We start from the raw sequence: 288,358 nt of genomic DNA on the forward strand, positions 1-288,358 counted from the left end.
GGAATAGAGGTTGCAGGTTTTCTCTGTGTATTGGGCCTGCAAAACCATGGTGTCAATTTTTGGGCTTTGAAGAGTTTATTTTCTTAGTGGAATAGAGGTCATGGGTTTTTGGGCTTGCAAAACCATGATGTTAATCTTGTTGAGGCCATGTTTGGGATCCCTAACTAGTCAAGTTTCCTTCAGAATTGGAGTTTGAGTTATATATTAGTTCCTGGCCATAACCAGTCCACTCGGGAATTGAAGAACGAGTTTCATAAGAGGCAGAGATATACCAGATTCTCTGAGCATTTGTATCAACCTTGAGCAGGAGTCTTGTAGCATGTCTTGGATAGAGAAAAGTGTCAAAGCGAAGCAGTGAAAGGATTGAAGTCATTAAATATTTTATATGTATATATATATACACACACAAATCTTTGAGTTGAAGCATCACTGGAATCCTTAACCAGGTTCCTTTATTTCCTCTGTTATGTATTTTTGGCTTTGTTAAATGTGAAAACCATGTTATTTCTAGTTCATCATTTGTTATAATTTTTTACAGGTGAATCCTATCAATTTCCTGAGTATGGTATGAAATATCAGTCACTGGTATGAGGTTGGCCTATTCATATGTACGTCATTGTATGTTTATATTCAGTACCAATTAATTAATATAATACACTTACAAAAATATGTTCGTGTTTGCTAAAATTCCTCACTGAAGAGAGCTATTAAACTCAGAAAATCCTTGACCCTTGGGAGCATTTCCTACTTGTAATCTTACACCAATATCCCTTGAGGTTATAACATAGCATGGATTCTCTATAATTTTGGCCAGGCATCCATTAAGATTCTTTAACCCAGAGGATGGCTTCCTAGTAGCTCTATTTTTTTGTCAGGTTTTTTTGTTTGGCGTTTCCATATTATACTAGAAATGTGCAAGAGAGTTGGGAGGTGCTTTCATCCCCCTATAGCAATGCCATGGGGCTTGCAACAAAAAATGAACCCAGTAAACTCTAATGGTTGCTTCCTTTCTCTTGCTTTTCCCCAAAATTTGTGAAATATTTTTTAAGTTGTGGATGCCAATCAACAACATTTGCATTTTATTTGATTGTTAGAGTCACTGAACCATGACAAATTAACATTCTAAAAAAAAAAAATTAGTCAAGGTGTAGACCTCCAGTTCTTTTATGCTTTTGTTCCTTGCTCATCCTTTACAAATTCTAGTCTCTAGGGTATCCCTCCAATCTATTTCCTTAAATCTTCTCTATTTGAATAGAAAGAGTAGTTACAAGGGATCTAGAGGATCCACACTCTTCCTTCAACGTTTCCATTTGCACGGATTTTTTAAATGGACGAGTGATGAACCATTGGATTGTGGCTATGGGTTGGTCAAGCTATTTTTTTTGTAGCTTCACAAAGCTAGGAGGAGTTTTGATTCAATGGGTTGGCATGTGATCAACTTCCATAACCTCTCATGATTCCTTAATATTCATAAGAACGGAAAAATATCTAGCAAAGTGATAATTCTTCAAAGGTCAGAGGAGTCACCCAAAGTCCAACAAACTCATCTAAAAATAACCAGGACTAAGTTGATACCAAATTGGGCAGTTGTTGTCCCTCGGGAAATTGATCATTTGTTGGAAAAAGGACTTAAGAAACAAAGTTTCATGGTAAAAGTAAGGAAATATGGTGCGAAAGAGGGTGGAGGAGGATCCTACAACCACATGAAGTAAAAATAAACGCTAAAAGACCAAAACCTAAACCTTCTCAACATGATCTTTCACTTTTTATTTGCAATATGTAGATGTTGAGACCTTAGTTCTCTAATAGAAAAAACAATTTGGAGAGACTTAGCATAGTCATAGTGACAATCTACCAAATGCATTTGTAGAGCGGATTTGGCATAACGACACTATCATTTAGTGAGTTTGAAGTGTAAATTTGGCATATTAGCACTCTCATTTGTTGAGTTTGGAGCGCAACGTATATAGAAATCTTCATTTTCGTCCATCATTTCTATGATATGATTATAATTTTGTAATTTCTAATCGCTAGTGAGAGCCCACAAATTCAAATCCCTTAAGATTCTGGTTGATCTACATGAACTATCTGTAATTCTAATGCTAGAAATAATGGTTTTGGGAGAGAAAGCAAGAGAGGCCTTTCGAAATCTATGCCCTAGATGGAATGTATATTCAAAAATATCTGTGAGATTGACAAGAGGGCTACTCTCCATCTAGGATCACATGGCTGCAAATTTACAGGCCTTTTCATCCTCAATAGGAATCATAATATAAGGTTTTTTAAGGGGTTTGTCACATCCTATAAAGCTTGCCAACTATTATGGGCCTTATGGATATATAAATGGTTATTGGGACCATATACAAGTGAGTAACTTGCTAATGGATCAGTCCCTTATTCTGGCAGGGGATCTGAACTTCACTACCTCTACTAGGGAAAATTCAACGATTAGAGCCCATTATGATCCCCATCATAACCTAATTTTTAGAGATGTTAAAAGAACAAAATTTCCTTGATGTTATCCCTAATTCTTTGGAATCAAACTGGAGAAATGGAAGGGTTGTGGATGAAGTAATAGCTAAGATATTGGATAGGTTCCTGAAAGTAGGTCATCTTGCTACAATTTTTGGAAGATATAGATCATGGACTAGTCCACAAAGAATGTTAGATTACCTCTATGTTTTCATTGACTTTGGATTTAAAACATCATAATATTAAATACCCTTTTAAATTCAAGCATTCATGTCTTGAATTGGATCCTTTAGGTCACTAGTCAGGAATTTGTGGCATAATAGTATGTTATTAATTGCTTCTCTAATATGTACTCCCTTTTTTGGAAATAGAAGAAACATAAGAAAGTTTTTGTAGGTTGGAAAAGAAAAAGAAAAGTAGAGTTGAAAGAAGAATTTTTAACCCAGGAGGATGAATATGAAAAAATCTCATAGTCTTTCATTAATTCTAATTCTCAAATTTTGATCAAATTCGGCTGACCAAGTGGGACATGTTTTTCTTATCTATTTTAGAGACCTACTCTTTTGAAAATGGATCCTTATTGGTCACATTCTTATTAGTTTGATAAGAGATTGGATCCATTTCTTAATCAATTTGATCAAGTTTGATTGATGATGGAGACAAAGATAACCCATAGTCATTCAAGAATGACCTAGATTAGGGACAATTATTTGTTTGAAGAAAATATTGAACCCCCTCATTCATAAGGTGGAACCTATTTCATTTCTAGATCGAGTGCCAATGAACCAATAATAACTCATCCAAATTTAGGTGTAGATTCAAGGTACAAATGATTTTTGGTTGATCTAGTTTTGGTAGCTTCTACTAATGAAAACTTCCACATAGTCAATCTCTTCTTCTATAGAGGTAAAAATATCAACTAAAAGCTTAATATGTCCACCGTTTAAGTTCCAAGCAAACCCTAGCTTTCAATCACATCTATATTGGTATCTAATTGTGTTTAATAATCAATCAAATTGAATGAAAAATGGTCCTCAATGCATTGATTCATTATCTTCACTCATAAATTCTTTAGTGACTTTTATTATTTCCATCACAGTTCTAAGATTCCCATAATTTGTTTCTAGACATGCTTGAGTTGTGGAGAAACAAAGTTGTGAGTGGAGACAAGGAAAGGTGATCCAACAATAACCCCAAAGTTGAAAATTATTTCCTTTGAGAAGAGTTTGTGACCTGTTAGAGGTAATTCTGCCAAACCTGAGTTGTAATTTGCAAATTGTCTTGCTAGTTGAATTGCAGTAAGTAGGTCCTTTTTGGTAGAATCCAACACCATTCATTTGTTGATCTCAAATTATTAAGAAAATGAATCAAATTGATGAGTTATTAGAGTTACTAAATACTCTAATACTCTCTACTATCAACAACACAAACACACTCAACAAAGCAACTTTTATATATGTCCTAAATTGTTTACAATATTTATAGAACAAAATTGAATTTCTCCATCTTGAATTATAGCTTGAACAAGATGAATTATATTAGAAGAATAAACATTATAAACTAGTACTTATTAGAATGATTCTTTGTTTGAGTTTGGGAAAACATTCTATGAATAGACAATGCATGATCAAATTAGTGATGCCACTTCAAGAGCACATTCAAATAAAGATAAAAAAATTCACCTCACTCTTCCCAATGTCATCGTCATATCTTGGGAAGAAGTCATTAGCAACATGTGTAGAATTGACTCTTGGATATGAAAATAAAGTGATATTTAAAATTTTAGACTACTCCAAACCAATATAGCTCAAGAGTATTGGGTTCTTTCAAGAAATCTCATCTTTACCCACTCCACTTTTGCATCATATTCCTAAATTCCAATATTGTCATCGAAATGGCCACATGAAAGATCAATGTTTCGTTATTCATTCTTGTGAGTATTGTAGAAAGCATAACCATCCTTCATGTATACTTTCCAATCATAAAACCCCCACAAGGGTAAATATTCACCTTGAATGGATCACTTTTTTTATTGAATGGCCAGCTAGAATTAAAGTTGGTAGCCAAAGCCTAAAATCTTGAGCATAATTTGGTTTGTGGTCTTCTTTAAATCACCATTCAATAGAAGACTTACAGCTTGTGCTAGACAACAATTTGTGGTCATCTTTGAAACACCATTAGATAGCACTTTCTTTTTCGCATAAGACATCAATTTATAACTATATTTGTAATTATTCTAAGAACTATTTCAAGTTAAGTTCTAAACTTGCTAGTTAACCTTAAACAACCATTCATCAAAACAATTTGGCTTCTCCTACTATTTGTTTGTGATCTTCCTTAAAACATCATATTCCTAGAATATATTTATTCCTAGAGTATATTTAACTATTGGATACTATCTACTTACATGTTTCAGCTCTGTTTTTTCACTCTCATACACCTTAAAAGAAAAAAGGTTTGAAACATGATATTTAAACATTATGGAAAATTTATATTATTCATCCGCAAGGAATATGAAAAGTCATAAATGAACTTGAATAGTATTTGAGAATCCCAAAGGCCTCTTAAAAAATAAAACTCAAAAACTAAAAGTCACATAATATTATATTATATTTGAATCTTTGTATCTGGTTAAGACTTATCCTTCCATTTATGCATGCCCGACACTTTTCTTATCCAACATAATCTCAAGGACTCTATAAAAATTAAACATTTTGTAGAGTCCAAGAAGAGAGCAGCAATTGAATGTCTTTAATATAAAGTTTCAGGCACATTTATCCCGTACACCTTCACTTTTGAACTTTGAAAATGGGGGAGGCTCTCTCATGGGTTTTTGAGTTGCCAGACTATTTGATTGAAGAGATGTTGACATGTGTGCTAGCAGAATATATCTGGAAACTTGGCACCCTCCATGAGGAATGGAACAAAATTCCATGGTTGATCACAGGTGATGTGGACAACAATCGGGATTGTTGGGCATACTCCACCCACTCAGGAAAATGGTAGAGCGCCCCTCTCTCCCTTCCCTTCATGAATTTGTATCAAGAATATACAAAGAAAATTATTGCTCCCTTTAGTTACCTAGAATCAACCACAGGCCTTTTCTTGTTTCAAATAATGTCAGTCGCTCCAAATATAGTTTTAAATTTTGGAGAAGGCATTTATCTTAGCAAGTACAGATTCTGAAATATTTGAGAACTTTCAATTACACCATCAAATTTTCAAAAATTTTCTTTTTCACATTAGGATTTTGAAATATTTTAGAAATCCAAAGTATATCATCAAATTTTAAAATTTATTTTTTCTTGATACAAATTCTGAAATATGTCGAAAATGTTTAGTACACCATAGGAGTTAAACTTCCTCCAAATAGTTCTCTAAGCATCGTGGATGGCTAAGACTTGGTTTCCATAGGAGCTGCAATAATGCTACAATAATCTTCCCCATAAGAGCTGTCCAAAGTGGAATTTGGCCCTAGTTGCCAATTTTAACAGGTATTTACATGGTTGAAACAATTTCAAGATGCATGGATGTTTAGCCTATCTAACTTAATAATGGGCATTTTTAGAAAATAATTTGAAATTTTGGTTACAAATCATGTTAATATTATGAATTAAAAATAGTTGTACAATGTTTTTTCCAAGTTTTGTTGCAGCGATAAATCAACTCTCAAATTTGTTTTAGTAATATGTTTTATTTATGGTCTCAGTTCCATTTGAGAAATCCATCGACAGTACATTTTGAATCAAAGTGTTTCATCCAAAGAGTAATATTTCTTCATGTTTTTTGGAGCTTTGAATTGAAATTTCATACCTTTCATCCTTTCTCTTTGTTTTATAATAACCAATATGCATGTGGAATTTTACTTACTTTTTCATTATTTATGTGAAAAAACAGATGGAGTTGTTTTATAAAATTGATACCAGTGAAGAGAATTCTATCATTGGCGTGGTCAAGTGTCGAGAAGGTTGTACATTTGCTGAAATTCATGATGAAATTGTGGATTGAAATCGTTGGATACCCTTTTCATTTTATCCGGGATGGAACAGGTTTAAATCCAAAGCAAGAGAAAAAATGGAAAGTTTATACAACACTTGTAGGCATCAAGAGGAAACTAGGCACATTTGATGTGGAAGAAGAGTGTTCCAATGTAGTGGAAACAATACCAATCTTTGAAAACATTGAAGTGAATGTGGAGGGACATGTGCATAAACGACCAAGAGTTGAAAATATGTATCTGTCAATGGAACAAGCCATAGTTGTTGATCCTAGTGTATTGGCATCTTGGGAAAAAAAAGTCAAAAGTTTAATGGAAGAGTTTGTCAATGAGAAAATTACTCTCAAAGTATATTCAGAAAAGGGAGAATCTAAAATAAAGATCCATTATGAAATTTGTGGCATTGATTATGGAACAGGTGATGTATCCTTGGCAGCACGAACAACACTCAACTTCAAAAACCATCATATGAAAATGCGGGTCCATCAACAACACCTATCAATGCCAAGTGGTAGTGAAATCCCTTCATGTAACGAAGTACAACAGACGGTGATGGTTGGAGATCAATTTCATATTGATCAAGCAATAAAACTTCTAGATGATTTCAACAAGACACGAGAGCCTAATTTGTTCAAAGTGGTGGAAGCAACACTTGCAGACTATAAGAACATGAAAAAAGTGAGAGTGGAATGTACACGATGCAATAAATGTTTTGTTTAGTGCCGACAAGTGGTAATATTTCCAGATCTCTAAATGAACACATGAAATCAAAGAAGCACACTGCTACTACTACAAATGAGGGTTCACATGAGGAGATTGGGTTGAGGAGTGGCACGGTTGGGAGACCCAAGAAACCTACCAATGATAAGTCCCAACAAAGTTTGACTAGGTTCTTGGTCCCATTATCACCATCAGTATTACATAGGGGTTCTACAAGTGTAGATCCTTCTACTTCAGGTGTGTTAATTAATATCTTAGACTAAACTTGAATATGAATTTGTATATTATTTTATTTATCTTACTTCATATTTATTTGTTTGTTGTCACCTTATTACAGCTCAATTATCTCCCTTGTTACTACAATGTTGAAGGTATTGTTGTCTTTATATTGATAGAAATGGGGAGAGATTGGAAACAAAGGTCATAATGGATTATCAAAGGGGTGGAAAATTATGGGCCATAGAGAAGCATATCAAGATCATGTTATGTTATGAGGGTATTGAATTTCGTATTGATGGTACATATAGGCGCATTTATTGCCAAGGGGCTTCTGAAACAGGGATCCCATTTGATTCATTAACATGCAACTTTTGTAAGTTGGTTCCAGAATGTGATGACTTCAGGATGTGATTATATCGTGAATCAATGTGCATCAATAAAAGAAGTGAACGAGATATAGGAAAAGGTAGAAGACTCGACTATTTGACTCAAAATGAACTAAAGAATGTTGCAAGGGTTACAAATGCTAACCATAGATCAATAATGCAATCTCTTTGGTGGGAGAGGACAAAGGTTGCTACTCTCTCTATTAGAATGAGATCTCTAAAGGAAAAGTTGTTTGAATCAATAGAAAGGATGTCTTTAGGTTTTGCAAGGATGTGTGTGAGGCACATAAGCAAGGAAAATTACAAGGTAAAGATGCAGTTTGGGAATTTGTCAAGGATATTTTTCATAACTTGATGCATGCAAAAGCAGGGAGAAGGCATAGTACATCCACAAAATCCCTTTATGAGATGATCAAGTTAGGAGGAGGTCCTATATTACATAACTTTATTAGCTTGAATCTGGATGGTCCTTCAATATCTACGACTTTAAGGCAAGTTAGAAATTCATTAGCATATATCCCAGGGGAACACAAGCATATTTTTGAGGCAGTCAGAAAATTTTATGCTTCTTATAAAGCCAAGCATGGTATAGATGGCCCAATTCCTATATTACTCGTTGAAGATGAAACAGTTGTGAAAAAATATGTTAGGTGGGTAGCAAAAAGTGATACATTGTTGGGTTTTTTGGTACGAAAGAAGAACATCAATGTAATCACATTTCTTGGTGAGAGTTGGTGATGGAGTTGTAGGCTATGAGATTATAATAGATTATTTTAAGAACAATGTTATTAGCCATTGTGCACATTTTATTATTTCAAACTCTTTACATGAAAAGCTTCCTCATTTGGTTGTGGTTGTTTATCCAACATGCGATAGGTTCAATGCAAATTTTGTTTATCAATAATGGGAAAAGGTAGAATCTATGTGGAAGAAACATGTGGAAAATAATTTGGGACCTATTGTTGGTCATTCCTCGGATGGGGATAGCAAAATAAGACAACTTATGTTGAAGGATTATTCTTCAACATCAGGTCTTCAATATCAAATTCCTTGGGAAGGGTGGAGGCTAACCGGGTTGTATAATGGTTGCAATCTAATAGGATTTCATGACAAAGATTACATCCACAACGGAAAAAAGCTAGTGAATCCTTTGTTTAGCGGTCGATGAGAATTGGTTTTAGGAAATGATTACATAAGTTTTGGTCATGTCAGAATGGTTTATCACACTTTTAAAATGGATGATCACAAGCTTAAGGGTGAAGATATAGAGAGGATGGATCAACAAAATTGGGGATCCACACAACACATTACTTCAAGGCATGTTCAGAGGTGTTTGAAAGAGTTGAGAAGTACACCAAGGGGAAAGTTAGAGAGGACACTAGCTACAAAGACTTATCTAATGATTGTTGCTAACTACATTGACTTATTTATGTCTCATAGTTTGAGCCTTTGGGAAAGGGTATGAAATGCTTCACGTGTTCATCATTTCTTCACATTATGGCTATGTTGGGTATAGAAACAATCTCATACTAATGTCAACATAAATTTCATCAGCAGAGAAGCATATCAAGATGTGAAATTTTCTTTCCGTTTTGCAATTTTGTTGATGAGATTGTTTCGAGATCATTACTCTAACTTTCCATATGTTTTGCACCTGAATGGGTCAGATGTATGTGAGAACTTCTTTAGTAAATTTGGTGGGATGGTTGGAGTGGAGAGGACCTATGATTATATTGACTTGCTTCATGTTGTTGGAACCCTGAATAGAGTCGCTGAAGAAGAATCAAACCCCCAAGGGCTTCATTTTAATAAATCTCATAAGAAGCAAGAAAGAATTTGGAATAGATTGCACCAAGAAACAATACAAAACATTGACATATTGTCGCAATATGATTCAATATCCAAGGACACTAAAATTGTAGAATCCATTAAGATTGGATTGAAGGATGCACAAGACATTTTATCAACTTTTGGAATGCAACCAAAAAATTACACTCAATCTTCTTGGAGGGTTAAACCATGGACAAAGGATAAAAATTATCCAACATTCCAAATTGTGGATGAAGTAGTTGATGCTTCTCCACCGAGTTGTTCCAACTCTATATTCCAATCTTCGTCATCATTGGTACACAATGAAAGTGAATTGAAAATAATGGAAAGTGAGTGGAGACACGAGTTGGATGAAATTTTAGATTCCATTGATGAAAATGGAAGCAAAACGATAAATCCAGTGGTGGATCTTGATGGTAAGGATATGTTTAAAGCATGTTTGATTAGTTAGTTGAATGGAAATCCAACATTATCCAAAGATAAGTTGACAAAAGTGAGAAATAGGGTCTACTTTAGGCGAGATGGTAAGGCTCCACAAAAGAGTGTTTCAATTGGCTTTGGAATTGGATCAGATTGTGGGGTGTTATTTGAAAGCAGCTCAATTCCCCCCACTGAACGTACTGCGAGAAAAGGTGTTCCTCAAAGTACAAAACAAGTTGTTTCTAGTGGAACGTGGTACATTGGAAGGGTTCAAAGAATAGGGAAGGAGGATTGTAATAGGGTGTTTGATTACCATAATGGCATTGACCTTTTGGATAGGTTAGAAGGCATTGAGCTTCAATTATGTTGGTATAGTAGAATAAAGGGGCAACGCATGTATAAGAATGATTTGACAGATCATGCTTTGTACAACTTGAATCTGTTATAGAAATCACAAACTTATCATACAATGTTAGGAATGATACATACAAATTAGAAGAATGTGATTACAAAGTTTTTTTCAGAGTTTGTGAAAAAAATGAACAAGGTAGATTTTCAAAACATTCTACTTTCTCTTTCCTTATGTATTTCCATATGTTGAATCATTTATAAATAATTATTGGTTGTATTTTTGTTGATTTGTTTGTATGAATCTGATGTTAATTTTGTACTTTTTTGTTTTAGGTCTAGTGAATAGTTCAAATGGTCAATGTCTGGGATAACCTTTTTTTGCTACCTTCTTTTCAGTGTAAGTTTCTTTCACTAGCCATTCATCCTTTTGTAGTTGTGTTTCATTCAAACGTTAATTTGGTCCCTCTAAAGTTGGTCCATTTACTCATGAAAAACAAGAAGAGGTGGTTCCTTTTTCATGAACATGTTTTGTGGATAAGTATGTGGTTCTTCTCACTAATGTTAACATTTTCCTTGAATTTTTAGATTAATGGTTTGCTTGCTAGAAAGCGTATCAAGGATATGATGCACGAGCTTCAGTCATGATGGTATCTGCTCACTCATGTCAACATATTTACACCAGAGCAACGTCTAGCACATGAAGTGCATTTTATTTTGAATGTTTATGTGGTAGTTGGCTTTCCTATTTTTTAAATTGGACATATAAATCAGAGTCTGTAGTTCAAATGTGCCATCAAATTCTTTTTGGAAGTATTTATGTTCTGGTCATACACATGGGGTCTACAACAGTTAAATTACACTTGGTTATTATCATCAATTGAGTCCTCATTCATATTTTGGGAATTTCCTTTCAGCGCTTTCACTAAACGACATTAACATTAATTACTATCTATAAAGGCTTTTGGACATGTGATGGTATTTTTCTTTTAAATTGTTTGCAACTTTATTGAGATATGTGCTTCTAGTAGATTGTTTGGGTGATGGCACTTTGCTTTCTTATTTTTGCCTACATTGATATATATGTGTTTTATGGGCCTTGCAATGTGTGTGTATGATCCAAGGGCTATTTTAAGGTGAATGGTATCTAATTTTTCGCAACTTTTGGATTGACAAGAATTTGATAGGGTGAATGGTATGCAAATTTTAGTTGATTTTATTTTTCCAAAGAAAGAATGCATATGTTTCTATTTCATGGTTTGGAAAAGGAAAATACATAGCAAAGTGCTTATAGCATGACATATCACCTCCAAAAAGGAAAATAAGGCCACTTGGTGGCCACCTTTCACAAACTTTCATACAGAATATACCTATGATCTCTCCCGGGAACACAGCTAGAATAAAAAAATATGCATTGTTGAGCGAGACAGGTTGCCAATGGGAGGTGATGTAAAGATAGTTCCCACTTTTCTGTTGCTTATTGGTCTCTCCATTATCCCAGAATCTCCAAGATGGCTGGTAAGATTTTAGAATTCTTGAATTATTGCAATAAATGATATTAACTACATAAGAACTTTGAAAGGGCACTTCTGAATCAATTTGAATGTCACGCTTTGAATATCATGTAGTTCATACCCTTGTTACTAGGCACTTTTGAATCAATTTGAAAAGATCTTGGGTCATTATGAAATGATTTATTTTATGAGGCTAATTTGTATCTATCTTGCATTTCTTTTTGGCTCATTTAAGGCACAGACTAGCCCTTTCCTGAGGCCCTTCTTGACCTTTCTGAGACCCCCCCTTGTCTAAGGCATTTTTGTATTAATTCCAGGCCTGTTCTACAACCTGTTTGGGCCCTCTTCTTGGTAGACCTCATCAGTATCTGACCTAAGTATTTTCAATGGCATCTCTGTGGACAAAATTTGGGATTATTCTAAGTGAAGTTGGAGGACATTATTGTGTTATCTCTCTATGGTTTCTAGAATAATATGATGCTCATTTAAGCCTATGTTCTGGGATCTTCTAAAAGCAATCTATCTATATATATATATATATATATATATATATATATATATATATATATATATATATATATATATATATATATATATATATATATATATATATATATATATATATATATATATATATATATATATATATATATATATATATATTTAAAATACCTCCAAGGCAGATTGTTTGTAGCCTTATCCTCACCTTTTGTAAGATTTATCATTTCTACCAAATTTGAAGGGTTTGTTGAGCTATATCTAGACCTCTTTGGAGTTGCATCTAGGACTGATCAAGGGATTATTCAAAGAAATGATAGAATCATGTAAGGAAATGATGGCTATAATCAAATCATGCCTTTCTTCTGAAACAATTACAAGAAGTCTATTATTGGCCATCTCAAGAGAAGATCTCTCTTCACTACTGGTATTGGTGTATTTTCCTAAATTTCAATTTGATTTTATGTTTTTCAATAATTATTATTATATTAGAAAGTGTATTGTGTACAATTTTGATTACTTTCTATTGTTGTCCATGAATTAAACATTTTTTTATCCACAATGTTTGACTATTTAAAGGTTATATTGTAGTCATATCCTAATATTTTACATATTGCTTAACTATTTTTACACAGTAATGTTGATGCAACAAAGAGCATGGGACTTCCATCCCAGCGACATCTTATCTATAGGTGGATGTGGCAGCATAAGGTAGATGTGTTGTAAATGGCAATCTTTTGGTTAGCTATTTGGAGCATTACTAAGAATAAATTGCTATTGAATACAATAACTATATCTATTTTCCTTTGCCTTTGCAACACTTTGTTGACTATTTATGAATTGTATCTATTGTTAAGAAAATATTGTTTTCAACACCACGCCTATTGTGTCTATTGTGTTTCCATTTATTTCAATTAGATTTAATTTATTATTTTAACATTAATCTAAACCATAAATAAAACCATTGAGTACCCATGTACAAAGCAAGATTGGTTCATGTTTTGGGTGACACTAATTTTTCTTTCCTTCATATGCAGATGAAAATGGGGAACATGGCATGTTTGTGTTGCTTTTCATCTTGCACTGTGTGTTGTTGTTGCAACATGCAAATAGAGGTGAGGGCATAAGTCTGAATATGGAGATGAAGATGATCCATGAGAAATTGACAAGCAGACATGAGGTGATACAGACACTTTTACGTGTGGACTCCATCAGAACAAGGTCCTGGAAATACAAGAATACTTCTTATCATCATAGGAGGCTTGGAACTTCAGGATTTGAAATTTCAATAGCCTTTGGTGCAATAGACATGGGAGTTTCTCTTTATTTAGTGAATTTGAATGTGGGAACCCCTCCTCAGCAAGTTCTACTGGTTCCAGACACAGACAACGATCTTGTGTGGGTGAATTGCAATCCCAAGATCCGATCTGCTACCACAAATTCTCTTCCCACTTAAAATACTCATATTTAGTATATGTTCCTTGTAATTCCAAAGATTGCAGAGAGATTTCACAAACCCCATCAATAGCATGTTATGGTACAAAGGCCTGCAAATGTAGTCAGGGTTACTTGGATGGAAACACCACCAGTAGCCCTTATATCTGGGATAATGTAACCTTGAAGTCCACCAATGCCAATGGTATTCTATTTGGGGAAGGGGGTATTGATGGGATGTGGAATGCAGAACTAGCCTGCACATGTTTCAGCATTATTTGAAGAGTGCACTAGAGAAGACAGTGTAATGCCCACCTCGAGTTAGATATCAAACCTCCTTTTTTAGGTGATTTTCAACAAGTGATATTTTTGTGCTTACTGCAAGACATTTTCCCTGATATTTATGTGCTTCCACCATCACTTATATGCGACATGAACTATAGAATGAAATTGTTAATAATTTATTCCGCCATATAAACTGATTTTTTTCTCAGTGGATATTCTTCTACCTATATCCTTTCCTTACTTGTCAGACACATCCATCCATGATGAGTATTCTTGCTAACCCTACACATTTCTCTTGTACAATGATTGGTGGCATTGTCAAGAGTGTTCACATAAATGGCATAAGTTGGAAATGCAGGTGCAAACATAGTGTGGGTGCCTAATAAATATGGATTGGGTGCTTAATAAGCATGAAGTGAGGTTTTGAGCCCCATGTTTCACCAAATCAATTTAAGCTTTAGGAGTGCTAGAGAAAACAGTGAATAGATAAGGTGTTAGTGTGGGCCTCTCAAGTTACAATGAGAACGCAGGTGCTTGAACATGGTGTTAAGATTTCAGCCCTAAGCTTTGCCAACTCAAATACTTAAATTTTCTTTTATGTCATTCCCAAAGGAAGTTATTGCCTTCCTGTCACAATGCAAATCGAAATTTTGAGTGGAAAATTTAAAATATTAAGCCCTAACTAGTTGTCAAATAAATCCATGTCCTAAAGATGATTTATTGCTCAGTTGTTTAAGAATTTTTACAATGTAGATGTAGTGTGCACAGTGCAAGTTTTGGTTTCATATATGAGTTGCTCTTATGAATTTCTAAACTGATTGTAGAGATTCAATGGTATATCTTGTACTATGCTGAAATTTTGGAAATTATTTTTCCAACTTATTCCAAAGAAGGGTGGGACACCCAAAAAATATAAAGTTTTTTTAATCGTCCCAACAGGTGAAGAATTCAAGACAAAAAAGGCAATAGAGCGGTACTTCTTCTTCTTCTTCTTCTTATTCTTCTTCTTCTTCTTTTTTCATTTGAAATCCATACCCTTTTTGTGAGGATATTGGCATGTATCTTTTAGAAAATATAATTTGACATTTTCTTTGTACCATAGGTGAGTTAACATCAACAAGAAGATCTTCAAGGATAAATGAAAAAGTAAATGAAACACTAGTGAAAACACCAGAAAGTGAATCGAAGAAAAAATCAAAAGGATATTCAAAAGATGTAGAGAAACAAGAATCACAAGTAGAAGCTAGTAAGGAAGAGGAAATGCATGATACCCATCATGGGGAAGATATGGCTGAAACAGGGGAAGATGTTGATCACAAAAAGGAAGAAGAAGGGAAGGGAGAAGATGATCTTGATAAGAAGAAGGAAGCAGAAGAAGAGAGTGATGACAAAAGGGAAATAGAAAACAAAGAAAAAATACATGGGTCCAAAACTGAAGAAATAAATAAAATGGATGAGAAGGCAGAAGAGATGGCACCACAAGGGGTAGAAGGTGCCATAAAGAAAGATCCAGTGCTGGAGAATGAAGAAAATAACAGGGATTTGGAGAGTAAGGGAGAGCCTCAGGAACCCAAGCAAGATTCAATTGATGTAACAAAGGAGAATGGTTTTGATGGTACAAGTACACTAGAGAACTGTGCCCAGGTCAAACATGCAGATCCAGTGAAGGAAGTCCATGAACCGAAGGAAAAAAAATACTTGAAGGTCAAGTAGGACAAATGGCAGACGAGATTGGTTCACTTTCTAGCCACACTGGAGTAAAATAGACCCCTGAGCCCCCACTTAATGCATCCAGCTGAACTTCTATGGTTTAAATTTGTGCATTTTTGAAGGTTATATTCTTAATTTACACATTATTCATTGAGAGTTTTGCCCTAGGTTTAGAGTTTTAAGAGAGGAGGAAAAATCTAGGACAGTTTATTTAATATTGCAATAATAGATTACTGTTATCCTACATATCATAGTCAAAATGGAACCTTGCTTTTGCAGCGACTCTTTCTACAGTTGCATAGTCACGGATTAGTTTCCATTGTTTTGGTTCTTTGACTTGCATTTCTTATCAATTTACTTTTTGTAAATTTAACTTATCTAGTTCCTTATATAAATGTTCGCTACAGTTTTTAGCTTCTTGCATATGATTTTATTAGTCTTTTCTTTATGATGTAACAAATTATCCATGAATTGTTATGTAGCTATATTTAGTTCTCAATGTATTCAATTTATCAGTAGTATGGAAAATGGTTAGGTTTAGATGCTTTATAGTTCTTATTGCCTGTTATACATTCTCTGAAGTAAGGAGATGCAAAATGTTATTTCTCAAAGTCCATTATATCTGTAGCTTTGAATTCCTAGAGGTGTTTGGGTGTACCCCTAATATTCTAATTCTTGTTCAAGCTTTTGTTGATTTTATCTTTTTGACCTAGACGAGGTCTCTATCTTGTTGCATCTCATGAAGCTTGAGACCTAAACATAGCAAGATTCAGGAGAAAATCTCAAATGTAACACCGATGCAGAATTTGTTTGGGGTGAGTCTTTCTAGGAATTATGTGTTGCTAATACCTTCTTGATTATGGTTCATTTGTCTTTCTTATTCTACAAAGACAGGCTTCATTATATTTGTTTTAGTATCAGTTTTAAGTTGTTGGATCATGTTCTTTGTTTTAATGAGATAGCTTATTTATAGGCATTTTATTGGGAACCCTTAAAGCATCTTAAAAATTAAAAATAAACAATTCCCTCATTTTTGATATCTGTTTTATGGTTGAGTGGGTCCTAAAGCTATTGTTTTGTGTTTAACCTTGAATGCTTTTGATTTAGTGGTGCATGATTTGTTGATTTGAAGTGTCAGACTTATCTTCCACAAGCCTTTCTTTGTGTTCTTCATGTATTATAACAAATGTGCCTTATGTAGACCATGAAACATTTTTTGTGATGAAGTAAGGATAACATTCTATTGAAGTGAATGTGATAACTTGTAGGAATTGAGGTGGGAAAGGAAGGGAACGATACTGCTTTAATTAATGGTATTATTTTTGTATATAATTCTGTTAATAATTTTTACGGGCTATTGTAGTTTTTATAGCTACTTATCAATGTTTTGGTACTTATGTGAATTGTATCTCCTCTCTTTATAAACTCCGGTCATGGAAAATAGAAAGGGCTTCACTGTATTAGTGGCAAGAACTAGCATCCTTGTAGAGTTTAGGGGATGTGTGGATTTACTTTTTTCTTGACGATACAAAACTGTATGCCTTCTGTTTCGTTGAGATTTTAGGTAGGCTTCCAGATTCCCCTAAAGTATTAATTCATTTCAAATTTGATTGGTTGCTAAGATTACAGCTTGCAGAAGCTATCAATTTTTAAAACTGTGAAGGGTCATGTAATAGCAAAATATGGGAGGATCCATACCTGGAAATTTAACCAATGCATGATGTTGATGGATGAAATATGTACATTATTTTGACAAAATTCTCAATAAAATATTATATATTTTGGGCAATGTTTTTTATATGTATTAGAGAAGTGTAGAATTTAATTAAAATGTAGTAGAATAATTGAGTTAATTATTTTGAAATTATTTTCCCCAAAAAATTATATAATATATAAAATAAATATTTACTTTTAGAAATTTGATATACATAAAATTGTAAAGTTTAAAATAATTTGAATGTTGTAAAAAGTTTCCACTCTGTTTTTGAATTGATTTATACAAAGTAAGTTGATTTAAATAACTTTCATTGAACGTTGGCCCACCCCAAATCATTAATCCATGATCAAACTTCAATCATAATTACTAGTGAAAAACACTTATTTGCATAATAGAGTAATTTGATTTAAATAACTTTAAATGAACGTTGGCCTGCCCCAAATCATTAATCCATGATCAAACTTCAATCATAATTACTAGTGAAAAACACTTATTTTCATAATAGAGTAATTGGGTTAATTATCTGGTGGTTATGTTTTCTTGGAATTAGTGTTAATAATGTTTTAAATCAAATATATATTATAAAAAATTGACAGTCATAATTACTAGTGAAAAACACTTATTTGCATAATAGAGTAATTGGGTTAATTATCTGGTGCTTCTGTTTTCTTGGAATTAGTGTTAATAGTGTTTTAAATCAAATATATATTATAAAAATTTGACAGAGGCTAATTCCTAAAATTGCAAATCTTAATTGATCAGTTTCATTTAAAAAGTTGGATGCTATCGATTTGAAAATAATTTTCAATGAACATATGATTGCATCCGAATCACCAAACCATTATCGGAGTTCTAATTAAAATTATGAGTAAAAAGCACCAGTATTATTTGTCAAGGTAATCAAGGTTGTATATAGAGAAAATGGTTGTCTCTATTCTAATCTTGACACTGAGAAGACTATATTTTTTTTTTAACATAGTCGGTTGTTGTATTAATAATTGAAAAAAAGATGGGAGTCAGGGCTCCTGAGGTACATTAAGTGCTGAGGGCAGCCAATATCAGTGGAGTTACAAAACAGATATCTCTCCTTGATCCTTCTCCTACTTGTTTTGTCTTTAATGACTTCTAAACTACTATAGACTCTTACATATTGGAGCAGAAAAAACTGACCTTTACAAATCATTTCTAATCTATGTTAATATGACTGATGTGCCTTGCTGTAATTCCTCTGGTTTTTCATCCCCATCTATTTGCTTGGCGCTTGAGGAGCTTGGGGCTGCGTTGTTACATTTGTCCATCATACATTTTAGAATCGTTATGGACTCTTCCACATGGCTATACCTGTTTGACAGATGGTTGAATTATTGATGAAGAGAAGAAACCCTGTGCAAGAAGAGATCAATTTCTGCTCGGTATTTGTCATTAATGATGCGATTCCGGTCATCGATTCTTGCTTCCAAAATCCTCTGTTGATTTTCTAAGATATGCTGATGGGCTCTGATTTCTTCCAGCTCAGCTTGCAGGTCCCAGCAGTGCAAAGAATCCTCATTGCGATCCATAGTTGATGCTGAGGGAGGGGAAAATAGAGGGCGAATGGGGGCGAAAAGGGACTGCCTATGGATTTGGTCAACAACGCGGGGAGCAAAAATCTTCCAGGTTACAATGGCAGGAGAGGAAATCCACCTGGAACTAGAGGCGGGAATGAATAGCCGCGATGAGTCGCAGAGAGGAGAAATCGGGGGGTAGAGCGCAGGGATAAGGAGAGGGGAGGGAAGATATAAGGAGAGGCGGGAGGGGTGAGAGCCGGTCACGAGAAATGAGAGGGAGTCCAGAGAGAGGCACGGAAAGGTCAGAGAACTGTCCAGGGAAGCCCGAGGAACAGGATTGATAAGATAGAGACTGGCATGGTTATTGAGATTGAGAAGAATTTGGAGAGGATAATATCTTTGCCATATCCCTATGCGGATAGCGATTTTGCTGAAGGCCTGATAGATCTGATTCCAATCCTTTTTGTCAGTACTGTCCAATTTGGTGCGGAAAGGCTTGACTCGGATCATGGCAAGGGCTGATGGATCTCCTCATCATTGCAACACAAACTGCCTATTGTCCTTTCACACACTCTGTTGGCATATCCATCGGCCTGCTTGTTGAGATTACGAAGGATATGGAAGTACTACAAGTTATCCATTGTCTGATGCAGCAATTGATTTCGCCTGATGACTTGCTGGAGGAGGGTGTTGAGCGATTCTTTCTGGTGGACCATGAGGCAGATGACAACAGAAGAATCTCCTAAGATCCTTGCCAAATTTATCCCCAATTTTCTTAGCTGAGTTAGTCCTTGAAACAGGGCTAACGCTTCCGCTCTATTGTTCGAGACCTTCCCTAGGCCCCATTCATAGTGCAGAATGCATTCCCCATTAGCGTTGATGATAAGTCGCCCTGCTCTGACTGTTCCTAGATTCGATTTAGATGCCCCATCGAAAAAAAGATAGAAGCTGTTGCAATTTTTTATCCAATTGACAAACTCCTCTTCTTTTATTCTGATTTTCCAGGAGTTGGTTTCTTTATTGCGTTGTTCATTCACCATGCTACCATTCTGGGCTTTGTAATTTTTATCCAGAATGTAACTTATAAATTCTCGCTCTTCCACACTATACATTGTTGCATCTATCCTGCTTGAGGTTTTGATTGAGATAGCTTCCGGGGCGAGATTTTTGGCCTTGTTGCAAACTATTCTTGTAGTTGAGCTCTTGTCTTGGAATATTTTCCGATTTCTTGCTAGCCAGATTCGCCATAGCAAGGTATAAGGGAGAGTATTCCATACTCTCTTCACCAGGTTACTTCTTTTTTCTTTCCAGGGGCAGCTTTTTTTCCAGATGTGAATTGCTTCGACTATGGAATGTTGAGAATTCCAAGGTAAATTGCCAGTGAAGGACAAACTTTTCCAACATTCAATAGCAAAGGGGCATTCTACAAAGAGATGGTGCATCGTTTCTTCGGCGTTGTAGCAGTTAGGACATCTGGATGGGCCATTGATGCCTCTCTTTTTCAAGTTCTCTGTTGTTAATATTTTACCCTTCAGCAGAAGCCATATGAAAAATTTTATTTTTGGGAGCGCCTCTGACTTCCAAACCATTTTCCAGTGGTTCCATAAGGTCATGGGAAAGGTGTTGTTGCAGAGATACTAGTGGCTTGCTTTGACTGTGTAATTTGTTCCAGTTAAATCACAACGAAAACCATCCCTCTCATTCTTCTTAATGGGAGCTTTACTATGAAGGAGAGTTTGCAGATAGCAAAGGCTAGGATTTAATTCGCTGGGTATTTCCAGGAAGGACCACCCTGTCCAAATGTGAGAATGGAGATCCCAGTTGGAAATTTGGTCTAGGTGGTGTATCCCCCTGTTGTTGAATAAATTGATGATGGGTATGGCTTCATCATGCATGTTTATAGGTTGTTGTCCCAGGATTTTATCCGTTCCAATATTGATACTGGCTCCCCCCACAGGAACTTTAGAATTATTCTGGATCATGAGTGGAATGGATTTTTTTCATAGCCGCCAAATTTTAGAGGAGTCTCTGTTAGGAATATCAAAGTCAAGAAGTTGCTGCCTGGGGAAGTTTAGGTATTTTGTCTCTAGCACCCTTTTCCACCACGAAGAGGGACCTGTAATAAGCCTCCATAGAATTTTCCCACCAAAGGCAAGATTTAAGAACTTAGGAGACCTAATACCGAGACCTTCTCTATCTTGGATTTGGATGACATGTTTCCAGCTAACTAAATTAAACTTGCTTTTGTCGTTCTTCCCTCCTTGCCAAAGGAATTGGCGGAGAACAACTTCCATTTTGTGGTGAAAGGTAGCAGGAGCTTGGTAAAGAGAGAAGCGCTAAAGAGGGAGAGAGGTGATACCTGACTTGAGAAGAATAAGGCGGCCTGCTGGATTGAGCCATAGTGATCCCCATTGTTGCACCTTCCTCTTCACCTTATCAATGATTCCATCCCAGGTACTAGCCTTCAAAGGACTAAGGCTCACTGGCATGCCCAAGGAAGAGAAATGAGTCCACTCCAGGTTGCAGGAAACACCAAATATATTTGCAATACTGTGAATAACATGATTTGAAGTATTCCATCCATATATACAGCTTTTAAGCTGGTTGACCATGCCTCCAGAGTACCCCATAAATTGGTCAAGGAGTTTCTTGAACCTCCTTGCTATTGTGGTGGAAGCTCCTCCAATTAACAAGGTGTCATCAGCAAACTGTGAGTGATTGATGTTCTTTTCTCCATTCCCGAATTTGATTCTAGTTATGAGGCCCACTCTCCTGTTATGATCCAGAGCTTGACTGAAGGATTCGCCATGAGGATAAAGAGATAGAGGGAGAGGGGATAGCCCTGTCTAAGACCTCGGGAAGATTGAAATGCTTCACCTGGTCTGCCATTGATTAGGAGGGAAATCCAGGGCCCAGAGATGCAAGCAGCTATAAGATTAATGAAGGCCAACTCTAATCCCATCTTTTTTAGGACAGCTATGAGGAAGGAGTGTCGGACTCTGTCAAAGGCATTAGCCAGGTCAAGCTTGAGGATGAACCCTTTTTCCTTCCTGGAGAGGCTCGAATGAATGGATTCTTGCACAAGAAGAATGGAATCAGTGATCTGCCTATTAGGCAAGAAACCTCCTTGATTTTTAGAGATAAAAGAGGGAAGGAGGGGTTTGAGGCGAGAGGCTAGAATTTTGGACAGAATTTTATAGGAAGAGTTGAAGAGGGGGATGGGTCGGAATCTGGAGAAGGAAGTGGGTCAGTTTTATTTGGGGATGAGGGCAAGAAAGGTGGAGTTGGTGAACCCTCTTATTTTACCCTTTCTCTGCATCCACCTGATCATCTTAATCAAATCCCTTTTTATAAGACCCCAAAACACCCTATAGAAGCAGATGGGAAATCCATCAGGCCCAGGTGCCTTGTCAGGATGCAGATTCCAAATCGCTCTTCTGATTTCCTCTCCTTCAATTTCCTTGTTTAGATTGTCATTCATCTTATTAGTGATTCCTTTGGGTAAGTGTTGGAGCAAATCAGTGTAATCCTCTTCGCCTTTGGTTTTGGTTAGGATATTTCTATAATGCTCGAAGGCGGCCTTTCTAATGGTCTCTTGGGTGCTGTGCATATTTCCTTCATTATCCAAGATTGAGCTTACATTGTTCCTAAGCTTTCGAGTAGTGGCCTATTTGTGAAAATAGGCTGTATTTTTGTCTCCTCCTTGGAGCCATAATTGCCTGGATTTTAAACGCCATTTGGTTTCTTCCTCCCTGTTTATGTGGCTCAGCTGTGTATAGAGAGTGTTTTCTTGCTCCTTGTTTTGCTGAGATAGGCGATGTTCTTCAATCCTTAATTGGACGCTCTCAAGATCACTCTTAGTTTTCTTTTTAACCTCCTCAAGTTCCTTATAATTCTCTTTGGCCCATTCCTTTATCACTTGTTTGGTTCTTTTTAATTTAGTTTCCCAGATGAAGCCTGGGGAACCTTCTACATGCTGGCTCCACACCTTTTGAACAATTTCTCTGACTGCTGGAATCCAATTCCAAAGGGGGATGTATTTAAATGGGATAGGCCCGAGGGGGCAATGCGTTTCCAGAGTGAGAGTAATAGGGTAGTGATCGGATGCTGAAGTATTTAGGATGTTGGCATATCCTACAGAAAAGGAAGAGAGGTACGAGATATTAACTAAAAATCTGTCAAGCCTCTCCATTATATTGTCGATGCCAATCCTACGGTTACTCCAAATGTACCTGCGATTTTTAGGAACAACATCAACTAATTTATGATCTTGAATGATAGCCTCCATTCAACCTCTAAAGGGATCTGGAGTAAAACATCCTCCCCTTTTTCATTGGCATGCAAGACTAGATTGAAGTCGCCTGCTACTATGATGTTTGAATTTGACTCCCCATCGATACTTGCCCTTAGGTCATCCCAACATATTTCCTTTTCTATGTAATGGTTGGGGATATAAACATTATAAATAATTACTGTATGGTTGCATGTTTTGCTGTTCAAAACAGTTATGATCCAGTGCTGGTGGAGATTTGTTGAAGTGCAGTTCCATTTACTATTGTCCCAGATGGTGACAATTCCTCCGAAGGCTCCTCTTGAGTCACTGATGCATCCTATATAGTGTTTCTACTGATCTATTATTCTTCTCATTTCATGTTGATCTTGTTTTGTCTCTTGTATCAACATAATTTCTGGATTTTCATTGTGAATTAGGTCTCTGAGGGTAGCAACTTTGGGGGGGTGCCCTAAACCCCTGCTATTCCAAGATAAGATTTTCATCATTGGGTATTGGGCATGCGGAGAGGTGCTCACCTCTCTTGTTCTTTGTGACTTGTCTCTTTCTCTTGATGCCCCAGAATGAAAGATTCTATTGGTGTTTGCGTTCCCAATGCTATATCTTTCTGAGCATTCTCATCCTTGTGTTGCTTGGTTGATTTCCTTCCAGGTCCCGGTTTTTTGTAAATGTTGCTAGATGTTCCATGTTCTTTCGAAGAGCTTCTGGTTATTCTGGATATAGAGGGCTCAAGGGATGCCTGCGAAGAGATGATCTGGGAAGGGTGGGGGTCAGAAGGCTCAGATAGGGCTAAGGGGGGCAAGGGGGGATCTTCTGGAGGAGACTCAGAGAGAACAAGAAAGGGGTTAGAAGAGGGGGGGAGGGGCGGATCAGGCAAGAGGGGAACAGATGGAGAGGAAGAAGAAGGACGCAGAGCAGAGGGTCCAGGGTTATCAAAAACCAGGGGAGGCTTGGATGAAGGGGCAAACTTCTTATTTTTGATTGATTCCCAATGGCCTTCCTGCTCATCACTCTCTGCATCAACAAGCTTAGAACATCTATTAGAAAAGTGTCTGTATTCGTGACATACCTTACATTTAAATGGTATCTGCTCGTAGTCCAATTGCTGGACATGACTCCATTCGTCCACTTTCAGCTTTATTGCTTCAGGCAGTCCTTTGCCTAGATCCACTTAAACACAGATCCTTGCATAGGCTTGCATGTTATCCTTCAGCTTGCTACAATCAATATATTTGCCTACAGCGTTCCCAATGGCCCGAACAGACTCATCTCCCCAGCAATGGAGAGGGAGGTGAGGTAGACGGACCCAGACCGGAACAGCATTGGGAACATCCAGCTCGGGGTCAAAATCTGGGGTCCATTTGTTGAGGTAGAGACCCCTGGAGTCCATGAAATACGGCCCATTTCTGAAGATCAAATCCTTGTCCTCTTTAGATTCGAAGTGGAATGTATAGTACCCTTTTCCACAAAACCTAATTGATATTTTCCCTTGGATTTTATCTGACCAGTTTCGTTCAACCCATCTTTGAACTATTCTTGGAGAGGGCCAGAGGCCTGTGAATTGCCCTATGAGACCTTTTTCAGCAAGAGATAATGTTGCCATGCGAGGCAGGGTTGGAGGCAGTTGAACTTCTTGAAGAACATCTAATTTCTTGACAAATTTCGAAAGCGCAGGTCTGGGGCGTTGAGGAGGGAGTGATTTCACAAGATTTGAAAAGGCCTTTTGAGGATCGATTTCCTCCCGAGGAGAGTCCGGGGGGGCCATGGCGGGAGGCCAAGGCCCAGACAGCCACGGTGCCGAAGGAGGGGTGCAGTCTCAGAGGGCGCGCGCAGGCCAAGGCTCCGGTCCTGAGCGGCAGCGATTTGACACTAAGAAGACTATATTAATTGAAGTGTTATACAACAATATTAAATGAAGTGTTTATATAAACAACTGGGTTAATCCCTTGGGAAAGAATAGTGAAAGGATTATTTTCAATTTCTGGCAAAGCTTTTCTCCTACCATTTCATCCTTGGACATTTAAGCTCGTCTTACGAGAACCTCTGTTCAGATAATCGTTATATAAAATCTTGGAAGTCTGATCCCATGCTTCTCAACTGGTTTTCGAATTTGAAAGTCCCATATCATGCTTTTCAATTGATTTTGGCATTATAGATGTTTTCTCTGGTAGAATTGTGTACATGGATGTTCTCTAGCGGATCTTTTTTGTAAATTTGATTTTGCATAGGTTGCTTCATTATAGGGCGATAAGGCTCTTGGTTCTTGGTGTTCAAGACATTACTTTAATATTGTTTAGCTTAAATTTTCAAGAGATTCTCTAATTATAGAAATGCCAGGGTCATTCTTATTTCAAGGAAGTGATATTAGTTCTTAATATTGTTTCCAAGGTCATTTCTATTTCCTATATGATGTTAGTTCCAATGTGGTTCCAATGTAATCACTCATTATGTAAAAGAGACCTTAAAGAGAAATCCATTATATCTATATTGAGTGGGCCTAATGGTTAAGAGCATGTGTTTCCCCCTAAGAGGTCACAGGTTCAAAACAAGAGGGGGTAGAGTATGTATGTCTTCATTGACTTAGCGGTCAAATCACTGTGCGGAGGTGGGTCCCTTGTCCCACAAGTAAGGGGGTCTCATACACCACTTTGGGTTTTTTTGAGTTCCAGCCACTTTATATTGACTAGGGAAGTAAACTTTTGGAGTCCAAAAGTTCCTAGTGGGGAGGTGTGATCAGGTGATCAATTTTAAGCTCAAAAATAAAAGTGCTTGTAACTTCTTGAAACCAGTGCCAAATAAAAGAGCTCGTCGATCTGTATCCAAAACAACTTGAATCTCTCAAAACCAATATCGTATGCTCTTGATATCGTGTTTTGATCATTTTCCCAAATAGGCAAAATTTGAGAAGGCCTATTGACTGGGCAGTGGACTAAGTTGACTATAATGTTGAGTCAGTAGGCTAACTGTATAGGTACGATCCAACCAAAAGCTAACAAGTGACATGTTTTGGTTCACTAGTTTTGGCGCACGTGGTTTAATTTGATTGGTGGTTGTTTGTGAAGTGGCACTACGAATGCGAGCCATGTGGCCCAATGGGAGGTCACCACGTGGCATCCTGGTATTGGTTAAAAATTATGTTATGGGTCGAATTCCCTCATAGGATCGAACACGAGACCGATCAAGCAGCAACACAATGCCTTACTTCCATACCATGGGGTGGTTCTTAATAAGTAATGTGGCGCGATCATATTTAAATGGTATGTTGTTTGTATTTGGGGGACGGGGTCGAGGATAAGCCCGAGCTCCTCGTCCCATGTCCACGAGACCACAGAAATGGGAACCAAGGGTGCAGCCTTATCCCTTACCCAAAGTTCCAGCACCCGTGGAAACAACCATCGGACCACAGCATATATGTCAAAGCGTTAGACAATTGGGGGTGGAAACATGGGACCATCCCACTGTTTCAAGACCACCACATGACTAATTCCATCGCATCAGAAGTGCTTGGTGGAGGGCATGAAAGGTATGGCCCCATCCTAGGCCATATGGCTCTTGACATGACCACGAGCCTAGAGTTTGAGCGCTATGCAAAGGAGTTTGCGAAGGGGACCAGCCCCGAGGTCATATGAACTTTGATGTGACCGTGCACCTATGGATTGGGAGCTCTGACGGATAGGGTGGGTTGATTTCCTAGCCCTCAGACCCATGGCACCTCACATGACCTTGTCCCCAAGTTTTAGGGGCTTAACTAGCAGGGGCAGGCGTTAAGGCTCAACCCTCGACCCATGTGTCTGTGTTTTTCGAATTAAGGGGTTCGGGGCTAAATTAACCATCTAAAAAATGCACTAGCGGGTAGAGAAATTTTCGCTCCATTAGTGATTTTTGGGGTGGATTTGTAGAATCGATAGATAGAAGGGTGAATTTGTAGGATGGTTAATAGTGAAATTTAAGAGAGCTTAGAAGCTCATAACTTTTTGATTTTTTATCCAAATTGAGCTCAAAAAGAGGCTACTTAGGGGTTTTGGATGTTATGAATCCATTGGTAACCTTTAATTTCTTATTTGAGCACATCTATAGATTCCTTTTGCAGGTTTGAGACTAAAGGTGTATGGATCAGTCAGGGTTTGGAAGCAGTACTAGAAGGTATTTGGGCATGGAGAAGACCTTGTAGGGCTACTCTCACTTCCAGAAATCTAGTGCAACAATTGTAACTTGCAGGGTTCATCTCAGATTCAACTTCTCTTAACATGAAGGTTTCATTATGTGCTTCAATGTGGAGTTGAAGGGTTCACATGTTGTTTTAGCTCATTTTAGTTGAAGTATGTCATCTTTGTAGGAGATTCTTTGAGTTGTTGTTATTGTGAGAGTTCTTTGTAAGAGAACATTACCTTATAGGGGTAATAGCCACATGTTTACCTGCAAAAAATGTTTATGTACTTCATTTGATACTGAATATATGAGTGGTCTAGTCATGTTGACAGGCTCGAAGATGTAGCCCAGGAGGGGTGAACTCCATCAACAAACCTTTCGTCTTTCTCTTTATTATGCTTGCATGAATTATGTGTTGTTATGTCCATTATGTTAAGTAACATATGAAGACTAATTCATGATTTGAAGAGATATTGGAAACATGTTTGTTTCAAGGACCGGTTTAAACCTTGCAAAGTGTCGACACGATCCAAATTTTTGCTTTATTTGATTTTGGAAAAGAGGAAGAAATCACCTAATCCAATTTTAGATCAGGAATTCTTAAAATTCCCTATTTTGTTATTCTTAACATGTGCATTTTTCTGCCCCTTTTTAGTTGTCTAGGTTTTGTTGTTATCTCTCTTTTGCATCTGATGATAACATATTCTTGCTTTTCATACAGCGTCATCCATAGTTTTTGGATTTTCGAATTCTATATGTTCCTTCATATGAGTGAGTAGGCTACGAGGTAAATTTCGCGATGTACTCATCCATGGTCAATTTCCCTAGCTTTATCGTCGTAAAATTGTTCAGTCAAATATTTTCCCTTAAATATTTCTTAAAACTTTCCCAAGTAATTATTTGTTCATCTATTCCATGTATTTCCTTTACTTCCTCCCACCACAAGGTTACTTTTCCCTACAATTGATAAATTTCTAACCAAGCCTTCAATTTCTCATCGTATTCATAAATATGGAAATATGTGTTGCTATTAATTAACGAGGATTTTGTTGCTTCCTTAGTGTCACCATCATAACTAGGAGGTTTTATCTTTTTAAATTCCCCCTAAGTTTTCATCTTATGTCTTTTACCTCTATTGTGTATGTTACTATCAAAAACATTTTTAGAGTCCCTATCATGGGTTCCCTTATTACTCTCTAATTCTTGTGTTTGAATTTCATCGAGTATGTTGTTTTTCCTTCTCCAATAAGACTCGGTTCGATTACCATTGTCAGAGCTCGAAATGGAGTTCATGTGTTTCCTATAGCTTAAAATCAGCATGATCCTTTCTTATTCATGCATCATGCATTCATTATTAGCTCTTAAATTTGCCATCTCGTCTTTTAATTATTACACTATCTCTAACAACACAACATTGGCATTTCGAGACTCGTTTTCCAACTGAATCCATAGTTCTGGATTGGGTTCCAAAAAAGGTGTTGAACCAAACCCCGCAGGAGGCTTTGTTGGTGGTGAAATTGTTGCACCCCTTCCCCTTCTCATCTTGTTACAATATATCTCTTTCTTAGCTATGAATAATACAACATAAATTGTTATTCATTAGTCTACCCATTAGGCCATAGTATGGGAACTAGGCTCTGATACCACCTGTAACACACCTAACAAATCAACATCATTTTTTTCTACACAACAATGATATATAATAAAACCCATACCATGGTTTAGATAACTTGATTATAAAAATTGTGTGGAGTTCCTAACTATAATCATTCCCAAGATAGCCTTTCTAGAATCACTCATTTATTAAACATTGGCATTAATACATTAAGTTTGCAACTCATATAATATAACTCTGCACCAATCTATTGTGAGGAGGTAGTGTATCAAATTTATTGACTATAACATTATTGTTCAAATCCCAATGTTTTTGACCCTTTGTGATCGAACTTTCACGATGTTCTCCTAAGCGTTTTCCACCTATCACCGGGATAGAAGGGTACTTTATCTACGGCTCTCCTAAGTAGGGTTTCCAATCAGCAGCTCTGAATTTTGGGAGGGTTTTGAGTAACCACCTCCCTCAACCCTGAACTGCATTAGAGTTCATTTCAAAGTTCACTCACCATGTATGATGGCTCTACGACAAGATGGAATTCCTACTTGGTGGATAGATTTGTTAAGCTCGGAGCACAGTATGAACCCTTCTTCCACTGCAGAACCTATCTTACTAGAGTAGAGACTCATTTACTATTACATTTGGGGTGTTCGACTGACCAATTCCAGTATATATCTCTCTAACTTGCAAGTGTGTGTGTGATGTCCACCGTGAAAGGTCTCATTCCTCATGAAGGACGGTACTATGACCCTCCGCTAATGCTCAAGGAGCTACCATCCTACACCTAGCTCTGTAGGAGACCTTATCTACTTTATAATTTTATTTTCGTCTTACACCATTTCACAGGTGGTTACTTCATCTGCTCAGGTCATTATTTTTCTTTATTCTCACTCTATTATTTAGAGAGTCTAATATGGATTATGGGTATGTAACCTACGTTCTAGGTATGCGAAGGAGCTAATGCAAAAGGACCCCTCTCCAGGTAATTTCTGTTAGCCGCTTTCCCTTCAAATTATCATTGGCATAGAGATCTTTGTTTAATTTAATATTGACTCCTAGTTGTGTATTTTACGGGTAGAGTTCTTTCTAGGCGGCCTCTAACAATGGTTTTCTACTCAAAATTACGAATATCTCAGGTTCTCCATTAACATTCTCTACTCCTTTGTTCTCTTTGTTTCTAGGAACAAGGGTGCAAAGTTTCTATTTGGGTTCCTTAGGGTTTCATCGCTTAGGGCTTTGGTAGTCATAGTGACCATGATTGTTGCACTGAATTGATTGTGAATTAATTAGATTCTCTTAATCTAGGGTTTTTCAATGCCCTTATGACACTTATTTACTGTTTTAGTTGATATATTTTGATGTGAGGCCGTGACCTCGACTCCAAAGTATTGAAGCATATTTGATATAAATTTTTTTGTAATGATTAGCTTGCAATTACTTATTAAATGAAATCCATGTTCTTACAAATGTAGTTACAATCTGGTACTTTCTTGTTGTGTTCAGAATACAATCATGTATGATTTCTTTTACTAGTTACGAGGTCAAAAAAAATTGTTCTTATTGTTGTTGGTCCTTTATTGTTATGAACAATGTTACCCAAGTAGTCAATTTTCTCCTTTTCATTTTAATGTGAGTGAAGCATAATTTTTTGTTATTCGAACTCATTAATGTTTTCTTAAACTATTGAAAAATTATAGTTTTGTACCCAAAACTTGTTGGAGTGATATTGTCTCCTTTCTGAAATTTTAAATCTCTCTAGTTGCTTTCGTCATCAGGTTTGCACATAATTAAAATTCACGGAGGAACAAACACACTACCCATGTTATTTATTCAATTTTTTTCCACATGCAATTTTGTTTACATGTTTTCTTTCTAAGGTTTTCTTCTCAAACAAACCTCAAATTACTTTTTTTTTATTGTATCGTGTATAGGGGAATGAGACTAGTCTCACGTTGTTGTTCCCTACAACTTGTCTAGGGAACTAACCCATGCTTCATATATGACTAATATTAAATTTTGTCCTAGTTTTTTTTTTCATTGTTTTGTTTAGAAACTGTTATCCTTTCACCAGATTCATGATAAAATGGAAATCAAATTTTCAAAAATAAAAACTTCTTGTTACAATGTTAGAATCTCATTTTATTCATTTGTAAAACATTTTGTACAAAAAGAGTATCACCACCCATATGACCAAACTATATAGACTTGTTAAGTAATTTTAGCAAAATGGCAGTGTTAGAATACTTATCTGATTCAGGCTTCCTTTAGATTAAGTCAAATGCAAAGCTATTGGGATAAGGATTGTCCTCCCAACTTGTGAGACCATACACATTCTTAAGTCTCCCCTTGAGCCAATTTCATATTCAAGACACCACCATGACCACCTGGTCCCAACCAGCTACAGTTTGTTGTTAAGTTCTATTGACAAATCAGGCAAGAACTTTTGTACCTAGCAACATCCTACCTTCCTCTACAACATCTTGTTAGAGGTTTTTGTTGGTCTCTTCGTTCCTCTCCTTTGCCTCATGTTCCCCTTTACCCTCTTGGATTCCTTTCCTCTTGACAAATTTGTCTCAAGAGGAAGAGGTTGGGCACCCGACTGTAGGTTTTAACCCGGTACAGAAATTACCTGGATACGAATTCTAAAACACATAAAATAAACAATGCAAGAGCATAACACATAAAACACACATACATAGAGATTTTCCCCCGGATCCCAAAACCGAAACTACCAACTTGATTTTTCATTATATTCATTTCAATGTTATAATACATATTTATACATGCCGAAGCATCCAATACCATGGACCAAAAACCATCACGTCCAAAACCATGTACTAAAAACCATCGCGTCCAAAAAACATGTGCGAAAATCATGCACAAAACCATAGGTGGGTCTGCCCAACCTAACATAGGTTCCAAAACCAAAATTTTCAAGGGCGCTGCCTCGAACCCCATAGAGTGGGGTTACCTGCACCCCTCAAAACCCCTGTGACCCCCCCCCCGCTACGCAATGGGTGCAACGAAAGGGGGGGCCTCCGCCCCCACCGAACCCCCTGGTTAACTACGTGGGCTAGTCATGGAAAGAATATAACACAACCCAACACCGACCACCTCATCCCATAATTGTCCCCAATTGTCTTGAATATGAAATTTATTTTTACATTCCTTTCAGGTAGCTTTGTAGTTGGTTCTTCAACAGGAAAAAAATTAATTAAAAAGCATTTCTTATAGTTAATATTTAAACATCCACATTCCATTAGTAATTTCAAAATCAAACAAGATAATTTTAAAGTCCCTATTTTTACCAAGGGGTGTTAGAAAAGATTTTTAGGGTGTTAAATCCATAAATACAATCAAACACCCATTTTAAACAACAAAACTTAAAATTTGGCCAAAAAAAAAATATCTCCTCTCGTCAAAAACTGCAAACCATAACATTTTTAAACAATGTCATTTTAATATATTCATATCGAATAAAATATTTCAATGTCAATTATGTTATACAACAATTAAAAAAAATAATATGGCTAGACATTTTGGATAGTGTAACTATTTTATGTTTTGCCTTTTTCAATAAAGGTTTGATGGAATTACAAGATTAAGTTGTGTACTCTACACAATCCTAGTGCCCAAAGAGATTTTCAAAGCATTCATTCCACTTTTACATTAGAACAATACAACTTAAGTAATATATTGATGGAACATTTTTAAACAATGTCATTTTAATATATTCATATCGAATAAAATATTTCAATGTCAATTATGTTATAAGACAATTAAAAAAAATATTATGGTTAGACATTTTGGATAGTGTAACTATTTTATGTTTTGCTTTTTCAGTAAAGATTTGCTGGAATTACAAGATTAAGTTGTGCAGTCTACACAATCATAGTGCCCAAAGAGATTTTCAAAGCGTTCATTCCACTTTTACATTAGAATAATACAATTTAAGTAATATATTAGTGAAACATTTTTTGATGTTACTCAAAATGAATGAGTGTAATTGCTTCCATAGTCATCATAGTGTGTGTATATATATAGAGTATAAATTTATCTTAATTTTGATTTTTCAATACGAAAAGGAATCAAATATCTTGATGTGAAGCTTTTCTTAAAAAATTACTCAAAAAAATTAATTTCATTTCACAATTAATAAATATAAATTAAAATAAATTTGTATCAATTATCAAACAATTTTTCATAGAAACTAAATTTCCTTTTTCTCGATAAAAATTAAAATAAATAACATAATTATTATTATCCTCACAACCTTCCTCTTAGTAGACGAGCAAGCTATTGGCATCCAAAGGTGGGGTAAAGTTAAAGATAAGATTTATACCGACGTGGACGAGCAATCCATCAGCGTCCAAAGCTTGGGTAACGTAAAAAGGTAAGATTTATCCCGACATGGACGAATACTACATTGGTGTGCAAAGGTTGGATAAAGTAAAAAGGTAAGATTTATCCCGAAATGGATCCCGTGGTGTCCACAGGTTGGGTAAAGTACAAGGTCAGGTTTATCCCGTTTTCGACTCGGCGGTGAGTCTTCCTTGCCTGCGACGTTACACTACTTTTGGACCGCCGCTTTTGAAAAGACATGGACAATCATCATTACTTCAATTATTAACATTTTTATATATTGGGAATTTTATTTTAACTTTTATATTAAATTATTTAAAAAAATATTTTTATTTTATATTATTAATATATTTATTGTATTGAGGTTTCTGTAATTTATAATGAATTAAGTAAAGTCTTTAGATAGAAATTATGTAATCTATAATGAATTAAGTAAAGTCTTTGGGCGACGCATTTAGAACCAACAAGTGTAGTTCATCATTAGGACCGGATGAAGAGGCACACTATGGCAAAGGCTTAAATATAGAGCAATGTAGAGACATAATTTAAGTAACGGCTAAATTTGAACAATAATATTTAAATTATGATATTAATTTATTAATATATTAAAAGCAAATATGAAAAATAATATTTAAATAATGATATTAGTTTATTAGTTTATTAAAAAATATTAATAAGTAACGGCTATATTAAATGGTTGGTTTTTGAAAAATAATATTTAAATAATGATATTAATTTATTAATCTATTAAAAATATTAATAAGTGTTAGGGTAAGAGGTAACTCCTCAAATGAGATTATGTTTATTCATTTGGGTTGTTCATAGTTATATACATGAGGGAGTGACTATTGAGTTTCATCTCCCGATGACTCTTCATTTTCTTTTATTAATTATTTACACTATTTACAATTGTTCACCCAATCTCTATGATTAGGTGTCAACATTCCCCCCCTTAATCTGAAGGGATGATGGTGAGTCCAAGTATCGTTCTGAATCTTTCAAGATTTTCTCTTCCAAGCGCTTTGGTGAAGATGTCTGCAATATGCTCATTAGTGGAACAATGGCGAAGATGCACTGTTTTGGCCTCAACATGATGTTGAATCAGATGGTATTTTGTATTGATGTGCTTCGTTCGATCATGGAACTTTGGGTTCTTGGCTAATTTTATTGCAGAGGTATTGTTAATCATGAGTGGAGTCGAATGTATTTGTTTTCCCTGCAAATCTTCCAGAATTTTCCTAAGCCACACAATTTCTTTTGTTGCCTCAGCTACTACCACATATTTTGCCTCTGTTGTGGAATCCGCTGGAACTAATTGTTTGTGTGATCTCCAAGAGACAACTCCTGATCCAAGGCTCATAGCATAACCAGAAGTAGATACCCCAGTTTCTTTGTCTCCATCGAAGTCTAAATCAGAGTATCTAATCAAGCTGAAGTCGCCCACCTACGTATACTTGAGTCCAAAGTTTTGAGTTCCCTTCAAGTACTTTAGAACTCTTTTTGCAGCAGACCAATGTCCCTCACAAGGCTTTTGCGTAAACCTGGAGAGGATTCCAACAGCAAATGAAATGTCTGGTCTTGTAGTAGTCAGGTAGTTGAGACTTCCTACAAGCTGTCGATACTTTGTTGCATCCTCAAATTCTTTTCCTTCAATGGATGTGAGCTTTAAGTTTTGTTCCATTGGAGTAGTTAGAGGATTGCATTCGGCCATGCCAAACTTGTTCAACAGATCCCCAATGTACTTCTTTTGAGAAAGGAATATGGACTTCGAATGTTGAGTTACTTCAATACCAAGATAGTAATGAATATAGCCTAAATCAATTATTTCAAAACCTTTCCTCAATTCCTTCTTTACAGATACAATGTAGCTCTCATTGTTCACTGTCATCAAAAGATCATCTACATATACCACAAGATATACAACTTTCTTAACAAACAAAGTTGCATCATCAAGATCGTAAAGTTTGAAATTGAGTGTCAAAAGATGCTCAGTTAGTTTTTCATATCAAGCTTGCGGTGCTTATTTGAGGCCATACAAGGATTTCACAATTTTGCATACTTTATGTTCAAGTCCTTTCATGGCAAATCCTTCAGGCTGGGACATAAAAACTTTCTCTTTTAGATCTCCATTCAAGAAAGCAGTTTTTACATCCATTTGATGGACTTTCCAACCGTTCTAAGATGCTAGGGCAAAAGTGTGGTAGCCCATCTTGTTGTGGGGGAAAAAGTATCCTCATAATCGACCCCTTCCTTCTGTGCAAAACCTTTTGCCACAAGCCTGGCTTTGTGCTTGTCAAGTGAGCCATCAGCTTTATACTTGTTCTTGTAGACCCACTTGCAACCAATTGGTTTGGTTCCTAATGGAGGATCAACCAGCTTCCAAGTGCCATTCTTTATCAAGGCATCATACTCCTTTTGCATCGTTGCAACTTCTTTGAAGGAAGTTGGTTCAAAATCTGTAGACAAATTCAATTCACAATCATAAGAAACATCCATATCAATAGGTGAATCAGAGTCATCTACATCACCTCCATTTTGTCGGGTTGAATTTCTAGTTCCTATCTTTCCAACCTCATCGGGATGAACACTTTCAAGTGTCTTTGTCAGCCACTTTGGGGGACCTTTTTGAGATGGTCCAGGCTGCTCAGTTGATTGAGTTGGGACTGCATCAAGATTGAGTCTCCCAATTCTGTCAATCACATCACTCAAAGTATCATCAGTTGTTGGAGTTTCATGTGGGGGAGAGAGTGCTTCAGAAGCAGATTCCACAGGTTGATCAAGTATAGGAATCCCCCCTTCAAGATGTGGAATTTGATTATCAAATTCTTGAAACGATTTTGCATTTGTGAATCTATCCAAGCGATCAAGTTGCCTCTCAACAAAATTTTCAGCTTTGGATGACTTAATAAAGATTACATCTTTAGATATAACAAACTTTTTATTAACTTCATCATAGAGACGGTATGATTTGGAGGTGGTCGAATACCCTGGGAAGATACACTAATGACTTCTTGCACCAAGTTTGTTTCTATGTGCCTTTGGTATCGAGGCATAACATGTGGAACCAAAGACCCTGAGATGCTTCACTGAAGGAATGTGCCCATACCACATTTCATAAGGTGTCTTGTTTCTAATAACATTAGATGGACATCTATTCTTTACATATACAACATATAGAACTGCATCAGCCCAAAACATCAATTTTACATTCTTGAAAAACATCATGGAGTGCACCATATTTACGATTGTCCTATTCATTCTTTCAGCTACTCCATTCTATTGGGGATTATAAGGCACAGTTGTTTGATGTTTGATCCCATGTTAGCGAAGATAGTTTTAAAATTCATTTGAAGTGTATTCTTTCCATTATCAATGCGAATAGAGCCAATATGAGATTGTGCATCATTTTCAATCCATGTATGAAAGTTCTTGAATGTTTGAAAAGCATCAGATTTGTTCTTCAATAAATAAACGCAACACATTCTGGTGTAGTCATCAATAAATGTCATCATATATTTATTTCCATTTGTAGAAGGAACAGGCATTGGACTGCATAAATATGAATGAATGAGTTCAATTTTTCTATGTGCTATGGAATGTGAATCATGAAAAGATTGCTTGCTATGCTTTCCTAGAATGCAAGCATCACATTGCTTAAGTTTCCTAGGAATTGTAGGCAAACCAGTAACACCATTTTTCTTCAACAAGCGAAAGTTGTCACAGTTCAAGTGTCCAAATCTAGCATGCCATAATAAACTTGATGGAAATGTACCTTCTTCATAATGAGAATTGTATGAGAAATTTTGTGCACGGGCAAAGGTTCCTTGCAGGTTGAGAAGCCTTTCTTCTTCTATCCCCATCATGACAAATGAGTGATCTGATGATTTTCTCACCTCAACCTTTCCATCAAACATATGAATGGAGTGTCCTTGCTGGCGGATGTGGACCAAGGACAACAAGTTTCTCCTCAGTTGTGGGAGATATAAAACATGATGCAAAAGAAAGTCTGGAAGACCGGACAATTTAAGCCTAATTGTGCCAAGCCCTGATGGCTTGAGTTTTGATTTGTTTGCAAAGTATACTGCTCCATCAACATTTTCAGAAAATTCTTAAAAAAAATCTCTTCTAAAATTCATGTGGCAAGTTGCTCCTGAATCAAGCAACCAATCATTTTTCCAAGAAGTAAATGAAGCATTAAATAAGTCTTCATTTAGTCCAATATTACAGTGTGCCACAACATAGTAAACGGATCCAGGTGCTTTACCTTTCTCTTTGTCATTAGTTTTACCTTTGGGTTGGTTTCTTTCCTGCTCAATTATGTCCCAAGGAAACTTACATGTGGATGCATCATGTGATCCATCTCTATTGCAATGTATGAAATGCAAATCTGACTTTTCTCCTTGAGAGTGTCTGCCCCGTCTTTGAAATTTCTTCTTCCTCTTCCTCTTCCTCTTTGACCACCTCTTCCTTTGGAAGAATCTTAAGCAAGATTCTTCTCTCTATGTGCAAGACACACAGTCTCTTCAGAAGACTGAGGAATTGTCCTCTCCAAAAATGTTTCTCTCTTTCAGCAAATTTTTTCACAAGGGAGTCAAAGGTAATTTCTTTAAGGTTTCCATTTGCTTGCAATGACTCAAGGTAATTTGAGTAATTGGGATAAAGTGCCTTGACAAAATCTATTAGAGGAATTTCCAGATCAACATTAGTGACTTTGATATCATGCATAATAGATTTTACTTCTGATGCAAGAGCAAGAGGATCATCATTTTGTAATTCAAGGCTGAACAATTTAATCATGAGTTGAACAACTTCAAGTGCAGAGTGTGAGTCATAGAGTTCCTTCAGTTTTTGTAAGGCTTCGAAAGCATTTGAAAATGGAGAAATATGGCGACTCACCTCTTCATTTACTGATGCTGCAATCAAGGCATAAGCCTTGTTGTTATTATTTTCCCAAATGGTGAATTCCTTGTCTAAGGTAGGTTGTTCTAGTTCTTTGTCTTCGTCTCCAACACACACTCCTTTCCACAGCTCATTAAAAATGAGAGTGTGTTTGATTTTCTGTGACCATTTTGGATAGTTCTCCTTGTCGGTGAGAACCACTCCCACAATAGATATCAATGAATGCATTTTAAAAATCTGTGTACTGTAAAAAAAATATACTTCTACTGCCAATATATAAAATATTTTCACTTCTGGTGTTAAAAAAAAAACTACACTGTAATAGCAACATTCTGGAAAAAATGCAATTTTGTTAGCAATATGACAGAGGTATTTTGTGGGGGAGGTCATATATTTGGCGGAGGGTGTATCTGGAGGAGAGTCAACACATTTGTATGGAGGGGCGTACAACATATATGGGAGTAGTGTACAGCGTATGGAGGGAGTAGCGTAGTGGAGCAGTTGCAACGTATTGGAGCGTTTGCCACAACTTATTATATAGGATGATGGGCAGCGTGCGAACCAGCAGTGTGGAATGAAAAACCGGAGAGGCAACGAAGGTTGCGTATTGGAGAGGTAGGAGGTTTGCATATGGCAACCGGAGAGGCAACAGAGGTTGTGTAGTACATGGAGCAACGAAAACGCATTTATTTGGAGGGGCTATATACACAATGCTGTGAAGTTTTATACCACGAGTGCTGGGAACTGCTATGAGTGGTGGGAACAATGTGTATTACACAGAAAGCGGAGAATAGCAGCATATGGAAGTTGTGTTTTGACACCAACAATGGTAATAATTGTGCATGCACCATTAAAAGAGTCATAGACAACGCACAGTCATAATGCACCAATACTTTATCAGACAACACACACTGGACTCCGAAACAAGAGAGAAATTTGGATGGTTCAGTATACACTGAGTCACATTCGAAATGTTGCAAGAATGCTTTTATGGGCCAAATATATGTGGAGAGGCCGAGTTGAGCATCGGAAGCATGGGAGGAGCAGCATAGCGGATAAATCAGGTTGTGTTCCAATATGGAGACATTGGCTGGGAGCAGGCTGCAAGCTGAGGATGAGTCTTGGGACCTGTGCAGGTATTCGATGGGTATACCAAGCATTACACCATATTATCACGCACAGGGCAGAGAACTGAAGAATATAGCAGACTACAAGAAATGCTGGACAAATTTCTGAAAAATGGCAGAAGGGAGTTCTAATGGTAGACTGCAATGCCAAAAATGGAGCTGACTCTGATACCATGTGAGGCCTGGAGGTAACTCCTCAAATGATATTATGTTTATTCATTTGGGTTGTTCATAGTTATATACATGAGGTAGTGACTGTTGAGTTTCATGTCTCGATGACTTTTCATTTTCTCTTATTAATTATTTACACTATTTACAATTGTTAATGGTTATATTAAACGGCTAGTTTTTGAAAAATAATATTTAAATTATGATATTAGTTTATTAATTTATTAAAAACAAATATTAATAAGTAACGGCTATATTAAATGGCTAGTTTTTGAAAAATAATATTTAAATTAATTTATTAAAAAAAAATAAAAATAATAATCAAAGTCAAACTCTAAACAATGAGGGAAGTCAAAAATAATTGTAAAAACTAGTCAAGACCCTAATCAAGACAAGATCATTTAATAAATAAAATAGTTAATGGAAATAAAATAAACTAAATAAAAAATAATTAATGGAAAAATAAATAAAATAAAATAAAAATATACACAAGTCAAAAGAAATATATATAAATAAATAAAAAGTAATATATATATATTCAAAGAAAAGCAATCAATAAATAAAATAGGGTCAACAATAAAATATGGGGTTGAGGTCCATTAAACAAATAACAAAAATACTAAGGATCCTAAAATTTAAACGAATAGGATGATAAAATACATAAAAAATCTGGGGTCGAGGCCCATTAAAAAATAACAAATATACTAAAAATCCTAGAATTTAAACGAATAGGATGATAAAATATATATATATATATATATATATATATATATATATATATATATATATATATATATATGGGGTCGAGGCCCATTAAACAAATAACAAAAATACTAAGGATCCTAAAATTTAAACGAATATGATGATAAAACACATAAAAAAGAATTATGGAAATAACAAAAATACTAAGGATCCTAAAATTTAAACGAATAGGATGATGAAATACATAAAAAACACGAACGATCCATAAAATAAACTCTAATGAAGAATAAATCAACAACAAATTCTATAAAAAGGATGTCAATATCTACATATATAAACAAACAAACAAAATAAATAAATCCCAAAAAGAAGCCTAAAAAACTAGGAGGAGAGGATAAACAAATAACAAAAATACTAAGGAAATACATAAATAAATAAATAAAAACGAATGATCAATAAAATAAACTCTATTGAAAATAAATCAACAACAAATAATGTCAATACCGACATAGATAAACAAACAGACAAAATAAATAAATCCCAAAAATAAGCCTAAAAAACTAGGAGGAGAGAACGGGCACCCAACTTTTACTAATATTCCAACTATCATGTCTATTGGTTCGAAAAGCCTCGGCCAAAAATTTCTCTTATGTGAATTCTACCGAAAGACATTGCTTATTATTATTATTATTATTATTATTATTATATATTAAAGTGTAACTTTATAATAATCCAAAACAACACATCAAAATATGTATTATTCATAATAATAATTAAATATTATTTTATTATTTAAATATATAACTGATAAATATTAGTAAGTGATGGTTTAAGAGGCATAGAATAGATGGTGATGGGTGTATTGTTAAGTTATTCCATGATAGAAGGTTATTTGTGTTAAACACACATGGGCAACTAGAAATATGAAAGATAAAACATGCAATACATTTTTTATTAACATGAGATATACATTTATAGTAGATTGTTGTGACCGTTGGGTTTCACATCCCAAGGTCTCTTGGACTCATTTTTTCCATTCAGCTTCCACACTAACCCATTGAGGATTAGATGTCCAACATTCCCCCCCTTAATCCGAAGGGTTATGTATGAGTCCAAGAAGAGAGCTGTAATACAAAATGTGCAAATATGCATGGCAGCACTAGGCTGAATGTGATCTCTGATATGTTGGTATAAAGGGCGGTGGTTTAAGGATGACCACTAACACTGGAATGCTTAGTGCAGTTCCTGGAACTCTTCCAAAACTGGCAAGAAGCTGAAGTCTTCTGCTAGAGGAAGTGATCCTATTGTTTTAAAGAGGGAAACCTTCAACCAATAAAGGGAGGTCTCACCCCACATAAAAGGGAGAACTTCAACCTGAAAAGGGAAGTCTCAACCTATGATGGTTTAAGGATGACCAACAACTCTTGAATGCTTAATGCAATTCCTGGAACTCTTCCAAATCTGGCAAGAAGCTGGAGTCTTCTGCTAGAGGAAGTGTTCTCAATTTTGTTCCTGGAATTCTTCCAACACTGGCAAGAAGCTGAAGTCTTCTGCTAGAGGAAGTGTCCCAGATTGCCAACTGAAGGCATGTTCACGAGCATCTTTGTCTCTGGCTACAACTCTGAAACTGGTGTGGCAGGTTGTGGCTCAGGCTCGCTTGATGTGGCTTTGAAGCTTGTAGATTACCATCATTTCCCCCCCTGTCAGATACAAGGTGAGAGGATGGAGAAAACTCAATTGCAAGACTGTTCAATACTCTAGAACAAGTTCTGACATGTGTTTGGAATATCTTCTTGGCTGTTGATGCCCATTGCTAAGAAGCGATCCATCCAAGATGAATCTTTGTTCTTGCAGGGTGTTTGTTTCTGAAGCATCTGTGTGAAGAATGGATGGTTTTATGACAGTGCTTACATGGATGAAGATCAAAACAGTGATCTTTCAGATGGCCAACTCGGTCACAGTGTTGGCATTTCACAATATGTTGTTGTTGTTGTTGTCGTGGAAGAGGTGCAAGATCTGGAACAGCTGAAGCTGAACTGTCATGAGGAGCAGGTGAACTATCATGAATGAATCCAGCACTTTGAAACTAAATGGGCTTGGCATAGTCTAGAATATGAAAGGACAAGTCCTTGTCATATCCAAGACCAGTTTTTTGCTTGCTGTGGATAAGTTGTTCCCAAGGTCTGATGATGGGCTTGGGAAGTGCAGACTGAGTTTTTGCATCTGCATGTAAATCTGTTGTTGTATTAGGCACTGAATTCGCAACATTAGTGTCTTGTTGTTTATGGGAGTCTGTTTCAATTTTCTGAACAAAAACAGGTTCAGAATGATGACTCCACTATTGTAATTCTTCTTGCTGTAGCTTTGTCTCAAGCTGCAAAAAATCAATCTTTTCCTGTGCATATTGTAAAGATTTTTGAATATCTCTGAGAGTGTTTTTGTTGACTTTAACTGTACTTCCATCAGTAGATAAGATTAGAGTGCTTAATAACTCTAATAATCCATGATTTTTCTCCATTATTCAGACAATCAAATCAACAATATATTTGTAAAAACAATCAAATGACCAAAAATGCACTCCCCCCCTTTTTGTTGTTGTTGTTGTTTTAGTCTCCAATGCACGTTCCTTTAGATATCTCGGTAGAAGTTTCAACTATTTAAGATGAAGATTTCCCACTTTTGCAATACCCAGAAATTGTACCCAAGAGCAACCTTTTCCTCTGACATAGTACAGTAGTGGTTTCAACCACCTGAGTATGACAAGCTCGGTCTTCTGCAATTTTATGCCAATATGAGCTCCTGAATTCCAATGACTTGCTGGCTCCTAAACTTTACGCACAATAAGTGTTTTCATGCACACCTATGACACACAACACAACGTTTTGTTTCCTTTATATCACAGTGACAGTGAGCATATACGTTGCTAAGTGGACTCCGATACACTTGCATTCTCCAACACATCGAGAGTTTTGAACAGATATCTCGGCCTAACCATGGCCACAGCCTTAGCAGACTTGTCTTATTTTATTATTGACAACGAAATATCGAGAGTTTTTAACATAAATCTCTACCCTTGGTGATATTCATGGCACTCAGTGGGAGTGATTCATGCACACCAATCCGAGTGCAGATGCATGTGATGGCTGCTATGAGGCCCGAAGTACAAGATATAATAGATTCTTTGTACTATTCGTAGAGATTACAAATTTGACAACTTCGAATTTACAAAACAATGGCAAACACTGACGCGTTTTGGCGTTTTGTAACGAAATTTTCTGTTAAACACACATCGATTCACTGTAACTCCTAATACACACTGTCTCTTAATATCCCCTAACATAAATGACAAATTCGGCCTCTGACCGGGGATTTGTAACCCACAAACTTTAGCGTGTACCCAACAAGCAAGTAATGCGGTCAACAGTAAGGAATGGTAATTCGACTCCTTGTAAAGGCTCGTGGGGTCGTTGTGACTCGAACTCCTTACCTCTCCTGGATCATTTCTGCGAGATTTCTGAGATCCCGGAGGCCAAAATGTCTGTCAGACCCAATTCCAAAGCCGATGCCCGGAAGCAACGTTACAAGGTGGCGGTCGATACAGTGGAGGCCCGTCGCAAGCAGGAGGAAAACCTGGTGGAGATTCGAAAGTCTAAACAGGAGGAAAGTCTGCTGAAAAAATGCAGAGAAGGTGTTTCGTCTGTCCCCAATTCTCAGCTTTCAACTGGCTATGATCAGGCGATTTCTCTGAATGAAAAGTTGCAGAATTTGCCAGCAACTGTTTATGCGCTTTCTTCTGATGATATCAATAAATTGATTCAACTGTTGGACCAAATTTTGTTCAACGACAACCCAAACAAATACTATAACCCATCTGGCTATACGATCAAGGAGATCGTGTACATATTGCAAACTGTTCCACCACTTCAAATGAACCATAGGTATCGCAACGCAGGTCAGGAACTATCGATTCATTTCAGCGCCGAGAGCAACGTATCGCAACACAAGTGTATATATATGTGAAAGAAGAGTCACGGTTAGTCTCCACACCTCCACGCATATCAATTATTATAACCAAAATAACCACGCATACCAGTCTTCAAATACACCAACGCAACAAATCATACAATGTATTCAACAAAATTAATATTATACAATGTATACTGTTGTACGAACAATGGGTTGTATTCGGGTTGACAAAAACACAGATATTTGTGTGATCCGCTTCAAAGATGCCTCAAGGATGATGATCCTTATGTGCGAAAGACGGCTGCTATATGTGTTGCTAAACTTTATGATATTAATGCTGAACTGGTGGAGGATAGAGGGTTTCTAGAGACTCTTAAGGACTTTATTTCAGACAGCAATCCCATGGTTGTAGGGAATGAGGTGGCAGCATTGGCAGAGATCCAAGAAAACAGTAGTAGAGCAATATTTGAAATTACTAGTCACACACTTTTTAAACTTTTGGCAGCGCTCAATGAATGCACTGAATGGGGTCAAGTGTTTATACTAGATGCTCTTTCAAAATACAAGGCAAGTGATGCCCGAGATGCAGAGAACATTGTTGAACGTGTAACTCCTCGTCTTCAGCATGCCAACTGTGCAGTTGTACTTTCGGTTGTCAAGGTGATTCTGCAGCAAATGGAGCTTATTACAAGCACTGATGTTGTTAGAAACCTCTGTAAGAAAATATCTCCAAAATATCTAACAAGGCGACGCCCATTTACATTGTTAGTATATGCTAGGCAGTGATAATATTTATATATCTGTTACAGAGAGTGTGTCTCTCAAACAACTCTACAATGGACGATTCATGACGGTTAACTCCCACACGACCAGCAACTGTAAGAAACCCGCAAAGAACCAATGCAGAAACAACTGGGAAAGGTGAAAATTCTCAACACTAATACACAGTCAATCCAACAGTGCTTTCATTCCAATTCAGCGCATACAATAATGCAGTAAACGCAATACAGTTAAACGCATCAATACCAATACCATAACACAGTGTTTCAACCAGCATTGATGTTAGAGCAGCATTGATGGAGATTCGAACCTCGACTATTCAGTTTCTGATGCGGTCAAAGACAAGCTACGACTTATGAGAGACAGATGTGTTATAGAGCGTTATGGACAGAGCGCAGTGGTGACAGAGGCGTCAGAACAGTTAGCGCAAAGTGACCAGCGGAACCGATGGGGAGAGCGATAGGCTTAGCGTTAGACTGAGAAGGCAGACAAGTTTTGCAGAGTTGACAGACTCTTAAAATACCTAGGCCTCTATTTTCAGATTGTTGGAATGTACGTTACATCCATAATAGCAGCACTGACAATTATATGAATGTACATGACTTGCAGAATAGCAGCACTGACAATTATATGAATGTACATGATTTGCAGGTAAGAAAAGCCACAGAAAACAAGTGGCTCATATTAATTATGCAGGGCAGGAATACGTCTGCTCTGATACCATGTTAAACACACATGGGCAACCAGAAATATGAAAGATAAAACATGCAATACATTTTTTATTAACATGAGATATACATTTATAGTACATTGTTGTGACCGTTGGGTTTCACATCCCAAGGTCTCTTGGACTCCTTTTGTCCATTCGGCTTCCACACTAACCCATTGAGGATTAGGTGTCCAACAATTTGTTTGAAATTTTTTAGGCAAAAATCAAACTGGATATAATTTCTAGATAATTCAAACAACTTAACAAACAAACAAAAACCAAATATAATTTCTAAAAAACTCAAACAACTTAACAAACAAACAAAAATCATTATATATCAAAATAATACTTCTAAGAAATGTAAATTATACAAAATAAATTTCTAAATTCACTAAAAGTAAAAGTGAATTATATTAATGAAATAAATATCAAATAAAAAAGCATTGTAATTTATATATATACTTCGAGCATATAATTTCTAGAAAATTCAAACAACTTAACAAACAAACAAAAACCAAATATAATTTCTAAAATACTCAAACAATTTAACAAACAAACAAAAATCATTATATATCAAAATAATACTTCAAAAAAATAAATTATACCAAATATATTTCGAAATTCACTAAAAGTAAAAGTCAATTATATTAATGAAATAAATATCAAATAAAAAATAAATCATACCCAATATATTTCAAAATTCACTAAAAGTAAAAGTGAATTATATTAATGAAATAGATATCAAATAAAAAAGCATTGTGATTTACATAAATACTTCGAGCATTGTCATTCACATACTTTAAGATTTTGTTTTATAGCAAAATGAAGTTCATTAAAAAAAACCACCGAACTATGAAATTGCGAAGAGTTTAGGATACTGAAATTTTAGGATTTCTTTCTTTCTACGACAGTGATTGTCAATAAGTATGTATGCAACTTTTTTATATATAAATTAGTTTACCATTGTAATTGTGAATAAGTATGTATGTAATTTTTTAATAAAGGAGGAGGGTTACTGAAATTTTAGAATTTCTTATCTTCTGAAATTGCGTATGTAAAAAAAAATTAACAAATTATTTACATAAACATGCAGGTAAACTTTTTTAGACATAAAATTTTAGGAAGTTCTAGATATCAAAAGAAAAGCTCATCATTAATAAAAATCCTACATATCAAAAGAAAAGCTCATCATTAATAAAAATCCTACATATCAAAAGAAAAGCTCATCATTAATTAAAATCCATTATATAAAACATTGAATATTGTAAAACGCGTCAATTTATCATTAATATTGTAAAACCCATAGGCTCATCATTAATAAAAGTTTATTATGTAAAACAACAAAAATAACCAAAACATTGAACATGGTAAAACCCATAAACTTATTATTCATAAAAATTCACTATATAAAACAACAAAAATAAATCCATTATATAAAATAACAAAAATAACCAAAACATTAAATATTATAAAACCCATAGATTCATCATAAATAAAAATTCATTAGGTAAAACCATAAAAATAACCAAAACATTGAATATTATAAAACCCGGTCATTATTCACCAAAAAGCAACCAAAGCTAAACCCTACACAACTTAAACCCTCATAATATCCTCATACACTATTATGGTTGAAGAAGCCTTCCACGATTAGGACCAAAAGAGTGCTTAATTTTTTTTATAATATCACCATTAGGACCAAAAGAGTGCTTAATTCTTTTTGATAATATCATTTGCAATATTAAAAAAATCATTATAGCCAAGGTTGAAAGAACCCTATCATTCAAACTTGAAAGAAACCCATCGTCCGTTCAAAGATGAAATTTGATGGTGAAATTGTTTATGGTAAATTAATTTGAAAGACAAGTAAATATTTTTTTTTAAATCTCTTAATTTAATTTTATTATTATTATTATTATATGATTTTGAAATTGTTTTTATTTAGTTAAGATTTAAAAGTATATGGAAGAATGAAATTTAGTCCATTTTTATGGGAACTAAATCCGTAATTTGAAGTGGCTTGGTCTTCCTTAATTAAGGAGTCAATAGTATGTCTCATGGCTTGTTATCATGAATTTTCTCACAAATAGAAAAATAAATAAAATAGGATCCAACCCTACTACTGCTTATATTAGAAAAAGATTTATCATTGTCATAGCAGCAAATCAAATATCACTAAACAAATGGTGTTTAAGGATGGAGCACTTGAAATAAGTCATAGTTTAAAGATTTTATATTTTGGTAGATATTTGTTAAAATTATTATAGGTTCATCTTAACCACATATCTAGTAAGCAAGGAGAGGTATAGTGCAAAATTTGAAAAAACATTTGCACCTCAAGATATTTGATCCCTCTTGCCCCTTATAGATATATGGTTAAAATGGATTTAATGATTCTTTCTATCTAGTGTGTAATTTTTCATTGTTTACATTGTATAATGTATAAATGTATTCATGACTTTGAAAATCTCTTTGGACACTTAGATTGTTTAGACTACACAACTTAAACTTGCTTGAAAAAGGTGACCAAAGTGTAGAATAGTGAGACTAATTGGAATGTTTTAACCATAAGAATTTGTGTTTTTCAATTGCTTTATAAAATATATACATAGCTTTTTTTAACCATTTATAAAATAAATAGAAACATAGTTCACATTGAAATATTTTACTTAATATAAACATTTAAATACTTTATTTATAAACCACATTATTAAATTAAAATGTTTTTTTTGTTATTAATATATTTTTAAATACACATTAATATTACTTAATTCTACCTATCAAATAATTTATTGATGATCCATATTAAATTTTTATTATTAATATTAATATTTTTAAATATAATGTATTAATTATTAAAAATGTAATGAATTACTTATCTCCCTCTTACTCTTATTAAAAAATATTTTACTTTCAATTATTTCTTATCCTTTTATATATATAAACATGAATTTTCAAATAATTTTATTTAATTAACATCCATATTCAAATAGTTTATTTAAATTTATATTAATATATTTTGGAAATGTAAAAATTATGTATCTTCCTTATTTTAAAAATTATATATATATATATATATAAGAGTCAATAAAATATTTCTACCACATCTACACTAAATCAATAAATCAAATAATCATATATATATATAATTTAATTAATAAAATATTTATATAAAGAAGAATATAAAATTTAACATAAATAAAATTATATATCTTCCACACAACAATATAAAATGAGCATGTAAAAGCAATTATCAACTTAAATAATGTAAAACCAATTCAAAATACTTTAAACATAAATTTTCAAATAATTTTATTTAATTAACATCCATATTCAAATAGTTTATTTAAATTTATATTAAAATATTTTGAAAATATAAAAATTATATATCTTCCTTATTTTAAAAATTTTATATATATATATATATATATATTTAAAAGAGTCAATAAAATATTTCTACCACATCTACCATAAATCAATAAATCAAATAATCATAATGAAATATATATATAAGAGTTAATAAAATATTTCTACCACATCTTCAATAAATCAAATAATCATATATATATATATATATATATATAATTTAACTAATAAAATATTTTATTTATAAAAAAAAAACATAAAATTTAACATAAATAAAATTATATATTTTCCGCACAACAATATAAAAGGCTCATAAACAATTATCAACTTAAATAATGTAAAATCAATTAAAAATACTTTTTATATATATATATATATATATATATAAAATTTATTTCTATAATTAAAAACACATTACATCCCACTAAATTCCAAAAAAACAAAACCAAAAACATAAAATAGTTAAACAACCATCCCAAATATAAATAAATCCACCCCCCTTCTCCATCGCGTTCAGCCTCTCGCAATCGCTTTCGCTCGTCCATCGCGTTCAGCCTCTCGCAATCGCTTTCGCTCGTCCATCGCGTTCAGCCTCTCGCAATCGCTTTCGCTCGTCCAGATGTCGGTGACCCGCCGAATCAGACAGCGCGCTCTGAAAACCTCCTTTTGGGGGAGATCATTTTGTCGCCTTTCATATAAGGACAATTCTGCGTTTGGACAATTCTCTAACTAACGCGTGACCGCTAGTTGTGCGGAATACTATTTTGCATACAATTCTACGTTTGTCTTGTCGTCTATTGGACTATTATCTAACCACCGCGCGAGCGACTGGACCTAAACGGAGTAGGACGAATGAATTTGGCGTTTCTGTCAAACTTATCCTCCGATTCCCAAATCGTAAGAGGTTCAAAGCTCGAAACACTTGCCCGGTGAGACAATATTCTTCACGTAGATTATTTTTCGTTCGGATATTGCAAGATTGGACAATCCGGCCGCGACCAGCGGCGCAGATAAATGCCTAAATCGCAAAATTTGACGCAGGTCAACAGTTATCCCGTAAGGTTTTACATTCGATTGAGTGAGGATTCAAATGTAAAGTTTCTGTTCAAGTTCAAAAGAAATAGTTGCAGTGTTTATATGAATTTAATTTCTGTTTAATACTGGAAATTTTTCTTCAAACAGAATTCCAGTTAATCCGGAGTGCAGAATTCCAGTTAATCCGGAGTGCAGGCTAATTGATGCTCGGCGTGCCGCAGTGGAGCGCTTTATTATTTAATGGTAGTTAAACCTTTCTGGTGGATATAAGCCTGCTGCTAATTGTGAATCAATTCAGTTATTGGACATGAATGCACACAGTTCAGTTGAGTTTCCACTTAGACTATTATTATCTTTGGATTCTTCGCATCTTTTTCCTTAAATGCAGTTATTTCCACTGGAGTATTATTATTTTTGGATCTTTGAATTTTTCACATCTGTGTTCTTTAAATACAGTTATTTCTCTTTGGATGCTTCTCATCTTCTTCCTTAATTGCAGTTATTTCCACTGGAGTATTATTATTTTGGATCTTTGAATCTTTCACATGTGTTCTTTAAATACAGTTATTTCTGTAAAATGCAGGTCATAACTTTAAGATGAGGGAACCGGAGACAATAAGGATTTGGAGCAGAGAGGCATAGCGGCATAACCAGAATCAACGAAGAAACCTTGAATAGCTGCTGTAAGTTCGCGTACTTCTTTAAATGGAATATCATCATCTTTAATTTTTATGCCAGTCCCTCTTCTTTTATGAAACGCCTGTCAACATACCATTGACAACAGTAGCTTAGGGTTTATCCGCGTCAACTAGGGTTAATTAAAATGCAATTTCTTTTCTGCCCTTAATCGTCCTAGGTACACCTGCAATTTTGAGTGCATTACAGGCCTTACCTTATAGCTCTGATTAAATTAAAATAATATAGTTTGAAATTTATCAAATTTTTGAGTGCATTACAGGCCTTACCTTATAGCTCTGATTAAATTAAAGTAATATAGTTTGAAATTTATCAAAAAATTTAGTGCATTACAGGCCTTACCTTATAGCTCTGATTAAATTAGAATAATATAGTTTGAAATTTATCAATTCCTTATAGCAAATCCCTAAATGAGTTTCCAAATTTTCGAAAGATAAAAATAAGTTTTTTAGTTGCCAATAACTTTGCAGAGTGGCTAACTAGATACCTGTGTAAAGCCAGATTGATTAATTTCCCGGCTTTTGTTTTCCAGTTGGATGATTAGTTTATTTTTCGGTGTGAAACAATAGTGTCTAAGGGTACAAATTTTAACGATTAAACAGTTTAGTTTTAATAATTTCCTTAAAATTTGCTTGTTGAAATGCCTAAGAAATGACTCTTGAATTTAAAAGTTTAAAGCTGTGATATATAGAAATAAGAATCAGACAGAAAGAAATGACTCTTTAAAAGTTTATAGAAATAAGATTTACCCGTTACATATAATTAAATTAGTTAATTATGAATTAACTAGCAACTATATTCTGTATCAATGGCTTGAATCTATATTTCTAGTGGTTTTATTGGGAGGGAGTTGTTGCATATTTAACTAGCTAAGTTAATTATAATAATTTTTTATTAATGGTATAGTATTAATATTAATGCCTTTAAATATAATTAAACAAAATTATTTATGAATTAACTAACTAATTAATAACAATTATATTTTTCAATGACTTGAATCTATTTTACTAGTGATTTTAATTAGAATAAAAAAATATATTAATTAACTAACTAGATTAGTTATACTTTTAATAGACTTTATTAATTTTTAATATTTCATATATTATTAATATTATAAATTTTTATTTATCTATATAATTAGTTACTTTAATTCAAATATAGTAACAAATATAATATAACTAACTTTTACATTAATTTTCTGATTTTTCTCTGTCTCTCTATCTCTTGGTTCAGTCCAGTCAAATATAGTCGTTGACTCTCTCTATTTAACATGCAACCTTTTCAACTTGTCCAGTTAGAAACGCTTCGACAAATAAATGATGTTTAAAGTTGTGCTATATAGAAATAAGAATAAGATAGAAAAAATAATATTTATTTATTTTTTAGATTAATATTTAGAATTTGGTCGGATAGAAAAAATAATATTTATTTATTTGGTTAATATTTAGAATTTGAATGAGTAAATTTTTATTTTAATAATCGTGAATCTATTTATCATCAATTCAAAATTTCAATCTTAATCACATTTTATTTAAATTAAATTAAAATTTTCTATTATCAATTTTTTTTAATAAATTTTATTAAGTAATTATTTAAAATAAATTTAATGTAATATTTTTAATTATTAAATTTTAAATATTTGTATATAATAAAAATGTAATATTTTTAATTATTAAATTTTAAATATTTGTATATAATAAAAATAGAGAATATTTTTTCTTATTCCAAGTTCACTATAGTTTTGATTTACAAGTCAAAGAAGGTTGGGTGTGTGGCAAATGTTTAATGAGAGTGGAGGTGAGTAAGAGCTGAACAATTTAATAGAGTGTTTTTCATCTTCAACCTTCTTAGTATCACAAAGGTGGCAGGTTCATTGCAATGCATAATTTCACTATAAAACTCATGAAAATTAGTTTATATATATATATATATATATATATATATTAACTTCAATTAAAAAATCAATACCTTTTAAAATAACTTCCTTAACAAATCAACACTTCTAATAAAAATGAGAAGTTAAATAAATAATAAAAATGTTACTTAATTTTTATGACTTTCTTCTTTTTTTCCGTACATCTAAGTAACCCTATTTAGATTTTTTTTAATCATTTTGTTTGTTTTATTTGGTTATTGAGGATAGGTAAAGTGTCCACCCTAAACAATAAATACAATCCTACAATCAAAATATCAAAAAAAATTAACATTATTATTAATTTTTATATTTAATTTTAAATTTATTAAAATTTTATTATTTTTATTGTATTGAATGAATTATTATTAATTTTTATGTTTAATTTTAAATTTATTAAAATTTTATTATTTTTATTGTATTGAATGAAATATGGACATTTTTTTTAAGCCATAAATAACTATAATGTCTATTTATTATGGTCATTTTTTAGTCCTGAATAACTATAATGTCTCTTTATTGATTTGTTAAAGTTTAAAATGCGATGTGTGGTGCAAATGGCTTATTTTATATTTTATTAAATGAATTGGAATTTTAATATGGTGTGTTTTGTGAAAATAATATTTTAGGATTTGAATTTGAAATTTTTAGTATTTTTTATAAATTATTTTTAATAAAATTTTATATTTATTTTTATGGATATAGGTTTTTAATTATAAATTATTTTTTAATATTTTATATTAAGTAGATATTTTATTTTGTGATAACTAAGAAATAATTTATCAATTAATGATTTAAAGTACTATAGGTATCATCAATTACTAGAAAGAATATTAACTAAAGTTTATTTCTATTGTTATGTGTTTTGGTCTTTCTTCAATTACTAATCAACTAAAGTTTATTATGAAGTTTATTTTTGTTGTTATGTGTTTTGGTTTTTCTTCTTAGGTGTCTTAACCATAAGACTTATATTTCTCCTTGTTTACCTTTTTGCTCGAGGACTCTAACTACTCTAAATGAATGGATTTGAATATCTTGATGGTAGTAATAGAGGCACCACTAAGTATGGTATCCTTGCAAATTGTGTATGATTGACATGTTTTACTCCCTTAACTACACAAATTTATGGGAGATTTACATTTTATTGAATTTTATCTACTCTTCAACTTAGTGCTTCCCTTGTGATGGTGTAGAGAGAGGGAGACAAAAGACATCTTTGTCTCAGCCCCCTCAGTTTTTGAAAGCTGGTTGATGTACCATAAATCGATGGAGAAATACAAGGGTTATTGATGCATAATTCCACTTAATAGAGGAATTTGTATCATACAAGGTTAAAAGTATTAGTCATGTCGTGTTTAATGATTATTTGTTTTTATCCCATTTATTTACTTGAGTAGATGACCACTTGCACTAGTATAATGGCGTCTCTAATTTGTCACCCTTGTATGAATCCCCCTTAAGCCCCCAACTCTTTTGAAATAATCATTACGAAAACATTTTTCAACAGATCTACCATGATTTTCATGATAAATTTGTATGAAATATTACATAGACATATTGGATCGAAGCAATCAAAGTCATAAGGGTTTTCTTTGTCCACTTGGAGTGAATGCTAAGAATGAGGAGTTGGTTCCTCCTCTAATTTTACATTTATCTCGAGAGAGCCCCATCAGATTATTTAGATTCATTTTGATTATGCATAAGGAAATTCAATGAAAATGTACTAAGGAATAATTTACACCTAGTGCTTTATTAAGTTCAAGAGATTGTAATGTTTCTTGGATTCCTAATGAGAAATTTCCTTCGCTAGGGAAATGCCATCCTCTAACAAGATTAGACTTTACAATTGTCTCTTCCAATCCCATGCAGATCTATTCCCACTCATGAGGGTGAGGATGGAGAAAATATTGTGTGAAATATAATATATTTTACCCAATATTTCCCCCACCCTAAGAGGGTTCTAAAGAGAGTCTCTAAAGAAATATTTAGTCACTTCTAAAAATATCATTTAATTTACTCCCATTAGACCCTTTTGGGTTAGATATTTCTAGAATGTGATTAATATATTTCTATGTATTGGCTTGTTTGTGGAAATGTTTTGTGTTTCCAGTGGTAGATATTTTAGCCAAGTGCTCCTAGAATTTAGTCTTCAATTTTCCTCCTCATCTCTTTGTTCCTTGAGCAATGTCAATGTGTTTCTTTTTCTTGACTCATCTAGTGATTATTATCTCTCCCTCTGTCCTCTTAGCTTAGATATACATCAGTTTAATCCTCAACTAGACTTTTTAAGGAGGTTTAATGTCAAATCTCTAGGTTTCCTTTTAGGATCTTCATTTTTTGTCCCCAAACATGAGAAGAGGACCAAAATTCCTTGATCTCCCATGGTTGCTCAATGATGTGAGGGACCTCTTAACATAGAAGTGAAATGGGGTTGAAATGTAATGAGATTCGATAAATATATTAAAAGGTTTGATTGCTAACTTGATGGGCTTATGGTTAGAAGTAGAAAATGTTTTAATAGAGTAGTAAACTTGGTGGTTCTTAATCAAGCAGAAATTTTCCAAGAGGAACTTGTCCAACCTCTCAATGATAATTATTTGTATAATCTCTTGTCACTCGAGGTAAATAGTCCATCCTTAGGTTTCTTGTCAAACAACTCACACTCCATAATGATATTGTCCACTAGTTATTTACATGGATCATAAATGGAAACTCCTCCTCACTTTTCTCATAATGCACTCAAAATTAAGTTATAGTCTCATTGAGTAACCTTGTTCATTTGAGAGAGGACTTCCCTAAAAGTATTTAAGGACTCTCAACATGTTTGTGTATTCCATCTAATGACTCAATCCATACATATGCTTTAAATAGTTGAATGGGAGCTAACCCACCAAGTCATAATATATCCAAGAATCTCCATGTTCCTAACTATCTAATGAACGAGTTGGGATCCCAAAATCTTACTATACCTCTAGTGGCTCCTCTACCTTTGATATTTAACCAATGGAATCCTCTCCAAAGGAAGTCTTTTAACTCTTGGAGAGAGGATTGTACTGACTTTGTTTCTTACAAGAATACAATACTAAGCTTCTTTACTTTCTTAAACTTCTCAAATACTCTTATTGTTTTTTACTTCCTATCCTTATCCTATTAGGACAAGATTTTCAAAATTTACCTTAGATTAGTTTAGGAGTTAGCTAAGTTCTCAATTGCTTTGTTGAGTGAGGATTGATTGATAAATCTTGTCCATTCTTTTGAAGAATTTCTTTGTGGCTTTTTTGACTTCATGGTTCTTGAGTTTTTTATTCTTCTCTTACCTCTTATACTTGAAGGTGTTCCTACTTTTACGTAGTTAGGACCCCCAATTTTTGAATGATGGTTACTTCTTTTTTGGTTTAGTCCCTTTTTTATTTGATGAGGGAATTTATTCAACTACTCACACACATACACTTCTAAGAGGTAAATGACTTCTTGTCTAGTTGAGTTGGGTTTTGGACAAGTGTATAAGGAGTCATTGATTCATTACCCTTGTATTCTCTTTGTTTACTTGTTCGCTAACTCTAGAGTATCATATATATATTTTAAGTAAAACATTTGACGTTATCCATTGAAAGGGGGGTTTAGTATATGATTGTTTATAGAAATTTGTGTGATTCAATTAAGGAGTTTCTTTATTATCCTTGACCATATTAAAGGCCTCAAGGCCCTCTAAGATTGTTTGTTTCTCATTGTACATTGAGATTTTATTACAATCTTTAACTAGTTCACTATATCCATGACATTTGTTACATTTCAATGATTGTTGGTCATAATTTAATGCTTATATATGCACCCATCCCTCTAGATTGAGTTTATTACCTCACATAATCCATTCTTTAAATTGAATTTCACATATATTTGGGCACATGCACATTTCCTTCCCTTATGTGGCACTTGATCAATGTCCTGCACCAATGCATTTCCAAATATAATGAGGGATTCATCATCCCAAAGAATCAATAGTGAGTGAGGTGGTTTAACACATTTCAATATAGTGTTTGGTGCATCTTCCTTTGGACAAAAATCAAGTGTCTATTGGTCAAGGTGCATCTCTCTCAACCTTGTGAAGCGTTATCACATTTTTCAGTCTTTAATTTTTTTAAAGCGCTGACAATGAGAGTGTCAGTGTTATTGTAGTTTTAAAAATTTAAAATTGCACTGACATCCAGGGTATCAATGCCAAAGGGAGAAATTTAAATTTGTGTCTTATATTGTGCTGACATAATCCATGTCAGCAAAGGAACAATCATGGATCAAACACGCGTTGGTGAATTCCACTACCGAGAGGTGATGTGGGTTTAAAAAATTATGATCGCATGTTAAGATTTTTTTAAATCAGTTGTCAGTTCATTATAATGACGAGGAGCTTGACACGTACTAGAATAAATTGCCCCATTTAGTAATACCCATATAACCCATGATTGAGGTGTTGTTTTCTTATGCTAAATGAGGATGGGTTATTAAATGTTCCCTGGAGATCAAGAATCGAATTGCGATCTCGTTTCCTGTGTTTTGCTTGGTAGTGAGAAACATGGGAAGGAGTGGAAAATTGAATAGGAGTGAGCCTAAAGCACCCGACCTACTCGAATTTTATCTTGAAATCCAACAACGGTTTCAGGAAGTAGGATAGGAGGAAATTTTTAATTATTTTGCAGGTTACCATGACGAATTTGCTAAAGCATTTGTTGAAGGATTCGATGGTCAGCATGTGACTGTTGGGGGAATAACATTTCAAGTAATAGAGGAGTTGATCATTGAAGTCACAGGTTTTCCTACAAATGGAGAGAGAGTGTTCAGAAGTCATGTTTTAGCTGGCGTTGATGTACCCTTTTTTTTGAAAGATGAATTTAAATAAATGAATTGGTATTCAAGGGTGCAGAGGTCTTAGTTAAAGGACGAATGGCACTGTCTCCTATGAATCACCAAGTCATATTTTACCTGCGAAGGATGCTACAATCGAGTCAATCTTTATCACTTCTGATTTTTTTCTCACATAGCAGGTCAGTTGAGAATCAATACCCCTTATTTTCTGTTGGAAATCCTGAAACATATGTCTGCTAGAGTTAGAGCAAGAAAAAATGCATCCTCCCACTTCATATATCATAAGGGTCTAATAAAGTTATTAATTGAAATCCAATTAAGAAAAATGGAAGGACCTAGGAACACTTTTTGTGTTAGGGAGGGTTTGAACTTCATCTTGCAAAACCGAAAACGGGTCAGAAGAAGGGTAGTAAAAATAAAGTTAAGCAACCACAAAATCTTGAACATGGGACCTTATCTCAAGGAACCTCATCTATACAGACAAGGAGCCAACAAAAGGTAGAAACAGTTCCCCTTTTGGTTCCTGAATTACCCAGAGTTTATACCAAGAGAAGTGGTAGGTTACAAAAACCAAAGGTTGCTTCTCCTCCCATTGTCCCTATACCTGCAAAAAAACAAGTTAGCAAGCAAATAGAGAAAGCTAAGGGCAAAATGATTGAGCTTGAAGCTAAGCAGACACTAGTAGAGAAGGAACCCACCATGGCAGAGATGTTTAAAGGTGGAAAAAGACCCCACACGAGGCCATGGAACAAGCTTAGACTAAACATCAAGTTGAAATAGAACACTGAGCTAGTAAAGGAGGTCATAGATGTAGATAAAACTCCTCAAAAGGACCTAATCATCAACCAAGAGAAGAATACAAGCTCAAAGAGACCAAAGAAAACCAAAGACTCAAAGAAAAGGATTATTGTCGAGGTTCAGAGGAGTAAGAGACAAAGGAGGACAAATTTTTACATATTACTGGAGACAACTAACACACTTAGCTAGTTCATTTTTTATCATACAACTTTGATTGCCCATTATCAAAATGAATTTTTTATTTTGTAGGATGAAAACCCGTATATCAGTGATTTGCAATGGTAAAGGTGAAGGAGCATTGACATCTCCATTGTCAACGCATTTTTGGAAATCAGCTCTATAAAAGGCTGACAACCAGCCCATCAACGATACTGTTATGTTTCAGCTTCAAAGGGATAACAACGAGATTGTTAGCGCTATCAGATCAGGAAGCCCAAAATGATTAGTTAATCAGCAAAAGATATTTTTGGCAGGATGACAAAGCACGAGTTCCAATGAATGAGGTAGAAGATCAGTCACCATTTTGACCTTGTTTTCCAGCCAGAGTTGCAGCATGTTGTTATGTTTTAGATACAAATAGGCTTGGGAAGATGTTTTATGTGCATGTATTTACATATACACTATTATTTTTAGAAGTTTGTTATTAAGAATATGCTAGAAACATGGTGTAGTTTGTAGTCTTTTTTATAAAGACAAGTTTTGCAAAATGGAAAAGGGTTGGAAAATTCTTATAGAACCTTGGTACAATGTGTAGAATTTTGACATTAATATAAATTGATGTGATCAGTGTTACTTGTTCAAACTTACAAAGATTCATGTGTGATGGGTTTCCTTTCTATTTTCTAGTGCATGTTGTTTCTTTTATTTCACAATATGATCCATAAGTCTTCTACGTTTGGAATTGAGTGATTAAATCCTAACTATGTTTATTAAATCAAATTTAAAATTACCAAAAATTTTTATATGTTTTCGACTTGAATATCTTTCACAGAATTCACTAGTTGCTTGTTTTTTATATTTATTTCTATTTGCTTCTATCAGAGTTGAATGATGAATTGTCTAAGAAATTTGTTGCTACCTTGCCTCTGTATTCTATTCATATAGTCTGTAATCAGTAACTTGTTGTCAAAAAGACTCCATGCCCAATGGTTTTTCTTGTCCTTTCCAAACCAATTTTGTTCAATCTAATAAGACATAGTCAATGTGTTGAGTACATAACTAGTCAAATTTGACTAAGTTATAGAAGGGTTCCCCCTTTTAATTGAAAGGGTTGGCTTTCGATTCAAAAGATTGGTTAGAGGTTACCTTAGAGTTTTTCCTGTAGCCAGGGTTTTCTCTAAGTGATAACATGAAGTATGAGTTGTTTTAAAAGATCAAATCCTTATCTTCTTGTAGTTCAAAGAGAAAGGCATAAAATCCTTTAACATTAAATGCATGTGCATTTGGCCTTTAATCAACATATCACAATGGTTTGACAGTGGAATGAAAATGGAGTGGGGAGCTGGACATATCCTTATGAATTGTCCCAATAACGCTCAGAAAGACACAATTTCCTTCAACATATCTCTTGGAGGAATAATCATTGGGGATGGTCTCTTTTACAGACCTTGCTTAATTGACTTTACCAAATTTTGTACCTTTAACTTGAAGTTGTCACTATAATTTGAAATGATGGAACAATGTGAGATGTTGGGTGCAAGTGGGGACATATAAGTCCCCTTCCAAAAGAGCGCCTTGACTTGAGAAACAAAACCCTGGCCTTAAACTCTTAGCATTAGGTAAAGAGTTATCTTCTTTTACTTAAGTGGGTGTTCATACAAAAGTTTTGCAATCATTAATCTTAGCACATTATTGAGGCATATTGTATGTCAAGTTGTTTCTTGATGGTTGGGATAAGATCTCATCATCAAAATAATACAAATTCAAACCTTGGTGGGTGTAGAACTCTCATATGTATGAGAAAGAGAAGGGAAGAAGGGGTTTGTTATGTAAAAGTTGCTTTCTCTCCATTATCAAAAGAGTTGAATACATGCTTGATAAGAAAAATTTGATATAAATAAATACTAAAATAATACTTCATCATCTATTTGAAAGTGGAAAAACCTATTATAATTTAATTGTTATGTCATTGCGTTCGCGCAGTGACATATAACATCTAGGATTTGGCAGTAGTTTCTGTCGTACAAAATAATTTGCGCTATTTTTTCTTGATTTGCAATGTTAACTATACGTTTTACGTTTCTCAATGGATGACATCTTGTTGCCACCTCCACCAAGGCTACAAAGCCCGAAACAAAATGTCACCTTCTTTGTGTACTGCATAAGATACTACGGAACATGTTGCGGATATCCTGTGAGCCGCCATGATATATCCACGTGGGGAAATGAATAGTTTCATCAAAGTCAACCATCTTGTATGGATTATCCCTACATTGGGATATAAGTTGATATTTGCCCAAATGCTTGTCTTTTTAACTCTGTTTTTTACCAAGTCGGACCGACTCCTAATGCATATAACAACTCTCCAAGAACTAAACCAAAACTTAAGCATGGTCACATGAATACCTTAAAGCCAAGGGTTTTCGAAATTATCGCTTGTGTTTACATCTTCCTAGAATTAGGGTTTACATCTTCTTGTCGTCATTGAGCGATTTGTTACATATAACTCACGACAGGAAAACCCTAAATGTTTTATCTCACCGTCGAGGTGTTGAAAAACACACTAGGAACATCCTTAGGCAAGGGAATCATGAAGTTATACTTGAGGACCTAGTCGGTAGTTAGTACATATGCCTAGATGTAGTGGGCGCCAGAGAAAATTGATTGTCAACATATTGAATATGACACCCAAAGTTATGTTTGAATTCATGGAAATATAGAGTCCTTGCACATAATAAAATTTGTTTCAATGTCATGCTTTGTTTTACTTTTACAATTGTCAATAATGTACAAAGGAATTAGAAAAAAGTCCATAGGTTTAGTTTTATAGTTGTCAATAATGTACAAAGAAGGTCCCATTGTAATCTCGAAGTTGTGGTTAGACATTCTTAAAAGCTTTAGATAATCACCAAAGCAAATATTACATGTTATAAAACTCCGACCTCAATAGTTTAGAGGAGCACTGCAACTTCTTAATAGTTTTAATTGTTGAGGTTTTGATAGAAATTATTATTATTTTTAAATCTTTTAAAATAAATATAATTTAGGATATATTTAAAAATATATATATTTTTTAATTAAAGGTATTTTATTTTTTATACAATGTTATAAAAATGTTTGAATTTATTTGATCTTTATTTCTTTTATATGTTTAAATTTATTTTATTCTAATTCAATATTATAAAATTGAGTACCAAAATATCATATTTATTTAGTCAAGGTGCTCTTCAGCCTAGTACAAAAATGATGTTGTAAGGTTATTATTAAAATTATAATAACAAGAGTCACATGGTGGCAATGTGCAAAAAAATAAAAGCAGTGACGTTGCCACCATGTGGCTCTTCTTGTGCCATTGCATTCATGCAGTGACATATAGCATCCAGGATTTGGTAATAGTATTTGTTGTACAAAAAAAAAAAATTGTGTTACTTTTTCTCGAGTTGCAATGTTAACTATAGGCTTCATGTTTCTCAATGGATGACATCTTGTCGTCACCTCCACTAGGGCTACAAACCCTGAAGCAAGACGACACCATGTGTGTGTACTGCACAAGATACTGTAGAACATGTTGTGGGTATACTGCAAGCCGCCATAATATATCTGCGTGGGGAAATGAATAACTTCATTGAAGTCAACCATCTCATGTGGCTTATCCCCACATCGGGATTTAAGTCGCTCTTTGCCTAGATGCTTATCTTTTCGACTCTGATTTTTATCAGGTTGGACCGACTCCTAGTGCATGTAACAACCCTCCAAGTACTAAACCAAAATTTAAGTGTGGTCACAAGAATGCCTTAAAGCCAAGGGTTTCTGAATTTATCGCTTGTGTTTACATCGACTTGGAATTAGGGTTTACATCTTCTTGTTGTCATTGAGTGATTTTTTACATATAACTCACGACGGAAAAACATAAACGTTTTATCTCACGATCAAGGTGTCAAAAAACACACTAGGAATATCCCTAAGTAAGGGAATCATGAAGTTACTCATGAGGACCTAGTCAGTAGTAGATACATATGCATAGATATAGTGGGCGCCACAGAAAATTGTTCGTCAACATATTGAAGATGACACCCAAAGTTACATTTGATTTCATGGAAATACAAAGTCCTTGCACATAATAAAAGTTGTCGCAATGTCATGCTTTGTTTTAATTTATAGTGGTCAATGATGTACAGAGGAATTAGAGAAAATTTCATAGATTTAGTTTTACAGTTGTCAATAATGTACAAATAAGGCCCCACCATAATCTCAAAGTCATGTTTAGACATTCTTCAAAACTTTAGATAATCACCAAAGCTAATATTATGCTATATCAAACTTGTCTCAATAATTTAGAGGAGCATTGTACCTTCTTAATAGTTTCAATTGTTGAGATTTTTATAGAAATTGATAAAATTATTATTTTTAAAAAATATTTTAAAATAAATCTAATTTAGACAATATTTAAAAATATATATTTTAAATTAAAGATTTTTTTTAGATTGTGATTAAAATGTTTAAATTTAATTGATATTTATTTCTTTTATATGCTTAAATTTATTTTATTCTATTCAATATTATAAAATTAAGTACAAAATATCAAATTTATTCAACCAAAGTGCTCTCCCGAAAAGATGTTCTGAAATACAAAAAGGATGTTGTAATGTTATTATTAAACTTATTATAACAAGAGCCAAATAGTAATAATGTGAATAAAAAAAAAAAAAAACAAAAAAAAAAAAAAAAACTGCAGAAAAAGATGTTGTGATGTTATTATTACACTTATTATAACAGAGCCAAATAGTAATAATGTGTAAAATAATAATAATAATAATAATGATATTGTCATGACTGTCATTGCCATGACATAATTTTTGTTCATACATAATAAAGACAATTACCATTAATTATTATCCATAAATATAAACTAACTCATTATAGTTATTTAAAAAAACTCTAATCATCTCTATAGAAGTAAACTTTTAGATATTCATTAATTTATTTATTTAAATATTAAAAAAAATCTAAATATAAAAAATAATTTTAAACCTTATTAAAAATGTTTGTATTTTATAAAGTAAATTATAATTATATTTTTTATATAATATTATATCTATTATATAATTATAATAGTGTTATTTGTTGGACACCAAAACCGACCACGGAAAAGAATAGCGAATAACACAAAGTAGCGTATAAAAGTTGCAATATATGACTCCAAAACGAAGCCACATTTTTTATTCTCGCATCTGGCTGGGCCTCACTGTCGTGTCACGTACGTAACAAAGTCACAGATTCCTTAAATTTTCGGTGTCGTGTAAAGTACGAAACGAAGTCAACAAATTCAGATATTTTTAGGCCATACATGAATTTTCCCTCTAGCATTATTGAAATTGATTTTGACAAACATAGGACAGAGGACGATATATTTAATATAAATTAATGCAAGGATGATGCCTTAAAAAATTTGAGGTGATAAAGGCAGAGTAAGTATGGCTGTGGATCCCATCAAAATGATTTAACAAGAAATTTGTTGAAAATCTCTCCTCATTACACGTTACAACCCAAGGATGGTATATTTAATATAAAATTATTAAAAATAGAGTAAGTATTATTGTGATTGAAATCCCATTATGAATATACTATTATAATAATAATAAATTATAATTATAATTATCGATATAATTGAAATTCCATTATAAATATCCAATAAAATAAATAAATTCAACGTTATTTGATAACTACTACTTGTTAGAGAAAAGCTAACAATTATTTTAAGGAAAAAGCATTTTTTAAATGAAAAGTAAAATCAAATATGGAGTAAAATACAAATTAGTATAAATAAATTCAACGGTATTTGATAACTACTACTTGTTAGAGAAAAGCTAACAATTATTTTAAGGGAAAAAACATTTTTTTAAATGAAAAGTAAAATCAAATATGGAGTAAAATACAAATTAGTAAAAATTGTTGATGTGATTGGAAGATATATGATCAAATAATTTATAATAATTATAAATTTATAATAACTATAATTTAATAATCAGCATAGGACTTTTTTTTTTTAATGGACAGGCAGCGTTTTAAAATATATATGAAGTATAAAAGTAGAGTAAGTTAGAGAATTGATATAATGGAAAATAAATTTATTTTATTGATATTTTAATTTGTAAACGCTAAAAGTTATAGTTTTTTTTTGTTAATGCAAAAGTCGTGATTTCTATTTAAAATGTTCAAAGGGTAAAATTACATAAAATACAAACAACCACAGGTTAAACTTTTTAGCCCTAGGTAAAGGTCTCACCAAAATAAAAAACCCGCCAACTAGGTCTTAAAGACCCAAACAACATACCCAAAGTAACTCAAAACCAAAATAAACAATGCTTAAATGGCCAAAAGACCCGCACCCACCAACATGCATGATAAAAGACCCGGTCCCACCAATAGGCATGTTATTCCCTAATCGTTGATTCTCCTCGCTTGATCCAACGGCAGAGGATCATATCGCATGAACCAAAAGCACAGAGAATTACCGCACGATCACCTTGTGACCCACCGCGCGATAAAAGACCCCGACCCACCAACATGCACGTTGTCCCTGGCCGTTGATTCTCCTTGCCTGATCCAATGACAGCGGATCATATCGCATGAACCAAACGCACTGAGAATTACCGCGCGATGAGGGCGGTATTCTCTCCCCAACCCTGGCCACGTGTTGCATGGTGAGTGGAATCGCTCCCAACTCCGAAAAACCGCTCTCGAATTTAAGGGAATGTGATATACTAGACACCAATGCTAGGGTTTTGAGTCTACTCCCAACTCCCCGGGCGCTTGAACTAAAGGAAGATGAAAATCTTCCTACCATTCTTGATGTTCTCCGTCCGGTCATCCAAGAACCCCTGTCTGCCGAGCCACTTCCACCTGAGACTTCTGGGTTTGCGCTTACCTGAGCTAAGGAGGCAGACAAAGACCTACATCCTAATTGTAACCTCACTTCTGAAATAACACTTCATATTGAATCCGAATCAACTAGACCCCATCTCTACGACTCTGATTTGAAATAATGTTCTGTCCTCATCCGCCTGATTGAGACAATGCTCCCTCAATCTATTTTGAGGCATCTCTTGCCACCTCAACTTGACCCCGCTTTTGGTGCAGAGCACCCCTTAATTGGCTAGAATGTCAGCCAAACTATTTGTCGTCCTTCGCACATGAGTAAAGCTCACGGTACACAAGCACAAAAGGTGAAATTGAATCCTTTGAAAGACCTGAAGCAGCCTCCAGTGTCTTGAGACTTTTTTCGGCTCCGCGCCACAGCAGGTTCTCTTGACCGAGTTAATGATTAACTCAGAATCAGCTTCAATTAGTATATTCTGGAGATTGTCCTGCTTCAGAGTTCTGAACATTGCTCAAGTGCCATTAATTCCGCCATATTGTTTGTAGCTCTTCCCAAATGGCAATGAAGATAAAAAGTATGCAGCCATTTTCATCCCTTAACACCCCTCCAAAACCAGCAAGACCCGGGTTGCCTTTTGAGGCCCCATCAATGTTGCATTTCAAAAAACCCTGAGGGGGAGGATGCCAACAGTCTAGCTTATTAACCAATTTCTACACCTTCCTGTCCAAGCCCTGTGGTATAAGCCCCGACATACCCAACTAAAGAAGTATCTGCATTTCAACTTATGAAGATGGATTCTTTAGGGAACTTCACACTAAGGTTCCCACTGTCTCCTTAGGCTGTCTTAAGATCTGCGCAATAATGTGTTGGGAGGAACTTTTTTCATTTTTGAAGATTCTGTAGTTCCTTTCTTTCCAGACATTCCATATTATGAAGCTTGGAGTTAAAGCCCAAGCTTAGCGAAGAATTTCATAATCAGAGAAGTTTCTTCACCAGTTATTAAGGGTATTGATAATGCTTCCTTTGTCCCTATCTGTCTGTTTGAATATTGTGGCAAAAGTATCCCACAACCTGGAGGTGAAAATGCAATTATTAAGAAGGTGCTCCATCATTTCCTCTTGGTCTTCACAAAGCTGGCATCTAGAAGGTCCCAGAACATCCCTCTTCAGAATATTTTCCCAACTCAAAATTTTCTTATGATGTACCAACCACATGAAGAGTTTGATTTTCATCAATCCTTGATGCCTCCATAGGTTCTGCCAAACCCTATCCGGTTCATTGGAATCCAGGTCCAGGATTATGTGCTTTGCCTCCCTAAGATTGAAGGTACCTTCATTGAGGCTGAAAGTTATAATTAGTATTGATGTGTGGGGTGAATTTTATTATTAAATTTTAGATATTTGAATTAATTTTGATATTTGTATTAATTTTTATTATGGAATTTATTATTAAAAAAAATGGTGATTAATAAATTTTTATCTCTATTGAAAGAACAAATATATTTTTTAAATGTTTAGGAATAAAAATATTAATAATTAAATTAATAGAATTTGATAGTTTTGATATTTTAATTAATTTTAAGGATGGATAATTTTGATGGGAGTAATAAATGGCATTTAAATTGGGAATACTAGTAATGTACTGGCATTTAAGCTTTATGTGATGGGCAAGTGGTCGACATGTAGAATGAAACAGAAGGATTTAGAGTGTTAGAGGTTTTTCAAGTTGTGTGGTAACCTTTTGGTATTGTTGTGTTGTCTAGGAGATTAGCAAAGGAGGATGTGCAGTCAATGATCCTTGGGAGAGCAGGGAGACCTTCACATGAGGGCTCTTGTGGTGTGGTGTTTTTTTGTGGGCAAGTAGGGAGAAGAAGTTGGGTTTGAATGGTATCTTTAGTCCTACACAGAGTCCTCAATCACTAATTTGGGACCCCGGGTCCAAAGATAGGGGGAGAGTCTGTCGAATTCCTTCTCAGGAGAAAGAGGGCGACGAAATTTCAGAGCACAACCCATTTTGGACGTGTAGTTGGTGGACAAAGCAGCAATCAGCAAGGTTCTTTGTCAGCTCTCAGACCAGATAGGTAAGAGGGTTATCCCCTTCCTATGGAGCGATTAGTAATGTTATTAAGTGTTTATGTGCTTCAGAAGCTGGTTATAATAGAGTTCTCAATTTGGAGTTGGGGTCTTTGGTCCCCTTTGTCTCTAATCATCAATGTGAAGGGTTGTGAGCGATTTTTGGTGACCCTAGTTTGTGAAACATATTTTATTAGAGTCGTTGGGGTTGAGGACCATCTGGAATTTTGCTTAGCTTCTGTGGTTCAGCCTACTGTAAGGTGGTATGTCAAAACTGATTGTCTAGTTCAGCTAGTGGTTGTTTCTGCTGCTAATATGCTTGTAGTTTCAGTTGAAGTCAAAGAGGCCCCGTTCTGGGAGGTTCTCATTCCCTGGTCAGTTTATAGGAGTGGCAGTGAGCATCTGGCAGGGGTGATAGTGGTAAGTTTGTTGGGTAGAAAGGTGTTCTGGGGTCCTGGAGATTTCAAGAATTTTAAATTAAAGTGGTTATCTGCTAAGCCCAGGGCTTTGGAACGGAGTTTGGTCTGTTGGCACCATACCTGTGTCTCGAGTTTGTAATGTTCATGTTCTTATTTTGGTTTACATCTTTGGTGCAGTAGACAAAGGGATGCTTGTGTGTTGGACTCTGGTGGTTGTATTTGGGTGGATAGAATGTTGAGACAACAGGGGAGGGGTTGTCAGGCCCACGAACTGTAGGGCATTCGGGCGCGCTGGCGGTTGGACGAGCTATGACAGGGTGGGAAAACCCGCGAAGCGAAACGGAGCAAATGTGATGAAGTTTGGGCGTTTGGTGTTTATATCCATGGGCGGTCCCGGGCGAGCCGACGGGCGGGCACCCCGACGAATGAACAGGCTGAGGGGAAAATAAAACCAAGTGCTGAACGATGGGTGAGGACGGCCAGCATATGGACATGGCGTGGCAACCGTATATGTAAGTGGAAAACTCGTGGAGTTGGACATCATTCGATCAAGCAATTCGGCGAGCAAAGTCGAAGTGTGAGCTAGGTTCTGCGGTTAGGACAGAACGACGTGCGGATGTGCCCACACGATGGGCGAGTTGAACCGTGACTTGGCTGGAGAACCAGGCGAACTGAATAGGGCATGCGAGGGCGTCATATGGGAGGTTCATGCAGGGAGATCCGGGGAGGGCGTCTGCTGAAAGAAGGTGTCGCAGACTGTGGACAGCAGCGACCGTCGTGCAGAGCGCGCCCTAGTTGGGTGACACGGACACGGAGGGCGGGCGCCCGAGTTGGGAAAACGACACAGAGGTTGGACGAAATGAAGTGTTGGGTTTGGTGAACGAGAGGTGCAACCGGCATGCAGAGGGCGCCCAAGTTGGGCGACACGGACAGGAGGAGCACACCCAAGTTGGGCAAACGACACGGTTCGTTCAATGAGTTGAACGAACGCGTTCAGGGGTAAACAAAGAGTTGGGCAGAACGTGCGGCGACCATTCAGGCATGTCGACGAGCTGGGCAATCGAGTTTGCCGAAGTTGTAAAATTGGCTAAGTGTAAATTTGGGGTTTCCTCAAGATTTAACTTATATATATATATATATATATATATATATATATATATATATATATATATATATATATATATATATATATTGATATAGGCAGACTCACATCATGGAGTTGCCCCTCCCTTTATACTGTTGTGCATTTATACATGTTAATGTTGTTATGATGAATGTTTATGGTTTTCATCGTGTATAAAGGAAAACTTAATACTTGGTAACGAAAAAATAAACTAAGTACGAATGTTAGGCGTAGTCCATGACCGTGAGTATTGGTGAAAAGAAAATGGTCGGTGGTGCCGCACCTTGCTATAGTGTGGTTGGAAGAGTACCGCCAATGTAGGGGCGTGATAGGTGGTATCAGCGTTGATTCAAGTTTTGCAAAAGACCTGGTGAATGGTGAAAGAGGTGCAGGTTTACAGAGAAGTTGATCTACAATTCGTGACAGGTTTAGCAGGGGTAAAGCATCGTGCTTGGGCCAAGCTGAACGGCAAGACATGGCAGGTTTGGAACAATGTGAAGAGAACCTCTTGTTGACCTTGTATAGGTTGAAGCAGATGAAAGAAGAGAACCCCCGGATTCGAGATAAACTTGAAGTCTTGGAAAGGAATGTTCAAGATGAACTTCTTCGACTTGGTTGGGCAATGGATCAGGATGAAGCTGTAGATTGCGATGACGAAGAAGAGGAAGCCGTGATATTTGAGGATGTTGCAGATATGACAACGATGGAGGATGAACTTGAGATTGATCAAGTTGGACCAGGATCATGCAGTTTGCAGACATGGGTGGATGAGGAAACTCACATGGAGGAGCCTCATGATGAAGTAAGTATTATTGATACTTGTGTTTCAGTTGAGCTTTTGGTAGATGAACCGTATGCAGGGAAGTGCAAAATTAGTTTATCAATGCAAGGGAGAATCTTACCATGGATGTCTACGATGAGACCTTGTATGGAGAGGCAAGGATTGTTAATTGTTGCAGGACTTGTTGGGGTTGTTTGTGACCTTATGGTAGAGGTGCAAAGGCCCGTGACAAGGGAGGAATGTGATGATCATTGCAGAAGAATGGGTCATGCTTTAGCCATGTGGAGAAATTGGCTAAGTGCCCGGCATGACTCATGGACAGATTGGAGAAGGGCACACACTTGAGTATGGTGATACTTGGGTGGACTTCTCATGGCTGAGACCAAGAGGAAGTCTTGGTGGAACCTTTAGTGGGGGAGTTATGGTGGAAGAGACTCATGTGACGATGATATGGTTGGGTGACCGAGTTCACAAGACCAGAATTGCAGGCTTGGATGAAGATGACCGATCGTTGTGATGGGTCTACTTAGTTGGACAACATGGTTGACCATGCTTTAAACCAAAGGGATTTACATTAAACATTAGGATTAATGTTAAAAACCAAATTCATATTGAGACAATCTTTGTCACAATGTGGTGTTGGACCATGGTGGGCCATAATTAACCATGGTTGACCATGTTTGACCAATGTTGACCATGATTGATCATTGTTGACCATGGTTGACCATGATTGATTTTCATATTGAGAAAATATTTGTCACATACCCAAGGGATTAATGTTATAAACCCATGGGATATTAACCCTAAGATAAATGTTATAAAACCCAATGAACTAAAACCCAAAGGAATAACATTGAACCCTAGCATTAATATTAAACCATAGGAATATAAACCCTAATATTAATAAACCAAATAGATTATTATTGTAAATCTAAGGGGCTAATAAATCCAAGGGATTAATATTGAGAACCCAAGGGATTAATATTGAGAACCCAAGAGATTAATATTATAAACCCTTGGGATTAATATTATAAACATAAGTGATTATTAATGTTATAAACCCAGGGGATTAATAAACCCAAGGAAATTATATTTTAAACCCAAAGGATTATATGCACAAGGGATTTATATTAAACCTTAAGACTAATATTATAAAACAGATCAATAATATTATACCCTTAGAATATGAACCCTCATATTAACAAACCCAAGAGATTGATATTATAAATCCAAGGCAATAATAAACCTAAGGGATTAATACAAAAAACCCAAGAGATTAATATTGTAACCCCAAGGAATATAAACTCTAAGATAAATATTATAAACACTAAAACAAACATGGTTGACCATGGTTGATTTTCATATTGAGAGAATATTTGTCACAATGTGACGTTGGACCATGGTCAACCAAGATTGATTTTTCATATTGAGAGAATTTTTATCACAATGTGGTGTTGGACCCTGGTTGTCCATGGTTGATTTTCATATTGAGACAATATTTTTCATAATGCGACATTGGACCATGGTTCACCATGGATGGCCATGGTTGTCGCGACGTGACATTAAACCATTAGAAAATCTTTATTAGAATGTGACCATGGTTATTGACCATGATTAACCATGGTTGACCATCGTTGATTTTCATATTGAGATGATCTTTGTCACAATGTGATGTTGGACCATGGTTGACCATTGTTGATTTACATATTGAGACAATCTTTTTCACAATGTGACGTTGGACCATGGTTGACCATGATTGATTTTCATATTGAGAGAATTTTTGTCACAATGCGACATTGGACCCTAGTTTGACCATGATTGACCATGGTTTACCATAGTTTACCATGGATGTTGAAATTTGGCGTTGGACCATGAGATAATCTTTGTCACCATGTAACACTGGTAATTGACCATGGTTGACCATGATTGATTTTAATATTGATAAAATGTTTCTCAGAATACGACGTTGGACCATGGTACACCATAGTTGACCATGATCGGCCATGTTTAATGAATGTTGACCATGATTGACCATGGTTAACCATAGTTGACCATGATTGCTTTCCATATTGAGAAAATATTTGTCACAAACCCATATTGGGATTATTATAAACCTAAGGGATTAATAAGCCCAAGGATTTAATAAACCCAAGGAATTTATATAATAAACCTAATGGATTATAAACCCAAGGAATTTATATAATAAACCTAATGGATTATAAACTCAAGGGGTTTATATTAAACCCTAGGAATAATATTATAAACCTATCAATAATATTATACCCTAGGAATATTAAACCCAATGCACTAATAAATCCAAGGTAATAATATTAAACCCAAGGGATTAATATTGTAAACCCAAGGCATACCAACCCTAAGATAAATAGATAAACCCTAAAACAAACTTGGTTGACCACGATTGAACATGGTTGATTTTCATATTGAGACAATCTTTGCCACAATGAGACGTTGGACCATGGTTGACCATGATTGACCATGGTTGACCATGTTTGACCATGATTGACGATAGTTGACTATGGTTCATTTTCATATTTAGCCAATCTTTGTCACAATGCAACGTTGGACAATGATTGACCATGGTTGTCACAATGTGATATTAACAAATCCTTGGATTAATAAACTCAAGGAATCAATATTATAAACCCAAGGAACTAATAAACCCAAGGGATTAATACTAAACACCCAAAGGAATAATATTAAACCCAAGGGATTAATATTGTAAACCCAAGATATATCAACCCTAAGATAAATATTATAAGCCCTAAAACAAACTTGGTTGACCACAATTAACCATGGTTGATTTTCATATTAAGACAATCTTTGCCACAATGCGACGTTGGACCATGGTTGACCATGATTGACGATGGTTAACCATGGTTGATTTTTATATTGAGTCAATCTTTGTCATAATGCGACGTTGGACAATGATTGACCATGGTTGTCACAATGTGATATTAATAAATCCTTGGATTAATAAACCCAAGGGATTGATATTATAAACCCAAAGGATTAATACTAAACAACCAAGGGAATAATATTAAACCCAAGGGATTAATATTGTAAACCCAAGGTATATAAACCCTAAGATAAATATTATAAACCCTAAAACAAACTTGGTTGACCATGATTAACCATGGTTGATTTTTATATCAAGACAATCATCACTACAATGCGACGATGGACCATGGTTGACCATGATTGACGACAATTAACCATGGTTTACTTTCATATTAAGCCAATATTTGTCATAATGCAGCATTGGACAATGGTTAACCATGGTTTTCACAATGTGATGTTGGAGCATTACACAATCTTTTGACATAATGTGACGATGGTTATTGGCCATGGTCAGTTTTTGTATTGAGCCAATATTGTTCACAATGCGATGCTAGACCATGGTTAACAAAGGTTAATGATGGTTAATGATGGTTGAAAATATTTGTCACAATGCGACGTTGGATCCCTGTTGACGATAATTGACATTGATTACCCATGGTTGATCATGGATGACTTTCATATTGAGACAATCTTTGTCACAATGAGACATTGGACCGTGGTTGATCATGGATGACCATCATTATTGACTATGGTTGACCATGATTGACTATGGTTGACCGTGGTAGATTTTCATATTGAGACAATCTTTGTCACAATGCAACAATGGGTCGTGGTTAACAATGCCTGACCATGGTTAATCATGATTAACCATGGTTCATATTGAGACAATCTTTGTGACAAAGTGACATTGGACCATGATTGATTTTCATATTGAGACAATCTTTGTCACAATGTGATGTTGCACCATGGTTGACCATGGTTAAGCATGATTGATTTTCATATTGAGACAATATTTGTCACAATGTGATGTTGGACCATGGTTGACCATAGTTGAACATGGTTTTCAAAATGTGACATTGGACCATGAGGCAATCTTTGTCACAATGTGACCATGCTTATTAACCATGGTTGAGCATAATTGATTCTCATATTGAGAAAATATTTCTCAAAATAGGACATTGGGCCTTGGTTGACCATGGTCAATATTCATATTGAGACAATATTTGTCGCAATGTGGTGTTGGACCATGGTATACAATAATTGACCATGGTCGACCATGTTTGACTAATGTGGAAAATGATTGACCATGGATGATCATGATTGACCTTGTTTGGCTATGGTTGATCATGATTGCTTTCCATATTGAGAAAATCTTTGTCACAAACCAATATTGACATTATTATAAACCCAATTAATTTATATTAAACCCTAGGAATAATACTATAAACCCTATCAATAATATTATACCCTAGCAATTTGAACCCTTAAATTAATAAACCTGAGGCATTGATATAATAAACCCAAGGCACTAATAAACCCGAGGGATTAATATTGTAAAACCAAGTTATATAAACCCTAAGATAAATATTATAAACCCTAAAATAAATATGGTTGATTTTAATATTGAGACAATCTTTACCACAATGCGACATTGGACCATTGTTGACCATGGTTGACCATGATTGATTTTCATATTGAGAGAATCTTTCTCACACATTAGACCCTGGTTGACTATGGTTGACCATGATTGACGATGGTTGACCATGGTAGATTTTCATATTGAGACAATCTTTGTCACAATGCAACAATGGGCCATGGTTGACAATGGTTGACCATGGTTGATCATGGTTGACAATTGTTCACCATGGTTGATGTTCATATTGAGACAATCTTTGTGACAAAGTGACATTGGACCATAATTGATTTTCATATTGAGACAATCTTTGTCACAATGTGATGTTGGACCATGGTTAACCATGGTTGATTTTTATATTGAGACAATCTTTTTCATAATGTCACGTTGGACCATGGTTGACCATAGTCGACCATGGTTGTGAAAATATGACATTTGACCATGAGACAATCTTTGTCACAATGTGATAATGCTTATTAACCATGGTTGACCATAATCGATTTTCATATTGAGAAAATCTTTCTCAAAATACACATTAGACCTTGGTTGACCATGGTTGATATTCATATTGAGACAATATTTGTCACATTGTGGCATTGGACCATGGTATACAATAATTGAACATGGTCAACCATGTTTGACCAATATGGACCATGATTGACCATGGATGACCATGATTGACCTTGTTTGGCTATGGTTAAACATGATTGCTTTCCATATTGAGAAAATATTTGTCACAAACCCATATTGGCATTATTATAAACCTAAGGGATTAATAAACCCAATTAATCTATATTATAAACCCAAGGTATTTATATTAAGCCCTAGGAATAATATTATAAACCCTATCAATAATATTATACTCTAGGAATATGAACCCTTAAATCAATAAACCCGAGGCACTAATAAGCCCAAGGGATTAATATTGTAAACCCAAGCTATATAAACCCTATGATAAATATTATAAACCTTAAAATAAACATGTTGACCATGGTTGATTTTCATATTGAGACAATCTTTGTCACAATGTGACATTGGACCATTGTTGACCATGATTTATTTTCATATTGAGGGAACCTTTCTCACACATTGGACCCTGGTTGACTATGGTTGACCATGATTGTTGATGGTTGACCATGGTGGATTTTCATATTGAGACCATCTTTGTCACAATGCAATGATGGGTCATGGTTTACAATGGTTGATCATGGTTGATCATGATTAACCATGGTTGACCATGGTTAACAATTGTTTACCATGGTTGATGTTTATATCGAGACGATCTTTATGACAAAGTGACATTGGACCATGATTGACCATGAATAATTTTCATATTGAGACAATCTTGATCACAATGTGATGTTGGACCATGGTTTACCATGGTTGATTTTCATATTGAGACAATCTTTGTCACAATGTAACGTTGGACCATAGTTGACCATGGTTGTCGAAATGCGATGTCGGGCCATAAGACAATCTTTGTCGCAATTTGACCATGCTTGCTAGCCATGGTTGACCACAATTAATTTTCATATTGAGAAAATATTTCTCAAAATACGATATTGGACCTTGGTTTACCATGGTTGATAGTCATATTGAGACAATCTTTGTCACAATGTGGCATTGGACCATGGTCTGCCATGTTTGATCAATGTGGACCATGATCCCATGGTTGACCGTGGATGACCATGATTGACTTTGTTTGGCTATGGTTGATCATGATTTCTTTCCATATTGAGAAAATCTTTGTGACAAACCCACAATGGCATTATTATAAACCTAAGGGATTAATAAACCCAATAGATTAATAAACCCAATTAAATTATATTATAAACCCAACGGATTATAAAACCAAGGGAATTATATTAAACCCTGGGAATAGTATTATAAACCTTGTCAATAATATTATACCCTAGGAATATGAACCCTTAAATTAATAAACCCAAGGAATTGATATTATAAACCCAAGGCACCAATAAACTCAACGGATTAATATTGTAAACCTAAGCTATATAACCGTAAGATAAATATAATAAACCCTAAAATAAACATGGTTGGCCACAGTTAACCATGGTTGATTTTCATATTGGGAAAATCTTTGTACAATGTAACGTTGAACCATTGTTGACCATGGTTGATTTTCATATTGAGAGAATATTTCTCACACATTGGACACTGGTTGACTATGGTTAACCATGGTATATTTTCATATTGAGACAATGTTTTTCACAATGCAACGATGGGCCATGGTTGACAATGGTTGACCATGGTTGATGTTCATATTGAGAAAATATTTGTGACAAAGTGACTTTGGACCATCATCGACTATGATTGATTTTCATATTGAGACATCTTTGTCACAATGTGATGTTGGACCATGGTTGAGCATGGTTGATTTTCATATTGAGATGATCTTTGTCACAATGTGAAGTTGAACCATGGTTGACCATAGTTGACCATGGTTGTCAAAATGTGACATCGTACCATGAGGCAATCTTTATCACAATGTGACGTTGGACCATGGTTGACCATAGTTGACCATGGTTGTCAAAATGTGACGTTGGACCATGATACAATTTTTGTCACAATGTGACCATGCTTATTAACCATGGTTGACCATAATTGATTTTCATATTGAGACACTCTTTGTCACAATGTGGTGTTGGACCATGGTAGACAATAATGGACTATGGTCGACCATGCTTGACCAATCTGGACTGTGATTGACCATGGATGACCGTGATTGACCTTGTTTAGCTATGGTTGACCATGATTGCTTTCCATATTGAGAAAATCTTTGTCACAACCCCATATTGGCATTATCATGAACCTAAGGAGTTAATAAACTCAATTAATTTATACTATAAACCCAAGGGATTTATATTAAACCCTAGGAATAATATTATAAACCATATCAATAATATTATGCCCTAGGAATATGGACCCTTAAATTAATAAACCTGAGGCATTGATATTATAAACCCAAGGGATCAATATTGTAAACCCAAGTTATATAAACCCTAAGATAAACATGGTTAATTTTCATATCGAGACAATTTATGTCACAATGCGATGTTGGACCATTGTTGACCATGGTTGACCCTGATTGATTTTCATATTGAGAGAATCTTTCTCACACATTGGACCCTGGTTGACTATGGTTGACCATGGTAGATTTTCATATTGAGACAATCTTTGTCACAATGCAACGATGGGACATGATTAACAATGGTTGACCATGGTTGATCATCATTGACCGTGATTGACCATGGTTGACAATTGTTGACCATGGTTGATGTTCATATTGAGACAATCTTTGTGACAAAGTGACATTGGACCATGATTAACCATGATTGATTTTCGTATTGAGACAATCTTTGTCACAATGTGATGTTGGACCATGGTTGACCATGGTTCATTTTCATATTAACACAATCTTTGTCACAATGTGACATTAGACCATGGTTGACCATAGTTGACCATGGTTGTCGAAATGTGATGTTAGACCACGAGACAATCTTTTTCAAAATGTGATGTTAGACAATGGTTGACCATAGTTGACCATGGTTGTCAAAATGTGACGTTGGACCATGAGACAATCTTTGTCATAATGTGACCATGCTTATTAACCATTGTTGACCATAATTGATTTTCATATTGAGAAAATCTTTCCCAAAATATGACACTGGACCTTGGTTGATCATGGTTGATGTTCATATTGAGACAAGATTTGTCACAATGTGGCGTTGGACCATAGTAGACAATAATTGACCATGGTCAACCATGTTTGACCAATGTGGACCATGATTAACTATTGATGACCATGATTGACCTTGTTTGGCTATGGTTGACCATGATTGCTTTCCATATTGAGAAAATCTTTGTCACAAACGCATATTGGCATTATTATAAACCTAAGGGATTAGTAAACTCGACTAATTTATATTATAAACCCAATGGATTATAAACCCAAGGGATTTATATTACTAGGAATATGAACCCTTAAATTAATAAAGCCAAGGCATTGATATTATAAACCCAAGGCACAAATAAACCCAATGGATTAATATTGTAAACCCAAGCTATATAAACCATAAGATAAATATTATAAACCCTAAAATAAACATGGTTGACCATGGTTGATTTTCATATTGAGACAATCTTTGTCATAATGCGACATTGGACCATTGTTGACCATGGTTGACCACATGTGATTTTCATATTGAGAGGATCTTTCTCACACATTGGACCATGGTTGACCGTGATTTATGATGGTTGACCATGGTTGATTTTCATATTGAGATAATCTTTGTCACAATGCGACATTGGACCAAGGTTGACCATGGTTGTCACAATGTGATGTTAGACCATGGTTAACCATGACTAACCATGATTGACCATGGTTGATTTTCATATTGACCATGATATACCATGGTTGACCATGATTGATTTTAAGGTTGAGAAAATCTTTGTCACAATGCAACGTTGGACCATGGTTGACTATAATTGAGCATGGTTGACCGTGGTTGAATTTCATATTGAGGAAATCTTTGTTACAATGTGACATTGGACCATGGTTTATAAACCCTATGAATAATATTAATCCCTAAAAACATGAAACCTTAGATTAATACACCAAAAAGATTAATATTATAAACCCAAAGGTGTAATAAAAAATATTTTCTAATAATAAAATAATTGATCAAAATTTTATAAATAAATATTAATAATTAATAATAGTAAAGCATTGTGAATGAAAAGTGTCTTTTTGGTTTGGTAAGTGAATTAGTGGCTATAAATTTTATATTGTCTTTATTATGAATTATTAAAAAAATATTTTTCATTTTCTTCTTTAAATTTTTTTAATTTCTTTTAACCTAACTAATTGACTAAAACTTATAATTAATTTTATTGAACTATAATATTGATTAATAATATTAATAATACATAATATTATATATCATATTAATCCATAATAATATATTTAACTATTAAATATACACATTTATTATAAATTTAAATACTAATTAATTAAAATTATATAATCTCGATTTTTCGATACTAATTATTCAAGATTATATAACTTATAACCTGAAAATTATAGTCAACCATGGTCCAACGTTGCATTGTGACAAAGATTTTCTCAGAGATGTGAATTTACTTTATTTATATATAATAAATTTTAATAGACATTTATTGATTGACGAATTGTGTGAGAGAAATGAATGATTTGAAATAGTTTTACTAAACAATTTGTTTAATGAAAAGTGAAACCTATTGAGTTATGGTAGGTTAGGTATAAGGTTTTGTGATGTATGTAGTCTAAAAATTTTACATTATAGTTCATAAATTCTCACAAGATTATGAAAAAATTTGACATAAGTTTTTGAAAACCTGGGTTACAACGATCGAATTTCAAGATTTTGCTCCAGGGGTTTTTGATGGTGCTGAATCCATTTCTACCATAAAACAAAAACAAGAAAACTTCAACTACTTGATTTTTAAGAAAAAAAATTACCTAATTTTTTGAATATTTTTTTTATCGGATTCTAGCAAAAAATTGTCGTCCAAGCTATTTTGTTGCGTCTATAGACAACTCCTTTATGATGTATTCTCTTCAAAGCTTATTCATTTTAAACAACCACTATACCAGTAAGGGTTGTGTGAGAGTGTTGCACAACCTAAACATGTTTCCTCCTACCACCCTCCACACTTTAAATTGATTGCTACCGCTTGCCATACCTAAATAATATCTTCACATATCTTCAATGAATTGAATTGAATCCAATTGCCTACCATTTTCATTTTGAATTTCGTCTGGCACCAAGAATATCAATTGCTAATCATGGTTTCGTCTAGACTAACTCGTGTTTTCGTGGGTTGCCTGAAAAATGCTCCATTTACACAAGCGTGTGTAGACATCCTTTGCCCCGTCTCCCATGGTATGGCTTCAACACCAAATCTCGAGCCATTTCATCTTCGATTGTTACCAAATATGTTGATTACCTTGTTATTAACATTTTTTTCTTTTTGCATATCCAAGGCTTTGCAAACGTGACTATGATATTGCAGGGAATCATTTGTCGGGAACGTCTACTCGAATTATAATAGATCATGATTTCGATGATGAGTCGGAGTCTAGAAACTCTGATAGGATATTGCATCCTGAACCTGCAACAACAAGGGTAAATGAACAAACGATGTTGCATAGATCCTTCTTAACCATGGATTTTAAGGTGAACATAGTAATAATAAAACTCGATAATCGAACCTACAGTGAAAAGAAGAAGAAGACAAGTCGTAACGAGTATCGAAATCTCTAGAGGATGTCGGTTGCATATTGGGAATGTGGCTCTGAAAAGCGTCTCTGAGAGCTGTATAATCAGAAGCAACGAGATCTAGAGAGAATGTCGGTTGCATATTGGGAATGTGGATCCGAAAAGCGTCTCTGAGAGCTGTAATTTTACCATTATCATAGTCAGGCTCAACCTCAGAGCACCCATAGGAAAGCGATTCGAAATCGAAATCAATGTGCCATAAGAAACCGATGGTCAGGTCGGTTCGGTACGTAGGGAGACCAGTGACGAGTGTCGCCACCGCCACTTCCAATTAAATAATTATTTTCGATCGTTTCGCTCTCCCTCATGCCACAACCGTGGATCTGTGACTCAGACGAAAGTATATTCGACTAGATTGAATCTGATCCGTTCAATTAAATTAAAAACAAAATTCAACGTTGCCCGATCCACCTAGGGTTTGAAATAGGAACGCCTACGGTGAATTATAAAATGAAATTTATGATCATAATATTTTTTAGATAATAAAGGCTTAGCATCTTGGTGTATTGCATTTTTCCTTAGTCGGGTTAGCATCTTGGTGTATCACATTTTTCTCAGTGGGGTTAGTGTCTTGGTGTATTGCATTTCCCTAAGTCGGGTTATGTCAGCGGTGGGTTTATTGAGGTAATCAAGCGATGGAACCCAACAATAGGGGTTCTAACAATATTTAAGTGATTTTTTTTATAAATGATTTATTTTAGAGAAAAAAATTTCGGCAAAAATCACATGGAATACCATTTGTCGACGCGTTTTGAACTAACTAGTGTGGTTCATCGTCAGCATAAGTTGAAGAAACAGATCTAGTTCATCATGTTAAATAGTCTGAGCGGAGCCTCCAACAGCGACCTTGCCTAACGGCTATAAATGATTTATTTTGTTTTGGTTCATGCCATTCCACTGAGTTGGTTTTGGTTTATGTCATTTTACTAAGTTTGTTTCTTCATCATTATGTGCATACGTTTTTTTTTTCCATTTGTTTTGGTTTATTGTATTTTACTGAATTAGGTCTAGAATTTCAGATTCTATTTGTAGTTTTTCTCAAGTCATTTGAGTCATAATTACCAAGTTCGAATTCGATTTGATACAGAAAAAATTAATTGAAAAAAAAATCAATTTGGAAAAATTTGCCAATATACTCTTAAAACTAGTTTCTCTTTTAATATTCTCTTATAATATTTATATTAAAAATTTTGTGTTTTCTAATTTTATATTTTTTCCTAATCTATCTCAGAGATACATATACTCTACTTGGTTTTATAAAAATTAAAAAGAAAAATCATAATAATAAAGACATAGTGATGTTTATATGAATAATAAGAAAACAAATCTTAAAAACAATTTATGTTCGTAAGAGAGCCACCTTTTTTATTGAAGGTTAAATTTATGTATTTCTTTTTATCAAACATCTTCGTTCATTGAGATTACAGAAAAATGATACTCACATTTCGCTTAAAAACAGAAAAACAAAAAACATTGGCGAATATATTGTTAAAGAATTAGTATCTTCTATGTTATAAAGACCACAGAGAAAAGAAACAAATTTATTGGTATAATACACTATTGTAATTAATTGATGAATAAGCAGCACCATTAATGTTTTTCGTCGTTCCTCACCTTCTCCAATACATTTGGTATGAATGGCTACGAAGCTCATATGAATTTATTCCCTCATTTCACCGAGGACTTCAAAGTAGTCATATGAATATCCTTCCCACCCCGGGTCTCTGTGTAAACATCAAAAAAACATCACAATACTCAGAATTGTGAATCGTATTTGATTAAAAGTTCAACCAAATTGAACGTACTATCGTATTTTCAAATTTTTATTATCAATACGACTGAATTTGATAACTGGGATTTGGGTCATGCTGTGTATATCATGTTTTAATGCAATTGCGTCGCATTAAAACAACAATCAGTTACAAATCTAAACTAACATAAAGCAAGATTCCATAATTATAAAGAATAATTTCAAAGACATCAAAATAACCATATTTGATAATGGCTTCTTTGGTTGCCATCATTGACCTAGCTCCACTTTGATTGCAAGAAGATGAATACTTTATGCTTGTCACCTCACATTATAAACTCAATAGAAATTAGTAACCTAGATTAAAACCAAAACAAAATTGAAAATATTTTTGTGCATATAGCCTTAATAAAGCCATAGGGATGCTCTTGTATTAGACATCCTAGCTAATAAAAAACATGTCATCGTGTTAAAAAGTGATCCGAATGGGATCCATGAAGAATAATCAAAAGAACCATGGTTGTACCAGGTCGAGACAGACTTCTGAGAATTGAGAGCAGCAATCAAAAACACCTCTAAACCAGTGGCAGTTGGTAGCCAGCGTGGAACGACGAGGACCTCGGTCAAAGCGCGCTGACCGAGGCCCATGGAGACTACGCCTGAGGCGAAATTAGCCCTTGGGAGGCCCAGATCGGGAAACGAAGGGAGTTTTTGATGCGCGATTAGTGCTAATCGTGCATCGCTAGGCAAAAACCCTCGAAATGGAGAAGCCCGAGCACTTGGTCGCATGGAGAGTCGGGAGAACCGTGGGCAAAAGGCTAAAATCTAAAAGGCGGGACCTGCTCCGAAACCGGCGGTATTGATCGGGGGCATCCTTGGGCGGTAAGCAATTTTGATGAAAACGGAGCGATCCCACTCAGTGCCCGACGCATGGCAAGCGGAGGAGAGAGAAAACCGCTGCTCATTGCATGCTAACGGTCGAGCAAGTCAACTGCGCGAAATGAGCAGATGGCGTTGGATCTGGGGGATCCAGATCGGACGATTGACATCGCGCCCGATAGCAAGACCAGATTTAACGAGGGAATAAGCCGTAATTTGGAAGAATTTGAGGTCCACTTTGACCGCCAAGGTGGCAGAAGACTCATTCCATGACGTAACTGAAGAATTGAACCGATGAATCAGGCTGGCGTCGTTTACAAGAGGACATGTGGCCACTCCTTGTGAGCCTGATGATGATGTCGAACAGGGAACTCCAAGCGCAGTTGCAGTAGGCGATCCGATAGAGGGGGAAGAGGAACCGAACAGCCATGAGTTCGAATGGCCTTAAAGCCATGAATAGAGAACATAAGACTCACAGAGAGGAAGAACCGAAGACAGAAGACAGAGAAGTGAGGAAGACAGTGAAGCAAAAAAAAAACAGAAAGAAGACAGAGGGCTGAGCTGACCAAAGGCAGCGTCGAGCACCAGAGAGCTTGAGAGGTTCAAGCCATCCCTAAGAGGATCTGTCAAACCAGAGAGGTCAAAGAGCTGGTAGGAAAAAGAGCCTGTGCACTCTAGTGGCTTAGAGAATCCAAGAACCACCCTGTCAAGAAAATCTGTTTCAGGAAACTCATATTGAGCTCCTGCATTGTAATTCTCTACTTAAGACATAATAAAATAAGGCCACCACTGAAAGTGGGACCGGAGATGTAGCCCTGGAGGATAGGGTGAACTCCTTATTAATTTCTTTTGTTCTTGTATTTGCTCACTGTATTTCTCTGCTGGTTTCCATTTCAAGTGTCTGTGTATTTGCAATCTGATCGATTTGTTGCCTAAATAACATAGACACACACTGGCACATGAGTCTGTAATACCTTTATTCAATAAATCTTTAACTAAGGTCACCCATAGGGTGATTATCAGATCAAGTGGTATCAGAGCTCTAGGCTGTAAGGTTAGACAAGCTTGTGTTGGTTTAGTTGTTGAATGCTCACTAGATCAAAGCTCAAATTAGGAGAAGGAGAGTTGGTCGAAACTAATCCTAAAATTGGGAGAGTCTATCCTCGGAAGACAATGTCAGAAGAAGGTTCTGTAAGGTGAGACCCTCAATTCGTAGAAAGTTTCCTAGCTATAAATTCTATGGTAGAAGAAATGTATAGGGACTTTAGAAAGCATAAGGATGAAGATTCCTCAGGATCTAAACAAGATAAAGAAGAAGATGAGTCTCACTTCCAAGACCACTCCAAGGGAAAAGGGAAAGAGGAAAGCTTTCTCGCACCTCCTAATAGCCCTGTGCATAATAAGAAAGTATCTTTGATCAAGCTAGATGTTAAATTTGACTTGCCTATATATGATGGAGAGCTAAATGTTGAAAAGTTGGACAATTGGATTAGACATATTGATGTGTATTGCAAAGTACAGAACATCGACTCAGACAAGAGCAAGAATCAGCTGGCAAGCCTACGCCTAGGAGGCGCTGCCTTGGTTTGGTGGGAAGGCAGAACCCAAGCTAACATGAAAAGACATGGTAAGACCATCTCTGTTTGGAGTGAATTTGTTTCTGCAATTAAAAAGCAGTTCTATCCATTAGCCTACATGCAACAAGGCATGATGAGTTGGCAAACTCTTCGGCAGTTGAAAGGGCAAAGTGTGCAAGGGTACACTCAAGAATTTAGAAAGAGAGTATTGATGTTGGGAATTCAATTAGACTCACCAGAAACTCTGTTGAAGTACATTGGTGGTCTACACAGCTACATGAGGCATACCATCCTCATGTTCAATCCCACTATTATAGATGAGGTATATGTACAAGCTACTCATCTAGAAGCTAGAGGAAAGAATGGAAATCCAGAAGTTGGGGGGCCATCCCAACCCACTGTAAGCAAGAGCAAGGAAAAAAGAAAGCAGAAGTGGAAAGCAAGGAAGGCTAACACTACACAGAAAAGCAAAGCTTCATGCACTCACTGTAAAAAGGATGGGCATGATGATGAGCATTGTTGGATTCTGCATCCAGAGCTAAGACCTAAGAAGTCCGAGGGCAAGAAGAAGAAGATTGTTGTAGCTATTCAGAAGGATTTGGGGTCAGACTCGGGAGATGAAACAGTTGTTGTAGCCACAAGTATAAAAGGTAAGAATTCTGAAGCATCCACTAGTAATTTTGCTCAATCTGTTATTGATGAAGAAAATTAGAGAAAAAGACATGAGCTTTTCCATATTCAAGTTGTTTCCAAATATCAAAAGATTGATACTTTGTTTGATAGTGGCTCACAAGTAAATTTGATTTCTGAAGCAATTGTAAAGAAATTGGGATTAGCAACCACACCTCATAAGAAACCATACCCATTAGGATGGCTGAATGATAAAGCACAACTATAAGTGACTAGACAGTGCAAACTCAAGTTTTCTTTTGGGTCAGCATATGTAGATGAGGTTGAGTTAGACATAATTCCTTTGGATATATGTGGAATTGTTTTAGGAAGTCCTTACTTGTATGATAGGAAGGCTATCTTCTATAGAGCTGAGAACAAGTATCTACTTGTTAAATATGGAATCGAATACTTTGTAAGAGCTCATAAGCTCAAGAATAATTATACTCTCATAAACTCGGGGTAGATGAAAAGAATGATAAATTCATGCAAACAATTCCTACTGATGGTTGTAAAGGAAAAGAAACCTAATAAAACCAATGCATTTGAGGGTTGTAATGTTGAACAGCAAGCTGATATAGAAAAGGTTGTTTCAGAGTATGATGTCTTATTTCAAGAACCTAAAGGTCTACCACCCAAAAAGGAAATAGTACATGATATTATTCTGCAGCAAGATGTTCCATTGCCTAACATTGGAATGTACATGTTGTCTGCTTTAGAGAATGTTGAAATCAAGAAGCAAGTGCAAGAGTTGCTCGAGAAAGGGTTTATCAAGCCTAGCACATCACCATGTGGGTCATCAATCGTTTTGGTGAGAAAGAAAGATGGCTCGTGGAGAATGTGCATTGACTATCGAGCACTGAATAAGATAACAATGAAAAATCGTTATCCCCTTCCCCGCATAGATGATCTTTTAGATCAATTAAAGGAAGTTGTTTATTTCACCAAGCTAGACTTGCATATTGGATACCATCAAGTCAAAGTTGTAGAACAAGATGCATGGAAGACTGCTTTCAAAACAAAGCAGGGATTGTATGAGTGGCTGGTTATGCCTTTTGGCTTGACCAATGCTCCTGCTACTTTCATGAGATTAATGAATGATGTACTCAGACCTTTTCTAGATGATTTTGTTATTGTGTACCTGGATGACATTCTGATTTTCAGTAAAACGTGGGAAGAACACTTAAAGCATGTTAAGCAGACACTAGATGTTTTTAAAAGAGAAAAACTTTATGTTAAACTCTCAAAATGTGAATTTGGAAAAACATCTCTAAACTACTTGGGTCATATAGTAGGGGGTGGTGAATTGAAGATAGATCCCTCTAAAGTGGCAGTCATTGTACACTAGCCTAAACCCAAGTCTGTACAGAAGTGAGAAGATTCTTAGGAGCAACACAATATTGGAGGAAGTTCATTTCTAACTTTTCCTCAATTACAGCTACCCTACATGCTTTAACAGGATTGAACAAGGTGTTTCAGTGGGGAGGAAAACATCAGAAAGCCTTTAACACCTTGAAAGAAAAGATTAGTACAGCACCTGTACTAGCACTGCCTGATCTGCAAAGACCATTTGAGATCCAAACAGATGCCAGTGACTATGCCATGGGAGCAGAGTTGAGACAGCACGTTAAAACCATATGTTATCATTCTGAGACTTTTAATCCTGCAATAGTTAACTATCCTACATATGATAAAGAATTGTATGCATTAGTTCAGAGTGTGAAAAAGTGGAAACATTTCTTAATGGGAAAAGAGACAGTAATACATATTGATCATCAACCACTTCAATATCTACACTCCCAAACTAAGTTGCAGCAATCAAGACACGGATGGGTTTTCTACAACAGTTTCATTTAGTCATCAGATATAAAAAGGGCATACGTAACAAAGTTGCATACATGTTATCTAGACCCATTATAAATGCATCTACCATACTTAAGCATAATTCTGTACTACATGAAAACTACACTGAACAATATGCTCAGGATATGGACTTTAAAGATGTATATGCAACTTTGAGTCAAGGCAAAAGAGTAGAAGAATTGGATTATCGTGTGAAGGACCGACTCTTATATCATTGTGGGAAACTCTGCATTCCACAAACTGAGAGAGTAAAGAAAATTAGGGAAGCACACACTTCTCTGATATCAGGTCACTTTGGGGTAAATAAAACAGTTGCACAACTGCAAAGGTTTTGTTATTGGTCAAAAATGAATGAGACAGTTTCTAGATATGTAAGAGGGTGTGCTATGTGTGCTAAAAGCAACCCAGTAACAAAAAACTAGGCTTGTACACTCCATTGCCAGTTCCTTCTCACCCTTGGGAAAGTGTTTCCATGGATTTTGTTGGAGGATTGCCTAAATCTAGGAAAGGTCATGATTATCTATATGTTGTTGTGGATAGGTCCAGCAAAATGTGTATTTTGATACCTTGTAATAAACAGATTACAGCTGAACGGACTGCAAAATTGTTCTTTGAACATGTATGGGTTCATTTTGGATTAACCACTTCTATTGTATCTGATCGAGACACCCGATTTGTGGGAAGTTTTGGTCAAGTCTGTGGGAACTAATGGACACCAAACTGAAGAAAAGCACAACTTTTCATCCATAAACTGATGGCCAAACAGAAGTAGTTAATAGGGCAGTGATCCAGTTACTGAGAGGATATTGCAGAAAACATCCTAAGCTTTGGGATGAACATTTGTGTTATGTGCAGCATGCTTACAATAGAGCAAAACATTCTTCTACACAGAGATCTCCTTTTGAGACCTGTTTTGGTTTCACACCAAGGTCTCCTTTGGATTTTGTCTTTGGTAAAGATACCATGGTTGATGGACAGAGTGATCTGGACAGGGCAACTAGGTTCATTGAACAGATCTAGGAGATCCACTAGGCAGTACAGGAACAGCTGGAAAAGAGCCAAGCCAAGTACAAGGCTAGGCATGACAAGCATCGAACAGAGCATAGTTTTCAAGTTGGTGACCAGGTCTGGCTGTATATCAGTAACGACAGGATGCAAGGTGAAGGTAAGAAGCTAAAGCCTATCAGGTATGGACCCTTCAAGATACTTGAGAAGATTGGTGAAAATGCTTTTCGCCTTGATCTACCAGCTTACATGAACATCTACTCTGTCGTAAATGCAGATTGCTTGAGATTGTTTGAACCTTCAATGATTGAGGACCCTGAAGAGTAGAATCAAGTGCCTTCTATCGATGACCTACTACCTGAATATCTTAATGAATTACAGGAAGACACAGTACTGGACAGGAAGGTGAGGATGACGCAAAGGGGAAATGTGGAGTACCTCAGGATTGGGCTCAAGGGTTCAAATTCGAGCAGTGCAAAATGGATTGAGATTGGACAAGTGAGAAACCAATTCCCTCACTTAGTCGATACTTAAAAACCAACTTTTGGTGGTCCAAAAGCTTTTTCGGTGGGAAGGTCGCGATCCGAATGGGATCCATGAAGAATAATCAAAAGAACCATGGTTGTACCAGGTCGGGATAAACTTCTGAGAATTGAGAGCAGCGATCAAAAACACCTCTAAACTAGTGGCAGTTGGCAGCCAGCGTGGAACGACAAGGACCTCGGTCAAAGCGCGCTGACCGAGGCCCATGGAGATTGCGCGGGAGGCGAAATTAGCCCTTGGAAGGCCCAGATTGGGAAATGGATGGAGTTTTTGATGCACGATTAGTGGGTGAAAATCCTCGAAATGGAGAAGCCCGAGCGCTTGGTCGCATGGAGAGCCGGGAGAACCATGGGAAAAAGGCTAAAAGCTAAAAGGCGGGACCCGCTCCAAAACTGGCGGTATTGATCGGGGGCATCCTTGGGCGGTAAGATGTTTTGATGAAAGCGGAGCAATCCCACTCAATACCCGACATGTGGAAAGCAGAGGAGAGAGAAAACTACCACTCATCGCGCGCTAACGGTCGAGCAAGTCAATCGCGCGAAATGAGCGGATGGCGTTGGATCTGGGGGATCCAGATCGAACGGTTGACATCATGCCCGACTGCAAGACTGGATTTAATGAGGGAATAAGCCACAATTTGGAAGAATTTGAGTTCCGCTTTAACCGCCAAGGTGGTGGAAGACTCATTCCACGACGTAACCGACGAAGAAGGCTGGCGCCGTTTACAGGAGGACATGTGGTCACTCCCTGTGAGCCTAATGATGACGCCAAATAGGGAACTCTAAGCGTAGCTGCAGTAGGCGATTTGATGGAGGTGGAAGAGGAACCGAACAACCATGAGCTCAAATGGCCTTAAAGCCATGAACAGAGAACAGAAGACACACAGAGAGGAAGAACCGAAGACAGAAGACAGAGAAGCGAAGAAGATAGTGAAGCAAAAAAAAAGTAGAAAGAAGACAGAGGGCTGAGCTGACCAAAGGCAGCGTTGAGCACCAGAGAGCTTGAGAGATTCAAGCCATCCCTAAGAGGATCTGTCAGACCAGAGAGGTCAAAGAGCTGGTAGGAAAAAGAGTCTGTGCACTCCAGTGGCTTGGGGAATCCAAGAACCACCATGCCAAGCAAATCTATTTCAGGAGACTCATATTGAGCTCCTGCATTGTAATTCTCTGCTTAAGACACAATAAAATAAGGCCACCACTGAAAGCTGGACCGGAGATGTAGCCCTGGAGGATAGGGTGAACTCCTTATTAATTTCTTGTGTTCTTGTATTTGCTTACTGTATTTATCTGTTGGTTTCCATTTCAAGTGTTTGTGTATTTGCAATCTGATCGATTCGTTGCCTAAATAACATAGACACACACCGACACATGAGTTTGTAATACCTTTATTCAATAAATATTTAACTGAGGTCACCCATAGGGTGATTATCAGATCAAAAAGTTTGTTTATTTTCTGCGTTTTTATAACTAACTAAACTGAGAGAGTAGTTCAAGCTCTCGCAGAGTGTCTTGCTTCTAAAAAAAATTCTATAAAATTTGTTGCATCAGAGAATGCACTCAAGGAGGATGAGGTATCTGATGTAGTCTGGACTCTAGAAAGCCCTTATGGAAGGTCATGAATACATGAAAGAACTTGTTTTGAGTGCAAATGGTTTTAGTAGAATAGGGGCAAATGCTACAACTGAAGCTATGATAAATGAGCGTGACTTTGATATGTTGAATATTGATGGAAACTTCATTTCTGAAGAAGGGATTCATATTGTTAAAGATGTGTTAGTGATTTAGTTTTTTAAGATGACCTTCCCAAATCTTGTATTCCTACGATGTACCTTTGCACTTTTAGAGGCAATTGCTAGTTATATAATCAATGACCAAAATGATTTAGAAAAGTAAGTTGACATAAGCATGGACTAAAGAAGTTTTATGGTCCTCACAATGTAAAGCCTCGAAGAAAAAGGCCATAGCGGTAGTTTTATTTCTAATATTTAATGGAGTGTAATATTTAAAAAATATTCTAGCTATACTTTGAAAATTAAATTATATATTCATTATATATATTATATAATATAATGCATATCTGAAAAACGTCCACAAACAAGGTACATAGTAGCGAGTACCTGCCACTTAGTTTAAATATAGCTAAAATAAAGTAAAAAATGATGAACATTTGGCAAAATGGAAGCCTAGATAAGTGCATGCAGAAAAATGAAAACTAAAACTAGAAGAAAGAGGTAAAATTGAAAAACAAGAGATTAGAAAAAAAAATGGGGCTATAATTAATTATAGAGTCAAAATCTACAATAATGTCCTATATGTTTTTAAGATTAGAAATAAATATTTAGGAATATTATTTTATAACTTTAAAAATCACCCTTCATAAGTCATGGTCAATAAAAAAAATTGTCATTTGATGACCAAAATAAGCCATGAATGCCAATTTCACTATCAAATTCCACCCTTCATGGAGATATTAATTCGACTTATGAAAGGGACAATATCTATCCACCATGTAGAGTTTTTACTCATAAAGTTAAAGAATTTTACATTCAACTTGAACTCTTTTTTAATGAATGGTTCTAGAACAAGTTATGCAATTTGTAAATTTTAAAGATTTTAATAACAAATTGTTAATTATTTTCCCTTTATAAATATACCTCATTTTATGAATTTTCTTTTAAATACAAAATTTGGTTTTTTTCATAAAATTTAACTATTTAACACAAATAAAGTTTGTCCAAAGTTGGACTACACTAATATGCTCTGTTTATTATTATCTTAAGGCTTTGTATTGCTTTAATCCCAAATAGATGAAGTAGTTCATAAATGAATTTTAATGTTAATGTTCGTTTCTATGGATTACACTTATGTGTTTAGTTGATAGTTGATTATTATCTTAAAACTTTATATTACTATGGTCCCACATGGATGAAGTAGTTCATAAATGAATTTTAATGTTATTGTTCATTTCAATCCATGTTATGGTTTACACATAGTTTGTTGTTTTTCTAATTTAGGGATTGTGATTATTATCCAACATACTCATCATTTTTCCATATATGTGTGTGTGTGTGTGTGTGTTTTAACAAGTTGATGAATTGAAAAGTTTAATATATTATTAATAATAATAAATTATTTTATAATTCCTCATTTTCCCGTGACTTTTATCTTGACTCGCAAACTTGGTCCACTTTGGCCCATGACTGCCTCAATTCTCTATTCACATTCACACGTTATTAATGTTTAATTAATGTTTGATTATTGCTTAGAGAATATTTTTGTACATAAGCTACGAGCAAATTTGTGAGCACTTTATTGTTGTGGCATTAGAAAAGTGTATAATAAAATATGCACAACACAAAAATTACAATTTAATAAAAAAACCTTAGAGAATTAGAATCATAAAATTACTAGGAACATAATATGTAGGTAGTTGGTAGTTGAAACAATGAAATAGTTATCAACTGTCAAAATGAACAACCCTTCATTTACACATGTCAAGAGATCCATGACCACCCTCTCATTTCACATTAAATGCTAACTAGTCCATCTTTTAATAAATAATAAAAATAATGTGGATGGTACAGTAGTAATTAATGATGCAGTACATTGAAGTCATTTCTTGTCATCATTACACAATAAAAGGTGAAACATTTCAACCAATAATATTTGAGATAAATGAATTTAAATTTTATTTTAAAATAATAAATTTCATTTCATAATGTTAAACTTTGGATAAATTTAATTTTTTAGTTAAAGACAAACTAATAATAAGTCAAAGAAAAATGGAGTATGATTAAACATAATACAAAATCTAAAACATTATATGACAAAAATATATATTTATACATTTTTAATATTAATAATAAATATAGATAATTTGTAATTAAAAAACTAAAATATAATAGAAGGAAAAATATATAATTTATTTAATATTAGTAATATAAATAATATAAAGTTAGTGAAGTACATAGAATAAAGATAAATAATTAGTAACACAAATACTTATCATCCTAAAGTGGCTTATGTTTAAAACAAACTTTAATGTGATTATAACCATTAATTATATAACTAAATTTCAATTAAAATTACTTGAATAAATATAAATAATTAGTAACACAAATACTTATCATTCCAAAATGGTTTATGTTTAAAATAAACTATAATGTGATTATAACCAATAATTTATTTTTTTTTGTAAACTGAGGCAAGATTCTATTACTAAAAAGAAATATTACATACACAGGCAATTCTCCACCCGCCCAGAAGGGAAACCGGGTGACCATCGGAAGTTTTTAACAGCCATCCAAAAAAAGTATATGTCCAGTCTATCTAACCAAGCTAAAAACCCCTCTATTCTTACTACAAACAGACTTTTCTTAACTGGAAGCAGGACCATCTAATATTTCAAAAAGACAAAAAAGAAGTATAGAAAAACCTCCTATCAGCATCTGCATATTCTACTGTTTCATTGCATCTGGCTTGGCCTCACTTTCTACCTTGACCTCTATTCCACTTGCTTTAAACATCTGCACCAGCTTGTCCATCTTTCTATCCTGCATGAGAAGAGTTACTTGGATATTCTTCAGCTCCCTTTTAAGGGTGGGCATTCCTTGAGCTAGCTCCACCATTTCCATGGCCACTTGTTCCATGGCCTTGGCTAGTAATCTCTTCATGCCCCAATAGACATGTAATGACTGCTTGTATAAAGACATTCTCCCTCTTGTGTGCCCCGGGTCAGGGAGAAAACTCTCCCAATCTTCCATTTCAGGCTCAGAGTGTTCCTGCATAGCATCTTCCTCTAAGTGGTCTATAATTCTCCGGATGTTGGGGTTGGTTTCATGAATATAAGCTTCCTCTGCCTCCTGCAATTTCTTCCTCATATCCTTTTTCCCTCTCTTCCTGCCTCTGACCCCACTGGCTGATCCTTCCTCATATGCAGATCTTCGAGCTCGGTTCCCTCGACCTCCACTTGCTGCAGGCCTCCCTCTGCCCCTCAGGTTACCTCGTCCTCTCAGACCTCGACTCCTTCCACGCCTGCCACCCTCGTCCTCTTCATCTTCTTCCGAACCCTCCTCCGTATCTCCCCTGTCTCCCAATGGAGCGCTGCACTGCTTCCATTTACCAACCTTTCCACCCGAGGTCGGCCGCTGCTCCTCCTCTGCGATATAATCTCGTATATCGAATTCCTCCTCTTCCGACTCCTCCGGTATGTCAAGGTAAATCCTCTGCGATGATTCCTCAACCGCACTCTTCCCTTTCGTATCCATACTCACCCCCTGGCTTCGCGTCCGCCTACCTTCTCCCCTGTCTGGGTTCACTGCCATAATGGTTATCAGCAACTTCGTAACACTGCTGTTATTCGCTCCCAAGTCCGTCGGACTGTATGCAAGCAGGAAATCCGAAACTCTCCCCCTCACTTGGCTGCTATGCACTCCCAAATTTATCCTTGTCGCCGATCGGCTACACGCATGCAGTAATATAACCCTGCTCGGCCACCTTTCCTCCTTGATACTTCGTTGCTGCCAATCCTTCTCATTAATACACGTCTCAGGTCTTGGATCATGATGTGATACGGTCCCTGTCCGTCTGACGCTTCCACCACTCCACCTCGGTACCTTACCCCCATTCCTTCTTGGGATGATCATTCCTCCCAATGTTCGAGTATACGCACCATTCCTGATTTTAATTTGAGCTACTCTCGCCTTCATATACCCTGTGCAATCATTAATGATCTTGTCTTTTCCCCTCCTATCCATTATGAGGAGGCAGCTAATCAATCCTTTCATGCTCAATCGCTTCATCATTATCTTGCCTTAATATGGATTTTAAATCATTCCACCGTGGATCCTCCTGGAATGATAACCAACTGCCGTCCATTTCCCTGTTCGGCTCTCCACATGCCCAATTGGCTAAGAAATCGGCTGCTCTATTACCTCGCCTCAAAACATGATTGATCGTAATATAGTCAATCGTCCGCATCAAACCTTCTATGTCCTGTATGATCCCTGCTGTCCGCCAGCTCTTCGCCACATGGTCCCAGCTTTTGCCACCCCTCAATTTCCTTAGCATATCTATCGTGAGTTGGGAATCGCCTTCAATTTCAAGGTTTCTATATCCATTTCGTGCTGCAATTCGAAGTCCATTATAAACCCCCCATAACTCTGCTTCATTGTTCGACATTTCCCCTCCCCATTCAGCATATGCCCACCGCGAAATCCCTCTACTATCTCTAAAAATACCTCCCCATCCTGCTTGCCCAGGGTTACCCTTCGATGCCCCATCGAAGGTCAATTTGATTCGACTTTCTCCTGGAAATCTAAAATGATTTGGGCTCTGCATGCGATACCTATTACTCCTGTCAGTATTGGGATATAACATTGTAAAGTCAATATTCAATTTGGAGAGTATTCGTTGTTCTTCCGAGTTTAATTTCCAATCGTCTTCACTCCAGACTTCAGATAAGACCGTTTCTTTAATCGATCGACATACTTCATCCCAAATTCTTGATTCGTGGCAGCTTCTGTCTCGAAAGACTCTGCGATTTCGTTCTTTCCACACCTCCCATATTACAAAACCAACCGCTAAATTCCATATCCTCCTGACAAGTTTACTTTGAAAATTCCCCTTTCCCCATTGAAGTATGGTATTCCTAAGACTGTCGGGATCCCTGTTTGACTTACCAAAGAGTACCCGAAGTTCTTCCCACAGACTCTGAGTATACATACATCGATTCAGTAGGTGTTCCTGATTCTCTATCTCTTTACTACACAGGTAACACCTTGATGGACCAATCATTCCTCGTTTCTGCAAATTATCCCAAGTCAGGATCCTTCCTCTGCAAACCAACCATGCAAAAAGTGTTACTTTTGGCCACCATTTACCTTCCCAAATCTTTTTCCAATCCATTGGTTCATCCTCCCTTTCCTCTTTCGTAGCCCAGTAGTAAGCTTCTTTAACTGTAAACATACCCTGCATTGCTTTACCCCATCTAAGGATATCTTTACCTTCTCGGATCTTAATTTTCCTCGAATCTATTTCTCTTATATACACTTGCGCAGTCTCCAGACTTATACTCTCATCCCATTCCTGCGGTCTTTTCCATACTCTCCAAATATCATTTAATGCTGCTCTTCTCCAATAATCCCTTACGTATTCCATTCCTGCGCGTTGCGCTGTTGCTTGGAGTTCATGTAAAGGTTGATTTCTCGCCAGCTTCTCACGCTGTTGCCATCCTTCCTCCCAAAACCTCGCTGAACTTCCTTCGCGGATTTCCCAGAAAGCGAAGTCCCTAACCAGATCTTTGTTATTTCTTGCTAACTCCCATATTTGTGACCCTCGTGGAGTTTCTGCTATTCGTAGACGCCCTTCAATTGTGCCTGGCATATCATATTTTTGATTCCATATTCTTTTCCACACATCTGTACCCCCTGTACCCATCGCCACCATAATTTCGCCCCTAAAACCTTATTTACGATTTCCAGATCTCTTACTCCAAGGCCTCCTTCCTCTTTCCTCTTGATTACATTCTTCCATGAAACCAGAGTCCATTTTTTCTGCTGCTTTGGTCCCCCCCAAAGAAATTTACCCAATATTTCTCTCAATTTAGAAAAAACGCCTTTGGGGGCAGCCATAATGGACAGAGGGTATATGGGGATAGATAATAATACCGATTTTAAAAGAATAACTCGGCTTGCTATATTCAGCATTCTAAACGACCAGCTAGCTAATCTTTTCCGGATCTTATCCAATAAGCTTTGCCAATTCTTTATGCGGTTTGAGTTTATATCCAGCTGAATGCCCAAATATTTTGTGGGTAACTCTCCCTGTCTAAAGCCTAGAACTCTGGTTAAATGAGCCTTGACAGCTTCAGGTGAATTAAATATAAAAGTACAAGATTTATCATTATTAACCGCCATACCTGAAGCGTTCATAAAAACTTCTAAGACATGTTTGAAACTTCTTACCTCTCTAAGCGACGCTTCTCCAAACAACATCAAATCATCAACAAACTGTTGATGTGTGATGATTAGATTATCTCCCCACAATCTAATGCCTTTGATCCGTCGTTCACTTACTTCCTTCTTAAGTTTTCTGCTTAATCCTTCCATAGCCAGTATGAATAAAAACGGAGAAATTGGATCCCCCTGCCTAATGCCCCTGGTGGCATTAAACGTGTCTGTAGGTATCCCATTAACCAAAATTGAGAAGTTCGGAGTGGAGACCATACTAATTATCCATGCAATCCACCTGTTCTCAAACCCAAAAGCTTCTAAAACCGCTCTTAGATAATTCCAATTCAATCGATCATAGGCCTTAGACAAATCCAACTTCATAAGCATCCCTTTCTTTTTTCTCTGTTTTAAAGAATGTATTACTTCCTGAGATACCACTATACCATCCAAAATTTGCCGACCTTCCACAAACCCAGTCTGTTCAGGCGCAATTAAATTGGGTAGGAGAGGTTTCAACCTTTTCGCAATCAAGGTAGATATAATCTTATAAATAACATTACACAAGGCTATGGGTCTAAAGCCCTGTGGTTCTTCTGATGTATTACTCTTAGGAATCAAGGTAAAAAAGGTTGAGTTAATACCTGGCCAGATTCTCTGCCTTATTCTTGATTCCTCCACCGCCTCCAGTATTTCTTTGCCTAGAAAGTGCCAGCTTGCCTGGAAGAATTCGATTGTATATCCATCCGGCCCTGGAGCCTTATTCCTACCCATATTCATCACTACTTCTTCTACCTCTTCCATGGTTACTGCCCGCATTAATGCCTTGTTTTGGTCCTCTGTAACTATTCTTGGTATCTCCCTGCAGATATTAGTAATTGCTTCCCTTCTATCCCTTTGATTTTCCGTGAGCACCCCCTTAAAGTAATCAACTAGAGTCTTTTCAATATCTGCCTGTTCTAGCACTCTTTCGCCTTCTGCATTCTTAAGTGAAAAAATTCTATTCCTCTGCCTATGTTGAATCATAGCTTGGTGAAAGAATTTTGTATTTCTTTCGCCTTCCCTTAACCAACGTACCCTTGATTTTTGTCGCCACAAAATCTCCTCTTGTTTTCGTCGCTCCTCTAGCTGACTGATAATACGCCCTTCCTCCCTACTCTTGTCTTCATCCCTGCCCTCCAATATTATTTTTTGTTGGATGTCCTCCATTTCTCCTTCTAACTTCTGCTTAGCCTCCATAATATTCCCAAATTCTTTCCTGTTCCATTCTTTGATTTTTTGTTTTAGTTCCTTAAGCTTCAATTGAATAGTATGCATTCTCCCTTTGCCCCTGCTAGTACATTGATTCCACCAGTCTTCCAATTTCTTTATAAATTGTGGATCCCTAAGCCAAAAAGATTCAAAGCGAAAAGGTTTCTTCCCTTTGACCTGCTTGATATCAACCTCCAACCGAATGGGCCAGTGATCAGACCCAAGGCTAGGAAGAATTTTAGCTTCAATGAACACATCCCGATTCAAAATTTGCTCCGATAATAGAAATCTATCCAGTCTAGAGGCAATTTGATTCTGTCCTCCTCGACGATTGTTCCAGGTATGTACACCATTCATTGTATGTATATCTACTAATCTCAGATCCCTAATCATATCGTTGAACTCCTCCATATTCGGATCTTCTCTCCTTACTCCCCCTCTCTTCTCTCCTAGATGCCTGATCATATTAAAATCCCCTCCTATCATCCACGGGACGTTCGGGATTAGACTTCTCATAGTATGGAGGTTCTTCAAGAAATCTTTCCGATCGCTATGATTAGGAGGCCCATATACCCCGGTGAACAAAATTCTTTCCCCCATCCCTACTAATCTAAACAGACCTGAAAGTATTCTAGGTAAAGTAAACCAATGTTCAAAAATTACCTCCTCCGGGTTCCACAAAATAGCCAATCCCCCTGCTGTCGCTATTGCATCTATGGCCATAACCTCATATCCTAATTTCAGTTTCCTTACAGTTTCTACCAGCTGTTGGCTTTCCATTTTCGTTTCCTGAATTACCATAATACTTGGCTTGTCTTTCTTTACTCTTTCCTTCAAATATCTCTGTTTCCCTTGACTGTTAAGTCCCCTGATATTCCAGCTTAGAACAATCATTTAAAACTTTTTAGGAGTTTGTAGAAATACCTCTGACAGAGGTATCACCCTTCCTGAGTTAACAAGAGTCTCTCCCACTGCTTGGATTGATTCATTTAGCGTTCGTCTCCCTTTTTTCCTTCCGCTCTTACCTTGACTATCTCCTTCTAGACTTTGGGAATCCTGATTGTCTTGATCAGACCTATGTTCTAGAAATCCGGCCTTCTTCTCCTTATATCGTTGAAAGGTTTCCTTATACAATTGTTTCTCTTTTTCTGGGATGAACCTTTCGTCCAGTTTTTTCCAATCAGTAAGTAACTTCTTCATTATTTTTTCTTCCTCTGATCCCACTTCTTTTACAATTTCCTTCCCCTTCTTTGATTGATCTGTAATGATATCATCTCGTACTCCCTCCTCCCCTTCCGGCTCTCTGCTTGGGCTTCTACTTTTTCTCTTTCCATCCTTTATGATTTCCATTGGCGCTACCACATTGATCTCCTGTTCCTGTTCCATTGGGTTTGTCTCATTACTCTCCTTATCCTGTTTTCCGCCTTCTTCTTGCGTTTGAAGGATATTGAACTTGTTTTTACTCTCGAGTGTTGAAATCCTTTCCTGGGATTGCATGTTAGGAGTCCCAAGATTTGGTCTCCTTCTCCTCTGGACTTCTTGGAACTCATGTGCTTCTCCTACCATCCCTTCCCGTGGTCGAATGTCCTCCGTCTTGTCCTTTGCCACTTCCACTACTTTAATTTGTGGGCAATCCCTTGCTAGATGACCATATACATGACAGCGTCTGCAGCGAAACGGTATATGTTCGTAATCAATAGGTTGCTGCCAAAGTTCATCATGATACTCAAGCTCAATAGATTCTGGTAAAGGGGCTGAGATATTCATATATACACAAATCCTTGCATACGAAGTATATCTGCCCCTTTTCGTGGATTCAGCCACCTTCACAAATGTGCCAATTGAATTACCAATTCCTTCCAATATTTCAGGATCCCAAAATTCATCCGGTAACCCAAATAAGCGAACCCATATCGGTGCTGCCATGATTTTCTCTTCATCAGGGTTGTATCGATCTTCCCAGTATCGTGTAAACAATCCCGCATTATTCATAAAGTGTGGTCCCTCCTCAAAAACCTTTTCCTTGTCCTGTAAATTTGCGAAAATGACTGTAAAAAATCCCTTAGCGCCCAATTTGAGATCAATATGTCCTCTTGGTTTCCATCGCTGTTGAATCCATCTCATGAGGTCCCTTTCAGAGGGCCAATACCCTATAAATTTACAAATTAACGCGTGATCTCTCATGTAACATCGATAATTTTCCAGCTTGTTATTCGGAATTACATACCTGGGCTTTTTCTGTGCCCGGGAAGGCATTTGTTCACCAGTCGTGCTTGCCACTGGTTGCCCATGACTGGTATTTCCTCAGTTAATTCCGTCACCCTCCCATTCCCACTACTATTTCCGGGATTACCTGCTATTACATCCCTAAAGGAGGGGATTTCGCCCCTCCCCTGTCTTTCGTCCATTACTTTACTCAGACCGACAAAACCGCCTATCCTCGAGCTGTCTATCCGTACAACTATAAATTACCTGTTGTGTTTTTACCAAAACAAAATACCGTCGTTTCTCAGCTTCGTTTCACTCTCTCAGAACGGCGTTCCTAGAATTCTGCACTAATTTACCCTTGTGCTATATTACCCCGTAACCCTCGCTCCTTAACCCTCGAACAAGTTATACTTTTCATAGTTATATAATTATAACCAATAATTATATAATTAAATTTCAAATAAAATTATTTAAATTTATTTTTATTATTTTTGGGGAGTTTAACAACCACTAAATTAAAGGGAATTTGAAAAGCAACTATGGTTGAGCGATGTCAATAATTTCCTCTAAAATGGAGCTTTTTTCCCAAGGAAATTATGGTTAAGTAAAGTTAAAACGGCCCAACCTATAGTGACACATGTATTTGTTATACGTGACAAATATGGCAACAATGAGAAATTATTTTAACGTCCACGAGGGTAAAGATAGCCTATGGGACGGATTGCTTCTTCATCTGCTTGATGTATTCGGTCGTTTTTCTGTGAAGCTTCAAAATAAATGCTCCCAGCATCTCGACAAACCCCTCGCTAAATAGATTATCCCAAGAGCTAGCTGCTAGCGTACCTGCATAGCTTTCCCTGTTGTCTTTGAAGGCCTCACATTCTAAAATGAAATGTTTTTTTGTTTCCACTTTTCCGGAGAAACAAAAAATGCATACTCTTTCTTTCTTCCCACACTTCCTTTGGCCTCTTCTAGCGCCCTGTTTCACAACGGAGTTGATGAGAATTAGTCCTTAACTGAGCAATAAGAATTTTGTCTCTCCGAGAGATATTGGCCTCTATGTATGCTTTTGGTTGATGACTATGAGTGGGATTAAACACTTCAATATAGTAATTTTTCTTTCTTCCTAGCTCCTTATCCCAAGTACGCTTGTGGAACTTTTCCATAACAAAAACTTTTATCTCTTTGTTGTTTATGGGACACACGTTCAAGCAAATACCCCATTTACTAAACCATTTGTTGTTTTGTTGCATCCAAGTTTTTTTGTTCTTGCACATTCTATCATTAAAGACCACCTTAGGCCATCTACCCTCTTCCATTTGCTCAATTTTTTTTAAATACCTTATGACTCGGACCATAACAATTGCTTCAATAAGAACAGTCCCTGTTTCACTTAACAAGATATCATAAGGAACTGCACTTTTAATCTTAAATTTGTTTGTAATCAAACGCTTCTAAATTTTCTCAATTTCTCCACTGCATGTCGGATGTACCGTTGGCCCATAGTTCAAAGCCATAGAGAATCACCAAAATCACTAGAAGCCCAAAAAGAGTTTGGGTAGTTTTCCAGTCCCATAACTCTGCCTCTCTACACCTATTTTGAAAAGCATAAAATACTTTCCAACCCCCTAAAGTTATTTTCTTTCTACAACCATTCCAGCTTAGATTTTTGTTGAAGTCAATTCCGAGGTATTTGTAATCCGGAACTTCTTCTAGAATGTTGCCTTCAAAGTAGAACTTATGTTGGTTAGGTTTTCTTTTCTTATAGAAGACCACTACTTTCGTTTCGCTGATATTGACTTGCATCCCCACACTTCTACAAAAAATGCTAAAGGGATAGTAAGTGCTCTTGCAAACCAGGAGCTAATTTAGCAATCAGAATAAGGTCATTTGCATACAAAAGAAGCCTTATAACAAACTTGCCCAAATAGATACCATCACCCCCTTGTGAATTTAACCACTCCTCAAGTTTGTTGATATATAAACCAAAAAGGGTAGGATACAATGGGAAACCTTGCTTGACCTCGATATCGCTTCTAAAAATTTTAGAAATTCTTGTTGAAGTTCTAATTTTGACTTTCACCTCTTCATACAACCTATGCACAACTGCTCTCAAATGTTTAAGAACCCCAAGTTCCTCCATTTTGTGCCAAAGCTTATCCCTAGGAACTGAGTCAAACGCTTTTCTGAAATAAACAAAGCAACAAAAGACTTCTTCCTTTTTCTCCCAAACTTTTTCAATGATGTGCCTTAAAGTTATACAATGATCAACTTGGGAATGTTTAGGTCTAAAACCTGTTTGCCCTTTAGCACACTTATCTCTTTCTTCTGCCCACTTGCTAATTTTGTTTTCTAGCATGCTTCCAAATAGCTTTGAAAACAAAGGGTTTATCATGATGGTCCTATAATTGGAGGGATTATTGATGTCGCCGCTCTTGAAAAGAGGTATTGCCATGCTAGTTGTCCAGTCTGTGGGGAGCCCTTGTTGTATGATGTTTTTGAAGATTTTTGTAATGTGAGGTGCAAGAATCTTTGAGCCCCACTTTAGATATTCTGCTTGGAGTTCAGCTAAGTCTTTTTCTTTTCCAACACCCAACTTCTTGATACCCATCTCTACCTCTTATACCGTGAAGAGTTCAATATCAGTGTTGACCAAGAGGGGAGGGTCAACCTTGGGAACCTGCTCATAGAGTTGTCTTGCATAGTCAAACCATTTATAAGGCGTAATATTATTTCCAATTTGTATCTTTTTTGGTTGGAGCTCCTTCCAAAATAATTTGGGATTATTTTTCCCAAGGAAGATTAGTTCTTCGCTCGAAACCATGAAATCGGTCTTTTTCTTGCTTAATAACTGCTTGTAAGCTTTGAGCTTTATGTTATCCTTGTTTGACTCTTTCCACATTCTCCTTGCCTTTTTCCATTCCCCGTCAAACTAAGCATTAACCGAAAAGCAATTTGTTTCAGACTTCTTAATTTTTGTTCTTTTGTACTTTGCAAGTGCGCATTGAATTAAATGCGTTAATTCATGACTATGAAGGCTGTGAATTGTAATTTTCTCCTTCTCGAAGAGCCTCTCTAGCATCATTTTGAAGGTATTACAATTTTCTGGGGTCAAAAGAATTTTGCCCTGTGGGGGATTTTGTTGGACATGCTGAATTTTTGACTCTAATTATTTCTTTCCAATCTAAGAGAAACATAAATGAATTGGCTTGTGATCTGATTTCAAGTCCCACAGCTGATCTCCAATCAAAACTTCCTCCATTTTCTCGCACAAACCATGCGATCAAAGTACACAATCTACCACACTTGCTCCATAGTAAGTATTGCAAGTGAAATTACAAGACTTTTCCCATCTAGTCAAGCCATTACAAATGACTAAATCGAAGGCTCCACATAGAGTAAGGAATTGTTGACCAAAGAGATTGCAGCCCTTGTCCTCTAAAATCCTTTCCCACTGATGATTACTTTCTTCTGTAAGCCAAATAGGGTCACAATCATCTTTACAACAAAGAATGCTAGCTTTCTCACTTGTAGTCCTAGCATTGAAATCACCCACTATAAGGACTTCACCTAGTTACGAATATGTTGCAATATCCGCTTTGAAGGCTGCAAATGAATCTTTGTGGTCAATCCCTCTACCTTTGTAGATTTTTTAAACCTGCAGCGCAAAATAGTATGCGGAAATTCTAATGTAGTTTCCATTTTCTGATATTTTAAACCAAATGAATTGCTTATTTGAGTCTTCCTTTTCTAACTGAATGAGACGACTTTCTTTCACCCTTACTAAAACTATGATACCCCCATGCCCTTTGCCATTCCCTGCTGCCTTGTTCCACACTGCCATCTTCTAGTATCCTTCAAATAGAGGTGTCTTACACCCTTCATGCTCATGTGTTTCTATGAGGAAATTTATGTCTCTATCTTCCACTATAGGCCCTAACCCAAGTCCTTGTCTCCATGGGTAACCTCTGCAATTCCAACAAATTAATCTTAAGGAAACCTGGGTATGACTTGATTGCTATTTATTTTGACATGCAAGACTCACATTTGAGTCTTTATCCCTACTTTCCCATACTGACCTTGCTTTCTGATTTCCTGTTGAAGAGTTTGTTGCCTCTTCTTTATTACCATCTTGTTTCTCTGTTTTGGAAGGAGGTCCAAATCGCACTATCACAGCTTTGCCTTTATAAATCCATGCTCTCTTGCCTTCATCTCTTGCTGCCCTAACCTTTAAAATTTCCTCCCTTCTTTCCTTCTTTTGTTTTACAGTTAAATCTTCTTCTAGGAAAAAACGAGAACCCCTCAAGAGATGTTTCTTACTTAGAATGATATATTTATCACGCAAGCTAGGCATAATGATTTTTATGGTCCTAGCCCTCTCCCCGTTAAACTTACCCACCCTCCATGCTTGGTATATTTGTCCTTGCCATAGCAACTTGTCTTTCAAGAAGTCTCTTGCAAGGTCAAGAGTACATTCATTTTTCCCATAGTCTTTCACCCCTTTAATAATTATGTTTGTTGTCCTATTTTGTCTTTCCTTGCCTTCACTATCTTGCATGTTGTCAACCTAAATATTTGTTTCTCCTTCCTTATTAGCAAAATTGCTAATAACTTGAGCCCAAGTTTTGGAAACTTTGGTGGAATTTCCTTCCGTTTCTTCTCTTGTGTTCTCTTCATGGTTGTTTATTTGGGCAATCATTTTCCCTTTATCCTGGGATGATTTCACATTCACCCCCTCTGTACTTTCCACTACATATTCTTTATGTTTTGCACATCCGCCTTCATGCGTTGCCATTCTATCTTCCCTATCAGGAGAGCTTCCTGTAGCAATGCCACTTTTTCTTTTAAAACTTTATTGCTTTCTGCTAAAGCTTTGTTCTCCGCTGTTATTATACGAATTTTATGATCTCTTTCCTGCCCTTTAGCTTCTAAAACCTCCAACCTTTGTATTGCATTTAACAATTCTTTCACATAAAGATCAGATGACCAGGGGAAAGGTGTGGATGTGGGACTATATAAGGCAAAATCATCAATGACTTTTCCTCTGGACTTCTTGTTGCCACATGCTTGTAGAAGAGACTTGTTTGAGTGCTTTTTGCGAAGGGCTCGAGTACTTTTATTTTTAGACCATTTATTCCTTGTTTGCTCCCATTTTAGGCAAGCTATTTTTTGTTTTAAAATGCCTTGATATTATTTGGCATTGACCTAAACCCACTTCTCAGCTTTAGCGAATGAGTCAATTTTCACTTATCCTAAATCATTTGTCTCCACATGTTCTGAAATTTCTTGTTCCTTTGTCATGTTTGAATGCATTTGTTGTCCAACTATTTCGTAAAATATGTAAATCTATAAAATGCCAAAGATAATAGTGGAATTACGAATTTATTTTAACTGATTGGTTTTTCTGTTAACATAAATTATTATCGCTAAAAGGAAATGAATGACAAACATCTCAACAATGAATAAGAATAATAGTGTAATTATGAAATTTATTTTACCAATATGCTTTTTCTATTGACATAAATTATTATCGGTAAAAGGAAATTGAGAAACTTGACTAATAAAAAGACATGTGGCAATAATATGGATAGAAGTATATCTAGAGATAATTAATGAAGCTCGTTGGATTATGGAGTGTCAGCGAAAATAATAAAAAGACATGTGGCAATAATATGGATAGAAGTATATCTAGAGATAATTAATGAAGCTCGTTGGATTATGGAGTGTCAGCGAAAATACTTTGTGGACGTTTGGCTGGCCGCTGTCTCCAGGTGTGATTCGTGAGAATTTCCAGACATCAATGTATTTTTCTTGGGTTGAATTCCGAGTTTGTCGTAATTATCATCCGCATGGGGCCTTCACATTGGAGGCAACATTTTATCTCCAAAATTTTTATGTATGTGATAAATGTAGTGGTGTGTAACAATTATATAAACGTGATTTTTTGAAAGTTTTTTTGGCGGGTTTTTCGGGTCGAAATCTGGTAGGAATTTATTGGAATCGCAAGTTTGATAGCTAGTTTCTGCACAATGAAAGCATCTCAGGGTTTTCCAGGGTGCTGAATCCAAATATGCAGTTAAAAAACCATTTTAACTGCAACAAATCAAGATTTAACCTCAATTTCTTCTGCCGGATTCCGTCACCGAAATCTCCAAAAAGTCGCATTGTAGACAACTCCTATAAATTAAACCACGGTACAGTAATTGAAATATATAAATAATAAAAATAATATGAGTGGTACAATGATTAATGATGCAAAGTAAATTGAAGTTAGTGGCAACCATCATTACACAATAAGAGGTGAGACATTTCAACAATGATATTTGAGATAAATGAATTTAAATTTTATTTAAAAATAATAAATTTCAAACTTCACATAAATTTTAAAATTTTTAGGGAAAAAAACTAATAACAAGTTAAAGAAAAATTAAACACATTATACCCTGGCAGGATTATACCGTGTACAATAATTGGTTACATATCTAAAACAATGGAAGTTCAGTAAAGTTTTATCAGAGGGAAGTGCATCCCCGCTAAAGAAACATCATATACACATATTCGCCAAAGCGAACAGATACGAAGCTGCAGAGCAGCGTTACATACACCGTGAGTCAACCCAGACGGAAAAGCTATAAACAGCCGTCCCTAACCACTCGGGACAACGACCACGTGTAGATAGATACAAGTGCTCGGTTCTCTGAAAAACAAAGGTGCAAGCACTTCAAAGTTCAAAAAAAGTTTATAAAAAGTTTTTGAACCAATAATAACGGCTTAGTTATCGACGGAATGCAATGTTTTAAACTCTAGGAAAATTAAAGACAAACTTATATAGAAATCAAATAAAACTCAGGAAAATGAAAGACAAACTTATATAAAAATCAAATTTTCTGATGCGTGTATTGTTATGACATTTGTTGAAAAAAAATTAAAATAAATTTTAATTTTTTACTAGTTTTTTATAAAATTAATATATAAGTTAATAAAAAATAAAAAATTTAAATTTTATTTTTAATTTTCAAAATATCTAGTTATTACTCTAATAAATTTTGTAAAATTTATTTAATTTTTTTAAAACTGTCAGAAAATCAAACTTTACAATATGTAATAAATTATGGGTAAAAGTTTCATAAAAATAAAAAGTATGTAACTTTATTTTCAATAATAAATATACTATAAATTATTATCTTTTAATTTAATAATTTATATTGCTAACAATTTCCACATTAAAATATACATTTAATATTAAATGACAAAGAAAACAACATATAAAATTGAGAGACAATGAAGTCGAGTAGAAATTCCATGAATATCATATTACAAGTTAACGTAGGAGACTTTCTCCTTTCTCTTACAACTTAGTTTTGTGAATTTCTTGTCTTTTAATTTAGATCATTGTGATTTATAAATTATTTAATAAAAGAATTAATTTAATTGCGATTTATTTTATTTTTATTTTTTTTGTAATTCAGTTATTTTTATATTACAATAATAAAGAAAATGTTTTTAGCTTTGGGTTTTAGTGAAAGAAAAAACTTTTAGTTTTGGGTGTTAGTTTCATTAAAAGGAGTAGATTTGTTGTTTTCAAAAAAATATTATCAATTATTTTTATATATAAAGAAAATGTTTTTAGTTTTGAGCTTAAGCTTCTTCAAAGCTAGTAGATTTATTGTTGTAAAAAAATATTATTAATTATTTTGGGATTTATTTTTTAGAAGGGTGTTTATTAATTGTCAATTAGACATTAAGGTATATAGTTTTATCCAACCCAAAGAGTCAAGATTTTATAGGGTTGAAACACAAAAAAAAGTCATTATTTACAAAGGAAAGAAAGGAAGAAGTTAAGCATGTTAGAGACTAGGAGTCAAAGTACTCCACAGCTATGAAGGTTGGTGGAGTGGCTTCATCAAGTAGGGTAGAGGTTGCACCTTTGAAGGAAAAACATTGAATGACTCTCTTTGGCTCTTTCCTCACTCGTCCACCTCCCTGCTTGGCGTGTGTTAGCCACCTTGGCCTATGCATCCACTTCATGAACGTCACGAATTATGTCTCTAAGCTCCATATTGCATCAATAAGACCATCATATTTATTTCCAAGTTGTTCCAACCTACTGCCAAATTTGATGTCCAAATGATCCAACCTCTTAAAAAAATTGAGTTTTGGTTATCTTTGCTTTTAATTGCATGAGCCACAACCTCTTTAATGTGTCAATACAAGTCTATGGTTTTTTACATATTTAGAGTCCATGCACTTGGAATATCTAGGGTCAGGAATCCAAGACACCAATTCCTCATTGATATTTTCACTAGAAATGTGGCCACGCTCCTCCCTCAACTTGTTCTCTAACACCTCCACCTCTCATTTGACATCAATAGAGAATTGACAACTATAAGCTTCTGCAATACCCCCTTTGATGTACGTACTTCCTCCATACCTCTCAACTTGGTTATGCTTGTGGGGCTAAACCCTATGAGTGTCTTCAAAGTTGGACATTAAGATCCACATCCTTCTCGCACCATGAAATATTCACCTAGCACTCCTACACCCATCCCACAAACATAGAGTTTATGTTATTGAACCCTCAACAAAGAAAACCCAACCCAAAACCCATAGCCTCAAACAGATCCACAACTCAAAGTTAAGGCCTATTACAACTTCAAATAATATTATATACTTCCACATTGCCTTTAGAGGACAATCCTAGAAACATAATTTCTCTTTTCCCTACATCATAGCCAAATTTAATGGAGGTTCTCCAGTTTAATCTTCATATGCTTGAATTAATAAGAGATTGAGGGTGGGATCGTGTTATTATTACTTATTTCCCTTCCATCTCTACCTTCCCTCTAGTACATATGCCAGTGTTGTACAAGTCAATGTCAAGTGGATCCATAATGCCTCACATATTAAAATTCCTCTAATATCCTCCCTAGAACTCCATCCAGGGGAAGCGCCTATTTATATTTATTTTTTAGCAAGAACGATTCACCTTTGTGTCAAAAGAGCATTTTGGCTAAAACAAACATCAAGATAACTAACATGAAACATAAGGTCAAATTATGAAGTTCGAAATGGCTTAAAAAGTTAACACTACTACTCAAAAACCATTTTACCCATCATGTCTTGTTCTGATGCCTATACACTTTGCATGTGTATTGCTTGATGTATTTACTTAACAACAAAACTATCCTATAAAACATAATTGAAATTGAAATTTACATCAATTTTGGACCACCAAGGGCCTCTTCCTTAAGACCATCATAGGAATTCACCACTAGTTCAACTAAGCACACAACTACCTCGTTCGATATTACTATGCTAGATGCTCTTAGTTCAAATATTTGGGTTGGTATGCAAGGACACTTTAGGATTGTTGTTTCCTCTTTCATAGCAGATGACTCAAAGTGGAGTGTTCCTAAATAAGTATTTGGAAAAGGAAGAGGATTATGTATATTTCACTGAATAGTGAAGGAACTATACAATTCTAGTAACCAAGGAGTATGGAGGACCCATTATGATTTCCATATCTTCATATTTTTTCTTATGATTGTTCATGAAGAGTACAAACTCCTTTTCTTTGTCTATAACATGCACATATTTACCCATAATAGTTCCACAACTTTTTGTTTTGTGCATTTCTAATTTTTCGCGGGGGAATCATCTATAGTCAAATGTAACAGCCCTGGTGAAAATTCCATGTAATAAAAGTTAAAAAAAAATAATAACCAAGGTTGATGGGACACTTATTCCAAGCTGAATGTTGGACAAAAAACATCATAGTGGGTGTTCATTTGGTTATTATGGCTAAGGAAATTGGCAAAGGCTTTGGAAAGATAAAATGGCATTTTTGGCACATTTATTTATGAAAATAATGGAAATTAGGAGAAAAGGAAGGTGAAAGGTCACAAGCTGCATGTAAGGAGGAAAATGAAGAAAATAGAGGCCTAATTGATAAAAAGGATTTTGAGGATCAGTTGGTACCTTTTGTCAATTCAGTTTTGGAGCTCTCTCATTATTCTCTCTCTCTCACTCACTCTTGGACACTTAGAGTTTTCTTGGAGCACTTTGGCATTAGAGGCAAAAGAAGGCAAGAAGAAGGAAATAGCAAGAATAAGCAACTACAACAGGATTATTTTTAGATTTTGATTTGCATTTGTTATTTCCTTGTTGTATTTGGCACGCATGGTATTGCATGTGGTTCTTTTCTGTCATGGTATGGGTTTTGCTAGGTGTGACAGTGTTTTCAACCTAGCCTTGCCATTTCCGGATAGACTTGATGAGATGGGTTTACATACTTTGGTTGAGATGGATTGCCGGATGGATTTGAAGTTGAGTGAGGTGGATCTCCGAAATGACAAACACATGGCCTAGTGGTCCCTGAACCAGAATGTGGATCACAGTAAATCCACTAGCCTAGTAACCCCTAAGTCAGACTGTGGGTTACGGTAAAGCCAGGATTGTGTGCCTTGGTGGGCCTAGGAGTCCTTGCCGGTGAATGGCGATATATGGTAAAGCCAAGAGGTGGATTGCTCTTTGTTGGGCTTAGTAGTCTTGGGATGGGATGTACGGTAAATCCTGGAGAGTGGGTCTCAGTGTAGGGCCTAGTGATCCCTGGATCAGGCTGTGGATTATGGTAAAGCCGGAGAGACTGAGAGGCACTAAAATTCCTCATGGTGTAGGCAGAGAACTCTAGTAGCATTCACGCTTGTTTGGTTCTTTTTGGTTGGTTAGGAGTCCCACGTTCATGATTGGAATATGGCATGGGCGTGATTGGCTGAAGAGAGATTTGGCTCAGCCAATCTATGGTCAGGTGGAACGTGGTAGTCCCATCCCTAGTTGGTTTCTACATTCATTAATGAGGAATTCATTCCCTTGGCTTTTCATGTGTAAATGTATTGGTTTATATGTGGATTCTATGGCTGATGTATTCATGGTATTTCTGTTGTTAATTTGTTGGTTATGAGCATGTATTCTAACAGTGATGATGTATGGTTCTCCTCGTGTTTTTACTTGTAAATGAATGAATAATGTACCTATGACATAATAGATGATAATGTAGCTAATGATATAAGGGAACAATGCTTCTTAGCAATTCTCAGATAAGTATGAGATCCTATGCTTAAATCTATTGTTTACACCTGTATATTACATATTTGTGATATGTTTGACGAAATGTTTGCCATGGCTAGTAGGGGTCCAACCAAAGGCTAGTTCAAGTAATTACATTTACATCATCATTTCCTTGTTATATTTCTGTTCTGAAAGTGTTAATGAATTATGGGTAATGACCTGGGCTCTAGGCCTGAAAAAGTGGCTCAAATCCCGAGGACGATGACACATCACTAAGTAAAATAGTCCTTGGATGTTGGCATGCCATGTCATGGGAGCATCCAGATCCTCTTGGACGTTGTCATGCCCATAGCATGGGAGAGTATAAAGGTTAATTAGTGAAAAATTCTATAGGACTCAGGGGTAGGTTTCCAGAAAGGTTGAGATGGCTCTTGAGAGTCTTGTTGTTGTTGTTGAAGGCCTGTAAGTTGTGTTTCCGTTGATTCCATTTCCTTAAGGTGACATAGGAGGTTGAATCCCATCATAGTAGCCTCTTGTCACATGTTTACCCTGGTTGGCCAGTTACTTGGGTAGATGTGGGAGGAGGGTGTTACAGAGTGGTATTAGAGCATGGTTCACCCCTTGGACTGGATGGGTGCTGAGTTGGTCAAGCATTCATGTCGTTTTCACATGTGTTTTCATCCTTATGGTCTATGTGCTTGTTGCACATGCATGGTGTCGATTATGGTTGTAGTGATGTCTCCATGTGAAAGAGGATGTTGTTGATGGGAAGTGTGTCATCGTGAGTGTATGATTGGTTACATATTGTTATATGTTGCTTACATGTATCGTTCTTATATGCTTGGTTACATGTTGCTACCCATTGTTACAAGTATTGTTCATTTATGCTTGATTATATGTGTTAATGTTGGTGTGTTGTTCGCGTGTATGTTGGTGTATTGTCTATGTTTATGATTGTGTATTGTCCACGTACATTGGTATGGTTGATGTCGTCATGCATGAGGTCATAGTATGTGTAGTGATATGGTCATGCAATGATGACTGGACTCTATTTAGAATGATGTTATGTGTTGGCACACTTAGTTGTTATATGTTTATATGCTATTATTATTATGTTTATATTTGTATCACGTTGATTTGGATGATCTTGCAGATGAGGTATCCTCCCCAAATTATACTAAGGTACATTGGTTTATTATGATCTGGTTTAGCTAGCATATTATGCTTTGCAGCAGAAAGATCAAAATGAATTGAAAGATGGTAAACTACAAAGACTCTTCCTATGAATCAGATGAGAAACTTGGTGGGCACTCTTCTAATTTGGCAAACACATTAAGAAGCCTGAAGGAAGAAATAAGGAGTTGTAAGGCAGGCAATGGCAGGATCATACAGGCACAAGAGAAATAAGCAGAGGTTAATGCAATACTTCTTCAGAGTTTGTCAGAATTGCAGCGACAAGGGCCACTTCGGATCAGCCATGGACAGGAGGACATAACTAATGGGGCATATGGCAGTAGGTCTCCTGGTAGACACGGACCAGAGAGAGCTGACACGGTGAGGGATGGAAAATTTTTGGATACTCTAGATAGGAGGGGTGATGAGTATAGGTACTATTCTAGTTTTGGTTCAAATAGACATCATGATCATCATCGTTATCATCTATATAGGAGAAGTGACAAGGGATACTTGCCTCATGAATTTAAGAAAGCAAAGCCACCTACTTTTGATGGAGACTTGAAGAAACCAGAAGATGCAGAGGCTTGGATACTTTGGACAAACAAATTCTTTAGTTGCATGACTACACTGATAATATGAAGGCCATAATCATTATTTTCAGCCTGAAAGGTAAAGAAAACATTTGGTGGGAAGATGTGAAGCGGGTCAGAGACATCAGGATAGAGGACTTGAGTTGGCATGATTTCAAGAGGCTTTTTAGGAAGAAATACTTGTCAGAAAGGTACTATGACAATAAGGCCAAATAATTTTATGAGCTAAAGATGGGGTCAATGACAGATGAAGAGTACACAACCAAGTTTCTAAATCTATTGAGGTATGTACCATATCTTAAAGATGAGAAGGCTAAAGCTCAGTGATTTTTCAATGGTTTTCCATTAACATTTAGAGATCGGATTGAGTATGATGAGCCTCGGTCACTTGAGGAAGTCATTGGGAAATTGAAGCATTTCTATGACCAGTCAAAGCGTAAGAATGAATCTCAGCAAGGTTGGAAAGGGAAAGACAAAGGTAAAGGTAAATGGTAGCCTAAGAGAGTAAGGCCTCAAAATGCAGAGGAGAAAGAAAATGTGGCACCTCAAAAGAAGTTTAATGCATCTAGACAGGGACATGGATCAAAACAACAGCATAGAAGTAATGGTACTAGATGGTTGGAGTTCTAGACATGGGTGAGGAACACCTGAAGAGAGATTTTCTGCAAAACCAAGGTGGGAGGCCTAAGGTATACAGTGCACAGGAGGCGTAGACTATTGGGGATGTTAGGCAAAGCATTCCTCGTATTTATGCATTTGCGGGCAACAAATAGGCAAAGCACTAGGCATCTATCATTGAGATGGACAGTAAGCTTTGTGATCAAGTTATTTATATTTTGATTGACCCTAGATCTAATTATAGCTATGTTAGTCCTAACTTGGTGGATAAGTGTGGTTTGAGTAAGGAAATGCATGCAAAATCTTGGTTAGTGTAGTTGGCTACATGTACAAAGAAAATAGTTCACCATTGGGTAAGAACTTGTGCATTTGAGTTGAGTGGCATGCCTACGACAATGCACTTGAACATATTTCCATTGGGGTCATACACTATGCTATTGGGTATGGACTGGCTATACCTTCATAGGACCACGGTGGATTTATACGAAAAAGATATTGAGTGCTTGGATGATAATGGGGAACCAAGAGTTTTACAGGGAAAGAAGAAAGCCACATCAGTTAGGATGGTGACAGTAATGCAAGCCAAGCGCAATCGCAAGAAAGGGTGTGTGTTATTTGCAGTTCATATCTCTAGTGACAAGGGAAAGGAAGTTGAAGATGTAGATGTTTTGTGCATGCACCCAGTTCTACAGCAGTTTCAGGATGTATTCCCTGAGGATATTTCAGAGTTTCCACCTCACAGGGAGGTAGACTTTTTTATTAAGTTGGTACCAGGGGCAACTCTAACATCAGAAGCACCTTACAGGATGAGTACACCTAAGTTGGTAGAGTTGAAGTTGCAATTGAAGGAAATGTTGGACAAGGGATACATTAGGCTAAGTGTATCACCATGGGGCGCACCGGTATTATTTGTAAATAAGAAGGATGGTACTCTCATATTGTGCATTGACTACATGCAGTTGAAAAAAGTGACCATCAAGAACAGGTATTCGTTGTCGAGGATTGATGACTTGTTTGATCAGTTGAAGGGAGCAACAGTGTTCTAGAAAATTGACTTGAGATTGGGATACCATCAGGTATGCATCAAGGAAGAGGAAATTTACAAGACAAATTTCCGGACCAGGTATGAGAATTATGAGTTTTTTGTAGTTGCATTTGGTTTGACTAACGCTCCAGCTACATTTATGTGTTTGATGAACAGTGTGTTGCGTCTTTATTTGGACAAGTTTGTTATTGTGTTCATTGATGACATATTCGTATATTATAAAAATGAGGAAGAGCACGTTGAGCATTTGGCAGTAGTGTTGAGATTATTGAGAGAGCATCAGTTGTATGCTAAGCTCAACAAATGCATTTTATTCCAGACTGAGGTACATTACTTGGGACATGGTGTCTCCAAGCAGGGCATTGCAGTATATCTAGAAAAGATAAGGGACACCATGGAGTGGGTAGCTCCTAGAAATGTAGATGAGGTGAGATCCTTCATGGGGTTGGTAGGTTATTACCAGAGGTTCATCAGGAACTTCTCACAGATTTCTTATCCTATTACATCATTGCAAAGGAAAGGTAATAAGTTTGACTAGACAGAGGAGTGTGAGGCCAGTTTTGTGCAGTTGAAGCAGTTGTTGACACATGCTCCAGTGTTAAAGATTACATATCTGAACAAGGATTTTGTAGTATGCATAGATGCTTGGTGGACTTGGTGGGGTCCCTATGCAGGATGGAGAAGTGGTATGCTATGAGTCACGAAAAATAAACGAGCATAAGCAAAACTACCCGACACTTGATCTCAAGTTAGTAACAATCATACATGCATTGAATATGTGGAGGCATTATCTTCTTGGAAGGAGGTTTGTACTTATGAGTGATCACATTGGCTTGAGGTACTTGTTTGACCAACCAAATCTAAATGCCAGGCAAGCCAGATGGTTGCCCACAATTATCGAGTTTGACTTCGAGATTAGGTACATCAAAGGAAAGGAGAACAAGGTCGCAGATGCCCTTAGCAGGCAAGTACAAGTAAATCACATGGCAGCTATAAGCTCTTATGGGACAGATTTACAAGATAGTATCTTGTAGGCAGATCGGCTTGATGACAGGTATATGGAGATTGTGCACAGGTTGCAACAGGGTATAGGTATAGGTACATGTACAGGTACAGGTATAGGAGTACAGAATTTGAACTATTGTTCCACGCAAATGGATTGGTCAGATTTAGAGACAAGATATATGTGTCAAACAACAGTGAGCTCATGAAACCATATTCGGGTCACCCAGGCTATCAAAAGACATTGACTGCAGTGAAGAGGTTCTATTATTGGCTTAATCTAAAGAAGGATGTGGCAAAGTTTGTAGCTAGGTGTTTGAACTGTCAAATGGTTAAGACAGAGTGTAAGCATCCGGGTGGACTGCTGCAGTCGATTGCGATTCCAGAGTGGAAGTGGGAGGTCATTACCATGGATTTTATCACAGGGTTGTCGATGACAGTGAGACAACACGATTCCATCATGGTTGTCGGGGACAGGTTGACAAAGGTTGCGCACTTCATTCTAGTGAAGTCTACATTCTCATCTAGCGATGTAGCACATGTATTCATTTGAGATGTGGTCAGATTGCATAGTTCCAAATAAGATTGTGTCAGATAAGGGTGCAAAGTTCACTTCCAAGTTTTGGAAGGAGTTATTTGCAGGTTTGAGCACAAAGTTGGTATTCAGTACAACATATCATCCGCAAACAGATGGACAAATTGAGAGGGTCAAGAGGATATTGGAGGACATGTTGAGGATGTACATGATGCATCAGCAACGAAAGTGGGAAGAGTATATTCCACTAGTAGAGTTCGCTTACAACAATGAGTATTATGAATCTCTGAAGATGAGTATGTTTGAGGCATTGTATGGGCGGAGTCGTAATACTTCCAACAATTGGCGTGATTCAGTTAACAGGGTGTTGATTGCACCATACATGTTGGCAGAAATAGAACAGGAAATGCAGGTAATGAAGATAATTTGAAAGTAGCGTAGGATAGGTAGAAGAGCTATGCAAATCAGAATAGGTTGTTTAAGGAGTTCTAGGTTGGGGAACATGTGTACTTACACATCAAACTGAAGAAGAGCTCCTTGTGCATTGGATCCTGTGCCAAGATGGCACCACGGCTTTGTGGACCTTTTAGGATTATTGAGAGGATCATACTAGTAGCCTATCGAATTTCATTACCTTCCACAGTGAAATTCCATGATGTTTTTCATGTATCATTGCTTAAGAAGTATGTTAAAGATGTTGATCATGTGATTGACTGGTCTGTGTTGGAGGTAGAGCCAGATGGAGAATTTCAGTCGGAGCCTCAGTGTATATTTCATAAATGATCCAGGTGGATATTGGTGGCCACCCACCTATTCCACCTAGACCTCCAATTGGTTTCATATGTTTCCTTGTTTATTTCAAGCATTTACTATTTTTAGCAATTTGTCGGGTCCTAAACTTTTGGAGCAGTTTTGACCCACTAAACGACGCTTTTTTGAGGTCCGCTGCATGATCTTAGCCATCGGCAAGGGTTTGATGCAAATCTTGTAGTACTCATATAGACCTTTCCAACAAGGTATCGTACGCGCCAAACACAGATAATATGACCAAGATACAACCCCGAGAAGTTGGCTGCCCAACTAACCCCAACAGGTCCCACAAACTCTTGGTGTTACATCTCCTAGGGTTAGGGTTTTATATTGTTGCTCAATAATAAATAGGCCCTTGAGCCTCATTGTAACACGGTTCATAGGCATGTAGCCGCCACATCTCTTCTTCGAGATAAGCTACCATTGCCCGAGCTAGTTTATTTCGCATATGTTTGTAAGCATAGTTCAATATTTTCCTATTAATGAAATGAAGTGTTTTTCTTCTGCATCTCTATATTTATGATTATACCTATAATTTTTTGCATTCCTGTTTAAGTTCAGACCAGTGGTATCTAAGCAGTCTGCTCTTTCTCTATTTTTCTGTGCATGTCCCCAACAAGGTCAGGTTATAAGGAGTTAGGGTTCGATCTGGTTGAACCATTGCAAGATCATACTTGCAAACCTCGATGGCCTCCCATGGCGGAACAAAAGAAAGATGAGGGGGAAGGAGATCCTTTCAAAATGTTGCTCGAGGAAGCCCTTGAGCGACAGAGGAACACGATGATGGATAACTTTGCCCAGATCCTTCAACAACTACCCACAAGCGACGCATCTTCATCCAACAGCCACTTTGGAGGCGTGACTCCTTTAAAGGTGCAAGTTAACTTCGTTATTCCCATATTTGAGGGCCAGATAGATGCAAACACCGTAGATAAATGGTTAAATATGTTGGAAGGATATTTTTCAGTTCATGACTTTTCCAATCGGGAAAAGATTACATTTGTACTTCTCAAAGCTGCCCCACATGTCAATGACTAGTGGGAAACCTACTGTGAACAAAAGGACGAGAGTGAACCCTCGTTTTTTTAGCCACACCCACTTGGGATTCTTTCTGTGACGCCATCAAGGAACAATATTAACTTGTTGGGAGCTATGAAGATAAATACATTAAGTGGACCATGCTACAGCAGGGAAGGGACCAAGATGTGTTGAAGTTCGCAAATGTTTTCCACACCCTTCACACGAAGCTAGGTATCAAGGATTCTGAGTGGCATTTAGTACTCAAGTACCACGACTGTCTACACAACTACATCTAGGATGAGATGGAGTTCCTGGACATTTCCTCGCTCGGCACAGTGTACCAATACGCTGTCAAGATTGAGCATAAGTTTAAATAGAAGAAGTCGGACTTTGGATCTACGAATCCAAAGAAAGGAAAAGGTGCCCCCAAACCATAGAGCAAAGGACACAGTAAAGGTGGGGCTACCCAAGACAACCTGCCAAAGCCGCAAGAAAAGAAGAACACCACGAAGACAAAGAAGGACACAGGAAAATGGTGTGAGTTCCATAAGAGCTCCACTCACAACACAAGTGAGTGTCGGGAAAAGCAGTCACTGGTGGCTAAGCTGAAGGCCTCTTAATCAAACGCATGTTCTGACTTTGAGTCACAACCCAATAAGGGGAATGACAAAGGGAAGCAAATCATTGATGTGGAGCCCAGTGCCACCATTGCCACCATCAAGATCCAAAAGATTGAGCCTGAAGATCTAGAGGAGGGGGAACACCTTTTCCACTCACAGATGTGGGTGAAGGGTTCTCCGCTGCAGTTCATTGTCGATAGCGGGAGCCAAAAGAACCTCATTTCAGCAGAGGTCGTGAAGCGACTGGGCCTAAAGACTATAGCACATCCACAACCATACACCATCAAGTGGATTCACCAAGGACGAGATCTTCGCATCAGCCAACATTGTCGCCTTCCCTGCAACATCATGCCCTTCACGAATGAGGTACTATGTGATGTTGCTCCTCTTGAAGTTTGTGATGTATTATTATAAAAACCATACTTGTCAAAGCGACATGTTGTATATGAGTCTAGACCTCGGTTTGTGATTATTACTTTGGCTAATAAGTTGTATAGGATACCGAAGGTAGCTCCGCCTACCCCCATCTCTTTGATCATTGCAAAGCAATACCGTAAGATAATTTCCCAGACTAGGAAATTTTTTTTCCTTATGATTCACCCTCATGGCAAGAAGAGGGTTGTGGCTACGGCTTTTAGGCAGGGCTCCTCTGCACAGCTGCAGCAGATGGACAAGGTCATGGAGGAGTACATGGACATTTTAGCCTCACCTACAGGGGTACCTCTGCACTGTTAGGTCAAGCACTCCATCGATCTGACCCCGGGCGTGTCACTATCCAATGGACAAATCTATCGACACTCTGTTTTGGAGAACGATGAGATTAAGAGGCAGATTCAGTAACTATTGCAAAAAGGGCACATCAGGACAAGATCATCACCCTGTGGAATCCTGATTGTATTGGTATGAAGAAGGATGGGACCTAGAGACTCTATATTGACTCTCGGGCACTAAACAAGATCATTGTTCGGAATAGTTAACCAATTTCGTGGATTGATGACCTTCTAGACCAGCTCAAGGGGGCCAAATATTTCATCATGATTGAACTGAATTCAGGTTATCACCAGGTTCCTATCGAACCCTCTGATGTGTGGAAGACTACCTTCATACCCAAGGGGGGTCTTTTCGAATGGTTGGTCATGTCATTCTGATTGACGAATGCTCCTGCAACCTTCATGAGATTGATGGATGACATCTTGCAACCCTTCACCAATGCATTCATGGTGTTGTATTTAGATGACATCTTGATCTTCAGCCATAGTTGGGAAGTGCACCTCTACCATATTCGACAAGTCCTTCAAACCCTGCGGCAACACAAGTTGTGTGCTAACTTGGAGAAATTCACTTTTGGCCTGACCCAGGTTCAATATCTGGGGTACATCATTGATGAGATGGGTGTGCATGTGGACCCAACCAAGATATAAGTCATTAGGGATTGACTAACCCCAACCACTCTAATAGAACTTCGTAGCTTTTTGGGTCTTGCCAATTTCTACTGCAGGTTCGTGTTGGGGTTCTCTCATATCACTTGGCCTTTAAGTCAAGTCACCAAGGGCGAAGCGAAAGCAAAGTTTTTTTGGTTTGAAACCCAACAACAGATGTTTTCCGAGTTGAAGCATTGCCTCTTCTCCGCACCAATGCTCACATTACCATAACTGCAACAACCATTTGAGATTGAGACAGATGCCTCTGACTCTGTTATTGGTGCGATTCTTACTCAGCAAGGGTATCCAGTGGCTTAGCACAGTGAGACACTTTCAGACACAATCCGAAAGTATCCCACTTACGACAAAGAAATGCATTCCATTGTGCAGGCTTGCCATCAATGGAAGCATTACATTATGGGGAAGGAAACAGTCATCCATCAGAAAGGTCGCCATCAGAAATGGTCCACCTACCTACAACAATTCCATTTGAACATTAAGTATAAGAAGGGTAGCACCAATAATGTCATTGATTACCCCAACCGACCACCAGTCATGGTGTTGATCACTGTGCTTGACTCCTATGGTCACGATACTTCATGGTGGTTGCATCTTTACCAGAGCAATCCAGATTTCGGTAGCACATACCAGACACTCCTGGAAGGGAAGCAAGTTCTGAATTTTCACCTTTAGGATTTATGCCACCTAGGACACATATGTGTTCTTTCAAGCGAGTGTGCCAAGATGATTTGGGAGGTGCACTGCAGTTGGGTCGTTGGACATTTCGGAGTAGAGAAAATTGTGGCGATATTGCAGAAGTATTTTTATTGGCTGAAACTTCATCAGGATGTTGCGAAGTACATTAGATCTTGCACCTCCTATGCCATTTCCAAACCAACCATCAAGAAGCAAGGCCTATATACTCCTCTACTTACTCCTAATCGGCCTTGGGAATCTATCTCCATGGATTACATGTCGGGCCTTCTTTCTACTAAGCACGACAACGATTGCATTTTCATGGTCGTCGATAGATTCTCTAAGATGGCCATCATGGCGACATGCAAGAAGAGTATCACAATAAAGACCACTACTAAGCTCTTCTTTGAGCGAGTGTGGGTACACTTTGGGATCCCACATCCCATTGTCTCAGATCGAGACAACAGATTCCTGAGTGCATTTGGTAAAGTCTCTGTTCGATGTTGGATACAAAAATTACTAAGTCCACGACTTTCCATCCCCAAATTGATGATCAAACAGAGGTTATCAACAGGATGATCGTACACATTTTGCGCATGTATAACTCGAAGCATCCACGCACGTGGGTTGAAAGCCTCCCCTATGTCCAACACAGCTCAACAGGACACAACCCCTTTCAGGTAGGGTTGGGATTTATGTCCCATTGATGTGGCCATACCATTTGCAGCCACTCAGGCTTATTCGGCTCACGTCGAGTTCGAAGCCAACAGGGCTAACAACTTCATTAAGCACATTCAACACACCCACCAATAGGTCCATGATATATTGGATAGATCCAATGCTAAGTACAAGTAGCGCCATGATCAACATAGAGTGCCACACAAATTCCAGGTGGGCAATAAAGTTTGGCTACATTTGCAAAAGGAGCGCCTCGTTGGACCCCACTGCAAGCTTCACCTACTCCGATATGGGCCATACACCATCACCAAGGCTGTCGGTGACAATGCCTTCGAGCTCAACATCCCACTATTCCTTGGTCTACATCCAATGTTCAATGTACACCACCTTTGACCATACTTTCCAGCATTGTTGGACACATCCAACATTACAGAACAACTCACACCAACAGAGCTCAACCCAGATTACATGGAACAAGCCACAACTAATCAGCTCATGACATGCAGATCAAGAACACTCGCCAACATAGGATCCAGATATATCGAGTTGTCAAAGCAGACCAACTCCTTCACCAGGGCAAGTGTTTCACCAAGGACCAGGTTCAACAGAAATTTCCTCACCTCATGGAGGCTCTGCACGCAATAGGGACCATTATCTCCTAAGGGTGGAGGAATGATCTAGTTGGATATTGGTGGCAACTTGCCTATTCCACCTAGACCTCCAGTTGGTTTCATCTGTTTCCTTGTTTATTTTAAGCATTTACTATGTTTAGCAGTTTTTTTGGGTCCTGAACTTTCGGAGCAATTTTGACACCCTAAACAACGTTTTTTTTAGGTCCACTGCAAGCTTATAGCCATAGGCAGGGGCTTGTCGCAAATATTGTAGTACTCAAAGAGACCTTTCCAACAAGGTATGTTACTCGCCAAACAAAGGTAATATGACCAGGTTACGACCCCGAGAAGTTGGTTGCCCAACTAACCCCAACGGGGCCCACAAACTCTTAGCGTTACATCTCCCGAGGTTAGGGTTTTGGTTGTTTAGGGTTTTATCTTGTTGCTCAATAATAAATAGGCCCTTGAGCCTCATTGTAACACAGTTCAGAGGCATGTAGCTGCCACATCCCTTCTCAGAGATAAGCTACCATCACCTGAGCTAGTTTATTTCCATTCTATTTGTAAGCATAATTCAATATTTTTCTATCAATGAAATGAAGTGTTTTTCTATTGTATCTCTATATTTATGATTATATCTGTAATTTGTTGCGTTGTTTAAGTTCGAATCAAGAAAAAGGTGCTCATGCTCCGGAACCAAGCAATCAAGCAAGTTAAAGTGTAGTGGAAGCACTTTGGGCCCGATGAAGCTACGTGGGAGATGTCGGATCAGATGCGGGCTATGTATCCTTCATTGTTTGTCGATTGAGGCAAAGCAGTTTTGGTATGATGTTTGGTATATGTTTTTGCATATGTTTGGGTGTGATGTTTTGATATATGTGTATATGTATATGGATGTAAATATTGCTATGAGATATGTTATAAAGCTCCAATAAGCAGTATGGGTGTCATGTTAATATATTTATCATGGTGTTATGTTATCATGATGGTTTTCTTTTAAGTAAGGTGATTATTGTAAATACTGCATCAAGCTATGATATAAAGCTCCATGAGAAATATGTTTTCTTTCCAGCGATTTTGTTGAGGTATATTGTGGTTGAACACCGAGGATGGTGTCCCCCAAGGGTGAGGGTTCTGTAACAACGCTGGTGAAAATTCCATGTAATAAAAGTTAAAAAAATAATAACCACAGTTGATGGGACACTTATTCCAAGTTGAATGTTGCGCAAAAAACATCCTAGTGGGTGTTCATTTAGTTTATTATGGCTAAGGAAATTGGCAAAGGCAAAGGATTTGGAAAGAAAAAATGACATTTTTGGCATATTTATTTATGAAAATAATGCAAATTAGGAGAAAAGGAAGGTGAAAGGTCACCAGTTTCATGTGAGAATGAAAATGAAGGAAAATAATGAAAAATGAAGAAAATAGAGGCCTAATTGATAAAAAGGATTATGAGGATCAGTGAGTACCTTTTGTCAGTTTAGTTTTGGAGCTCTCACGTTATTCTCTCTCTCTCTCTCTCACTCTTGGAAACTTCGATTTTTCTTGTAGCACTTTGGCATTAGAGCAAGAAAGGAAAAATAAGGCAAGAATAAGGAAGAAGCAAGCAAGGAAGAGCATGATCAAGCAACTACAACAAGATTCTTTATAGGTATTGATTTGCATGTGTGATTTCATTGTTAGATTTGGTATGCATGGTATTTCATGTGGTTCTTTTTTGTTATGGCATGGGTTTTTCTTGGTGTGACGGTGTTTTCAGCCTAGCCTTGCCATTTTCGAATAGCCTTGATGAGAGGGGTTCTCATACTTTGGTTGAGTTGGATTTCCATATGGATTCAAAGCTGAGTGAGATGGATCTCCGAAAAGACAAATACATGGCCTAGTGGTCCCTGAACCAGATTGTGGATCATGGTAAAGTTATTGACCTAGTGGTCCCTGAACTAGAATGTGGATCATGGTAAAGCCACTGCCTAGTAACCCTTGAGCCAGACTGTGTGTTGCAGTAAAGCCATGATTGTGTGCCTCGGTGGGCCTAGGAATCCTTCTCAGTGAATGGAGAGATATACAGTAAAGACAAGAGGTGGATTACTCTCTGTTGGGCCTAGTAGTCCTAGGATGGGATGTACGATAAAGCCTGGAGAGTGAGTCTCAGTGTAGGGCCTAGTGATCCTTGGATTAGACTGTGGATTACGGTAAAGCCTGAGAGACTAGGAGGCACTAAAATTCCTCACGGTGTAGGCAGAGAACTCTAGTAGCATTCATGCTTGGTTGGTTCTTTTTGGTTGGTTTTGCGTCTCACATTCATGCTTGGAATATGGCATGGGAGTGATTGGTTGAAGAGAGATTTGGCTCAACCAATCTATGGTCGGGTGGAACATGGTAGTCCCATCCCTGGTTGGTTTCTACATTCATTAATGAGAAATTCATTCCCTTGGATTTTCATGTGTAAATGTACTGGTTTATATGTGGATTTTATGGTTGATGTATTCATGGTATTTATGTTGTTAATTTGCTGGTTATGAGCATGTATTCTGACAGTGATGATGTATGTCTCTCCTCATGTTTTTACTTGTAAATTAATGAACAATGTATTTATGACATAATAGATGATAATGTAGCTAATGATATAAGGGAACAATGCTTCTTAGTGATTCTCGGATAAGTATGATACCCTTATGCTTAAATCTGTTGTTTACACCTGTAGATTACATATTTGTGATATTTTTGACAAAATGTCTGTCATGGCTAGTAGGGGCCTAGTTAAAGGCTTGTTCAAGTAATTACATTTGCATCATCATTTCCTTGTTATATTTTTGTTTTGAAGGTGTTAGTGAATTCTAGGCAGTGACCTAGGCTCTAGGCCTGAAAAAGTGGCTCAAATCCCAAGGACGTTGGCACAACACTGAGAAAAATAGTCCCTGAACGTTGGCATGCCATGTCATGGGAGCGTCCATAGCCTCATGGACGTTGTCATGCCCATAGCATGGGAGAGTTTGGAGGTTAATTGGTAAAAAACTCATTAGGACTGAGGGGCAGGTTTTCGGAAAGGTTGGGATGGCTCCTGAGAGTCTTGTTGTTATTCTTGAAGGCCTGTAAGTTGTGTTTCCATCGATTCCACTTCCTTAAGGTCACATAGGAGGTTGAATCCCATCATAGTAGCCTCTCATCACATGTTTACCCTGGTTGGTCGGTTACTTGGGTAGATGTGGGAGGAGGATGTTACATAAAAGGTGAGGTTAAATTTCAGTGTGGAGGGGAACCACCATCACTTAACATTTCTAGGGTGAGAATACTACTTTGGAAATTAGAAATGGGGTATTTGGGAGTGCGAAAGATAAAAATAGTGACGAACCTTAGTATTGCAGCAGGAATACTGTGAATCCCAAGGGTCTCAACTTTGATTGTCAACCCGGAGTTCGTACAAACTTAAGAGGGGTTGGCACTATGTGTGTAACACGTAATTCTCTTTTTTCTTTCCTAACTTCTATCAAAACACTGAGATGAGATCTAGTTACTGAGAGACCACACTAATTGTCCTATGTTACAGGCAAAATTTAGAATTGCAGGAAATGAAAGGAAATAAGAAAATCTATGTTATCTACATGAAAAGGAATCAAACCATATTAATTATGAGGAAATAAAATCATATTTATTTTACTATATAGATAAATCAAACTCACAATTGAAATAAAGCATATAAACAACAAACCCTAATTTTGTTGGAAAAAGACAATTTCTACAAAAAACTAGGCCAAAGAATTTACTTAGTATTTTGGCTTCCAAATTTCATCTTCAGGGTTCCAAGGATGTTGTAACACATCAAAGAAGATTAACCATGAGTTTGATGCAAGTTTAGATGAGTTTTAGATGCAAAATGAAAACTACTATGGGAGTCCCTGTTTTGCTATAGGAGATAGTCTAGTGAGTAGAAAAATTCACTGAGGATGTGGTTTGAAGGAAAAATGAGCTAAGGGGAGGATAAGAAATGATCAAGCATGTGTTTCCATGACCCCATGTTAATTCAATAACATGTCTTTCCTAAAGTTGAGCTTCCACCATTACCTTATATTATCATTCCTCTTTCCACACTCCACTTATTTTTATAAAAATGGTATTTGACCCTAGGCTTTGTTACGACAAAATCTAGCAACCCACTACAAAGTCTCGCTAGGTGACATAGACAAGGTGCAATGGATAAGATTGTAACCACTGTCACCTTAGTAACTACTCCCCTCTCTTTAGTGAATGACACAATCCAACAAAAGGGAAGTTTCATTATTAGTGCTTAGGGATCAAATAATCCAAGGACCTTAAGCTAAGTGCTCCTAAGTATTATAAATCCACTAGAGAAAGGTATAACACATTATGGTTTGAGGTGGATGGAGTAAATTCTAGATTTAGGTTCAAGGGAGCTATGGGTCAATCTAAAGACTATGGTTGACCCAAAGAGTCTCAAATAGGTTTCATGAACACACCAAATCAAGAAAATACCCAAGGATACTACAAACAAGGGTTTCAAACCAACAAATTGCAACAAAACAATAGTTTATAGTAATGACCTATTTAGTTGCCATGAAAATAGTGATTAAACTATGATAAATGAAGGCTAAATTAAGGAATAAACTAAGGACAAAGTTACAACAAATTTGATGGTTAATCAAGTATATAACACCAAATAAAAGTGTGATGTTAGCCCATAGAAAATGGCTAAAAATGAATAAAAAAATTCAATTTTGCTTCTATAATGCACTTTTCAACAATGTTTAACCCTAAGTCAAACATGAACAAGTCATTAAATGTTGAAAATATAATATTGTATTATAATTTAACCCTACTTTACCATGGAATAAAAAGATTTACGATTTTTATATTTTAAAATAAGATCACAAGAGAGATGGACTAGGGCCTTCTTAATCTAGAGCATATGGAGTCTAGGATACAAACAATTTTAGGGTTTCATTGGAGTGATTCGAGGTCCAAATAAATTGAATTACCTAGGTTTTGATATTTAGGTACTCAATTTTCCATATGATCAAGGGAAAGAAAAACCTCTCTTTATTCCTCAAATACTTGGAGGAAGGGTTTACCTCAACAAGGGTCAAGGAAGCAAATAAAAAATAAACTAACTTGGCACAAGAAAATTAATGCCATGGAACATAATACCAAGATAAAGAAAATAAACTAACTTCACCATGCAACATCCAAGATCTGCCATAAGCATTCGTGAAAAGAGATCCCACCACATCAAAAATCTACTAAATGGAAGTCATTCAACTAGGCCTCCATAGTGCACGAGAGAGAAGGATTGCTAATTAAGGGAAATTTTGATTAAAGTGTGAGAATCATCTAAGAGGAAAATCAAATTCCTATTTACATTAGGACAACAAAGTCGATTTAGCCCTAATTTCCTCTAAGAGCCCCTTAAAAAAGTTATCCATGATACAAGGTGGATAGGTCATCAAGTTTATTGCAAAAGATAGCCAAACTAATAAAATAACATAAAAATAAGCCTCAATTAACCCACACATGCAAGTATAAAAGCCTACAAAGGTGACAACATCATCCAAAAGGCATGTCTCTCCCTGAAAAGGTGCAAGGGATGTCGAAAGAGGTTTGTCTCATCCTTGTCATGTTTCCTCATCCAAATGGTGCCAAGTCACCAAAAGTGTCTCAATCCCAACGTCATCCTTTAGAAACCTCATCTCATCATCAAATGAATCACAAGGGTGGTTTCATCACGTTAAGGCATGGCACGACTATGATATAAAGTGTAAACTGCCCTCTAAAGGGATCCCAAGTCACCATCATCACCAATCATCGTCAAAATAAGAGCAATGTCCATCAAGGAAGTACAATGTCATCCTTGGAGAATCTTGTCATATTTCAAGCACACCTAATCTCCAAGTATCGTCCTAGTCTAGATCTTCAACATCCAAAGTTTTGAGGTTGAGGGAAGGTATCATCAATTGTGTCAAGTCACACCCAAGGTCAACATCCCTTAAAAGGTGCCCAACATCCTCTATCAAACTACTTTGTTTCATCATCAAAATTATTGGACATCATCTATGAAGAGCTAGAGAAGAACCATATTATCCCTTAAAGGATCATATGTGCATCTAGAAGAATCATCTAAACACATACTCAAGGAATAAAGTGAGATCAACACCATGGGTATAACAACCATAAGAGAATCAAGGTGGACCATATTCAATCTCAAAACCATTAAAATACTTCACATAAGTATCACCTTCAAATGTATTACTAGCTTATGATTGTATACAAGTTACCAGATTTAGGTATGGGAGGATTGTCACATGATTCTATTAGGTGCTCCAACCCTTTGGGGAGAAATAGTTCCTAGGCTAATTCTTTCAAATTATAGGTGCAAATAATAGGTGTTATGGCTTAGGGTTTACTTCATGAAAGGTGTTATAGTTTTATCCTAGGTTATGTAAACCAATTTTCCATGAGCATCGTTGTAGAGGGAACATGAGCTGCATAAGTTACCTTCCCTCACCTTTATTTTACCAAGCCCTCATATTTGCCTTTTTCTTTCTTGCTTTGGCTTGTTTAACAAGCTTCATTGATCTATCAAGTAATAATGATGATATAATCCCCCCTTAATTATGGGTAACTCATCACTTCAATGGGGTCAGGATGTTCCTTAAGAGTTCCTTTTACTTTGATAGTTGTGATACACATGGATACCCTCAAGGACAAGTGACTATAAGAGGTGTAGAGCTTAAATTATAATTAGATTTTTGTTCCTTTACATCCCTTTACATTCTTTTCCATTTTGATATTTGGCTAATGTTATTTCTTTTCTTATGGTTGCATCAACCTTGGGTATTTCCAACCCGTTCTTTCCATAATACAAGGTCAACGGAGAACCAATACGACTGACTAGAAACAACTAATCAAAGATGGGATAACAAAATGAGGGAAATGATGACAAGTGTTAAGTATGAATAACATGGAATGTATCATCATCAAAGCCTCATATTTGTGCCCCTCCTAAGAAGTGAAAGAAAGACCCTAAGGAAGGTCACACTGAACTAAGGGAAAATGATAACCACCAAGCTGAAATAAGTGAACAAGTACACAACCGACAACTATCTATAATCCATTTTCAACATGAAATCCACGCTAGAATGCCTTAAGCATTAAATGAAAGAACTTGAATGCAAAAATAGATGACGTGCCTTACAGTAGATGGCCCACCTCAGTGCATGAGCGGGCTAGACCAATGAATGTACTGAATAAGGAATGGGAAAGAGGCATCCAAGGTTGGATATATGTGGATCATGATAGGGGTTATTAGCTAGTAAGTTGCATCATATGAGAAAAAAAATTCTCCTAAGTTAACCCATGTATGCCGATGGGTAACAAGCCTCAACTAATTGTCATTCACATCTTTGAATTCCTCTTATAACCTCTCCTAACTCACATAGAACACAACATTCAAACTAATAATGAAATTTATGCATGGCTACTTTATGACCAAACCAAACAGCTTATTCAATTGGCTTCACTCTACATAGTGCCTAAAATCCTAGACTATTCACTTCAAATGAGTTCTCCCTAAAGCCCCCAACATAACTATTAGAACTTGTAAGAACAATAATTCCCATTGTCTAACTAGAGGCCAAATTAATGCAAACAAACTTCAAGAAAATGTAAATTAAACCACTTGTGATCTCTAGTCACTAGAGTTACAGCAATCCCCAACATAGTGGGTAGTGAATGAGGTGGTATAAGAGTTTGTGGGGCCCTTAACTACATGCTTACTCTCACATACATGAAACGTCACATGATATGAATGGGCATAACCACTGAAAGGATGCATAACACATATATGTCATGGAAAGGAGAATGGAATCATCACTCCCATTTCTGCTTAAATTGACTTCACCTAAGCTCGCTCTCTCATTAACTTTAGTGTCAGTACATGAAATGAAAATTTAAAGGATTTGGAAAAAAAGAATTGTTTCAAAATCTTTCACTAAAGTTTAAACTTTATTTATGAACTTCGCTATATAAGGGTGACTCTTGTCAGTTTTTTTTTAGTGATAGTATATCTTGTTTCGGTAGTTGAGGAAAAAGATACATTTTGTGAGGCGATCCGGTTTCGATCCCTGCGAAGGCAATGGCTCTCAGCTTTACCCGCATTTGTCAAACCTCCGGAGACTCCATAAGCAAGAAGCCTGAATCCGCTCGACTCGCATCGATCATCTTTGCGCGGCCGAGAGTAAAGGTATCATGTTATTTGTTGCAGACATGGTTTATAAGAAGAACAGAGGTGTGAATCCGGCCGGATCTGTTGCATACTGTGTTTCCACAGGTGGCGAATACAGTTGATAAACCCCCTATCGACTTAAAAGGGTTGGCTATGCTTTTGAAATGCAGATGGATCGAGCCTTTGAATGTCTGCTCTGTGGCATCAATTGCATCTGAGATCATACTTTGTGAGGGTGTTGTCTCGAGCAACAATGGATCTCTCAGGACGGTAAATCGCCGACACCGCCAAAGGTATGACGAAATATTTAAGCTCTTTTCATATCAGAACTCCGATTTGTACTATTATGCAGATCTTGATTTCCATATGTCTGAACAATCGCCATTGAGCCCAGATTGGGCATCATATTCATCGATCTGCGGCATTGTGCACAAATTGAGTCCTAGGCTCTTCGATCTAGACATTTGTATTGCATATCGACCCCATTTCTGGTCAGATCTGGAAGCCCACTCACTGGATAAGTTGTTTCGAAGTGAGAAAAAGACGCAGAGCAGAATCTCAGGGTTAGATTTGCAAAAAACAAGATCTGAAACACCAGTAAGAGCTCTCAGTTTCCAAGTTTTTGTAAAAACCCCGAAAGGTAAATCAAAAACAATTTGGGTAAAAGAGACAGATTCTGTCGAGCAAATGCAAAAAATTATAATGCAACAGTTGGGATACCCCATCATAACACAAAACCTGATACATGGGGACAGAGTGCTACAAGACACAAAATACCTTTGGGAATACAAAATTGCACCATTGTCAACAATCATCCTCAATTTGAGGATAAGAGGGGGAGCAACCATCAATATCAAGATTCCTGACAGGGTTGAAGGAAGTGGTACTGGTTCAATAGGGAAAAAACCAAGCAGCATTTCCTTCAAAAACATCCTACAAGGGAAAAACACAGAAGGAGCAGCACCGAAACAAACAAGTATGGACGCCAGGCCATACATTGTGGAACAGCTAAATCACACCCCAGAATACAACATAGATACACCAGAAATAGATGAGCATTGCACTATATATGAAAGACAAGCAATAATATGTAGATTTAACTATTTTTGGCCCAAATCAGCTGATCTATTTCTTTGGATCTTCACGAACTCAACCACACAATGCGAAATACATCTCTGCTCCAAAGGTTTTTTCATAGTGAAATTTCTATCAGCAATAGGCAGAGACATAGTAATACAGGAAGGACCTTGGTTCTGGGGATCCACTGGACTCTTCATCACACCATGGTTCCCATATTTTGATGCAAACACAATGGTCGTCTCCAAGATGCCAGTTTGGGTGCGGCTACACAATCTCCCAATACATCTTTGGAATCATCAAGTACTAGCTGGAATTGGAAATACTATTGGACGCTACATTAAAATGGACACCCAACGAGTGGAGGAAAGAATATATACTTTTGCACGAATATGTGTGGAAGTAGACCTCAACAAAGGCCTGCTAGAACAAATTCAGCTGAAGCATAGACAGAGGAGCTGGACACAGGTCCTAGATTATGAAAATACGGCATTCAGATGCCGAATTTTCCGACAAACACGACACCTACAAAGCTCGTGTCTAGCAGTCAAAAAAGACAATTGCAGAAAAAAGAAAATGGAAAAACAAGCACAGGGATGGCAATTTCCTCCACCTCCCCCGAATGATGAGGAGGAAGAAGAGATGGCTTTTTCCAACCCCAATGAAACCAGCCAGATGGACAAAGAACCAGCAACAGAAGACACAAATCCACAAGAACATATAGACACAACACTCGCAAGTATATCAGATACTATGGATATGGGCAGAAATAAACGTCAACACATATCAGACACATCAGACTCTGATAAAGACAATCCACAACCTGTGGCTGAAACAACGTTAGCACTTATAACTCCAACAAAGTCACAGGGGGTTTGGAGAAAGGTTGAGAAGAAAAAAGGGAAAAAATTCTGACTTTTCCCCACGTGTACATTAATAATTTTTTGCTTTACATGTTTATTTTGCTTGAAATTCGTACACCCTGCGTGGTGATGAAGGATCTTTGTGTCTTTTTTGAGCACCATTTTTGAATCTGTTTTACAGCATAGGCTGAAAGGCATCTACAACATGTAATTTTTCAATCATAATGAAAGATTACGATTTTTCTAGTGGAAAAAAAAGGGTGACTCTTGTCAAATCAAATGATAGTGCTAAGTGTTAAATGATTATAAGAGAATCTCCAAAAACTATAGCTTGTTTTATTCCCTTGGCCTTGAGCACTGGCCCTTGCTAGATTTCCAACACCTGTTTCCACATTTGTTTGGTGTGATTCCAAGCTCCCAGCCAAAGTTAACTTCTTGTTGTCCACTGGGATTTAATACTCCCTTCCCCCATGCTCTTTGTCGTCGCTAAGTGTGTCAATTTTATTAAATAATATATTCACAAAAATGTCTAAAACAAAGTAATTTTACTTCTTAATTTACTAATACTACAAATTCATCTTCACATATTCTGTATAATATATAAAAAAATTGTTAGTTTTTATAGCATCGAATGGTGTTATAATCTCAAACTTTGTGGAGAGGCTAAAACACATGAGTTCTCTAGAACCCATCTGGAAACCCCCCAAGAAATAGCTCAATTAAATTAATTGACCATCATTTAAAATTTTCCTAAGTCTAACTTAGGAAAACTGGTTAATTAATAGTAATTAATTGAGAAAGGTGATAATTCTCTACAAACTCACACGAATCGACTTGGAGATGATCTCAACCATCGATTAAGTTTTAATCGTGGCTATTGAAGTCTCAACTAGAGATTATAAGAAGAGGTTGATGGGTAGATGGAGAACACACCAATGCAAATACACAGTGATCTAGACAGCCCAATTTTCCAACGTAGGTGATTCAGCATGGGATATTGAGTCAGAGATTGAGTAGCATGTGGCAGAGGGGTAGAATAGCATATTTTCGAAGGAGTTTCTAGTTCCTAAAGAATGGGGAGAGGAGGTCATATTATTTCTCTAGGAGTTTATGCAGGGTCTGCGCAGAGCCTCAAAGAGGAAGTTCGATTTAGTTGAGTTGGAGGTGGATTCATTTGCCATAGGCTGGGAACATTTCCTGAAGGTCGGGAGGATCATTTCTAGAGTAGCAATAAGAAGAACGACTTGAGTAGCGGAGGTTCTGATCTGAGCGAGTTACTGGCTACACATGGGTGACACAAAAGCATGCACAGGGGGCTTAGATGTCTGACTTAGTGTTGTTAGATTGAATCGAGATTGCTTGAGGAGGAGGGTAAATTCCCTCAAATATTTTTGCCAGTATTTATCTTAGATAGAAATGCCAGTTTGGCGCCAATTTAATTATACTTAGAATTACTACTGCATAATAATAATAAAACCCTTATTTGTTGCACCGGTTTTCCCGCATTAGGCTTTTCTCGGGGCAATTGTCCAAAAATAACGGTGTCAAAATTTTGTGTGTGTGCTTATAATTCTCAATTTCTAGCATTTTATGTTCCGCAATGTTTTTATGGTGAATACTGTAGTTGTGATTTTATTCATTGTTTGTTGCAGTAAATAAACTGCATAATTAAATTTACACTTAGAATAATAATTTCAAGTTGTTGCAATAGTAGAATTTTTCACATGGTATCAGAGCACAATTGACAGACAGGGGCTCAGAGATGAAGAGGGCAAATTTTGTGGCTCAGAGGGAGCAGTAGCACAAATTTCCCAAGTGAAAATTGTTGGACAAGGTTTGATTTTCTAGTTGTAATTGGTAGGAAAATTTGATTTGTCCAATAAAGTGATTCCAATAGGAAAAGGTGAGTATCACATTATTTTTGCAGTGTTGATTTCTTGTCCAGGTGCAGAATGGTTTTAAAGCAGTTTACAATAGCAGAATCAACGTCGAGCGAAAGATAAATTACACACACATAGGGAGTTTCTCTCAGAGGGTTTCTAGTTTCATAAATCCAAAACTTTTCTAGTTGCAACAGGCAGATTTTCTCACTTCTTAGGGAGTGCAAATAGTAGTAGTAGCAGCCAAGTAGATGAAAGAGGGAGCTTTCTGTCCCAAGTCGATTTTTTACAGTGATGGCTTCAACAGGACTTCGAGATCAGGCTAGGTTAGAGGGTGCATCGAACTATTCATTTGGAAGGCTAGGATGACATTCCTATTAGACGAGTATGGTCTGAAGATGTACGTGGAACAAGTTGTATCCATGCCTACATATGCATACCAGCTAGTGAATTACAATAAGGAGACGACCAAGGCGAATAGGTTGACTCTCGACAGAATTTGAGATCATATAGTCTCACACTTAACGTCCAAGAATAAAACCAAAGAAATGTGGGATGATCTTGCATCACTCTATCAAAATCCTTCCGAGCAGTGAAAGATGTTCTTGAAGCCAAAGATGAGGAATGCTCATATGTTGAAGGGTGAAGGCATTAGCCCCTTTCTCACTAGAATTCAATATATGTGGGATGAGCTTGCAGTTGTAGGAGAGTTTCCTAACCCTACAAAACTTGTGCATTTGTTCCTCAACAGTGTCACCAAGGAATGGTATAACTCCATTAAGGGCATTTTAGGACAAGATCAGTTGCCTAGGTGGGACCAAATGTGGGAAAATCTCACACAAGAGTAGATGAGACGAACTCTAGTAAAGAGCTCCATCAATTATAATAATAGTAAAGGATCAAAGGGTGTGAAGGAGGAATAAAATGTGGCCCTTGCATCAAAAGGGAAAGCAAAAGGTCCCAATTTGTTAGTTTTTGTAGCATCAGATGTGTTCTATTCTCAAACTTTATGGAGAGGCTAAAACACAGGAGTCCTCCAAAATCCATAAATCATTTATGAATATTCCACATAAAGATAGCTCAATTAAATTAATTGACTATCATTTATATTTTTCCTAAGTCAAACATAGGAAAATTGGTTAATTAATAGTAATTAATTGAGAAAGGTGAAAATTCTCTAGAAACTCACTCAGATCGACTTGGAGATGATCTCAACCATCGATTAATTTTTAATCATGGTCGTTGAAGTCTCAACTGGATATTATAAGAAGAGGTCGATGGGTAGATTGAGAACATACCAGTGCAGATAATCAGTGATCTAGAAAGTTCGATTTTCCAATGCAGGTGATTCAACATGAAAGATCGAGTCAGAGATCAAGTAGCAGGTGGCAGAGGGGAAAAGTAGCAGATTTTTTGAGGAGATTTGCAGGAAGAGTCAACTAAGAGAGGAATGAGTTTCCTCAAGGAACTATGCAAGGCCTGTGCAAAGGGTTTTTGGGGAGAGTTTGATTCAACTAGAGGAGGAGTCAATTCAGTTGGTGGATGTCGAGATAAATTGCGGGAGTCCAAGCGGGTCTCTTTGCAAGGAAGAGACAGTTAGAGTTGTAGGATTTAGTTAGTTTTGAAAGAAAAAGAGATAGAGCTTACGCAAGTACTACGCAGAGGCTCACGTAGGGGCAGTTCGTACAACCCAGTTTGACCATATTTCAGAGCATAATCAATTGTGGTGTTGAGGTATTTGCCTCATAGATATTTTGTCCTTATTTCTCTCATATTGGATTGCCAATTGAGCATCCATAAATTGTACTTAGATTTTTTGTTTCTGCATAATAATAAAACCCTCATTTGTTGCACTAGTTTTCCCGCATTGGGTTTTTCTTGGGGAAATTTGTCCAAAAATAACGGTGTCAAAATATTTGTGTGTGTGCTAGCATTTCTAAGTTTCTAACATTTTATTTTCCGCAATGTATTTATAGTGAAAATTGCATCTGTGATTTTATTCATTATTTTCCGTAGCAAATAAACTGCTTAATAATTAACTAGTTAGAAGAATAACTTCCAGTTGTTGCAATAGAGTATAAATTTTCACATAGTATCAGAGCAAGATTGAAGAACAGGAGGCTCAAAGACGAAGAGGGAGAAATTCATTGTTTAGAGGGAGCATCAGTAAAATTATTCCAGGGGTTGTGCAGTGCCTAGCCAGGTAGTGCAAATTACTAGACATGGTTCAATTTTCTAGTTGTAGTTAGCAGGAAAGTTAGATTTATCTAGGGAATTAATTCCAATAGGAAGAAGGAACAACAATTCGGATTTTTTGCAGAGTATATTTCTTGTTTGGGCAAAGTAGGGTTTTACAACAGTTTACAGTAGCAGAATTAGTGTTGGTAGGAAGAGAAATTGCACACACAACAAGGGTTTCTCTTAGAGGGTTTCTAATTTCAGAAATCCAAATTTTCCTAGCTGCAGCAAACATATTTTCTCATTCCAAGAGGGAGAACGAATAACAATACTAGTAGTTGAGCAAGTGAAAGAGGGATATTTCCAACCCAGGTTGAGTTTTTTGCAGTGATGGCTTCAACAGGACTCCGATATCAGGATAGATCAGAGGGTGCATCAAACTATTGTATATGGAAGGCCACAATGGCATTCCTGCTAGACGAGTATGGTCTGAAGATGTAAGCAAAATGAGTTGTAGTCGTGCCTATAGATATAGACCAACTAACGAATTACAATAAGGAGATGGCCAAGGTGAAGCGGTTGATTCTTGACGGAGTTCAAGATCATATAGTCTCACACTTAGCGGCCAAGAATATGACCGAAGAAATGTGGGATGCTCTAGCATCAGTGTATCAAAATCCTTCCAATTAGTGGAAGACGTTCCTAAAGGAAAAGATGAGGAATGTTTGCATACAGAAGGGGGAAGGCATTAGCCCCTTTCTCACTAGAATTCGGGATATTTGGAATGAGCTTGGAGGTGTAGGAGAGTCGCCCAACCCTACCGAACTTGTGTATTTGTTCCTCAACAATGTCATCGAGGAATGGGAGAACTTTGTCCAAGGCATTCTGGGACAAGATCAGTTGCCTAGGTGGGACCAGATGTGGGCAGATCTCACACAAGAGGAGATGAGGTAAAATTTAGTAAAGAGCTCCATAAGCGACAGTTGTTGCAAAGGGTTGAAGGGTGTGAAGGAGGAAGAAAATGTGGCCCTTGCATCGAAAGGGAAAGCAAAAGGTCCCAAGATGTTAGTTTTTGTAACATCAGATGGTCTTCTAATCTCAAACTTTGTGGAGAGGCTACAACACAGAAGATCTCTAAAACCCTGAAATCGTTTATGGAAATTCCACCTACAGATAGCTCAATTCAATTAATTGACCATCATTTAAATTTTTCCTATTTCTAGCTTAAGAAAATTGGTTAATTAATAGTAATTAATTAAGAAAGGTGAGAATTCTCTAGAAACTCACACAGATCGACTGAAAGATGATCTTAACCATCAATTAAGTTTTAATCATGATCGTTGAAGTTTAAACTGGAGATTATAAGAAGAGTTCGATGGGTAGATGGAGAACAGACTAATGAAGATACTCAATGATCTAGATAGTTCGATTTTCTAGTGCAAGTGATGCAACAGGAGAGATCGAGTAGAAGGTGGCAGAGGGGCAGGGTAGCATACTAAGCGAGGGACGAGTTTCCTCAAGGAACTATATAAGGCCTGCGCAGAGGGTTTTTAGGGAGAGTTCGATTCAGCCAGAGGAGGAGTTTATTCAGTTACTGGATGTCGAGATAAATTCCAAGAGGCCAAGCAAGTCACTTTTCGAGGAAGAGACAGACAAAGCTGCAGGATTCAGTGAATTCAGGAGGCAGAGCAGATAGAGCCTGCACAAGCACTATGCAGAGGCTCATGCAGGGGCAGTTCATACAACCCAGTTTGGCTAGATTTCAGAGTGAAATCAGTTGTGATATTGAGGTTTTTCCTCACAAATATTTCATCAGTATTTCTCTCATATTGGATTGCCAGTTGAGCATCCATATGGTGTACTTAGAATTTCTATTGTTGCATAATAATAAAACCCTCATATGTTGCACCAGTTTTCCCGCATTGGGTTTTTCCGAGGTCATTTGTCCAAAAATAATGGTGTCAAAATTTTTGTGTGTGTGCTAGCATTCCTCAATTCCCAACATTTTATTTTCTATAGCCTTTTTACAGTGAAAATTGCAGTTGTGATTTATTTGTTATTTGTCGTAGCAGACAAATTTCTTAATAATTAACCAGTTAGAAGAATAATTTCTAGTGGTTGCAATAGTGTATAAATTTTCACATGGTATCAAAGCAAGGTTGATGGATAGGAGGCTCAGAGATGAAGAGGGAGAAATCTATTGTTCAAAGGGGGCAACAATACGCTTTTTCTAGGGGTTGCGCAATGCCTAGCCAAGTAGTTGGAATTGTTGGCCAAGGTCCGATTTTCCAGTTGTAGTTGGCAGGAAAGTTTGATTTGTTTAGGGAAGTAATTCCAACAGGCAGAAGGAGAAGAAACTCAACATTGTTGCAGAGCAAATTTCTTGTTTGGGCACAACAAAATCAGCGTCGGGTGGAAGAGAAATTGCACACACACATGGAGTTTCTCTCAAAGGGTTCCTAGTTTCAGAAATCTGATTTTTTTGTGTTGCAGTAGGCATATTTTCTCACTCTAGGAGGGAGTGTGAATAACAGTACTAGCAACCAAATAGGAAAAAGAGGGGGATTTCCAACCCAGGTAGAGTTTTTTGCAATTATGGCTTCAATAGGACTCCAAGATCAGGATAGATTAGAGGGTGCATCGAACTATTATATCTGGAAGGCCAAGATGGAATTCTTGCTAGACGAGTATGGTATGAAGATGTACGCAGAACAAGTTGTACTTGTGCCTACAAATGCATACCAACTAGCGAATTACAATAAGGAGATGGCCAAGGTGAAGCGATTGATTCTTGACGAAGTTCAAGATCATATAGTCTCACACTTAGCGACCAAGAATATGACCAAAGAAATGTGGGGTGCTCTCACATCACTCTATCATAGTCCTTTCAAACAATGGAAGATGTTCATGGAGGACAAGATAAGGAATTTTTGTATGCAGAAAGGTGAAGGAATTAGCCCCTTTCACACCAAAATTTAGGATATCTGGGATGAGATTACAATTGTAGGAGAGTCGCCTAACCCTACAGAACTTGTGTGTTTGGCCCTCAACAACGTCACCGAGGAATGGGAGAACTTTGTCTAGGGCACTCTAGGACGAGATCAATTTTTTGGGTGGGATCGGATGTGGGAATATCTCATGCAAGAGGAGATGAGGTGAACTCTAGTAAAGAGTTCCATCAACAGAAAATGATTGAATGGCGTGGAGGGAGAAAATTTGGCCCTTGCACCGAAAGGGAAAGAAAAAGGTCCCAGTTAGGGACAAGGCTTGCAGTGAAAGAAGAAGGATCTATCCAAGATCAAGTGCTTTAGGTGTGGCGAGTTTGGCCACTATAGTACTCAATGTCCTGAGATGAAGAAGGACATAAAAGAGAAGTAAGAATGAGTTACAACATCCGTAGAGATAGACCAATTGTCCTGCAAGTTAGAGGAACAATTCTCTTTACATGCAGTTATACCTCCAGGTGAGAGGTGAGCTGACATTGAGTTATATACCTTAGAGTTGCACAGAGTTGGGCAGGGTCCATAGAGGATCAACAATTGCAGTTTACTCCTCACATGGATCATTATCCTTACTGTAGGTACCCACAGGATTCGGTAGCAGAAGGATCAACGTCAATTGGTGCAGTTAGTTCTAGAGTGACAGTTGCAGACTAGTTGCAATCAGATATCAAGAGGGTCAGAGCAGTGTTGGTAGCAATGTAAGAGGAACAATGCAGATTCAACAACAACACAAATTTCCCAATAGACAGTGTAGAGGGTAGTAGCAATCATAGACTCATGAGGCAGACACAGAACAAAGACACAATAGATTTTGTATTTTTGATACTTCTTAGTTGCAGTAGTTGTAGTAGCAACAAAAATAGTGAGAGGGAGTATTAGTTTGGTTGCAGTACATATGCAAAGTTGATAACAATACAGTTTGTATAGTGCAGTGTCAGCAGTAGCATAGATGCAACATGGTTCAACTACAATTGTGGATGCAGATGAAACAAAGTTAGCACATTAGTTGATGGATAGTGGTAGGCAACTACAATTGTCAGACATCAGTAGCATGTAGTGTTGTAGTAGTGCAACGCTAGAGGACACCTTCCTTGCTAAGAGGGATTATTAGTTTTTGTAGCACTGGATGGTGTTCTAATCTCAAACATTGTGGAGAAGCTAAAACACAAGATTTCTCCAAAACCCATAAATTGTTTATGGAAATTCCACCTAGAGATAGCTTAATTAAATTAATTGATTTAATTTAATTTTTTCTAAAGTCTAACTTAGGAAATTTGGTTAATTAATATTAATTAATTGAGAAAGGTGAGAATTCTAAAGAAGCTCACATGGATTGACTTTGGAGATGATCTCAACCATTGATTAAGTTTTAATCATGACCGTTGAAGTCTCAATTGGATATTATAAGAAGAGGTCGATGGGTAGATGGATAACATAACAGTGCAGATACTCAGTAATCTAGACAATTCGATTTTCCAGTGCAGGTGATTCAACAATAGGTATCGAGTGGCAAGTGGCAAAGGGGAAGAGTAGGAAATTTCTGAAGGAGATTTCCAGTCCCAAAAGAGTGAGCTGAGAAAGGAATGAGTTTCCTCAATGAATTGTGCAAAGGGTTTATGGGGAGACTTTGATTCAACCAAAGGAAGAGTTGATGTAGTTGTTGGAGGTCAGGATAAATTCCAGGAGGCCAAGCGAGTCACTTTCCAAGGCAAAGACAGACAAAAATGCAAGATTCAGTGAGTTTCGAAGGCATAGTAGATAGAGGTTGCGCAAGCAATGCGTAGAGGCTCACGCAGGGGCTGTTTACACAACCTAGTTTGGCCCTGATTTCGAAGCACAATCAGTTGTGGCGTTGAGGTGTTTTCATCACATATATTTTTCCAGTATTTCTCTCAGATTAGATTGCCAGTTGAGCATACATAAATTGTTCTCAAAATTTATGTTGTTGCATAATAATAAAACCCTCATATGTTGCACTGGTTTTTCCGCATTGGGTTTTTTCGAGGACATTTGTCCAAAAATAATAGTGCCAAAATTTTGTGTGTGTTCTAGCATTTCTCATTTTCCAACATTTTATTTTATGTTGTGTTTTTATAGTGAAAATTGTAGTTGTGATTTTATTTGTTTTTCGTCATAGCAAATAAATTGCTTAATAATTAACCAATTAGAAGAAAACTTTCCAGTTGTTGTAATAGAGTAGAAATTTCACATGGATAGGGACAAGGTTCGTAGGGAGAGAAGAAAAATAAGAAGCATCTATCCAATATCAAGTGCTTCAAGTGTGGCAAGTTTGGCCATTACAATACTCAGTGTCCTTAGAGGAAGAACGAAAAAAAGGAGAAGCAGGATAAGGCAACAACATTTATAGAGATAGACCATTTGTCCTCCAAGTTGGAGGAACAATTCACTTTGTATGCAGTTGTACCTCCAGGAGAGAGATTGGGAGACATTGAGTTCTAGACTCCAGAGTTGTGCAGAGTCAGGAAGCGTCCATAGAGGAGCAGCAGTTGCAATTTACCCCTCAATGGGCCCATAATATTTAGTAGTAGGAAGATCAATGTAAGTTGGTGCAGTCAGTTATAGAGTGACAGTTGCAGAGTAGTTGTATTCAGAGGATGTGAGGCACATAACAATGTTGATAGTAGTGCAGGAGGCATAATGTAGAGTCAACAACAACACATATTTCCCAATGGATAATGTAGAGGATAGTAGTAGTCAAAGACTCAGGAGACAATTGCAGCACAAAGACATAGTTGATTTAGTATTTTGGATACTTCTCAATTAAAGTAGTTGTAGTAGCAACAACAACAATGAGAGGGAGTATTAGTTGGGTTGCAGTGCAGGTGCATGGTTGGCAGCAGTACATGTTGTACAATATAGTGTTAGTAGCAGCACAGATGCAGCATGGTTCAACTACAAACAATAACAAATGAATCAGGGTTAGCACAATAGTTGATGGACAGTGGCAGGCAACTACAGTTATCAAACATCAACGACATGTGTGGAGGATGATATAGAGACAAGGTGTTGTAGTAGTACAGCGCCAAAGAGCACCTTCCTTGCTAAGAGGGAGTGCTATTTTTTGTAGCATTAGATGGTGTTCTAGTATCAAACTTTGTGGAGAGGCTAAAACACGAGTTCTTCAGAAGCCATAAATTGTTTCTGGAAATTCCACCTAGAAATAACTCAATTAAATTAATTGACCATCATTTAAATTTTTCCTAAGTCTAACTTAGGAAACTGGTTAATTAATAGTAATTAATCGAGCAAGGTGATAATTCTCTAGAAACTCACACGGGTCGACTTGGAGATGAATTCAACCATCGATCAAGTTTTAATCATGGTCGTTGAAGTCTCAATTGGTTATTATAAGAAGAGGTCGATGGGTAGATGAAGAACACACTAGTGCAGATACTCAATGATCTAAACAATTTGATTTTCCAGTGCAGGTGATTCAGCAAGAGAGATTGAGTATCAGGTGGTAGAGGGGCAGAATAACAGATTTTTGGAGGATTTTCCAGTTTTGAAAGAGTTATGAGAGGAGGTCTTATTATTTCTCCAGGAGGTTGCGCAGGGCCTCAGAGAGGTAGTTTGATTTAGTTGAGCTGGAGGTGGACGTACTTGCCAGAGGCCGAGAACATTTCTAGAAGGTCGAGAGGATCGTTTCCAGAGTAGTAGCAGGAAAAACAACTTAAGTAGCATAGGTTCTAAGCTAAGCGAGTTACAGGTTATGTAAGGGTGACGCAGAAGCCTACGCAAGGGGCTTGGATGACTGATTTAGAGTTGTCATATAGAGTCGAGATTGCTTGAGGAGCAGGGTAAAATCCCTTAGATATTTTTATCAGTATTTCTCTTAGATAGAAATGTCAGTTTGGTGTCTATTTTATTGTACTCAGAATTACTGTTGCATAATAATAATAAAACCCTCATTTGTTGCACCGATTTTCCCACATTGGGTATTTTCAGGGAAAATTGTCTAAAAATAGTGGTGTCGAAAATTTTGTGTGTGTGCTAACAATTCTCAGTTTCCAACATTTGTTTTTAACAATGTTTTTATGGTGAATATTACAGTTGTGATTTTATTTGTTGTTTGTTGCAGCAAATAAACTACATAATTAAATTTACAATAGAAGAATAATTTCCAATCGCTGCAATAGTAGAAATTTTCACAAATATATATATAAAATAAATTGTTTATCCATGAAAACATTAATCAATATATTACAATCAAAATTAATGGGAAATAAGAAAATCAATTCTTATAAAAATACTTGGGACTATTTTGTTTTCAAATTCCAACCTTTTCACTTTTGTTTAAAATTTTCAGATGTGAATTAAAAATGTTATGTTTAATGTTCCAAATTCTAACAAGCACTACGTAGTAGCAGCGAGTCTCTGTCGCTTTGTTTATATAATGTTTTATTTAAAAAAAGGTATAAATACATAAATATTTCACCAATAATTTATATTAATAAAAGTTACAATTAAAAAAAAATGATTTGATGGTACATTGTATTAACTAAACCAAATATATAAACGAAAATGTATAGCGCACATCCATGCCACATGTCATATTTAATGATTGGATAAGATCGTGTAGGTGATAAGTATTGTCCACAAAGAGATAATAAATCAAATGATTGTTTTTGGAATTTTGCAATCTAATTTCTAACTAGATTGTAGTTTTTTAGTTTTTAAAATGTACTTTAAAATTTTACAAATTAAATAACAAGAAAATTTCTACCAAATTTTTAACAAAAAAAACCCAAAAAGGAATTTGTTTCATTTTGGCTAAAACATTCCATAGAGGCGAAGAAACAACTCAACGAAGGGAAGGGAATGCATTGGATTGCATAAGTCCAAAGTCATCGTGTTGGCAGTTGGAGAACAATGACATAAGGACAAAGATGATAGCTAGTTGGGCCGAAACATCATTGGTTTGTTCCGCTTCCATTGTTGGAAACTGCCTACAACCCACTTCTCGATTTTTGGCATTCCTCTGCGGTTCCTCTCACCTCCCTTCCTAGGAAGCACAATGATGTTGCGCATTTCCCTCAAGGTCAGATGCAATAGGTAATTTCGTATTGTTTATGTGGTTTTGTGTTATCCGAAAATGCAACTTGTTGAAATTTTGATTCCATACAAGCCATTTTGCCCTTGAATTTGTTGAAGTTAGAGCCAAATGTAGTTCAGTGGCAAGTTTTGATGCTCATTTTGGTGAATAATATGTTAAATCCATCTAGATGCTTTCAAATTAAACAGGTCATTGCATCTCTGAAGTCGGACAATGATCAACTTGTACTTAGTAACCCAACCGAGAGCTTGAACCAAAAGAAAGTTGCCATGTATAAGTTGCTGACATATTTTCTGGAAATTGTTGGAATTATAGTGGTATGATGCTTGCTCATAACCAAGACACAATAATGGGGCATTATATTACCTACAGGTGATCCAGGTGGCTCCAAAAATGCCTAGAAATAAAAGTGACCTTGAAAAAAAACTAAAAATCAAATTCATTGAATTGAAGTGAAACCAGAACCAGATTGTAGCACTCGTCGTCTTGATTCCAACGACGTAAACGACACTCAAATCCAAGTTCGTATGCTCAAGATATAACCGGTCAAAATTTTGATCAAATTGGGCAAGTGGCAGTGACTAATAAAGCAACAATGTGACAAATAATCGACACACGAAATCTGATAATTTGTCCTTCCTTAATTTTGTTGTGTCAAAATTTTTTAACCAATATTATTATATAAAAATAAATAAAATAATAAACAATGTTATTGGAAAAAATAAAATTATAAAAGGCGGCCGGCGGAACCGCCCAACCAAACACATCATTCATATATTGTGGTCGGCGGACAATTATGTCAACCCACCATTTCACAGTTAGTGTTAAGAAAATGTTGGTGGGTGTCGAACACATATCAACCGCCGACCGACCCACCATCAGCGACCCTTCCAATAAACAATACGCATTACCATGGCAACTCCAAAACAACGATTAAACAAACTCAATAATTTATTAACAAATTATTTTTCCACATTATTATTAACAATTTTATTATAATAACAATTGAAAATAAACATAAATTTCAAATGTATTATTATTCTGCTTTATTAATAATTAATAATATTTAGTTACTTATTTTTAGGTAAATATTATCATTAATCAATTTTAACATCATACAATAAGCTTTTAAATCATTCACTTAAAACAATTTTTTCATTAATCAGATCAAACTTTCTCATCCAGTTCTATTATATAATAACAAAAACAAAAAGATACATGTCATTCCATTTAACGGTTTAATACGTATCATTCATCTTGAAATAAAAGTAGATATTAAAATAGACTGCATTTAAAATATCTGGTAATTTAAAATGTGAAAGAATAAGAATAGAGTTAGTATTTGATGTAGATTGAATATAGGAATTTAATAATAAGAGAGCAGGTAATACATATGTAACAATCCCACATGGGGAGGAGCTTCTCACGTTGGGTTTTTGTATTCTTTTATAAAATATGACTCATGAACGCGATGGAATTATAGATTTTCTCTTTAAAAGATATAGAGGTTGTTTAAGCATGAAATATATTATTTATTTTAATTTATTTAAGACAATAAATATATTTAATTTTAAAATATTGTTTTTCTGACATATTAATAAATGAGATATTTTTATTTTTTAAAGTTATTTAATCTCGAAACTGATTATTTATATTCACTTAATTTTAAAATAATTTTTTTCTTTTCTAAGTTAAGCTAATTCTATTATTGAAAACATATTGTATATTGAGGCTTTGCCCTGTGCATATCCATGTTTTAGTGTTGGGCAAAAACAGAGTCTGGACTGCCCATAATGAGAAATCAGTCCAAATCAAAAAACTATTGCCAAAATTAACTTGCTGCCCACGCACGGGAAACCAGCAATTGCGCAAAGTTTTTTATTAGTTTTTCAAGGAGAAACAAAAACCAACCAAGTAACCAAATACCAACAGTTTTTCCAAAAGCCCTGTAAAGAAAACCATAAAGCAAAATTCCCAAAACCTGAGAATAGCAAACACGTGGCAAGTTGTGTAGCTGATCAGGTGCGAGGCGGAGACGACAGGTGTTCCTCCACGATGAAGCATCGGTAATCCTCCATGTCGACACCTGCCTGCTTTGAAGCCTCTGTGTTGTCTGCCTGCTGCGCCGGTTGTTCCTCCTCGATAAAACAACGGTAATGATCCATGTCTTCATCGTCATGCTGGTCCTGGTCCGTCTCCTTCCTCGTTTGCTGCATCCCTGCACTGTGAGTGCTCTTCTGAATCATGGCTGGTTCTGCACTGGTGTGGCCACCACCTTCAGTGGCTTGCTCCTCAATTGTTCTGGAATGGTGGCCACCCTCGATTGCTTGCTCCGTCTCATGAAAGGTTATGGAGATGGTGGTAGTGATGATGGGCCTGTTCATGGAGGAACGAAAGATGAATTGGGCGGAATGGAGATGCGGCTGTGGATTGGAGGGAATGCCACTGGGAGGCGAAGCAAGATTGGAAGGAATGCCACTGGGAGGCGAAGCAGGGGGCGTCGGATGGAGGCGGTGAGGTTGAGAGCGGCCTCTTCCACTTCGAGTGTTTGGGTAGCACCCTATAGTCTGCTGGGCCAAAGAGGATGTGGATTCAGAGGCCGGAGAATAAGGGGGACGAGTCAAGCTTCCTCTACTTCCACCCCTGCGACTACACATTCGATGTCGCGTTCTCGGCATGTTGACATGAGGGGTTTGAGAATTTCTTCCGGGATTAGGCTCAAAGTGTTGAGAGGGATCAGTAGAATTAGTAAGTGGCTCAGAGGAGGGACTAGCTATAGAGGCCGAGTGGAAGATGAAATGGCAAGCCAGGCTTTGAGTGAAGTGAGTTCCCGGGCCTAAATCAATGCAGTAGAGGAGGTTGCAGCGCCTCCCCGTAGTAATGCAGAGACATTGTAGAGGTAGAGGATAATGGACAGGTGTGGTGATATGATTATCACCAAAGGCCATCTTTGTGTGGAGCCGAGGTGGGTAGTTGCAGACTGGTTGAAGACGGCGCCCACTTAAATGCCATTTATGGCTGGTGTTAATGCCATTTTTAGACTTATGTGTCAGATTACGGAGGGCCATGTGGTATGGCCACATGCCGTCCCGTTCTGTCGCCATCTTACTGTCATTGTTGGGCACCCGCATCCAGGATTATTTTTGAAATATTAATAAATAAAAGAGTTTTAATTTTTTGAGAAGAAATTATTAGGAAAATTTAATTAAATAAAGATATTATGATCAAGATGATTAAAGAGTATGAAAGTAATTGTTGCTTGTTGGGCCAAGATGTGTTGTCCAGCGTACTATGGTAGAGATGTTATAATGTAATGTTTAACATTTTGACTAAGTCAATTACATAAAATAAAAATAACCTTATAACAATAAAATAATAATAAAATAAAAATGGCCCACGGTATTAAGAACCCATTGTATTCATGTGGAATATAGCCTATTTAAAGGGGGAATTATACTAGTCGAGATCCATCTTAACTTTGGATCTACCAAGCATTTAGAGGGATCAAATATTTTTTCACTCTAAAAGAGGTTTGCATATCAAAAGATTTAATTCCTCTTGGCGCTTAGTAGATCTAGAGTTAAGATGGATCTAGCTTGGTTTATAAAAAGTTTAAGTGGCCAGTTGTAATTCTATGATAGCACTAGCGGTTGCAGCTTGCATAAATGGATGTAATTGTCCCCCCCCAACCCCCCCCAAAAAAAGAGAGTTTTAGAAAAGTTGGCCAAAGATTTTTTTAGTAAGCTAAGTGGTGTTGCCTTCCATAAATCCAAAGATGTGACAATATTCAACCCAACACTAACATCAGGATTTTGCAGCAAATAATATCAACCTGCCCAATGAGAAACTAGGTATTTTGACCAATTGTTAACAAAATAACAAGTTTAAAATTGAACAATACCAAAAATTGCTGCTTCACTATGGAGTTTCATTAACATCAAATCGTAACAAAAAACCCAAACAAATCATAAAATTAAGAGATAGAAGAATTCACAGGTGTCGGATCTCCGATGCTCGCTCGGAGGAGCTAATGAAGTAGCAATGCAGGGAATATGTCGTTTAATTTGAGCCAATCGGTTGTTCATCTACTCCATGTAGAATCTCATATTCCATTGCTCTCTTTTAACATCTGTGAGATTGGAAAATATGTTATATTGATCTGCTTGCCTCTCCATAATGATTATTCCCACCAACGTCTTCATTTTCAAGTAGAGGAACAGAGCCTAAAGGTATTTCCTTCTTTGTCCCCTAGTGTGACCAGGGTTCTAGACCAATTGTCCAGACTCTTTCATAATTCTAAGTTTGACATAGAGTGTATGTCTATCGCAGTTAGATTCTCCAAATTTTGCAGTTCACTACACACATCTATGGGGTTAGAGTCATGAAAGGCTTTTGAGGCCTCTTGCACTTGCATGTGGTCTTGGTTACTCCCTTGTGGGCCTTGGCCTCCTCCCCCACTTCTTTGGCTTCTCATCTACTAGCATTGCATAGTGTCAAACTAGTCAGAGCTTACTTAAATTGTGCTAGAACATAGAAGACAAATAACAACACCCTATTTATCAAAATCCCACAATGCCCCAAATATCAACAGCCCACAAAAAAAATCACAGTTGCTACTCCCCCTTAAACCAAAGTTTGTGACCTTAGTTGGGCGAAGAACGGAGACTTCAGAGCCAGCTACTTAGAGGCCAACCACAAACCCAACTTGATACTTGGGCTGGTAGGGAATAAGGTCGTGGATGGAGAAACTCGAGAGAATAAAACCCTCCCATAACACTGTATTGAGATTTGGCTCCTAAGGTAGACCCTTAATACAAGAACCACGGGAAAATACTACACCAACAATAACCACTCCCCAATTCCTCCCAACAGTCACAAAAAAAATCAAGGTTACCACTCTAGTCGTTCCCACAGAGGCTAGGATTACCTAGGTGCTATGAAAACAGGAACCCCCCACGAAATTAACCAGATAGGATTTTCATCCTAGGGTGCTTGTAACCACTTAATATAAAGTTTAAAGTCCACATATTTGGAGCCCTCCCTTAGTGAAAACCTTGTCCCAAAGCCCGAAACAGGCCGCTTAAGCGGGGCCTCTAGAAGAGGCCAATAACAAAGACAAAGTAACCACAATTCTCCCACACTTCAACAAACAAGGTCAGAACCCCCTTCTCATATATAAATGATAGAACAAGGAACTTCCATATACCATAGTAGCTAAATAACCATGCAATTAACCAACTAAACTTGTGCGAATGAGAGATTTGGAACCATACGAGAACTTTAATTGTGAACCTCGAAACAACTAAATGAGAAAAAAAGTTGCGCTAAATGGTAATAATCTAGGGAGATGCGGGTCCCCAATGTTGCATGTAAAGGAAGTGACCTATATTGCTAGACACCAGCATGAAAATGGAGCTTAGCTCTAGAGCTCCACCTTGTATCCATAACTAGGGTTCTTCATTCCTTCGAGGATAATATTTCATGAGTGCACTGCACCACCTGAAACATAATTCCTCTACCCATGAAAGGAGAATAACTGATTGCAACTCACACCTTTCAGAAAATGGTGGAGAGTAGTTATTCCCCCACACAATAACAATGCCAACTTTGTCGAATTCCCATCTTGAAATAATTTACCACGCTTGGACAAGGAATGTTATGGTTTCACATGCGATTGCATGCACAGAGTTGGTCGTGCCACCCCCTATATTTAAAGGCCCTCGTGCTAATTTGACTCAAGGTGGCAGGCACAAATCCTCTCCAGCCTTTTAGCCTCATAACACACCCCCATCGAGGAGAAAAGTTGACCAAAGATTTTTCATTTTTATTTTTAAACAAAAATGAATATTATTGTATTAAATTTGCACTCGGTCATAACAAATACACGAGTGATTACATCTCCATTTTCAGTATTGTCTCTAGGTCAATTTGACCAAGAAAACCAAAAAACACTACTGGCCTGCAATAGGCTGGTGACCCATTACATTTCCGAATTTACATTAAAACAAAAGGACTAGAACTGGCTAGAGAACTACATCACTAAAGGAGACCAAAAAACGAAAAAGGGCCTTATTCATGCCAATTAGTCACTTGCAGAAGTTGGCTTGTTGAGGTCGATATCACTTTTGCATGGAACATCTGAAAGGCAATCATGATTTGGAGGGGCATTTTTCCTAAGTGACAAATTTGCAATAATAACCCTGAGAGCATCCATCTCGTCTTCCAATCTCGAAATTTTTTGCTGGAGAGTTAGAATTTGGTTGGCGTGATCAATTTTCACAAGATATATTTGGCAGAATTTGACCTGCATGTCATAGTCAGTTTTGTGCAATGCATTATGAGTAAAGAATCAATGGGAGCAGGGGTTATCTGTAGAAGAGGAATTTGAGTTTAAGTCATAATTCATGTTAGCGCTTAACCTAGGAGCTTGCATGCAACAATCCTCATAAAGGAGGGGATTTGGCCACCTTGGAGGGACAAGAATACAATGCCTCAGACACAAGGGATGAAACTAAAATTTAGAAACCCCAAATAAAGTACTCCCAAATTCGGCAAGAATTGTCAGACTGTATAACCTTTACTCAAATCCTCAACACTACAGGGGGGTGTCTGACAACCTAAATATTTCAATTTAGCATTCTTATTGCATGCCTGAAATGACCAAAATTTTCCAAAGGAGAGATTATGACTAACAACTCCCAGAGTTGCTTCAAGAACAATAAAAATAGGATTGTGGGTTAAAATACTGAAACTAATGCCAATTCTACAAGAGTTTTTGAGCTGGTCCTTTATTCTGCAAGTTATTAAATAAAACCAAAGGAGCCATGCGTTACCTTCATGATAAAGAGCTCTAAAGCTGGTAAAGTTGAAGATTCCAGATGCTGCCAATGTTGCTTGAGATCCAGAGAGACCCTTCTGCCATACCTCCCATAAACTTGAGTACCAAGCCCAAAGATGAGAGACTGCTAGCGGAACTAGATGATCCAACTGGATGTTGGTGGCCACCCACCTATTCCACTAGGACCCCCACCACTGTCTCTTTAAGTTTTTTAGTTTCCTTAATTGTAGCACAATTTACTCTTTTTTTCTAGTTTTTCGGGTCCTCAACTTTCGAAGTCATTTTGAGGTCCTAAACAACATTTTTTTTTTTGGGAAAAACAGGGCCAATAAAGTTTTATTACCAATGTTGGCCACTCGAAAGTTGTATTCCTCAGATAGATCTTTCTAACGAGGTATTGTGCACGTCACACTGAGATCATATGCCAAAGTTACAACCCCGGGAAGTTGATGTACCAATTTACGCAAACGGGGCCCATAGTTTTGGCGCTTCATCTTCTAGGGTTAGGTTTTTGGATGTTTAGGGTTTTTCATTGTTTCTCAATAATAAATAGGCCTCCAAGCCTCATTGTAACACAATTCAAAGGCATGTAGCCACCACATCTCTTCTTAGAGATAAGCTACCATCGCTCAAGCTGGTTTGTTTCCATTTCTATTTGTAAGCATATTTCAGTATTTGATATTAATGAAATGAAGTCTTATTTCTGTTGCATCTCCGTATTTATGGTTATATCTATCATTTATTGTGTTCCTGTTTAAGTTCGGATTAATGGTATTAGAGCGGTCTTCTCTTTCTCTGTTTTTCTTTGCATGTCCCCAATGAGGCCGGGATATAAGGAGTTAGGGTTCGAATTGGTCGAAACTTTGCAAGACCAGCGTCGCAAATCCCAGTGACCTCCCACGATGAAAGAGAAGAAAGATGAGGGGGCGGGAGATCCTTTCAAAATCTTGCTCGAAGAAGCCCTCAAGCGACAAAGGAACGCGATGATGGACAACTTTGCTCAGATCCTTCAACGACTACCCAAGAGTGACACATCTCCTTCCAGCAACTACTCTGGAAACTCCACACCCTTTAAGGTACAAATCAACTTTGACATCCCCATATTTTAGGGTTAGATAGATGTAGACATCGTAGATAAATGGTTAAATATGCTAGAAGGGCCGAGAAAATATTACTTTTGCACTTCTCAAAGTCGCCCCCCACGTCACGGACTAGTGGGAAACCTACTGTGAGAAGAAGGATGAAAGTACACGCTCATTATTTTTAGTCGTACCCACATGGAATTTGTTCTGGAACACCATCAAGGAGCAGTACTACCCTATCGGGAGCTGTGAGGATAAATACATAAAGTGGACCACACTGCAGTAGGGAAGGGACCAAGATGTGCCAAAGTTTACCAATGTTTTTCATACCCTTCGCACGAAGTTGGGTATCAAGGATTCTTAGCAACATTTGGTACTCAAGTACCGTGACTACCTACACAGGTACATCCAAGACGAGATGGGGTCCTTGGACATCTCCTCGCTTGACAGGACATATCAATACGCTGTCAAGATCGAGCAAAAGTTTAAGTAGAAGAAGTGAGACTTTGGATCCGTGAATCTGAAGCAAGGGAAAGGCGTCCCCAAATCGCAGAACCAAGGACAAAGCTAAGGCGAGGTGACCCAAGACAATGTGTCGAAGACACAAGAAAAGAACACCACCATGAAGTCAAAGAAAGACACAAGAGATTGGTGTGAGTTCCATAAGAGCCCTACTCACAACACAAGTGAGTGTCGGGCCAAGAAGTCACTGGTGGTCGAGTTGAAGGCTTCAGAATCAGATGCATGTTCTGACTCTGAGTCAGAACTTGACAAAAGGAATGACAAAGGTAAGCATATTATTGATGCGGAGCTCAATGCCAATGTTGTCACCACCAAGATCCAGAAGAATGAACCTGAAGATCCAGAGGAGGGCGGAGCATCTCTTCCACTCACAGATGTGGGTTGAGGGTTCGTTGCAATTCATTATAGACAATGGGAGCCAAAAGAACCTCATTTCAACAGAGGTCGTGAAGCGGTTGGGTCTATCGACCACATCACGCCCACAGTCGTACAACATCGAGTGGCTTTACCAAGGACAAGAGCTCTGAGTCAACCAACAATGTTGCCTTCCCTACAACATGAAGCCTTCATAGATGAGGTCTCCTCTAGACATTTGTGATGTATTATTAGGACAACCATACTTATGGAAGCGACATGCTATATATGATTCAAGACCTCGCTATGTTATTATTTCTTTGGGTAATACATTATACAGGGTACTGGAGGTAGCTCCGCTTATCACCATCTCTTTGATCTTTGCTAAGCAATGCAGTAAGATCATCTCCCATACTAGGAATATTGTTTTCTTTCTGACTCACTCGCAAAGTAAGGGGAAGAGCATAGCCACATCCATGGCCCTTGGGAAGGGTTCCTCCACACAGTAGAAGCACGTGGATACAGTCATGAGAATATAGGGACATCTTCTCCTCATTCACAGGGGTACCCTTGCGCGATCAGGTCAAAAATTCGTTCGATCTAACTCTCGGAGCACATCTACCCAATGGGTCGATATATTGCTGCTATATTTGGAAAATGCCAAGTACAAGTAGCGACGTGATCAACATCAGGTGCCGCACAAGTTTCAGGTGGGCGATAAAGTTTGGTTGCATTCGCAAACATAATGCCTTATCGGAGCCCACTGGAAGCTCAAACCACTCCAATATGGTCCTTACATCATTACCAAGGTTGTGGGAGACAATGCTTTTGAGCTCAACATTCCCCCATTCCTTGGCCTACACTTAGTGTTCAATGTAGATCACTTTCAGCCATACTTCCCACCGTGACTGAACACATCAGACATTGCAGAACAACTCACACCAACAGAGTTAAACCCAGACTGCATGGAATAGGCCACAACTAATCAGATTATGGATACATAGGTTAAGAACACTCATCAACAGAAGATCCAACTATATCGGGTTGTCAAAGCTAGTCAACTCCTACATCAAGGGAAGTGGCTCACTAGGGGCCAAGTTCAGCAGAAGTTTCCCCATTTCATGGAGGCACTCAACACAGTGGGGACCATTGCTTCCTAATGGGGGAGGACACATATAGGTGGATGTTGGTGCCCACTCGCCTGTTCACTGAGACCCCCACCACTGTCTCTTTTAGTTTTTCGGTTTCCTTAATTGTAGCACAATTTACTTTTTTTTGGCAATTTTTTGGGTACTGAACTTCCTGAGCCGTTTTGAGGCCCTAAACGACGTTTTTTGTTGTTGTAGTAAAAACAAGGTCAATAGGGCTCTACAACTAGTGTTGCTTGCTCGAAAGTTGTAGTCCTCGGATAGATCTTTCTAATGAGGTATTGTGCGCGTAAAATGGAGATCGTATGCCAAAGTTACGACCCCGAGAAGTTGATGTACCGATTTACCCAAACGGGGCCCATAGTTTTGGTGCTTCATATCCTAGGGTTAGGTTTTTGGATGTTTAGGGTTTTCCACTGTTTCTCAATAATAGATAGGCCTCCAAGCCTCATTGTAACACAATGCAAAGGCATGTAGCCACTATGTCTCTTCTCAGAGATAAGCTACCATTGTTTGAGCTAGTTTATTTCCATTTCTGTTTGTAAACATATTTTAATATTTGATATTAATGAAATGAAATATTATTTCTCCCGCATCTCTGTATTTATGGTTATATCTGTAATTTATTGCATTCCTGTTTAAGTTCAGATCACTGGAGCTCTTCGCAGAGCATCCCACAAAGAGCTCACCTAGACACCACAGTGACATTCCAAGGCAAAGCCTTTGCCAAAGAGGTAAGCCACAAAGGTGGCAAAATAATATGCAGAACCTCCACAAATAAGAATGACAATGGTTCCTTGATGGAGGCGAATTTAACAATCTTCGGGCTACCCATCCACACGAATTTAATCACATTGACATTAATGTCACCTACACTGCTATCAAAGAGGCTCATCATGGTTTTGAGTGAAATATGGATTTGAGGTCTTGGCATAAGAGATTTGTAATTCCGAGCATGTGAGAGGAAGGGAATTTATGTTGCATGGCGGCGAAACACGTGAAATGCCACGTCAGGGAATTCCTTGATCTCAGCTAGGAGGCCTATTGCATTAATGTCAAGAAATTGAAAGGGGATATAAACTATGGTGTATTGAAAAGCTAAGGAAAATGAAGGGGAGAAGGGCAAGCAAAGAAAAAATGGATCAGAGATAGTGGTTATACCATAGGCACACAACAACTAATAACAAGACCAAGGGTGATTATTACAGAACACAATCATATCAATTAGGGAATGGGGAAAGGAAGATTCACGTCATTGATTTCAAGGGTTGATTTTTCCATGGAGCATGCTCTATTTGCTTGGGAGTTAACTTCTATATTGTGGTTCTTAAGAATATGAAAGAACCCGTGAGAATGAAACGATGCAATCAGATCCTTGATTTTATGGAGAACCTGGGCTAGGGAGTTATCTTTAGGGGAGCCTCCTTTGACAAGATATTGAATTGTGACAAGCGAGTCACCTAAAACACTAATCTCTCTTAAGATTTTTTCGATTGCAATGTGTAGTCCTCCATACATTTAAGCCTGGTTATTAGTCTTATTTCCCAGGCCCCAAGCATACTTAATTTCGATTCATTCATTGAGATTAAGAAAAATCCCTCCCTCTCCTACTGCCCCTGAGTTGACCAAAGATTAACTACTACATATTTTAGGAATTAAAATATTGTATGCATGTATCTAATTTAGAGGTGGTGTGTCGTTAATTTTGAATAAATTTTTTATCGTGCTTCTTTTTGGTTCTTAATGGCTTAGAGCATTCTTGTTGATCTCCATTGGGACAGGGGAAGCCAATTGTAAATGAACTCAATGTGAACTTGTTGTACATGAAGTTAAGTGTGATTTTCTTAATTTTCTCGTTGACGTTAAGCCTTGGATCTATGTTGATTCTTGAACTTTATGCTTTAATGCATTTAGCTTCTTCTTTTGTTGCAATAGAATTCCCATCTTGATTTCATGATTGGAATTGGAACTAGTTTCCTTCTTGCTGAGAGTAATTGAAAAGAGGATGATTAATTAGTGAGGGCAACTCAAGTCGTTGAAAGGAAAGGAAAAGATCAAGAACTCCATGTAGATCCATTAATGTTGCTCTAAGAAGATTGCCTACAAAGCAAATTAAGTGGGAGGGATGGGTTAACTATCCAAAGGAGCCAAATGGGGAGGCTTGCTTTACCAGGAAAGGCTTCTAAGTGGAACTGTTCTTCGTTGATGATACAATAAGGTCCAAGGGGGAAGAGAAATAGGGGAAGGAAATTGCATTGAAGGATGTTGAAGTTGGCCTAAGCTGGTGTAAGAGAGTCTATGAATGAGAGAGAGGGGCTATGAGGTTTTGATTTGAGTTGCACATGGACTTTGTGCTTGAATTCCAAACAATCACTTAAGGATGGCACAGCCTGAATCTTATTTGGATAAAGCATTGTCTTGCCATTAAGCCTAATAAACTCATCGAGGCATTCATTAGATGAGATGGGATTGAATTGAAGCATGCAACACAAACCAACTACTCTTGTTTTCACCATTCTTAGCTCCATCCACTTGATATGATTATAAATGAAGTGATGCAAGGTGGATGTTAGGGAATTGGTCGATCACACCAACAATCATTAATGTAGACAACACCCCCCACCCCCCATCCCCTTTCTACATTGAGTCCTTATTGGTTTTTGCATCATTGCCCAAGTTGAGCTTATAGAGTATATGCTAAGACTCCAATGCTTCAAATTTGTTGCAATTGTATCAAAGCTTTGCTAAGATAGAGGTAAGATGATATATGGACGTGAAGATTTTAGGACCATTTTCTTGATAATCAAATAAAGCTTCCAAGCACTATTAACTTCCTTATTTTTAGGCTAGTCGCTAATTTGAGGCCTTGCCAAACACTATTAATTTCCTTATCTTTAGACTAGTGCCTAATTTGAGGCGTTGTAACCAAACACTATTAATTTCCTTATTTTAGGACTAGTGGCTAATTTGAGGCCTTGTAACCAAACATTATCAATTTCCTTATTTTTAGACTAGTGGCTAATTTGAGGCCTTGTAAAAGTGCATAAGCTTTAGCTTGATTGTTGGACATGGATTTGAGGCTTCATTAGTAGGTAGAAACTCTTGTCCCCGTAGGGTTTTGAATTGCCCCTCCCACCAAAGCCTCCCATATTCTAATTTTGATATTAATAAATGACAAAAGTTGTTTCCTCTTGGGACAATCAAGTGGTTGGCACAATGGGATGTTATCCCCTCCACCCAATTTCAAATCCCATGGGGGGCAATCTTTGGCCCGCTCTGATGAGGCTCAAGTAGTAAGCTCCCCTCGTGAAGTTTCAACTCTGGTTAAAGAATTTAGTATATATGATTTTATATGAACTAGTATTATAATGGCATTTGATTTTAGATCTTGCTCAAATTACTTCAACAAATTAATTTTGTATTTAAAAGCAATATTTTAATTTTAAATATTTAATAAATTTAAAATTAAAGTAAATATAATTAATGCATAAAACTATTTAAAAACAAAAATGTAAAGCATAAAATTGCGCACAAAATTAAACAAAACCAAAATCAAAATAAATATAACTAATACATTAAAAACCATTATGGAAAAAGAATAAATCATAAGATTGTGCACAAAAGAAATAATTTAATAAATGGATTAAAAAATAAATTCAAAATTAAAATAAATATAATTAATACGTTAAAAATCATTAAAGAAAAAGAATAAATCATAAGTTTGTGCACACAAGAAAAGAAATTTAATAAATGGATTAAAAAAACATTCAACAAATAGGCAAAGTAATTTTTTTACTTACTTGAATATGAAAATTATTTTTTATATGAATGATAGGAATTTTGAATATTAAATTGTAATCATAAAATTTAAAATAAAACTTTGACCATAAAACTTAAAAAAGTTAAATTAGTGGTCAATAATAATTAATTATTATTTACACATGATTTTAACAATAACCTTTATAAAAAAATTGAAGTATTTTTATTTAAAAAATAATAATTACTAGCTGCACTTATAAAAATAAAATTAAGCATATTTGTTAATTGTTACTATTGATGAATACATGCTAAATCATTATAATTAAACCAATTAATAATAATAATTTGAGTGATTACTGGTTGTTAGCTATACGTACTACACGTTGACTCATCATAATTAAACTCGATAATAATTTGTATGAAGCAAGCTTACGCTTTAACCAAAGGACCTTGTTCTTCACCGTCAGTATTCCCGAAAAATAAGTTTTTAAGGAATTAAAACATCACACTTCCCCCCGAAAAAATAAGTTTTTAAGGAATTAAAAAGTCACACTTCCCCCCGAAAATTAAGGTCTTAACCTATTCTAAAAGCAAATCAAATTCATAATATTCATAAAATATTGAACTTTTCAGCTATCTGGCACAGTGCTGACTCCCGGGAGCGGTTGACGGCCTCTTCTATGAAGATTATTTTGTCGGGCTTGCATGGACCGACAGTTGTAAACTGTATTTACTATAGTTTAACTAAATGCTTCAGCGCGGCGGGGCCAAAGGTTAGCGAGCAATTTAGTGATACGGACGAAATTGGCGGCTTCAGTCAACTTATTTAGAGTTTCCCTCTTCTTTGGGTACAAATCAACGATGAACAAACACGCTACGAAAACTAAAAGTACGAAACCCAGTCCCACCAAACCCACATCTATATAGAGATCTCGAGATCGAAACCCTCAACCATGAGGAAATATTCTCCATGAAGATTATTTCCTCGGACAATCGGTCACATCCAGTTGTGAATGCAGATACATACAAAAATTGGAAGAGTTGAGTCAGGTACCAGTTTTCCCGCAAGATTTTGGTTTAAATTGAGTGAGCATGTAGACTGTAGAGATTTCTGTAATGTTTAATAGCTGTCACTCAGGGATAGAAGAACCATCTGTAAATTGCAGGTTAATTGATGCTAGGAGGTGCTGGAATCGAGCGTTTCCTTATTTAAAGGCGGCTAACCATTTCCGGTGGATAAACTTTTGTCGTTACTTATTGTGAAATACGCAGCTCAGTTTCCATGAGAGCATAATCGTGAATTTATAAGGGAAATTATGTTTCGCATGCCTTTTTTTTAATTGAAATACAGTGATTTCTGTTAGTTCAAGCTATAGTTACCTTAAGGCGACCAAACTGATCTTCAGGCAATAAAGATTTGATGCGTAGAAATGTCTAACTATCGCAGCAAGCCTGCTAATGAGGAAAACACTATGAAAACGTGGCTAACTGTAAGTTAACAGACTTATATTGTTTTCTTTAATCTTTTGTCTAATCGCTATCTATTGTTTTCTTTAATTTTTATCTAATTGCTAGCAGAGTAAAACGGCTGTAAAAATCTAAAGTTACGGACAACACTGCCTCAATTAGGGTCTCTTCGCACAAAAATGAAATAGAATATGTCTTCAATCTTTGACCTTCGGAGGTACTTCAAGAACTCTCAGGGACATGTATATTTTCGAGTGCAATATAGGTCCCTTGTCAGCGGGTGATACCTTTGAGTAAATTAAAATAAAGTACCTTCCATGAAAGAGCTCAAAATCAAATAAACTTCTTACAGTAGGTCTCTAAAATACTCTACGAAACCTCGAAATATTAGCGATCTTAGTTGACCTTATCCTTTGCAGAGTAGATCAACAGAATCCTGTGCAAAGTGGGATTCATTCCATTCAGTTTTTTCCCCTTCTTTTAGCTGGATGTTCAATTTACTGTTCCTTTGGCAACAACAGTATTCGAAGTAACTGTAAGTTGGCACAGTATCCTAAGAATAGTTGGCTTGGTTTCAACTACCACTGCACAACAAGTTTCGAGCAGTGTTGTGAGACCTGGTCAAGACCCCTGAGACTTTCTAGGTGTCTCCAGCTCAATCCTGAAATGGGTAATCAGTATAAGCTTGGCCTGAAACTTGACTGAAAATGGAAATTGCCAAAACCCATTGAACCCTTCTCAAACTTGTCAGAGTTGCCGAGTCTTGAACCGAGCCTTGCCAAGAAAATATGCCAAGTCTTTAAGCGAGCATTGCAGGTATATATAATTTTTAACAGAAACTAGGTAAATTTTATGATAAAAATGGTTGTAGCAAAACTAACAACACTCTTAAAGCATACATAATGCGTTCACAGTTCAAGCTGTTTGCACAGGTACAAAACAACATAGAAAGATCATATATATCTACTGGCAAAACATCCGTGCTTTTACTACTGTTATATAATCTATAAAAGATACTTAAGATACTGTAACCTTGTAAACATAAACTAGCAGAAGGTGTGATTATTCGTGACCTCTTCCAGGCCAGTGACAGTATGTGCTGACTCCTGATCTCCAATTTCTATGCCTTCAATCCTTCAATAAGGTGAATCACTGTGACCTCACCTTTCTGTTTCCATGAAATAGTTCAAAATCAAATAAACTTCTTACAGTAGGTCTCTAAAATACTCAACGAAACCTTGAAATATTAGTTGACCTTAGTTGACATTATCCTTTGCATAGTAGATCAACAGAATCCTGTGCAAAGTGGGATTCATTAAACTCAGTTTTTTCCCCTTCTTTTAGTTGGATGTTCAATTTACTGTTCCTTTGGCAACAACAGTATTCAAAGTAACTGTAAGTTGGCACAGTATCCTAATAATAGTTGGCTTGGTTTCAACCACCACTACACAACAAGTTTCGAGCAGTGTTGTGAGACCTGGTCAAGACCCCTGAGACTTTCTATGTGTCTCCAGCTCAATCCTGAAACGGGTAATCAGTATAAACTTGGCCTGAAACTTGACTGAAAATGGAAATTGCCAAAACCCATTGAACCCTTCTCATACTTGTCAGAGTTGCCGAGTCTTGAACTAGCAGAAGTTGTGATGATTCGTGAGCTCTTCCAGGCGAATGACAGTATGTGCTGACTCCTGCTATCCAATTTCTATGCCTTCAGTCCTTCAATAAGGTGAATCACTGTGACCTTGCTTTTCTGTTTCCCTTGGCCAGACATCTGCTGATTGGAAGTCATAGACTTTGCATCCCTGTTCAAATTCTAGAATGGCAAGTTGTTGCTTAACCTGTAACAGACTACTTACTCATAATAGCCACAACTTGTGAGATACATTGCTGCTCATATTCATGAAATTTTGAGGTAAAAGAGAAACAGAAACACTGTTTCTTTAAGTCAATTCTTCATGAGTCCTGAGAATCTTCCTAAGCTTTTGTAGCTACGATGGTCCATTGTGGATAAACTACTTCCAGTAAACTGAAAAGAAAGCCGTCTCCTGGTAATTCTACAAACCGACAAACCTAAACCTGAAAATGCTTGATGGGAATCAACACTTTGCTCAGGACAATTCACTCGATATACATGCATAAGAGATTCTGAATTCTGGCTTCTGCTACTAAGAGAAAAATATTGAGCTTCGGACCCACCAATTGTGCAGTTAAAACACCCTTCCCCAGATATTCAAAATCAATACCATTTTGACAAGGGCAGGGAATGACTACTGTGCTAAGTGCTAACAGACAACTCCTGAAGATAAACAAACTTAGCTTTCAAAGAACAAACATAGTGATAACAGAGCCGACCACCAACCTGAGAATCAAAGATACTTCTGAGTGAAGGTGAATTGAACAGAGCTGCCTGCATTCTTCTCAACATGCAGAGGTCAGACAGTCCATTATCCCACCTTGACTAGGCTGTATTTAACCTCAGACTTTAGTTACCACCTTCGCCAAGAGCTCAAACATGTGCAAGGGGGCCTTGGGTAGCATCAAGTTTATTGCATTGCCTTGAGGGAAGGACTGGTGTGTGAAAGACATATGGCATAATTAATTGCCATATTTCAAAGGGTTGATTCAGGAATGGCTTGGATGGTTAATTGGCCGAAGCTTCCCTTTATTTAACCTTGTTGCATTGTTAGCTAATGAGTCAGCTTGGTGATTAAAACCCCTTATCACTTGATAGAAAAAAGTTGTTTGAATTCTTGTGGCCTTGTTTTGAGCTCAAACTATGATACAGGTGAGTTTATAATCAGCCTGGTGATTTTCTTGTGCATCAACTTGATGATTGTACCAGAATCTCCTACTGCTGTTAATGATTGAACTTGTACTTCTACTGCCAACCTTAGTCCCTAGAGTGATGAATAAGCTTATGCCTGATTGTTGGATGATATTCCTAATCGCAAGGCATAGGACAATTTAATTTTTCGTCTGGGATCAATTGAGGATCCTCCCTGCACATGCCATCCGCGAGTGTTGCAGGTATATTTGTAAAGTTTTGCTGAGTCTTAGCAAAGTGTATTTGCCAAGTTTCATCGAGTCCTCAGCCAAGTTTTATCAAGTCGCCAAATTGTTTTGAGTTCCATGTTGGCTGAATTTTTGCTGAATCAGAGTCTCACAACCTTGGTTTGAAGTTTGGAGTGTACGAGGATGGAACTTTTCTTTTCAAAAAGTGTGAGAATATATGATGAGTCTTCATTATATCTAAACTGCCTCCCTCCTACCTACTCATGCAAGCAGGCAAGTGCATGAGATCGAGATCGTACATCTAGCTTCTCACAATCTTTTCTCAAGGAATTCAGATGAGTTAAATAGCTACAGAATTAAAAATCAAGAATTTATTCCCTTTAGTTCCTGTCTCTTTGGGCATACCTTCAAACGTTGTGGCACATCTCTTTTGCCATAGGAAGTAAGAGTGACCATGCTGATTACATGCCAGACACTAGAAACAGGCTTGGGGCAGCACCAAGGATACTCTAGGAAGACAGGTCGCTGGTAAAAATGTGACATAAATGTACCTAGGAAAATGCCTTTTATTCAAGTTCAAATAGGCACCTCCAAAAACATGGCCAACATATTCTGGATTCTGCAGTAGCTGCAATTTCCATCTATTAATCCTGTTTTATGAAGCATTCCTTCAGTTTGAAGCACGGTGTATGAATTGAATGTTGTGTACATAACCACAACATCTTTATTAGGAATTAGGTTGTATTTTTGTTGCAAGCTTGTGATAATGTGTTGGAATTTCTAAGTCTATCCATTAGAAATTCTTCTTGTACTATTTGATTTATTTCTCCCTACTTGTTCATTTACTTAACAAGTTATTTACCATGTAAATATTGAAAATAAATACAAGTATAGTATCAACACATACAGATCATAAACTGAAAGAAACAAGCACACAAGTGACACCGTTATTTTTGGACTAATATTCCCAGAAAAATCCAATGCAGGAAAACCGGTGCAACTATTCAGAGGGTTTTATTATTATGCAGTTTCAGAATACAACCAGGGTGCCAGAAATGGCTCACCCAACAGAGAATGCCCTCGGCAGTAGTACCTCTCAGTCGAAGATAGATATTCCGGTGAATCACCGAATGAACGATCCCACCGCAACAATGCAACTTTTGCTGCTGTGCATCACTGTGATAGGGACTGCGCCACCCTATCCAGCTCTCTAGCTCCAATCTGTCCCACGAAATCTCCCAGCGCTGCCTCTAGGGTCTGCGTCGGCCTCTTGGCCCAACGTCAACCTAGCGTCAGCTTATTTGGCTCAGCGTCAGCCTCTCAAGGCTCTGCGTCAGCCTTTGGAGCCTCTGCGTCTCACATGCTGGCCCTTCTTAGGCTTTGCGTGGCCTCAGGCTGGCTCTGTGTGGCCTCTGGCTAGCTGTGCGTGGCCTGTAGCTGGCTCTGCGTGGCCTCTGGCTAGCTCTGCGTGGCCTCTGGCTCTATGTCAACCTTCTCCTCACTTCTGCGCTAATCCTTCCCGTACTAACTCTCCCTCTTTGCTATGTATTCACTACCCCTCAGCTGCAACTCAGATTACTTCACTCAATTTCCTCATCAAACCCTGCCCTAGAAAATCGAGTTCTTGATCTCTCTCGGTGTATTCTCCATCTGACCCTCAAGCCTCCTCTTATACTTTTTTCATTGGTCCATCAACGGCCGAGATTAAATCTCTAATCAACGCCGAACATTAGATTTGGCTTGATCCATGACTTTTGGACCATTCTAACTCAGTTTTATATTAATTCACATTAATATTTTATTTTTCCTAAGTTTAGACTTAGTAACTCCATTAAAAATATTAATTATTTTAATATTTCCCAAGCTGGTTAGATTCTGCCCAAACCATTTATGGGTCTTGGAGATCTCATGTGCTTTAGCCTCTCCACCAATTTTCAAGGCTAGAGCACATCCGATGCCACCCCAAATCGACATAATGTTTTTTCCTAGGCATTCATAGTATCATAGTATAAAGCCACTTTTATGTAATAAGGGCCTTATTACTTTATTAGTAACTTAAGCTTTTAGTAGGGTTTCTATCATTTTTGGGACAAACAGTGATTTACCCTTTCTCATTTGTAAATCAGTTTCAGAAATATAGTCAACAAGGTTTCTTGGACAAGTTTTCCTCCATTAAGCTGGCTTTGCAAGTGGAAATACCCGATTACCTTTTCTCTTGTCTCTGATTTTCTAATTTTTCAGTTCACTCCTATCATATTTTTTGTTGTTATTTGCTTTAGCAGCAGTAGTGGTGTCATTTTTGGTAAAGGAAGACTGCAAGGAACTTCATATTAAAGAAAACCTTTCACTCCAAAGAGCTTGCATTCTATTTTGCCCTTTATATTTGTAATTGTTGAGATTCCACTATCTATTAGCTTACTTTGAGTAGAAGGTCTAGAGATCATCTTTTCATATAACTCTAGCTCCAATCCCATCAATTCTGGGAGAGAGGAGCAACAAGTACAACCTGACTCTTTTCTTCCTCTGGAAAGGCTTAAAAAGTATCTAGAAGGGAGACTTTGCCATTCCCTAATAACCCTTTGATCTTGTCCATATCTTTCCACATCAGCCAAAAGTTACCAAGATGGAACTTGAGACCTTTGTCTAGCTCTTAACTAGACTATGCACTCCTGTTCCATTCAATGCTTAGCTTACTTTGGTGACAAGTACGGACAGTCTCTATATTACCCTTTTAGATTAAATCATGCTAAGAACACAAGAAAAAGGATAGGTTTCAGTGAAGTTTTCCATTAACATCATTGCTTGATAGAAACTAGTTCAAAGCAGCAAGGAAACCAGGTGAATCTTATCTTAATTTCACAATCAGCAGCAAGTGGTCTCTCGGAAAATTCCAGAAAAAAAACTGAACGTAACAATTTTTCAATATGTTTTGTGAGATTACTTATTTTTTCTTAATTAATCTACCTGAGCAAAGCTGCCTGTATTACTTAAATTTTTTCTTAATTAATCTACCTGAGCAAAGCTGCCTGTATCCTGTTATTTTCTTTTATAGCTTGATTTAAGCAATAACATGCAATTGGACACTGGAAATTCAGTTGATATATTCTTATTAAAGTCTATGTTATTTGTAAAAATTATATATTTTATGTGTTGATAGATGGACTAATTACGCAATTGATTTCCTGAGCAAACTGGGTAGTGAAAGCACCTGCAATTAAGAATGTACTTAACTGATCGATTTACCTGTGGTATTTTTATGCATTTGAAATCATGCTGAAGTTTGAAGAATACAGGACCAGGACACAGTTACCTCTAGACTTTTACCAAAGTGCTTTTGTCTTGCTCAAGAATGGAGTGTATCAGCTAATCTGATAAAGCATTATTCTTGTCTGTGTGTCACTAATGCAATTTACTTGTGCTGAAGCATGTAAAGTTTCTCTTAATTATCTGAAAACTAATCCGTGTTGTTTTTCCAATGGCAGGTAGCTTAATTTTTCATTTTCATTCAAGGGAGCTCATCTTTAACAGGGTTATTATACTGGGAGTGCACTTGATGGGAATGAGTAGTTTGGAAGAATATCTGTGCATTTGTATTTTGAATGGTTCCAGTTTGGAAGGAACTTCAGGCCTTCTTTTGAGTCATTTTTTGTAGCAAGCAGTTTTCCTTTTATATTATACCCATGCAGGGAAATCTGTATAGTGATTGAAAGCTGTCACATAATCCATTTGTCTGATGGAAGCTTTGAATTTCAGATTTGTTGTCTTTGAGTGAGATCACATGACAAGACCATTGACATATAGAAATCCTGTGAAATACATTTGAATCGAAGGAGAGCAGGATTGTCTTTCACATGAGGATCTCGATAGCATATAAATGGGAAATGAGTCAATTTGCTTCTCAATTAGCAACAAGGTTTTGCAAGAACAACTTGCATTGAAAGACAGAAATGCACAGATTGAGGACTTGGAAAGAATTCTTTTAGAAAAAGATGAACAAATTGCTTTGTTGGAGAGATCAATTTTGGAGAAGAACTCAACAATGTCAGCTTTTCAGAGGCAGAATGATGAATCGCTGCAGACAGTGCATGCTGTCAGAGATTGTAAAAAGAGGGGAGAAACTGAACATCAGGTAATGCATAATGATCTTGTGGGAAGATCAGATACAAAAAATTCTCTGGATTTGTCCTTGCCTCAGTCCAAATGTTACAGGGAAAAGCTGATATCAGAAAAACAGATTTCTAGTTCTCATCAAGAGCTAGAACTGTTGAAATTTGAGATGTCAGCAAAAACGTTGAGTAGGAATTCCAATGCCATTTGTTTGCCATCTTTTCTTGCAGAAGGGAATAAAGAAGACATAATCAATGTTCAGAGAAACATTTGGGCAATGCAGGAGGACAATTCTGCCATTAATGGGACAGCAAAGATTGTTGAAGGCCATGTTACTAGAGACCCATATCTGTCAGACAATTTCTCTGTAGAGACTGCAGATATTATTCTAGAGTCACCATTGAAAAGCATGTCAAAAGAGCAACTAATATCCCATTATATAAGAGTGGTGGCTGCTTTGAGAAGAGATAAAGAGATACTCCTGTCTGAAAAAACAGAAGAGATTTACAGGCTTAAGAGGCAATGCTTGAGAGAAAGAGGCAATGGCAGAGAGATAGCTGCACTCAAAAGAAAGCTTGGTTATACGACTAAAAAATTGGATGAATTTATTAAGGGGAATGAACAATTGGTGGAGTCAAGAAGATTTTCAGATGAGGAGTCTGCAATTACTTCTGAGTTGGAGGATGAATTGCAATATGATAATAGAAGTATGCTGGAGCTCATTGCAGGGGAAGAAAAGGAATCCAAAGAGTTATTTGATGGTATAGGATTAGAACAGTCATCAAGAGAAGGTTACTTACTGGTGCAGATGGAAGAATTGGAAAATGAAAAGGAAGATATCAAAGCAACAAACAAGAATGAAATAGACATACTGAGAATTTGTTTGGAAGAGACTATCAAGGACCAAACTATGTCCTTAAATTTGGCCATTAAAGAATCTGCAGAGCTGAGGGAGCAGAAAAATATGCTTGAAGATATTATTTGGGACAAAGAGAGGACTTTGAGTTTAGCTCTGAAGGAAAAAGAAGATCAGAAGCAGCAAATTATTTTGAGGGAGAAACAGCTAGAAGAGAAGGAAAATGAATATAAAAAGCAGCAAGATTTATTGCAGCAATCCCTGAAAGAATGCCAAGAGCTGAAGGAACAAAATAGTCTGCTTGAAACTCTAACACAGAAAAAAGAGAGAACCTTGAATTTATTGACAAACGAACAGGAGGAGCTGAAGAAGCAAGTTGTTTTGCTGGAGAGAGCTGTTCAAGAAAATAAAAATTGTACAAGTGCAGCCTCAAATGCTTTGGAAGAAGCAAGGAAGGAGAAAGTGATGCTTGAGGAAACTATTAGAGACAGGGAAAGAACCTTGGATCAAATTATGAATGAGGAAGAAAAAAGAATGGAACTTGAGAGAGTCATTGCAGAGAAAGATATTGCCTTGACCTTTGCTCAAAAAGAAATTGAAAATCAGACAAATGAAAAATTTCTACTCAAAGAATGTCTTGAACAGAAGGAAGTATCACTTGAGTGGGCATTGATGCATGTAAAGGAAAAAGAGAAACAAAAAGAGTTCTTTGAGGCAAAGGTGCAAAAGCTTCAGGATTGCATCACAGACTTAGAAATGAATCAGAAGCAGAGTGAAATGCAATTAGCAAGGTATATTAGGAATGTCATGGATGCATCTTTGAAGTTTGAAGAAACAGCATTGGAAAAACTCCATCACAACTTCCTAAGGTAATGAAATTTGACTGTCAGTTTTTCTATCATCACTTGAAACATGACATCATTCATGGCAACTGAAGTTTGAGTTATTGTTTTACCAAAGTACATCTTTATCATCTATCTGTAAGGCATCTTCACTTGCATTAAAAGAAAATTCTATTTATAATATTATATTAGCAAAAACGATTATAGTTTTTCTTTTTGAGATCAAGATTCTTGAAGTAAACTGTTCAAGTCAATCAATATTTTCTGACACAAAAAGATTTACAGAAGTCGCATTTTCTGCATATGGCCAGTATTATGGGTTGCCAAAGTGGTCATTGGTGTTTACTCTGGTCTTTGCAGATTGCATGATTTTTTTTTATGCACATTAGTGGATACTACAACTAATTGCTGTCTGTGATGGTTCTGTAAGATTAGAGTATGATTATTCTGCCCTTATATATCATGAAGATATATGTCAGACTGTTCTCTTCTCAAGAGTTAAATTAGTTAAGGTTATTTGCGTTAGCATTGGTGTGCTTAAGGATTATGTGGCAAATGTTTTTTGTCAGGTTGAAAGAAGTTGAGCGGCAACTGGTCACGCTTAGTGGGCTAGTCAATTCGTTTGCGGTAAGGGAGTCACACTACAGGAAAATTTGTGACAGAAGATATTGCAATCTCCAGAAAGCTGAGGAAGAGGTAATAAGGGTTCTATTATTTGTATCATCTTTTGAATGTAATGATAATTACTGCCTCAGTTAGTTACTTTTTTTTCTTCACTTTGAAATGTATCAACAGATGTAGCAACTTGGTAAGGTTTCTCTAATTTTTTGTGCTTTTTGTCTGTCTTTCATTGTTTCTTTGGTTTCTCGAAACATTAATTTGAGTACAAAAATTACATATATCTGCTGACATGGCTTAGCAATTGATGGGTTTTCTATGCATATGTACTTACAATTTACACTGAATCTTAAATTATATTAAGTGTTCCACTGGGATGTAGACCCCTTGCTTCCCATGCTTCAGCTGAACAGACAGAACACACCTTGATTTCAATGCTCAGCATCTTTGGAAATGACTTTACTGCACCGAATCCATCCAATTACCCCCCCAGTTCATTGCTCACCATTGGTACTGACAGGAAGTGGTAAGCTCTATTGCACACATTTCGAATACTGGCAACCAGTCTGCTAAATACTCCAGTTACAAGGGGGCCACCTTAAGAAATGTCTGCCCATGCACTCCATTTTGCGAAATGGGGGAACATTTTGCCAGTGTGGAGAGTATGTTTCCCAAAAAGGGGGCTGTCTGAGGAGCCCCCCAGGAAAGGGGTACACCTAGGTGCTCACTCCTTCTGCCCCCACCAATTTTTTTTCCAACAACCCTTTAGGTCAGACAGCCCCCCAGGAAAGGGGGACACCTGGGTGCTCGCTCCCTCTGCCCCACCAATTTTTTGCCCAACAAACCTTTAAGACAAAACAGAGATAGGGGATTGAGCTTTGAGGAGTTTGTGACCTTGGTAATTAATGGGAATATTAAATTCTTAAAGTAAAAGTTGACATTCTCCTTTATCTTACCTTTTCTATCAGAGGTAAGATAAAGGAGAATGTCAACTTTTACTGAAATTTTTAACATTGACATTAATTGTTTCAGGATGTTTGAGAGTGGTTCCAACCAGATTGGACTTCAATAGAGAGTAGAGTTTTACATTCAATTCAGAGTTCAGCAGAATTAACAGTTTTCAGGATTTCAGGACTGGCAAGATTGTAGCATCTCCACTGGATTCTATCATATACAAGGGTATGGGTTTGGCATTAGTCAAGACCACTAAGCTATGGGATTTTGCATCATGTAATCATGTACAAGAGTTAATATAGAGTTGAGACACGGGTCTCTCTGTAAATTGTCGTTTGCGTATAATTCTTATTTTCTTGCAAGATGATGTTTTATTTAGAGAGAAACTAAGGCCTACAAGAATCAAGATAGGCTACTAAGTCGTCCCCTCTGCAGTTGCTATTCAAAAAGGGATATTACAAATAGAAGGTTGGGGAAAGGATTATAGCAGAAAGACTGGACATATTATTAGTTCAGGAATTCTTTATGAATGGTAAAGTTTCCCTTTGCATCATCATTCCTCATGCTTTCTTAGATCATAATCCAATCTCTCTTAAGATATCATCTTCTAAGACCAGCTGCCCTATCCCTTTTGTTTCAATCTCATCTTGATGGAAGACGAGGAGTTTGCTGATATGGTAAAACATTCTTGGTTTTTACTTCTTGATGTTTATGGATCTTGCTTCTATAAATGGGAACCTAAAAATAAACATCACAAATCACAAACAATTGGGGAATCATAGAAAAGATCCCAACCAAAAAAGAAAAGAAGCCCCACATGTCCAACAACCTTCAGAAGACAAGTGCCCCTTTACAAGACAAGTTCCCTTGCCTTGACATTGATCCCAAGGCCAGATATTCATCCAATCCGAGCTGTCCAAATGTCAAACAAAACAAAAGAGTGGCTAGAAGACCTAAATCATAAATGCTGTTTTTATCTGATAAAGTGCTCTCCTAGCAAGTTTGAAAACACTTTCAAAGCAACCAAAGCATACTTCTGGATATACACCTACAGCAATGGAAGGATTTTTTCTGATATGGTAAAACATTCTTGGTTTTCACTTCTTGATGTTTATGGATCTCACTTCTATAAATGAAAATTTAAACTTGAACATCGCAAATCAGAAGTAAAATTATGGTTGGGGAATCACAGAAAAGACCCAACCAGAAAAGAAAAGAAGCTGCACGAGTATTGACATATATCCAAATGCTGATTAAAGAAAGTGAATATACTGAAGCATTAATTTCAAAAGGATAAGCTAGTAAACAATTCTCTAAAATGGGCTTACAAGAAGCAATAACCAAATCCCAGAACTTATTCAGACCTGTGGAAACAAATCTTCTAGCGCTCAAGAAATTTCTGATCGTGTGCATAATATCTTCAATGATTTTTTTTCAGAACCCACCATTTGTAGAGAGGAAGCTCAGGAAGAGGTTATTTCCCATGTTCCCAATACATTATAAAAAAATATGACAAAGATCTCATAACAATAGTTTCAAAAGAAGTCAGTGAAATAGTTATTTCTGCTTCACCCACTCAAGGCTCCAGGCCTTGTTGGTTTCCTGCCAAAATTCTATCAATGTTTTTGGAACCATCAAGGATGGCATGATTAAAGTAGTGAAAGAGAGCAGAACTGAGGGAAGGATAGAAAGGGGTATCAATCAATGTTGCACCGAGTTTCTAGGATGGGGGGACATGGAAGCAGGGAAATGCATCCAAGGAATGTGTTGAAGCACACCCCCCTGGAATTCTAGGAAACATCATAGGGGACATTGAGGTCTCTGAGGGACAAGTGGAAGCAGCCCCCAAATTCTAGGAAGCATCATATGGAACATTGAGGTCTCTAACATGCGGGGGGGGGGGGGAAGGGAAAATAAAATATATGAGAACTGCAACTTGAATCATTGAAATCTTATACATAGCAATGAACAAATGACATACATCATTACATTTTGTTGAATGGTGTTGTCATTGATGCTAACATCGGTCTTGAACGCTCTTAATACATGTCTTGGATTGCATTAGTTGGAAGTTCCAATGGATAAGGAGCCCTAGAAGGAAGCAATCCCCTGCAGTATGGTCATGAAGCCTCACCTTTGATGGAGAAAATGACAAGAAAGATCAAGGTTTTTGGGCTTAGGATTACCTTCATTTGATAGCCCTCGACGTGCTGATTCTAACAATAAGTTGCACGTCCCGTGGGCCCTCTCGGTCGAGAAGATATGGCTATTCAAATTTCAAAGTTTGTGCCCCGGAATGTGGTCAAAATCCCTAAAGTCAGATGATGCGTTTGGTAAATGTGGGACCTAGTCTATTCAAGGCTGTTTACTGAGATGGTCAAATGAACTTTTTTTTTGTGGCTCCTAATTAAATTAAGGCTCTAAGACAAGTCAGCCTCCAAACTTTTGACTCCAAATGAAAATTTAAAATTAAATTTTGAAATTGTCTTTCCCTCCATGAGTAGAGAATGAGGATGTTGCTTGTTGAGTACAAAGGACAGAGGTTGTTAGTATGTATATGTTGTTGTTGTGGTTTTGGCAGTGAAAGGTTCAGAGTTTGATGTTGATCTATGTCACTTGACACGGGGATTCGGGACACGTAGGATTCGGGATTTGTGGTGTCGGATTCGGACACGCTGACCCCCCGGAATAGGACACGTTATATATTATTCTATATATATATATATATATATATATATATATATTAAAAATTAGATATTATCATATTTCTTACACAAATTTTAATTAATGATACAAATTTGTTGATTTCAAACATAGATCTTCATCTATAGCTATTAGCATGCATAGTACATACAAAATTCAAATAAATGTCAGTGGTACTGGTCACATAAATGATAAATCTATTAAAAATTTAAATCATGATTCATAATTCATAACTGAAAGACAACTTACAACTACAAGATAGTAAGATAAACACACTGACAACTGTAGTTTTCTCATTAAGTCATCAAATCAAAATGTGTTACATAGGTAGTGTTGGTGCAATGCTAATGGCAAATAGAAATAGAAAATATAAAACAACTACAACCTACAGGTATACAAGCCTCAAGGCATCAATCAACATTAGAATCAGCATCACTGTCCCCATCATCATGGTCCCCACTGCTCTCCTCTGCATCCTCCTCCCTTGTATCCATAGTCGCCTCTGCATCTGCTGGTATGGAGGTTGACCCCTCTAAGTCATCAAAACTAACAGGGTCTAGCACTGGATCACTGAGATCCATGTTGGCTAATGCCAACTCAACAGTGGTGTCCAACCCATATCATCAGGAAAGACATCCCACATCTTTGTCTTTCCCCTCAACCACTCTTCCCTCTGCTTGTAAATAAGACGAAGGTTGGTGTGCACATACACCATTGTCTCTGCCCTGGACTGCTCAAGCCTACTCTTCTTCACATTATGCAAATTCCCATATGTGCTCCAATTCCTCTTGCAACAAGAGGATGAAGTCACCTGAGAGAGGAGCCTCATGGCTAACTGCTGAAGAGGAGGGCTTGTTGCCCCATGATTTGCCCATCAAGAATAGGGCTTCTTAACCCCCCTGTCTCTAATCACATCATAACCTCCAAATCGACCACTGCCAGTGGAAAACTTTGCAAAGGCATCCTCCACCTCAGCAAGCAATGCACTATCCTGATAAATCCGCCTGAATGCCTCTTTCCTCCCCTGTGAGATTTCACCATCTATGTGAGGAGGGAATCTGCTGGAAGGTCCACCATTCAACCACTCATGGCTCTAGTATATGGGGTTCAATGAGTGAGCCAAACAATGTAAAGGTGTACAATTCTTGTCCCATCTGCTGACAAGAATATCCTGTATGGTATCACAGAAGGCAGAGGCTGATGTCTCATACTCGGGGCACTCACTCTGTAGAATAATGCTCCTCACAGACTCAATCATGGAATCCCATCCCTCATAAACCTCTCCTAGGATGGGTTTGTCTGTATCTGCAACTCGAAGCAAAGAAATGATAGGGTCCATGATCCGAATAATTAGATCTACCCTCTCCCACCAAGCATCATCTAGCACTGTGTCCTTCACTCTTTTAGAGGCTGCCTGATTTGTCTTTCTCCTAAAAGACCAAAACTCAGAAATAACCATGGACCCAAGAGCGGTCTTGACCTCCCTCAACCTCTTCAACATCATGAATGAAGATGCAAACGTGTATTAGCAATCTTCAACAATGATAGATTGTTGTACTCCTTGTAGATAGTGAGGGCATTTGTATGATTTTGCACAAAGCTACGGATATGTCTTGCATCCTCAATAATGCTTCCAATCCAAAGCACATCAGAAGCAATGGATTTCAGTGTAAGTTCAATGAATGGACAATGCAAGGTGTCCAAAACACTTGTGGATATTTAGCTTCCACAATCATGCTAACAGCCTTGCAAACTGGTGCATTATCTGTAATGATTTGCACACAAGATTCAACACCTACATCTTCAACAACTTTAATAAATAACTCACCCATAAATTATGCATCCTTGTATTCGCCAAGTGTATCCACTGCTTTCATGAAAACTGGACCATTCAAGGAAGACACCATGAAGTTGATGATTGGGTATCATGCTGGATCTGTCCATCCATCAGAAACAATGCTAACCCCAGATGTTGGCCATGTTGCCACAATAGGCTCAAGCATTTTTTGCACCTCTTTTTTTGCCTTCGTCAACAATGTGGTTCTCAGCTTCTCTGACCCAGGGGGAACATACCCTGCTGGAGCCCCTTGAGTTAGAGCTCGGCACATCTCAACAAATAAAGGTGAACGTGCAACATTAAATGATATGAAGTTTTGATAGAAGAAGAAGGCAATGGTGAGATCAAGCTCTTCCCGTCTCTCTTTTTGGAAAATCTTGTCCATTGGACCAAGTGATCTTCTTTTTGATGCTTGTCCCCCAGTAGAAGTAGGACTCTCAAATGGAAATTTGGTGTTGGCTTTCCTAAAAAATGGAAGGGGGTCTTCATTCTTGGCTATTTTTGATTTTGAAGCCAATGCCACATGTTCCATACCAACATTGGCCTCCTTTTGCAATTCTTTTCTCTTTTGTGAAGTAATAGCTCTACAAGATCCAATCCCACAACCAGGTAAAGCCAACAAATGTGATTTCACATGGTAATATGTGCTTTTGAAAGAAATGTTACAAAAATTGCATTTCCATTGCACATTACCTCCTCCCTTTCCCTTGTTGTCTGGCCCATCCTCTCTTGTGACATATTTCCACAATGGATATTTATCATTGTCTTTAAGTTCTCTTCCCTCAACATTACTTGCAACAGACTCTGATGATATTGGGGGAGGAAGGGCATCTCTACCCATGACATTCTTGCCCTTCCTTTGCCCCCTAACTGCTGCTGCCTTTGATTGAGCCATGAACACTGTTACCTGTAAAAAAAATGAACAAACTTACAAAGCATGCACAAATTTGTAAATAAAAAATGAAAATCATATACAAACTGCTGTAAAAAATGCAAAAAAATGGAGGTGAAATGCCAGTCTTAGAACAGAGACAGTTTTAGCATGTCTTTTGGAAATTCAAGGTTGCAAAAGACATGCCAAGCTCGTACAGGATTTCAGTGTATTTGGGCAGCCAAGTTTTCTCCAAGATTGCAGTTTGATCCTGTGGAAGGAGAGGCCGAGGATGAGTGTGACTGACTAGTACAGTGACTAGTAATTTAGTTGTAGACTGTAGTATGATTCATGAATTATTGACAGACTTTGGGTTAAAAACTTAAATCCATATATAAGGACCTGGTTTCATGTTTACCAAATATGAATAGAAAATTGAAATGCAATTTCCTTGGGTACTACTGCTCCTAATTGCCAAATGCTATAACTGCATTAGGAAGTAAAACTGTGAGAAATATAAATTAAGGGACTGTTGATGTTATTTATCTGCCTATTACTGTATCTTTATGGTCATTAAAGATAGTTGAAAAAGTGCTGGAATTTTGGTGCAATATTCTCTTATTTTCTTAAACCCTAAGGGAAAAAAATCCCCTCAGGACATTACACCACGTAACATAATGTTAATCTGGTCACTGACTGTGCATTAATCAATTTTAAGAGTCACAGGCTCACAACATTCAAGATTTGAAACATCGATTCTCTTAGCTCTGTGATCAAAATGTTCACAATGCAAGGTTTCCATCAATCCAACACTGAACAGCAATCATACAACTTGGAACTTTGGAAGTTTCGTTATAACTTTGCTGTAGGTGTTTGGCACAAAATTTTATTTGCTGGACCATACCCTCACTGTTTTATTTAAATTTTATACTATCAAGTCTTCCAAAATACTTCTATACGTCTCATGACAGCTCATAAATTAGAAGTTAGTCTCTATGCCATTTCTGTAGAGGAATGTCAATCGGGATCACTGTTCTGCAATGTCATCTAGTTACAGAACAGTCTCATTGTTAAGTAGATTACTACTTGTCTTATAAAGACACTTCACACCATCATATATTTAATATTTCACTGCCATAACCGGTCTCTATTATTAACAATGTTACTCGACCATCAAGATCATGACACTACTGTTATTATCATATGAGTTAGAAGACGCTGAGCGGCTGATAGATAACAATATAACTCACGAGTCACAACTTATAAGTTTATAACCCTTCTTTGCTGCGATTGGAGTGGTTGACCGTTGAATAATAGTGTGATTGGAGTGGTAATGGAGCTGGAGACCGAGACCGAGGATTGTCAAAGGGCTTGACTGGTAATGGAGCTGCTCAACGTAAACCATAAACACTGAAGTTTGAACAATGAGATTAGAACTTACCTGGTCGATTCTCCTTGCTGAATGCTTTACTCCTTGCTCCAACAACACAAATCACTTGCCAACAGCACAAATCACTTGCCAAATGACAATTTTTATGAGCAAACACGCCCTTTTCATTCCCACGCTGAGCTTAGCGAGTCCTGGAAACCAGACACGTGTCCTAAAATCGTGACACGCTTTTGAAAATCGCGACACGCCCTCGGACACGACGTGTCTTGTGATTTGGACACGAATCCGGACCGAATCGTGTTGGATTCGCCGGATTCGGGTTCTGCAGGGGGTTTAGGACGAATCCGGTGACTTAGATGTTGATAGAGTTATAGTATTGTAAAATTGAGTATGAGACAGAGGACAATATGCTAATAGTACATTGAGTAGATTTGACATTGTTTGGGATTGTTGATCAGTGCTAGGGTTTCACAAGTATTATACTACAGAAATCGGATTGGTAATGGACTGTTGAGTAGACTTGTATTATGAGCAGAGTTATTGTTGAAGGTTTTCACTGAAATTATTGAGCAGAGTTATTGGCGTGCGTGGTTAGCCGATGAAAGTTAGGGTTTATAGTGCTTGATTGAACCAGGGTTATATGGCTGGATGGTTAATGACAGGTTGATGAAACTTGATCAAAGGTTAACAAAGTTTGATGAAGCTAGGGTTTGATATTTTGAGTAGAGGAAGTTGTTATTGTTGTTGACAACCGTGTACTAGTGTTGCAGATTGACAAAGTCAGCAAATTGTTCTTGTTATTTATTATGATTTTGAGCACAAGTGGATCCAGTATGAAAATTGTGAAACATGGTCCACTGTGGTAAATTGGAGGGTGGCAGGCTAGTGCAAGATAGAGAGTGGAGCCTCCTTTAGGTTGGAGCTGAAGAACACTTCAGGGTGGTAGGGTGGTGCTAGGGTAGGTTGAAGCTTGTGTACGGAATTGGAGCATCCTTCCAATTGGAGTTGGTAAATCAGGGCATTGGAGTGTCCTTCTAGTTGGAGCTGGTAAATCAGGGCGTTGGATTGTCCTTCTATTTGGAACTTGGGGCCTATAAATCAAGGAGTTGGAGTTTCTTTCAAGTTGGAGCCTATAAAGCAGGGGGTTGGAGCCTCCTTCAGTTGATGTTGAAAATCTTGGAAGTTGGAGCTTCCCATTGATGTAAATTTTTGAAGACCTATATTAAGAAGCGTTTGGTGGTTTTTCTCTTGGAAGGATTTCCACCTAAAAATCTCGTGTCTATTGTTTTGGATATTGTGCATTGTTGAATGGTATTGTTATCTGTTCATGTGATATGATGCTAACTTATGTTTTAGTCTAATGCTAATGATAATCAATGCTTTGTGAAGTTAAAATTAATTGATTGAAGTGAAATAATGATTCACCCCCCTCTCAGTATTTCCAACAAATGGTATCAGAGCAGGTTCCTTCAGTTGCAGTTTAACGGATGGAAGGCGGATCTTTGAAGTACAGAAATGGGAAAGTCGAGGAAGCATGCATCCAAATGATTAAAGGAAGCCTCCAGTATTGTAGTAGTCTTGAAATTTGTTACAGCGAATGAGGAGAATCGAGTTGATACAACTGCTCCTAAGTTTGATGAAGCCAAATATGATATATGGGAATCCAGAATGGAAGTATGTTTGAAAGCTCACGGATATGATGTCTGACACTCTGTTGTTTCTAGAGACACATCTATTGACGAATCTAGAAGGTTCAATACAAAAGTCGTGAATGTCATTCTTAGTGCTTTTCCATACCCTATAAAAGCCAAAGTTGATCAATGCTCATCAATCAAAAGTCTTTGGAAGAAGCTCCATGATCTCTACTCAAAGAAGCATGTAGGTCAAGATGAAAATGTTGATGATGATTGTGATTCAAATGAAGAAGAAGAAGCAATAGTTGACATTTAGGGGGAACTGATTAGCGCCTTATGTGACCTTAACCAAGTAAGGAAGCGAAATTAGATACTTGAAGAAGAAGTTGCCCTTCTAAGACTTCAAGTGCAGGAAGCTTTAAATAAAGAGATAGTATTGACAATCCAATTAGAGGAATCTTTTTAGAAGTTCGAGACAAAATTTAGTCAAAAGCAAAAGGAACTTGATGTCTCTCTAGATGAGATAAACAGGCTCAACCAATGGTAGAAGGAACACTTGCAGGATGTTGAAAAGAAGGATCATGTCATTGCTCATTTGATGGTGGAGGCCAAAGAAGCAGGTAAAGCTCCATGCAATGAAGGTACAAGCTCCAAGCTGCTGTAGAGCAAAATTAATGAGAAGCCCGATAGCAAGATTTCTCAAAGGTCAAATCAAGGTGAAGAACAAAAGAAGGGTGGAAATGTTGTTGCTCCAAGAAGTAATGTTGAAGTAATGAAGGGTAAGGATCAACAAAGGGCTATATCTCCTCCAAGAAAGAATGTCTGCAAAAGATCATCAAAACAAGACATCTCATCCAGGTACCCTAGTATGTTTAATGGTTATTGTTTCTCATGTTCTAACTTCAGACATATGGCTAGGGATTGCAAAATGTATGACAATGATGATTATCAAGGACACTATCAAAACCCTAGAAGCAAGTTTGCAGAATCGTAAGACAGATTTCAAAATGGCTTTTTCCAGTTGAAAGTATATGTAAGGGTATCCATCATTCAGGTTCAACATTGAATGTTACAAATACCATAACTATGGACATATAGCTCGAGATTGCAAATACATAATGGAATCTTCCATGAAGGAGAACTCTAAAATTAGGTACAATAAGGTTTCGAGGAGAAAAAAAGCAAGAAGACCAAGTAAATGAGAAAGTCTCAGCAGTTATGCTCGTAGGCTTTGTAAAGTCAAAGGGTCATGATGAACCTACAATGGAAGATGTCAATGACGATATGGTTGTAGAGCCGGTTCATACATTATTTTGAACGAGGCAGTTTGAAAACTCCTTGTCCTATGAATGTTGAAGAGGTGGAGTCTATGTAAGATCATTTACATTATAAACATACATAATGGGTTTACAACTTTAATAAATTGAAGAGTGATGATGAGATCTGGACACTAGAACATGATGAAATCCCTTTTGCAAAAAAAGGGGTGTATTGCTGTGGGGTCGTTGTCACAGAGTGGTCAACATCTGGCTCTACTTGGAGACACATTGCTTCATCGAAGGAATGTGAGAATCCAGAATCTACACCCAAGCAACACACAAAATCATATAAGTAGTGTCCATCCAAAAAATCATCATATAACATCAAGTACATGAAATAGAAGCTCCGTAACCAGTAACAATTCTACTAACATGAAAAGTAAATCTAATCTCAAGGCAGAAATGAAATGCTGAAATGACAAGGTGTAGGGTTAGAAATACAATACAGAGGATGTCCCATGGTGTTAGATGTGTTTAATGAAATCCTTCTTGAGCATTTGTTTTCTCTTTGGCAGATCCATAGGCTGTTTCTTTGATGTGCCATGTGCAATCCTAATCATTTTAGGATTCTGACTTATCCTAGTATTGTGTTGCTCTCGGCCATCCAACGCATCAAATTGCTTCCTTCTTCTTTTCTGCTTTTTGATCTTCTTCTGGGTGGGCTGTGATGTCAACAATGAGAGACATTCGGACGAAAGATCTGAAGAATCTGAAGTATGCCCAATCTTATTCTGAATATACTTTGTCAATGGTGACACATAAGCTTGGTCTTCCTTTGTAACCATAGTCAATTTGTCCTTAATGGGAAAAGTGACCTCCTTGCGATGAGATGGGAATTGCTTCAGCGGACTGGGAGGCTTATGATCTGTTGATGGCTCTTTATTATCTGACTTGGGTTGGAACTTCTGTATATGTGATCTTTCCATTTTGTCCAACTTATTTTGAATAACAATCATTTGATCAGAATGCTTGACTTCTATGGCACTGATTTCCTTTGCATGACTTGATTCCATAGCTTTTATTAATTGTACTTGTTTTTCCTCCATGGCCAACAATTTGTTTTGAAGAGATATCTGACTAGTTTCCATGTCCTTTATCATTGTGTTATGATTTACTTGAATAACACTCATTTCTTTCTCATGATTTGCTTCCATGGTAATCAAATGATTTTGCATGGTGGCTATCTGACTAGAGTGATTAACTTCCATGATCTTCATTTCCTCAACATGTTTTTCTTCTATAGCCAACAACTTGTTCTGAAGAATGATCTGATTAGCTTCTATGGAACTCATTTCTTTGGCGTGATCGACTATTAATTTTGTTTGGTTAAGTTCCATATTCTTAATGAGTTGAGCTTGATTCAGTTGCATATCCTTAACCATTTGAGTTAATTCCTTGATAAGATCATTTTCAACTTCTTTAGTTTCCTTTACTTTAGCCTCCTCTTGGACCTTTCTCTTATCTCCATATTTATCTTCAAAAGCATTAATGATTGATTATAAAGAATCAAAAGTGTTATCTGGAATCTCAGTAAACCATTCTATGAAATCTCCATACAAAGTGAGAACAAAAATATTCATCTTCACATCTTCATGGTTAGAATGTGGGCGACACTTGCTTATATAGAGGCTGAAATTTTGAAGGCGATTTTCATAAAAGCATTGTCACCTTGAAACGGAGGAAATTTATCGATGGGTTCACCAACTTCATAAGGATAATCATGCGGAGCTCCTTGAATGTTAGTAAAAACTGTAAAATCATTAGGAGCAAACAAGTCATCCATAATGACTTGCTTAAAGGGAAAAGGAGTGGCCAAATGGATGCTAGAGAGAGAGATCCTTGTTCAAGAAAATCAAGAGATCCACAAAAAGCGAGAAATTCTTGTAAGAAATGAAAGAAGTGGAGTCACCACTTGAAGAATCCAAAATGCAAAAGGTTAGTTAGGGAGAAGCAATGGATATCAGGGAGAGCTTCTTGTCTGAGAAATAATGGATGAATAACTGGAGTCACCACCCAAATAAGAAACCCACTGAAATATCTAGGTGCTAAAAGTGCAGATAGAGAAGATGAAAGGATTAGTGAGAGGAAAAAGATAAGGTGATGAAAATATGAAGAAAGACAATGGCGCCAAAAAATGTGGCGTTGATGGGATAAGAAATGATGAAAGATTGAGAAGATTAAGACGAATGTCGTAAAACCAAGGTCCAATAAATTGGTCCCCGACAATGGCGCCAAAAAATGTTGTGCCACTTGACGAGCTAATGAATGGTGGAAAAGATGAGATTATTAGAAAAATGTTGTGAGGACCAAGGATGAAAAAACTCTATCCCCGGCAACGACGTCAAAAAATGTTGTCGCCCAAAGTGTACACCTAAGGCGCAACGCTCAGAGTAGGGGCTGTCCCCCTAATCCCTACTCTGTTCTAGCTCTCTCCTAGACAATGTAAGGGGATAGTCCCTAAGGGTATATGGAAAGGGAAAACTTGTTGGAACAACAAGTTCTAGGAGACAAGGAGGCAAAGCAATCACTTCCGTAAATAACTTGAATTAAGATTCGATGGCAAGTTAGGCTATTAAATTGAGCAATCTAAGATAAATATGTTCAATTAGATCCAAACAACACTTTGATGGAAAATAAGAGACCAGTGCCTTAATAACCAATGCTCAAATAAATTAAGAACTTGCGCAATAATACTTCAAGCTCTAAGGTAAGTAATGATGCAAGGAAATATTAGAAAGGAACAAGACAGACAGAGATATGAGCAGTTAACAATCTGAGAGCAATTTACAAGTAATTATGATATTTACAATACAATATCTTGCAATTATGGGTTGAGCTCACAATACAATATCTTGCAAGATTAGATGCAAGATGACAATTGCAATTGCTTCACGAGAGATAGTAAATATTCTTCAAGAAATTAAATTGCCAATGTGCTAACAAAATGTAATCAAGATGGAATTTACTTAATTAATCGCTTAGGAAATTACCAATATGAGAGATATGACTCAAGAGAACTTAGATGGATCTAATGCTCTTCCAACTGAGCACTACACAAGAATAATACCATGAACATTAAAATATTTGCTTGCTTGGATATTTAATCAATGAGATAATTGCAAATACATTTACCCAATAATTTTAACAATTGTGTTCACTAATCTACAGATGCCAAATGTGGATTAATGATTAACCAAGATCCATAATGCTTTAACCAAATGGCAAAAGAGAGCTAGAGTACTAGCAATTACTCCATCAGAAAATTATTTGCTAATGAGCTAGACTATCTAATTGAGCATCGATAAGTATTTTGGGAGTATCTAATCGAGTATCTAATCGATAAGTATCGATAAGTATTTTGGGAGTATCTAATCAAGCATCGATAACTTCATTTCTACATGTCAGAATGGGATGATCTTTAGATCAATCCTACACCTCAGAAAGAGGAATCCAAAAAAAATATTAGCTGCCTCATAAGAGCTGTCTAAAGTGATGTTTGGCCTCAGTCGCCAAATTTAACACTCCCTCTCAACTAGGGAGAACATCACTTGCCAAAATGTTTGACAATCTATAACATCCCTGCCACTGCACTGCTCTGCTCTGCTCCGCTGAACCATGAAGAAAGAAGAAATGATCGAGAATGTATCATACCGTTCTCCACTGACCCGAAGTCAGTCTCCAACAATAGAGAGTATGCCATACCACTCTTAACTGACCCGTAGTCAGTTTCCATTAATCCCAGATCAATATCAACATCCTAGCATAGGGAGTATGGTAGTACACGATGTGTCCATCTGTAGTACTATGGTCCCCATCCTCATTTCCCTACTCATTGGCTAGATGAGAGGTACTTCCCATGAGTCCCAGACTGCATGGGTAGGATGTGCTGGCAAGAGAAGGTGAACCATTCATCTTGCTCATATGCCATAGGGGAGGGTGAACCTCTCAGCCTATGCATATGCCACCATGGGGTATCACAGGGGAAGGTGAACCATTCACCTTGTACACAATGCACCACTAGGGGAGGGTGAGTCACCCTATGGTTGCTTATTGCTCCAAGAAGTACCTCAAGCCCCTCCGAGTTCCGAGAGCTCACTATCCATCTCATACAGGACCCTCATAAGAGGGTCTCTCCACGACTCCAAGTCGTTCACAGAAGGTTAAGAATTTGACCTTCCGGAAGGGCTTTGTAAGAATATCGGCGACCTGCTCATCGGTCCAAATGATGTAGCCTTATTGCTCCCCACTATACCATATCCCGGATAAAATGGTACCTCTATCAATATGCTTGGAGCAATCATGACACACGAGATTCTCAGAAAGACGAATCCCACCCTGGTGATCACATAAGGTCACAGTGGTATCCAACACATGTCCAAACAACTCACTAAAGAGCTTCCTCAATCAGACAACTTCACAAGAGGCCAAACTAGCAACAATATTTTCAACGTCAATGGTGCTTAAAGCAACTGACTTCTGCTTCCTGCTCATCCATGATATTGAAGCAAAACCTAGAGAGAAACAACATCTTGATGTGCTTTTGCGATCCACCACACTGCTAGCCCAGTCTGCATCAGAGTAACCATGGAGCCTCACATTCCTGACAATGTATCTTAGTCCATAAACGATTGTGCCTTGGAGATATCTCAAGAGATTCTTGGTAGCAATCCAATGTATATGACGATGCTCGATCCTAAACTGACTCAATGTGTTCATTGCAAAACATATGTTTGGATGGGAGTTCACCAAGAACATTAGGGCCCCTATGAGTTGACGATACTCAGAAGGATTTCCCAAATCGGGCCCGACAACACTTCTGCATAACTTCTTGAAGTTAAGTTCCATCGGAGTAGTCATGGACTTGCAGTCCACCATCCCAGATTTTTCAAGTAGCTTCACAACATATTTTCCTTGAGAAAGCAAAATCTCCCTTGACTTTTGCCAGATCTCCAACCCTAGGAAGTAATGCATCGATCCTAGGTCCTTCATATCAAATTCAGAACCCAACTCTCTCTTACATTGAAGAATAAGAGGGTCTGCACTTGTCAGAAAGAGATCGTCCACATAGAGTACCAAGATGAGAGGTCTATCATTCTCAACCTTAAAGTAAAGGTTTAGATCAACTTCACTTCTTTTAAATCCCAACTTCATCAGATAGCTATCGATCCTCTCATACCAAGCCCGAGGTGCTTGCTTCAACCCATAGAGGGCTTTCTTCAACTTGCATACATGTGTTTGACGATCTTGAATTTCAAACCCCTCAGGATGTTCCACATAGACTTCCTCCTTAAGTGAACCATGCAAGAAGGCAGTCTTGACATCCATCTGGTGTAGATTACATCCTTGCAAGGCAGCAAGGGCTATAATCGAATGGATGGTGTTGTAGCGAGCAACGAGTGCAAATATCTCATCATAATCTACACCTTCCTTTTGAGAGAAGCCTCGAGCAACAAATTTGGCCTTGAACTTCTTAGCACTTCCATCAGCACCATGCTTGATCTTGTAGAGCCATTTAGAGGTGACAATAGATTTGTCCTAGGGTCTAGGGACCACATCCTAGACATCATTCTTCATAATTGACTCGTAATCTTCGTTCTAGCATCCTTCCATACTTGTTGCTTCACAGTCTCTTCGAATGAGCAAGGTTTAGACTGAATAATGGTGCTCATAACAATTAAGTACCCTTGGTATCTATTAGGCTTCTTGCTTTCATGAAATGTCCCCCTTTGTGCAACATGTCACTCGGCATCTTCGAGAGTTTCCCTCAGCCATGAGGGTCTCCTTTTAGAGGAGGAGGGCTCATGAGGAGGAGGATCAATGGGATCCATCGGTTCTTCAACATCGAGCATTCACTCATCCTGCGAATCTCCCTGATTTCCTGCATCTGCTTCTTTGTCCTTCCTTGGAATAGGAAGGTTGCTAATTTTCCTTAGGGCATCATCCTCATCGAAGGTGACATCATGACTCAATTCTACTTCTCTTTGACTAGGCACATGAAAGTATACAAGACTACCAAAAATTCTAAAATGAGAAACATCAGGTTTTTTACTGGTGAAAACTTCTTTGGGAGTTTTGGAGTCCAATGCTTGATGAGGGCATTGATTTTGAACGTACACAATAGTGTTGGCAACTTCTCCCAATAGGAACTTTGGAAGTCCTTGATCATGAAGCATGGCACGATTGGCTTCTATAATGGAACGATTCTTCCTTTCAACAACACCATTTTTCTTAGGAGTATATGCAGTAGTAGTCCCCTCTTAATGCCAACTTCCTTGCAATAGTCATTGAATTCATTTGACTCATACTCGGTTCCATTATTGGTCCTCAATATCTTGATCTTCTTCCTTGTTTGATTTTACACCAAGGCTTTGAAGGCACGAAACCATGAGAATATTTCGTCCTTCTTCAAGAAATATATCCAAGTTTTGCGAGAGAAGTCATCCACAAAGACAACATAATATGAATATCCTCCTAATGATGTCACAGGCAACATACTCGATAGATCAGAATGAACCAATTGCAAAATGTCTGTGGTCTTGCTATCACTTGAGGGGAATGGTTCCCTTGTATGTTTTCCCTCGGCACATCCCTAACTTACCTTCATGCTCTATTTTGAATTCGGGCACACTTGTAACCATCTTCCTTGCATCGGGTAGAGCCTTATAGTGAAGATGAGCAAATCTCCGGTGCCATAATTCGGATTGAAGAGATGTGTCGCAATACATGGCTCCCAATGGACATCCTCCAAGTTGATATAAACTGTCAACCTGAATCCAATAGTAAATGCTTCTTTGAAATTTATTTTCCACACGCGTACCTTTCCATCGATGAATGCCACCTTGAATCCTCTGTCTTCCATCGGCGAGATAGACACTAGATTCTTCTTTAGATCAGGTACATATAGTATTTCTTGAAGATAAATGGTGTTATCTTGATTCAATTGAAGGGTAACATTCCCAACTCCCTTCACGGGATAGGTGGCATTGTCTCCAAGGATAATTTCCAAACTTGTATCATTCTCTATCAGATTTGAAAGAGCTTCCTTGTACCTGGTGAAGTGTCTTGAGGCACCAATTTCAATCAACCAATTTCCCAAAGTATTCGGAGGAGAGGCAATAGAGAGGGAAGATATAAGATAAAATTCCTTTTGCTTAGAATTTACAACATTAGACTCATCATACCTGGAGTTTCTTGTTCTTTTAGAAGCTCGATCATTTCCAAGTTGAGTAGCAGAAGCATTCCTTTTCCCTTTGTTGTTGAACATGCCATTCCTTTGATTGTTGTTGTTGCCCCTGAAATGATTGTGATCATCATCATGAGATGTGTCCCTTCTATTTGGACACTCCTTGGCATAGTGACCAAACTTGTTGCAAACGAAGCATCTTCCCTTCCTTCCATTTTTGAATCTCGGTCTTCCTTGACTTTGCTTCTTTGAACCTGCATTGTTCTTCCTCTTGGCATGAGCGGAGAATGCGGTAGGATTATTCCTATTCGAAGGCATCTCCAATTCCATCATCCTTGTTTCTTCTTGAGAACATCTAGTCAACAATTCTTAAAAACCTGGAATTCTCTCATTATTGAGAATAGTAGTGTTGAACACATACCATTAGGTGGAAGACCTCTAAGTGCAATGAAAGTGAGCTCCATGTCAGCAATAGCTTCACCAATCAAAAGAAGATTATTTTTGATCTCGGTAATCCTTATGAAGTAGGATTGAATATCCTCACCTTTTCTCTTCTTTATATCCTTCAGCTTGTTCTTGAGGAAAATAATTTGATTTGCATTGCTAGATTTGAACATGCCAACCAACCTGTCATATATCTCCTTTGATGTATTCAAATTTGAGATGTAAGCAACTAGGTGCTTATGAATAGAATCCCTGACGATCTTCTTGGCTTTGAATTTACCCTTCTTGTACTTTTTCTTAGCAGTAGCCGATGCATTTGAAGCAGGTTCCAGAATGTTTCCCTGCACATAATCCATGACATCTTGCTCTTCTAAAGTCAAATCAAGAGACATCTTCCATGCATGATAATCAGACTTATCATGAAGCTTATCATTAGAGTTGAAGTAGGATGTGGAGGCCATTGAGACTTGATCTTGATCAGTGATTGCTCTTCACTCTTGCCTGGGCTTTGTCTTCACCTCAACTCCGATACCATGTTAATTTTAGGATAACAATGGTATGTTCTATGCTTAGAACAATTTTATTTCAATTTTCTTTATTAGCCCAATATCGTATCCAGTATAGCAATCACATCAACATGATAGTAAAATGCAGATAAAACATAAACAATAATAGTAGAAGACAAGCCAACACAAGATGACACAAGATATGGCACCAGCCAGGGACAAATCCCAATGTGGGGAACCCTTGATCAATTCTTCTTATAATTCTTCAAAAGTTCAGCAGAGAGAGGGAGCGTACAATTTACAATATTCACTTGCCCAAACTGATCAGTCAAAACATCAGAAACATAAAGCCCTAACAAGAAAGTTAACGCTGGTCGACAGGGCTGAAATTGACCTCCAAAACAGCTCGGTCAACCTTGGTCAACTCGGCCTCCAACAAAAAGATAATGCAGCCCAAAATAGTCTGAAAAAACTAGTCAGATTTGGTCAACAAAAATCAATGCAACACATGAATTAGGGCGGTCAATGCAAGGGTCAAATTGCCTTGGTTTTTGTGCCCAGAACAACTGCTTTCCCAAACATAAGTCTCCCTCACAAAGCCGAAGTCAAATAGGGACAACGCTGGTCAAAGTCAACTTCATGAAATTTTGGTCTCCTGAAATTTCAGTCAAATCTGGTCAACGCAACAGCGAGAAAAGGCATTCTTCCTTTCGCACATGTGGAGAGAGAGAAGGCCCAAAAATCTATACCCAATCAAGATGAGAGAGAGAAAGATCAATGAGATGAGATGCCAAAATGAGGAGGCACCTTGTATTTATATGCAATGTTGAAGGCTGGAGGAGGCTAATTTGATGGCTGGCTGACCTTGAAATTTGTCCACAATCAAAATAAACTCATAACTTCATTTGTACATGTCAGAATGGGATGATCTTTAGATCAATCCTACACCTCTCTGAAAGAGGAATCCAAGAAAAATATCAGCTGCCTCATAAGAGCTGTCCAAAGTGATGTTTGGCCCTAGTTTCCAAATTTATCAGGAATGCTAACAACAGCTAGAGAAACAGTCCTTAATGCATGTAAGAGAATGAAAGCCCAAATAGATAAGATGACCACCAATTATTTATTTAACCTCATCGTTTTAAAAATTATTAATGCATAGACAGTGAAAAAATCAGAGGTTTAGAGAACGAAACTTGAGGCCTAAGGCCTAGAAGTCCTTGCCAAAATCTCCAGTTATGAGCAAATCTAAAAACACCAACCTTTAACCACTGTTTTCTTCAAAAATGTATCAACTCAGAATTTTAACTTCTCCCTTCAGTTCAGATTTAAATGGCAAAAAATCTTATCCAAACTCAGAAAATATTTCAAAATTTTCACCACAGTGGCAAAATTTTTATGACAGTGGCTCAAGGTGATGAAAATGTATGGTTTTAAGCCCCGAAGGCCACGCCAAACGAGAAGAAAAGCTGATGTAAGGTAATAGTGAAAAAGGCAGTGAAACAAAGGAAATGAGATGGGGCAACGACAGTAAAGGAGCGACAACAAAGGGACGATGACAAGGATAAATGGGGCAGTAGGCACAGTGAGGAAAGGTTAGAGGTTTTGGCAGGAAGGAAAACGAGGCAGTGTGGAGGGAGCAACAGAAGGGAAGGTAGAGAAATAGGGGTTTAGAGGAGGATGCAAGAGACAGGAAGGGTAGCAAAGGGTTAGGAGGATTTGGAGAGGAGGAATAAGGAGCAGAAAAAGGCTGCGGAGGGTTGAAAATGAGAAATGAGGCTGTAACAAGGAGGGATAAGGCCCTGTGGCCAAGTTTAGGAGGTTATCAGCGTACAATAGGTCTGAAAGAGTAATGCGGCAGGCTTGGGCAGAAGATGAAGGAAACAAAGGAAACGACTAGGCTTGAGCGCTGTCCTTGGCCTTGAAAAACGAGAAATTTTCAGCATAAACCTTGCCAAAAACAATTAAATTTCACTCCAGATTTGTATATATGCCACAAAATTGATCTCAAAAATTTAATGAAATCTCAGATCTGAAGTTTTACTGAATGATCTTATCATTTCATCCTTGCAAACAAAATTTAAGACAAGATCTTGCCTTCCACGACCTAGATCTGTCTCCAAACTCCAATTTTTTTTTGAAGAATTTCAGATTTACACTTACACAAATAAGAAACAAAAGAAATCAAAACCCAAAAACCAAATGTTAGAAATTCATAAATATCATACATAAAAATCCTAGGTCTATACAAATAAAATACAGATCTATCAGATCTGAGGAGTATGAGTCTAACTCCGCTCTCAAATTTGTAGATTCAAGCTTTTTTTAGCCAGATCTATCTATTTAACACAAATTATAAAAGATAACTAATTAAAAAAAATGAGGTATTAGCCCCAAAGATCTTGCAAAAAGAAAATCGTAAGATAAGTCTAAGAATTTAGATCAGGAAGGCTCTTCAGATCTTGTGACTTGGAGTCAGCTTGTTCAACATAGAACTTCCCCAAATGCCCAAGTTTTTTTTTAAATTCAAATGATTTTTGAACATTTCAGATTAAATTGTTAGATTAATAAAGATGTAAAATAACAATGTAATTTTTATAGAATTAGAGATACCTGCTAACTCTATTAAATTAAAAGGCTATTTTAAACTCAATAAACTATGCAAGATACCTGTGCAATAGATTATTCTTCAAAGGATATTAACCAGCAATTTATAAAAAATAATATTCAACAGAACATCAAAAACCGTATTACCATAAGACGCCGAAGAGAAACATCACCATCAATGTAAACCCCAAAGACATTGCATTATTATTATTCCAGAAAAGATTACAAAAGAGCTCCAAGAACAAGTACACGATCCAAAGATCGAATATTTTGATGTGACCAATGGCTTCTAATTTATAGATAAATTCTCCAAACGACTAATTGGCTTGATCCCCGTGAAAGTAATCTCGATTGTTGATAAAAATTTAATTATCTTTTAATCATTACCGTCCAAATTATTTATTTTTTGAGGAAAATTCGAATTTTTCATTTAATTTATTTTTAATTAACTCAAAATTAATTATTTTGAGTTAATTTCTTCAAAAAATTGACTTTGACTTAACCACCAAGGATCAAGGGTCCAAAATTTCTTGATATTTTCAATATTCCCTTGGTGGAGGACCTCTAAAAATTAATTATTTTAAAACCCACAAATTTTTTAATTCGGAGAATTTATTTTTCCTAAGACTTAATTTTGACTCTAATTAATCAAATTTCTAGCTTATGCTTTTTAATTTATTTTTGCTAGAAAATTTAATTAATTGACACATGAGAGGATTAATTATTTTTTAACACTAATATTTTATTATCATGGCTAAAATATTATTTACATAAAATAATTACATCTAACCCATGAAGGGGCAACACCCGTTCGTTATAGACCCTCAATTATTTACTCAATTCTGTGACTCAAATATGATCTAGTAGATCAAGTGATTGGTAATAAAATAATTTAGCCAATTAGATAAAATTATTTCCAAATCACTTTACAGAAGACTCTACTAGAACACTAGTAATTACCTAAGATCTTGATGACAAAATCCCCCCTAGCTTTGGAGTGAGATTGGAGGGAAAAACTCTGCCGATCATTGGTGTCAAAACATAGATGAATCAGTGAGGCAAAAAACCTCATAGGATAGAAATCCTCACCAAAATAATAGGCTTACCTAGGTTGTTATATACATAATGGTCTTACTAAGATCATTTACATTATAAACATGCAGAATGAGTTTACAACTTTAACAAACTGAAGACTAATGATGGGATTTGAACACTGGAACATGATGAAATCCCTTTTGCGAAAAAAGGGGTGTACTGCTATAGTGTCGTTGACATAGAGTGGTCAACAGGGGTTTCTATGGTTCTATTTCTGAGCACACAATTTGTGTTAAAGATTCGTAAAAATGCCATCACATGGCCTTCCTTCCCATTCTTGATAGACATTGTCCCTTTCCATTTTTGTGTTGTTTCCTTTGTTGACATCAGCTGCTACATTATCACAATTCGTGGGGCTGGACATGGGATTAGACTTATCATTCTTTTTTGGAGGATATAACCATGACCAATCATTTGCGTGTGCCTTTTGCCCCTACTTCAGCTTCTCTTGTACTTTGTTTTCTATCTTGGGCTTACCATCAATATCACTCGATTTGTTTTTCTTGCAGCTAGCCCAAAAATTGTTCTATTTCCTTATACTTGATTTCTGTTGTGCGCTCTTTATCATCACAGTCAAGAGATTTATCTCTTTTATTTATAGGAGTGTATAGCCATGTACACGACCTAGGTGTGCCTTTTCCACCTCAAACACGTGTTTTATGGCTGGATACTTCTGAAGATCAGTGATAGGACTAAACCAAAATTCCGTCCAATCCTTCATGACTGCTTGGGAGAAGTCACTACTTGATTCGAAATAGTGCTGGTCACTTACCCAACAAACTAGGTCTCATTGTAGTCCATCAGGTCGGCATCACACAACTATGATACCAATGTGATGTCCTAGGGCAATATTTTCTTCCTAGGGCTTCTTTTTTCTAGGGTTTTACAACAGAGAATTAATAGCGTTTCATACATCCATATGAAACACTATTGTTTGCAATCAACAATAGTGAACAACAATATGATATCAAGTCACAATTGAACAGAATTGACTTGTTCCAAAAACCAGCAATATACTTCACTCCATACTTATCTAATAATGCAATTGACTCTTACAAACACCCTATAGGCCCTGAGTTCCTTGCTTAATTCTGATGTCTATAAATTTAGAATAACTCCTACAACAGATTAGCAGAAGACTCCTTTAGGAATGCTAGAAATCACCCAAACAAACTCTCTTGATCTTGTCTCAAAGAGGTACCTGAACTGGTTCAAGCTGTAGCTGAACTGCGTTTAGGAAACATCAGGAGGAAATCGGTCTACAGAAAATACAGAGTCAATGCAAGTTCTGTCTGCCACAGGTGTTAATTTGCCTCAGGAGATTTTTGGCCTGCCCCAGAATTTCGGTCTATTTTACCTCAGACGAATTTCGGTTCTACAGCCCTGTGGTATACTGGCTATGGCCTGCAATTTCAGATTGTGCTGCAGGAAAGTCTTGTTACCCAGAAACCTTCGCTGTCTCAGAATAACTACAGAAACTTATTGACTAAATTAATTACAAGGAGCAGAACAAAGAGAAAGGTCGTCAATCCTCAAAGCCAAACCAGCACTGCTCCAAGGTCCTGTGGCCAGAACAAAGAAAAGTGACTAGGGAGGGTGGGTTCACCTCTACCAAAACTAGTCCAAAGAGAAAAGGGGTCTTCCCTCAGAGCCTCAAGCACAAAGAAAACAGAGACAAATAATTCACTCTAATGATGCCGCAATTGATTCTAACCCTCTTGTATTTATAGATTTCCTTGAGGGGATTTTTCACCTTAATTAATTGAGTGGGGTTCACAATAAACGCCAACTTTGAGCTTTTTTGCCCCAGCTGCCCCAAAGTTACCCTCTGTTGCCCAAATATTGGGAATTTCGGGGTTTTCCCCTTTATCCAAGACCATAGCCTACGGGGATCGATAGGCTACTTTGTCCCTTGGTCCAATTAATCCCTTGGGGATGTTATACCTCTCCATGTTTAACACATCTAGAGTTGAGATGAATCTATAGTGGTATAAAATTTAAATATTGTTCTTGCTATGACTCTTCTACCTAGTATTGGGCTTGCCCATTCTTTTGGGAGCTCCTTAGGAAATTCAAGTTTACAGCCAAATGGTAGTGCATAACATTCCTAAACCACACTGATTAAAATTTTTCAGTGTTGGGCTTGACCATTGTTTTGGATGTTCCAGAAGAGAAGCAAAATTTGATTGATAATATATGTAGTATTTAATCCGTTTGCTAGATAACTATTCTCCATTTGATATTTGTTCATCATCAGTGTTATGGTCCTATAGCCAATTTAAGGAATCACTTGTATGACTAAATAGTAGGTCAGTCAAGAATTAATATATATAGTAGATTTTGTCATTCATACATAGTCGTATCTGATCATTTGATATTGTTTGGAATTATTTGGTCAATTTTTAAGCTTATGTGATTTTTTTTCCTTATTCCATGCTATCTTATTGAACCTTAAGTATTGTGCAAAACATGAAGGTTTAAAGAAGCACATATATTATTTCTTTCTTAAGTTTGGGGCTGTAGCATCTCATTCCTTCATGTAAACTCTTTTGGCTTACTTATTCCATCTTCTGTTGCAAAAGAAGCATATTTCGAAGTGGCTTCCTCTAGGACTTTTTGAACCACACTGTTAGATGGTTTAGGATTTCCCTATTCCTGGGCACTCTTAACTCTCCCGTTAATATGCGAACTGCATCATGGATCATATGGCCTACTTCTTCTACATCGACATATGTAGATGAGATGTTGTGAAAAGGGGAGTGTTTATTTTTAAACACTCACATGAAGCACACAGTGACTCATAACATTAGGATGTAAAAATTGTAAGTCTGTTTATTGCTGAACAATTGTGAATGGTCCACAGTATCTTGGGTAGAGCTTGATTCACTTTCCATTGGACAGAGAACCGTTTCTCTTGTTCCTTGGATTGATTTTATCACCAACCTCAAAGGATTGTGATATATGCTTCCATAACTTGGTTCTTGTTTAGCCACTTTCCATGCTGTACTCGCATTCTTTGATCTCAACCTTCATCAATGCAATATATCCACGGTCACCTTTGTCTGTCATTTGGAATTTTATATGGCTATATCAACTGGATAAGCTTGTCATAGCCACACAGCTATAAATAGTAATATGTGTAGTTTTTGCTTATTATAGTTGTAAACAAACTCATCGAGTTCAAATTGAAGTCCTTTCTCTCACAAAGTTTGTCTTGATGCTTCTTGGGCATTGAGCATATCTTCTGTGGTTTGAAACTAAACAAATCCATCGAATGTTTTTTGTGAAATCTGGACTTTTGTCTCTGTAGAAGTCCATACCTATAAATAGTAAATATCTCCAATCGAAACTTTCCGTGTTGTTTCCCCTTTGTAGGGCCAAATTTGGTGATAATTTGCAATTTGTCTACTATTGCTAGAATTTAATAAATCCGTTGAGATGCTTTCCCTTTTTTTGGAATGGATAGAGGCATTCGGGTACTTGCTCGAGGGCTCCTTTATATTTTATTTACTTGAACAATCCTTTTATGTAATAATATACTTTGCTGCGTCTTCTTTCATATTTTTCTATTATATGTGTCATCTGGCTTTCATAGGTTTTATCCCTTCCCAACTTTTGCATATGACATTGAAAGTATGTCATTTGATCCATGATTTTGTGATCTCATCAAAAGATCTATCCACAACTGGATTCTAGTTGCCTATCTCATGTTATAGCCCTTTACATGTTATCGGGGAACTTTTTCATATAGATACTTTTACTTCTAAAATAGATTAATTTTGTACAATTACATTTAGTATTCTCCTTTATAAAAGAAAAGGATTGTGCCCATAAACACCTTATTAGAATCCCTAAATTTGGCCTCAAATTGGTGATTGTAAGCTTGTTTTGGCGTTTTGCTTATCTTTGCAATTGGTATCCCCTTGAAGTGCCATTCCTTATCCTTGAGCATTACTTTTGGGTACTACTCTTTAGCACTGGGTATTATTCTTTATTGGATGTTATTTTTGTTTGCATGGAAAACTTCCTTGGGGGAACCCTCAAAGCACTTCTCTCATTTTGCAAATGGCAAGTAGAACATGTATTCCTAACTCAAAGGAACTCTACCAGACTTGAACCCATGACATCTCAGGTTTCAATGACTTGAAACTAATCGGCTCACAGTTCAAATAGATTGAGCTAATTCACTGGGCTTTCCATGGTTGTTGTTATTCGCCTTCAAGTTCCATTATTTACATTGCGGTAGTATCATTTTATCTTAGATGCCATTTTCACCTTCGAGTGTTATATCTTCATCAAATTGAGGATGGCTATGCTACAAGAGTGGAGCCACATTATTAAACACAGAACATGTTTATTTCAGTTGCATGGTTCAAGGTGTTGAAACATCAGCTTTCATTGACTATGTGCTTTGGCTATGTGAGGTTTGAGATGTGCATATTTATCCCCTCACATGAGGAGGGAAGCCACTATGAAGGATGTATCGTCCATACCTCTAGAGTGGGAATATAGAGCGTTGCATGCTAATCCTTCCTATTTTCTATAAAGGGACATGGATGTATGTGCATGAAGTTGTGGTTGTAGGGTGTCAAGTATATTGGTTCTTAATATTTTCTTGTTGTAGATGAAGATATTATCAAGAGGCTTCACTGATCGGTCAAGAGTGGGTGGTGATATTCCTTGCACAATATGACATGGCATCTCACCAATTGATTGGTTGCTGATGGTTGGCACTTAAGTTGAGAAGAAGCATTTGGTAAATGCCTCCTAAGTTCTATTTGCCTAAAGATGATTGATGTGTTACAAAGACCATAGGGTATAATGATGAATTTTATGATGCCCTTGAGTAATGGTGATGCCCAAGTGTTGTTTTAGGTACAACTTTTTCAGCAATGCAAAGTTGATGGTGATTTCCACGAGTTAAATAGGTAAGGTCTATTTGCATAAAGATGGTCCGTGTGTTAGTTAGATGAAAGGTATAACCATGAATTTATGATGCCCTTGACAAGTGGAGAGGGTTGATTTAGAGAGCACAATTGCTTGGGATTAACTATCAAAACATTCATTATTATGTGAAAGTGGATACTTATTTTTGATAGTTACATTTAGGGTCAGTTTTCTATACATTCTCTATTTTCTCATCATTTTTGCTTTGTAACTAATTGTTCAAATTTTTGTGTACAATTCTAGGTGGATCTGTTGGGAGATGAGGTTGACAACATTTTAAGCTTGCTGGGGAAAGTGTATATTGTACTTAACCACTATGCACCTGTATTGCAACATTATCCAGGGGTAAGAGTACATATCTAACCACTGGGATTTTCTTGTCATTATCTTATAGCATAAATATTTCAAGTTAATATCTAAAATGACAAGGGAATCTTTCAGTGAAATAGTTCAAGGCTGCTCTTGTGGTGTGTGGTATACTAACCAGAAATGAAGGGAAAGACTTGAGAGAACAAAATTACCCACTTTTAGGAAACTTGTTGGCATTGAATGACAAAACTTCTAGGAATTGAGTTTTTCTTTATACTTAGACAACCAAGAATTATTTGGATCCATTAGGGGCATATGAATGGCTGAACTTTTCTTTGTTACTATCAGTATTGATAAGTTTGTAATCAATTTAATCATTCTAATTAGGTATGTTAGCGATTTATTTAAATTGATATGAATATTAAGATTGTTTAAAGTGAAATCTAATTTTCTGTTTTGAGATTTGACTTCATCATTGGTCTGTACTGCTTCTAGGAAAGATAAAGTTCTCGATCTGATGATGATGCTATTCCTGTTTAACATCATTCCTAATCAACAGTTGAATGTTTAACAGTTGTACAATTATGGAGGTGCTTCTGTAAGATAGCACCCCCATTGATTTTGGTAGAGTACTTGTGCAATATGAATATGAGAATGTTCCAGAAAGTAATGAACATAGACATATGCTACTGTAACAGCCTTTATAGTGATAGTATATACCATTTGCAGGTATGCCTTTTCCTCAAGGATTGGAAGAACTATTTTAGAGTTTACCTGCATCCTTTAGCTGGTACAGTTTGGCTCTGTTTTGGGCTTCTGATACCTTTATTAGATCACTGGTGTTGCTTGTATTAGGTTGGGTTTACTGTCCTAGTTAGCAGACATTAATGAAAGGGCTCGTCATGAGTGCTTGCCACACCTAGCTAAATTTTTTGGCTACCTGCTTCAACTTTCATTCTAAGAGCAACTATTGCTGACCATTCCTAAGAAGGAAGCAATTTTGTAGATAACTTGATTCTATAACTCGTCTCTAATAAGTACTCAAGTAATTCCATTAACATATTTTGCTGATGTGGGGAGATTAATATAATTCCGTTCTTTTTCTGTGGGTTTTGCAAGTTATGTGTGACAATCTGCAGATGTGTTGATGCAAGCAGGGATTTGGAAATGAGAATTACTAAGTTTGAAAGTCATGTTAACTTTTCTTTGAAAAATCCATCTGATAGTTTTTTTAATGTATCTACAGGTCAAAGTAATATTTTGATTACCGCTCCCTAGAGAGGCAAGAAGTGCCAGCATGTCTTCTTTGGCACCCATTTCAAGGGAGTCAATAGATTTAAACTATTTTGATAGATCATATTTGAACATTGAAAATTCATCCATGTGAAGTATGGGCGATTTACAATTAAAAATTGCACAGCATCACGTTTTCCACAAGTAAATGCTAGTTAACTTTACGCCGTCCCAGATGTTTCTACCTGCCTGTCTAATAATCTATCTCTCAAAATGGCCCCTTTCCAGTTGACAAGCGAAACAAGCAGAATGGGTTGCTTCACAGAAATTTAGTTGCAGTGGATTTGGGCTATATTGCAATCCCGTAAAAAATGTTGGACTTATTTTTCTTTTTGATAGATCATAAAACAACTATCTGAAAGTCTTTTTTGGTGAATCCTTTCCTGAATCCATCTATTTCCTTGTCCCTGTGTTCATATGTTTTTTCCACATTAATACTCTATTTATAATTGTGTGTGTGATGGCTGTTTGTGTGTCGTGAATACCACACATGTATAGCAATTATGAGATAGAGGTGGTTCATAAGGCATTACCTGCACCATAAGCTTTACCAATCTGGAAGCTAGCTTTGGGGTGCAAATCATAAGGTTGATGTAACACCATCCTCCCTTACTCCAGTGCTAACATCGCTGGTGGTTTTGGTGTCATGCCTTGCGGGCCCTCTTTGGCTTGTCATTGTTTTCTATCTGATGTCTACAATATTCTTATTGCAGTGGGATATCCCTACATTGCAATTCCATTCCATATTAGTACTCTCCTTATCTTGGACAATCCATCTTCCATTAAACCTATCTACAAGTGAAAAGCAAGGCTTACCCTTATCGTATAAGGATTAATCGCATTACTATTTTCCTTTTTTGCATTGGCTCATATGTGTCCATATTCATTTTGAACATAGTATAGCCATAAATGATGTTACAAAGTTGTGTAAAATCTTTGCTTGTTTGCTCCCCAGACCCTCTGGTTATTGCTAATCGTTATGCTTAAAAATGCTCTTTGGTCATGTTTTCCCAACAATTGTAGGGACTAAATCAATCCGCCTCCAATTCAAGGGGAAGATCCCAATTGACCTTATAGCCTAATCTCAACCATTTTTAGGTGCTCTAAATTCCCAATGATTCCTATAGGAGCAAAGTTTACTAATTCAGAGTTGAAGTGATTGCATAGGGGAGAGATGTAGAATCTGTGAAAGTATGGTCATGCAAGAATTGTGTACGACGATAGGAGATAAAGGTTTACGCAAGACACCATTGTTCATAGATTGATCACACAACTAATAAAAGAGACCAATTGCACATGTTTAGAGTAGTGGAGCAATGGCATAGTGTAGTTGCACTCAAATGTTGTTGGGAAACTTGTGCCCCACAACCTAGTTGCACCTAATATGTTAGCAAAAAACCTAGTTATGCAACTAAGTGCATTGCAAAGCATAGAGCTATGGCACGATTACCTGATAGATCATCTAATGCAATTATACAGTGTCTATAATGAAATAACTAGGAATAAATTATTTTCTTTCAATCATGATTAGGAGAACCTACCTAATTCTCATGGGCATAGCCTTGGTAGATATCTTGTATGATACATTAAGCAGAGTTATAGGCCTCCATCTTGTTGAAAGTTTAGGGTTTCCAGGTTTAGGAATTAAGTGAATGAAAACATTTTTTGATATCTTATCCCAGTCATTACATTAACAAAGCTTCCTCATAAACTTCAAGTAAATAAAGTTTGATGAAACCCTAGTTGGCTTTATAAAACTCGTAAGAGAAACCATAAAGTCTTGAAGGTTTTTTATCAACCATGTCTATCAAGGCTATTGTTGATGGATTGAGGATCGAGTCTTGATCACATAATCTCTCATGTTTTAGTGATATTTGATAGGGTACCATGTTTAGGCATGTCTACATCAATGCCTTTCTCTCATCACTAAGGCCTTAAGATTGAAAGATTGTCTTATAATGAGCTACAAACAACTTTTCATTTCCTTTTGACTTCATGATACAATCTCTATTGATTTGATTGTGTCTATTTTTTCAAGGGCCTACTTAGTGGCCAGATATTTGAAAAATTCCTTGGTTGATTGTCCCCATACTTGAGCCAATGCAAATGAGCATGAAGTTGAGCTCCTCTAACAAGCTTGATTTCATCAACCTTAAGAAATTATTTTATTTTGGTAGGTTGAGCTTGCAACTCATTATCATAGGGTGAGTATTGCTATCTTAGATTGAGATCTTCCAACTCGTATTTAGTTTCTTTTTGATGCCTTCTCATCACCCTTCAATCAATATGCCCCACAGAAGGCGGTGACTTGATTGATGGCATCACCCCACTTGACAATTTGAAGCTTTCATCAGGCTTAAGGAGAAGATTCCATATTTTTGAAGTGGCACTGATGTCGCTTGCTTAATAAAAGTGGGATATGTCTAGCAAGAATAAACTCTTATGTGCATCTTGTCCACACCCTAGAAGAGATAAGACATTGTGCCAATGGTTAGAGAGGGTAACCTCTCCAACTGCTTGGATCAATTGACCCCCTTTATGATAAAAAAGAAAGTATTTTGCTTAGATAGCATGGCTTTTGAAACATCTTCAAAACTCTTTTAGTGTATTTATGGAAATGCCACAACTATACCAAAGCTCACTTGATTCATTCTTCTTAAACATATTTGGCTCTATATGCCTCACATTTAGGCCATTTGAGACCATCCCCCCGGCATATTAATATTTTGAATTCTTTATTTTTCATTTTTGGTTGCAAACATCTCAAAATCGCTACACAGCAATACATAGTAGGAATGCAAGTGCCACAAAATACCCATAATATATGGTTATGTCAAAGTAGCTAGTGGTGACCTCCTAGGATTTTTCACTAAGCCTTTCAAACGGTAAGCTAGCTCTTCCATGATGTAATCTTAGCTTTTGACCTCCCTTGCCTTGTCCTCTAAGTGTCGCTAACTCTATTACCACTTTCATCTATTGGTCTATTCTTATAGTGTACCTTACTTGGTCCATTCTAGTTGGTAGTTACTAGGTTATCTCTCCTATACTAATTTGTCCCTCTTGTGGCAACATTATCCCTTTGCATCTTGCTCTAGTTTTTCCTTGCTTTCTTGCAAACTCTCATGGCATGGGCTTCTCTTCACCCTTGCTTCCCCTCTATCCTTTGCACCTACTGCCTCTTACTTCCACCACCAGAGCAGTTTGTTATCTCTCGAGGAACCTTTCCCTTACCCCTTTGTTGTTAATCATGCCTAGACAAAGAGCTAGAAGTAGGAGAGGGGTAGGTTATTACAAAGGCTGTGGAGGTTTGCATACCAAATAACAAGCATAATATTTAGCGCACCCAAACGTACCAAAATATATAGGATGAAATTGTCGAAGCAGATTGAGACATCGCGAGAGAGCACATGGTTGTATGACCAATTCCAACATTGCAAGAGAAGTTGTAGATTTTGTATGACCAATTCCAACGTTGCAAGAGAAGTTGTAGATTGAGTGCACGACACAGGGCACACCAGAGGAAGGTTGTAATGCCCTATATTATGGAAATAATAATAATAATAATAATAATATATTGGTTAACATTTAGGCCCATAAGTTCTAAGAGTTAGAACCTGGATTTGATACCATATGTAATGGCCCAACTCTAAAACATAATTATACAAAAGTTACTTACAAAAATTTAATGCCTTTAATCATCAAACATAAGGAAGATTTCAACTTATTAGTACATAGTCCACGTGATCAATGAGTGGTGAGAAGCTTACCCGCAGAATGAAAAACTAGCTTACTTGTGATTTTAGAACCGTTGTGCTACTCTGATCTAACTGACCACAACCAACGTATTGGGGACGACTCTCCACCCAACTATAGGCTCAACTCCACTATGTATTTCTACAGCTGGTCACCCTCAAACCCTCAATCAACCACCTCTGCCAATGAATCTCTCCTATCCCAGAACTCTCCCTGAGAAAAGAATGCCTCACATCCTCCTTCTCATCATATGGGGCATTACAAAGCTTTAGTCAATACATGCACACCGTGGACATTTTCTAGCATCTGAAAATTCTTTTGGGAAGCGTCTTATTGGATAGAAATGAAGCCAAGGAGGAAATCCTTCTCATGTTGGATGACTTGCAGTTATTCCTGAAAACTTTGGACAGATGCCTGAAATGGATTGAAGACCATCTTGACTTGCCTTTGAATCTAGGAAGCTCACTTGGCAGTAGCAAAACACTTATCATGGGGGACTTACCAGAGTCTTCCAAGTCTGCATGTCTGGTCATAATTTTTCCAGCTACTTTAGTTCTCTTTGTTTGTTTTTTGTTTACATGTTAGATGATAGATTAGACTATAAGGGTCTATAGACCAAACTCTTAGTTTTTCTAATAATCTTTTTTGAACTGAATGTTTCGATGTTAAAGAAATTATGGTTTTTCCTTTGGCTTAGTTTCTTAGGTGGCAGACCAAGGCAAACCAGATTCAAATATAATGTATCTTCTTAAAGAATGAATATAAATTAACCTTACAAAAAAGAGTTAAAGCTTTCATTTGATCCCTTCAATTTTAGCTTCTAGATTTTACATTGTATCAGTTGCTTCTGGATGGAGAGGCTCTCTAATTCCCAGGGTCTTCCTTGAATTATCCATGTGTGTCATGGAGAGCTAGTTTATTTGCATGAACCTTCACACCAGGGTTCTCTTTTAACGTAGGCTTTTCTAATTTCCCTCTTTTGACTACGAGGGATTAATTTTATAGCCATTTAATTGAACCTTCGAATGTATTTTTGGTAATAATATTTGACCTCTTAAGAATATATCTTAAAGTGTTAATGATTTTACCCTGTATTTACATTAATAATAAATCTTTTATAAAATTAATATTTCACCTTTTATATCCTTTTAATAGTTCTATCTTTTGCCAATATTTCCATGTTATTGACTTTTACATGACATATTTATTTGTATCAACCTGGTGACTTCTCACAATGTTTAAAGCTGTCTTATCCTCGTGCAAAAATTCCTCCATGCAAAGATTCAATCTTTTTTTCTTCATAGTCCTCCATGCAAAAAATTCAATCTTTTTTTCTCACAATCTTTATATGTTTTATGGCTTTCTTTTACATTCTCAACTTATATATATATATGTTTGACTTGATACTTCTTCATGTGTACTTTAAAACATCGTTTTAAAACTTGGACCATTGTGATATGTTTTATAGCCTTCCTTTACATTGTCAACTTATATAAATGTTTCACTTGATATTTCATTGTGTACTTAAAACATCATTTTAAACTCGGACCAGTTAGACATGAAATGAGTCAAACTAGCCAAGTTGATAGGCTATTAAATCATCTTGGCCTTCAACTCAACTCAGGGGGCTGGTTTAGGTACCAAACCAGTCCAAATTGGCCTGAACAGTCTGAGTCGATCTTAGCTGAAAACTGATTCATTGAATCCAAGTCTATTCGAGTTGAGAACTAAGTCAATTTGAGACTGAGTCGAAACTCGAGGTGATAGGTGGCCGAGCCAAAGTTTAAGTCCCAGTTTTTTAGACTATGCTTTAAAACACTTAGAAACTTTCCTTTTAAATTACCTTTTCTCACCATGTACATGGCAATCAACTTTACTTATGCCAACTATGGAATCTTTGTTTGGCTTGATATCTTCTTGCATGCACTTTTGAAGATGCTCGGAAACTTTCCTTTTTAATTATGTTTCCTTAGTACTTACCATGTATGTGGCAATTAACTTAGACTTTTTTATGTGCACTTTCTTTTGTCTATCAAGTATTTGGGGTACAAGCCTAAAAGTTATTAGCAGAACTTCTCTTTTTTTTCTCTTCCTTTTTATTTATTATGAGAATAAAGCGTGGGCCACCAGACTAGAGTTATTGCAAAATTCTCTTCTTTTATTAAATTATTGTATTTCTATAGGCAAAATGAAACAGATCAATGGAATAATTAAAATTTTACTTCCTTTTTTCTCTAGCTTTATTTCTATTGCCGCTGGAAAATTAAAATTTGATCATATATCAGCGGAACAATTAGAAAAAAAATATACTCGACTGCAGGCCAGTGGAAAAACCACTCTGATACCAATTAGACTGAATCTTTGTCACTTCACCCAAGCATCCGCTATTATAAAGAGAAATCTATATAGTCCTCAAGGGATAAATAATGATTATTCATTCTTCATTGACATGTCTTGAAATAAAATGAGCATACATATAAATACGCTTTCGAATGATAAATCATGTCCTTGGCAAAGGTCATGACTTATTATTATAACATAATAATTGTCTTATGACTATTATTACATGATATTTGCCTTATGACTATTATGACATAATATTTATTTATTAAATTATGATGAAAATTTAATGTACTTTAGGTATATTACATACAACAAACAAATTTGCATAGGGATGGACAGTATGTTATATATAATGTCATGTAGAGAGGAATAAGTACCTGCTGCCAATGGTGAATGCAAAGTAACAAAACTTGGTTTGGAAAAAAGTTCGACGGAGTTGGAATGTGGGATTCGACTCTGACTGGACAAAATCTTGGGCAATAAACCTTGATAAATATGAGCAGAACGGGGATGCTATTTTTGTTTGAAACTTTTATAATGGGACAGACAACATTTTTCACCAGGCATGTAAAAATTTGACCAACTGTCAAAAAGCTCAGTGAGTATTGGGAAGACAAACTTGCTACTGGTGACTTAGACTTGCTAGCAGAGAGTTTGACTCGCCCACATTTCAAAATGGCTCATTTTTAAGCTGAGCTGAGATTGACATGAAAGTCCATGACAAGTGTGTTTTCTATTATGGGTGAATGGTTTGTAATGATGAACACACAATATGAATAAGTTTTGGCCCAAACGTGTGCAATTGTTGTTCACACCTCATAACAGTAACATAAAGAGCGATCTTTGTTCTTAGAAGATCAGTCTTATGAGAGGCAGTTTCCAAAATGCACCTACTCATAAGCGGTCGGTGTATCACCTCCCAAGCCACGGTGAGAACATAGATGCATATAAAAAAGAATTGCATTTGATTCTTGAGCTTCGTTAGCTCAAAATAGAAACCTAGAAATATCAGAGCATCACGCTCCAACGTAAATTTTGAATTTCCAGATATACCTGAAGTGGAGGCCTAGTCCTTTTCTACAACGCTTATATGGTCTTGCCATTACCATTCTGACTAATTGTCTTCCCATCTTGTTTCTGGTTCTATAGAGCAAACAGAAGCTAAATTCTCATTTTCATTTATTTTATGGTGGAGTTGCTTGAGGCACTTGTATGTGATTATCTAGGATTTACTTTTAGAGCCCATTGACGATTAGTGGATGTTAGTGGACATTAATAAATATTTCATTTTAGTAAATGTACCGATAGTCTGGTGACTGCTATTTTATTTTCAATGAATGTTTCTGGTCAACACGAGCAAGCTGCAACTTGCCTATGTGAGATATTCATTGGCTAGAAATGTCTTGTGACTCTATGGAAGTCACCCTTTGGCTAATAGGCCATGAGTTGGGGTTATCTGCTACACCAATGCCACATAGGACTGGCACCTAGTCTTACCCGTTTTTCACAAACACCGGGGCAAACAAATTCACGAGCATGTCATTGGATAGACTTGAACCTAGGAGGGTTGGAATAACAATGCACAAGGCTGTTTTCTGGTTGAGAAATTAGATTTTCAATAATAATTTTACTTGGAAATGTTTTGTTATTATAAAACGTTCTCTTTTCCTTTTCTATTTTTCTAAATATTTATATTCTAATACCAATTTTTCTTTTGTTGCATTTTGCAGATTCCTGAAATTGTGAATTTGATCAAGAAAGAGATAGCAGGCCGTGTTGATATGGACCTTAACCTTTTTCGCTTCTAGTGAACTTCTGGTAGGTCCTTAGGAAAGGCATTTATTTGAGGTTGATTGACAGTATGAAGTTACTTCGTGCCCTTGGTTTGTTCATGTCATCATGGGAAATTGAAATTTGTGTGTTTTGCAGATCATGTTGGCTCTATTCATCGTTCTTGGTTCCTTTGTGTCGACTCTCATCCAACACTTCAGTATGATTTAGGGCAAATTGAACCAGGTGGCTTTAAGAATAAAAAGTCAGATTATTAACGTCCTACTGAATTATTTTCTTATGGTAGGCATTGCTGCCTACAGTGTTATAAAGATTGAGATGATTGCTAGTTTGGAGGGATTAGGGATAGTTGAAGTCAACAATATCAACCAAAGTTCAGCATGCTCATATGTTCCAGCTGAAACATGTATTTACTCCTCCACTAAAGTATGATATTTCCATGTTTTTAATATTCACGAGTGATTGTAAGCTGTACTTTGGATAATAATTGTGGTCAAGGCATATCGATGATAATGTCTGAGTTTTCATTATAACTTTATTTATTTATTTCTTCGAATTCTTTATTCTACTGAAATAAATACTGATGTAACAAATCTGTTCTCTGTGTTTGCAGATCTTTTGTCATAGACAAGTAACCATCCAAGTTGAGTTGGACTTTTAAACTTCAAAATAGTCTTGTGAAGAGAGCTCTGGTCCGTAGTCCACAGAGTTGTAGAATTCTTTTGTTTATACAAAGGCATTGAATGTACATAGGAAGAGAATTGTTGTCAGTTGCAATGCAGTGGTAGTCAAATTCTTTTGTATACTATATTCTCTAATTCGTAATTATTTATTCTATTGCATGTCAAATCAAGTTCTAGTTATTGGAGGAAAAGTTCAATAAGCTGGTACACTAGAATTTGCGACGCTATAGTGGCCAAAAGTTTTAGTGAAATTTCTTCTTTGGTTTCTCATTCTTTCTGTAGTTGCATCTCAGGTAAATAAAGTCAAAACTTCTCAAAGAAACAGTTCAAGATGTTTTTTGTTCGTGTTCAGATTCCCTAGGGTTCAAGGATTATAATGCTCTGTTGATCCTGGGATATAGTTTTGTATGTCACTGAAGAGCCAGGTACACGCCTCAGGAGACAATTCAATATATTAAATGACATGTTCTTCAGTTTCCAAGATTATGGTGTTTCTCATGGACTGTTTGGTTATTCTGAGGGAAGTCAACAACTGTTTACATACAAATTACATATGAAAGAAGAGAAAATGCCATATTCTTCAGTGCTCTACTTTCATTCCATTCTTCTCCTTTTTTATTCACAGGTACTTCTTTAATAGGATATACATGGCATATTCTTCAGTGGCTTACTTTCATTCCGTTTTTCATATTTTATGGGCAGGTACTTCTATAGGTATAAATGGGATGTCTATTATATTATTATTTGGTATCTGGTTATGCTGAATCATTTCGTACTTGATTGGTGATCTGGTGTTAAAGATACTTTATATATGGTTGGCATATTGCCCCTTCGAGCTAATGATTCTTTAGGTAGGGATAGTAGTCGTAATAATAATTAATGTGGAATAAAAAGGTTTGAATTTATGTTATTATATTTGTATCAACAACAGCTTTTTTAATTCATACATGGATAGAAGTAGGAAGTTTATAACATAGAGAAGATTAATGAATTGACAATATGATAGGGATTTAAATATTATGACGATTGGCAGGCAGGTATTATCGTATATTGGTTCAACATCTCTCTTTCAGGGAGGCAATGGAGATTCAACTTCCCTTAGTAGGCATACTACACTGATAGCCTTTAGCATATCAGATGGATTTCTTAAAGACAGAAAAGGAATGTAAGAAAATAAAGAAAATAATTGTGCCAGAATGAAATTATGGAAAGGTTGAGATTCAAAGAAAAGAACTTGAGACGATTTCCAATTTATTCTTTGCAATAGCGGAAAAGGGAGAGATTTTTTCCCCAAAGATTGAGGCGATTTTGAAAAGCCATTGGATTAACAGGGAATAGAAAGTTGGCCAGTCCTTTCTTCACAGTGATTTGTCATTGTACTTAAAAGAAAGCACTACAAAGACAGCAAGTAATATGGGTCTACAAGGTACATAATGTTTCAAGCGATGGTTTTCTTAGAGTAATGACGGATGCTATCATGTTAATTCAGGGATGTGCACTTTTAAAGAACTTTTGGATTGACGAAGGTTTTGATGCATGCCTCTGATCGTGTGGATTACAATGAGTGAAAAATAATATGCAATCAGTGTCAGTCTCCCAAGCTATCACAAAAATGTGGATGCATAAGCATAGAGTTGCTTTTCAACCACAAGTGTCGTAAACTCAAAATTATCAAAGATTCTTTGTACAAAGAGATGGGAAATAATGTTATAAGAATTGTTAAATACATCCTTATTTGATTGATACATATCGTTTCAGTTGTTTGGTTACGGTGGTGCATAACATTTATCCTTTTGAAAATATTTTTGATGAGAAGGCTGTGTATAAATAGTTGATGAGATACCATTTTATATTTGAACTAAATTTGAACGATGCACTCACAATGTAAGTGGATAACTTGAGGAGGTTTTATTTACATGGTTGACTAATATATTATATAGTTTTTGTATTCAAGCAAGGTACTTCCGCTACAAATAGAAAGTTATTAATTGACGGGTGCGGCGGGGTTAGTTTTACAAATATGAATCTACAAGCTTAGCTTTGTCTAATGTCAACTCAATATCATCACAATTTAGTACCAAGATGGAAAACATGTTAAGAATAGTTGGGTTGTTAAATACATCGTTAGGTGTAGAATACCATATCTCAATGCTTCTGATTGAAACCTATTGTTCTGGTTCTTGGGTTATGGTGTTGCATAGGATCCACCTGGAAATAATTTTTGATTAAAAGTATAAAAGAGTTTTTTATCTATGATAAAGAAAGATAAAAGGGTTATTTATAAATAGTTATAGTTGATGCATATAGTATCTTATCATATACTTGAGTAATGTTATTTCCAATACCAGAAAAGAGTTTCACTAATTTATCATATTGTTTTATATTCAAATGAGGCACCTCCTTATAAATAGAGAGCTTCACTAAACTTGTGAGGGGAAAATATGAATCTACCAACTTTGTTTTATCCATTGAATTCATCGAAATTTCATCTAAAGATGGGAAAATATGTTATAATTAGATTTGAATTTTTAAATACTTCACTTTGTATGTACAAATATCATATATCAATGTATTTGATTGGAATATTTTGTTTATGTTTGGTTATGATGATGTGTAGGATAACATTTTTGGATTTTGGTGAGAAGGATGACAAGACTCTGTAAATAGTAATGAATATATTATATTTATAAAGAGATTTCCTTTCAGATTAATCATATCATTGAGTTTTGGTCGACGTTTCGAACCAATTAATGTGGTTCATCCTCAAACATTAGTTGGTTCGAAATGTTGACTAAAACTCAATGATGTGATTAATCCTAAAGACAATCTCTTTATCAAGGCATGCCAGTGTCCAAGGATTATTTTTCTCAGTGTTGTGTCAGTGTCCTTGGGATTTGAGCCACTTTTTCAGGCCTAGAGCCCAGATTACGACCCAAAATTGAATGACACCTTCAGAACAATAAAATAACATGGAAATGGCATTACAAATACAATTACTTGAACAAGACTTGAACTGGACTCCTACTAGCCATGACATGCATTTCGTCAAACATATCATGAATATGTAATTTACAGGAGTAAATAATAGATCTAAGCATAGGGGTCTCATACTTAGTTGAGAATCGATTAAGAAGCATTGATGTCTCAACACATTCACTGCCATTTCAACAATGTATCTATCATAGTCATAAATACATTGTTCATTCATCTACAAGTAGAAATATGACGAAAGCCATACATAGCTATTGTCATAAAACATAACATAACCAACATGATAGCAAAAAAAAATACCAAGGAAATCACAGCCATATAATCCACACATAAACCAATATAATACTCATAGAAGTACAAGGAGAAATAACTTCATATTGATGATGCAAAATCCAAACCCGGGATGGGACTTCCACGTTCCACTTGACCATAGAACGGTTGAGACCTCATGGTCGGACATCACAAAACCATCATCAGATTGGTCTCTATCCAGGCTTCTAGGACTCTAAAGCGTTTGTCCAATCAAGGCTTCCAGGACTAGTAACTATCCCGGCGATCAGAAACGTTGTGAAATGGCATTCTTAACTCAAGAAAACATCACTTTCAAGCTTTTCCTACAAATCTTTCAAATCTCGTTTCCAGCGTGCTCAAATGGGCATAGAATCGAACCCACAACTTATTTCGGGCATCCAGAGCGTTTGTCCAACCAAGGGCTTCTAGGACTAGTAACTCAACCCACTAAGGGTTTCTAGAGCGTTTGTCCAACCAAGGCTTCCAAGACTAGTAGTTCAACCCAAGTTGTTCCAAGGATTCCAGAGCATTTGTCCAACCAGGGCTTGTAAGACTAGTAACTCAACTCAAGCTAAGGAAACATGAGAACCAACCAAAACAAAACAAGGAAATAAATCCACAATCACCATGGCTATCCAGGAAATGGCAAGGCTAGGCAAATCCAGTGTCAATCTCGGCCATCCTCCATGCTAATGACGGATCATGACCAATAAAACACATGCATGCCAAAACTAGTGAGGAAAATATACATGCAACTCGGTACCTGCAAGCGAAACCCGATGTAGTTGTTCATCCCAATGCTCTCTTGCGCTTTCCTACTCTTCCTTTGCCTTCTGCTCCAAAAATCCAAGTGTGTCACACTCTCCAAGAGTGCTCCAAGAAAACTTTTAGTATCCAAGAGTAGAAGAGAGAGTATCCAAGAGCATAAGAGAGAGAATAAAAAAGAGCTCCACCAAAACTAAATTGACCAAGTTTGCCTACTGATCTTTAGAAGCATTTTTATGAATGATGCCTCTATTTTTTTCATTTTCCATTATTTTCTTTCATTTCTTCACATGCAACCTGTGACCTTTCACCTTCATTTTCTCCCAATTTTCTTTATTTTCATAAATAAAATGTCAATAAATGTTTCATGCCTTTCCAAAGCCTTTGAGATTGCCTTTGCCAATTTCCTTAGCCATAATAAACCGAACGAAGCCCCCACTAGGATGTTTTGCCCACCATTCAGCTTAGAACACGTCCCATCATCGTGGTCTTATATATTTTATATGGATTTTTAACTAGGGCTGTTACAAAACCCTCCCCCTTGGGGGAACACCGTCATCGGTGTTCAGTGACACCTATAACCAATAAGACTGCTCAAAACAAAACATACTGCCCATGGAGCTCTATAACATAGCTCGTTGTAGTATTTACAATGGCCATCTGCTAAAACATGACAAACATACAATTTACTAGAGCTTTATAACACAACTCATTACGGTATTTACAATACTAACCACATATACAAACATACACATTTGCTTCACCCAACAAATAATCATACTGTCTATGGAGCTTTATAAATCCAGCTCGATACAATATTTATAGTAATAAACACATACACACATGGACATTTGCTCAACCAACAAATAAAAGGATATGATCCCTGCATCCGCAACAAGGGAATCCAGAGGCTCACACCTCCCTCCTTAGAGTAATACCAGCATTCACCTCATTCCCAGGAAGTCCAGAATCTACTGGAAGGTCAAATCTGCATCCAATGTCTAGTGTTATAATCCTTTGCCACTTGTCCTCTCAGTGAACATTTACCGACTCATTGTTCTAGGGCACACTCCTAATGTGCATTTGATTCCATATGGCAATGCTAATGACCAAAACAAATATATCCCCGACCTTCCCTTCTTTGCTACACAGTCCCTCGGACAATCCGGTCACCCCCTTCTCGAGCGATATGCAGTCACTCACCTTCTAAGTTCTCCGTTCTCCCCTATCTTGAGCGATCTGTCCCTTGGCAAGGCTTCCTCGCATCGGAAGGTAAACAACCAAGGCATATCCCTGCCGCAAAACCATCATACTGGACATAGCAATCAATGGACACTATGGGGTACCAGTGTCCCATAATGCCCTACTCCTAAAGTGCTTTACCAACATACTGCTACATGTTCTAATTCCTTTTCTATTTTCGTTAATGCTTGTTGCCAGTTTCGACCACCCAACTAGGCATTTCATGCTTTCCTGTACCAAGCACATAATTTCCATTAGAGTCAAAATAATTGAAATAACTTCAAATCGTACCTCATTGGTGGCTCATCAATAAGATATACTTTCAATCTTATTTGCTTCCTGTCACAATAAGTTAAACTAGGATCTTTGACCAAATGATCATGTATAAACGTATCACACCAGGTTAGCTCCAAATACAACTATCATAGATCAACATCATAAATCACATGTAATCATCATAGACCAGAATCATAGATCACATGTAATCACCAAAGACCAAAATCATAAAATACATGCATAATTAAACTCAAATAAAATACTGATACTTATCTTTTAGTCGATCCTTAGCTTCTACCTTTGTCTTTATTTTGTACGCACACCAAATCAGTTGCCACACTCGACAACACCCAATGAATTCTCTTCAACCATGTGCACATACACATAGTGTGCATCACACATATACAAGCACACACGACATACAACACCATGCAATATATGCATTTACACCTGACATACAACACATACACCTACACCCAGTGTACAATACAACACAATACATGCGCCTACACCTGGTGTACACCACCACACAATACATACACCTATACTCGATGTACAACAAAATACCTATATGTACGCAGAGTACAACACAAGGAATACACATGTCATGGTACCACGACTACATGCACATATATAATACCGCATGTACACAACACATGTACGACATGCACATAATACCGTATGTACAACATGTACACAATACAACCTATACACAACACCACATGTACAACGTGTACATAATGCTACATGTACACTGTATTGCATGTACAACGTGTACATGACACCATATGTACACAATACCAAATGCACGACATGTATGCGGCACCACATGTCCAAAGTACCATACGCACGACATGTACACAACACCACCTGCACACAGTACCATATGTACAACATGTACACAACACCACGTGCTCACAGCACTACTTGTACAATCATTTACACAACACCATATGTACATAGAAACACATGTACAACATGCACACAACACCACATGTACATAACACTGGATATCCAACGTGTACATAACATCATCTGTACATAGCACTGCATATCTAACATGCACACAATGCCGCATATCCAACATGTACATAACACCATCTATGCACAACACTACATATGCAATGTTCGCACAACACTATTTGTACCACCATGTACATAACATTGCATAAAATGTACACACTATATATACACAACACCACATGCGCACAACAACATAGATGCAACATGTACAACATATATAATATATGCACAACAGTGATACCACACATCTAAAACCACACAGTCTCTACCAAACAACCTTGCTTCCAATGTCTCTCTGCTATCCATGCTTATCGTAGCATGTCACGCATCATGCTGTTTTCATTCCACTGAGGATTCCTTCAGTGTTACCTGTCATAGCATAAACATGGGCGTAATACAAATAAGCAATATTAATTCATATCCACATGATACCAACCTTATATATTTGTCATGAATACTCTTCCCACTTGATCCCTCGTAAACTAGGAATATCTTCATGCCATGCACCTGCATAAGCAATCATTCCTCCACAAGAACGATCCCTAATGACACCGTCAGACTGTGACATAGATACATAGATACATACATATATATGAAATTAGTACAAAACAATCATGATTTCGCCAGAAAATAACATACATACATGTACACATATATATACATCGAAAAAATTATTATCACAACATAATTACAAGATATCATTAGTTTAAGGTTAAGAGGACTTCCTTTATTTGTGCACACTATGCACAACTTTGAGAACAATCGTTTCCAACATAGCCAAGACATTTGACGGCTCAGTACTTCACTTTTCTTGTTACCTTTTTCATGGATGTATTGCCACTGTCCATTTACACTAATGGACCGAACCAATCCAATCGATTGTCATATTCTTACCTTCAACTTCCCTTACTCATGCACCGAGCTTCATTCGGGTATTACATTCCCTGCTAGGTTTCATTCAGTTCTCCCTGAGCTCCATTAACTTTCATCTTTCGCAACGAATTCCCAAGACACTCGAAACATAAAAGGCAAGACAAGAAACAAACAAGAAGAAAACCATGAAAACCAATAGCAATATGACATCACAACAAAGTGGTAAGGCCTTGCACCAGACATAAACAAAACCGCAAATCAAGCTCGAAAAATCACAAAAGGCCAAAAGCACAAGATTGTCAATAAACACCATGACTCAATTCCCATGGTTCCCAAGGAAAGATCAACTTGAGCCTTCTTCAAGATTTCATGGCTAGCTCTATTGCCGTGCAACTCCCTGCATCATACTACCATAAACACATAACTGTAAGTGTATAAATAAACATAGCAACATACTAGTTACTTTACCTTGTTGTGCCAAGCACATTGCCTTGTAATCGAACATGTTTGTGCCATCTCTCAAGGGACTCCAATTCCCTTCACGAATCCATCCATTTATAACTAGAAACTCGCTGATATACCTGTCAATTGCATGTTCATGACTATAACACATATTCGCATGATGTCAGACAAAATCAAGGTTAAGAAGACTTCCTGTATGCAAGGCACTCATTCGTTTGGAATTAGGGTTTCCAAACATAGCCAAATGAATTCTTGCCCAATTCCTTTCTTCTACCTTTTTACTTTATTGAAATCGAGACTTACAATGTGTTGTCACATCACCCAACTGTTAGTTATATAAACACATCAACTATTACCTTGTCATGCTAATACCAATTATGTTTCCTAAAACCCTTCACACATTTTCAACCACACGTTCAAAATATCAAGACAATCATATATATCAGTCTGAAATCAACATTTACCAAGACTAACAATCAAGTCATAATCCATAGTCAACTCATAGTCATTAGATATAATGCTACAACTGTCACCTATTACACTCAAGTACATGTCAACTATCTCAACACATATGTGTTAGTACGACCATCTTAAAACAATATCATTTCTTGATGTAATCTTATAGACACATATTCATATCATGCAATAAATCAAACATTCAACAAACTATAAATGTACCATGTTAGATACACCAACTAGACGACATAATAGACAACAAACACTCAAACACCAACTAGACGACATAATCAAACAATGAAGTACCAAGTATACTGCATAAGCAAACTCATACCTTAATGTATCTCAGGGGAGACTATCTTGTCTGCACCATCAATCTAGATAAGCACAATATAACTTTACGACATATCAACTCAAACATAAATAAGGTTATGATATCCATAACAATGACTAGCTAACATATTCACATTATAAACTCATAAATAATTATTATTCATGCATAACAATCACATATGCAAAGCCAGTCTAGATTAGTACAACACAATATCACAAATAAGTCAACTCAAACCTAAATTTCATAACTCTAACCATCTGCATAGGCCAATCCAATTTAGTATGATACGTATAACATCAAGATCTTAATGTAATAACCCTAATCATCAAGTTACTAGAATATAACAAGAAGTTATATATCATGCTCATCAACAACATATAACTTAATTATCAATTTAACTATCATATAAAAACAAGTTATATATCATGTTCATCAACAACATATAACCTAATCATCAAACTAACTATCATATAACAATAACAAGTTAACCTATAACTTATCAACAACATATAACATAATCATCAAGTTAACTATCATATAACAACAAGAAGTTATATATCATGTTTATCAACAACATATAACCTAATTATCATGCTATCTAACATAAAACAAAAATAGCAATGCATACAACCACATGTTACTACCACCCATGACTATCTGACACATGTGAATATGACTACACTAATCAACTAGCATCTATCATGTATGTAACCATAACAGTAATAGACATGTACATAAACTTAATGTATATAACCCTAACACATATAACAATCCGTTAACTAACATACCTGCATGCCCAACATCCAAACCTATATGACGACATGCTCTTGCCTCGAGGTCCAATGCTGCAACTTCACTTTAATGATCTGCATCTCCTGCTCTATCTTAGCCAACACATCAACATCATAACTTACCAGTAACATCATGATGACCTAATTGCATACAATGACTTCACAATGCATATCTGACCTACCATATACGCATAACCATAACCCTGACAATGCATGCATATAGACACTGACATGCATAACAATGCATATACACCCCTACACTCATGACGACACATCCCACAACAAGACCATCAACCTTCACATGGCGACAACACTACAACCATGATCGACACCATGCAAATGAAACAAGCACATGGACTACAAGCATAAGGAACACATATGCAATCGATATGAATGCATGACCAACACACTTCCTATCCAGTCCGATGGGTGAACCATACTCTGATACCACTCTGTGGTATCATATGTGACCCAAAGAGAGCGCAACCCACTCTGATACCAATCTTTAACACCCTCCTCCCACATCTACCCAAGTAATTGACCAATCGAGGTAAACATGCGACGAGAGACCATTGTGATATGATTCAACTTCCTAAGTTACGTTAAGGAAGTGGAACCGATGGAAACACACCATACAAACCTTCAACATCAACATTAGGACCCTCAAGAACCATCTAAACCTTTCTGCCAACTAGCCCTTGGGTCCCATTGAGATTTTGGACCACTTGACCCCCTGGACGCTCCCATGCTATAGGCCTGCTAGTGTCTATGAGGCTTTGGACGCTCTCATGACAAGGCATGCCAACATCCAGAGACTATTTTTCTCAGTGTTGTGCCAACGTCCTGAGATTTGAGCCACTTTTTTAGGCCTAGAGCCCAGGTCACTGCCCAGAATTGAATGACACCTTCAGAACAATAAGATAACAGGGAAATGACAATAGAAATACAATTACTTGAGCAAGACCTTGACTGGACCCCTACTATCCATGATAGACATTTCGTCAAACATATCACGAATATGTAATCTACAGGACTAAATAACAGATCTAAGCAGAAGGGTCTCATACTTAGCTAAGAATCATTTAAGACGTATTGATGCCTCAACACATTAACTCTCATTTCATCCATTTGGTCATAGATACATTTTTCATTTATTTACAAGTAGAAACATGATGAGAGCTATACACAACTGCTGTCATAAAACATGTACATAACCAACATGATAGCAACATAAATACCAAGGAAATTACAACCATATAATCCACACATAAACCAATGTAATACTCATAGAAATACAAGGACAAATAACTTCATATTGATGATGCAAAATGAAAACTCGGGATGAGACTTCCATGTTCCATTCGACCATAGAATGGTAGTGCCAAATATCTCTTCAACCATTCACCCCTGTGCCATATTCCAAGCATGAATGTGGGATATCATAGAACACATCAATCCAAAACCATCCAGGGCTTCTAGAGGGCCATCCATATCAACCCATCAAACAATGATTCCACCTCACGGTTGGATATCACAAAGTCATCTTCAGATTGGTCTCTATCCAAACCTTCTAGGGCTCCAAAGCGTTTGTCCAACCAAGGCTTCCAGGACTAGTAACTCAACCCACCAAAGGCTTCCAGAGTGTTTGTCTAACCAAGACTTCTAGGACTAGTAACTCAACCCAAGTTGTTACAAGGCTTCCTCAACGTTTGTCCAACCAGGGCTTCCAAGACTAGTAAATCAACCCAAACTAAGGAAACATGGGAACCAACAAAGAAAAAACAAGGAAATAAATCCACAATCACCATGGCTATCTAGGAAATTTCAAGGCTAGGCAAATCCACTGTCAATCCCAACCATCCTCCATGACCAAAAAACCACATGCATATGCCATGCATGCCAAAACTAGTGAGGAAAACATACATGCAACTCGGTACATGCAAGCAAAACCCACTATAGCTACTGATCCCGATGTCCTCTTGCACTTTACTGCTCTTCCTTTGACTTCTTGCTGCAAAAATCCAAGTGTGCCACACTCTCCAAGAGTGCTCCAAGAAAACTTTAAGTATCCAAGAGTATGAGAGAGAGAGAATAGAAGAGAGCTCCACCAAAACTGAATTGACCAAGTCTGCCCATTGATCCTCATAAGCCTTTTTATGAATGAGGCCTTTATTTTCTTTATTTTCCATTATTTTCCTTCATTTCCTGCTCACATGCAACTTGTGACCTTTCACCTTCATTTTCTCCTAATTTCCTTTATTTTCATAAATAAAAATGTAAAAAAATGTCTCATTCCTTTCCAAAGCCTTTTCCATTGCCTTCGCCAATTTCCTTAGCCATAATAAACCGAATGAACACCCACTAGAGTGTTTTGTCCACCATTCAACTTGGAATACATGTCCCATCACCGTGGTCTTATAGATTTTACATGAATTTTTAACCAGGGTTGTTACATAAACCACCTCTCTAAATTTTGAACTAGTATGTAGGTTAAAGGCATCTAGACAAAAATATAAACCCTACACCAATGGATCTTAGTAAAAAATTGGAAATAAAGGATGAAAATTTTATCTATACACATACAAAAAGTTCCTTCATCGTGGAATTTGACCGAGACCAATATATAGATAAGATCTTCATATTTGACCTTTGTTTTGGGGAAAAGCAAGGATTTGTCTAAAGTTATGGCATCTAACATTTGATACTAAATTTAACTCCATATCCACTACAATCTAGGAAAAAATCACTAACCTCCTATTTTATTTTTGCATTTTCATTTGTTCAAGACGATAAAAGATGCATTAGGAAATTCCATTTTAATAGTGTTGAAACACAAGGAAATCATGTTGTTACCTGTCTTGCATTTACATAAAAATAGAATTCAACAAACAAGTTCTAGATAAAATCAAACTTGTAGCTAAAAACTACACCTAGGTCCAACCTCTTGATTATGAGAAAGTAATCTTTCAATGTAGAGCTTACTTTGAAACAAGGCACATAGTAGCACACTTTGTCAAGATTCAAATGAACAAGAAAACCATAGAGGAGACACACTTGGTGGGATGGCACAACAAAGAACCATCATCAGATTAGCAAGAAAATTAATATCGGCAAAAGGCCCACATTGAGAAGGAAGAGTAAATGAATAATTCACAAGAAAGATTTTGGTCAAATAATTACACATGATTTGTGCTTACTTTTGTTGGAGAATTAATGTATTTGCATATTAGAGTTGATTCTTCTTGCATGATAATTACTTGTGATATTAGTTGGCCTTTTATTAATTTTATTATTTCTTCTTCATCAAGCAATTATCAAACATTAAGGTCACAAGAACACAAAGAAGACAAAATATAGGCTCCAAGCAAGGGAAAACCCCTGCAAGGGGAAAACCCATAAATAATTCTTCTCTTCTTATAGAATCAGATCAAAATGTGACCTCCAATACCTAGAGACCAAACCTCCTCCAACCACAAAGTCAGCCCTCCAAAAGTTTTTCTCAATCAAGTCAAAGTTCACCATGTCAAATCTGGTCAACTTTCACAAATTCTATTCTAAGCTAGAATCAGTTCCTCTTTCTTAGGTATGCAATTCAACCTACAATCTTTAGCTCTACAACTTGCACATAAACCCTAGATCCCTTCACTCGTGTAAGTAAAGTAGTCCAAGAACTCAGATCTTATTTTTATTCATTAGGTTTCTCCTTCTTCTTGTCCTTTGCTCTTCCTTTCTTCTTTTTAATTGCAGAGATAAAAACTTATTGATTGTGTAGAAAATGAGCATGAGATCTCCTCTATATATAGTCATCTAAGAAAGTGAAAAGGTGCCCAACAGAGTTAACTTGTGATGGAAAGGTCTACTTGGTCTTGGAGGACGAAATGAATCTTTTAGATTTAACATTTTTTTTTTCCTTTTGTTACAAAGAGTCCAAATGGGATTATAATACATAACAAATGTTCTTCTTTGACTTAACAAACCTAGGAGCATGAAGAACATGTTTTGACCTAGACTTGAGCATGAAACTCATGCTTCAACAAATAAAAAATAATTTTCTTTATACAAAGGCATGATTAGAAATGTCATTATGAAGACCGAATCTAGTTATATTCTCCAACACTCCCTCTTAAGTAGGGAGGTATTCATAATCCCATCATGAGGTACAACGATTCTCAAATTGAAGTATTCTCATAAGAAGAGTCAGATTGATAAGAAAGACCTTGACTAATAAGCTAGATCTCTTCACTAGATCAGAGAATAATGTTTGGAGGCTTTATGTGAGACACCACACTACCTCTCAAGGTACATAACCCATCTAGATGGTCACTAGGTATGTCCTTCCAAGACTATTATTATCTTGGATTCTGAATCCTTAAAGAATATCAGTCCTCTTCGACCACTCTTATCTTGGATACCATGTCAGATCCTAAAAGAGTGTTGGTATGATGCAGGATCATCCATAATTTTCATTGACTGAGAGGTCAAAATCGTTTACTAGAGGATTTGGTTCCTTAATGAGTGGTTTGTTAGGTTATGATTTATTCTAGATTACCATGTAAGAGTCTTTAAACTAGATAATTTGTTGCAGTAGTTGTAAATCTATTTAATTTTCCCTAAATTGGTCCTTAGATCCTATATTCATGGATTTGGATTGAATTCTCATGTAATCTTTATATTTCTTTTGATTTAATAAAATAAGGTAGTGACTAAGTGTGGTTACAGGAGCTCTTAATTTTATTCAAACCATTCCTTTTGCAATTTTTTTTTATACATATATTATAAACACAATTCTATAATTATCACCACACATGAGAGAAACCCGTGATATATTTATATAAATTGTTGAGTTGCAGGAGGGTCGTAGAGCCGAGAGGAGCAAGAGGTAGGAGAAGAGCTGAGAGGAACTAGATTATAGAGCCGTAGATAGAAGCTGAAGTCGCCAACGTTTAGTTAATTTTCGTTGCGACAAAGTCTGTCATTTAACGCAACCCGAGATTGTTAGTCGACAGAATTCTGTAATGAAATTTTCCCGGTGGTTTCCATTCGACAACACTTAGTAGGCTCCCTTCCCATCGAGCTAGGCTACTCTTACCGGGTTCACATGGCGAAGTGGGCCAACCTGGAGGATAAAAGCAAAGAGTTCATTGTAGTGTCGACGGTGGATCGTGAGTCCCTCCTGGAGTGCTTACCTCGATGGCCTTTGCAAACAACCATTCCCATTGCGCCAAGATATACATAGAGTGACCCATAGCTATTAATTATGTCCCACCCGAAGGGTTTATCCCAACGATTTTTGTAAGCACCCCTTTTACATTACATCGGGATTTATATAAGGTGGGATGGAGATATTAAGTGGATGCTTATGCGGGCCTCTGTGTATTGTAGTATTTAGGATAGTGTCGCGTAGGCCCGATCCTAAGCCACAAAAAGGGTTGCAGAGATAATGCTATAGGAAAAAGAGAGTTGAAGAAAATATTCAACCATAACTTACATAGAGTTGGCCATCCTTTCGACTCCTCCCACTGTTAATAGATCTGCCTCTGCGATTCTTAAGGGGATTTCAATCCCAAAGGGTTTGAAGGAAGTGTCGATTCTGGGAATCTACTTTATATTGGGACCAACTCCCGACAAATTTGAGTTATTTTGCATCAATTGGTATCAGAGTAGACCTTGTGTCTTCTTTAGGAACATAATTAATCATGCCACACATAGTTGATCAAGGCGTTGGAATGGGAGAAAGACAAAGAGTCATTGCTAATAGAGAGGTGTTGTGGGCGATGCAATAATTGGAGGCAAGAATGGCTACGATGGAGACTGGTTTGCAAAGGGAACTAGAGGCAGGAGATGTGACTCCATAAGAGGAAAAATATTAATAAGAAGTTAAAGTAGAAGAACTAACAAAAGCTAAGGTATTGAAATCAATTTTGGTATCTGTTATGAAACCCAAACCAAAATTGTCTTATACAGGTAGCATGAATCTAGAGGAACTTATTGACTAGATCATAGAGATGGATAAATTATTTGAATATGAATAAATGGGTGAGGAGAAGAAGGTTAAGTTCATTATAACTAAGTTAAAGGGTCATTCAACTCTCTATTGGGATGATGTAGATGTAGAGAGAAGGAGAAATAACAAGCAGAAGATTAAAAGTTGGGACAGGGTGGTGGTGAAACTCAGAGGTAAGTTTTTGCTAAAAGATTGCCATCTTACCTTGTTTAGGAGTATGAAAAACCTTAGGGAGAGAGCGATGGCAGTTAGAGAATACATAGAAGAATTCTATAAATTGAACATCAGGGCAGGATATGTAGAGGAGTCTATAGAAAATAAAAAGTATATAAATGGGTTTAGGTTGGACATATAGGATGAGAATAGTGTACTATCACCTAAGACATTAGAGGAGGAATATCAGTTGGCTTTGAAGGCTGAAGAAAAACATGCAAGGAAGCAATTTAGCAGAGGTAGGACTAATGCTAGAGGAATAGGGAAATAAAAAATAGAGGAAGATCTACAACACCAAGAGATGGTTCCAACAATTTGACTTCACTAAGAAAACAAGAGGGGGAATCTATAGGTCGACAATCCTTTTCTAAAGGACGAGGAAGAGGCAGAGGAAGAGAGGTTCATTGCTATAGATGTGGTAATCTTGGACACATGGCGTATCATTGTCTAGAAAATAGAGAAACATGCCAAAAAAATGTTGTCACTGCTCCAGTAGAGGAAGTGAAAGCAAAGGTGCAAGAAGCCAAGAATGTGCTAGAGACAGGAGATGCCTTGATGATGAAAAAGATGTTGATTAAGCAAGAGAAAGAAGTTGTTGATCCAGTCCAAAGAAGACCCTTATTCCAAACTATTTGAAAAGTTCAAGGGAAGTGTTGTAATGTGGTGATTGATAGTGGTAGTACTAACAACCTGGTGTCTATAGAGGTTGTAGAAAAGTTGAAGTTGAAGAAGCAAAAGCATCCAACACCCTATAAGGTGTCTTGGTTGCAAAAAGGACATCAAATTTTGGTGAATGAGTAGTGTGAGGTAGAGCTTCAGATTGGTAGCTACAAGGATAAGATTCTGTGTGATGTGATGCCAATGGACATGTGTCATATTTTTCTGGGTAGTTCGTGGCAGTTTGAAAAAGGAGTTGTACATGATGGCAAGAAGAATACCTATAAGTTTCAGAAAGATGGTATCAATCATACCTTGCTTCCATTACAAGAAGAAGGGACTTCTGAATCCAATGATGCTAAATACTTATTGATGAGTGGAAAAGAGCTTTTATAGCAGCTGAAGACAGAGGAGGCAAAATTTTCTATTATTTGCAAACCTAGAGTAGTTATTACTTCCATTACTATTTCTAATTTTCCTTATAGATTCAAGAATTATTGGAGGAACACCATGACATTGTTGTGGATTATTTTCCAAGTGAACTACTACGTGTAAGGAGTATCAATCATCATATCAATCTAATACCAAGAGAGAGTTTTCCTAATAAAGTTGCTTATCTCATGAAACCTAAGGAGAATGAGGAAGTCAGGAAGCAAGTGCAGGAGTTGTTAGATAAAGGATTGATCTGAGAAAGTCTTAGTCCATGCATAGTGCCTACGGTGTTGGGCCCAAAGAAGGATGGTGGATGGTGTTTACAGACTCTAGATATTTGAATAAGATCACAATCAAGAATTGTTTTCCCTTGCCGTGCATTGATGATTTGGTGGATTATTTAAATGGTTTCAGTTGGTTTTCAAAAATTGATTTGAAAAGTGGATACCATCATATTAGAATAAGAGAGGGAGACGAGTCGAAAACTACATTTAAAACTAATGAAGGATTGTATGAATCGATGGCTATGCCATTTGGATTGTCCAATGCACCCATTACATTAATGAGGATGATGAATGAGGTACTGAAAGAGTTCATAGAAAAGCTTGTAATTATTTACCAACATTATATCTAATTTATAGTTAGTCAAAGGAGGAAAATCTACAACACTTGAGGTATGTATTAGAGAAATTACAACAAGAAAAGTTACTTATAAATTTGAAGAAATGTTCCATTTTAAAGTTAGAGCTTATATATTTAGGTTTTTTCATTTCCAAATAAGGTTGAAGAAGGATCCAGGAAAGGTAAAGGCCATTGTTGAATGGTCCTCTCCTAGAAATATTTTTGAAGACAAAAGTTTTCATGGTTTGGAGAGTTTTTACAGGAAATTCATCAAGCACTTCAACAAAATGAGCGCACCAATTGTGGAGACAATTAAGAAGAATAAACATCCATTTCAATTGATTGTTGAATCTGAGAAGGGGTTCCAGATGTTAAAGAAGAAGATTATAGAGCAACCAATCCTTGCACTTCCAAATTTTAATAAACCTGTCCAAGTGAAAAGCAATGCGAAAAATGATGCAATTGGTGCAGTACTGAGCCAGGAGGACAAACTCATTGCTTATTATAGTTAGAAATTGAATGAGTCCAGAACAAAGTATACAACCTATGACAAGGAATTCTATGCAGTGGTTCAAACTCTTAAGAAATGGAGGCATTATTTATTATCTCGGGAGTTTATTCTTGACACTGATAATCATGCTTGCAATATATTATGCAACAACCAAACCTAAACCAAAAACATATTAAGTGGGTCGAGTACTTGCAAAATTTTACATTTTTTTTAAAGCACATTAGTGGACAGTCTAATAAAATTATAGATACTTTGAGCATGCAACAATTATTGTTGCAGGAAAGTCAAATTCAGGAATTGGGATTTGATTTCAAAGAAGCTTTTGAAGCTTGGAAGAATCCAACTTCTCAAAATCGAAGCCCATGGCTTGATTACATGATTCAAGATGGATTACTCTTTAAGATAAACCAATTATGTATTCCCAATTGTACCATGAGAGACAATTTAATCAAGGAAAAACACAGTGGAGGCCTTGGAGGACAATTCAAACAAGACAATACTTATGATATACTAAAATACATTATTAGCGGTCAAATTTAAGGACTGATGTGCAAAATTTTGTAAGGAAATGCAGAACCTGTCAATATGCCAAAGGTAGAAGCCAGAAAAATGGTCTGTATACCTCATTACTGATTCGAGAGAGGCCTTGGGACTTGGTGAGTATGGATTTTGTTTTAGGAATGCCAAGAAATCATAAAGGAAATGATTCTTTTTTTGTGGTTTGTTGACAGTGCTGGACCCACCAACATTTAGGGGATCTCCCCGATATGAAGTCCCAACTAGACCTCACACCATTTGGTGTAGGAGCCCCATCCAGTATGATGGCCTGGTTTCCATTATCTTAAAGATATTCCTTAGCTCTTGCTTGTCAGCACATGAGACTGGTTCACTTTATATTCAAACAACGAGGTTTGTGTGCCCAGTGAGTGATTAGTGTATCTTCTGTCTAGGTTCCTTCACTGTAGGGGGGGGAGGGTGAGAGTGAGTCTCAAGTTGAGATGGAATAGTCCCAACTTAGGTAGAGACACAAAACACAACAAGATCTCCACAGCTTCTGGTGGAGTAGTCCACACAGATGTGGAAGTCACAAACACAAAGTGAACATATAGCATATACAACACCCAGTGGAGTAGTCCACACGAGTGCAACAGTCATTATAACATATATATAAGAATGAATTTGTCTAGTGTCCAATGGACTAGTCCACACAGACAAGACAACAATAGAAACCATTACAACACATTTCCAATAGTGTATGCACTAAAACAACTGAAATAGTTCAACTATCTTAGTATAAGTTAAATCAACATGTATTACAAGCGTCCAAAGAATAGTCTTACAAATGAATACAATAAATGTGTAAAAACGTGCTAGCTTGTTAACATGCTTCTGAATTAAGAGAAAATTCCAAGACACAGACATACACCATACATCACTAACCCCAGTAGTGGGATGTTGGAGCCATTGCTCGCTCTTAAAGAAAAGACTACAAACTCTCAAGGGTATGTGGGAAGAGAGAAGGTGAAAAGTCCTTTGCATGTACAAATGAGGGGTATATATAGCCAAGGGTGAACTTGACCCTTGTGACTCTTCGACTTCCCTCATGACTATTTGACTTACATGACTCTTCAATTGACATGACTCTTCAGTGTCATATGTGGGTCTCTTGGACTTCCATGTTACATTACATTGATTAAAACATGTATGGCCCATTGTAGTGATGTGGCTGAGACGACTCATGACACGACTCAACATGGCACTACTGTAATGTACATGTTGATGGTGGTGTCCATGTCGAGTTGTTGTGCTGCCGAGTAGTGAGTGTGCTCTTGGTGTATCATAGCTTCAACTTTGCATGAAAAGGTGTGCAGAGACTTTGATGGTCTTGGTGTTCTAGTTATGTTACATGTGCATGTGTCCCCTTTGCTGGGTACTTGGTATGATTCATGTGTTCATCCGTTTGTGGACAAGTCTCCTAGCATGCACTTATTTTTCATCTCGTTCATCGTCGTGCCATGTCTCATTCATGTGCCTGTTTCTGCAATCACTCATGACGAGACAACATCAAATCTAGGAATCCCCTAGTCTAGCATGTCGCATCATCTTTCGTTTCTGGGTGCAGGTGACCGGGAGAGAGGACAAGGCTCTGAAATTGAGCATGGCACATTTCAGCTCGGGATGCGAGGCTCCGGAGCATTGTCGGGAAAAACTGCGCAAAGGTCACCGAGAGGCTAGTTTGAGTAGTCCGGGACAACAACGAAATATGCAGGATATGGCTCAGTTGGGAGGAAGAATTGCGCAGTTTTTCTAGGGAAGGAAATGCAGACAATAGGAGGCACTAGCAGTGAAAACTGTACAGTTTTCCAGAGGAGGCTGGGATCGGGCTGTGGGAGCCTGCTGGTTAGAACTGCGCAGTTTTGGGAGGCAGTCAAGTAGGGCATGACTGTGTAGTTTTTGGGTTGAGTGGGGTGTCGGGTAGTAGGTGGAATGTCAATGAAAACTGTGCAGTTTTCAGGATGAGTGGAGAGTAGGCAAATAGGGGGACTGCTTGGAAAAATTATGCAATTTCCTGGGACAGTGCAGTGATAGGCAGCGGGTGCTAGTCCCTCATGTCTGTGCAATTTCTTCAGGTAGTGTAGGAAGGTAGGCTGGATAAGTACTGCACATTTTTGGAGATGAGTGTAGCCCTGAGTCACTTCTTAAGTCAAATTCTTCGGTTGACCAGCGGGAGGCTTGATAGATAGGCTTGCGGGAAAAGCAGACCAAGATGGCTTCTTGGGAACTTTTGCATTGTTCTGGGTGAAATTCAACTGATTTGATTCCAGAATTACGCGGTGAAGACTACCTAGAGGGCAACCTCAAGCTCTGCGCAATTCTGGGCAACAATGCTTGGTCACTAAGGGCTGAGTCTAGGCCGTGCATCTCAGTTGAGGTGCAGCTAATGGAAGGTGGTTGGGTCGACAAATATTTGGAAAAATGGTTAAGTGTGTGAGTGAGTGAACTTGTGTATACATGACCTTGTGAACACACACTCAACATGACTCGACGACAAGACACCTCAAACCACATGACAACATATGCTCAGTGTGACTGACTAAAGGGTGAGAGTGACAAGTGTGACTCTTGAGATAGATCATTGAACGACCATGAAGACACTTGCAAAACATTGTTTACAACTTCGTGTGTGAGTGCAATAGATGTTTACAAAGTGAACACAACTTGTACACATGAAGACAAATCTTCAACATAGCTAGAACAAGACCGCAAGCATGTCATTGCAACCAACATGCTAAAATATGACCGATGATCGATCAAGAAAAGAGGGTGTAAAGACTCGACAAGAGCTCATGGGATGAGCCCGAGTGTTTGCAATCATCAAGGAAAAACCAAGGAAGGCTCTGAAATTGGATGCAAGCCAAAATTTTGGAGGGTGTTGCAACCGCTATAACACTTGGCGACACACTGGTTGAATATCAGCTTCTCTGTTTCAGTTCATTGACAGCACAGGGCCTTGGTCTATCAAGGAGTATTGAATCGATGTGTGGGTTACTTCAGTTTCCCCACTTACCCCATGGACAGACATGGTTCACCTTTTTCCAACTCAGTCAAACACAACAACAAGTTTCATCTTGATCACAATGTTTCAAAATCGGGAAGGGTAGTTTAGCTCGCGAGTTTAAAATTTTCAGAGTATAAGTTTTCATCTCTAGTGTTGCTCTGCTACCAGCATGCCTGGACAGTACCCTAATAGAGTCACATAGGAACACACACATTTCTCTAATGCCAATGATCTTGGTCAGTACCCCGGCGGAGTTGCATGCTTCACCTCTCTACGCAGGAAGCCTTTCTCTTCTTTTTCCTTTGTATTTTTGAAAAGAGGACTGTACATAGGAACTTATTTATTTTTGGGGCGGAAGAGGGATCCCGAATTATTGAGAGAAAAAGAGGTTTTTACTTTAGATAAGCATGTAAGACCTATGATTTAGGTTTTCTCATTTAGATTTTCCCCTTCTCTGTTACTACTAGTTGGATGAGCTTGAACACATAAAGCAGAAGATTGAGTACAAGCATGGGGTTTTCTAGTGTGGACACAGGTTAATGGTTGGACCAGAGCTTCCCTTATAGATGGCTCATAGTTTCGTCAAGACTTCATTGGCTGAAGGTTATAACCAAGCACAAAGAAGAAAGACACAGGACTCACCGAGTGCTGCAATTTCACAAGACTCTTTGGATCTCAGCCACATACTCATTCAAAAGCCATAACTCAATAGAGGGAAGAAATTATTGGAAAAATTAAAAATAGCATGATATTAAGCAAACAAAACAAAGCAAAGAAAAAATAGCAAAGCAAAGCGAGAAGACAAGAAGTAAAAAACCTATGTACATAGCGCGGGGCACGGCCCTGGGTTACTGAAACAGTGCTTTAAGTCTTGCCTGTTGATAGGAAGGTTGTTAATCCTCCCATTAAGTGATTGAAAATGATATATGTGTGGGCCAAGATTTTCATGGACAGTGTATGGACCAATCCATAGGGACTGGAACTTCGTATGTTTGCCTTTGTCTTCATGGGGTTTGTCCCATTTCAAGACTATGTCACCCACATGGAAGTTAGCATTTCCTTGCAGACTTCTTGTCGAGCCATCTCTTGATACGGTTCTGGTGGAGTGTGAATTTTTATTTTGCTTTCATCTGTTCTTCTTGCAGCTTGTGAAGTGTATCCATCCAACACTAAACTAATATACATGGCTTGCCTTTGGATTCTTGGGACAATTAGAGAGCTGGCAAGTAGATGTTCGATGGGAGGATGACTTATTTCACATAAACTAGGAAGTATGGCGAAGTGTTCAGAGAGGGTTTGGGTGTTACACGATCAGCCCATAAGGCATTTGTCAAAGTAGAGTGCCAGTTTTGTTCTTCAGAGTAAATTGTCTTCTTGATAATGTGGATAAGTATTTTATTTGTAGATTCGGTGAGACCATTTCCCTATGAGTAGTATTTAGTTGAGTGTTTAAGAACAATACCATATTGCAATGAAAAATAATAAAGTTGTAAATATGAAAAGTAAGTTGCATTGTAAAAAAAAAGTGATATCGGATGCCAAATCGTGAGATGATGTTCTGTTGAAGGAAGCCAATGACTTCCTGGTCGTTCACTTGCTTAAGCGGAACTGCTTCTGTCCACCACGTGAAGTAGTCAGTACATGTCAAGATGTAGCGATGTTGCTTCAATGAGTGTGGGAATATTTCCCCAATGATGTCTAAGCCCCACTATTGAAATGGTTCACTCACTACAATAGGGTGTAGTGGGGCTGTTGACCTTCATGTTCTGTCAGCACATCATTGACAAACTAGGCACTTGCGGGCATAAGCAAGTGCATCCTTGAATAATGTGGGCTAGTAAAAATCAGTTCGCATGACTTTTTGCACGGTGGTGTTTCCCGCGAAGTGACACTTGACTGATCCTTCATGCAGATCATGCAAGACCTTCTTTGAATCATGTGCCTCTAGGCACCTGAGAAAAATTCCATTGTTGCAATTTATGTAAAGCACTCCATGCACCAATTGATAAGGTAAAGCTTTGAGGTGGAGTGCCCTCTTCTATCACATGGAGAAGTGAGAGTGCATAGTGCAATGCTTAAGGTACTGGCACACATATCCATACCAAGAGTCTTTGTATGAAGTGGGTGGTGCCCGCTCTACATTGTACATCTCGATTTCTTTCTCCCAACTAGCGAGCTCTTGTTCTTCCTCCTGTGCATGGACTGCTTTGACTGCGAGTTTGCAGAGACCATGACCCTTGACAATGTGAACTGACTTGATGTCACAAGATCATACTCTTGCAAGCCTGTCATCCAGTTCACACGTCTTTCACCCATCTCTTGTTGAACAAGCAGTGATCTGACTACTGGGTGTGGCACAAAGACTATGCAATGGTTCTTCAACAGGTAAGGTCTGAAGTGTTTCACTGCCTTGCATATTGAGTATGCTTGTTTAGCGACGATGGGGTAGTTTATTTCAGGTCCTTGCATGCTTTCACTCATGAAGGAGATGGGACGTTCGTTGTTCATCTCATACTTCTAAGTGAGTACTGTAGCAAGTGAAGTGTTGGAGGTGAAGGTGTATAACAAGAGATCCTTGTTAAATTCTAGGCTGTAAAGTGCGGGTGAATCTGCTATAGCCTACTTGATACGAGTGAATGCATCCTATCCCTTCTTACCCTAGTTGTAGACTACATCCTTCTTGATCATTTCTTGCATTAGTTTCACCGTCTGCGCATAATCCAAGATGCACTTCCAGAGGAAGTTGATCTTCCCCAAGAAGGACTGCATGGCTTTCTTGTTGACTGGGTGAGGAATTTGTGTGATCATCCAAACCCGGTCCTGATCAACCTTGATCCACTCTTGGAAATGATGTGTCCAAGGAGTTTCCCCTCAGACACTACAAATACGCTCTTCTTGGGATTCAAGGATATCCTGTATTTTTGGAATCGCTCGAATATCTTCTTTAGATGGCGTGTGTGTTTCAACCATTTTCTAGAAAATACTGCCACATCATCAAGGAAAATCACCATGCTCTATCTGATAAGTCCATGAAAGGCAATGTCCATGGTGTTATGAAAGGTTGCGCCTACTTTCACAAGCCCAAATGGCATTCTTCTATAAACGAACGTACCCCACTTGGTATAGAAGGTAGTTTTCAATCTATTAGGTTCCGCTACCAGAACCTGGTTGTATCCCAAAAAACCATCAAGCAAAGAAAACATTTATGCTCCAGATAATGTCTGTATAATATGTTCCATCGACGACACGGGGTAGTTGTCTTTTTTCGAGGTGTAGTTCAGATTTTGGAAATTAACACATAAGCGGATCTCCCCGGAATTCTTGCATACAGGAACTAAGTTAGAAACCCATGTAGAATGGCGAACTATGTAAATGATCCTAGCATCCAACAACTTAGTCAGTTCTTTCTGTATGAGGGGTTCAAGTAACGGATTTACTTTTCTCAGCTTCTGCTGAAATGGCTTGACCCCTTCTTTGATCAAGATCACATGTTGGATTATTCGCATGTCATATGTTTTCAGATCATCGTATGTACACGCGAACACATCTCGGTACTGTTTGAACATGGACAAAGGCTTGTCACTCCTATGGTGTGAAACACGTACCGATATTAAAAAAATTCAGATCTTGTTCTTTTCCCAAGTTGATATGTTCGTGCATCATGGTGGAATTGTGGGTTTTGCTATTCCTTGGCCCTTGGAAACGGTTTTGCAAGTCATAGAGCTTTTCGAGAGATACCACACCCTTGTGGATGAGGTTGCCTTTCTTGTCATCAGTTTCAGCTTGTAGAGACTGCTCGTGCTCATATTTATCAATTGTTGCATCCTTGAAGACATTAGTGTTGGCCATGAAGTGCAGTATCTATTGATCATAGTAAAAAACAATTAAGTTAGTTATGTATTTAGGGATAGAAGGCTTGTACAAAATTTGGACAGTAAACCTATCCCTAAGCGGTGTCATCCTAGCAGTTGCGTTAGCTAAGGCATAGACAATTGCATTACACATTCTTGGCATAACAATGATATTGAAATCTTGGAATTTAGATATTAGTCACCATACGTCTTGTTGATAACTTTTGAGATGTGGTGAAAAACAATGTATGGTGTTACGTACCTGTCGTACCATGATTTTTGAATCACCTACCACTTTGAGCGTAGCAACATTGAGATTAATGGCTTTGTGCAAGCCTAATAGGAGTACTTCATATTCAGTAGTGTTTTTCGTGCACTTGAACTCCAAGCAGATTGAGATCAAGTGTTTCCTGTGCATTGGATCTATCAAGACACACCCGACTCCAGAGCCATCATGTGTCTTTGCTCCATCAAAATACATGGTCCAAAACTCCTCTATACACAGACCGCTTGTTGCACTAGTACTACTATTGCTACTGCTACTAGTGTTACAATGTGTTGTATATGTTTCATTTCCATCAGTTGGGCAAGGAGGAGACCCAACTGTGTGTCTAGTGGGGTTGGAGATGGTTGTGCGAGATAACACCCCAGCTGTGTTTCCAGGAGGCAGTTGTCGAACATGAGTTCCACGAAAGCCAACGGTTCGTTCTCACCATTGATGGGAGTGACATTATGTTTCATATATCTCTCAGATAACACTCGGATTTGATTTCTTTTTCCCTTCTACGAAAGCCATAAGTGTGACCAGTCTATGTAAAAGTATCCATTCAACTTGCTGGACCGGTCTTTTCTATGAAATAAGCCGTATGATTCCGGTATGTCCATAATGAAAATTTTGATGCACTGATGAACTTGGCCATCATGAGATAATCAGATGATCACATCCCGCAATTCACCAATGGGTGGTACACATGTTCGATCAAGTTGGATGATCTACGTAACTATCTTTCTCCATTGCTCAATGATACTCTTGGAAATGGAGAGTGGCATGACATTAGTTGATGTGCCAGAGTAAACCAAACAATTGTGAATATTGTAGTTAAAGATTTAGAATGAGAGCAAGAATGGAGGGAAAAGAGAGTTTGCTTCTTCCATCCGAAGTGTGTTGAGCACAATTGTATGTAGACCGAGAGATGTGCTTACTCCCTTGCTGGTAAGGTCATGTTTTCTGTGGATGTTTGCCCCAATGCGCGCAAAAAAATATGCGTTAACCCTTGATCTTGTCTAACTCGAACAAAGAGATGTTTGCACGAGTTTCCTTCATATGTTCAACGATATTGTAGTCAAGAGAGGGTAAACTCATCGCGGTGTCCGAGGTTAGACTCATGTCTGTACTGTCTGGTAGAGTGTTATGAAGTTTATTGCTCGTGGACATACTCTTGTTTGAAGATGTCTCCTATGGCTTGGTTTGTGTTTTCTGCTTTGGGACGGTTGGTGGATCAACCTTCTTCATCAGTTTAAGCTTTTCTTGCATCTCCCCAAAAGTAAGGGGAGCCCCTTGAATTCTGAGATTGTATCAATTATATTTCTTTGGGGGTTGCTTCTCGATGTTTGTTTTCTATGTTTCACATGCACGTTGATACATGTTGATCACCTGCTCAACACTTGGTGCTTCATCAGATGCAACATCTTCTTCATCATCCTCATCTTTTGGCTGACACTGCACATTGTTTCCCATGTTGTTCACTCCGTCGCATATCGAGTTCACAACTTGGTTCCAATCCAGACAAGTCATTTCTGAGTGCTTGTCATTATGGAATGACAAAAAATCAGTGTTCGCGCACATTTCTGTATGGAACACTGAGTTGGAGCTCTGCATAGTTTTAGCCAGAATGCTACTGCTTGATGACATGCTCCTCTTTAGGTTTCTATGAGGTCGGATGTTGGTAGATGTCTTGACTGTTTGTTGCTTCAGTTCAAACACTTATTTTGTCAAGGTCTTGATGAGATGAGTAAGGGTTTCAATGTCACTTGCTTCCTTGTCTTTCCCCTTACTCGTAGCAACTTGGGGCCTCCTGCTCGCATATTTGGAGTCTTTCACTGGTTCATCATACTTGATGACTCCAATCACACGCAGGTCCTTTTCCACAGTTATCACATCTTTGCAATTTTCAAGTAACGTTGGTTTCACAGCTCACTTGACAAACTGCACAATGTTGGTCGGCAGTGCAAATGTGTAGTAGTCGACAATGATGGAGTCATGAGGTTTTGTGTCTACTGCAAATTTGTTCAAGATGCGTGAAAACCTCTAGTTAAAGTCTTTCACTTTCTCTTTCGACTCCATCTTGAGACTGCCCAACTCTTTGAGAAACATGTCAGGGGTCTTGTCATTTGCAAACTTTTCCATAAACATTCTCTTGAGCATACCCCGGATTTTGATGGAGTTGACAGGAAGGTTGTGATACCATACTGCTGCTCGGCCATCCAAGGTACATGGAAACAATATACATGCAACATCGTTGTAACGTACCTCGAGTGTCTGCAGATGTAGGTAGAATGTGTGCAAGTGGTCTTCTGCCTTCATTGTTCTGTCGGGGTCAAACTTTGTCAACAAATTCTTTGCATGCATGGCATCTTGTGCAAAGAACCGGGAGAGCCAATGGTCCATGAGTCATCGATTCCAAGTTTTGATCAGCCATGTCTTCTTCTTCGTACTCCTCCTCTTCTTCAAAATCTGATGGTTCCGCCTCTAAGTCGGTTGGTTCATCTCCACCTCCACCTCCTCCACCTTCCCCTTTGCCTCCTATACTAGAGCTTAAGCCCAAGATCACGAGGGTGTCCTCTTCTCCCTTCCAGAAGACTAGAGGTTCCTCTCCATTCTCAACAGCTTTTGTCAGACCTTCGATAGTGGCAAGGACTGCTTTTTCCATTGATGAGACAAAAACTCCTATGGGAGTGGTCTATGGCTTCTTTGATGCATATGGAAGATATTATATTCTTGGGATCAGTCTGACTACTTTGGAAAATTGACAAGTGATGGGATAGATAGAGGGGAGGTGCTGATATGAACTTTCATGCTCACGTATGGGAGGTGAAGATTGGCCAACTTCAGAGTTGTGCATAGGTGAGAGGGATGGTGAATTACTGCCTTGACCAGATGATTGATGAGTGGGGTTGAGAGGACATTCAACCATAAACTACTCGCAACCCTCCTTCTAGTTCCAAAAATGTTGATGGTGCTGGACCCACCAACATTCAGGGATATTCCTAGTATGAAGTCCCAACTAGACCTCACACCGTCTGGTGTAGGGGTCCCATCCTGTATGATGGTCCGGTCGCCATTATCTTAAATATATTCCTTATTTCTTGCTTGTCAACACATGAGAGTGGTTCACTTAGTCTTCAAACAACAAGGTCCGTGTGCCTGGTGAGTGCTTAGTATAAATTGTATCTAGGTTCCTTCGCTATAGAGGGGGGAAGGGTGAGAGTGAGTCTCAATTCGAGAGGGAATAGTCCCAACTCAGGTAGAGACACACAACACAATATGATCTGCACAACTTCCGGTAGAGTAGTCCACACGGATGCGACAATCACAAACACAAAGTGAACAGATAGCGCATACAACACCCAACGGAGTAGTCCACATGAGTGTGACAGTCGTTATAACAAATATAAAAGAATGCATATGTCTAGTTTCTACTAGAGTAGTCCACACAGACGAGGCAACAATAGAAACCATTACAACACATTTACAACAGTTTATCCACTAAAACAACCGAAATAGTTCAACTATCTTAGTACAAGTTAAAGAAACATGTATTACAAGCATCCAAAGAATAGTCTTACAAACAAATATAATACATGTGTGAAAACATGTTGGCCTGTTAACAGGCTTCTGAATGAAGCGAAAATTCCAAGACACATCCGTACACCATACATCACTAACCCCAGTAGTGGGGCATTGGAGCCACTGCTCGCTCCTCAAATAACATTCTATAGACTCTCAAGGCTATGTGGGAGGAGCCAAGGTGAAAAGTCATTTGCATGTGCAAATGAGGGGTATATATAGCCAAGGGTGAACTTGACCCTTATGACTCTTCAACTCCCCTCATGATTGTTTGACTTACATGACTCTTCAACTTCATATGTAGGTCTCATGGACTTCCACGTTACATTACATTGATTACAACACGTATGGTCCATAGTAGTGATGTGGCTGAGATGACTCATGACATGACTCGACATGACACTGTTGGTATGTACATGCTAATGGTGGTGTCCATGTCGAGTTGTTGTGCTACTGAGTAGTGAGTGTGCTCTTGGTGTATCATAGCTTAGCCTCCGCATGACAAGCTGTGTGGAGTCTTTGATGATCTTGGTGTTCATTTGATGTTTCATGTGCATGTGTCCCCTTCGTTGGGTGCTTGGTATGCTTCATGTGTTCATCCATCCGCGAACAAGTCTCCTAGCATGCGCTCCTTGTTCATCCCGTTCGTCGTCATGCCATGTCTCATTCATGTACCTATTTCTGCAATCACTCATGACGAGACGACATAAAATCCATAAATCCCCTAGTTTACCATGATGCATCATCTTTCGTTTTCGGGTGCAAGTGATCGGGAGAGAGGACAAGGCTCTGAAACTGTTCAAAGCACATTTCAAGTTGGGATACGAGGTTCCAAAACACTGTCAAGAAAAAATGTGCAGAGGTCATTGAGAGGTTGGTTTGGGCAGTTCGAGACAACAACGACGTCTATGGGATATGGCTCAGTTGAGAAGAAAAATTGCGCAGTTTTTCTAGGGAAGGCAGTGCGGGAAGTAGGAGGCATTAGCAATGAAAAATTCTCAGTTTTTCAGAGGAGGCTGGGATCGGGCTGCAGGAGCTTGCTAGTCAGAACTGCGTAGTTTTGGGAGGAATTCAAGGACATGACTACGTAGTTTCCGGGTTGAGCGGGGTGTCGGGTAGTAGGTGAACTATCAATTAAAACTGCACAATTTTCAGGAGGAGTGGAGAGTAGGTCAATAGGGGGACTACCTGGAAAAATTGTGCAATTTCCTGGGATAGTGCAGTGACAGGAAGCGGGTGCCTGCCCCTCATGTCTATGTAATTTCTTCACGCAGGTAGGCTAGAAAAATACTGCACAGTTTTGGAGATGAGTGTATCCCTGAGTCACTGCTCAAGTCAAATTCTCCTGTTGACCAGTGAGAGGCTTGTATATAGGCTTGCGGGAAAATCATACCGAGATGGCTTCTTGGGAAGCTTTTGTGCTGTTCTGGGTGATAGTTAGCTGGGTTGATTCCATAATTGCATGGTGCAAACTACCTGGAGGGTATCCTCAAGCTCTGTGTCGTTCTGGGAAATAGTGCTTGGTCACTGAGGGCTGAGACTGTGCAGTACAACTTAGTGGAGTCATGACTGATGGAGGGTGGTCCGGTTGACAGATCTTCAGAAAAAATGGTTAAGTGTGTGAGCGAGTGAACTCGTGTATATATGACCTTGCGAACACACACTCGACATGGCTCGATGACAAGACACCTCAAACCACAAGACAATATATGCTCAGTGTGACTGACTGAAGGGTGAGAATGGCAAGTGCGACACTTGAGATAAATCATTGAATGACCATGACGAAACTTGCGCGACATTGTTTACAAATTCATGTGTGAGTGCGATAGATGTTTTCATAGAGAACACAACTCGTACACATGAAGACAAACCTTCAACATAGGTAGAACAAAACCGTAAGAATGGCATTGCCACCAACATGCTAAAAGATGATCGATGATCGGTCAAGCAGAGAGGGTGTAAATACTCAACAAGAGCTCATGGGATGAGCCTGAGTGTTTGCAATCATCAAGGAAAAACCAATGAAGGCTTTGAAATTATATGCAGGCCAAAATTTTGGAGGGTGTTGCAGATGCTACAACATGGTTGTAGATATATTTTCAAAAATGGCTCATTTTATTCACTGGTGCTAAGACTAGTGATGCTAGCCATGTATGTTCTTTAAATAAGTAGTAAGACTACATGGAATTAAAAACTACGAAAAGACCATCATTAGATTAGCAAGAAAATTAATATCGGCCAAAGGCCCACATCGAGAAGGAAGGGCAAATGAATAATTCACAAGAAATATTTTGGTCAAATAATTACACATGATTTGTGCTTACTTTTGTTAGAGAATCAATGTATTTGTGGATTAGGGTTGATTCTTCTTGCATGATAGTTACTTGTGATATTAGTTGAAATTTTTTTACTTTTATTATTTCTTCTTCGTCAAGCAATTATCAGACATAAGGATCACATGAAAACAAAGAACACAAAATATAGGCTCCAAGACAAGGAAAAACCCCTCCAAGGGGAAAACCTAGACATAATTCTTCTCTTCTAATAAAGTAAAATCAAAATGAGACCTCCAAGATCCAAAGACCAAACCTCCTCCAAGCACCAAGTCAACCCTCCAAATTTTTTCTCAATCAAGACAAAGTTCACCAAGTCAAATATGGTCAACTTCCACAAATTTGTTTCTAAGTCATAATCTCGTCCCTCTTCCTCAAGTATAAAATTTGGCCTGCAATGTTTGGCTTTGCAACTTGCACAAAAGCCCTAGATCCCTTCACTCATGTAGGAAAAACAATCCAAGAACTCATATCTTCTTTATCTTCATTAGGATTCTCCTTCTTCTTGTCCTTCACTCTTTCTTTCTTCTTTTTAATTACAAAGATGTAACTTATTGATTGTGTAGAAAATTAGGATGAGGTCTCCTCTATATATGTTCATCCAAGAGAGAGAGAGAAGGTTCCCAATAGGGCCGACTTGGTCTTGGAGGACAAAATTTATCTTTTAGACTTGACAAAACAAATTTGTATTTTGTTACAAAGAGTCCAAATGAGATTATAATACAAGACAAATGTTCTTGTTTGAATTAAACAACCCTAGGAGCATGAAGAACATGATTTGACCTAGACTTGAGCATGAAACCCATGCTTCAACAATTTTTTTTTTTTTTTTTGCTTTATACGAAGTCACGATTTCAAATGTCATTATGAAGACCGAATCTAATTACATTCTCCAACAACTTTGACCATATTAAAGAGAGGTCAAAGTTGATCATATAAAAAATTAATAACTTCTAACCAATGCCTTATTATTCATAAAAATAGGTATATTCCATTGGCGCATGGAATAAATTATTATGTCAACACATGTGGATTGGATTAGGAGTTCACATTAGAGAACATCAATCTTTATGTAGTGAGTTGCAATAGATCAAATTATTTCTTTGATCCTATACATGGAACCAAATTAAGGAGGAGAAAAATGATAATAAGAACTTCTACCCCTCTAGAGATATCATTATCGAAGAAATTAACATGGTGAAATGCATCTCCATTACATCTAGAACTAGTGATTGCATTAGCTCAGTGGAAATCACTAGAACTTGTTTTAGATATGTATTAGTTTTGAATCTTGTGGTGTTCCTATCTTATTTGAATATACACATGTAAACCAAGTTTTGAAAGAAACATTGGTAAAAAAAATCAGAATCATTGCTTGTGAGTTCCCCCACCTTGGTAGTGTTGGGATATTTTTTACATATATTACTCCATAAAGACTATAACTTTTTGACTTGTAAAGTTTCAAATTTGACTCAATATATTGTAACTATATATAGTTAAAAATAAAAGAAAACCCCCAAATCAACTATTGTAAAGTATCATTCTTCATAATTTAGTTACTATTTTATGATAAATATAAATCGAATTGATGATAATTGGTTTTTAATATATTTTTGTAAACAAATTTTAACTATTTGTTCAAAGCTTAATGTAAATAATACATTTTATGCATGTAGAGAATCATTACAATAAGGGTGTCATTTTTTTTTTTAATGTCTTAAAATTGCTAAAGAAGATCGTAATTATAGTTTTTGTTGGACATAATCCTTTAGGGTTTTTGTCAATTGGAGTTAGCTTGGGTGGTTGGGAAAAATAATGATTATCCTCCCCACCTAGTTTCAAATCCCCGCTAGTGACATGTTGTAATGGCTTAGAGTTTGAGATAAGCACTAGTGAGAATAATTGTGGGTTGACCTGGTACCAATAACGTCACTCTTTCCTTCGAGCTAAGATGAAGTCCTATTTATTTCCTTGGGAAAAAGAATAATTGTTTAGGATTTTTTTCGACTAATTGAAATAAAAGAATGTGAAAGTGTTGGAAATAATACTAAGGGGGGGGGGGTGAATCATTATTAGTCAAATCAATAACCATTTAATTTCATACTTTGATTTCTGTACGCTACTTTAATTAAGGCAAATCGCATCTACACGCAACTGTACTTAAAGCAATTAGCATATATCCAGTAAACTTATGATTCAGTTAATTCATCATATGTTGATCTTTAGTCAGTGCATCAGTGCTTCATTACACATATAAATAGTAACCATGTGCAGTAATAATAGAACAAATCATCACACATAAGAAACACACATGAACACCAAGATTTAAGGTGGTAACCCAATGCGGGACAAAAACCACCTGCTGCTGTCTTATAAGAAAAACCTGTTTACAATCTTGTACTGGCGCAGACTCATGCCAGTACGCAGGCTTCTACCTGCAGAAGGCTACAACCTTCTCTCGTTCTCCAGCTTCTACTAGAAGGGAGCTACAACCCCCTAGCTCTTGTACTAGCCGATATGTTTACTAGCACGTAGGCACCAACCTATAGAAGGATACAACCTTCTTTCTTCCTCCATGGACCACGTTTCATAAATTTTCAGATTGGATACTCCTGGAACACAACACCATAATCTGAAGGCCACGTTTCATTCAATTTTCATACTGGACCCATCAACAACATTGAAGCTCATAAATCATAACTGCAATACAATCATCAAATACATCTGCATCTACCAATCAATGAGACTTTGAATCACCCACAACTGAATCAATCAATCTATATGAACTTTCAGAACACAGTCAACAAAACACAGTCACCAGAACACAGAGTAGAACCCAGATCTCTGTAACAGCAATCAGAAGCAACTGATACTTCAAACATCAAGTTCATAAGGTATACGCTACTTGGCTGTGTTGAACTAGCATGTATACGCCCTTTTACCAAAGGGAACCAGCATACATATCTGAAAATAATTACTTATACCTTCGCTGTAATTTTCTACTTCAGACATACCCAGATCATCATATATAAAGGATTAAACATGCATCAATATTCAAATCTATACTATTCATGATCATACCATATAATGATAATGCATTTTAGTCTTCATGATCCCGGTCCATCAACCTTCATTCACCACATAGGTGCATCCTTAGTTCAGATCAAGCAAAGCATCACAAACCCATAACCTGCATACTGGATCTCACACTTCATCAGATATTCGATACTTGTACACCTTGGCCTAATGATCTTCTCCTCCTTATATAGTTTTAGGCCTTTCTCAATACCATGGATCAAAACCATTTAGGACCAATACCTTGGACCAAATACCTAGGGTCAATACTTCAGACCAGATACCTTGGACCAATACCATGGATCAAAATACCATGGACCAAATACCTTGGACCAAAACTTAGTTTTCCAAGACATACACGCTTTTCCTTCTGTGAAAATGCGTGTGTACGTTATACGCTCCTTTTGGTCTGTTAACTTGCGCGTATACGCTCCTTTGTCAAGTTGAACCTGTGTATACCTCTCTTTATTCATTCTTTATAGTTTGATCATTAATTCATTGCTATTGACCTGCTGCACTATGATCTGTCATCTGAGTGAGTTTCCATCAAGGACAACACCTGTATCATAATGCCAACAATCTCCCCCTTTGGACTTGATGGCAACAACTACACCAATTCAATCTCCCCCTTTGACATCAAGGGAAAAGGGCAAACCAAGATATTCTCTCCCTTTGATATATATTATGCTTTCCATACTCCCCCTGAGTACATGTTGAAATCTATGATTGAGCTCCCCCTTTGTACATGCTAAGATGTACCAATCCGTCCATGCTCCCCCTGAGCACATGCAGAGTCTGCAAAAAAATATTTTTCAAAAGAATAACATGACTCTACAACTCAACTAAGTGAGTATGACCTTCCTATCACCAATGACTCATACATACATCAATCTCCCAACCAAGTGGGGATACACCATTTTTGACTCATCCACCCAACCAAGTGGGGATATACCAAATGTTTATACATGACTGAAATAGAAATTATTACATCATCCTTCCCATGCAAAGTGGGGTTACAAATTAGGTCTTTTCATGACCTTTACATCAAATGATATACATGAAATTTATAACAAGGACAACTGATCTAAACAAGATCACGATAGTCATCAGCAACTATCATACACCATATGATCTTCACCATCAGCAGCATCAGGATCAACAACCTGTATATTTCCATCATCAAGTGAGTCACCTGAATCAAAACAACTATGTGGATCTGTATCAAGATCTTCTAAGATAATGCCAACAATGCATTATTAGAAGCATATGCTCCCCCTGAACCTGTGCCAACCAACACATACCATCATCAAACAGAGTAGATAAGTGACTGAACCATATCAGACTCCTTTTCTTGAGTCTGTCCCGCTACTTTTTCTTCAGAACACCATATACATGACTATGTAACATCTAACTCGCGTATATACGCGACTTCTCTTCATAATAGTTGCGTATGAAAATTGGAATACTGAAGTTTTACACTTTCAGCTTCCCCTGGGTCTATTATGTCTGCAAACTAAGCTATGCCACATCTTTCTGACAATAATTCTATCTTCTTCAATACCTTGGATTGTGATGATGTATGCTCCTTTTGGTTTGGTGTCCGAATTTTGCTCCTGCATTCCTTTACTTTATGTCCAAACTTGTTACACGCATAAAATCTTACATGTTCCATATTCCTTTTATTGTAATCAATTGCTTTGTGACCAAACATATTGCAAGAAAAACAATATCCCTTAAAGTACCTAGAATGTGATGTTCTTTCTGTGTGATGGTTTTGAACCATTCTACTTCTGCATCTGGCTGCAACATGTCCAAAATTATGACATATAAAACATTCAACATCATTCCTTGAAGGAAATAACCGACTATCACTTCCACAGTTAGGAGTAAAAGATTTTCTTTGAAGAATTTCTTTCCTTGGTTGTTGATGGGGTTGACTTTTTATTTCCTTGTTGAGCATCTGAGATTTTTCATTGGAGTTTCTTACCTTACCTTGTGAGCTAGATTCACCTTCATGAAAACCAAGACCAATCTTTATAATGGGCGAACGCTGAACTTTGAGGATTTCATCTAACGTTTCTGATCCTTTAGAAAATCTAAGATTTAGAGTCTTTGTTTTTTCAAGTTCTTTTCTTAGACTTACTACTTCACATTCTAACACTTCATTGTGTTTGTCCTTTTCAGTGAGTTGATGTGTCACTGTGTTTATGACTATATCCTTTTCTGCCAAACTGATTTTAAGTTGACTGATTTCTTTAAGGAAATCTTCCTTTTCTAAGCCATTATTTTCATATGCCATGAGTAGTTTAATTTCTTGATCATCTTCATCACTATTGGACAAGCCATCACTATCATCATGAGTATAATAACTTTTATTACCTTCTTCAGACATCTTTCCTTTGTTATGAGGGCATCTAGCAGTGTAATGACCAACTCTACCACAAGAAAAACATTTGAAAGGTAGCTTACCTTTGAACCTTCCAGAACCCTGTTGAAGTTTCTTGACAAAATTTACCTCATCTTCTTCTTCTGAAATGTGTCCTGATTCATAGAGTTTTTCTTTTCCCTTTGCTAATGCTTTAAATGCAGCTTCTCTCATATCTGATGGTCCTCCTTTTCTCATCTCAAAGGCAGTTAAGATTCCATGAAGCTGTGTCATAGTGATATTTTGCAGATCCTATTTTTCTTCTATGGTAGACACTTTGGGTTCAAATTTAGCAGACAAGGATCTCAAAACTTTCTCAACTAAGACAACTTCCTTAATTTCTTCACCCAGATTCTTCATACAATTGACAACCTCATCTATACATAGGAATTAATTGGCTATGCTTTCATCACTATGCATCTTAAGAGTTTCATACTGAATTCTGAGAGTTTGAAGCTTAGCATGTTTTACCTGAGAGTCTCCTTCATAGCTTAGAACAATTTTGTCCCATATTTCTTTCGCTGATTTGAGCTGCATGACTTTGACAAACTTTGATTTTGACAAACTTCCCAATAAAATAGTGACAACTTTGGCATTGGTTTCATAATCCTTTTTACCTGCCATATCTGTAGGAATTGTTGTTGGAAATGTATATCCTTTTTCCACAATTTCCCAAACATCCGTTCCAAGCGATTGTAGATAGGTTGTGGTTCTTATTTTCCAGTAAACAAAATTGCTCCCATCGAAGATTGGCGGTCTGATGGATCCCATGCTCTCTTGATTATTCATTTTGATGGATCTCCCTTCAAGCGATCAAGCTTCTTCTAAAGGACCTGCTCTGATACCAATTTTTGGAAATAATATTGAGAGGGGGTGGGGGGGGGGGGGGGGTGAATCAATATTAGTCAAATCAATAATCTTTTAATTTCATACTCTGATTTCTATACGCTACTTTAATTAAGGCAACCCGCGTGTACATGCAACTGTACTTAAAGAAACCAACGTATATCCAGTAAACTTATGATTCAGTTAATTCATCATATGTTGATCTTTAGTCAGTGCATCAATGCTTCATTACCCATATAAACAATAACCATGTGCAGTAACAACAGAACAAATCATCACACATAAGAAACACACATGAACACCAAGATTTAAGGTGGAAACCCAATGCGGGGCAAAAACCACCTGCTGCTGTCTTATAAGAAAAACCTGTTTACAATCTTGTACTGGCACAGACTCATACCAGTACCCAGGCTTCTACCTGTAGAAGGCTACAACCTTCTCTCATTCTCTAGCTTCTACTTGAAGGGAGCTACAACCCCCTAGCTCTTGTACTAGCCGATATGTTTACTAGCACGTAGGTGCTAACCTACATAAGGCTACAACCTTCTTTCTTCCTCCATGGACCACGTTTCATAAATTTTTAGACTGGATACTCCTGGAACACAACACCATAATCTGAAGGCCACGTTTCATCCAATTTTCATACTGGACCCATCAACAACATTGAAGCTCATAAATCATAACTACAATAGAATCATCAAATGCATCTGCATCTACCAATCACTGAGACTCTGAATCACCCACAACTGAATCAATCAATCTATCCGAACTTTCAGAACATAGTCAACAAAACACAGTCACCAGAACACAGAGCAGAAACCAGATCTCTGTAATAGCAATTAGAAGCAACTGATACTTCAAACATCAAGTTCATAATGTATATGCTACTTGGCTGTGTCGAACCAGTGTGTATACACCCTTTTACCAAAGGGAACCAGCGTATAGATCTGAAAATAATTACTTATACCTTCGCTGCAGTTTTCTACTTCAGACATACCTAGATCATCATATATGAAGGATAAAACATGCATCAGTATTAAGATCTTAACTATTCATGATCATACCATATAATGATAATGCATTTTAGTCTTCATGATCTCGGTCCATCAACCTTCATTCACCACATAGGTGCATCCTTAGTTCAGATCAAGCAAAGCATCACAAACCCATAAGCTACATACTGGATCTCACACTTCATCAGATATTCGATACTTGCACACCTTGGCCTAACGATCTTCTCCTCCTTATATAGTTTTAGGCCTTTCTCAATACCATGGATCAAAACCATTTAGGACCAATACCTTGGACCAAATACCTAGCGTCAATACCTTAGACCAGATACCTTGGACCAATACCATGGATCAAAATACCATGGACCAAATACCTTGGACCAAAACTTAGTTTTCCAAGATATACACGCTTTTCCTTTTGTGAAAATGCGTGTGTACGTTATACACTCCTTTTGGTATGTTAACCCACGTGTATACGCTCCTTTGTCAAGGTGAACCTGCGTATACCTCTCTTTATTCATTATTTGTATTTTGATAATTAATTCTTTGCTATTGACCTACTGCACTATGATCTATCATCTGAGTGAGTTTCCATCAAGGACAACACCTGTATCATAATGCCAACAGAAAGGACTCTTGAAATATGAAGCAAAGGGTCACCTAATTGTATATAGTTGATTGAAATTTAATGGAAAAAATATCACTTAGGGAGTTACCCATCCTGGCCTAACATGGTATCACATCTTATTCAACAAGATTTTCTAATATTGGTACATTTTTCATTCTTAATCTAACAACGTAAGATTTGGTGGTTTGGATTATATTGTTTTGACTTGTTTTCTCTAGAAGAGTTTTGAAAAACCAACTAGAGATCATGAGGCATTAATATGTATTATGAGGATGCACTCTCTCATCTACATCATCAACGTAGTGATAACTAGCAAGGAATTTTACCAAGAGTGGTCTAGAAAGAATCATGCAAACCCTCATTTTTAATGACTTCTAAAATAACATGTGAAGGAGAGGAGGACAAAAATCCTACCAATCCTATGTTAGATAAGGATCTAACCATTTGGGAGAAAAAGGAAAAAAAAGCTTATCCCTAATTGTTTCTTTTATAAGCGAATAGGTGAGACATCATATATGTACCATTATAAATTCTTATAGTGCATTAAATAAGTTGAAATATTTATGTGAGTCACACTTAAGATTGGAGCTTGTTCAAATGATGGTCAAACTCTTCAACCATGAGTTGAAAGATGATGATACCTTGGCCCTAACATTTTAAATCAGAGCCGTCATTCATGATATAGATTCCATTATAGTGAATATAGACAATCCTCTCACAACCTTCTTTAAGGTCCTCTACCATACATACTCTCACTATTGAATTCATACAAGCTAGTAACCAAGTCAAGTCCATTAATTTTGACTCTCTAATGGAGAAAATTGTAGAACGAGAGAAAGGTTTCGAGAAGAGGAATACAAAAACTCAATCCCCTAAAGAAGAAATGTGCCTTGATCATAAATGGAAGAATTAGTCACATTCTTCTCCTAAAGGAAGTGTTTAGTGCCTACTCTAGTTAACTGACCCTGATATGACATTAGCCTTGATAAATTTTTCTTTGAGGACCTCAGGTTTGAGGATATGGATATATGGCTCTTGCTATGAGTGGATACGATAATAATTGTTTTTCTAGTTTGATGTTATCATGATGATAATAGTTGTGATGGATGTATTTTATGACTATGTCTAATCATGTGTTGGATTCATTATGTGGTTGGTTATATTAGTTCATGCTCACAATGACAAAGATGTTGATGATTATGTCATGATGATGATTCAACATATAAAATTAGATTGGTGACTAATATTATGAATCAAGTATTACTGACCATTATTGAGTGTAGAAGGATATTTCCTAGATGCACTTGCACATGAAGAGTCAACAATGTCTAGTTTGGTTTGAATTACATACTATTATCTCAAAAAATTGTAAAGTTCAATTTAAAATTCTAAGATGCATTTTAATGACATGTTAGTGGCTGTAGGCACATGTTTGTTGCTTGGACGAATGAAACACACATGGGTGATGGGTCTGTATAGTTAGATGGAACTTAATGGGAGGGGTGAAACAAAGTCCTTGATTTCACCCGCTAGCACTCTTGTTGTGACTTAGGTTAGAAGGTGTTGGGACACTTTCACCTTGAAGACTATGATGTCGTGAGGGGAAACCCCAGATTGGGTCACTCACATAGATTTTACTGGGGGGTGCGCATCAAGGTGGATTCCTTTATCCCAAACACCTTAATCTCACTATAGAGGGAAACATAGGAGAAGATAGTGATCTTTGTTGTCACACCTATTTTTTCTCCTCATAGTCACTAGATGCTTGAAGGGAAAGCAACGTGGTACCCTTGGAACTTCAAGGGAATTTCTTGAAGGGAATGACCAACTTGGCACCCTTGGCATCAAGAAGAAATTGATTGGCGTGGCACCCTTGGAACTTCAAAGGGAAGTTCTTAAAGGGAACAACTGACTTGGAACCCTTGGCATCAAGAAGAAACTACTGAAATATAATTAAGATATGATAATCATACTAATTCACATAATGTGGTAAATGAGGTTTTAGAACCAAGTTATCTAAATAAAAAATAAACCTTGGGGTAAAGGGATAATAAGAAGAAATAAAAATATTGGACCACTTGAGAATTCTACCCTTCCCACGTTTGGAAAATATTAGGTAGATAATGTGCATAAATGTTTTAATAAGAAAAAGGGGGGAAGGGACATAGAGTTAATTAGAAAGATTAATCCTAAAATAGTTTAACCTCATTAAGAAAAGAGGGTGGTGAATGAAAATAAATTTAATTAGAGAAATTTAATTTCATGAGAGAACCTCCATGTGGTAAGATCCAACACAAGTATAAGAGTTAAATTGAGTTAAACTAGGGTGTTGTTGGGGAACCAAATCTGAGACATATTAGTTGACTTCAGTAATGAACCCAAATTAATGAGCATAAAGGGGGAATAAAGAGACAAATAGGAGAAGAAATATGGCATCATGTTTGGATGAGGAAAAATATTATTTTTGGCACATGGGTGAGTGAATAATCAAACTTTTAGATTAATAAAAATAATTCTTTTTCATTAAGTGCCAAGTGCTACCTATGAAGCCTCCTATAAAAAGAGCAAGTTATAGGAAAGGGGTCTCTTTTTTCCTATTGTTAGATGGATTAGATAATTCCATTGTGAGTGACTACGAAGCATATAGTAAGTTTGCTGAGGTGGAGATCATTAGAGAGGGGACTCTTGAGCTAGAAGTGATCTCCTCCATCGACTAGCATTCTTCCTCTTCTTACAACCCCATTGTAGCTCCGGGGTTCGTGGGGAAGAAGAGTACCCAAGGAGTAGGCTGGGAGGTCAACCAATGAGTCAACAATGTTCTATTGAGACACATCATTCTCCACACTTGAATGCGGTCAACGACAACGGAGCACAAGCAATGGAAAAGTTGAGATCGAATATCCACCCATGGGTGAAAAGTACCTAGTGTATTCATGATGTTCTATTACATGGTTTTGTTGTATCTATAGTTACTATAATGTAAGATTCAATGATATGATGGTTGAATTGTAAATTTATGGGCTATTGATGTATGTACCGTAAAATTTATGTGTTCTAATGTGGATGTATTTTAATTAATATGTGACCTTCATAATGGATGTGGCTCACAAATAATTAGTTTAAAATGGAATATTAGTTACTTATTATCTGCAATATTGTAACTTAAATCTCACCATCTTGTGTTTAGTTAAATATGAGCTTGGTTCTTATATTTAGAACTTGTTGCTATTATTGATTTTGATTTGTAAATTAAAAAAAATTATCATAAAGGGGGTCCTTACACTTGGTGTCATAGCATGGTTTAATAAATTGGAACCTTGGTCCCTTTAAGCTTCTTTCTCGTAGTATTTTTGCCCTCATCTTCTCCTCCTTGCTTGAACTATTTGTTCATGATTTTTTCTTTAAGCACATTGTAATTCCATGTGGTTATAATGAAGGACAAACTTGAAAATTAAAATTAAAAAAATTGTTCCTATCAGTTGCCATCTAGGGGTTCAAGACTACTAACTAAATGATAGATCATAACTACAATTACTCTATTTGTTTCGACCTTATTCCCACCTTGTTTAAAGCATAATTAGCCAAAAATGATAATTAGGTATCAAGAAGAACGAATTAACATTATACTGAGGTGAAAGTCCTTGTTTTTCCATTGCTAAGGGTTGGTTCAAAATGAACTAGAATTCCCAACTTAAGCAACCATCACTGACAATATTTGAATGTCATGAAAGTTGAGTTTCTAGGTGTCCATAATCACCCATTACAAGTTTGTACACTGGAAAAACCTAGTGGGTAACTCTTTGGTTTAGCCCACTCAAATTCGGACTTGGTTGCCCTTCTAAGTGCATCAAAATGCTAGGAGTTGTGTACCAAAAAGAAAATTCCCTGCTACAACCCCACCACTCAAAGAACAACCAAACTATATGAAACTTTGACTTCTAAGCAAGAGACCTAAATGGGAGTTGTTCTTGTTCACCCTGGATTTCCTCATTCAACCTAGATGGAAGTTCTTTTGAAAGAATCTGATAAATGATTTCCTATCTCTACTACATTTTTCCATCCACATCAACAATGCTACATTGCTTCTAAACAACCTCCCTAATGTTGAAGGATTTATATGATTTCCTCTGGAAGAAAAAGAAATTGGCTTTTGGGAACTAGTATAATTTGATACTGGATTCAAATTTTGTTAGTGGTTTCTTAATAACGTTTGCAGTTCTATAATTAATGTCCCAACATACATGTTCCTTACTGAGCACATCCGTATGTTGCTTTAATTCAATACCATGAAATATAGAAATAAAATGACTCAAAGACTCATGATTGATTCTCAATTCTGACTTAGACCAACCTGAAATCTTGCCTAAGAAAAATTGCCAACGGGCAATCACCATGCTTCCGCCCAAGCTCCGACATGTAGCCCTTCACTAGCCATTCAAGAATGGCCACATCTTTTTGACCTACCAAGCCTAGAAAAACGTCCAATTGCTCACAACTCAAATCATCAATCAACCTGATATACCAACACATATTAGAACAAGTCATTATAAATTATTGGAGCAAATATAACATGGATTGTTTATAGGACAATACCCTTCATACATGCACATATGATGTGAGCATTACATATGAAAAATATTATTAGGCTCCTTGAGTATGGTTGACAGGTTATGATGAGTCTTAGATGGTTTTGCGACTAGAGCTAGTGTTAGATGATGTTAGCCAATATCGTGCTCACAAACTATCACATCGTGAAGATGAAGATCTACTAATCCTTCAGAACTCATTGTTTGAGTGCAATAAAAAGAAGAAATTAGTTTTGAATAACCAAATTCCCGAATTGAACTAGTAGTAGTTAGTTGGGTATCTTATAATTTGGTAGTTAAGTCATAACTCAAAACTTGAAGTGGTAGACTATGTCTAGTCTAGAGAAAGTCAAAATATACACAGTTTGGTATTTAATTCATAACTCGAAACTCAGAGTGGTAGACTATTGTTAGTCTAGAGCAAGTTGAAATCTACATGAATTTTTGTGTTAGATGAAAAGTAGAGTTGAGAAACACGTGCCAATCCACCATTTATTCTCCAAATTTTTGAGTAATTTTTTTTATAATAATAATGGTTTTTACTCTTCAAAGAACGTTCATTGCATAATAATGTTGATCTCATGAATGTTGGCTACCATACTCTTTACCTTATTCAGAAAGACCTACTGCGAAGGAATATCTAGTAAATTCAACCCATTCTTCTTTCTTTATTGTCTGGACCAATGAAACTATATGCATACATTCATAGCAATATTGTTATTCCATTGAAGAAATGATATGAAAGTTATACGATAGAAAAAATTGATATCAATAGTACTGATGTGATATAATTGGTAATAAGGAAGCAACATAGAATATTGTATTTTTCATCCAGAATCTGTGAAACAAAGCTAGAACCATAAACATATTTTTGTTTGAGATGACATAGTGCACAAATGGTTGTATCACATTAACAAATATAAATTATTTCCCAACATACCTCTTTACAATGAATTCAAACATTTAGGGTGTTAAGCTACCTCCCCTTCATTTTAACTTACATTTGACTGCTATTATATTAATCTCTTCAGTTATCATAGGCAAAGATAACTATAATGTTATCATTCGACCAATGATTTCCCTATTCCTATAGCATAGGTTGGGAAGATATATGATATCCATTTGATAGTCAGTTGCTCTTTACGACTTTATCTGAAATCAAAATCAGCTAGACTAAAAGAATCAGCTGTAGAATCGACATATCAGTAATGCTATTGTGCAAGTTGCAATTATGCTTATCTTGAATTTCAATAGTTCTGTATATATGTTCTCGGAAAGGTTGAAAACATAAGAAGGATTCCTAGACCTGAAGGCTAGACCTTTGTACCAAAATTTTGTGAATAAAAATCTTTGTTTTTGGTGAAAACATAAAAAGGAAAACTAATCCATTTCATTTAGGTGTAATCACAATTTTTAGATTAGAGTTGAAATCCTAAATTTGGTCAGGATTACCATTTTCAAGAAAGATGTAGATATTATTGAGATATAATCCACAATGGATATGTTAGCTCTCATGGATTATGTAGAGATGAATACCTTGTATACTCAAGCTTTGGCTCAAGTATATTTATTGAGGTGTCCTCTAATATGTATTACTAAATACAAAATGTGTTTTCTAGGGAAAAAAGCCAGTTAAGTAATTAATTTTCCTTTTTTCTATACAATTTTTGAGGTGTGACATCATTTAAGATCAGAATCCATGTCTTAATTAAATCTTATGGAGAAAATGAAAATTGTTTCGATATATAAATCTTCTATTTAAAAACAATACTTTAAATTTTCCTTTAACTTGAGAGTTGAAGTTAGTATAGTTCGCATAGTAAAAAGAAAGTTTAAGAGAATTGAAACCCTCATAATGATCTAAATTCCCTAGATATATCACCAGTTTGTAGACACCTAGTACCTCAATAATATTTGAAAGACAACTAGAAAAATATTGGTCAAACACTAAGCATCGAATGACTATAATACATTAGCCCCAATAGTAACCAAGACAATTCCCAGTTTCAACTTTGAACTGAGTCATCTCCAAAGCTTGTCTTGTGGCAGTTATGTAAAGAAGGTATAAGCCAAAATCTAAAGGTTCACTATATTAACAATGAGAACAATGAGGATTTCTTTGTAACATTTGGAACATTTGTCCAGATCACAAAACTAGCCATCATAGCAGACAAATCTCATCAAAAGAGTATGAAGATATTTGTACATAGGGAATGGCCATAATATTATTTGTAGGACAATGAAAGACTACCTATTCATACATGATATACAAACTTGAGTTTCATACACTAGAGGTATCTTACTTGGTAATCATTATGTTATAGTGCTTGGTGAATTCTATATTCTACCATGCCACTAAACTAATTTTTTATATATATTACTTGTATAGTTAATAGTGTATGGTATAATATGAGGTTATATCTTAATATACTAGGTATCTATAATTAAATATTAAGAATGAAAGAATATAACAATAAATTCCATCATCTAAATGGAAAAAAAGTAATTAATTAATTAAATGAATTTAATAATTATCATAATGTTAAATTAACATAACCATGTAAGTTAAGTGAACAACTTAAGGTAGGAGAATTATTGATGTTGCATTTATAAAGAACCGAACTATATGACCACAAAGAGTGCACAAACTAGTAACTAGAATGTTCTTATTTGATTATCATCTGATCAACGAGTACACAAATGTATAAATATTATAATTGTGGACATCCTAGAAGCCTATGGCATACTCCTTAGAATAGATTGGTCTAGTAAAATGAAAGGCTATTTTGGTACAAAATGGTCACATTTATGGCTTTTGTATAAGGGCGGGAATAACCAAATTTGAGTGGAAAGTGAGCCACACATGAAACACACCGTTACACCACTTGAGGGCCATAATGAGTCTGTTTCCTTTGTCGATCTAATTTTTGGAAATGATTTCCTTGAAACTAACCATGAGTGTTATCAAGCACATCCATCACCCATCCCACCATATACACGTTGGAGCTCCTTTCTTATTCTCCAGTTGGTGCAAATTAATTTTGTGATATATATGTACATATTAATAGCAATAATAGTATAGGAAGCAACTTAGTGTCTAATCATATTTGGACTTTATATATCAAACATGCAAGATGGATCTAGAGTTGGTTGCATACTTATAGACCCATGTAATAAGAATTATATCATTTCATGTCATCTGGAGTTCGATTGTACCAATAATACTATCGAATATGAAGCACTCGTACTTGTATTGAAGAAATCCATCGATATGAAGGTAGAGTTCTCAAGGTAATTGGTGGCTAAGAAGTGGTTACTCGTTAGGTACAGGATACTATCCACTGTGTTTCATCGAACCTTAAAAACTACCAGCAAGAGGTATGTCGTTTAATTAATTATTTTAAATATTTAAATATCATTTTTGTTCCTAGGATTAGAAATGTTGTGGCAGATGCAATAGAAAATGTATTCGCTAGAATGTCACCATTCAAAAATGGTTTTTCTATTGAAATTATATAAATGATCAATGCATCATAATGTCACTAATTTTCGTGTTTTAAATGATGACCAATAGATACTGCACTTTATGGCTAATTTGAATGCGTTCAAATATGTTGCTATAGAAAGGGGTGAGCACGAAAAGTTTTTGCAAGAGGCATCTAATGTGACAAAGGAAACACTATGCCTAAAGGTGTGGTGTCCTTGGATAATTGATATGGCCTACAAAACTAATTTATAGGACCGATCAATGTAAAGACTCAGAGTTCAAATTTATCATTTGAGCAAGTCAATGTAGAAACTAAAGAAGATCTGAAGTATGTAAACCTTCGTACCTATTGTTCTCCACAAGAATGCCAAGCATTTATCCTCTTATCCAAACAATATCGTGATGTTTTTTCATTGACATACAATGATTTAAAGTCATATGAAACTCATATTATCTATCACATAATATCCATAAAAGAAGGGGTAAAAATTTTCTAGTTGAAACTAAGGAAAGTTTATCCAACGCTAGAACCCCTCATCCAAAAGGAATTGAGAAAGTTGTTGGATTCTTGGATCATTTTTAAAGTCATACACTCTACTTGGGTTTCGAATCTAGTCCTAGTTAGAAAGAATTCCGGTGAAATAAGGTTATGTGTAGATTTTCGCAATCTTAACCAGGCATCTGATAAAGATAATTACCCAGTTCCATCCATGAAACAGATCCTCTAGACAATATCTAGGTTTGAGATGTTATCACTACTAGATGGTTACTCTCGTTATAATCAAGTTTTAGTGGTAGAACCAAATCGATTGAAAACTAACTTCAGGACCAAATGGGGAACATTTCTTTTCAAGAGAATGCCATTTGGACTTATCAACGTCGGTGCTACATTTAAAAGTGATGGACATTTATTTCTGAGGCCTTATTGGTCATAGCATAGTTTTTTATTTGGATGATGTTATTATATTCTCAAAGAAAATATCAGATCATGTATGTCATCTGAAACAAATATTTGAGCGATGCCAAAAATATGGGATTTCTCTCAATCCCAAGAAAAGTGTCTTTGGTGTGTCAGAAGGGACTCTCTTAGGGCACATCATTTCAAAGAGCAGAATTAAAATTGATCTTGAGAGGGTCAAAGCCATTACACAAATCATGTTCCCAATTAATAAGAATGCTATACAATATTTCTTAGGAAAGATCAATTTCCTGATAAAATTTGTCTCCAACTATGCTCAGATAATTAAGCCTATATAAGAGACGATTAAGAAAGATGCAACATATACATGGGACAAATAGGAAAATGATGTTTTCGCTTGAATCAAGCAAGCTATTCCTGATGCACTTGCATTATTTCGTCTAGATTATGGTAAAGATTTCATGCTTTATACCTTTGCTTCAGATTCCTCTATTGCAGTCGTATTGTCTCAAAAGGATACTGAAGGAAATGAGCGACCTATCTCTTTTATGAGCGTCGGAATATAGGAGTCAAAATTAAATTATCCTTCCATTTGAAAATAAGCATATGTTGTATACAAGGCAGTTAAATATTTCAGGTCCTACCTTTTAAAATATCTCACGAATCATATTTGTGCCTCATCGAGCAGTAAGAACACTCTTTGTAAAGTAGGAGTTGGGTAATAAGAGGGAAAATTGGATGACCTACCTGCAAGAATATGATCAAAAGTTCAAACTAGTTCATACCATAAAGGGTCATGGCCTTTGTAAGCTAGCAACTAAAGCAAGAGATGATCCCGAGCAAGATATTTTAGGTTGGGAGCATGAGATAGAAATGTACAATGTTTAACATGTTCCTAATTCCACATCTACAACACCATGGTATTCCGACATACGATAATTTATAGAGCATGGAACCTTGCCCACACACTTATCAAATAAAAAAAAGAGGGAAATTCATTTAAAATCTCTATCCTACCAGTTAATTCATGGAGTTCTTTTCAGAAAGCACCACAATGGTGTCCTGCTAAGGTGCCTTGAGCCACAAGATACATAAAAGGTACTTAGAGATTTACACAATGGATCGGCAGGTGGTCACTATGCGGGCAACACAATAGCACACAAAGTCATGAGATTTGGTTATTATTGGCCTATGTTATTCAAAGATGCTCATGCTTATGTCCAAATGTACCCAACTTTTCAGAGATGCTCCAATCATGATCAAAGGTCATTTTCCCACTGCTACCAGTGGAAGTTGAGGAAACTTTCCAACGATGGAGCCTAAATGTTATCGGAGAAATATTTCCTCACTTTTCAAAGCAACACCGATATATTCTGATAGCGATATACTATTTCACTTAGTGGTCAGAAGTAGTTCCCTTGAGGCAACTAAATGACTAGGAAATCATCCACTTCTTACGATAGAAAATTATAACCAGGATTGGCGTTCCAATGTCAATTGTCTTTGATAATGTGACTTACTTTTCATCATTGAAACTTTATGTATTCGCATTAGAAAATGGGATTGTATTAAAGCATGCATCTAGTTATTACTCGCATGGAAATGGTTTGCCTAAATCAATAAAAAAAAATCTCATCCACCTAATCAAGAAAAACATCTTCTCTGAGCAAAGGAACTGACATAATTCTTTGACCAATGCACTATGGGCTGACTGTGTAACTCCTAATCCTTCCTTGAAGGCCTCATCATACTTTCTGGTTTATGGTAAATAAGTTATCTTGCCTCTGAACTTGTATCTTCCATCCTTACAACTCTCCTAAGAGTCCCAAGGCAAACCTTAACTTCTGGTTTAGGGAAGGATAAACACTTTACTCAAACTCGAGGAAAAAAGGCTCAAAGCCAAAGAGAGATTTGATGTTCACCAAAACTGTGTAAAGTGTTGGTTTGATAAGAAATATGTAGCGACAAAGAGCTTTGATGTGGGTGACCTATTATTAAAGTGGGATAAACCCCATGAAGAGAAAGGAAAGCATACGAAGTTCCAACCTTTTGGATTGACCCATTTACCATTTAAGAAAGGCTTAGTCATAATAACTTCAATATGAAATCCTTAGATGGGACGATTGATCCCCTTCCTGTAAATGACCGAGATTTGAAACATTATTTTCAATAACAACAATGAGTTGTGCTTCCTGTACATTTTGTCCTTTTTCTTTGCTTTTCTTTTTTGTATGTGTCGGTTGTATGTGTGTTATGTTAGTCATGTCCTGTCTTATTGTGTTTGTTTGTCATTGTACATAAATAATACCTTGTGTAAAAAGTGCATGGCTCAAAAGGACTTTGTCATGGAATAAAAGAGAAGTGTGACAACCACAACACTTGGCTTTTTGTTTGTTCTCCGTCCTTTTTTGGGAAGATTCCATAGGTTAAGCTAAGCCCAAAAGGAAACTTGAGGGAACCTATTAGGTATGCCCTTATTCTAGTATCTAAACCACTCAACTTGGTGTAAATCTACTTGTGTTAACGCTTGTCCAATCTAGTAGAGAAAGGATAAGGGGAAAATCTAAAGAAAGCAAACCTATATCAGAGGTCTTAAAATTCTTCTCTGAAGGGGAAACCTCCTATGCTCTCAATAAGTCGGGATTCCTCTTTTGCTCGTTCAAAATAATAAGTGTCGATGCACAATCATACTAAATAAATAAATAAAGAGTGAAATAAGAGAAAGGTTTCCTGCGTGGGGAAGTAAAGCAAGTGACTTCCCTGAGGTATTGTCTAGGCCTACTAGAAGCGAAGCAACATTTGTGCTCCTGAAGTGACTCCAATCCAAAAGGGAAGAAACTTTCAATGTCTCCAAGAAGACAAGGAATAATAAGAAAAAATCAAAAACAAATTCTAGCTATAGTGACGATTTAGACAATGAAGAAGAAGCCAACTTTACCAGAAAGTTAAAAAGATGAACTGAAAAATATAAATATAAGCTTCATTTAAGGTGTTTTGAATGTGGTAGAGTTGGTCATTTTTTTTATAAATGTCCTTTTTCAAAGCAGTCAGGTAGTGATGAAGAAAAAAGTTGTAAAAAAAGGAAACAAATATAAAAAAATAGAAAAATAAGGGAAAAGTATTCAAGAAGAAAAGTCTCTATTCAAAAGAAGATAATAGCTCATATGATTAAGATGATGATAATGATCATTATTATGATAGAGTTCTCTTCATGGCATTAGATTATCATAATAAAGCTCTTGAAAACTATGAAAGAAATCATGAAGAAGAAGAAGGAGAAGTGGATCTTGAGGAAAAATTGATTAGTGACTTAAGTGACCTTAGAAGAACAAGGAAGAAAAATTGCATACTTAAGGAAGAGATAAATAAAATAAAAGAATGTTTACAAATTCCCAACAGGAACTCTGAAGAGACCAAGCATACTATCATAAATATGAAAATATAATTAGAAGAATCCAAAGAAGAAACACTCAAGAGACAATTGGAAGAGAAGGAGAGAATAACTAAGAATATAGAATTTGAGATAGTCTCCTTGAGGAAGGAACTAAAGAAGAATACTATCCAATAGAACTTTGACAATAGTACCAAAATACTAGATGAGTTTATCAACAACCAGAAACCATACAATGGTAGTTCTGGACTAGGATATAAACAAAATAATGTTGATAAAGGTTCACGCTCTATGATGCCAGGAAATCAAACAAAGCAAGGAAGCTATGTTGATGCGCTTAAGGGTCCTATTAAGAAGGAATAATACACGTTGCTAAAGGAGGATGTATAGAAACTAGCGATGAAAAGATTCAAGAATAAAATCATGACTTCAAAAGGAAGACACCATCAAGAAGACCACCTACACTCAGGTACCATAATAATTTTCTTGGAGTGTGTATTCTTGTAATAATTTTGGGCATAAGGCTATAAATTTTAGAGCATATGAAAGAGGTATAAATACAAGAAATAGCTATGAAAATCCCAAGAACTATTATGAATTTATGGTAGAAAATATTATGAAGTTTCAATAGAAATTATACATTTTTGATACTCTTAGTTACGAAACAGAATGTTACAAATGCAAAAAATTTAGACACATACAAAGAAATTATAGAAATAGTTTGATAGTTCCTTCAGGGAAACAATGCAAGTTCATGTCCATCATATGGGGGAACAACGAAGAACTTGGAAAAAGAAACATGAATATTTGAAGGTTAAGGAATGTGGGCTTGCCATACAAGTCCAAAGTAAAAGAAATAAATGGTATATTAATAGTGGATGTTCAAGGAATATGACTGGAGAAAAAACAGATTTGTAACATTGAAGAAAGAAAAAGAAGGATCTATCACTTTTGGGAATGATACTCTTCCAAAATTATAGGGAAAGGCATAGTCAGCCTTGGAAGAAAAGATGTGGTGGAAAAAAATGTTTTACTTGTTGAAGATATGAAGCATAATTTTCTAAGTGTTAGCAAATGTGTGATTTGGTGATATGAATTAGCCCCCTATTAATTAGGGAAATTATTCATTGAGAATTGTGCAATTCCTTTAGGCCCTTCTTTGACTACATGCATCACTTGTACAACTTGGAAAATTCTACAAATGATAGTACACTTCCCTTGAACTCCAATCTCAACTGGGTAACTCAAATTCTCTGCATGCATGAGTTAGTTTGTTGATTGACCGGTTAACTAGATGAACACTCAATGTGAAAAAAATTACACACCCTTGACTGAACCTCCACTAATTCTAATAACAGTGAGAACTAGTTACACTGACAATAACTCAAATTAACTGAAATATATTGATACAAATTAGCAATCAATCATGTACAACTGAAATTGTTGATTTTAGGTATGTTCTATGCTAGAGCAATTTATTTAAATTTCTTTTCCAGATTAGCAATCACATCATCATAAAGTAAATTACAGATATAACATAAATATAAATCGCAAAAGACAAGCCAAGACAAGAGGACACAAGATGCGGTGCCAGCCAGGGACAAACCCCACAATGTGGGGAAACCCTTGATCAATTCTTCTTTTATGTTCTTCAAAGTTCAACAGAGATTAGTTGAAGACATATTGCTTCAACTGATTCTCTAAGGTGACACCTTCACCTATCATACTGCTGCCTCTCGTTCATTTGCTGCACATTACCGTGTGACACCTTGATGTACTGTCACATGTGTTGAACCTTGATGACTGAGTTGCTCTCATCTTCATGATGCTCATCATGCTACATCTTTCATGGTCTTATCCATCAACAAGTTGCCCATGCTCATGATCTCATTCATCATCATGTTGCTCATGATCATATCATCATGCATCATTATGATGCTCCCTGCACCTGTTGTAGATTGTGTAACATCATGATATTAGACCGTTCATTCTAGCCATCCTTAATTATGACTGAGATCACTATGTCGTGCATTTATGTGGGATCACTGGAATCCTTTTCATCATGATTATGATAGGACTATGACTGTAGGCCGAGACAAAGAGTGTCACAGACTCTTGTCTTCACAAGTATGCCTGAGACTGTTATGTCTCCATGACAGCGTATGGATATCTCCATCACTGTGTATATCCATGACAATGCATTGATGCCTCCATGACTTGCATCGTATAGAGTCTCCATAGACTGCTAACTGTCTCCATGAATAAGTCTTCATGAAACTGCGTGACTGGAGCCCAGATCTATGCTGCCAAATCCACTCTACACGAAACTGCGTGACAGGAGTCTCTATGTCCAGATCTATGCTGCCAGATCCACTCTACATGGTAGCCTGATCTACGCTGCCAGATCCGCATACATCGAGAGTGTCAATGATTGCTGCGTGCCATGACTGCACCATACCCTACTGTGGATTCCTTCATATGATCTACGCTGCCAGATCCGCATACATTGAGAGTGTCAACGATTGCTGCGTGCCATGACTGCACCATACCCTACGTATGAGTCTTTTATGAACTGCGTGTATGGAGCCCTGCATATAAATGTCTTCAATGAACAGCGTATAGTGTATAGGGTTTCCCATGAACAACGTATCAGCGTATAGAGATTCACCATGAACAACGTATCAGGTTTCCTTGAACAACATATAGAGATTCCATCTTTTGACTGCATTTAAGTGCTATTGAACAACGTATAAGATTTCCTCATAAGCCTGTGGATTACTGCTTTTAGGGCATCACATAGTTGTAGTTTAGGGATGTGTTTAATTAGGGCATCCTCTTGCAGCTAGGGCTCCTTCTAAGCCAATGTATTCTTTAGTTCTCTCCTTCTCCAAAAACCCAAGACGTGGAGAGGAGATCACCCCAAGAATACATGTCTAAAATGACTTCAAGTCCTCACCAATTTATACTAAAATGTGGATGATGAATAGACACGTCTATTGGGCTTCTGAGCCTACTCAAGTTGCTGGCCGACTTGACAATTTGATTTATAACATAAATAAATTCATAACTTCATAAATACTTATCGGAATCGGATGATCTTTAGATCAATCCTACACCTCTTGATGAGAGGGATCCAATAAAAATATCTGCTGCGATAAATAAGATGACCCACATGGATTTTGGCCCTAGTTTCCAATTTTAACGCTCCCTCTCAACTAGGGAGAACTCCATCTGCTGATCCATATGTCCGACTGTACTATCTCTACCATCAGTGCCCTGCACTGTTCTGCTCAGTTTATCTCAACTCTTGCTGGCTCTGCTCTGCTGAACTATGAAGAAGAAGAATTGATCGAGAATGTCTCATACCATTCTCCATTGACCCGAAGTCAGTCTCAGAGTGCGTACCACTGGTCCCAGACCAGTCTCAACCGACCCAAAGTCAGCGTCATAGTGGGTACCACTCCTACTAATTGTCCGAGACTAGTATCATCAGTCTTGGAGAGTGTACCATTGGTCCTAGACCAGTCTCAACCGATCCGAAGTCAACGTCATAGCATGTACCACTCTCACTGGTCCTAGACCAGTCCTCCACTGACCTGAAGTCAGTCTCAGAGTATGTACCACTAGTCCCAGACCAGTCTCAACCGACCCGAAGTTAGCGTCATAGTGGGTACAACTCCTACAATTGGTCCCAGACCAGTATCATTGATCCCAGATCAATGAAGGTCATCCTAGCATAAGGAGTACAGTAGATACAACGATGCATCCATAGGTACTACTATGGTCCCTATCGTCATTTTCCTACTCATTGATCAGATGAGAGGTACTTCCCATGAGTCCCAGACTGCATGGGTAGGATGCCTCGACAAGAGAACTAATCAATTTTGTCCTCACAGGAGAACTAATCATCCCGCTACACAATCGTCATGGAGAACACATCATCCAGACCTCACAGGAGAACTAATCATCCTGCTACACGATTGTCATGGAGAACACATCATCCAGACCTCACAGGAGAACTAATCATCCTGTTACACAGGAGAGCGAATCATCCTGTCCCAAAAGAGAGGGAATCATCTTGTCCCACAAGAGAGCGAATCATCTTGTTCATAAGAGAGCGAATCATCCTGTTCACAGGAGAGCGAATCATCCTATCTCACAAGAGAGTGAATCATATTGTCCACAGGAGAGAAAATCATCCTGTCCATAGGAGAGCAAATCATCCTGTCCCACAAGAGAGTGAATCTTCTTGTCCACAGTGCACACCACCAGGGAGGGTGAGTCACCCTATGGTCGTATGTTGCTCCAGTAAGAACCGCAAGCCCCCAAAGCTCCCAGAGCTCAAATTATGCAACATGTAGGACCCTTTTATAAGGGTCTCTCGACGACTCCAAGTCGTTCGGGAAAATGACAAATTTGATTTTTCCCCGGGGCTCTGACAAAGTGTAGTGACCTGTACATCATCTCAATGTGATGGAGCCTCCTTGCTCATCGACTTACCATATCCAAGATAAGGCAGTATCTGATGTCTATCTGCAGGAGAAATCATTGAATACGGGATTCCTTAATAATTGAATCCCACCTCTGGTTGTCACAGAGAATCACAGTGGTATTCATCATGTGTACTCACTAAAGAGTTTCCACAACCATGCAACTTCATATGAGGTCATACTCGTAGTTATGTATCCGGTCTCAGCGGTACTTATAACAACCAACTTTTGCTTCCTGCTCATCCATGATATTGAAGCAGAATCCAAAGAGAACTAGCACTGAGAAGTGCTCTAATGACCCTCCACACTGCCTGCCCAGTCAGCATTCGAATAATCATGTAATTTTCATATTTCTAGCAGTGTATCTCAATCCATGAGATATTGTGCCCCGAAGACATCTCAGAAGATTCTTGGCACCAATCCAGTGAGGCTCAACCAAATACGAGCTCACCATGATAAAAAAATGTCTGAAATCCAACTGTTGGGTCCCTATAATACTAGTGATTACCCCATTACTATTGTAGTTGTACCCCTTATTAATATTGTTGTGCCCATATTATCCGCATATTGTTATTACTGTGCCCCATAGAATTCCTCTATTGTTATTTTTGTGGCTTTATATTATTATTGTTAGGTCGGCTGGGTTATATTGTGACTCCTTAGACTCCTATATATAGAAAGGAGGTTTTGTCATTTGAATCATCCAAGAATTGTTCATTTATGTAATGTAAATGAGGTTGCCCCCTCAAAGAGGCTGAATTCTAAGGTGTTGATCTATCTTTTCTATCTTTTTCTTGAGCTAGTTTCATAACATTTGGTATCAGAGCTTTGGATTCTAGGGTTTCGCTACTCCAAACAGGTCATCGTGGATTTTTCGCTATAATTTTTTTTTTGCGACATTTCAGAAGTTGCAAAAAAAACCCATTTGAGAAGAAATCGCGCTGAACCTTGGGTCCGAATTCAGAGCTGTTCGTGCTATATTTGCGGAGATATGGTCTGAGGAAGTTGGTCTTTTTGCAGACTCCTGAATTACATTCCAAACAGGTGACCTGGGGAAAATCATCATAACTTTCTCTCTGGGGATCGGATTGAAATTTCGTAAGAAGGTATAGAAAGAGGAAGGACTATAGTTTCTTGTATGCATTTTTTAGATCCAAAGGTCGAAACATTGACTCGTGGCAAGTCGTACAAGTTCGCTCTACTGAACTAGTCTATAATAAAGTCATTGTGGGAGATTTCACATAACTCTTCCTTGGAGAATCCAATTTGGGTTAGACTTGTGGCATTGGAAAGAGGACATAGAGAGCTATTGCAGGTTACAAATTTAGATCTAGATTATTGGAAAGTACAGAGATACATCAGAGGCAATATCGAGCTCCTACAAAGTGAAAAAATGTGTGTAGATTTTCTTAAATTTTTTCCTAATCTTGGTTTGAAAATTTATTTTGAAGGAATTCAAAGGGAATAATAGAGCATTATTATTGGTAACTGATGCCCCGAGGAAAGAAAATGCAAACACCTAGTAAGGAACCTGAAAGCTCTAGCATGACTCATGAAGAAGAGGAAGAAATGCAACATGATATATCAAAATTACAAGACCAAGTGCAACAACTGTCCCTTGCACAAAAAGCAACAGAATCTAAGATGGATGGTTTAAAGAAGGGCGTAGAAGCTAAGATGGATTGTTTAAAGAAAGGTGTAGAAGCTAAGATGAATGACGTGGAAGCTAATATGGATGATTTGAAGACAGACATGGAAGAATTGAAGATAAATATGAATAAGTTGCTACAAGAAAGGGTCACTAATGGTGAAAGGGTAGTAAAGGAAACTCATGATGAGAAAAAAAGAAATGTTAATCATGATTCCATAGACTCTAATGTTGGATAAAATACCCACCATATTCCAAAAATCGATATGAGGAAGTTTGATGGCAAGGATCCCGCAACATGGATATTACAGATGGAGAAATTTTTCGATCTCAATAATGTGCAAAACACACAAAAGGTACGTATGGCAACTTTATATGTGGAACCAAATCAGTTTGTATGGTATCAATGGCTTTGCTCTCGTAAACAATTTATCACTTGGGCAATTTTTACGGAAGAATTGATAGCACATTATGAGGATACAAAAAGCAACACTTTTTTTAGCCAATTGATAAGTCTCAAACAAAAGGGTTAAATAATGGAGCACATTTAGGAGTTCCAAAAATTGAACATAAGAGTAAAATATATTCCAGAGGAGCATAGGATTGATGTGTTCATAGGGTCTTTAAAGGATAATATCCAACATGATGTTTGCCTTTGGGAACCTGATTGTTACCGCTAGTCTTCCACAACCTATAAGGTTGACACCACAACAATTGGAAGAAAAAGAGCAAAAGGGCTTTGTTACAATTGTGATAGAAAATACACTAAAGGTCATAAGTGTGCTGAGAAGAAATTATTCTACATAGATTGTGAAGAGGAAGAAGAAAAGGAGCAAGAAAGGTCAAAAGAAGAAGATATACTCTAGGAACAAAGCCTAGATAAAGAAGAAATGAATCCGACCATATCTTGTAATGAATTGGTGGGAATTACAACTCCTCAAACCATCAAGATAGAAGGACAAATCAAGAAGAAAAAGGTAATAGTGTTGATTGATTCAGGAAGTACCCACAATTTTATTCATTGTAAGGTAGCAAGAGAATTGAATTGCTTCTTATATCCAGCACCAGAGTGTCAAGTGATGGTTGCAAATGGAGCAACAATAAATTGCTCGGGAAACTACCATAATATCAAGCTATCCATGGGAGAATATGTATTGACTAGCCCAATGCTTTCCATTCCAATGGGAGGTTCTGATGTTGTACTAGGAGTCCAATGGCTACAATCCTTGGGTACAATAGATTTTAATTTTCAAGAACTTTTCATGAAATTTTCTGTGGAAGTAAAGGAAGTTGAATTAAGGGGTATTGCAGGGAAACCGGGAAAGATAATCAGCTCTAACGGTATGACAAAGCTTCTAAAAAAGGATCAAAGAGGTGTAATTGCACAATTATGTTCGCTAGATGTGTCCACAGTGGAATCATCTATTTCTCTAGATCTCCAAAAAGTCTTGGAAAATCATTCCAAGGTATTTGAGACTCCCAAAGGTCTCCCACCTATTCGTGATCATGATCATGCTATTCATTTGATTCCAGGAAGTGTTCCTCCAAACATCAGGCCGTACAGATATCCCTATGCCCAAAAGAGTGAAATTTAACGTATGGTTGCAGAAATGCTAGAGGCTGGTATAATTCAACCAAGTCAAAGTTCTTTCTCTGCTCCAGTTGTTTTGGTGCACAAGAAGGATGGATCATGGCACATGTGTCTGAATTAGAGGGAGCTCAACAAGCTCACTATTAAAGATAAGTTTCCCATTCCTGTCATTGATGAATTACTGGATGAATTGCATGGATCAATTTACTTCACCAAGTTGGATCTTCATTCAGGATATCATCAAATCAGAATGAAGATTGAAGAGATTCCGAAAACAACATTTAGAACTCATGAGGGTCATTATGAATTTTTGGTCATGCCTTTTGGCCTTACCAATGCACCTTCAACATTTCAAGGTTTGATGAATTCAATTTTCAAACCATTCCTTAGAAAATTTGTGTTAGTATTTTTTGATGATATACTAATCTATAGCAAGTCTTGGAAGGATCATGTTGAACATGTTGACAGGGTGCTACAACTATTGGAGGAGAAACAATTATATGCAAAAAGATCCAAATGTTTCTTTGGAGTACAAGAGGTGGAATATCTGGGTCATATTGTATCTCATGAAGGAGTTAAGGTAGACCCTAGCAAAATTAAAGCCATTAAGGAATGGAAAATTCCCACATCCATAAAGCATATACGAGGATTTCTCGGGTTGACAGGGTATTATCGCAAGTTTGTTAAGAATTATGGGAGAATAGCAGCACCTCTAACAACATTATTGAAGAAAGATGCATTTTCATGGACTCCAGAAGCAACAAAGGCATTCGAACATCTTAAAGAGGCAATGTGCCAAGCACCGGTCTTAGCTACACCGGACTTCACAAAAACCTTTATTGTGGAATGTGATGCTTCAAGAAATGGGATTGGTGTTGTTTTAATGCAAGATGAAAGACCCATTGCTTTTGAAAGTCGTCCAATCAAGGGAAAGTTTTTACACAAAGCTATTTATGAGAAGGAAATGTTGGCAATACTCCATGCACTTAAGAAATGGCGACCCTACCTAATGGGAAGACACTTCAAGGTAAAAACGGATCATGATAGCCTTAAATACTTTTTAGAACAAAGATTATCCTCTGAAGAGCAACAAAAGTGGGTCACAAAGATGTTGGCTTATGACTTTGAAATCATCTACAAAAAAGGGAAGCAAAATGTGGTGGCAGATGCAATCTCCAGAAAGGATGAGGATGTGGAAGCATTGTTGTGCGCCATTTCTATTATCCAACCAGATTGGATAAATGAAGCAAGGGAGGAATGGAAGAATGACGAAGAAGTGTGGGCACTTATTCGAAAGTTACAACAAGATTCCAGTATGTCTGATACATTTAGCTGGAAAAATGATTCGTTATGGTACAAAGATTGCTTATACCTCTGTAAGAATTCCCAGATAAAACAAAATATTCTTATGGAATTGCACACTTCTCCCTTAGGAGGGCACTAATGATTTTTAAAAACTTACCACAGGGTTAAGAAGGAATTTTTTTGGGATGGCCTTAAAGCATATATTCAAAAGCTTGTGGCGGAATGTTTGGTTTGCCAACAAAATAAAGTTGAAACAATTAAGACACCGGGTCTATTACAACCTTTATCCATTCCAAGCCAACGTTGGGAGGAAGTTTCAATGGATTTTATCACAGGTTTATCCAAGTCTGAGGGCAAGAGTGTCATCATGGTGGTAGTTAACAGACTTACCAAGTATGCACACTTTTGTGCATTATCACATCCATTTAAAGCCAGTACAGTTTCTACTGCATTTATGGAAACAATTCAAAAGCTACATGGAAACCCAAAGATTATTGTAAGTGACAGAGATCCCATTTTCACTGGAAATTTTTGGACAAAATTATTTTCTTGTCTTGGTACTCAGTTAGCTCATATCTCATCTTATCATCCTCAATCTGATGGGAAAACTGAGATAGTAAACAAATGTTTGGAAGGATATCTTCGTTGCTTTGTATCTGATAAACAGACACAATGGGTCAAATGGTTGCCTCTAGCTGAATGGTGGTATAACACTTCCTTCCATACAGCAACAAAAATGACCCCATTTATGGCACTTTATGGGTATCAGCCACCATCCATCACATCATATTTAAGAGAAAATTCTAAGGTTCAAGCAGTGGAACATCACATTGAAAATCAACAACAAGTCCTCCAACTCTTAAAGGATAACCTCGTGTTGGCATAGAATAGAATGAGACAACAGGCATATCAACATCGTAGTGAAAGAAGTTTTGATGTAGATGATTGGGTATTCCTACGGCTACAACCATATAAGCAAATGTCCCTCAAGCAAGCTAAGAAGGATAATAAATTATCACCAAAGTATTATGGTCCATACAAGGTGTTGCAAAAGATTGGTACTATGGCATACAAATTAGAGCTTCCTGCAGCTTCTCGATTGCACCCAGTTTTCCATGTTTCATGTTTAAAGAAGGTTATAGGCGACAAGCTCCCAGTTCAAACAATATTGCCAGAACTTGACGAGGAAGGAAAAATTATATTGGAACTGGAAGCAGTCACAGAAACAAGAACTCGACAGCTATGAAATCGATCAATTTCAGAATATCTTATTAGGTGGAAGAAATTATTCGCTGAAGATTCCACATGGGAGGATGAGAATTTTATATAGAAGCATCCAGAACTTCTCAAGCGTTGAGGACAACACTTTTTTGAAGGAGAGGGGCATGTTGGGTCCCTATAATACTAGTGATTACCCCATTACTATTGTAGTTGTACCCCTTACTAATATTGTTGTGCCTCTATTATCCCCATATTGTTATTACTGTGCCCCATAGAATCCCTCTATTGTTATTTTTGTGGCTTTATATTATTATTGTTAGGTCGGCTGGGTTATATTGTGACTCCTTAGACTCCTATATATCGAAAGGAGGTTTTGTCATTTGAATCATCCAAGAATTGTTCATTTATGTAATGTAAAGGAGGTTGCCCCCTCGAAGAGGCTGAATTCTAAGGCGTTGATCTATCTTTTCTATCTTTTTCTTGAGTTGGTTTCATAACACCAACTCCCTCTTACTTCTGCAAATGAGAGTGTCTGCAACTGTCAGAAATAGTTCGTCCGTATAAGGTGCTGATATGAGAGGTCTATCATCCACAACCTTCAGGTAATGGTTTGGATCGGTTTCACTCCTAGTGAATCTTAGCTTCATCAAACAACTATCATTTCTCTCATACTACGCCCGGGGTGATTTGCTTCAATCCATAGAGGGCTTTCTTCCACCTGTATACATGAGATTCTCGTTCATGAATCTCAAACTCCACGGGTTGTTCCAAACCTGTGGACCTGCTACATGAGGGGAATGGTTCCCTTGTAATATTTTTCTTCGGTACATCTCAGACATGTACTTTCATGCTTCTTTTTGAATTCAGGCTTCCCTGTCACCATCTGATTCACAGACCTTCGGTGCTACGTGACAATGGACATGGTCCCCAGTGGACTTCCTGCAATTTGATACAACACTGAACTCAAAAACATCTTTGAAACTTCTATTTCCAAACACGTACCTTTCCATCAATGAGTTCCACCCTGAAATCATTGACTTCCATTTTCGAGATGGACACTAGGTTCTTCTTGCGATCAGGTACATAAAAGTAATTCTAGGGTTCCTTGCTTTCTTTGAAGAGTTGACCATTTCCTTGATGACCTGCATTACCAGTCATTCCTTTGATCATTAAAGATGTCCCTGGAATGATTGTTATCTTCATCAAGAGATGTGTCTCTGCCATTCGGACACTCCTGCGCATAACGGCCGAACTTATTGCAACCAAGGCATCTGCCTTTCCTTCCACCTTAGATCCGAACTTCCCAATGAAGTGATCTTTAGATGTGTCATCAGAAACTTCTGCTACGCCATTCTGATAATATGCTCTGCTTCAACTTCACCCTTTGTGATCTTAGAAGAGAGATGTGGAACCCATTGATCCTTTTATCTTGTCCCTATTGTCTTTGGTGATTGCTCTTTCACTCTTGCTTGGGCATTGTCTTCACCTCAACTCTGATACCATGTTGATTTTAGGTATGTTTTATGCTAGAGAAATTTATTTAAATTTCCTTTCTAGATTAGCAAACACATCAGCATAAAGTAAACTACAGATAGAACATAAATATAAATCGCAGAAGACAAGCCAAGACAAGAGGACACAAGATTTGGCGCCAACCAAGGACAAACCCCACAATGTGGGGAAACCCTTGATCAATTCTTCTTTTATGTTCTTCAAAGTTCAACAGAGAAAGTGAGAGAGATAGTACATTTACAATAGAAGTCAACACTTTGACTTTTGATATCTGCAGAGATCAGTTGAAGACATATTGCTTCAACTGATTCTCTAAGGTGACACCTTCACCTATCATAGTGTTGCCTCTCGTTCATTTGCTGCACATTACCGTGTGACACCTTGCTGTATTGTCACATGTGTTGAACCTTGATGACTGAGCTGCTTGATGCTCTCATCTTCATGCTGCTCATCATGCTGCATCTTTCATGGTCTTATTCATCATCAAGCTACCCATGTTCATGATCTCATTCATCATCATGCTGCTCATGATCATATCATCATGCATCATTATGCTGCTCCCTGCACCTGCTGTAGATTGTGTAACATCATGATATTAGACCGTTCATTCTAGCCATCCTTAATTATGACTGAGATCACTATGTCGTGCATTTCTGTGGGATCACTGGAATCCTCTTCATTATGATTATGATGGGCTATGACTGTAGGCCGAGACAAAGAGTGTCACAGAATCTTGTCTTCACAAGTATGCCTGAGATTGTTATGTCTCCATGACAGCGTATGGATATCTCCATGACTGTGTATATCCATGACAGTGCATTGATGTCTCCATGACCTGCATCGTATAGAGTCTCCATAGACTGCTAACTGTCTCCATGAATAAGTCTTCATGAAACTGCATGACTGGAGCCTAGATCTATGCTGCCAGATCCGCTCAACGCAAAACTGCATGATAGGAGTCTCTATGTCCAGATCTATGCTGCCAGATACACTCTACACAGTAGCCTAATCTACGCTACCAGATCCACATACATCGAGGGTGTTAATGATTGCTGCATGCCATGACTGCACCATACCCTACTGCGGATTCCTTCATATGATCTATGTTGCCAGATCCACATACAACGAGAGTTTCAATGATTACTACGTGCCATGACTACACCATACCCTACTGCGGATTCCTTCATATGATCTACGCTTCCATGACTGCACCATACCATGTGTATGAGTCTTTTATGAACTGCGTGTATGGATCCCTGCGTATAAATATCTTCAATGAACAGTGTATAGTGTATGGGGTTTCCCATGAACATCGTATCATCGTATAGAGATTCACCATGAACAACGTATTAGGTTTCCTTGAACAACGTATAGAGATTCCATCTTTTGACTGCGTTTAAGTGCTATTGAAAATTGTATAAGATTTCCTCATAAGCCTGCGGCTTACTGCTGTTAGGGCATCACGTGGTTGTAGTTTAGGGATGTGTTTAATTAGGGCATCATCTTGCAGCTAGGGCTCCTTCTAGGCCAACGTATTCTTTAGTTCTCTCCTTCTCCAAAAACCCAAGACGTGGAGAGGAGATCACCTCAAGAATACATGTCTAAAATGACTTCAAGTCCTCACCAATTTATACTAAAACGTGGATGATGAATAGACACGTCTATTGGGCTTCTGAGCCTACTCAAGTTGTTGGCCGACTTGACAATTTGATTTATAACATAAATAAATTCATAACTTCATAAATACTTATCGGAATTGGATGATCTTTAGATCAATCCTACACCTCTCGATGAGAGGGATCCAATAAAAATATCAACTGCCATAAATAAGATGACCCACATGGAGTTTGGCCCGTTGGTTCCAATTTTAACAAAAATCAAGTGTCTCCAACTCGAATTTACTGAGTTAACTCGGTGACAAGGCCCATGCCACCTTAGTTAACTACCTTCAAGCATTCTACTGAAATTGAAATTTGAATTAATCCTATTTTAATCAAGGCAAAATTAAATTGGGACTTTCTTGTTGCATTTTCAACACTCCCTCTCAGCAAGAAATGGATTATCAGATACCCCAATCCTGCTTTTATGGAACTTGAATTTTCCTCTTGACAAAGCCTTTGTCAAAATATTTGCATCTTGTAATTTGTCAAAATGTACTGTAATAACATAAACCGCCTCTGTACACAATCTCGTAGATGGTGATATTGTATGTCAATATTCTTGGATCGATCATGAAATATTGGATTCTCAAAGAGTTTGATACAACTTTGATTGTCACAATAAGTCATTGTAGGATCCATCTTTTTACCAAATAACTAAACAATAGTCTTTCTCATCCATATAGCCTCGCATGTTTCTTGACTTGCAATCATGTATCCTACTTCCACTGAGATGAGTGCCACATATATATGCTTCCTATTGTACCAAGAAATTGTTGTTGACCCAACACTGAAAATTCCTCTTGAAGTGTGCTTCTTGTTTGATGGACTCCCCGCCCAATCTGCATCTATGAATCCTTACAACTTCACTCCCTATGTATGTCTGTACCAAAGACCAAACTGAGTAGTGCCTTTGAGGTATCTCAAAACATGTTTTTCTTCCTTCCAATACATTTTTTGTTGGCTTAACCATGGCTTGACTAATATGGTTAACTACATAACACATGTTCAATAGTGTGTTCACCAAATACATAAGTGAACCCACAAGCTTCCTATAAATGGCAGCCTCCACTTCCTCACCTGAAGTGGCATCCTCTTTTCGCCAGTTACTTGATAGAGGAGTGTCGATGGATTTGTGTTATGAAACCAGCTCAGAAAAAGATAGAAAAGATAGTTCAACGAATTAAGAATCAGCCTCTTCAAGGGGGAAACCTCCTTTACATTACAAAAATGAACAATTCTTAGATGATACAAATGACAAGACCTCCTTTCTATATATAGGAGTCTATGGGGTCATAATATAACCAGAGCCAACATAAAAATAATAATGTAAGGGCACAACAATAACAATAGTGGGCTTCTATGGGGCATAATAATAAGAATATGGGGACTACATGGGCACAACAATATAATAATGGGGTTTCACTAATAACAATAAGGGGTTACACTAGTAGTATAGGGACCTAACAGTTTGCTACTCTCCATGCATAACTTCTTTAGTATCTTGTTGGCATACTTTCCCTGAGAGACAAATAGTTCCCCATACCCTTTCCATACTTCCGAACCAATGAAATAATACATGAGTCCCATGTCCTTCATCTTGAAATCTCTTACAAGTTTGCCCTTGCAAGATCTGATCATCTTCTCATCACCAGTAAGGATCAAGTCATCAACATATAACACAATAATCAATAATTTACCTTCTACCACAATGTGATAAAGGTTTGCATCTACTTCACTTTTGGTGAAGCCCAAACTGGTGAGATAGTTATCGATCTTGGTATACCAAGCACAAGGTGCTTGCTTGAGTCCATACAATGCTTGCTTGAGTTTGCACACATGCGACTCTCTATCAAAGGTCTCAAACCCCTTTGGCTGCTTAATATACACCTCCTCCTTAATAACTCCATTGAGGAATGTTGACTTCACAACCATCTGGTGGATCTTTTACCTCATCTACATTGACAGTGCTATAATTTCTCTCATGGATGAGTACCTTTCTACTGGAGCAAAGGTATACTCATAGTCAATTCCCTCTACCTGAGAGAACCCCTTGGCCACAAACCCAAACTTTTGTTTCTCTATGCTCTCATATGCTGCATGCTTTACCTTGTAAATGCATCTCGAACCAACAACTGATTTGTCTATTGGTCTTGGGACCACTTCCCAAACATTGTTTCTGACAATGCAATCATATTCCTCTACCACATGATCAAGCTATTCTGGTTGTTGCACTACTTCCTCGAATGAGGATGGTTTTCTCTCAACTAGCTCACTCATCAAAGCCATGTACCCAGTGTATCGATCCAATGACCTCTTATGTCTGCCCTGTGACGTGGGTGTTCCCACATTCTCTCTAGCATCATGCAATAATATGTCAGCTTCCCTGGTCTGCTTCCTTCCTTCTCTGGATGTCTCTTCTTGAGTGGATATCTCCACTCTCTCCTCCTCTGCTTGTGGCTACTCAACAACTTCCTGAGGTTCTTCATTTGGAGCCAAAATCTCCTAATCAGGCTGCAACTAAATCTCCCACTCAAGGGAACACCTCATTGCTTTCTCCTCTTCAAACTTTACATCCCGTCTGACCATTGTCATCGTGAGGGACAATAAGTAAACCTGATAGTTGTGAGGTGTATTTTTGTACCTCACAAATATGCCCAACTTTATTGTCGGCTATAGATTTTTCCTTGATTCCTTGGAAACATGACAGTAAAGTGATGATGCAAAGATCCTGAAGTGTGACACATCTGGTTTCTTCCCTGAAAAAGCTTCCTCAAGTGTACTCATGCCAAGAATCCTGTGAGCATTCATGTTCTCCAAATAGACCGTTGTGTTGCATGCTTCATCCCATAAGTGTAGAGGTAGGATTTTGCTATGCAACATCGCTTGTGCTTCTCCCATAATGATTATTTTCTTCCTCTCATCCACCCCATTCTATTGTGGGTTATGAGGTGTTGTCAATTCCTGTCGAATTCCTTCCTTTTCACGAAATTTTTAAACTCATTCAACACGTACTCACTACTGTTATTGCTCCTGAGAGCCTTCACTTTCCTGCCAGTATCTTTCTTAACAAGTGCTTTAAACTCAAGAAATTTGGAGAGTGTCTAGTATTTCTTCTACATGAAGTTGGTCCAACACTTTCATGAGAAATCATCTACAAATATAACATAATACATGTTCTTGGAAGTGGAGGTTGTCGAGAAAGGTCCACATACATCAGAGTGGATCCTTTCAAGGATTTCATGTGTCTTGTTGTCTCGATCATTAAAGGTGGATTTTGTGTACTTCCCCAATGTAAACCCTTTGCATGTATCTCGCTGCTCTAGTGATCCATTAAGGGGGCATATAGAAATATACTACATTATCTTCAAAGCGCCATGATGCAAATGACCAAGTCTTCTATGCCATAATTCGCTGACATATCAACTCTGCACCTTCTCTACTTTTGTGCTCAATGTTGCACAGTGTTCCACATCTAATTTTTAGATGTTATTTACTTGAACCCCGATCTGCTTCACTTTTCCTATGGAAATGTGTCTCGAGAAAGCCTTTATTTTGTTCAATATCACATCGTAACCACGGTCTTCCAACGCCACGATGAAAACTAGATTCTTCTTCTAAATCGATACATACATCACATCCTTGAGCCTAAGATGGGAGCCAGGCTCCCTCTGAAAAGTAAATGTACCAATTTGGTCATGCTATACCTTCCATCATCTCCCATCTCCATGTGCATTTGGAGATCCTTCCCCTCCAAGTCACTAAAAAAATCTATGTTTCTCATCATGTAGAATGAGGCATCGTTGTCGAGATACCACACACTACCCATCATTGTGCTTACCATGCATGCTATGAGTGTAAAATAAAGTTCAAACTATGAAGCCAAGTCTTCACCTGTTACTCATCCTATAGTCTTCTTGCTTGCCTTCTTTTGTGGACATTTTGTGGCATAGTGTCTCGATTCATGACAATGAAAGCACTTGATTTTGGACAAGTCTTTCTTCTTGCCCCCTTGACTTGAATATGCTTTGGATTGGGATTTATTCCCTTTCCCTTTCTTTTCCTTTCCAGCTAAGGCACATTTCTCCTCATCCTCACCCTTGGATGAGGTCTTGTCTCTAGTGCTCCACCTTATCTACTCCTGTACCAAATCAGGTCAAAGGCGTTCCAAATTTGGTAGATTCTCCCTCCCATTCACTGAATCTTGGTAGTTGTGCCAGCTCTTGGGAAGGCCTAGAAGGGTCAAGCTCACCAAATCATCTTATGATATAGTAACACCAACTTGACCAAGTTCATCACAGAATTGTAAGAACCTACTCAGGTACTATGGAATTGTGTTGACCTTATGCATCTTCATATTTTGAAGCTTGTCATTCAGTTCCAACTGTACAAATTCTCAATGTAGATCACCTGATAATGCGATGTAACTAAAGCAAAATACTTGATCTACTTCTACAAACAAACTTGCGGAAGCTTAATCGATTTTGAGCAAGATCAAATAGAACATATATAACAGATGAAGAAGAAATCAATAACACATGAACACAGAAGAATACTCTGGGGAAAGCCTTAGATAAAAACCCCGCTATCTGTATTATCATACAAGTGGAAATATCTCAGGATTACACAAAGCTTTAGCTCACAAGCTATTCAACTCTCAATACAATCCCTCACTACTACTGATAGATAGAATAGACAACACATATGCCTTCCTTCAGTCTTGCAAGCCTCCTATTTCCTTGCGCAGTTTCTCCCGGGTCCTCAAGCTGCCACCTGTGTGTAATTACCTCACACACTGCTCACTAACCTCTGAAATAACTGTGCAATCCTCAAGGAAATAATTCCTTCTGCATGCAAGATATATCCTCATGAGAATATTGCTGCAATTGATAGTACATTGTCCCATCCTTTGATCTCAACTGGGTCTTTGTCTGAACTGACATGTATGAGTTATTTATGAGAGAATATTCACTTATCTAAAGTACACTAGTTGCATGCATGCATGCATTGACTAACTGAACTCACAATCAGTTCCACAAACTGTTGGAACTAATCTAACTGGACTTAACTCAGTTAACTGAGCTAACTAATTACAACTCAAAGTACAACTCATCCTGATCTCCTTAATTAAGGGATAACTTCCTCAATCAAAGGGATAACTGTTGCATGTCTTCACAAAGACTTCATGTTTGATTTTCACCAACTAATTAACTCAAAATGAATGAATTAATTATTTTACAAACAGCTGCTGAGATAAAATCCGAATTTTAATTCTCAATTTTAATTCAGGGACTAATTAAAATTGAAATCTATCCCGAAATGCTATTTATAGCATTTCTGTTTTTTGCTATTTCCAACAGAGTTGGAGTATATCCTAAAATGCTATTTATAGAAATGCTATCCTGAAATGCTATTTATAGCAATGCTATTTTTAACATTTCTATTTTTAGCATTTCTTGTTGCCATTTCCAACACTCCCTCTCAACAAGAAAGGCATTCAACTCGAACCCGATCCTGAACCTTTGGAATGTTATGTTCTCTCAAGTGTTGTTGCTCCAGCAACTCTAGAAACAAAAAAAAATATCCAACCTGAATCTGAATGATGCCTCTGTCATCAAAGTCTCTGACAGCTATTGCCTCTATCGACTGAAAACTCTGCACTTTTGTGCTCTTCAGTGTCTGACTACTCTAGCCTCTATCACTTTGATCTTTGACTGCATCAATCCCACTGTTTCCTCCTGCATTATTCGTGCTGCTGCTGGTCCTATCTCCTAGCATGCATCCGCATTGCACCTCCTCTCATCGTGTCGCATTGTGCTGCCCACTACTGCACTGCAACTCAGTTACTGAGAAGTAAGTAACCGATCTTCCATCTGACCTCCCTGTTGGGCTAGAAACACCCTCTGATGCTGAAGCTCCCTCTGCCGCTCCATCCGCATCTGTCTCTACCCACTCAGCTAGTCTTGCTACTCTTCGTCGGGGCTCCCATAGCAAGGTATAATAAAAGAGGTTGGGTACCTCAAGGATCCTACCCCTATTTTAGCCTTCTTGGGACTATCACTTCACATCGCCCCACCTCACACCTGGAGGTATGGCTACATGTGATCCCTCTACCCACTTGGCTCTAAATTCCCCCCTGCTAGAGGTCTCTGCATGAGTGGATGCCTCTACTTGATCTCCTATCGGCTTCTCTAGTTGTGGTTGCTCCACAACCTCCTGAAGTTGCTTCACCAATTGTGGCTCCTCCACAATTGTCTGAGACTTCTTCTGGTGTTGCATGTTGAGAGGTAATGTATTCTCCCTCTCAACCACCAAGTCTCCAATAGTTTCCTTGCTCTTCAAGGCTTTGCATGCATATTGGACCTCACGAGCATACTGTTAGAAAATCATATATTACGGAGCAATGGAACACATAAAATATTGCAGAAATATAAACACAGAAAACGCACAAAACAAGAGAGACACAGATATACGTGGTTCACCCAGTTTGGGCTACGTCCACCCTGAACAGCCAGTCCTTCCTTTCTATTATCCAGCAAAATGAAGAGACACAACCTACAACAAATCCGCTGTAATATCCTCTGTTTTCTCTCACAGTCTCACCTCTCTGTTTCTTGCTCACAGAATACACATCTATATCTCAGCCTCCAATACAATGCCCTCATACAAAGAGAGGGGTTGCCTTCTAGGGCAAAAAACCCTAAACTAAACATAAGTTCTATCGTCAGATCATCTGCCTAATGAACGGCCCAGATTGACTAGAAATTACTATACTTTTACAAGGCAATTTTACATCTGTTTTTAGCTTCGGGGGCGCTGCCCCGGAGCCCCAGCCGGGGGACCGCTGGCCCCTGGACCCCCCAGCCTGGGGGGATCCCCCCCCCGCACCCCCCCCCCACGTGGAGGGGTGTACAAACTTCCTGGGGTATACATCCGGCTGAAACAAAGACCTCTGAACAATCATGCTCCACACACAACACATACAGGTTCCTGACTCGTGAACCGATTTGCTTCACCTGTCTCGTGGTGATGTGTCTAAGGAAAACCTTTCCCTTATTGAAGACTACATCATATCCTTTGTCCTCCAGCATCGTGATCGATACCAAGTTCTTCTTTAGTTCTGGCACATACTCCACATCTATCAAGGTAATGCGAGCTCCATGCTCTCTCTGAAAAGAAATTGTGCCCACTCCTGAAACACTATACTTTTCATCATTACCCATCTCTATGAGTATCTTGAGGTATTTCTCCTCCAAGGTACTAAACAAACTCTTATCGTCGGTCATGTGGAATGAGGCTCCACTGTCTAGGTACCAAACACAACCCACCATCAATGAAACCATGCATGCGATGAGGGTAAAATCCAATTCGAACTGTGAGGCCAGTGCCTCACCATCTGATCCTTTCAAGGATCCCTTCTTGGATTTCTTCTATGGACAATTTGTTGCATAATGGCCCACCTCATGACAATTAAAGCATCGCACTTTAGATTTGTCAATCTTCTTCCCACCATGGGAAGAACTCAATTTGGAATGGGAAGCCTTCCCTTTCCCTTTCCTCGCCTTACTTGCTAAGGCTAGATTTTCTTCCTCATTGTGCTTTGATGAAGAACCATCTCTAGTGCTTCTCCTGATCTCCTCCTGCATCAAATCTGACCACAGTCATTCCCAATCTGGCAGTTTCTCTCTTCCATTTACTAAGTCTTGGTAACTATGCCAGCTCTTAGGAAGACCGAGGAGAGCAAGACTCACCATGTCATCATCGGCTGTCGTGATTCCTACACTTCCAAGCTCATCCCTACAGGTGGTGAGCTTGTTCAGATATGTAGAGATCGTGTCGCCCTTTTCACACTTGATTTTCTGAAACTTGTCTTTCAGTGCCAGCTTCCTCTAATCGTTGTTGTTCTGATATAGATCCTTCAATGTCTTCCACATTGAAAACGGTGCCTCCTTCCCATGGAGACTCGAGACAATATGGTCTCGAACTCCCTCCAGAAGAATCCTCCTCGCTCTATCCACACATTTCTTCCATTCCGCTAACTCTTGGGCATTAGCTGCTGTTGGTTTGGGGACTTCTTAATAAATGAAGTTCTTCAAACCATTGTCCTCTAATACTGCTTCCATGCGATCCTTCCCGGCTATATAATTCGAGCTGCCATCCAGGGCATACTCGAGTCTCAAACCATTGAACGCCATTGGTGAACTTTGAGATGTGATAATAATTTTGAACTTCTCCCTTCTTTGTATATTGTTCTCCGCTTTGATCACCTTTTCTCTAATACCATGTCGAAATTCTCACTGTAGATCACCTGATAATGCAATGTAACCAAATCAAAATACTTGATCTACTTCTACAAACAAACTTGCGGAAGCTGAATCGATTTTAAGCAAGATCAAATAGAACACATATAACAGATGAAGAAGAAATAAATCACACATGAACACAGAATAATACTCTGGGGAAAGCCTCAGATAAAAACCCCGCTATCTGTATTATCATAGAAGTGGAAATATCTCAGGATTACACAAAGATTTAGCTCACAAGCTATCCAGCTATCAGTACAATTCCTCACTACGTCTCATAGATAGAATAGAAAACACATCTGCCTTCCTTCAGTCCTCCAAGCCTCCTATTTCCTTACGCAGTTTCTCCTGGGTCCTCAAGCTGCCACCTGTGTGTAATTACCTCACACACTGCTCACTAACCTCTGAAATAACTGCGCAATCCTCAAGGGAAGAATTCCTTCTGCATGCAAGAGATATCCTCATGGGAATATTCCTGCAACTGATAGTACACTCTCCCATCCTTTGATCTCAACTGGGTCCCTGTCTGAAATAACATGCATGAGTTATTTATGAGAGAATATTCAGTTATCTGAAGTACACTAGTTGCATGCATGCATGCATTGTCTAACTGAACTCACAATCAGTTCCACAAACTATTGGAACTAATCTAACTGGAATTAACTCAGTTAACTGAGCTAACTAATTACAACTCATCCTGATCTCCTTAATTAAGGGATAACTTCCTCAATCAAAGGGATAACTGTTGCATGTCTTCACAAAGACTTCATGTTTTATTTTCACCAACCAATTAACTCAATATGAATTAATTAATTATTTTACAAACAGCTGTTGAGATCAAATTTGAATTTAATTCAGGGACTAATTAAAATTGGAATCTATCTCGAAATGATATTTATAGTAATGGTATTTTTATCATTTCTATTTTTTGCTATTTCCAACAGAGTTGGAGTATATCCTAAAATGATATTTATGGTAATGTTATTTTTAGCATTTCTTGTTGCCATTTTCAACACTCCCTCTCAACAAGAAATTCATTCAACTCGAACCCGATCCTGAACCTTTGGAATGTTCTACATGCAACACTTCTCTCAAGTGTTGTTGCTCTAGCAACTCTAGAAACACAACAAATCCATCCTGAATTTGAATGATGCCTCTGTCATCAAAGTCTCTGACTACTATTGCCTCTGTCGACTGAAAACTCTGCACCTCTGTGCTCTTCAGTGTCTGACTGCTCTAGCCTATATCACTTTGATCTCTGATCAGTGACGGCATCAATACCACTGATTCCTCCTGCTGCATTCGTGTTGCTGCTGGTCCTATCTCCCAGTATGCATCCGCACAACACCTCCTCTCATCATGTCGCATCGTGCTTCCCATTACTGCACTGCAACTCAGTTACTGAGAAGTAAGTAACTAATGTCCCATCTGACCTCCCTGTTGGTCTAGAAACACCCTCTGATGTTGAAGCTCCCTTTGCCGCTCCATCCGCATCTATCTCTACCCACTCAGCCAGTCCTTCTACTCTTCATCGGGGCTCCCGTAGCAAGGTCTAATCAAAGAGGTTGGGTACCTCAAGGATCCTGCCCCTATTTCAGCCTTCTTGGGACTATCACTTCACATTTCCCCACCTCACACCTGGATGTATGGCTGCATGTGATCCCTCTGCCCACTTGGCTTTAAATTTCCCCCTACTGGAGGTCTATGCATGAGTGGATGCCTCCACTCGATCTCCTCTCGGCTTCTCTAGTTGTGGCTGCTCCACAACCTCCTGAAGTTGCTTCACCAATTGTGGCTCCTCCACAATTGTCTGAGACTTCTTCTGGCACTGCATGTTGAGAGGTAATGTACTCTCCCTCTCAACCACCAAGTCTCCAATAGTTGCCTTGCTCCTGAAGGCTTTGCATGCATCTTGAACCTCAAGAGCATACAGGTTCTTGACTCGTGAACCAATTTGCTTCACCTGTCTCATGGCGATGTGTCTAAGGAAAACCTTTCCCTTATTGAAGACTACATCATAGCCTTTGTCCTCGAGCATCATGATCAATACCAATGTTCTTCTTCAGTCCTGGCACATACTTCAAATCTGTCAAGGTAATGCGAGCTCCATGCTCCCTCTGAAAAGGAACCGTGCCCACTCCTGAAACATTATACTTTTCATCATTACCCATCTCTATGAGTATCTTTAGGTCTTTCTTCTCCAAGGTACTGAACAAACTCTCATCGGTCATGTGTAATGAGGCTCCACTGTCCAAGTACCAAACACAACACACCATCGATGAAACCATGCATGCGATGAGGGTAAAATCCAATTTGAACTGTGAGGCCAGTGCCTCACCATCTGATCCTTTCGAGGATCCCTTCTTGGATTTCTTCTGTGGACAATTTGTTGCATAATGGCCCACCTCCTGACAATTAAAGCATCACACTTTAGATTTGTCAATCTTCTTCCCGCCATGGGAGAACTCGATTTGGAATGGGAAGCCTTCCCTTTCCCTTTCCTTGCCTTACTTGCTAAGGCTAGATTTTCTTCATCATCATGCTTTAATGAAGAACCATCTCTAGTGCTTCTCCTGATCTCCTCCTACAGAAAATCTGACCACAGTCGTTCCCAATATGGCAGTTTATCTCTTCCATTCACTGAGTCTTGGTAATTATGCCAACTCTTAGGAAGACCGAGGAGATCAAGACTCACCATGTCATCATCAGTTGTCGCAATTCCTACACTTCCAAGTTCATCCCTACAAGTGATGAGCTTGTTCAAATATGTAGAGATCGTGCCGCCCTTTTCACACTTGATTTTCCGAAGCTTGTCTTTCAACACTAGCTTCCTCTTATCATTGTTGTTCTGATATAGATCCTTCAATGTCTTTCACATTGAAAACGGTGTCTCCTTCCCATGGAGACTTGAGACAATATGGTCTTGAACTCCCTCCAGAAGAATCCTCCTCGCTCTAGCCACACATTTCTTCCATTCCGCCAATTCTTGGGCATTAGCTGCTGCTGGCTTGGGGACTTCTTGATCAATGAAGTCCTTCAAACCATTGTCCTCTAATATCGCTTCCATGTGATCCTTCCAGGCTATATAATTCAAGCTGCCATCTAGGGCATACTCGAGTCTCAAACCATTGAACGCCATTGGTGAACTTTGAGATGTGATAAGAATTTGATTTCTATAATCAAGAACTTCAAACTTCGAACTTCTCCCTTATTTGTATACTGTTCTTCGCTTTGATCACCTTTGCTCTGATACCATGTAGAAATTCTCACTATAGATCACCTAATAATGCAATGTAACTAAAGAAAAATACTTGATCTACTTCTACAAACAAACTTGTGGAAGCTTAATCGATTTTGAGCAAGATCAAATAGAACACATATAATAGATGAAGAAGAAATCAATCACACATGAACATAGAAGAATACTTTGAGGAAAGCCTCAACTAAAAACCCTGATATTTGTATTATCATACAAGTGGAAATATCTCAAGATTACACAAAGCTTTAGCTCACAAGCTATCCAGCTCTCAGTACAATCCCTCACTACTACCCATAGACAGAATAGACAACACATATGCCTTCCTTCAGTCCTCCAAGCCTCCTATTTCCTTGCGCAATTTCTTCCGGGTCCTCAAGCTGCCACCTGTGTGTAATTACCTCACATGCTGCTCACTAACCTCTAAAATAACTGCGCAATCATCAAGGAAAGAATTCCTTCTGCATGCAAGAGATATCCTCATGGGAATTTTCCTCCAACTGATAGTACATTGTCCCATCCTTTGATCTCAACTGGGTCTCTGTCTGAACTGACATGCATGAGTTATTTATGAGAGATTATTTAGTTATCTGAAGTACACTAGTTGCATGCATGCATGCATTGACTAACTGAACTCACAATCAGTTCCACAAATTGTTGGAACTAATCTAACTGGACTTAACTCAATTAACTGAGCTAACTAATTATAACTCAAAGTACAAATCATCCTGATCTCCTTAATTAAGGGATAACTTCCTCAATCAAGGGGATAACTGTTGCATGTCTTCACAAAGACTTCATGTTTGATTTTCACCAACTAATTAACTCAAGATGAATTAATTAATTATTTTACAGACAGAAACTGAGATCAAATTCGAATTTTAATTTAGGGACTAATTAAAATTGGAATCTATCCCGAAATTCTATTTATAGCAATGCTATTTTTAGAATTTCTATTTTTTGCTATTTCCAACATAGTTGGAGTATATCCTGAAATGCTATTTATAGAAATTCTATTTTTAGCAGTTCACACACTTATGGTTGATGTTCATGGGTTAATTTTTGGTATAATACAATGATGTTTGCGTTGATATAATTATTAAACGACATTGCAAAAATTAATATAGGATTTTGCTCGTCATCTTGCATGCATTTGTCACTTTATACTTGATATGATTTGGATGCCTTTTTATGAGTGTTGGATGTTTGATCAATGGTTTAAATTATGTATTGGGCTTGATGTGGCCACTACACCACCCCATGCCTTTATGAGAAGAGAAAGTGTCGACTTTGCAGTTGGTTGGTCTTGTAAGTTACCATTGTGCGACCAAGAATGATTTCATTTGGTAAGTTTGTTGGTAACTCTGGCTTCGCTCTAGATGGTGGTGGAACTATTTTGGTTCCATAATCTTAATCGCTACTTGTGAGGGTTTTTAAAAGCCACTTTGTATCATTATACCAGGTTGGTATCCATCTCAATCTATTGTGATTGCATATTATGTAATTAAGGATTACATTGGTTCTAGTTGTTATGTGTTTTCAATACTTAAATCCCTCTTTCTTTGGTCTTGGTTGTTAAAGAAAAGGTTGTAGGTTTGGTTGTTGGGTTTTCAATGTTGTTTCCTCCATGTTCGCACTTTTCACAAATTATCTTCCCCCGTAGTTGATCCAAATTTATGGAGGAACACAAAGATACAGTGAAAATATAACTTTAGTTCATTAATAACAAAGTACTGAAAATTGTATACATGCAAGATGGAAATAAACTAGCTCAGGTGATGGTAGCTTATCTTTGAGAAGAGATGTGATAGATACATGCCTTATGAACTATGTTACGATGAGGCTCAAAGGCCTATTTATTATTGAGAAACAATGGAAAAACCTAAACATACAAAAACCTAACCCTAGGAGATGAAGCGCCAAAAGTTTGTGGGCACCGTTGGGATAAATTGGTACATCAACTTCCCGGGGTCGTAACTTTGGCTTGCAATCTCCATTTGAAGTGTAAGTTACCTTGTTAGAAAGATATATCCTAGGACTACAATTTTTTGGGTGAGAACTCCACCAATAGCATAGTCATAGGTGTCTGTCTCAATCTCAAATCGTTTTTGCGGGTATGGAAATGTGAGTATTAGTGCAGAGCAGATGTAGTGCTTTAGCTCAACAAATGCCTTCTATTGTGACTAGGACTAAAAAATAAAAATTCGCTTCCCTTGTTAACTTGACTCAAATTCCAAGTGATATGAGAGAATCCCAACATTAACCTCTGATAAAAATTGGCAAGGCCCAAAAATATATGAAGCTCTGTTAGAGTGGTCATGGTTGGGAAATCCAAAATGACTTGGATATTAGATGGATCCACATGCACACCTTGTTGATCAATGATGTAACCCAGATATTGGACCTAGCCCATGCCAAAGGTGTATTTCTCAAAGTTGGCGCATATTTTATGTTTTCACGGGGTTTGAAGGACATACCGAATGTGTTGTGAGTGTTCTTCCCAACTCTTAGTGAATATGAGGATGTCGTCCAATATACAACCATGAAAGAGTTGGTAAAGCGCCACAAGATGTCATCCATTAGCCTCATAAATGTTGTAGGGGCATTTGTCAACCCGAAAGGCATGACCAGCCACTCAAAAATGCCCCCCTTGGATTTGAAGGTGGTCTCACATACATTTGTGGGTTCTATTGGAACCTGGTGTTAACCAAACATTAAATCGATCTTGCTGATATACTTGGCCCCTTTGAGATGGTCAAGAAGGTCATCAATAGGTGGTATTACATACCTATTTCTGATAGTTATTTTATTTAGTGTATGATAATCAATGAAGAGTATCCAGGTCCCATCCTTCTTCTGTACAAGTACAATTAGGCTCCCACAAGGTGAGGAACTTAGTCGGATATGCCATTTTCACAGAAAATCCTAGATCTAACAATTGATTTATTCCATTTTCCATAATATAACAGTGGTAATCAGCCCGTTTTGTACAGTTTCTCCAGGAGTCAGATTGATCAAATTCTTGACCTGACAATGCAAAGTTACCCTTGTGGGTGAGGAGAACATGTCCCTGAATTATTCCTCGACCTTATACACTTGCTTCTATTGTGAGATGGAACCCTTCGCGAGGGCTATGAATGTGGCCACGATCTTCCCCTTACTTTGAGAACGAATAAAAAAGAAAACAAATTTCTTGGTCTACAAGATGATCTTACTGCATTACTTAGTAGAGATCAAAGAGATGGCGGTAGGCAGGGCCACCTCTGGTATTATGTATAAATTACTATCCAAAGTAATAATAACATTGTGCGGCCTCAACTCATACACAACATAATGCTTCCACAAGTATGGTTGGCCCAATAATACATCACAAACTTCAATAGGAGCAACATCACATAGCACCTCATCTGTGAAGGGCTTGATGTTGTAGGGAAGGTGACACTTTTGGTTGACGTGGAGATATCGTCCTTGGTGAAGCCACCAGATGGTGTATGGTTGCAAGTGTGGTGGGGTTGGTAGGCCCAACCACTTCATGACCTTTGCTGAAATGAGGTTCTTTTGGTCCCGTTGTTGACAATGAACTGCAACGATGGACCCTTCACCCACATCTGTGAGTGGAAGAGATGCTCCCCATCCTATGGATATTCAAGCTCAATCTTCTATATATTGGTGGTGGAAACAATGGAGTTGGGCTCTGCATCAATAATTTCTTCCCTTTGTCATTTCCCTTGTAAGGTTTTGACTCAAAGTCAGAACATGCATCTGACTCTGAAGCCTTTAGCTCGGCCATCAGTGACTGCTTGGCTCGACACTCACTTGTGATGTGAGTGGGGCTCTTATGGAACTAACACCACTTTCCCATGCCCTTCTTTGCCTTCGTGGTGTTTCTCTTTGCTTGCGCCTTCAACGGGTTGTCTTGGGTCACCCCGCCTTGGCTTTGTCCTTTGTTCTGCAACTTGGGGGTGCCTTTCCTTTGCTTCAGGTTCATAGATCCAATGTCTCACTTCATCTGCTTAAATTTATGCTCAATCTTGACAATGTATCGATAGGCGATGTCCACGAACTCCATCTCATCCTGGATGTATTTATGTAGACATTTGTGGTACTTGAGTACCAGATGTCACTTAGAATCCTTGATACCCAACTTTGTGCAAAGGGTATGAAAAATATTTGTGAATTCCAACAAACCTTGGTCCCTTCCCTGTCATAGTGTGGTACACTTTATTTACTTATCTTCATAGCTTCTGTTATCACTCAGGTTGTCCTTAAGCTCCGGAAAAGGATACGGCCGAGGTAACCACAGACCAACTTTGGACTGCAGGTTCTAGCCCACCTGCAATCAGAGACGGCTCTCTCTTTCAGATTTAGCTTTGTTGAAAAGCATCTTAGGCTAGTTATTGAGTTCAGGGGTTTTTGTTCTGTTTTTGGTGGGAAAATTGATGTTCTCAAGTAGAGAGGCAGAGCATAGTCTGAAATTTCAAACCATTGGGCGTGGAGTCGAAAAGGAGGACTGCTGGTGCATTTTC

The 288,358-nt window shown here is 37.3% G+C and overlaps 2 protein-coding genes across 15 annotated transcripts; one reads left to right on the forward strand and one right to left on the reverse strand.

Annotated features, from left to right (window-relative positions):
* Positions 1-24,559: 24,559 nt before the first annotated feature.
* Positions 24,560-25,153, reverse strand: LOC149170662 (uncharacterized). Its single transcript, XM_089425674.1, has one exon. It carries the CDS (start codon positions 25,151-25,153, stop codon positions 24,560-24,562), a length of 594 nt encoding a protein of 197 aa, XP_089281800.1.
* Positions 25,154-50,040: 24,887 nt separating this feature from the next.
* LOC149170663 (uncharacterized) lies at positions 50,041-207,271 on the forward strand. Of its 14 annotated transcripts, none has more exons than XM_089423960.1 (9): positions 50,043-50,320; positions 50,411-50,588; positions 50,847-50,946; positions 166,350-168,699; positions 169,242-169,368; positions 197,021-197,122; positions 206,206-206,293; positions 206,405-206,672; positions 206,880-207,271. In XM_089423960.1, the coding sequence occupies exons 4-7, from the start codon at positions 166,742-166,744 to the stop codon at positions 206,281-206,283; spliced, it is 2,265 nt and encodes a 754-aa protein (XP_089280086.1). In that variant the 5' UTR covers positions 50,043-50,320; positions 50,411-50,588; positions 50,847-50,946; positions 166,350-166,741; the 3' UTR covers positions 206,284-206,293; positions 206,405-206,672; positions 206,880-207,271. The 14 variants fall into 14 exon arrangements, with proteins under 14 accessions (XP_089280098.1, XP_089280086.1, XP_089280091.1 ...); XM_089423965.1 differs by having other exon boundaries at positions 50,043-50,284; positions 206,405-206,692; XM_089423958.1 differs by having other exon boundaries at positions 50,043-50,284.
* The last annotated feature ends 81,087 nt before the right edge of the window (positions 207,272-288,358 follow it).

The sequence above is a fragment of the Pinus tabuliformis genome, chromosome 4_2, assembly GCF_031772625.1.
Source record: "Pinus tabuliformis cultivar Carrire ecotype Pingquan chromosome 4_2, CPIR1, whole genome shotgun sequence".
Classification (NCBI taxonomy): domain Eukaryota; kingdom Viridiplantae; phylum Streptophyta; class Pinopsida; order Pinales; family Pinaceae; genus Pinus; species Pinus tabuliformis.

Coding starts and splice junctions, on each gene's coding strand:
- LOC149170663 (XM_089423960.1), top strand. CDS start 166,742: ATGGGAAATGAGTCAATTTGCTTCTCAATTAGCAACAAGGTTTTGCAA. Junction 168,700..169,241: donor CTCCATCACAACTTCCTAAG/GTAATGAAATTT, acceptor GTTTTTTGTCAG/GTTGAAAGAAGTTGAGCGGC. Junction 197,123..206,205: donor TATTGCAACATTATCCAGGG/GTAAGAGTACAT, acceptor TGCATTTTGCAG/ATTCCTGAAATTGTGAATTT.
- LOC149170662 (XM_089425674.1), bottom strand. CDS start 25,153: ATGGCCCCCCCGGACTCTCCTCGGGAGGAAATCGATCCTCAAAAGGCC.